The sequence below is a fragment of the Lampetra planeri genome, chromosome 3 (assembly GCF_965212315.1).
Source record: "Lampetra planeri chromosome 3, kcLamPlan1.2.h2, whole genome shotgun sequence".
NCBI classification, from domain to species: domain Eukaryota; kingdom Metazoa; phylum Chordata; class Hyperoartia; order Petromyzontiformes; family Petromyzontidae; genus Lampetra; species Lampetra planeri.
Genome location: NC_136109.1, coordinates 2,152,853 through 2,441,210, shown reverse-complemented (window position 1 = coordinate 2,441,210; position 288,358 = coordinate 2,152,853). Strand labels below are relative to the sequence as shown.

At 41.4% G+C, this 288,358-nt stretch overlaps 3 protein-coding genes and 2 long non-coding RNA genes across 11 annotated transcripts; 3 read left to right on the top strand and 2 right to left on the bottom strand.

Moving 5' to 3' along the window:
* Positions 1-47,883: 47,883 nt before the first annotated feature.
* Positions 47,884-78,126, top strand: LOC144734500 (uncharacterized). The gene is made up of 4 exons (XM_078616725.1): positions 47,884-47,936; positions 62,088-62,289; positions 67,115-67,240; positions 77,511-78,126. Exons 3-4 carry the CDS (start codon positions 67,224-67,226, stop codon positions 78,124-78,126), a joined length of 633 nt encoding a protein of 210 aa, XP_078472851.1. The 5' UTR covers positions 47,884-47,936; positions 62,088-62,289; positions 67,115-67,223.
* A 21,491-nt stretch (positions 78,127-99,617) lies between these two features.
* Positions 99,618-246,979, top strand: LOC144736307 (protein unc-13 homolog C-like). Its single transcript, XM_078618958.1, has 31 exons — positions 99,618-103,374; positions 104,079-104,080; positions 107,546-107,589; positions 116,906-116,984; positions 118,566-118,643; positions 122,193-122,412; positions 126,594-126,821; positions 131,313-131,454; positions 132,780-132,949; positions 134,777-134,892; positions 135,531-135,694; positions 137,040-137,193; positions 149,619-149,687; positions 155,602-155,691; positions 160,928-161,065; positions 166,175-166,305; positions 171,818-171,903; positions 177,424-177,550; positions 180,417-180,513; positions 187,453-187,596; positions 190,360-190,437; positions 196,715-196,792; positions 204,471-204,559; positions 208,087-208,227; positions 210,524-210,647; positions 214,577-214,633; positions 221,715-221,795; positions 223,001-223,148; positions 227,205-227,294; positions 234,315-234,474; positions 242,622-246,979. The coding sequence occupies exons 1-31, from the start codon at positions 99,753-99,755 to the stop codon at positions 242,905-242,907; spliced, it is 7,233 nt and encodes a 2,410-aa protein (XP_078475084.1). The 5' UTR covers positions 99,618-99,752; the 3' UTR covers positions 242,908-246,979.
* A 5,164-nt stretch (positions 246,980-252,143) lies between these two features.
* LOC144736299 (uncharacterized) lies at positions 252,144-262,318 on the bottom strand. Its single transcript, XR_013588756.1, has 2 exons — positions 256,752-262,318; positions 252,144-256,719 (listed from the first exon to the last, which is right to left on the bottom strand). It is a non-coding gene; the product is annotated as an uncharacterized LOC144736299 (long non-coding RNA).
* LOC144736282 (uncharacterized) lies at positions 252,343-278,662 on the top strand. 6 transcript variants are annotated; one of them, XR_013588753.1, is made up of 9 exons: positions 252,343-252,440; positions 264,231-264,306; positions 264,436-265,260; positions 269,828-269,897; positions 270,108-270,225; positions 270,927-271,392; positions 273,147-276,053; positions 276,744-276,885; positions 277,612-278,662. It is a non-coding gene; the product is annotated as an uncharacterized LOC144736282 (long non-coding RNA). The 6 variants fall into 6 exon arrangements; XR_013588749.1 differs by having other exon boundaries at positions 270,105-270,225; XR_013588752.1 differs by lacking the exon at positions 270,927-271,392 and having other exon boundaries at positions 270,105-270,225.
* Positions 265,828-284,007, bottom strand: AGXT2 (alanine--glyoxylate aminotransferase 2). Of its 2 annotated transcripts, XM_078618903.1 has the most exons (15): positions 283,912-284,007; positions 279,656-279,744; positions 275,911-276,095; positions 275,119-275,242; positions 274,407-274,501; positions 272,026-272,073; positions 271,279-271,372; positions 270,948-271,041; positions 270,151-270,251; positions 269,452-269,544; positions 268,971-269,103; positions 268,205-268,293; positions 267,445-267,594; positions 267,039-267,137; positions 265,828-266,912 (listed from the first exon to the last, which is right to left on the bottom strand). In XM_078618903.1, the coding sequence occupies exons 1-15, from the start codon at positions 283,964-283,966 to the stop codon at positions 266,805-266,807; spliced, it is 1,557 nt and encodes a 518-aa protein (XP_078475029.1). In that variant the 5' UTR covers positions 283,967-284,007; the 3' UTR covers positions 265,828-266,804. The 2 variants fall into 2 exon arrangements, with proteins under 2 accessions (XP_078475029.1, XP_078475038.1); XM_078618912.1 differs by lacking the exon at positions 272,026-272,073 and having other exon boundaries at positions 283,912-284,005.
* Between the last annotated feature and the right edge of the window lie 4,351 nt (positions 284,008-288,358).

The following is a 288,358-nucleotide window of genomic DNA, read 5'->3' as shown; positions in this document are numbered from 1 at the left end:
TTATGCTACTAGGCCTAACTTAAATTAGACTATATCACAATGTTGTATGAAAGCCAATTTCAAGCGAACATTGTTTTAAAAAATGCAGTATTCCATATACATGCATGTAAAAATGCTTGGAATTTTAACTGATAGCTCTGTGGTACTGTGGTCTTACCACTTTCCACCAAAGTCGCCATGAGGGGGAGTTTCTACAATTTAGAGCAAAGAACACTCTTTATTAGGGTGGAATTCACTCATTAAATAACTGATATTTTCGAGCATTACTTAGATGAGTAAACTTACTGGATCCTGTAAATGAGACGTGGAAGATTGCATGGGAAATTGTTTCAGAAGGCGTGTTGAATAAAGGTGATGGTATTTTTTTACAACACTTACCTAAGATGTTTTACCTAATGAATTGTCAGAAATATGTCAATAAAAGTAAATAAACGTTCACATTTTCAGAATATTAATAGCCACCAACTAGTGTAGTGCTACTGATTTTGTACATTTATGGAAGATTGTTGACAACGTGTATCAATTTAATACACGTTTTAACAGAATATTTTATATTATAATGATGACTTTGATTAGAAAGAATGTTCTACAGTAGTCGGCAAGTATTTATATGCAGACAAACTGTCAAGCGGTTGAAACAAATTTCTGAGCAAACGTTGCTTTGCACGTCTCAATATTCATATAACTATCAGGTTGGCCATATTGCATGATCTTGTTTTTTCTAAAGGAGACATAAAAAGTCACCTACAATGTATATTTGGCAATTACATTGTTAAGAACAAGAGAATAAATAACATATCAGTGTTTCAGTTTGCGTTGTTGTTAGTCAACGTTACGATTGTACGAAGATATTTGCATTTTTTTTCATAAACCACCTAATCTTTCAATGTAAATTTCACATGCTTCCAAAGTGTGGACATTAAAAAAATGATGAACACGTATAACATTTAATGGTTTATCCATACATAGTCCTGTATTGGATATATGCGTTCTCTAAGAACTGATGTACATATGCAAGCGTTATCATAATGGTTTGTGCTAATTCACATGTGATATAGCTGAAGATTGCATGATTGTGCAGTGTACGTAAAATGACAATGCTATATTAAATGTTTAAAAGTACCTATTTAAATCATGTCAGCACTGACATTCCATTTGTGCCAGTCAATCGTGTAATTAGAGAGATAGATGAATATATATTCAAGAAATAATTTGGGAGCGGTGTATGTTCATAATGGCCATGTTACGTTAAATGTATTTAAGGGAGCTTGGATGGATATTTGCCAAATCCACTTCAAGTCCATCCCTTTGAACACTAATTATGTCAATAACACAGGCCTTCAAAGAATATTGTTCACATTTCTGAAGTTTATTTTCATAAAGCATAAGTAAATTAATTTCTTGTAACATATACGTGCGTTTTTAAATGCTGTTTGTCGTGATATCTTCGGAATATGTGCTTCAAATATTTACATGAATTCTATCTTGTTTGTTTCTCTTGCAGTTAAGAAAGCAAAACTTCAAGGACCAGCAGGTCAGTGAGTCAACCCTTGAATAAAATGTCAAGATAGTCACAACAATATTGCTATTTGTGCTTTGGCATGCACTTCCACTATCTCCAACTATGTGGGGTGGAGGTGGGGTGGCAGCAATTGTTACGGATAACATAATTAAGACAAGGGACGTTGTCTGTCGGGGAACAAGCTCAATAACTCTTGAGTCATGTTTTATTTGTACTCAGATTGTAAATGTTGTGGCTTGGCTCTCCAACACACCGTTCTGCTGTACTAGTGAAGTGGGTTCTCCGGGGGCACACACTTGAACTTGGAGGCAACACGTTTATTAAATAACCCCAACAGGGTAACGATATAACGTAACAACGGTTAACTATACCACGACGGGGTAACTACAGAACTGGGTCAGTGAGCCAACACACTGCCTGACCCATGATGCCGAACGTGATGACCGAAGATCGAGGATCTAAGAGACATAGCACCGACGGGTTCCATTCCAGCAGACAGCCGCGATTGCTCTCGGGACCTCCCTTTTAAGCTCCCGAGCGTCGCCTCGCCCCGCCTTCGGCCACGCCCCCTTCTGGATCTTACCAGAAGGTTCTCGACCGAGCATCACGTGTCACTCAAGCCACCCTTTGGGCCCCCTCGCTACCCTGTCCCGGTCACGTGCCCTCTCGGGTTCATCCAGACTGTCACGTTCCTACTTGCCCTCTCTCTGACCGTCACCAGAGCCATGCCCTCTAGGGCCTGCTTCCATGCCATACTCATTCTGGTGCCAGAGAGAGGCCCAAGACGCACAGTTCCACGCTATAATGACTCCATTTACGTCACTACACTAGTGACGAATTTGCATGTTCTCTTAGTTCTTTAGGTAAAGTCACGTAGGTAAAAAATGAAATTAAAATTAATAAAAATAAAATAATAAAATCACGACGTTTCGAGGGACCGTCACAGCCAGATTTGCAGCAAATCTGGCTGTGACGGTCCCACCTGATGACGGAGACTTGTGTTGCCTCCGAAACGTCGTGATTTTATTATTTTTTTTTTTATTAATTTTAATTTCATTTTTACCTACGTGACTTTACCGAAAGAACTAAGAGTATGAATCCTTGCAGTCACGAAAGCTTCAAATCTAGAATTGGCATGTTCTGTTTATGTGACAACCCTTACTAGTTGGTTGTGTCGGGTGGTGGTGGGTTTAACGACACATTTATATATTTACGCAATCTAACCCCCCAAAAAACCTCTTATGGATGATATTGGTCGCGAAAGCCTACATGTTAAATTTATTTATTTGATTGGTTTTATTCTGGGGTATGGGTTACAAATGTGTAAAATGCCAGTAACATACACCTAATAAATTGCATTCATTATTACACTTTGTAGTCAGCAGTGTTACTCGTGCATGGATCTGTAATCATGTAACTTTCCTACATATAAACTGTTGTTATTCACAAATGCGTTGAGGTTTTTTCACGTAGTTTATATATGTTCTTTATGTTTGCAAATATAGGGGATTGTTTGCAACCGTAGAATGGTGTGGATATTTGGAATTGTAAATTTTGTAAATTAAATTAAACGCAGTGTCTTAACAGCATCAGCTTGTATGTATAACAGTGTAACAGCTCTTCCTAAACTATTTTTCAATTAACCTAATTTTAACACAACACAACCAGCGAGCCTCGGTGTGAAACAACAACATATGATCATACCCCATGTCTTTACATAGTTTTGCAAACAGATGTGCACGTAGTGGATAGGGTTTAAAGTAGTTCACAATCACCTCGTTCTGCACTGAGTTATTTAGCTGCCAGTTCGTGCACAGTTCTGGTTTGTGTCCTGCCATAGATGCAGCACCATCTGACATTAGCCAATCGTGACAATCCAAGGAATCGTTTTGCCTTCTATGTAGCCACACACCACACTGAAGATTCATTGAGTGGTTTCGTGTTTGGGGAGTGTAAGACGAAACAGAATGTCCTTAAGTATAGCATCCTCCCAAATGTAACACACAAAAGCCAATGTGTGTGCCATGTTAATTTGAAGAGCATAAGCAGTGGTCCTTGACAGGTGTTGAAACAGTGTTTGTTCCTGATCACATGCTATAACCTTATTATTTATTTTACAGTGTTATTTGACGGTGTGATATTTTTCAATTAATATGTTTCCACTTCCCTAGACATTATTTTCACAGTGTCAATTTCAGTGGGTAAAATCAAACTTTCTGCGATTGTTTGGGACTTTTAGGCTGAACATTCCGGTAGCTCACCTAAAAAATATGCTCTTTGAGCTTGCTCGGAGCCACACAGTCCCTTTTTAAAATGCACCTCCTAACACGACAACTCCTCTTTTTGCACTAACAATATGACTTGGCCTTCCCCGCTTGTTCTTTGTGAACAATTTCCAAGTGCCGGTTCAGTTGATTTGGTTAATACTCACACACCAAACACACGTATGGCAAAACATGCAAAGAGACATGCTCTGATACTATATGCATTTTATTTGAAACTGATTGGCCTACACCAGAGACAGCCTTCTTGTCTCACCACCGGTGTTAGACCAGATAACGCCAAAAGGCAAACAGTGCTAAGAAAATGCAACTAGCAGAGCTTTTACAGCTCGGGTCGAGCAGCTATATCTATGGGACCTATTTGCCAATATAAAAAATATGAAAAATAATAATAGGTTTTACCCTTTCTGGCAAAAAAACAGTTGATAAGATGTTCAAACACCAAATAGATGCCTTTTGCACGGCATCACGTCTGCATTAAACCACACATACTTGTGGAAAAACATGCAAACAAACATGCTCTGATAATGTATGCATTGTCTTTGAACATCTAAACACATATTTTATTGCCAGAAAGGGTAAAACCTATTCTTAGATTTCATAATCTCATCGCTCCATCTCTATATCTTCGGCACATTTTCTTTATCCCACTGTTCAATCCAACTTCTGCGCTCATGCACAGCTGGAGACCGAGGACGTGCAGGTCAGAGATTAGCATCACTATCAGCATTATCCCCACCATCATTACCACCATTCCAATCATTATCAATATCTGTATCATAAGCAGCAGCAGAAGATATTGCCTATGTACTGCTGCATTAAGGTATCCTCACACCGTCACAATCTGCCATGGTCCTACAATACTACAATCCACCTTACTCTAGTACATTAACTGATCTCGTGGCATATTTATAGTGATTGTCCTCACTCCACGCAGTGAAAATGCTGTGCAATTGCACACCAGGAGAGTGAGGCTACGGCTCATGGGAGATCGTGCCCAAGCTCAACAGGACACAGTCCAGCAATTACACACATCAGTGGTACCATCATCATCAATCAGCAGCAGAAGGATAGTATGGATGTTAGGGGGCGGGGGGATTTATCAGTGCTGGCAGAACTTTTCTTATTCTTTAAATTAGCAATTCCCTGCAGGATATGGATACCCTGTGCAGAGAAGGCTTTTAAAATGGGCACTCAGTGCCCATCTCAGAGAATAATATGGAAATGTTGTGTGTTGTGTAGAAGATGTGTATGATTTAGTTTTGTGTATTTTTGTGTATGATGTATGTATTTTTGTATTCATAATATTTAGTGAAAGGCCTCCTAACCACAGACTTCATATTCATGACTCTCTCTATTATCTTAGGATTGGCTCTTCCTATTCTCTGCCTTTTTGTAGATAAGAAGATGGGTCCAGGAACATTTTTTTTTAGTAAGGATGAGATAGAATTGCAACTCTGATCTCATATGCTGTGTCCCACAGATGAGATGAATATCGATATTAAAACCGTACTCTTTTCTGGAGGATATATAATATGAGGAAGTCCATAGAAGGTCCCGAAGATTTGATTCAGCCCTAATACGAGCCTAAATCTTGTCCATAATTACCACATTTCACGTGTTCAAAAACATTTTAATGGCTAGAGACAGAATCTCAAACTCCTGAGGTTGACAAGTGCCTGGAATATGACTGAAACAAATTTAAATTTAAGTGAAATCAAATTAAGTTAAACAAAATCTAGTAAAGCACATTAAAATTGCATCTGCAAACAGCTATACTCAAGTTGAATAAATGCATATTGGAGTAAACTAAAAGAAAATGGAATAAATTACGACATGCACAAAAAACAAAGAAAACTATAATCAAATACAGAAGGATGGAATAACGTTCACGAGTAGCTGCCCCAAGATTTAAGCCACTCAAGTAAACCACGAGGAGCCTCATGGAATTTATAAGACATCCAAGAAAACCAAATGAGGGCATAACAACTAACCAGTTAGAAGGGGCTACAATCAACTTCGCCTTGAACTCTAGGGGCTAACCGGAGAAGACAAAGGCTCTTCAATCCACCACTCCACCCTCACAGATCAGAACAGGTTTAACTAGAGACTGTTGGATCAGATCAAACAGCAATTCAATCTAGAAGCTGGTATGCATGTTTTTGAAACGTGAGCACTGGTTCATATATGTGCAGGTAAACTTGCGTTGTTCAGAGTACAAAAACAAATAAAGCAATCCCTCGCTTCCCACAGTTTTGCCATCCACGGTTTTCGATTATCCATGCATGATATGACGTGTACCATTGTGCCAACCACAGTACAGGCGACGCCCGCACCTATGGTCTAATTGGTTCCTGGACGATGGTCACAAGTCGAACCGTCGTAAGTCGAAGCCTCGTTTCCCATTGGCGCAATGTTATACATTAGGATCCGTTCCTGGAAGCCCATTAAATGCCATGAAAATACCTAAATTGACCACGAAAATAAATGAAAACAGCCGTAACAAACATTTATTGTAACTTAACATAACTTTTGCAAACGTTTATTAAGTAAAAACAAGCATATTTTAAAAAAAATGTTAAGTACTTTTCTGAATGTGCATCACATTTCCTCTTCTCAGACATAGCGAAAGACGAAAAACTGTCGGGCTATACTCTACACACGCATACGGTGGAAGTGCAAAGCAGCACGAGTGTGCGCATGACATGTTCGTCGCCAATTGACTTCGTGGTCGGTAGCAGTTGTTAGGGGGTCGTAGGTACGAGTTTCGGTCGTTACTGTGGGGGTCGTACTATAAGAAAGGTCATTAAAGCAAGGGGTCGCAAGTCGAGCTTGTCGTAAGTTGCGAGTCACCTGTATACAGTATCGCGTAACCTCGGTATGGGTTTCCGCTACCCGTGATTTCTAATTTCCAGCCATGTTCAAGCATCTGCCACCACGGGCGCATCAAGAGCGTAGTACCCCCCCACGCGTGCCCCGCGCACGCGACTTGTCCTCGTCGCCGTCCTGTGTTGTGCAGCAGTCGTCAAAGCGCAGTGCTGTAATTCGTACCAAGTGACAGTGTACTCTGCAGTACAATACCACCTATTTGTGACCTTACTCATGGCCCCTAAGCGTCGAGCTCGTGGTCGCTGTGAGCGTAATGTGAAGAGGGCAAGGAAAGGGTTTTGCCTAACGAGAGAGAGTGCGGGGTCAGTAGGACGGCGACATGGCTGTGAGTGAGTCCCCCCCCCCTACCATAACATCACCATTGTCATCGTCAACGTTATCTGGACTTCACTATCAATACTAAAGGTAATTAAAGGTATTTTAGTTATACAGTATTGTACATATTTCTCGAGTTTACTTAATGTGTATGATGCGTAGTGAGGCGTCGATGAGAGTTTTAACCACGGGCGAGGAACCCAACCCCCTATATTCCATAAGCCAACCACGGGGGTTTTCAGGAACCTATCCCCCGCGGTTGACAAAGAGATTGTTGCACACCAACGCATTCAACATACGATCTTCGTATCTTGTCACAAGTGCTTCCCCAAAAGTCCTTATTTCGTCGTATTAGTCTGGTGCAGCACGAATATTGGCCATAGACAATTTCAGGCACAGCATACTCGCGTTAAACTGACAGCATACTCACTCGATCAGTCTGGGTTTAAAAAGCTACCTGCTCGTACCTGCTGAATTCTGCACTTCCCACCAATGAAACTAATAAAGCACGAGTCCTTGTTTCCATTTTAAGTTTCCTTTAATCTGTGCTTTACCTAAGACAATAGACAATAGACTGTGCTCCTAAAATATCGTGGCCATATTGTACTGAGAAATTACACCGTTGGTTTCCCCACATGATCAGTGGTTTAGCACTCGAACTCAGGCACACTAATCTTGATTTGAAGCTTTCGTGACTGCAGGGATCCATACTCTTTTGTTTTTTCGGTTTAAGTCACGTAGGTAGAAATAAAACAAAATAAATCACGACGTTTCGATAGCAAGACAATATGTCTGCTGCAGACATCGTGTTGCTCGCAGCAGACATCGCGGCTATCGCGATTTTCACCTGAAGGCGATGGCTTGTCTTGCTATCGAAACGTCGTGATTTATTTTATTTTATTTCTACCTACGTGACTTTACCGAAAGAACCAAAGAGTCAGGCACATTCTCACCCAGCCTGCACACCCATCTGTCAAACAGAGCCTCACAGCTCATCAGATTCTTCCAGGATAAATAACGATCCCGATTCAGTCAGTTGCCCCAGACAAATAAAAGACGATGCTTGACACGGTTTAGCACGTTTACTTGTAATTTTCCAATGAAATCCAGCCAAATTTGTCTGAAATAGACCTAATAATCATGCTCTGACACAATAAAATTCAGAGATGGCATGCGACCCTATCTGCACTACGCTGTAAACCTGCTGCTAACCCATAAAAACCCACAACCACCATAAATAACCACAAAAGTCAGTCACACACCGACTGCATTCAACCAACGAGCATTCGGTTACCGAAGGCCCTGCATTGGTGGCCAGGTTTGGTACGTCCGATAAGTGTCGTTGGCTATGTACGGTGCAAAAGAAGTTCAACATGCATACACATTCCCACACAACCCCTCTCTCACTCTCTTAATTCTTTGTAGTGAGTACAATACCGCACTGTAGACGTGCAAACCCGATACATCTTTCACAACCTCTAATTCTTTTAACAACACAAAATCACCGTAACGCAAACACCTCTTTCCAACGCTCCCTTCAGTGTCCACGTCTCCACAGGTAAAGGTCGGGGAGAAACTGCTGACTGAGACTGGCTGAGAACCACGCTGAATTGCACGTAGCATGAATTGCCACGTAAAGGCATCTGTCGTCAGTGCGCACAGGCAAGAGCCTGCGTGGCTGCTGGGGTAGCCACATCTGTAGTAGGCGGCCCCAGAACCTGTGAGCACCTCCCGCACCTTCCAGGACCCCCTCCCATAGTGCCTATGCCTCGTGGTGATGTCAGCCCTTATTCACAGTCTTTCCCGTACATTACATGATGCTTTCACGTTTTTCACCATTATATTTAATAACAGTAACACCGCTATTTTATAACATATTGTATTTAATGTCATCACTGGGGCTTTGGTTTACCTCATACTATAGTATTACTGTTACTAAATGCTTAATGGTAATTTAGCTAATTTACTTTGCTGTTATTAACGTGAGTTTACCAGAATTATCCCACTATACAGGGCGGTTTATACACTTAAACTAAATACTATTTATATATTATATATATTTATTATATTTATGAACTATGCTACCCTTATTACCCTTGTTGGTATCACTGTCAAAACTCTGCAAGTTCTACCGTTTCCCCCCCCCCAGAGTTACGATTAACACCATGTTAATATCACATTTTAACATCTGGGTTGCTGTTAAAGTGGTTTAGTCCATCACAAAAGTACTTTTCCATAGTTCTGGGAAACTCAAGCATACACGTTCCGTTTACCCTTGCTGCCAGCTTGTTGCCCTTCTCCCGTGCCTGCCCACGTTATCTCGATAATTTGAGCAGAGTGACAGACAGTATGGGGTCCCAATCTATCTCCCCTCCTTGAGTAACCTGGGTAGGCCCGAGCATTAGGATTGGCTCTTATAGCAACCTCAGGCTTTTGTTTTTATTTGTTCAGCTGTCTTCTGCATTTTTCTTTACACGCATCCAATTACGATACACTACAAAAAAAGCTGAGTGAGAATCTCTGAGGCCAACTCTGTTATCGGAGGTAAAGAAATGACCAAGCCAGTTGTAGGGGTCGAGACCATTTTCGTGGTGGTGAGGTGTGTGTGTGCGTGCATATGGAATTGACATCCGTTTGGCATCTATGGCATTCGTCCTGCCGCCAAGTTTCTGTCCAACATCAGTGCGTGTGACTGCCACCTTCAACCTGAGTTTCACCCTTGGCAGAGGAAGTCCCAACTCCCCTGAGGCAATGGCGGAGCCAGGATTTTCAGGTAGGGGGGGCAACCCCTCCAGCAATGAAAAATGATAGGAGTTGTTAGTAAGTAAGGACTTGTCCCTTGCTTTTTATTTGATGCGTGTGCGGCGATGGTTAGCCATCGATAGAGGGTCGAATTCGAACCGCGTTGTGTGATCGGCATCGCGCTCGCTGAAGGTGAATGCCTTCAGGGAAGTCGTGTACTGTATACGCAACTGCGCACAATTCTGAGTCACTTATAACTGCCTTGTCGTTACTTATTGCCAATTATGGACTCAGACTATTATCCGATCATCTCATAGAGTCCCTGGCACAAAATAATATGTTACACAGTGGCAGTGGGTGTCGCAAAATACCGATTTATTATTAATAAACCCCAATGATCTGATCGAAATTAGGGATTCAGATCGGATCATTGGGGGGGCACGTGCCACCCTACCCCCCCCCCCCACTGGCTCCGCCAGTGCCCTGAGGTCTATTTGAAGTCACCTCGTGGTGGCGGGGTTTTGGGACTCTGGTGTCATACAGCTACATCTATCACATGATTCCACTCATTTAATATGGAGATTATCACCACAAACATCACATTTTCATTATTTATAACAAATTTTGAGTGCTTAATTTAAACAGTTGCACATCATTTCTACTGGGAATTACCAATGCGAGCTGTTTGTTTAAAAGTGACGTTTTAAGGACTGTAATCTGATACCCTCATGAAATTTGCAGAGTAGACCATTTCATATTGATGTAATAGTGTACAGATAAACATGGCTGATAGGAGGAATTTTCCACCATTTTCTGTTTTTTAATGCTCACGGATAATTGGAGGCGTGCAGCACTTCCAGGAAACCATTATGGGTGATTTAGTCATCGGTAAGTTAACGTCCATGGCCATTTCTGGGTAATTCTTCTTACCGATGGATGAACATGAATCGGTGAAAAAAATTACCCAAGAAGTTTCTCCAGATCGATTCAGACTGCGAATATCCCTAGTCGTGCATAATGTCAATGCGGATAAGAGGCGTGCTACTCAAAGTGAGGAAGTACTCGGTTCAAATGACAAATCGGTTTTATTGTCACATTTTCCTGTCACATCAGACTCAGCATAAGCATTTCATCAATCATCGTACGGTTATGACTTTACAATCTTTATAATCGCTATAACACGTGAAAACATTGATACAAAGGACTCTTTTAAGTGGTAATAGCCATTTTAGAACTTTAATTATCATCTTCTTGGTTCTTTCGGTAAAGTCACGTAGAAGGGAAGTAATAAAATAATAAAAATAAAACATAATAAAACAATTCTCACGACGTTTCGGCCACAACGCAAGCAGCCGTCCTCAGGCCTGAGGCCTGAGGCCTGAGGACGGCTGCTTGCGCTGTGGCCGAAACGTCGTGAGAATTGTTTTATTATGTTTTATTTTTATTATTTTATTACTTCCCTTCTACGTGACTTTACCGAAAGAACCAAGAAGATGAATCCCTGCAGTCACGAAAGCTTTAAATCGAAATTTAATTATCATTTATAACTTTTTCTTTTATACATGTTTTGTCAGCAAACGAAATACAAAAAAGCAACAACAAAATTACGATATTTTACAAAACACACATGACGATAATCCTGTATACTATATACACGCTTTATGAAAGAAAAAAAACCCTGCATCACCATAGCTTGGTTCCAGGAAGTACTGTGGCAGAGAGGGATAAGCAATTCACCAAGGACTGTCTCTATGGAAAGGAGTCTTATGATTGACAATGGGGCGATTCAGCAGCAGTCCCTGCTGGACAAGATTCTGAATGGGGAGATTGGATTTAATCGACCAATGAGTATCCATCTAACCCAGGACACAACAAGAGAGTGTCCTATAGTAATACAAAATCAATTCAAACGGATTCTATATAAAAATGAAAAGATTAGAAAATTATTTAAATTAGGAATTTTAAAAAGTTGTATGTCTTTAAAATTGTGTTATGCTTTTTTGTAACCTATAACAATGTACAATTTAAAAAAAATCGTATTGTTATAAATAGATAAATAAATGTTTAAGGTAATATTCAGGAGAGCACCACCCAAAAGGATCATCTGCCACTGATGTATAACCCTGTGGATATTGTAAACATTAGCTGTAAGGATTTACCCCTGCTATGATGTAATGAATTGTCATTAGTTGATGCAAGTCAAATCTTATGTGGCTGGTTTGTAGTATCTCGTTTGTAGTGTCTGTCTTGAAGGATACCCAATGAGCTTAAATGTAATATTTGCGTACAATTTTCACATGTTAAAATATATTCTCAAATACACGTATACAATTTGATGCATGTATCACGGGTGTAAGTACAGTTTTTAATTCATGAACTGTTACATACTTTGTTAACATGAACGCTTAATGATCCATGGTAAAGTGTATTGATTTGTGTTGTTCCATAGTGGATCAATTAAAGAATACATACTGCCCTTGGGACATTTATAATAAAACTAGGCATAGTACTTTGGCATGAAAAGCAAAACACATTGTGTTGTGAGGAGCACCACTAGTAAGTCAGCTACAATTGTGCCTGCAAAAACAGGCATGATTAGAGTTATTCCTGTCCATCATCATAGAGAAATACAATGCTCTTAAAAAACAATTGTAGATGCTTTCATAGCCATGAATACAGTATTTCATGGATGACAGGATGTTCTTTCTGTCAGACTTTTGGCAAACATATTTAGATAAAAATGATTGACTTCAGCAACCGTCTCTGTAGGACAATATGTGATCAGCAGATGTAGCGTCTTGTGCAAGTTATGTAATGATGAAATGTGGCATTAGGTTTTTCTGTATAAGTACAATGTGTCCATTTGTGGCGTGCACAAGCCTTGTAAGTGTACTTATTAAAGCTAATTCTAGATTTGAAGCTTTCGTGATTGCAAGGATTCATATTCTTAGGTTTTTTTCGGTAAAGTCACGTAGGTAAAAAATTAAAATTAATAAAAATCAATTAAAAATCCCGTTTCGGAAGCAACACAAGCTTCCGTCTTCAGGTCTTCAGGTGAAGACGGAAGCTTGTGTTGCCACCGAAACGTCGTGATTTTTATTTTATTTTTATTTTACTTTTATTAATTTTAATTTTTTACCTACGTGACTTTACCGAAAAACCTAAGAATTATTAAAGCTATTTTGACTGCTTTTCAGTCACATGTACTCAAGTTGTGTTTTTGCTTTGTGATGTGATGTGTATGCAGACAAGTTCAACACTTACGTAACACTGAAGGTACAGAATTTGAAGAGCACCACAGTGACGGTGCGAGGAAGCGAACCATGCTGGGAGCAAGACTTCATGTTGTAAGTCTTTCTTCAGGGCACACAGTTGCACACTTAGATCATTACCCCAACTTGTAAAAATGTATTTTAAAGTTTGAAAGATAATTTGTTCCTATTTCTATTTTAGAAACAGTATTTTGGAAGAAAGTTTTAGTGGTATAATATTTTTTACTGTCTTTTCTTCCAGTGAGAATTAACTTGATTTTGTAGCATGCTGCATGCCTTTCTCTGTAAGGTATAGTGGATTCATCCTCTTTGAAACGATCTTACTCCATACTGAGTTCGCCACCCACATGTATAGGTTTTATAGTTTGAGAGCTCTGATAATTAGTATGAGTTTGGTCTTAAATGTGGTCTTCTCTTGTACTTGTGTGTGTGTCTTCGTGTTATGGCGTTTTTGGATTTTACCACGTTGGCTTATTTTGGAACATAAGTGTTCCCCTCTCATGAGCACAGATTTTCTCCAGACGTCTGGAGTTCTTTAAAGGATGATTACATCCCAACAATGTATGGTTGCTATTTCGTGGATAAGTATGTAGGCGGTGTACCAGCTGCTTTATGAAACAAATGTGTTTCTATTGTAAATATATGAATATGAGGAATTTGTATTATGTTGAACTTCGTTCACACCATATGCAACCAACCATGATAATCAGAGGTGCGGGGGAAGGACAACAAACTAAACAAAATAAGCATTCCGAAATATATGAGTTTTCAATCTAGATTTAGATGTGACGTTACTGGTTAAATGACTGCCTTGTATGCATGAGGTCAGTGCTATATCGTTACTAACAGTCTTATAGTTACCACACAAACACTGCTCCTCTCTACTCATTTACACACTACTGATTATTTACACGACTGCGCAAAGAGGTTTCCTGATTAAGTCCTTTTACCTTATTTCACTAAGTAAGGGTGCCTATGATTACAGCTACTTCACAACATATGGTGCATTTTGATAGTTGCTCGACGTTCTTCTATGGAGGTAAGTGAATAGGAATTCTCAGCCCATCATGATGACACATCACCCTATAGAATACGTCTGTCTCTCCATGTAAAATAAAATACTGTAACATTTTAGTCCATCATCCTAATTGGCCTTCCCGACCAATTTTTTTCAACAAAATGTAAGCATTGCAAACATTGAACCACTTTCAAAGTCTCATGAACAGTCAGGCCTTTACAAATGCTGCTAGGTTTCCAGGTATTATAGACAAGAGCCACAGAACAACACCTTCGGGTCCATTAAGTGAACAACAGACCCCAGGTGAAAATAAAATTATGTTTCACGACATCCATAGACAGAAAGGCTGAAGTGTTATTTATCTAATTTATGATTTGACCATAATTATCCACACAGTGTATAATGCGTTTATTTATTAGAGCCAAAGCCTAAGTTTTTCAGATGAAAAGGAAATATATTTTTAAAATCCAAATGTTTATTTTAAAGTCTGCACTGTGTGTATCGTTATTCTTTGATAATACAAACTAAAATGGCATTGATACATTTTTGTGACCTTTATTTTTCATTATTTTTTCAAAATACAAATTCCAGATACTCCTGAAAAATTATTGTCCAGGTAGGAGCCGAGTATAACAAGTGGGGAAATGTACTAGGGTGGTATGGAATAGGACAGGAGATTGATGATTGAACGGTTACTTGAGCTCTGTAGGAGCTATAGATTAGTTATCAGTAACACACAGTTTGAATGGAAGAAGTCGTGCAAGCTAACATGGAATTCGGCCGATGGAAAGACTGCAACTGATTACATTATAAGACACCCAGTCTCAAGATCAGAGCTTACAGGGCTGCAGAAAACATGTAAGACAACAAACTAGTTGCTGCAGAAGAGTGAAGTTAGGGAGCAAGCGAGCTAAAGAACAATATTGCTAGCTTTGACACAGCAAAGCTAAATATCATCGAGGTGCAAAAACAATTTTAGGCATTAATTCTAGATTTGAAGCTTTCGTGACTGCAATGATTCATATTCTCAGGTTTTTTCGGTAAAGTCACGTAGGTAAAACATTAAAAGTAATGAAAGTAAAATAAAACAAAACAAAAATAAAAATAAAATTCACGACGTTTCGGAGGCAACCTGATGACGGAGACTTGTGTTGCCTCCGAAACGTCGTGAATTTTATTTTTATTTTTGTTTTGTTTTATTTTACTTTCATTACTTTTAATGTTTTACCTACGTGACTTTACCGAAAAAACCTGAGAATATGAATAACAATTTTAGGCATGCATTAAAGGCAGGGTTGTAGTTCTTGCGAACTTGATAGGAGGAGGGGAATCAGAGCCCAGAGCAGAGGCATTTTGGAAAGGCATTACAGAGCTGCAGCAGAAGTCATATGTCTTAATGTAAGGAAGAAAGATAAGTGTTCAAATCAAAGACGCCATAGATAGGGCTAGAGAAGTGAAGAAATTGTGAGGTGAGGAAAATAACGAAGAACAGGTCAAGATGAAGGAGCATCGGGAGGAAATCAGAGTAAACTATACAGCATAGGACGAATTACACTATGTAACACAATTTTTGTTCCTGGGAAGTAAGTGTTATTTTGTAATTGCTAATGCATAAAAAGTATTCAAAATGGCTATTATTCCCCCAAAACTTTGCTTTTGTGACCAGGACTGATATTTTGAAATTTACCTATTTTCAATGAGAATATGGGCGAATTTGTGTCTTTTCGTTCACATAAAGTCAGAAAAAACAACATATGAATCAAAATTAACATGTATTTAAACTAAAGTAATACAAAAATTACTACAAAAGATTTAGAAGCGAGTAGTTTTTCGAGATTTACGATTATACTGTAAATCACTTTCACGAATCAGCCCCCAAATGTAGTCTCCCATCATGTTCTAGTTATACTGTCCTTGGTAGTGGCGTTCAAAGTCCAATAAATCCCAGTGGAAGCGCTTGCCTTGCTCCTCCGAGTACGCTCCCATTTTCTCCTTGAATTTATCAAGATGAACATCAAGGATATAGACTTTGAGGGACATCCTACAGCCCATTGTGCCGTAGTTCTTCACCAGAGTCTCAACCAGCTCCACATCGTTTTCGACCTTGTGATTGCCCAGGAAGCCACGAACCACTACGACAAAGCTGTTCCAAACCGCTTTCTCCTTACTCGTGAGCTTTTTGGGAATTCATTGCACTCCAGGATCTTCTTTATCGGTGGTCCGACGAAGACACCAGCTTTGACCTTTGTCTTAGACAGCTTAGGGAAGAAGTCTTGAAGGTACTTGAAGTCTGCTGACTCCTTATCTACAGCTCTGACAAATTGTTTCATGAGGCCCAATTTGATGTGTAGTGGTGGCATCAGCACCTTCCGAGGGTCCAACAGTGGCTCCCAATTGACGTTCCTCCCCACAGAACTCGGTCCGCTGTGGCCAGTCCCGCCTGTGGTAGTGCGCCTTGGTGTCCCTGCTGTCCCGAAGGCAAAGATAGCAGGGAAACTTGGTAAAACCGCCTTGGAGACCCATCAGGAATGCCATCATTTTGAAGTCTCTGATGACCTCCCAGCCATACTCATCATACTTCAAGGCGTACAGCAAGGTCTTGATGTTGTTGTAATTATCTTTGAGGTGCACCGAGTGAGCCAGGAGAAGAGACGGGTACTTGTTACCATTATGGAGCAGCACGGCTTTGAGGCTCCTGGATGAGCTGTCAATGAAGAGGCGTTACTCATTCTGGTTACAGGCGATTCAGATTGCCTCGAACAGACTGGTCACATTGTGGCAGAAGCAGAGCCCATCTTGACGGGTGAAGAAGCTGCAAAAAGGTTGTAATGCTTCCTCTGATCTGCGACTTGCACACTTTCATCCAACAAGTTCCACTGCTTGAGCCTAGACGTCAAAAGCTCGGCATTGGACTTGGTGAGACCAAGATCTCTGATCAAGTTGTTGAGGTGTTTTTGGTAGGGGTAGTATGGGTTTCTCTCCTCAGCTCCACCTCTGAAATTGTCATCTGGATTTACAACATCTTCCTCGCTCTCTGACTTGCTGCTCTCTTCTGAAGACGGCTGCTCTCTCTCTCCGAAAAAGAGGGTATGGCGAGATCATGGCAGTGTGGCACCGGGGCGATGGTTAGGGGAAGGTTCGAATACGTGATAGCAGGTGCATTCTTGCCAGTCCGACGTTTGGAAGGGTCCACCATGCAGAAGTAGCAGTTGCATGAGTGGTCAGTGGGTTCCCGCCGAATTCTTGGCATAGCGAACGTCATGGCTCTCTTTTCCCCTCTGTACCATCCTAAAAAATACATTTATTTCACCCATGACTAATGTGTAAGAGATTCTCGCAACATTTTTCATGTATCTATTTTTTCAATAACATTTAAAATTGTAAAACATTTTAAAATTAAAAGTTTTACAATTTAATTTTTTTAAACTAATTTTATAAAATAAAATTCCAAGCAATAATTGTCCATCCTACCTTCCAGAGTTTTTTTGTTTTGCTCGCAGGTGAAATGAGGTGCCCAGGGTTTGTCTTGATCCTCAACAGGCATGCCGAAATATGCCTTGTAGGCCTCACACATCTAAGCAAATGCTTCCACAGAGTACTTTTTCGCTCTTGTCTTGATAAATTGACCGCAGACATAGCAAAATGCATCTGCCGGATGCTTGCAGCCTCTTTATGACATATCAGAAAAATGCAGATATGTATCACCTTCGGCAGCTGCAACTAAACTGAACTGGTGGGCTTAAGGCCCATATATTTATACTACTATTTATATTACTGGAAAGTTCTAGAATGTTATAGAAGTTACTCCAAGTTTACTCGACACTGAATATATATGGAATGTTCTGGAAAATAGGTAAATTTCTAAATATCAATGTCCTGGTCACAAAAGCAAAGTTTGTGGGGAATAATAGGCATTTTCTGTACTTTTGAGGCATAAGTAATTAGGAAATAATACTTACTATCCAGGATGAAAAAAAATTGTTACACAGTGTTATTGGAATAAACGAGGAGAGACGATGGGAGATGGTAACAACAAGGACAGCAATAATTATTATTTATGGTCGTTTGATTATGTGATAAGAAGATGCCAAGGAATATAGGGCTTTAGCTGGCTAGGGATAGCAGTGGGACAGAACACTACGAGAAGGAGAAAGAGCTAGAGGTGTGGTGGGCATAGTTTAGCCACCATTTTCAAGACAGCAAGCTATCAACTTGCTAGATCATTGAGGCGCATTCGAGAGTTTGTGCAAATAAGGAGATGGTAGAAGACATTTTAGGTAACCCTAGAAGAGGTCACAACAGCAGTGAAGCAGATTAAATCAGGCAAGCAAATGGGAATATTTGACATTACTGCTGAAGTGCTTAGAGAAGGGGGCAGTAGCATGTTATAGTTGCGCACGAGGCCATTCAAGGTGCTTGGAGTAGGGATCAGCTGCCAAAAGACGAGAATAAGGCAATTATCATACACTTACATAAGAAGAGGGATATAAAGGAGTGCAGTAGCTTTAGAGGGATACATCTACTGAGTATTCCAGGTAATATTTAGTTGGGTAGGACACATTTTCAGGATGGGGGGTGGGTCGATTACCGAGACGGGTATGCGAATGATCAGTCCGGTGACCAACAGAAAAACCGAAGGCCAGATGATGGGATACTGTTAGGCCAGATCTTGAATGCTACGTGTATACTGTGCAGCAACTGTGGGATATGGCAGAGGGTTGTAAGAATTTGTGAGGTGTGGTGGTATAAGTGGCTTTGGCCATAATGACACCTTGACCTTTGTTGAAACTGTGAAAACACAAGTGCAGATGAACAGCTTCGTTCATAACTTGTCGAATGCTCATTAGGTGCTGTAGGTATGACTTCATGAAGCAAATGACCAAGAACAGTGGGCCGTCACAGCCACTCCATGACAATTTAATTCCAACATTCAGTTCTTCTGTTACGTTTTTATAGTTTTACTTTGCATTTCATTCAGTGTTTACATTTTTGAGAATACATAATTATGTAAAAAACATTAAAACAACAAACACATAAAAACACATATCTTGGTATTGTTGTTTTACCGAGTTCATATGTCCCACATTTTGCAGGACATCACAAAAAATGCAATCTCCAACGATGAGTCAGTCAGTCTCTGCCTTCTGACTCTGATCTGTTGCGATTTTCTTGCTCCAAACACCAATGCTGTTAAAAAGCAGTGTTAATGATGAATGTGGTGAGGTTTTTTCAAAGTATAATTTGATTTAATTTGACATTTTCATTGTTTTATAAACAAGTGATCAGTCATAAAAAGGAATAATTTTAATATGCGTGTGTAAAAACATTTAAAACCAATTTAAAACTGGTTCAATGTGAATGTTAATAGAGCAAGACAGTTTTCCTAATGGCACATAATGCAGAACGTCTGCCCAGAAGCCTAAATTATTAATACTTTAAAAGCAGGTTGACAGTCTTTCATTATGCACTTGGATCAATTTAAATTGATTGATTGCAATGCTAATATGGATGTTCAGGAAATAAAATACATTTCCCATCAGTGGAGAAGAACAAACACTCTCCAAATAATATGACGCCGAAACAACAATTTCAACATTAAACTTTGTAAATTTAGAGAATCTAATATGCAACGCAAAACCTGCAAATATCTTTGAATTTATTTTACAAGTGATATGAAATATCCACTCAGCTTTGATCAGTTATATAAATTAAATGATAAAATATAGATTCGATTTAAAATGAATAAACGTAGAGGAATGAGAAACATTTTCAATAAATGACAGGGATAATGTAACGTTTTTAATTAATGAATCTGTTAGATGACTAAATCTTGATGTTGAAATGTGGGTACATGTATAAATAAAATAATGCATTGCTTAACTACAATAATACGAATACATAGCAATGCCTTAATTAAATAATATTAATATTTTAAATATCTTCTTGCTAGTCTAGCATTACTGACATAGTTGGAGACCACACTTAAAACCACGGTTCCTTGACACACTGAGTATCTGTAGATAATAATTGAATTTTTTCTCATGTACATAAATATATATTTAATTTCATAAATGCAACTTACACTTGTAAAATAATTTGTGTACATAAACATACAATAAAATTATACCTTCCAGTCCTTTGTCAATCCGTTGATGGGAGACCTACCCATGCCCTGTCGATTATCGTGGTTGTTTCACAAATGCACATTCACATTCCACGCAACTATATCGACATTTTCGTATTTCTTTTTAGGAATTTTGTATTTTCATATAGTTTGGCTCCTATAGATTTGTTTCTCCAATTATATGGTTTTTAAATAGGTTAAAATACTTATTTAGTTTAAATTCATAATTGAAACATTTAAATGTCATAGTTATTTTACAATCTGTTCTTTTTATTTGTTGCATTTTTAAATTGAAGCATTTTATTAATTTCGTAAATAATGTTTTTAATAATTTTCTATGAATAATGCCCTTTATCCAGGAACACCACCCAATTGCAAGACTTCACGGGGGTCCAGCATTAGAATGCCAATATTATTAAATCATCAGTGTTTTGCTTCATATTTGAGGAAACTGAAGTGCCTGAAGAAAACCCACCATGAATACAAGGGAAATATACACTGAAATATACATGCGGATCGGTTCACACACTCATTTCTGTTCTGCCATATGCTGGCCACCAACTCACAGCCCAACAGGTTTTGCCAATGTCATAAATCCGCATGTGGCCCACCAATCTCTATTGTGAAAGTAATCGATCACAGGAGTGCACTACCAAGGCTGACACGAATATCTTAAAGTTACACAAAGACAACGATCCCCCATCGCGCTAACATAGCCTTTTGGGGCAAGCACTGTTCGTGAGCGCTTATTATTAAGACTGGAATGGTGCAAGAGTAGGTAGTGTGGTCAGCCACCTTTTTTTCCCAGTGCTGATGTTTACACACTACACCAAGTACCCTTGGCATTACTTGGCACTAATGTTATTCGAATCTGGAAATAAAACTCAGGTCACCCGTATAATAGGCGTTTTACCCTTTTTCTGCCAACAAAACTGAAATCTTTTTACAAGGAATCATGTTCACATTAACCACAATACCTGCAGTCAGAATGCAAACAAAAAACACACTGATAATGTTTGCATTCTGACTGCAGGTATTGTGGTTAATGTGAACATGATTCCTTGTAAAAAGGTTTCAGTTTTGTTGCCAGAAAAAAGGGTAAAACACCTATTATAATATTTTGCTACTGGCAAAGGAGGCCTCATGATGTAAATCAGGTCACCCGGTTTATAGCACAGTGGGATAACTGCTACGCCAACACTCTCCGTACATACGCTTATACACTGGTATTCACACAAGCTCCCACATGCATACACATACACACATGCATACATCCTCACATACGCTATCACACGTACTGTACACTGTTTCGCTCACACATGCGTCTTCCATGTGTGAGCACAAGTGATGTCACAATTATAACCCATCTCTTGCAGAAACAGAGGTGACATCCAACAGTGGTGTATCTTGTTTTCAGATCAATCCGAATTCATTGTGGATGCAAAAATGTATTTCTCTTCGTCGTTCTTGGAATTTTAGGATTAGCCATAAATTCAGAAACATATTCCTTAAACAGATTAATTTGTAAGTCTCATATACTCATTTACAGCATTTCATCACCATCAATCGTTGTCTCTCTATTGCTGCTTAAAGACATCCCTACATAGTCGCTAACTCTCCCATCTCATATAATCAACTCCAGTTAATGGGCTGCTCATTCAAGCAATCAATGTCTTCTTATGAAATCTAAATTCAACCTCTGCTCAATCAATTGGAGGTCTCTCCTTCGCTGCTCCTGTCCTCATTGGAATTCCCTTTAGCCATATATGTCAATTGTCCCCAGTTATCTATGTTCAGGATCAAAACCTTCCTCTTCTCCTCCGCCTATGATTTTCTCTTGCTCTTTATTTACATCTTTATCATACGGTCAGAAGTCTCCCCCTACCTTCGCTCTGAAAAAAAACACTTCTTAATTTTGTTTCCATATGTATGTACAGTACATTGCTTTCACAGTAGGCTGATATGCTGTTGATTTTAAATTCATTATACATTCATATTTTGTTGAGTTGAAGCAGTTTGATTATAGAATGAACAGTTTTACATTAATGGGAAAGCATTACTGTAACAATTGAAACATGTGTAGTGATGTTAAATGGATCACTACGGCGCGTAGCGCGAAGTGCCATTGAAACAGGCGCAGAGGCCAACACACCGTGCAGTACCATTCAGTGGGCCACTAGGGGCATGGTACCGAGTGCTAGCAGAAGGAAGCCTGATGAGTCCTACCGACAGAGTAGGGGATTGCAGCCTCCACCAGTGCCACAAGGAATCACCATAGAGCAGGCTACTGGGAGAGTGTGGTGGGGGGCGGTTGGTGGTATGGGCCATGTGAGGACGAGTCACCCTGGCACCGTGTTAAGCACGTGATGGGCCGGGGTGAGTAATGTGGGCCAAAGGTAAATGAGGGGGCATGGGGGGAGTAGCTGAGAATGTCTAGAGATTTCCCGAAAGAGGTGTGGTTAAGGGCAGAGCCAGAGAGGGAACAGGCGCGGTGGAGTCTAGAACCGTCGGGAAAATTCTGGACGTAGGGTGCAGCCAAGGGTGGAGCCAGGCCGCGCCGAGAGAGATAAAAGGGAAGCCCCAATCACAGGCCGCGACTCGCCTTAGGGGGTAGGGAGTCGTAGGAAGGCGGACGTCCCAGGGCCCACCGTCGAGGAACCCGGCAGCCCAACTGGACGTGTCCCAGCAGGCCGCAGTTGTAGCAGGTGACCCGTCCGTCGCTGGATCAGAACTAAGCAGACCTCGCCTGCCGCCGGTCGTCCCACCGCCGATCTCCATCACCCCGACGATCAGTGCTCCACTGATGCAGCGAGCACGCGGACGCAGGCTCTCCGTTCGCGTGGGCCTCGGGCTCTGCGGGAGATGCGGAGCACGCCACCAACACCCTGTGACTGTATACACCTCGCGATCTTGAGCGAAGACACCTCCCTGTCCTCGGCGGGAAGCACAGTATGGAGATCCTTGGCGAGCTCCAACATTTTCTTGAGGACCAAGGCATCAAGGCCATCATGATCCATTCGCGAGTGCTAAAAGCGCACTCCTGTAGGCGAGGGCCGACTCACCATCTCCTCTCCACCTCACGGCGAACTTCTGACGGGTGTTCAGCGGAGGCTCAAAAGTGGCGGCCATCTGGTCAAACACCTGCGTGAGGGTGGACCTCTTGGACAGCGGGATGGCGAGGAACGCCGCTAAAGCATCATCGTCAAGGGTTGCGGGGAGCGCCTTCAGCGCATCTGCTTCTGACCACCCCGCCACGTCGGCATTTGTGAGAAATCACTGCTTAAATGCCACCCAATCACCCCTGGCGGCCACAAATTCTTTAATAAAGGGCAGCCGACGGTGGAGCGACTGGATGTCGAATGACGAGGACGTCTCCGCTTCAAGCATGGTGGGCTCCGCGCTTCCCGCCAGTGGCAAAATGGTGCCCGCGCGCACAGGCAGCGGCGATGGCGTTCCCGCCTTTTGTGAAATGGCGGCCCGGTCACCCCGTCCAGATGGCTCCGCCGCCCCCTCCTTCGTCGTCGAGGGTCGGGACCGCATCTCCACGAGGATGGAGGACGCCGCTTGGAGAAGGTCAGCGAGATGGCTGTGCGCATCCCTTAAGAGCTCCGCCACTGAAGGCGAGGCACTCTGCGCCCCGACTGTGCTCTGCTCCGCGGGGAGCGTCTCCGCTCCTTCCTTGGCAGCTGTGGGCAGAATCAGCTCCTCGTCATCTTCACCGTCCGACGCACGTACACGAACTCTGCGACGTGTAGACATGACTCGTCTACCGCTAGCTACAGCCTAGCAAGTTGGCCACTTCTGACACTAGTTGTAGTGAGTCCAACTGAGTCGGAGACGTTATTTTAGGAGAAACACTATTTATTTACACAACAGTACGTAACATAACACAATCTACACTCGGGTCTCGAATGTCCATCTAACAACGCTACGGCAGAACTGTCCCCGGTCCACTGGTGGCCCCCCTACAATATTATCCGGTCACGTGACAACAGGTCAACCAGCGTATCATGGCTGGCTGACACTCCCTCTCGCTCCCTCACTGGGAGCCCGCACCGCACGCTGCTCGCGGTGCCTCTGCGCTAACCAGCACTCACCCAAGCCCCGCTAGGGCTGGTACTACATCCCGTAACCCGGGCTTGCCCATAATGACAACACATTACCCGCCGTGGCTTCGGAAGCCCCGGCACCATACAGTGACAAGCACAGCCACTACACATATACCTGAACAAGATGGTGTCTCTGAGAGCTACATTACACATGTGTAGTGGTGATACGCGCTGGGTGTATACGTCGTGTGCCAGCGCGTATGTACGGGTGTGTGTGTGGTGACGCGCGCTGACGGGGAGGAGCAGGCGTCAGTGCGCGGGTGGGGGTAGTGCTGCTGATTGGCTGTGTGCCGGTGACGCGCTGAGAGGGAGTGATCGGGTGGCAGCGCGGTGTGATTGGTCGGGGAGTGGAAACACGCGCTGGGCGGAAACGGATCGTAGAGATAGCGCGTGGTGATTGGGTAACTGAGGAGCGGTGCCGACGTTGAGGTCCGCATCCGCTCCGTCTCCCGGGAAGAAGAGATATATAAGGTGATGCACAGAGGAGTAGGGGGGCAGAAGTGGAACCATCTAAGAATGAAGACGAAGGTGCAGAGATAGAGCCCGGAGAGGAGAGTAATGGAGAGGAGAGGAGAGTAATGGAGAGTAGAGGAGAGTAAGGTATAAGTGTGTAGCCAGAGAGAGAGAACGGTCTACACGAGCTGAGTAATGTATAGTGTGTAGCCAGAGAGAGAGAACGGTCTACACGAGCTGAGTAATGTATAGTGTGTAGCCAGAGAGAGAGAACGGTCTACACGAGCTGAGTAATGTATAGTGTGTAGCCAGAGAGAGAGAACGGTCTACACGAGCTGAGTAATGTATAGTGTGTAGCCAGAGAGAGAGAAAGGTCTACACGAGCCGAGTATGCATACGGTGTAGCCAGAGAGAGAGAAAGGTCTACACGAGCCGAGTATGCATACGGTGTAGCCAGAGAGAGATGCAAAGTCTACACGAGGCGAGTGGAGAGTGTAGCAGAGGCGCAGAGTCTACACGAGACGAGAGAAGAGTGTAGCCGAGGCGCGGAGTCTACACGAGGCACAGAGAGCCAGCAGCACAGAATCTAAGAGAGTCAAGAGAAGCGTAGGGCGGAGAGAAGAGGTCACGAGTTGTACCGTTGTATGGTGACCGCATTGTGAAGAAGAGAGGCCACGCGTTGTATCGTTACAAGTCAAGATTTAATAAAAGAAGTGTGTTCCCGTCAAGGAGTTTCCTGCCGTCATTTTCCAATACTTCACATGCATAGAAATTAATGATTTGGTGATACAGCATTGGCAGTGTTGCACAAGCACAAACAACATAACACATTCGTCGATAACATTGTCTTAACTGGAAACATATTTTAAGTGATGTTTTGGGCAATGATCACCTATTATTAATATTTTTTGTTCCTGTTAAGGCAGAGTTATTGACACGTTTTCAGTTTTCTTGTTATTTATAGTAATGGGTATATATATTTTAAAAAATGTATAACAACGAATGCAAATGAGCAACAGGATATGGTTGCAGAATTTAACAAAGAAGGCTGCAGAGTCAGGCTCAATAATGTATACCCAGTGTCGCTACTATGAAATAGGTGTACAAGAGGATGATGGAATATTTAAGAAAATGTATTTTTATAATTAGAAAGAAAGTTCTTAAATACAAGTTAAGAGGGGAGGAGGGGGGAGGGGCTTTTCTGAATGTGGTAGCCAATGAATGGAATGTATTGGGGGGGGGGGGGGTCGGGGCTAAAAGAGAACAACAGGTGCACATGTTATTGTTTTACTCAGTGTTGGTTGACAATCCAAATACAAAAAAGGAGAGTACTGTTAAACGCTGGGGATGTCAACACTCGGTAAAGTAGAATAGTACCTGTCAAATAAGATGGTCCAAAAATGTGTAGTTAAATCTTTTTTGCATGGTTAATAACATCTTTCCAATGATTACTCAGTTTGTACCCATCATCACGGTTGAAATTATGTCTGCGTTTGTATATCTGGATGGCTTCGTGTACAAACCTTTGATGGTAGCCAGAGGGTTTGCAGAGCACCTCCCCCCTTAACTTGTATTTAAGAGCTTGTATCTTGGAATTTTTGCCTCACTTGATACAGTAAATCTAGCTGTGACGGTCCCACCTGATGACAGAGACTTGTGTTGCCTCCGAAACGTCGTGATTTATAATTTTATTTCTATTATTATTTCTATTATTTTTATTTTATTTTTACCTACGTGACTTTACCGGTAAAACCTAAGAGTATGAATCCTTGCAGTCACGAAATATTCAAATCTAGAAAAAAAAATGTGATTGTTTAACTTACACAAGTCGAATGAGCTATCAGACACTTTGTATTCGGTCTGCTATGATGACATATTCTCACATCATTTGTTGGTTTAAATTAACATTGATAATACAATAGTGCCAATTGTATGTGTCTGTACAGTGAGATAAACCACCTGGAGGGTGGTCTTCTGGTGGAGGCCTGGGAAAAGGGCCTCATCTGGGACACAATGGTGGGCACCATATGGGTCCAGCTTAAAACCATCAAGCAGTCTAATGAGGTAAGCATGTGCACATCATTCGTTTAAAATGTAACCACAATAGGGGAGGTATACATATGTTTGATCTACTATGTTATTCAAATGAAGAGTGTGATTCATGCGAACTTTAATATCACTTTTTTATACAATTCAGTGGAATATTTGCAGCCTGAATTAGCCCAATGTCACCAGTTAAAATGCTTGAGTGGCAGTGCCGATCACTGACAGCTAAGTCTATCTGGCTTAAGACAGCACAAATCTGGGAGCATGCCTCAAACTGTGGCTGAGGAATGGGTGCAGCATCCAATATCATTCATTGACACTTAATACCAATTGTCCATCTTGCCATGTGGTGGAAAAACACTACAAAAACAATGTCAGCCTGACCATAACATAGAAGGGTCAGGCTGAGTTGTAAATACTAAAATCTCACTGGGGACATGGTTTACCATATCCATGACAGGTCTGTTTTGCAGAGCCCATGCACACATGCAACAATAACAACAGCCACCATTTACCACTAATTGGCGATAACATCACCATAACGCGAGTGTCAGGCTCACTGGCAGGAGGTCACGGGATCCACGTTTTGGGTTAATTGACTGAGATGACTGGCAGATGCACCACCTGCGCTTCCGACTTGCTGTGATTTAGCCACCTGGCACTCTGCTTGGCGGTGTATCTTTCTCCACCTTTTGTTGTTGAAAGACGACTGCTTCTAATAGCTAAGTAGCATCCTTTCCTAGTCTCCTCCATCTTTACACCACTGATAACAGTCATTGGATGGTCTAATTAGCTCTACATCCTCTCATACCACGTCAGCCCATCCACTTTTATAGTCCACTCTATCCAGCCAAACGAGCTGCTTGGGCATGAGGTGGCTGGGCATGGGGCTATATGACCCAGCCAATGTAACTTTTCCTACCGGAGGAGTTTATGGTCTATGGTCAGATCTTTCAAGGATCTTGGTGCACCTCATACAATCCAGTCTGGTTAAACCCAAGATGGATTGTCGGCAGGACAGCCTGAACGTTTCAAGCTGATGCAGATGTTTCTTTTAAAATGACCCATGTTCCACAAGTATAGTGGAGAGGTTGCATGACTGTGGCCAAGAAGACCTGGATCTTTGCATGAATCGGCAGGAAAGGCCGCTTCCCCTAAGAGTTATGCAGCCGATAAAAAATAAAAACGTTATTATGGATGATTAAAAGATGGTGATTTCAAGCAAGACCTCTGCTGTCAAACCAGAGTTGGGCATGAGCATACTGCTCAAGTATGGAAACTCCTCCACTCTTTCCACACCTGCCCCATTGCTTATGCATAGTTGAGGTGGTGTAGTGTTTTATGACAGAAATTATGACACCTGCTTTGTATTAGCAGGGTTGATGACAAGGCCCCACCTCTTGGTGGTAGGCTCAAGGTTCATCAGAAAAGTTTCCCAACTAATTCTCAAATTGAGTTTAAATTACCAGACAATCCTTATATACCCTTTGACCATACTCGTGCATTCATCAGGATCCCATTGTATTTATACCAGATGCAAATTCCTCTGGTACATCTGTGGAAAGCATCTCAAACGATGTGGTCAAAAATGATGTTGCATAGTAGAGTGTCCAGAGGAAATCCCTTTTGTACCCAAGGCGAACAAGAAATGCCTCTGCCAGATATGCAGCTTTGCTCAGGTCTGCCTACTATCATGAAGATCATTATTGATCATGAGCTCCCAGTCTGGGACCCCAAAAGCATTAAGAAATACGGTATTTTAGCGCTTGACCAGGTCAATACAGCAGGCATGTAGGTCTTGTTGAAATTCCCGACACCTCTGCTTTAACAGATGGCATGAGAAAAATGGTACAGTATGAGTGCAGGACTGTCCTCGGTTGAAGCCAGATTGTAGCTCCACAAGCTTCTCCTAAGTGTGTCTGCCATCACATCTACCACTCTATTTAAGCAACGAAACAGGAGGATTTCTCCACAAATCTGGCTGTCGCCTAATGAAACTAGTTATAATTATTGGCTAAACGTCGTACTCAAATTGTAAATGTTGTGGCTTTTCTCTCCAAAACACCGGTGTGCTGCACTAGTAACGAAGTGGCATGTTCTGTTTACGAGAAAAACCTTAATAATTGTCGTTGGGTTTAACAACACATTTATATATTTACGCGATCTAACCCAAAAAAACCTGTATTATAGAAGAAATGTTGATTGACAAAACTCTGTATGTATTAAGTCACATATAGGACAATGATGAAAAGGTGTACATGTATATTTACGTCTATGCCATTGTCCGGCGATGGAAGTTATGCAGTTGTCATGACACTGTATAAATTCCCTATTCCACATTTGCACAGATATTGTCCTTTTGCTCATCACTAAAGTGAACTCTGCCATTTTGCCTTAGCTGTGGGGATCCACCATACATTTTAACCACCAACATTTAACACAAACTTATGTGGTTGTGTAGTGGTTAGTGCATTCTACGATGCACATTTAGCCAGGTGATGTTCGTGCACACCACTGTGGAGGCGAGAGTTTGTGGATCGCACAGATGTTGTAAAACTCCTTGTGGGCATGGTGCTGCCAGACCCTGGCTCACCAGGAGAAGGCAGTACAGGAAGTGGGCTAATCGCCATCTGTTTCCATCTGTACAGGGATAGAGTGTTGCCCTCTCATGCACAAGGGTTTTCTCTAGGTACTGCAGTTTCCTCCCACATGTATACATATTAATTGACTAGTTATTATAATATTATATTATAATAACTAGTTATTATAATATTATATTATAATAACTAGTTTTTAACTAGTTTTATTACCAGCAACGGCTAATATCAGTGGTGAATGATATCTAAACTAGTTTTATTGTGCGAGGTGTTCATGTGAACACCTCTGCATCTAGGATAATCAAACTCTATTTTAAGGTGTTCATATGAACAGATGTCGTTTCAATGGAAGTTTCTGTCTGTTGTTGCTATAGTTGAGATATTTTCTGTAGTTTGCAAATACAGGCTGAATTGTTTTAAAATATATAACACGTCAAATATGTTTGTTCCCACAAAAATACAAGCAACTCAACTATCATAGAAGGCTTTTTAAAATAATTAACAAAACAGATACAGCTTATCTATGGCTGCCTTCGTGAGTAATTGTCGTGCTCCTTGATGTGGTCATTGGTTTTCTTTGTTTGTTCAGCAGGAGGGACCAGGTGAGTGGCTGGACCTCAGCTCAGATGTCCTCATGAATGGGAACGAAATCTGTGGCACCAAAAATCCCACTCCGCACAAGATCCTTCTGGACCTGCACTTTGAATCACCTTGTGGTAGGTGACAAATCTAATTGCGTGTTTCCCAAAGAATGTAAACTGCCGTTTCTTATTCATAATCATTATCATCCAATTTTGGATGAAGGCCTCCCCATATTATCACCATCCCATTGCAGACTTGCGATGCCACAATCCTTCTCACTCCAGCACATGAACTGACCTATTCTCTTTGTCTTGGAGCAGATAGGCTTGGTTTTGGGTAAGGACATTTATATCAAATAATTGAGCACCTCACGGCTAGAAGTGTGAAACCTGTGAGTTTTTGATGGGGAGGGGGGGGGGGTTAGCAGACTGGGATAAGTTGGCTAACCTAGATGTTCTATAAGTTCATGTAGAGATGCTAAGTTGGAGATATGCCTGATACGGTGAGGAATCAGGGATAAAGAGCAACGTATTAGGGGTATGTAGCAAAGTGGTCATGGGGAGATAGGCGAAGGGTTGTTTGAATGTGATGTATAACTGTACAAGTGGATTCGCGTCCTTACAAAATGTGTGCATAATAAGCGTGGGTGAAAGGGTATATGTGTGCATTCATGTGATATCTGAATCTATGTATCAGTGTGTATGTGAATTTTATATTTACGTTTATATGGGTGTGTGTGTATATATATTGTTTGTGTAATTATTATCACATAGCAAGTGTTTGCTAATTGGTGTAATAAATTGTGTATTGTTGAGTGTGTTTACTGTTTATATATTGGTGAATTAATATATTGTGAAGAGAAATAATATATTCAAGAATATTTGGGCATTAGTCATTTTTATGAGATACTTAAGAGTATGCTTAAAGCTTATGAGGCGTTTAATAATAATTTAAGTTAAAGTAGGATTATATGTTTGTATATATGCAACAGATTAAAAAAACACACAAAGGTGTACTCACAAACAGCAAGAAGGAGCAATGGACATCGCGCCTTGCATGTATGTCACATGACCACCAGATTGCATGGAGAATGCTTTCAGCCTTTTCTAAGCCACCAGCCAGGAAGGTTGTATAATTAAACCACCAACTTACAAATAGTTGAAAATGTGGCCATCCCAACAGGCAGCAGTGAAACAAAAGAGAACTGTATACTAGTGTTGTACTCCTTAGGACTAAATCAAGTGGTTATCAATGTTTACCACTTGCCTTGAAGCTTTCGTGACTGCAGGAATTCATATTCTTTGGGTCTTTTGGTGTGTTGCGATCGAAACGTCGTAGTTTTTGTTTTTTGTTCTTTTCTTTGAACCTATCTACGTGACTTTACCGAAAGACCCAAATAAAATCTTTACCACTGCCTTTTGCCTCTAGGAGCGCATATGAGAGGAGGGCTTACCTTTACACAATGGCACCTCCCATTAGCACTTGCCCAACGGAAACAATAATTCAAATCCGACACTTTCAATAATTGATGAGAAAACCCATCGCAAAAGGAAAATGCATGTCAGATGAATGTGGGGCCCTGGTGGGAACATGTAGACATTACTAGTTTTGAGCAGAGGGCCTGGTTGCCAAGAGGGACTGGCTTAATGTGAGTTTAATACGTAGGCTTTCGCGACCAATTACATCCATAAGAGGTTTTTTTAGGTTAGATCGCGTAAATATATAAATGTATCGTTAAAATGCGCCACCACCCAACACAGCCAACTAGTAAGGGTTGTCACGTAAACAGAACATGCCAATTCGTCACTAGTGTAGAGGAGTGAAATATGCATTGTGCACAGTTAACCGAGGGCAACTGAGGGCAAACAGGTGCCGCGTGTGCAACGTGAGGTTTGCACAGACAGACTGCCAGTTGTAGGGGGCGAAGCGGGTGCAAACGGGGTCGACCGGTTGTGCACGTCAAAACCGGAGGTGTTGCCAGGGAGATAAGGGTTGATTGATGGGCCGATAGGCGCCGGCCTGGTGTGAGCTTAAAGAGACGCACAGTGGTCTTGGACAATTAGCAGAGTGATATAAGGGTGTGTGCGGAAGCGGAGAGGGAGTTGTTGTCGGGGACAAGAGTGAAGACATCTCGCCGCTGCCGGTCGAGCCGTCAATGGACCTCAACCCTCACGCCGTCACCGGGCGGGTGTTGGCTGATCCCCCCGCCTGAGACAGACGGGTGAGCGGGTCTGAGGGAGCGTAGGTGAGGGCAGCGGTGGAGATGTAGAGTTGCTGTGTGCGGAGACTCTGACTGCGAAGACGCTGACTGCGAAGACGCTGTGTTCGAAGACGCTGTGTGCAGAGACACTGACTGTGAAGACGCTGTGTGCGGAGATGCTGTGTGCGGAGACGCTGTGTTCGAAGACGCTGGGTGCGGAGACGCTGTGTGCAGAGACGCTGTGTGCAGAGTCGCTGAGATCAAAGCTGCTGAGTGCAGGAGAAGCGAGGTGGAAGGTAGATAAGAGTGGGAAGAAGTTAAACATAAGTGGCCGTATAGATAGTTATAGAAGTGCCTGAAACTGGTGCAAGAATAGGTGAATAAAGTGTAAGCAGGTGACTTGTTACAACTTGTCGGTGTTAGTAATTTTTGACGACACTACACTAGTACAGCACACCGGTGTGTTGGAGAGCCAAGCCACAATATTTCCTCAGAGGTGGCGCATGTCTGTAACATTTACTCAGATTGTAAATGTTGTGATTTGGCTCTCCAACACACGGTGTGCTGTACTAGTGACGAATTGGCATGTTCTGTTTCTGTGACAACCCTTACAAGTTGGCTGTGTCGGGTGGTGGCGGACTTCAACGACACATTTATATATTTACGCAATTTAACCCAAAAAACCTCTATTATGTATGGCATAATGTGACCTACTTCTTCTGAGTGCAAGGATGTCAACTGAGTAGGTTTTGGTGGGGGGAGTGCTGCAACTGAGGTGTATAGACTAGTGTATAAGGCATGTAAACATTGTAGAGGAAGATGCCAGGAAAGAGGGTTAATTGTACTTACATCCGTTATGCTAAAAGCAAACACAATACACAGCATATTTCTCTGTAGTGCCTTCCTCATAACTGAGAGTTGATGTCCATGACAGATACTCTCCAACTCTTTAGCATCGCACGCGGAGAATCCCATTCATTCTCTCACATTGTCCGATCAATGGATACGTTTTCTTCCTCTTTCCCTCTTCCCTTCTATTTTACTTCACGTGATAATTTGTATCACATCTCTAGCTGACTCCCTTATAATGTGTCCTGTATAACCTTCATTCCTTCTCATTGGACTTCTCAGTTACTCCTGCTTGTAGCCATTTTCTCTCAAACATCTTAATTTAACTTATCACAGCAGCTGACTCTTTCCATTATTGAGTCTTTACTGTAAGTATGTACTAAAAATTATGGTACAGATAAAGGTGTACTGTAATAGAATGAAAACAGTTTTAACCTAATATTACTCATATATGTACCTGCGTATATTTTTTTGTATTCACAGATCTTCCAGAGGAGGAGGCACGCTACTGGGCTGACCTGGTCTTCCACAACAATAAAGTGGGTTGGATAGATTTCTTTTCAGTGGCTAAAATATTATTGGTTGGCATTATAAGAGTGGACTATAGAGTGGAATATGTTATTGTATGGATTAGACGTTGTGTACACAATATATAGTTATATTTCGAAATTATACATACCACGGGCAGAGGTGGCGCATGTCTGTAATCCGAGCACTGGAGGCAAGGGTGAGTGAATCACACAAATTTGAAATTGCATTCCCATGGCTGTTGAGGTGCCATACCCTGGCTTTCCAAGAGAATATGCTATGGGAAAATGAAGACTAATCTCCATCTGTTCCATCTGAATTTTATTGCTCTCTTACATGCATTGGTTTTCCATGGGTGCTTTGGTTTCCTCCCACATATAAACACTCATTACTTGGCTGAAAACACCTAAATATATATAGATGACTGCAGAGCTAGAGAAATTGTTGGCACTGGCTCACCACGTGGCTACCTTCCCAGTTATATGTGGTTCCTCAGGACTCTGAGTCGATCTCCCTCTTAGAGAGTGAGCGAATACTGTGTACCGTACAAGTTGAAATTAGTATTATTTTCACAATGAGATTAGACTAAATCACCCTGAATGTGCTCGATCTCATGAAATCTCAAAAGCTAAGCAGGTCTGAGCCTGTATAGTGCTTGGATAGGTGAGATGGATCTCAATTAGGAATTAATCTTGATCTGTAATTCGTGACACGATAGGTAAGGCCAATCTCTTTGGCTCAAATTTTTAAAGAAATTCAACTCCCAATCACACAAATAAAATGCCACCGATACTGGTTTCCTCCAATATATGAAACAACTAAGATTCACAATGCATGATGTACTATCCAAACTTAACAGGACTTGCAGCAGTCCCAGAACTTTCCCCAGGACATGCATCAGTCTTCCATCCAACGCATTCTGCAGGTGGCCTTGTCATCTTATGTGACTCAAACTCGGCGCTCAAGCTCTGCACATTTGGGAGAGTATATGATGATAGCCGTTGAGTTTTAGAAAGTATTTCATCAGTCTGGCCTCGCACACAGCTTGCCAAGCTACCAAAATTTAGAGTCCACTCTCATCAGCCTGCTTGAATGTCTAGATTTTTGAATGACAGTAGTATGGCATCAATAACGTTGGTGTGGGCAAGGCTAGGGTTAGAGTATTTAAACATGAGCCATTTAAACACACAACAATGAATCTAGCCTGGTTCATCTGATCATTATAAATTCTCATTTTACTGTATGTGCGCTATCTGTGCTTTACTTGTGCCATTTGCATGTCTTCTGTGAAGTTAAGTGATTTTTCATCTCAGCTTATTAATCTTTATGAATATAAAATTAGTTTTAAGTTAGATTAAATTAAATTTAGATTGTTTTGTTCCAGTAGTGTTGTGAAACAGTGTCAGAGTGTGGGAGTGTGTCTGTTGTGAGAGAGAGAGAGTAATATTTGTATGTGACAGAGTGTGTCTGGTTATGGGAATGTGAGAGTGTGACTGGTATTTTTGCATACATTTTTTGTGCACTTTTCTGTCAACTGTATTTTTTTGTCGATTTTTTTTTTACATTTTGCAAGACAAAAGCCATCAGATTACGAAAGCAAATATGTCTTCTCTGAGTGGTGGCAAGGACCAGGAGATGGATAGGGTATGAAAAATATGTTTAAAGCCCTGAAAACCAACTAAACTGCTGCAAAGCATTGCCACTGGAGTACAACATGGGTTTATACTAAATTTTGCTAAATCTGCGACAATGCAGATACAATTTCAACGTTTTTCTCTGAACTACAAAATATCCAGGCCAAGAAGATTTGAAAGGCCACTGATGTTGTTCTCAAAATGGATTTGGACGACAAGCTGGAGAGTGGTTTGTGCAGTGGCATGAAATATCCACTCCATAAGTGAGTCTTTACTCTGTGAGAAGGTAAACGCCTTCCAAGAGAAGCTTGGTGGTTGCGACGAAGAATGTTTCTTGGCCAGTCAGGGATAGTTTCATCCCTGCAAAGAACAATTTAACATTCGACAGCTCCCATTCCTGATGTTTTCACAGCCTACATCATAAATTTCAAGCATTGGTGGATGAGGAAGGCCTGTCTGTGTCTCAGGTATACAATGTGGATGAAACAGGTATTTTTGGAAGGTATAGCCTTCAACAACATTGGCTTCCCAGTCGGAGATAGATGCTCCTGGCTAGTAGTCGAGCAAGGGGCGGATCATGGTTTTGGCATGTGCCAGCGTCCCAGGCACCCACTGCCTGTAATTTACCTATGTGGGCAAGTCCAAAAAGCTGAGGGCCCTCAAATACCTCCATGAGGTAATCCTTCCTGTCCAATGCTATGGACAAAATAAGGCTTGGAAATACCAGGCTACCTTTAAGAACTTGTTCTTCAAGGAGTTTGTTTCTGAAGTTTAGCAGGACCTCCTCAATGAAAATCTACCTCCGTGTATTTTATAAAATCATCAACGTCGCAAAACATCTGGCAGGACAAACGCCGCATTGCTTCAATGTCAATACAGGAAGAACCTTCTTCCGAAACTTCCTGCCGTCGATGGCACGGACCCGCAAAACTTAGTTTCCGTAGAGTGTATTCATTCATTGGTCACTGACATGCTTTTAACTGTGAACATTAAAGTACCTTTCCAGTGCCCAGTACTCAGGGAACTTAGCTAATTCATGACATTGTATGCATGTGTAGCGAGTCACTCAGATACACTAATAGTAGGAGGCACTCTATTTATTATACTACACTATGGTCAGGATAGCTAACAGGCTGCCTGACTAACAATGCCGAGGAGGTGAAGATGGTGACGAAGACTCCAGCAGCACGACGGATTCCACTCCAAACAACAGCCCCGAACCTTGCTCGGGATCCCCTTTTATCCACCCAGCATGGCCTCGCTCTGCCTTCGGCCACGCCCCCTTCTAGAACCTTCTAGAAGGTTCCCGGGCTTTACCTCACGTGCCCCCTCTATCACCTTTGCCCCACATCCCTTTCTCCGGCTTATCACATGACCTGCTGGAAGACAGGGCTGCTACAACAGCAGATTCCCTTCTCTGCCAGCAACCAGCGCTACGTGCCATAGTGACCCATTCCATGTTACTACACATGTATCAATTTAATTAGTACTTTTTGGCTGGGGGGAATGCTCTCTATCCTAGCCCGCCTCCCTACCAGGGGAAAGGCTCGGGGGATCTCCCGGTGGCCATTTCCTCAGTGTTAAAAAAGTTCCCTGCTCAGTGCTAGGGGAATATTTATAGGCTTAGCTCTAAATCGGCTATTCGGCAAGTAATTTAGCAATATAGCTGTACACATTGAACAAAAAAGTGTGGGAACACACTTTGGGTATATAAATAATGTGATTAACAGTCTTGGTCACATTTTATTGTGATTATTTAGTATAATCGGTGTGGCGGTGTGAAAAAAAAAACGTGCTGATTTCATGAATTGTGAAAAATTACCAATTAATAAATGTATACAAAAGTCACCAATTAATTAATAATAAAGTGCATGACCTAGGGCAAAAGCTGCCTATTAATTCATTAAGCACATAGCATGGAGCAAAGTTTGCAATAATTTCCTGAATTAAGCGTGTTGTGTCGGGTAAATAAAAATGTCCGATTATTTCATCAACGCATATGCGCAGAGATGCAGAGTGTGAGATCTTAACGGCTGAAAGCCGTGGGCCATGGCGGCGATGACGGATGTGAGGGATGCTAAGGCTCCAATGGAACCAGTAGTTTCAAATAGTCCCAAAGTCAAAAGAGGGGTTGCTCTGACATAGGGCCCGAGGATAAGTGCTGGACCCTCATCCCCTGGTGGACAATCCTGCGGTGGAAGGGTCTGTGACCCTAAGCACTGAGGTGGTGGGTGAAACCCCAGTAAACAGCCCACAATGGCCTCCACCGTACCCCAGAAGGCCCTTGCACTCCATGGCCAGCATTTGACCCTTCCACCAGAGCACGGGAGAGACGAAAATGGACCGGAGCTGTCGGACAAATCTCGCCTGGCTCACCCAAGTGATAAACACCCACACGTGGGCCCTATGGTATGAGCGACACAACCCAGGATGGGTGAGAGACATCTACGGTAGGAAAAAGCTGTCAGGAGGGCATAGAGGGCAACCCTTACATGCAAACACCAGAAAGCGTGAGGCCCTCCCTGAACCACCCAGTCCAGAGAACCCAATTCAGGGCAAGTGGGACCCCTTGAGGATGAACCTCAAGAAAAGGCCTCAGAATTTGACAGGACACAGGTGGAGGAAGACCTCCAGAGGGCCCAGCAGAGATTTCTCTCACAAGAAATTGGCAAATTGAGCCTGCACCTGGGAGAGAGGATTTTAAATCTCCTAGATAGTCTTAATTTTGGAGCTTGCGTGACTGCAGGAATTATTCTTTGGTTCTTTCGGTAAAGTCACGTATAAAGATAAAATAATAAATTAAATAATAGCATACTATGTATACTACGTATAAAGATAAAATAATAAATTAAATAATAGCATAATATGTATACTATGTATGCTATTATTTCATTTATTATTTTATCTTTATACGTGACTTTACCGAAAGAACCAAAGAATAACTATGTATACTATGTATGCTATTATTTAATTTATTCTTTTATCTTTATACGTGACTTTACCGAAAGAACCAAAGAATAACTCCTAGATAGTGTCCAAGTAGGTGGGCGCAAAGAGAAGGGGGCCGTAGAGAAGGGAATCCCCAGGTCCCTCAGAGACTCCCCTCAAAAGAAAGAGCCCTGAGGAAGAGGAGGTTTTCGGAGGAATCCTAATAAATGATATACGTGAGGCCTTCGCCAGACACTTCCTCAGTGAAGGAGATGGTTGTCAGTGGTTCTGAACCTCACTACCGAGGCAGAAGAAGATTAGGGCAAGAAACCTGCTGATTTTATCAGCACACCAGTGTCCAAGCCAGCGGGAGTACTGCTGGACCAACATCTATCTTGGACATGGTCCTCCATGAATGAGCTAAATCGGGAGAATATTTTAAGATACCTAAGAGCCTGGAAAATTGGTATGTTTTTACAGATGCAAGATACGGCAGCAGAGGAGGACAGGTAAGAAAGTATTTCAGGCAGCTGCCATGTTATGAAGATAAACACCTGTGTCACTTGCTGTGGCAAACAGGCTCAGAAGGTTCTGACCAAACTCAATGTGAAAGCAAAGACTACAGATTTAGGGAATGCTTATGAGGATATACGGCTGTGCATGTCCTTTGCCACAGATGCGGGCTTGGACACAGTCAATTGGAGTGCCAAAACAATGGCTTCCTTGTTCATGATGAGATGTCTGCTGTGGCTGAAAATCCCAAGGGTCCAGGTCCAACAGTCCCTGAAGGCCTATGTGGCTCTTCTTCCCTTTAGGGAAGGCTAGGCAGTGAAAGCAGGGTAGGGAGTGCCAGCCTAAGGTGCTGGGGAGTGTGTGCTGTTAGAGTTGGGCCCTGCGAGGGCAGCTGCCCCAAGCGGAAGCAAGGCAGAGCATTAGCTTTATGGAGCACAGAGCGATCAGACTGGCATTACAGCAGCTCGACGATCTAGTTTCAGGAAAGGATGTCCTAACACGCGATATCAAAGTGGTGGTCACCATGGTAAATAGACTGATGCGGAAATTCTATACTCAGTTGTCCTGAATAGAAATGAACCAAGTGAGATTGTTGGCATTCCATCTGGCAAAAGTCGACAACCAGACAGCAGACTGGATGAGTCAAAAGAGTCGCAACCCCGGCGAATGGGCTTTGCATTCCCATTTGTTTGAAGTGGCCCAAAGATATGGGAAGCCAAAGATGGGAAGCCAAAGTTCACCTCCAGGGAGAATACTACACGGAAATTTTTGTTCCCAGGTTCCACTATCATGCGCTGGGGCAGCCATTCCCCACCAGTTCATTCCCCCCTTTCCCGTGATTCCAAAGAGTCTGAAGAAGATCAGCAGAGAGGGTGCTCATGTATTGCTCATTGCTCGCAAATGGTCCAGGGGGTCATGGCTCTCAGACTTACTGGCGCTATTCCATGAAGAGGCCTCGCAGCTCCCAATGAAGCTGGACCTTCTCAGAGAGGATTCTGGTGGCAGGGGCTACCAGAAATATGACTGATTGCATGGCAGTCAATAGGGAAAGGTTTTCCGGTTTCAGGCTGGACACGGTGGCCCAGAACCTATTGTTGAAACCAAGGCCAGTATACAATTTGTGCTGGAGACTGTTCCGCAGATGGTGTGGTGACAAAGGAAGCCCCCTTGCCCCGTGTGCTCTGGCATTATTCGGTGCAATCTACACATGGTACTGAATGGACGATGTAAGCCACTCGTTGAATCATTAGCCACGTGATCGGAGAGACTGATCTCTCTTAAGACAGTTTTCCTTGCGGCCATTACCTTGGCGAGGAGAGTGAGCAAACTGCAGGTCCTTGTGGCGAGTCCTCTGTTCACAATAATTCTAAAGGGAGAAACTGTGTGAAGAACGTTGCCCAGTTTCTTGCCAAAAGTGCTCTTTCCGTTAAGCCAGGGGATTATTGTTCTATCTTTCTGTCCATCCCCCTTCTGCTCACCGACAGAGGCTAGCCTGCATATGTTGGATCCAGTGAGGGCACTTGCCTTTCATTTGCATAAATCCAAGGCCTGGATGAGGGCAGAAGAGCTATTCGTCTTATACGGTTAGCAGAAGAGAGGAGAGTTTGGCGTCGAAGCAGAGAGTTACCTCCTGGGTGTGAGAGTGCATCCGAGAGGCCTATACACAGAAGCGGCACACAAAGAGAGGTGTAAACCTCATTCGACGAGAGCCATTGCAGTATCATGGGCCAGTGGGACAGGAGTCCCTCTGAAGGATATCTGTAGGGTAGCAGTGTGGAGTCCACCTCACACTTTTACCAGCCACTAACGTCTGGACATTTTGGTGTCCCCGGAAGGCCGCTTTGAGAGAGCTGCTCTTTCGGCTGTGGTTGCCCAATAATACCCATTGGGTTGGGAAGGGTGAATGGTCAGAATCAGAATATGTATTTATCCTGTAAGAATCAGATGAGCTATGAAGCTCTTTTCACAGATGTCCAGTAGGGGCTGGTCAGCAATTTACAACAACAAACAATACAAACATGATAGCAGTGCAAAGTAGAAAAAGGGTAAGAAAGTGACTAAAATAAATAAATCAACATAACAAAAGTACAGCAATCCCTCGACTCATCCCGTTTTTCGAATCTGCGGTATCTATATATCCACAGTTTTCCTTCTGCATACCAATTTTCTAACCGCGGTATGCAGTTTTGTATATCTGCGGTTTCGCACGGCCACCGGCACTTGTAATTTCAAATTACCCGCATCTGTATTTCTTCCGTGCATCATCTCATCTCCCAGCTCCCACCACTGCTCTGTTCGCACCACCAACACTCTCTTTTCAAAAGTGATTTGTAGTGTGTTTACGTTGTCGCATTGCTACGTATACCGCCTTTCTTGACCTTTAATTATTGTTTATTTGCATACAGTTTTCCCTTAATCGTGTCCCTTGAGAGTGCAATCAAAAGCGTGGTAAAGCCCCTCTTCGTTCTGTTATGATGTAAAGGTATGCACTCGGGTTTACTCAGAGTTCATTGGCGTGGCCACAGCAGGTTCAGAACCATCCGGTATTATTTATTTAAAATAATTTAAAAGTTATCCAGACACGTCCAGCTCACTCCTCTCCCAAGAGCTTTTTTTGATCTCTGGCTCAGCCCCCCCCCTTAATGTGGGTGGAGAGCTTTCCCTTGCTTAATTATTCCATTCTTAGATACAGCTGTTCCCCCACAATTATCTCACTCCCTGGGGAGTTGCAACATTGCCCAAGCAATCACCCTGGGCGGGTGTGCGCCCACAAACTCAACAAACTGGCTCGACCCTCCAATCCCACACAAAGCACCCACCGCCCAGCCATCTCCAGATAGCCGTGGGCGCAGATCACAACACTTCTAACAACCACCCACCACCCCATTATCTCATCCTCATCAACGTCGTCACCATGGAATTCAACGGTCAGTATTAAAAAGTAGATACTCTCACATTATATTATTGCTTTTTTATTCTGTTATTTTAACATTTATTGTTTTTCATTAGACGAGTGTGACCGTGCCCGCGGTTGCCCTTCCCCTCGATTTCCCATCAAATGTGATTGTATCCAGCACTAATCTTCTGCTTCAGGATATATTTTGTAGAAAGATTTACGATGTTAACGGAGGAAACAAGGTTGTTCTAAAACATTGGTGCTGTAATGGCCAAGGCTTTGTCACTTATTCCAATTCTTGTTCTAGGGATAGTTAAAAGGCAATTAGATGGACTTCTTAGGTTTCTAGGGTTTGACAACGGGGTTAATGAATTCGCTAAGTTTAGTGGAGATTTTCCATTAAAGATGTTATGGATGAACAGGGCCCAATTCCATCAATTGATGTGAGATTGCATTTTAAGTAGAGATCACAATGGTGGGTCCTGTATGGTACATTCAGTTGAAATCGAAGAAAAGAATGATACCGCGGGTTTAGTCTATTTAGTGGTTTATTAGTAGCTCATCTGTATGTAGCATCACATTCGTCAAATCGTAGTAGAATGATAGCTGTAACAATTTGCAGGTGAAATCGAATGAAAAAACAATGTTTGTTTCTTTAAAAACTCAAATTTTTTTGTTATATTTGCTTTGAGATGTGAATAATATAAGGGTTTGAATTTGAGTTTTTAATCAATCGGTAAACTCAAATATTTGAAGCAATCCATTTGTTCAGTGGTGTTTTTTACGATATCCGTAATTGGTGAAGGGAATTAAACTGGATTTTTTCTTTTTGGGGATTTAGGAGCAAAATTAGTGATAATTTATATTCAATGAAGTCGATATCATGTTGGAGATTGTGTTCGACTTTGTTTGAGATTTACTCGATACTAGCATGACAGTGTCATCAGCAAAGATATTTAATTCTGCGTTAGTTAGTTTAGGCTTAGATTGATTAAATATAAAGAGAACAATTGGACCCATCACAGAACCGAGGACGAGATGTTATCACTGTGTACCTTTTGATAACTGCCTGAGAGGTTGCTCTTCAACCAGGTTAAGGAATAGTGCACAGTAGTCTCGACCTTTATCCAAGTTACCGAATAACAAATGTAATACATCCACCATTGCTGTGGTCTATACATACTAATTAAATTGATATATATATATTTTTTTAATTTGTTTTTTAATATACATGTACCCAAAGGGCTAGGCACTGGAATGGTGTCCAAATGTTCACAGTTGGAGTGTGTCGGTGACCACTTATGAAAACCAGATTTAACATAAGTACTTTGTCTCAAGGATTATAGACCAATATGAATGCCTTGTTTGTGCAAATTAGGTTAATAGTTGTTTGAAATAGCTTCGGCAAACACTCTTTAATTTACTCCTTACAAAGTCATATTTTTATTTCTTGCCAAGAAATAAGAAATACCGACAGTGGCATTATCTCTTATAGAAGAGATTGCTGCTAGGCAATTAAGGTTAAACCATGGGGAAAATGTCATGTTTTCCATAAGCTCTGGAATTAGGGTTAAAGGTTGATATCACTATCTAACACAATTTTTGTTCCTGGGTAGTAAGCGTTATTTCGTAATTGCTTATGCCTGAAAAGTATAGAAAATGGCTATTATTCCCCACAAACTACTCACTTCTAAATCTTTTGTAGTCATTTTTAAAATTACTTTAGTATAAATACATGTTAATTTTGATTCATATGTTGTTTTTTCTGACTTCATGTGAACGAAAAGACACGAATTCGCCAGTTTTCTCATTGAAAATAGGTAAATTTCAAAATATCACTGTCCTGGTCACAAAAGCAAAGTTTGTGGGGAATAATAGCCACTTTCTATACTTTTTAGGCATAAGCAATTACGAAATAACACTTACTACCCAGGAACAAAAAAAAATGTTATACGGTGAATTCACACTGGAATAGTATCAGTAACAGCTGGAGCACTTAGTGATACATCATTTATTTCAAAACAGGTTTTGTGCCAAGTGAAACACGAAGAAAAAGCCACAGATCATATCATGTGTATGTGTGCTTGTTTATGTCTGAATTTGTGTAGATGTATGTGTCTGTGGGCCTGTGTGGGGAGCAGTAGTGTAGCAATTAGCCTGCTGCACTATGAACCTGTGACCTGTATTCGAGTCCCGCTCACAGCCAACACCAGTCACGATTATCTGAACCAGTCCTGGGCCTCGCATAGGTCGACTCAGCCTCACATGAGTATTTGGTGAGATGTGTAAACATTACCACTGGGAAGACAAAGGTGGTCGGGCATGGTTCTGGTCACCCACCCCCTCATGTGCTATGCCAACCTTCATAGGTGCTCGCCAACAGCACTTGCCTCAACAGTCTGTTGAGGCTATATGGGGGATATCTGTCTTTGTGGAATGGCTACATTTATCGCCCCCTTATTTATGTGATTAATATGGGGTCATGGACGAGTCTAACTTTTAAATGTGGGTCATCAACTCTGAAATGTTTCAGAAACATTTCTGTCAAAAGACCATGCGCTTAAAACAATGTTAATTTGAGTGAAGTGACTCAACTTAATTTTTTTAAAGAATCGTTTATAATCATGGGGTCTGTGATGCTGTACGGACCGATATATTTTACGACGGTTTTTATAAATAGCAACATGAAGTGCATTATTGTTAAATTTACTGGGTGTGGTAGTGCACTCACACAGCAGGGAGGAGACGTGGATCACACACACCTCAATGTGCTATTAAATTCCCAACCTGAATGATAAGCTGAAGCATAGCCAGGAGATGGCAGTACAACAAAGGTAATCGTGAGCTAGCTCTGCAATTTAAGTTTTTGTTCTCATCCAATGAGTGAGCTTTAATGTGTATTCCACTCCACGTCCACATGCAGGTACTCACTAAAAAAGTATTGGCCAATCATGCAGGACCCTCCTGCAAATAAGTATTGATATTTAATTACATGGTTTCTTATATAAGGGGCCACCCATTTAGTACGTACGCATGGAGGGGGGTTAAACCAAATGTGTACGCTTGCGTATGGGTTAGATAGTCCGGCGGTGGACTATCTGTTTGCTTAAACACGTTAATATTAGGGGCCGTCCATAAATCACGTCACGCGATTTTGGACGGCGTCACAAAAAGTCAGACCCCCCTCAAATATGACGTCACAAAGCTCTGACCCCCCCCCCCCCCAAAAATGCTTCAAATCGCTTTAATCTATTGTCATTGTAGTGCGTATTTAATGTGGCGCTGCACTCTGATGCTGTAGGAGAAAACATTTATTTAAAAAGTATATTTAATTAAGTAGAACGTGTTGTCTACATTTATTTAAAGTTGCGCATTTTGATGTGACGTCACATTTCTCAACCCCCCTCCCCCTCGTCACACACTGTCACAAATGTATGACCCCTCCCCCCCCCCCTAGGTGCGTGACGTCATTTATGGACGGCCCCTTATTAATCCTTGATCGTTTCTGCGTGGATTAAATTTCGGCCGTTCTATAGAATTTAGGTTGGGGAGGGGGGTGTAAAAAGTACGCGTGCGTACAGGGAGGGGGAGGGGTAAAGTTTTGACAGATTTTTGCGTACGTACTAAATGGATGGCTCCTAAATGCAAATAATAAAACAAACGTGTCAGTGCAATCGTAGCGCTATTACGCACGACATTTTTAATAATGGGATAATTGTATAAGAAAGTGCAATGTAGTGCACTGTACCTTAAGGTTATGGTTGTCAAATGTTGGGTGGGGACTTTAGTTGGCGGAAAAGACGATGAAAACCCTCAGCAATGTAAAACGTTCATCATCATTGTTACCCAACGTGTTCTTCACCTTCGCCCTGTGGATGATGCACATTCAAAACGTGTCTGTCAAGAGTCTTGCTGTGCTGTGTTCCACTGTGTGGATGCGGTGCCTTGCCCGTCTGCGCTGGGACCCTGCACCGCCACAGGGTGCTCCTGCAACCATCGTCCGTTCCCTTGAGCTGTCTTGGCCGCAGCACCCGTCCATGTACAGGCTTCTGACGAGCATTGCTTCCACTATTTGTCATCGGCGTGGGTATTGATTGATAACAGAAGCACCATTGATGACAATGCTTAACTTCACCTATCACAAGCATAAATATAGCCATCATCCCTATTATTCCGAGGATTATAACAACTAATAGTGTCTTCTTGGTTCTTTCGGTAAAGTCACGTAGAAGGGAAATAATAAAATAATAAAAATAAAACATAATAAAATAATTCTCACGACGTTTCGGCCACAACGCAAGCACCCGTCCTCATGTGAAGAACAGGTCTGTCGGAAAGACAGCGTCTGAATGAAACACCACCAGGCTTGGAGCGTATATTTAAGCTGGGTTGGAGGGGGAAGAGCGCCTTGACAAAATAATTTGCATATCAAGAGGAATTTATCATATTTATGGGAAATGCCCGTGCATTATGCAGAATTAGCAGCATCAAAGGGAGGGAGTAAGGTTAGCATTAATAAAGGGAAGGAACGTTAATAGTATGGAGCTGCAGCAACTAATATGCTTATAGACTATACATTGTAATATTACACTGTATTATTCTACCCACCCTACTGTATACCACACTGCTGTATATTCACTATACAATTACGATACTATATATTACCTTATACATTGTATTACACATTACACTTTTATACTATTTATTATTATACAATCTGCTATACACTATACCATTGACCGTCGCGTGAAAGGTACTAAGAGGAAGCAACGAAATATGTCAATGGGAGAGTGGCGAAAGGAGACTTGCAGCGGAGCAAAGAATCCATTCCCTGCGGAGAATAAAAGATATATAGTCAATACCAGTGAGTGGACTGCGGTCTGAAAGTCACCGTAAACGTGAACACAATCAGTTAAGATCCGAAATGGTTTATTACGTCCTTCCAATGATTGCTGAGCCAGAGTCCATCTTCTCGGTTGAAATTGTCTCTGTGTTTGTATATGTGGATCGCCTCATGAACGAATCTCTCATGGTAGCCAGATGGCTTGCAGAGAACCTCTGTCTTGGAGAAGTCAATGTCATGTGAGCCCACTGAATTGTAACAGTGATCTGCCACGGCTGAGGTGTTGGTCCTACCGTGTTTCACGTCTGCTTTATGTTCACGGATGCAGTCCGAGACATGTCGTTTGGTTTCTCCAATGTAACTGCTACCACTGAGGCAACTTAGTTTGTAGATGCCAGGGTACTGTATGTCTGGAACCACATCTTTTACAGACGGCACCAGATCACGGATTTTATGTATTGTGTTGAATCGGACCTGGATCTTGTGTTTAATCAGGATTTTGGAGATCTTTTTTGTGACCCCAGCAATGTAGGGTAAGGTGATGGTTTTGAAAGGCTCCTCAACAGGATCCTTCTTGATGGTTGGAGTGATGGCTTTGCAGATTGTGTAGTCGGAGTAACCATTAGCCTTAAGAGCTTGGCGTACGTGTTTGAGTTCACTGGCAATGTGTACCTGGTCGGAGATGCATTGGGCTCTATGGTATAGAGTCTTGATGAGGGAATTCTTCTGGGATGGATGGTGGTGGGAATCCGGTTTTAGGCAAGCATCCGTATGGGTGGCTTTCCTGTAGACAGAGTGGCTCATTGAACCGTCAGGTCTCCTTTTAATTAGGACATCCAAAAAGGGTAGCTTGCCATCTTTTTCGACTTCCATGGTGAATCTGATGGCTGGGTGTATGGAATTGATGTGGTCGAGGAATAGGTCTAGAGCAAGCCGGCCATGTGGCCAGATGACAAAAGTGTCATCTACGTACCTCTTCCATAAGGTCGGGCGTAGAGTGTCTCGCTATCAATGGTTTGCCTGTTATCCGCAGATGCAGTGGATATTAGGGTGGATGGAATGACCATCTGCAGCGTATGTCATGCTTCTTGTCCTCAAAATCACAAATAATAGGGAGGGCAATGCAAAACCATTTGTATTTTATCTGTAGATATCAGGAATAATCACAGATAAAACAGACCACATGGGTATTAAGAAACCGTGAGGAACAGGGACATTGATGAGAAGAGTTTGTGATGTAAATTAAAATGAAACATATGTTCAAAAGTATATGATGCAGATTTAATAATGCTATGGGTTATTGCCTCTATACTGCAACTCTGAAATGTCTATTTTGCCAAATATCAACCTGTGCAAAAACACATTCATGCGAACATGCTGTTTGTTTTAATGAATGATTATGTTATAAAGTTGAGTGAATTTTTATAATCACTAAAAAATATTGACCTAACCCATATGTGCTGGGTGGTTTCTTTCTTTTCTTTGTCGTTTTTCTGTGTGTTTCTGGTGGTGTGTTGATTAATTCTGATTTACCAGTGTGTTCTGTGGGAAGATGTTGAAAAAAAGCCTCTGCAGTCTGCCTCTCCACAGTGCTGTGAGTATTAATTATCTTGCATCTCAGATATCCTCACATAACAAAGGCGATTGTCACAGTACACATTTACAACAGACACACAATCATTAAATGTTATGTTTGCTGCTTTAAATTATTAATTTGCATGAATGAAACATGAAAATGGGAAGGTTAAGTTGCTGAAAAAGTGGCATTTTTTTTCATCGTCTTAAATGTTTTCCAAACTCCCTAATGACAGTCATTTCAAAATGGCAAGTGTAGATGGTTTTGACATACTGTCATCTCGTCAAATTTTCTTAGAAATGCCATTGGGTATCTTGGTAAGAAATCATTTACAGTCATTATGGAGACCTTAAATATATTTTAGATTTTATCGAAATATTACACATTCCCGAGCTGCAGTTGTTTTAAGCAAATGATTACATTTGGGTTTGCTGTTTTATAAAATAATACTCGTGTAATATATTGTTTTAAAATGTTGGTTTAAGCATTGGAAATAAAAATGCTCAGAGGGCTTGTGATTTTCAATATCTCATTATGTGGCCTTTTCCCATAAGCCCAGGCTTCCCAGTTGCTTTTCTACAACAGCCTCTAGCACACAGTGAAGAGACTCAATGAAATACAAATCAGTATTATCTTATCTTGTTCCACATGTTTTCGAATCGCTTGCATTTATTATTCAGCGCAGTAATATGCTCATTTGCCAAATATGTCGATAACACTTTTATAAAATAAAATAAATGTGGGCTGGCTAAGATAAAATGAAAATAATAAACATGAAGGCGAAACATTTAAGCCATGTAACATCCTGTGGTAGGGAAAAAACTATTTTTTCTTTCGATTTAAAGCTTTCGTGACTGCAGGGATTCATCTTCTTGGTTCTTTCGGTAAAGTCACGTAGAAGTAATAAAATATTATGTTTTATTTTTATTATTGTATTACTTCCCTTCTACGTGACTTTACCGAAAGAACCAAGAAGATATTTTTTCTTTGTTTAATATACGTTCATTATTTTTTAACAAGTCTTAATGCTCTGCCATTTCTTCTTGCTGTGATGTTCTCAAAGGTAGCATAGGGATCCAGTCTATTTAACAGCTCTGATATTAATTGTACCAGTGGAACAGAACGGCATGAATGCACTGATGGTTTACAGCGAAATATCGAATCTAATGTAACTTCCATATCACGTTATTGGTGCTAACTTTGACATGTTTTCAAATGTTTAAGATCGTCATAATATAACAACTTCTGTAGATACACAGTGCATGTGCTCTGGTGGGTGTGCAGAGTACTGCAGTTCGTTTCACAGGATGATGTGTGGCATAAATTTGTTTAAACTTAGTGTTTATTATTTGGTAAATCCATAACATGTAAGTATACACATCGCTGTATGCTTTGTAAGAACAAATATACATTACCTGCACACAATGTTACTCTTACTTGCTTCAGCCTGCCCACACACTCAGACCTCAGAGCCTATTGTGTGATATACATAAAAAACACATACTGTTTTCCTCTTACCACTGTACTGACAATGTGTTTCTGGCTGCTTCTGCTGTTACTGCTGCTGCACGACATGTGTCTCCATTGGCTGCTGAGAACATGCACTGCGGTCTGCAGTCCTATACATGTTGCACTCACAAATCCATAATGTTCAGTCTGATTACTCATGTGTCCTGAGTCTGACCCCACTAATATGTGTTTATTTTTTCCCCTTTACAGTAATAATTGAAATGGTCAAAGTATAGCACTACATGTGACATGTTTAAGAAGAAGAAAATAGAGCAGGAGACAAATCAGAACTTAATTACTTTAAAAAGAAAATCAGAACTTATACATTTACCTTAAAATATATTTAAATTACAAACTCATTGGCGTGCTAAGAACATCTGGCAGGAAAATACAGTTCTTTCTGTCTCGATATGCCAACCAATGAGCCTTTAGCTTTAGTAAATAGTGTTAGGAAATATATCTTGATAACTACGACCTTCAGATATGGTCCAAACTTCAAAGTGTCTCCTTGCTTAAATTAAGTTGGGGCAGTACTCGTCTCCGTAGGTGACCCTGAGCCAATGGTTGGATTTCCACGCCCATGTGGTGGTGGGAAATCTGTCCGTGTGGGACAAATACTGGTGAGGGATTATTTTTGCCAAGGAGATGCAAGACGCGTATTTGAGCTTACAACATGACATGGTGTGAAGCTGACGTGGTGTAATCTGGTCAGATAGCAATGAGCTGATAACGGTGAAATCCTGAGTGTGAATTCTTGATTAAAACCTGGGGCTCGAGTACCCAACCTGCTTATGCAATTCTTTAAATTGCCTAAGCTCAAAAACGGCATAACTCTGATTCCTTCATCAATCGGATACTTGCAATCGGTCTTAAGATAGGTGAGAATTTACGGGTGGTAAGAACCACTCGTAAATCCACCATTACTTTCTTTCATGGCTGCGTGGAAGGTGAGTGCTCCGTATTTACCTTGTGTTTGAGCAATTGTTGCTGTGTATTTGTATGTGGTTGTGTTTGAGGTGTGTACAGTGGGTGTGTTTTAAGCGGTTTCTGTTGTGTGTGGATATGTAATAAATAAGCGTTAACACATTTCTTGAATTGAGCAAGGTTATTTAAAGAAAATATACAATGGGAGGGAATTCTAAAGTCGAGTTGTACAAGGGAAGAAGCAGAAATAGAGAAGTTTTGTGACCTGCAGTGTGGTGAGTGGTTGACTGAGTGGGTGAGTTGGTGAGTGAGTGTGTATTTGTCGAGTGGTGGGTGAACACAGTGTTGATGAGGCAAAGCAGTCAGTTTGGTAGTCCGAGTCCTCAACATCGGTGGAGGAATCAACGAGTGAAGTTAACGGGAAGAGTAACCATGGTAGTAGTGATAGAAGAGTGATAAGGAGGTGAATGGTGAGTGAGTGGAGTGAATCAGTGAGTGTTTTATCATCAGTAAACCTGGCTGCTTTATACTGACTGCACATACTCCTACAGCTGATTGGCTGGGTGCAGTGGGAATGATAAAATCATTCCGAGCAACTGCGCTCATATGTGACTGAGCGTTACAATCTCACTCGGACATTAATGATTAATTTGAATTTTCTAACATTATTTCAGATCTCATGACAATTACAGCCTTAGAATTTAAGACCTATTTTATGAGCATATTTGGTACTCGGGCCCCAGGTTCTTTATGCACACCATAGTCCAGCTCTGGGGATTAAATATATTTTAGTTTCATTGCTATGAGATAAACGTGCTTCTGCCCATTCAATGGTACACCATCCAGTGTTGGAAGCGAGTCCTATAAAAGTGGCTTCTGTCATAATTCTATGTACATTATCTGGGATCTGTCCTCAAACAAGATTGACTCCTTGCTGTGAATATACCAATTAGAAATGTATTATTTTCAAATGAATAAAACTCAAATGGGCAATGAGGTGGTGCTTATATCCATTGCAGGCCTTGAGCCAGACGTGGAAATTCCACATTTGCAGGGTGAGGACCATTCTCTCCTTAACGTGATCACTATTAACCTCCCACACTGTGATACTTGTTGATTGACCAAGATTTGAAATTTCAACCTTTTGGGTTGAGTACGCTAAACACAGAACCAACTGGACACATTTTGGGATATAGTTGATTGAAAAACATTATTGTGTGTTTGAGATACTTGCTGTAAATATTATGTACCAATTGTCTATGTTATAGCACTGAGTTAGCATCATTGAGATCCATGTTTGTAATCCAGGCCTCTACTTCTCATAAAATTGGAATTTTAAGAAGAACTGGCAGTGTATACAGCCCATTCTCACCCATTATGGCACTGAAATAAAACACACATAGGTAGTTTTAATTGTTTAAACTTATTTCAGCTTACCCATGTTCGTAGGACTACCATCTATTCATAATGTATATCTAATTATTTGCATACAATAAACGATGTTCTGCATCATGATGAAGTGTTCTTTAGTATCAGAATAGAGGCCCATTCAATTGACACCTAAAAAGGTCATGTGGTCTAACTTGTGATTGTTTCTTGATGTACCACTGTACCTATTTAAGGAATTCTAAATTGGCATTTATATTATCTCATAACGACGTGACAAAGTCCAATAAGGTGTTTCGAATAAATATTGTTAGGTTTTTTAGAATAAACTTTAGTTTTGACTATTGAACATTCTGTTAGGGAAGAACGTAATTTAAAGTACACTGCTATGAACGCAACTGACACCTGTTATTGGGATATCTGCATTTACACCCAAGCATTAGTTTAGACTAGGGGTACAATTCATACACTCGAGGATTTTGCCAATGTGAAAAAACTGCCAGCAGAGTAGATGTTGCTAACTGCTACGTGAATTGTGTTAAATGTGCCACCATACCCACTCCACATCTGTGTTTAGGGCAATGCCCCCAGATTTAGCCTTACCCACTTTTAGTTCAATCCGCTGTGTGGACTGAGGAGACAGCCTTGCTATACTGTCACACAATTAAAACCACGGAACTTAGTGTGTGCTTGTAATGGTGGCAGATCAGTTCGGCACCCTGCATTACAAAGCCCAGTCAGTTAAATTCTTGGCCATCGATAACGTCCATGTCACGTGGTATTTGAGACTCTTTTAGCTCTCTCAGAGGTGAACTCGGAATGAATGAGCACCTGGTGTGGTATCAGTACGGGGGAGACAAAGATGGCCAGGCATGGGCCTGGCCTGTCCACTGCTTTGTGTGTTGTTAGTCACTTACCCCTTTGGTCTGTAAGGGTTCGTGTTTTTATCTGTTGTGTATGAGATGATGAGTGTGTTTCCTTGTGTCTTCTCTGTCGGTTATTAAATGTAGCTGCACATAGCCCCTATGGTCAGCTGCTATAAAAAGCAAAAATGCATCTAATTTGCCGACTTTGGAATATGTGCCACTGCTCAGCCAATCAAGTAATTCAGATACTAGATCGACACAGGGACAATCAAAAGTCATGGTTTTCTGTACACACATACACTCGGATAACGGAAAATGTAATCATGCAGCAATCCAGCTATTTCCTGCACACTAGTTGATCTCATGCTCCATCTCCATAGTGAAAGTCCTCTCACGCATATTTCGTCCTTTGGCTTCCACTCCTTCATTGACCTTCAACACCGCCCATCATGTACTTTATGCGTCAGTCTAATAATGGTATTTCTGTGTTCCGCGTTCTTCTTTCTGTCTGTCAGTGTAATTCCAAGCATGACCCTCTCCATGCTTTGCACACTTTTCCGTTTTTTTCCATTTCCTTTGGCAATGCCTATGTTTCTGATCCATATGCCATTGCAGGTAATATACACTGATTGAAATGTTCTCCATTCGGCACATAGGTATGTTGCATACGAATTAAGTTCAGTTTTCCAAAAGCACTCCTACTTTCTCTTTTCTCCACATCTTTATTGTATCACCATGAGCACAGTCTGCTATTCAAAAAACTTGTTACATGTGACTTTTCTCTTCTTATATTTATCTTGAGCTCAATCTTAAATCACTCACGCCAGCTCATTTCCATAGTTTGTTGGTTTTTGTTCCTCAGGGCTCGGTGATTGGCCCTATCCTGTTTTCTCAACAAACTAGGCATCTCTAACCTGCACTGACATTAACCTTTTTGCTGTTGAGACAGTCCTGATGACTTCTGCAAATGACATGGACGAGTTACAACAGCATCTACAACAAAACTATAATAATCTTCAACTTAATACCCTAAAACTTGTCCTCAATGCTAAAAAGACTGAAGTTATGTTAGACTCAAGCTGCCCCAAACATGTCTAGCCACCGATGCATATTTTGGCTCTGAACTTGCACCTTATTGAGCGGATTGACAATTTTAAATTATTATCCTGGACTCAAATTTGTATTTCAAGACCCACATTAACCACCTGGCCATCAAGATAAAATTCAAAATTGTCTTTCTATACAGAAACAAGCGCTGTATTCCACCTCGACTCGGTATGAATATTTAATGGCACCCTCCTACCCATATCTGATTATTGTGACACCATCTACTGCCTAGCTTATGAATCTAATTAAAAACATTTAATTACATTATACAACTGTGCTCTGCATGTTGCCCTTGACGCCCCCTACATAAATCATCATTGCAACCTGTACATTGGCTCAAATCAGTCCCCCCTGGATATTCAAAGAGACCACCACTGGCTTGTCTTCATCTTAAAGGCCCTTTTTAAAAATGACTTTATTGATGCAATGTGCGGGCCCATTACATCAAGTTTTGACGCACCTATACACTGTCAACAGAAGCTAAACCGGTTATGAAAAGCAGGGAAATGAAAGATGGGGAACGGGCATCCCTCTGAGTCCAGTTCCCGTCTAATCTGCAGTGGTTCTACCCCTTATCCTCGGTCCCTGTCTCCCGACCATCCATCCTGCTAACTTATTTCCGATGGTGTATAAAGGAGGGACCATCTGGCATTGCCTCACAGCCTCAGAAGTGCCTCCTTATTCCTACAAAAAAATGTTAACACTGTTTGGTAAAACGTATTCACGCATTGTTGCTCCATGTTCCTGGAATACCCTGGCCACTCATCTACAACTTAGTTCCCTCACTTCACTCCCCCTCTTTATGACCCGATCAGACCAAAAGAAGAGATTACTTGCATATGTAACCAACTTTTGCGACACCTTTTGCTCTTGCATTATGCTTGTTCTGTCATTCTTTTGATTAGCTTGTGTTTATGCCACTATAATACAAACATATGGAGCTTACTTGCACATGTCCCTTATTGTTTCTGGTGCATCTTGCTCTGACATTGTGTTTGCACTGTTTCTTTCAATGTCTGTGTGTTGTTGTTTACGACTGTTTGTTAGTTGTGCAATATTCCTGAAAGATCACTTACTCGTTCTTTGAAATATCGATGTTGGTTTTGTTGCTGAGGTGCTCACGTACCATGGAACTCCCTTGTAAAATTTCCAAAAATAATTGTCCGACATACCTGTAATGTGGTATTTTAAATGACATAATCAATTTATACTACTTAAAAGATATGTAAAAGAAAACCCACTCATCTGCTACTTCTTCCTTATCTCCTTCACCTCATATTATATAAATGTGAACATTTGGATAACAAATTCTGTTTCCATATATAATTAACAATTACATTATACAGGCAGATCCGCTTCGCACTCAATTTGCATTCCTGGAGAAGTGAGTACAAATCGAATTGGCGCTAAAAATGGTCAGTATACCATTGTGTATATATAGGGATGCGTTCCTGTCAGCGTTATTCCTTTCATATGTCATGGGCCCTCCCTTGCCAGTATAAAAATATAAGAATATGTTTTACCCTTTCTGGCAAAAAAATAGGTGTTAAGATGTTAAAACACCAAACTGAAACCTTTTGCAAGTAATCATGTCTGCATTAACCACGTATACTTGTGGTGAACATGCAAACAAGAACACATTCCACTGTAGCGGTGGGAGACGAGTTGTAGGAGCTGCTGCGCTACCAGTCCGGGTCATTCTCAGAGAAGAGCCCCAGGACCTCCGTGATCTGAGTGACGCCCTCAGGCTAAATCTCTGTGGCGAGGTTTCTTTTAGGTGGAGCCTGAGACTCTCTATTGGTCTCTCAACTGGCTAACACTTAACACATTTTCGATACATTGTTTTTTAATTGTGACCATGAATTGTGCCAATCGAATCACGGGGGGTGGGGTCTGTAAGTCGCTATCATTGGCTTAGAGCGACGTAGTCTGAACCAGCACTCCTGCATTTCCTCGCTTGTGAGCGCTTTATAGATTTTTTTAAATTACATTTTTAAGTAAATGTTTTCTCCGGGCCAAAGAGCACGATAATAAATTAGCATTCTACAGGGTCACGCTCAGCGAGGTCTGCCTGTATTGACAGCCCTTTGTTAACAAATTCACTGCTCAATGAAGGTTTGCACATGCCACGTTTTGTCTTAAGGATCGTTTGATCATTCTTCACCATACTGAGCAGTGTGGGTTGGTGAAAACGGGAGACCAGAACATATTCAGATATCACTTGCCACTAATGTTATCCATGAAGGACATCTGGTGATTCTGGATGTAATTTACAGCAAAATGCCATGCAATTTTTTTTAGAAAATTGCATGCTTTCCTACATTCCAGTTTGCTGAAGAAAAAAACTAATCAATTGGCATATTTGCCCATGTGACAATTTGATTTCATTGGCTCTGTAAAATTTCAGAGAGTGTATCTGAAAATGTACATTATACCTAAGCTAAACTCAACTATTTTTATTCTTTGGTTCTTTTGGTAAAGTCACGTAGAAAGAAAATAAAATAAATAATAGAATACGATGTTCGATTGCAACACACGCAACCGTCATCAGATGTGAATGTAAGCTCGGAGAGAGACAAACACAGACACGAAGAGAGACACACAGAGAGAGAGACACACACACACTTAACTTCAAATTTAGCAATCTTTGGAAGAACGTATTCAGCCAGGTAAAGTTTTAACTGTTGTGTTAGCCGACTCTCTATGTTGCATTGCATTACATTTATAAATTTACTAGGTTTGTTTTCTCAAACTTCCAATTTATCTCTCCCTCCCGTTCTCATTGACATGCTAACACCCCGTCACAGAAGCGTTGTTTCTCTGTCTATGTGTGTGTCTCTCTCTGCATGTGTGTCTATGTGTCTCTCCTCTATGTGTGTCTCTCTGTGTTTGTTTGTCTCTGTGTGTCTCTCGCTCGGTGTATGTGTCTCTCTCCGAGCTTGCATTTACACTTGATGATGGTTGCTTGTGTTGTAATCGAAACGTTATATTCTATTATATATTTTCTTTCTACGTGACTTTACCGAAAGAACCAAAGAGTAATTCCAGCAGTCACAAAAGCTTCAAATAAAGTTTCAACAATTTTTTATTTTACCAGGTAAGGCCCACTGAGCTATATACAGCAAACCCTCGGTTTAACGGATTCCCATTCAACGGATCTCGGATATCACGGACAAAATCTGCTGAATCAGAGTTTTGTCTGAAGATGAGACAACAACGGACTTTGCCCCAAACAATGGACTAAGTCCAGTAATGGGGAAATCAGTCTGGTCACAATATTCGCTTAATACTGTAATGGTTACAGTATTTATTCCACTACACGTGTTTTTGTTTAAAATAGGATAAATAAAAGTGGAAAATGAGTTGTACACTACATTTACAGTACTTTGGGTTTTTTTAAAATATTTTACAATACAGTTTCGTATACATCAAAAGCATTACATAATTTTATAATTATCATGCTGAACTGTCAGTAAATAGTTTGCGTGTGGTTGGGTTTGATATAGTTTCCCAAAATATTTCAATTTGGCCATCAATGGACAATCGTATTCTACGGACACCCTTCCCCTCTATTAGTTTGTTAAACCGAGGGTTCACTGTGGCTATTTTTCAGAAGTGACCTGGCCATAATTGATAGCTCAATGAAGTGGATTATCACGTGGAAATTTATAGCAGCCAAATACTCTAAACGCATGTTTAACCCAAAATAAACTAATAATTAATAATATTAAGATTATTTAACCGCTGCGTTGGTGCAGTGGTTAGTGCCCTCGGTTATCATCCCAGAAAACCTGAGTTCAATTCCTGGCCATGGTTAACATCAGTGGCAAGTTATAGCTTAATCTGTCCTGGTACCCCCCATCATCAACCCGCACTGACGAACATGGTGAACGGTGGTCAAGCAATCCTCAAGTCTGACATGGCATACTCCTTTCCTTGTCGATCTCCTGGTGCAGTAGCTGAAACAGTGAGACAGGTTTCTTCAGTCCACCACCCATCGATGACCTGTGTCCACCCAACAGTATAAATGAGTACACAATAGTTACGTTATTTATTGGGAATGAAACATGTAAAACAAGGAAGAAAAATAAGGCATGTGTTCTGCAACACTTTTCAACGTGCGTTTTGTCTTTGGGAGTATTTAACGAACGATAATAAGGTTACGTTGCAGGCCGCGCAACGTACTGTATGTTGAACTTCTTTCGCACTATACGTAGACAACTGTGCTAATCAGAGAGTTCTAAAACATTGAGATGGCATCACACAGCCCATGACACTTCATGGTGCGAGATCATGTCACGTGTGATGGCGTCATCCGCAGGGAGGGCAGAGTGGTGGTGTGCAGTCCTCAACAGTTATGGAGTCAATGCTTTTGCGAAATCCTTTTAAAGATTATTTTGTGTCGACGTTTTGGGCAAACTTTGGGTCAAATTGTCAGTTTTATATAGGCCAAGTCCCACACATCCTGAATACCAACACAGCTATGTTCTAGCTGTGGAGAGATAGATTTATGAAGGACAAATATTGTCTGCTTATCTGTTTTGTTATTGCTCTTCTCAATGACGCAAATTGTTATTTTGAATTTTGTATTATTGTATAATTTTGCGTCAAACTAGAACCGAAATCTTCTGGAGAAGGCTCTTGCCAGTAATAAATGCCAGTTCACCGACATTGATCCAAGGAGGCCATGAATCATCGGACGAGACACTGTCTCAAAACCAGTACAGAGTTTGCTTGTACTGAAACAATGCTGCTGAAATTACTCACCCACAGAAGGATGTGTGACTGATGTGCAAGAAATACTTTTATTTTTACGTGGAGAGACAGATATATGAAGGTGCATTGTCTGCTTATATAGTGCGTTATATTCTCCACAATGATGCTAATAATTTAATTGAATTATTTACGAGAGTCTTTGTTCATGTTGGATTATCTGTCCCCCTGTTGTAGACAGACAGACAGTGCAATACATTGCAACTTTCAACCTTAGTTGGAAAGCATTACAAAAATTGTTGTAATACTTGGAGGATAGTGTAGCTTTGGTATACAGCATAATAGTTTCCACCAAAAGTTAAACTTAAAAGTAGCATCTTAGATCATGCTATGTTTCTGATTTTCCTATTATAAATAAAATGACATTGGTTAATAGGCTTCTCTGTTTTGTTCTGAAACAATTGTTGCAAAAAATATTTGGTACATACTAATCCATTAAAAGTTTGTTGTTGTCAATCACTTTAAACTGGAATATTTTTACCGACTAAGAATCAAAATTGTTATTTCATAATTTTTTAAGTGGAACATATATACGGACTCGTTTCAGGGGGAGAACAATTGTATATAATGTGAAATAAATTATATCTCAATCTATGCTTCACATTAAATCTGTGAGGCCCTGTCGATTTTCTAAAGTGTCTTTCCTTCCCTGTTCCCGTGACCCTTGTATTGCACAGGCAACTGGAGTTATTTTGGATGGGGCGAGCAACCGAGTATGTAACAACGTAACTAACACGCAGCAGCAGTTTGCCTAAGCTCTGCCGTTCAGCATGCTCAGTTCTACCACAGCTGTCCACTTTCCAGCAACCTTCCAGACCTCCAAGACATGTGGCATTCCAGGACATCTCAATTAAAATAACCCTACAGTTTTTGTTACCAATTGGCGAAACATTACGTATTTTTTTTATAACTAAAGTAAAATATTATCTTATATAGGTGAAAAATGTTTACTATTTGGTGTGTAAACAACACTCGATCACACCAACATGGTGTTTTTTTAATAGTACATGAAATTTAAATAATGTACACGTGCTGTAGTCACGTCATATGCCACTTCATTGAAAGTGTATTTAATAATTATCTTTAAACCTCAAATCGTTATACGAGATGTTCTAAAGTCCCCATGCTTTGAGTCTTTCAAATCATCTTTTGGTTTCCCTTAGCATGGTCAGTATAAGGACACCTCATACTGACCATACATTCTGCTACTGGGCATGTCTAGTGCTATAAAAACAATATGAACATTATAGATAGGCATGCCTGGCCAACCTGTGTATCAGTAAAGGCATGCTCAAATGGACTTTGTCCCACTGGGAATGCTAAACGATACATTTTGTCATCGAGCACGGTCAATGAATTGGGAAAACAAATGGGCATCCTGAGACTACAGCAGCTGTTTAAATATTGGCCTGTGGGTCAGGGTACTGTCATGAGACATCTTACTTTGGCACTTCAGACTTAATGGCATATGGCAGAAATATTATTGAAACATTTTGGTTACAAAAGGCACAAACATTATTTTAAAAGCTGCAAATGGTCTGCTGTAGCAGAAAAAGTGGATCATAGCGAACCTTGATCAGGAATTAATGCATTTTTTTCAAATGCTGTCTATTCAGACTTTCTGGTGATATAATTATACATAGTTTATAGCAGTTTATGACCCATTGACTCATTAAATTTTGATCATTGTAGGGCTTCTTCCATAATAAAAAAAAACCCCTAATACTGAGATATGTACAATAATATATTTATATATATGTATGTATCTGCATAAAAGCAGAAATATACTGTATGTTGATCCGTGTGGTGGGACATGGAGATTGGGTTGGTAGGTCATCACAGCGATAGCCGCTACTGCATACAGGGAATGACATGCTTGTGGGAGGTAGTACAGCAGTCAATAGTTTTTTTTATCTTCTTGTGTGTGTAGAGTTTGAATGTTATACCTTCGTATGTGTGGGTTTTGCTGCTCACTAGTTTCCTCCCACATGCAACGACTCCAGAAAATGAACTACCTGAATATTTCAAACACAACCCTTGTGTAAATGGGTCTAAAGACCAAGTGAGGCTTTCCTAGGTAAACAAATGAGTAATAATGTACACGAATATTCCACGTACATTCATTTTTTTTCCATGACTTTCCATAGTTTCCCTAAGGATATGCATCAAGACAGCTTTAAGAGAAGGTAGACATGCATCTAATGACTGGGTTACAATGATTTACATTACAAAGATTGATATTTGCAAGTGTAACTACAAATATTGTAAATGCATTAACATATGAGAGGGAGCCAATATTAGTAATTTCGAAAGCATGTTTAGGCTTATTGGGCATGTAAATTTTTTTTTCCTTTTAGAAATAATAATTTTAGTCTATAATCTTGCTTTGTCATCGAGCATGTAAACGAATAGAATAGAACAAATGTTTGCAACTACGCAAAAGGTTTTGCGATTTATTAAAATGCAGGAAAGTATGAATGGAGTGATTATTTCTCATAAGCTGTTCGTTCTTTGAGTGTTTTCGGATAAATATTTAGAAAGTGCAATTTGCCCAAATAAATTGCCACTTATAAATCACCACTTGTTACAATCATGGAAGAAGCCCATATGTTTAAGCAACAACCTAAAATAAACATAGCATTGGTAAGTCTTAATTATAATATAAACAAATTTCTGCCATAAACACATAATTTGGCTTTCCAGTACCCTTCAGTACATACGCCGTATGCTTGTGAATAGCAGCATGCTTCGACAGGAGTGTCTGCATGCTGCAAGCAAAGCTACACAAGCTCTGCACATCATTGGGAAGGTGAGGAGGCTAGCAGGAGGAACAAATTATAGGACTTTGAAGGATATGTAGGAGTTATGTACTATTGCGCAACAATTTATTATGCAAAGATTATGCATACTCCGATTTCTCATAGCCAGATTGTCCCCTAAGCTATGTTGAATGTAGTCGGTCGTCTTGTCTACAGTTTTGTCAAGTCATTGTGCTTAATCAAGCCTGCTTGTGTCTCCCTCATTGTCCCTGATGTGTGGAGGCCAATTGTGTCCGTCAAGTTGTCTCTCAACTTCATATTCCACATTTAGTCATGTTACCTTTTGTTAAGACACAACAAACCCATCAGCACCAATGATGCATGCTAGAATTGCAATGTGATGTCTTTGTCTAAACATTTCCACTTGCGTCTTTGTCTAAGTGTTTCATACTGTTTTATTTTTTTTACATTATTTTTATGATTATAGTATCCTGATGATTGTGCTTTATACTTTTATGAATATGCATAAGGTATGATTTTTAATGAACATAAGATCTGAAAAAAATGTCTAAGTCAATAGCAATGTAGTAATATGAAATTTTAAAGAGTCGAAAATCATAATCATTTCCTCAGTTGTTTGAGATGTAGAGTTTATCTCAGTTTACAAAACTGTATTTTGTATAAACTGTTGGAATTAATGTCGTATGCACCACAGCTGCAAAATTAAATACAATTTATTGAAATATGAACGACCGTAATAAGATGAGAAACGACGGATTATGGTAACAATCGCAGATTTGGGTGACTGGTGCATAAACGATAAATGCTGTGTTTAACCGTTCCAGCTGGGGATGACCAAGATGACAGCGACTATCGCAGTGAAACAACCAGTAACAGCATTCCTCCTCCGTATCACACCTCAGCGCAGCCAGCCTCTTCTAGTCACCCCCTTCCCATCCACCAGGCCCAATCCGCCTCCAGCAAAGGACTCGATCCCTGTCCAGCACATAAACACGCTCAACGGCAGCCGGACTACTCTTCTATCATGTAAGTGACAGTCTGCGAGTGCAGTTGCATGCATTTCCATGAAATCATGTTCAACGTCGCTTTATAAATCCTCCGTATCCTGCCTTGCAAGCTTGTAGTCTGCTTTTATAAAATGTTTCCTGTGTTTAAGTATTCCAATGACGTTGTTATTAGTTTTCTATTCAAATGATTTTTTTCACTCATAAATTACATTTCAATCACATTAAATATACAATCATATGTGGTATCCATGTTTACTTTTACATGTATAATATGAAATAATGCTATTAAGTAGTAATATTAATTTTTATTTTTAAATTATAGGAGACTAAGTTATATGGCAGTATCATGGTCTTCTGTGCATGGTGTGCTTTTGCACAACTGAAGAGGACATTCAAGATTATTTTTCAATTATAATACTATTGTGCAAGAGTAATACTCATTCAATGCCCTGCTTTTTGTGCTTCTTAATATCTGCGCACTCTATGCGATCTGCGCACCTTCCTTTTATCCATGTACTACAATCCTCCTGTTATCAGATCCATCATGTGGATGAGAGGAAGTCACTTAGACATCTTTTATTAGCCACTTTTATCCGTGCGTATCCCAGAGAGGGAACAATCGAGCAAAAGCGTAGGTTGCACTCAGGATTCTTGTGGCGCGACCGACATATATAATGTCATAATGTCGTTTTGCAGCTCCCAATGTTTTGGTGATGATGATTATCATAATAATCGTCATGGGTGTGATAATGATGATTTTGTTGATGTGGAGGCAATATTGATCATATTGGTCACTTTTAGTGCTGAGTGACTGTTGGGATGACTCACACTCTGCTGGGGTGACTCCTGCTATGTCTTACAATTATCAGGACAGCTTGTACTGTGTACAGCTGTGTTGGAATGACTCGTGTCGTGTTGGGACATAATAGCAGGGTTTGTCCCCTTTTTTGTGGCAACAAAACTGAAACTTTTTTACAAGAAATCATGTGTGCATTAACCACAATACTTGTGGTCAAAATGCAAACAAAAAACGCACTCTGATAATATATGCATTGTCCTTTAAACTGATTGGTCCACATCAGAGACAGCTTTCTTTTGAGCATCGTCTCAATTGGTGCTAGACCAGAGGACGCCAAAAGGCGTAATTGAGACGAGGCTCAAAAGAAAGCCGTCTCTGGTGTGGACCAATCAGTTTCAAGGACAATGCATATATTATCAGAGTGTGTTTTTTGTTTGCATTTTGACCACAAGTATTGTGGTTAATGCAGACATGATTCCTTGTAAAAAGCTTTCAGTTTTGTTGCCAGAAAAAAGGGGAAAGACCCTATTATTATATTTTGGTACTGGCAAAGGAGGTCTAATGATTTAGAAACGTATGCTGTGTTGGGACGATGGTGGTAGTGATGGTTATGGTGGTGATGTGCTGATGGTGATGTGACAATGGTGGTAATGTGTTGACGATGATGATTATGTAACGATGACAGTGATAGCTTCGTTGACAATTCTGGTTGATGTTGCTCCATAGGAAGAGGTTTCTCAGAAAGTGTTTGCCATGGCAACAGCAGCTTTGCATTATCAGGCTTGACCTGGCTCAATATGACCCTGACGTGGTCTCCTGGAAACATAGAACACCTTTCTTCTTATTAGGGGCCGTCCATAAATGACGTCTCGCACCTAGGGGGGGGTCAGACATTTGTGACGATGTGTGACGAGGGGGGGGGGTTTGAGAAATGTGACGTCACATCAAAATGCGCAACTTTAAATAAATATAGACAACACGTTCTACTTAAATAGACTTCTTAATAAATGTTTTCTCCTACAACATCAGAGTGCAGCGCCACATTAAATACGCACTACAATGACAATAGTTTAAAGCGATTTGAAGCATGTTTTTTTTGGGGGGGGGGCAGAGCTTTGTTACGTCATATTTGGGGGGGTCTGACTTTTTGTGACGCCGTGTGACGCGGGGGGGGGGTAAAAAATCGTCCAAAATCGCGTGACGTCATTTATAGACGGCCCCTTATCCAAAACCTGGCGTGGATAAGACGAGAGATACAAAGCATGAAAATCAGTTGTATTATTTGGGTTTAACTGTTCTGAATAAAATGAGTTAATTGCATGGATAAATGTGGATATTAAGATATGTGCCTAAGACCTCCCATATCAAATTCACAAGAACATTTCCACTGTATTGGCATTATGAAATACATTTTTAAAAAGGGAGAAGTGTACTACTTTGTGTATCATGTCAATCAAAGCATTTGCATTTTTAAAGCTCGAATTAGCTAAAATAAGTAAAAAACCAAACTCTAATATTGACAGGACTGATACCATGAACTCTATATGCTGGATTCAAACCCATAAACTCAGTTCCAGGGGCTGTCACTCCTGAGACTGTTACCAGAATATGATAGGAGGATTTAAGTGTTTGCCTTATGGATCCAGTATGCAGCTTTATACTGGTGGTGCGAGTTTTTGCTAGAGCCATCCTAGCCAGACAGGTCAGAAGGAGAAGGGCCAGACAAATAAAAGTCCAAAATAAATACCTCCACTGGGCACAATATCCATGGTACAGATGGAGAGGGCTGATGCAGGATGGGCAACTCACACTAGGGGGTTACAGTGGGAAAGCATCAGATGAAATGATCAACAGTGATGCTTATAGCCTCTGTGTAAATCACCGCTGGGTGATATGGCAGATGGTAGGCTGACCGGTATCTCTTAACAACCAAGCCTAGTTAATGTTTTGATCGAGATTCTCTTTCCACCTTGTACATTCGTGACACTATATACAGCAATCCCCCACTATACCTTTCTGTAATGTGTTGTTTCGCATATACGTTGCTGATGAATTAGGGAACATATTCCCTTCTACAGTACATTTCATGGTTTGCATATGCGTTCTTTCGAAAACAATTTTTTTTGCGTATTTTTTTAAAACTAGAAATTGACTTTTTGCGATTGTAATTGTGTACACGCATATCGTGTACCACATGGAGGGAATTTTCCCTTCAACATGGTAGAGCGAAGCTGGACTCGACAATGTGGAGGAGTCGGATATGTTGGAGTGCCTTGGGCTCCATGTTGAGGACCTGTCAAATGAGGATCTGATGTAGCTGGAACAACAGTTAGCTGAGAAAGAGGCCGATGAAGTGATAGTGGTATTGCTTATGAACTGGCATCCACTGCTACACGGAGTTGTACCAGCAGAAGAAGAAACAAGCTCTCCAGCTGTCTTTGAGCAGATTTTTGTTAAACGTTCTGCAATCATGCCAAAAATTCAGGAGAAGACTCGAGAAGATAGACAGCTTCCTCTGTATATATGTATGTTGAACTTCTTTCGCACCGTACATAGCCAATCATGCTCATTGAAGGTGTGGGAGAAGGACAACAAACTAAACACAAAAAGTGCAGTTTTATAGAAATTAGTTTTCAATCTCGATAATTTAAAAGTCCATAGTTCCAGTGGCTTCCTAACATCGGAAGGAAGAGTGTCCAGACGGCCGCATAACGGAATCTGAAAGCACACAATGCAGTGACCGTTTTTGACCGATGGCAAGCCATCGGACATTCCTATAGCTCCAACTTTATCGTCAACTTCATCATCTTCAGATGAAGTGGCACGTAATCATGCCCCTTCATCTCAGTGCCGGATTAAGCTAGTGCGGGGCCTGTAGCATATGTTATAAAGGGCCCCTAAATAAATAAATTAAACTCCTAAATATTAAAACACATACATTTTTTACTTGCATAGTAAAGTAATTGTATTTTATCATTTGCTATGCAGCCAGATAATACGACAAATCGCTAACGTTAAACACCCAGTCGTTCATAAAAGTTGAAGGCAGTATAGTACTATAGTAATAGAGCAAGTGCAGAATCACTGAACCGGAATTGATAGCTTCAAATCATTTAGCGTGAGGCCCTTGAAAGTGCGGGGCCCGTAGCATTTGTAGCTAGTTTTGCTACTAGGATAATCCGGCACTGCTTCATATGCATACCTTCTCTACTGCTCACCACAAGAAGCCTCGATCAGCAAGCTCGTAAACCATCTCTGGTAAGTTTTATGTAATTATTTGTATTTATTATGAGCTGAAATGTATGTTAACCTTTAATCATATGCATTTGTGTACACTTAAATACATTTAGGTCATTGCTTTTTCAAGAAATGGTGGTGTAGAAACACATCCCCTGATTTTCATATTATGTCTGTGGAAAATTAGAGTCCACTTCAAGTACATAATCAACGATTTTTGGGTTTAGATCGCGTTACTTATAAATGTGTCGTAACCCTCCACCACCCGACACGGCCAATCAGTAAAAAAAGTGTCACGTTGACAAAAGACAAATAGTTCACTGCTTTAGCCCACCGGTGTGTTGAAGCGTGAAACCACAACATTTACAATTTGAGTACGACGTTTCGCTGGTAATTGCATCCAGCATCATCGGGCAATTCGCCAGAATTACTGATTGGCCGTGTCGGGTGGTGGAGGGTTACGACACATTTATAAGTAACGCGATCTAAACCCAAAAATCGTTGATTATGAACAATATTGGTCGCGAAAGCCTACGTGTTAAATCCACTTCAAGTAATTTTGAGTTCAGTAGCATTTCCCAGGAACATATCCCTTATGTACAGTAGGGGATTTCGATAGTTTAATGGTGTTCATTTATGGAGATTAAGCTTTTAAAGGGTAAACATTCTTGAAAACGTATATTTTTCTACTTTCATTGTAGCCACCCCACAAAGAAGCCGAGTCCCTAAAGGAATGTTTATGAACCGCATGTAGGTGTATATAGGTATGTGTGAATTGTTACATTGCATTATATAACTGTGTATGCAGAAGGAATGACAGTCTTGAGTCGACAAAGAATGGCCCAAATGACCTGGAATCCATATCAACATCTGGCCGGCTGCCAAACCAAAAGTACTCATTGGAAAGTCGGCCCTCCATGGAGCTATCCGACAGGTATGCATATGCAGAATATATATTGTGTGATTGTATATACAATACGTTCTCTACTACTTTAATAGATGTTAGAATATAAATACTTAGAATCACCAGATTAAACAAACGCTGTATATGTCACCAATCGGTGTGGTTATTATGAGTGAAGTATGGTCAGACAACCCCCATGACCTACATGGTGCGGGAAGGCCTCTGTTTGTGGAAGGACAACAGCTAAAGTGCATTATGTATCCATTTATTTACGACTGGATACGGTGGTGGATAAGAAAGTCCAGCACGACCATATGCATTGAGGTACACACACTGTACCTACACGTATAGTCTCTATTCGACCATGCATGCATCTCCTTGTGTGGTATGTGCATGATGCTTGCAATCCGTAACTTTGGATGCGTGGCTTAGTCGATCACATTCATACTCACAATACTCCTAAACCCGCTGGACTATTAGATAACCAGGACAAGGCAGTACAGCAAATTGATTATTTCATCTTTCTATGTTGACATCTGAGAATTATCCCCTTCGTTGAGTGGGTTTTCTCTGGGTACTCCAGTTCTTACAACTTGCCATGACACTAAAAAATGTGTCTAGGGACCCAGTGCAGTGAGGCTTTTCCAAGAGCACTACATCCCGGGATCCTCTTTTTCATTGTCATCAACAGCAGCACAGTAAATAGTCGCAACAGGACATCAGCAACACTAGAAATTAAAAAGCAACATCATCATAATCATTACAATCTTTACAATCACCATCATCAAACTCTTTGTTGTCATCATCACTGACACATTCACGTGTGTGTGATGCTACATTAAGGTGCTTGCCAGAAAATTTGGAGCGGTAAACCTCCATTATAATTTGTAAGTCAATGCAACTGTCTCAAGGTGCTGTACTAAGTAGTGTTACATATCCACCCAATCCTTCCCCGACACTTCCGAATAGTACGATTGGCTACCTACGGTTTGAACGAAGTTCAACATACATGTATGGAGAAAGGTTCATTTATATATTAGGAATGGAACATATTCAGATTCAGATCAATTAGGTATGGGCACTTTTCAAGGTTTGCACAAATCCCGATGTGTGTGCCGAATCTGGCGCCGCACTAGCCTGGGCATGAATGACAGCACCACCCGGCACGCCGCAGCACCCTGGCTGGCAAGATCCCTTGGTGAGCACTGTGTTTATTTTGTATTAATTTTGTACAACCACATTACATATCTTGTAATGGAGTATACATAATGTACAAAAGTCGTACGTAGGTTGCAGTGTATTTTAAAGACTGTACATTAGCATTGTGTAGGTTACATATTTATTTGTAAGTCTGCTCAACAGCAGCTACATATGGATCAGATAACATATGTAAATAAAATACCTCTTATTGAGTGTTAAGGAAAGTGGGCTTTGGCAGGACAAAAAAAATGCCCAAGAGCACATCTACAATGGAGCTGAGAGAGACAAGATCAACAAATGAGCAGGAGATAGATGGATTGTTGTATTGTGAGACATTGAGAGATGGTGATGGTTGGGGAGGCCTTCAATCAGCATGGAGAGAACATAATTGATCATGATGAGTTACCATGGTGTGAGAGATAAAAATAAGTTAACATAGTTTGTGAACTAAAAACAGCTACCATGGTATGAGAGTGGTTGGTGGAACTTTAGGGTCCCGGCATCTTGGGATCCATTCCCACCCTTGAACATAAGTGGCACATTGTATTTGAGCCGAAGTAGCACCACCCCTAGTTTTTTACACATGTAATTGAGTGTACAGTTGTTGTTACTGTTGGCAGAATTATTCAGACTCAAATAAATGATAACAGATTCGAATTAGTTTTATTATTTAGAATTTAAACTCAAGCAATAAAAATTCGGATTTTGGTCAGATTCAGTTTTGGGTTCAGAAGCTCAGCTGAAATTGGATTCGATGTGGCTTTGATGAATTCATCCCATTCATAGTAAACAAAATATGACAGAGAGGTTGAAGATATTTTGAGCCTGGACTTGACCAGGGATGGGAAGTGAACAACACATGATGGCCGGAGAGAGAATCGGTTCCTAGGCCGGGGGCAGCAACGGAGAAAGCGAAACATCTCAAGGAGCAAATATTGACTGGGGACTTTGATCGAAGGTATTTATTTCTGAAGAGGAGAGCGCATGAAGGAGAGTACTACGATATGAGAGGGGAGAGGCAGGCAGGCAGGCAGGGGTGAGACCATTGAGGTACTTGATGGGAATTTGTAAATTGATGAAGGACTGGAAAGGAAACCAGTGGGGAGGGATCTGAGTATTGAAGTGATCACGTTAAATTAATGAATTTGGAGAACAAGTCTGGTAGCAGAATTTTGGATCATCTAGAGGTGGTAGTTGATTAAATTAAGAAGGGCATAATAGGGGAAGAGGTGCAATCGTCGGGTCAAGATGTGATAGAGGCTAGAGGCCGACCGAAAATCGGTTTCGGTTTCAGCGCCGAAAGTTGACAAATGGCCTCTTTCGGCATAGTTTCGGTTTCAGCCGAAAGTCAATTTTTAACTTTCGGTTTACTTTCGGTTTCGGCCGAAAGTCAATTTTTAATTTTCGGTTTCAGCCGAAAGTAAATTTTTAATTTTCGGTTTCGGCCGAAAGTCAATTTTTAACTTTCGGTCTGGTTTCTTTTTCGGCCGAAACCAGAAATTCAGTTTCGGTCGGCCTCTATTCCCTCTCTATCCCTCTCACTCTCCGTCTTCCCTCTCCTCTTGTCCTCTCCTTTCACCTGAATAATTTGAGAAAGTACTTTGAAACCTGTAACTCATAATAAAGGTTTTTGGGTTAGATCGCGTAAATATAAATGTGTCGTAACCCTCCACCACACGACACAGCCAGTAAGGTCTGTCACGTAAACAACGCGCCAATTAGTTACTACTGCAGCCCACTGGTGTGTTGGAGAGTAAATCCACAACATTTACAATTTGAGGAGTACAACGTTTCACTGGTAATTACATCCAGCATCATCGGGCGATTTGCCAGAATAGTGAAGCAATCCACCTGCTTCCGGTCTTAAATAGAGCAAGATGCCGTCATCACTGAACCCATCATGTGCAGAGGTCAAAGGCGGAGGAGGGGGGTTATTGTAATTATGTCATAGATTAGTAATCAGTTAATTAGCATGTGTTTCCTTTATAAGGAATGCAGTTGTAAGATGTATTATTTAATAATACGCTTACATTCCGTACTCAGCCTGTAGCTGTCAGAGCGGTTACAATTATTTGTATTCATCTCAATTTCAATGGAAGCGTATTATTAAATAATACATATTACAACTGCAATCCTTATAAAGGAAACACATGCTAATTAACTGATTACTAATCTATGACATAATTACAATAACCCCCCTCCTTCGCCTTTGATCTCTGCACATGATGGGTTCAGTGATGACGGCATCTTGCTCTATTTAAGACCGGAAGCAGGTGGATTGCTTCACTATTCTGGCAAATCGCCCGATGATGCTGGATGTAATTACCAGTGAAACGTTGTACTCCTCAAATTGTAAATATTGTGGATTTACTCTCCAACACACCAGTGGGCTGCAGTAGTAACTAATTGGCGCGTTGTTTACGTGACACACCTTACTGGCTGTGTCGTGTGGTGGAGGGTTACGACACAGTTATATTTACGCGATCTAACCCAAAAACCTTTATTAGGAATAATATTGGTCGCGAAAGCCTACGTGTTGAAAACCAGTAACTGTAGTCATCTCATCATTGTATGTATTCAATAACAACATTTTTTACGTACTGTAATTATCAATCACACAAAACATTCGGTATTACCAGATAGAATTTACTTTATAATTCACTATCTTTTCCAGTATTGTCGTGTGTTATATTGTCATTCTAGAAAGGTACATATTTTGGAAACCATAATTTTTTATAATGTATTATTGCACTTTCCAAAATTGATTAATTATCTCAAAAGTTGAGAAAAACAAAATGCCATGGTGTTATGAAGTCGAAATGATTTGAATATTCATATTCTCACGGTTCCTATACTTACAGTCGCCTGATGCAATGAAGACCTCCCACACCATGACAGTCATGGAAATTGAGTGACCATATTAGACCATGGTGGTCATGACCATTTAGATCTCACCACTAAAGTTAGCCAGAATCTAATTTACATGTACTCTGATGGCTACAATACAATTTTTACTTGGGGTAGTGGTCAGATACATGAATAATGTTCTAACTTATTAACATGCGTTAACACCAATACAGCACAACATTTGAATTGGCTTTAGGGAGAAGTACAGGTGTGCACCAATTTCACGCTGTCACAGCGCATCAGACACCCATTTAGCACCAGTGTGCTAACCATTATAAGTTGGACCTGCGTCTGCACCCCTGACTGAAACTATATCACTTTCCCATAAGGCAATTTGTATGTGTGCATGTGTGTATCTATGCTGTGGGAAGCAGTAGTACAACAGCGTGCTGTGCTCTGAACCTGGCGACACGAGTTCGATTCCCACTCTCAGCCAACACCAGTAATGATGATCTGAACCAGTCGTAGGCCTTCTCTCGGTCGACTCGGACTTAAATGAGGACCTGGCGTAGTATATAAAGATCATCACTGGGGAGACAAAGGCGACTGGGCATAGTGCTGACCACCCACCCCCTCGTGTGCCGTGCCAGCCTTCATAGGTGCTTGATAAGAACAGTCTTTTAAGGATATCGGGTGTATCTTTGTCTCTGTAGGAAGCGGTGGTGTAGTAGTCAGTGCACCGCGCTTTGAACCCAGAGACCCGAGTTTGATTCCTGCGTGTGGCCGATATCGGTAACAAATGTCTGAACCGGTCCTGGGCATCCCCAGCGCGACTGTTTCTGGTATAACCATCGCACGTGGGGAGGCAGGGTGGCCAAGCGTGGTGCAGGCTACCCACCCCGTCGTGTGCCATACCAGCCTTCATAGGTGCTTGCTAAAAGCACTTACCCCACCAATCTGTAGAAAGATATACGGGGAATCTTTGTCTTGTTTTTGTATATGAGAAACACAATGGTTTTTTGTGCACTACGCCATGAGTCTGGTATCGGGCATTCAATTCCTGGTCACTTATAGGAGTGGTAATGGTATCGGAACCTGTCCTAAGCCTCTCTTAGGTAATCTGGGCCTTAAATAGGCACTTTGAAAGCATGAGTTCGTCGAACAGATAGGCATATATGAAAATCCCAAACTTAATGGATTGTAAAATATCTAAAAAAGGATAAGAAGTGGATTGTTAAATCTATCTGTGCAAAAAATTGTCCATGGGTTTTCGCCAGATGCTCAAGAATCCTTTTTTTTCCTGCATGCGTCTTAGGACTTGGTGAGGCTTTCCTGGCAACACTACATATTCTGTATCATCATCATCAGTAGCAGAGGCAACAGTCCAGCAGCAACGTCATTTCATAATCTCCTCCATCTGCATCCATGTGTGGGTGTCCATTAGGTGTGTGTGTTCATTCCACCACTGTTGATCCAGAGTGGTCTGTGTACCGCTCCAGTGCTCCCGACATTTGCTACAATAAAAACATTGACCTTATTGCGCCAACAGTGGAAGGTTCTTGCCATTGGCAGCTTCTTGCCAATATTGCTGGGCTCAGCTTTAGCTCTGATCAAACCTCGACAATATTCAGCCACTCCACCAGAGCAGAATAAGGAGCAATGGAATAGGCATTATATGGGTGCTATGGGCCCTACTTGAATTTAAAATTTCAGAAAGCGGCCAATTGTTTCAAGTATTTTGCTAAAATGAGGTTGAATTATAGTCTTCAATGCTACATGAATTGGGCCACTATTCTGTAATACCGCACACTCCTGCTTCCATGCCATGTTACGGCTATAACAAGCGTTTTTATACAACATCATTCCTGCAAACGACATCTCATAATGCTGCACACTCCACAAATATGGAGGCGTATACATATTAAAATATGTTTTATTCAGTTAACCAACGTTTATACATGTGGGAGGAAACCAGAGCACCCAGAGCAAATCCACACTTGTGTGAGGGCAACATTCTATACCATACAGAAGGGAAACATTATTCCGCACTTTACTGTACCACCTTCTCCTTAATGTGCACAGGAAGGGAGTTTCACAACATTTGTGTGCTCCACCAACCCTCGCCTCCATGGTGCTGGATTACAGATGTGCATCGCCACCACCCAGCTAGCAGTCTTGCCGCTTTCAGCCTTTTCTAGGAGTATTTATTTCTCCAGATTTTCAGTATTGACCACCTTTTACAAATGACCCCCTTGTTGCCTGATGTCTCAATAATTTAATTGGGTCTTTTGTTTTTCTCTGGTTTACAAACTGGATATGTAAGCTCTGATGTCCCTTCAGGACTTCCTGATATGAACATTCTGTACTGATGCTATCCTGTACTGGTTCTGTATCTATATTCTATGGATTTCTCATGTGAAAGAGAATCGTAAAGATGGGTGGATGGCTCAGGAGAATTTAGATGGCAATTTGCATTTGGCAGCCATCAATTACTGCACAAAAAAACATCTCATTGACTTAGATTTTTCACTTATATTAGCTTATTATAAATTGATTGACATGTGATGACCACTCTTTGCAGGGTCTGTGCCCCTCGTGTGGATAACGATCCCCATTAAAGTGATATTCGACGTAGTTCTGTTACATAATCTTCCACGGCTGTTCTCTGACACATGGTGGTTTATGGAAATGTATTCATAACAAAGTGGACTATACTGGGGGCGGGGGGGGGATAAAATAAGGATATATCTACCTTTCTTATTAGCATATTCCATTCTCTGCCTGCTTCCTAGCCAATAGCCAGTCCTGTCCAAAGTGAGTGTTTGAATTTTTCTCGATGTTTTGCTTTCAATTTAGTTTGCACTCTCCCTTTTTCTCTTCCTTAGCAATCATCCTGAGCATTAAGTTTGCCCACGTTGTCTATGGATTTTTCTGTTTAAAAATGGAGAAGGTAACATTTTTGCCACTACCTCCACAGTGCTGTAAACCAGGGTCAGGTTGGTGCCTCACACAAATATTGCTGAACTCCCTTCCTGTGGGCATCGAGGTGCCATGCCATGGCTTGCCAGGAGAACGCGATGGCACCGGATTACCGCATGGATGCCTTTCCCGCTTATCTGTGGTTCCCCGTGCCTCTTGAGTCGTTCTTTCCCTTTAAGATTGAGCGAATACTGTGGCGCGTTACAAGTTGAAATTATTTCAACCGTGGTTTATTTTCCTGCCATGGCGGTTCTTGTTGTGGTTTATGTTTTGTATAAATCACAAACAAGGCACTGGAACTTGTGGAACCTCTATCAAAGTTAACGCAAGCATGGTAATTCATGAGCCATTTACAAAATTTAGATTTTGTCTTGAAAATAAAACATTGCTTAACTGGAAGCATAATTTGTGGCAATGAACTTGAATATATTTGAGGTGTGGATAAAATGAGAGAATGAAATACATTTAAATAGTGAGGCAACTATTTCTATCGTAGGAGAAACAAGACAGCTATTACAGAAAATGTGTTTTTTTTAGTGTTTGTGGGATTTTAATAGAGTTGTGTCATTAAGAGGTATAATGCAAAGTTTCTAAAATCACAAAATTGAAGATAATCCAGTAATATGTCCAAACTACCAGTCACGAAGATGTATAAGTAGACCACATGTATGAAGAGATGAATCAACGTCTAAATGAGAGCAACACACAGCTGCAGGAGAACTCCTCTTATTCACGCAAATGTAGGAGACCAATATTGCGAATCCTATTATAATCTGTGGAATTATACGCGGGGGGAAATTGCAGATAATTGGGAGTAATTTTCTACTCTACTCCGTTTATTCGTGAAAAAATATATCGGGATTGGGAGTTGTGATAACTTTCCTGAGTGTGTACTGTAATAAAAAGGCCGGTCAATACCTGTGGGTAAAGTACTTTCTACAAAGAGAACGCGCACATAGACCGCCAAGTAGCTTCTGTCTCTAAAGGCTGGCACACTTGCTATGCTTCTAAGACATGTCTCTCTCCACGCCACCGAGTGTCTTTCTGTATCTCCGTGTGTGTCTCTGTGTGTATATATGTGTTTCTGTCTTTGTGTCTCTGTATATCTATATCTCCATCTCTTATTGTATCTCTGTCTCTCTGTATCGCTCTTTGCATCTCCATTGTGTCTATCCGTATCTCGTGTGTCTCTTTTTATTTCCATGTGTTTATCTCCATATGTTTCTGTATCTCATATTTGTGTTAGTGTATCTCTCCGTCTCTTTCCATGTCTCTTCGAGAGGGAGGTACACGGAGAGCGACGGCGATATGGAGAGACACATACATATACAGACACATGGAGATAGGGAGAAACACGTGGATATGCTTAGAGACGCATGGATATGAGGGAAATGTATAAAACAGAGATGCACGAGGAGATATAGACATAGAGAGACAGAGAAACGGAGAGATGGAAATTACTTGCTTTGATCTTTCCACTGCTGGATAAATGCCTCCCCAAGGTGTCGCCATTACTCATGGTCTCGTAATGCAACAGTCAATCGTCTGCATTGGAGCGGATGTCTTCTCATCCATATTTTATAGCAGGCAATAAACACTGATTTAAAACATTCTTTATGCACATCGGTAGGTTGTGTTACATTCTGGAAAAAAAAAGTCTGTGTGTGCTACTGCACATCTCTGTGTCTCTCTCAGTGTCTTTCTCTCTCTGTCTTTGTGCATGTCTCTTTCTGTGCTCTGTGGGTATCTCAGTGTCCCTATGTCTCTCTTTGTTTTGTTTGTGTCTCTCTGAGTAGCACCTTGTGTTTCCGTGTCTTATCTGTGTGTGTTACCTGTGAGGCAAATGCTTTGAACACAATGTGTTTCAGTGTCTCGCTCTCCGTACAAACATTTTTTTTCATGTTAAAATTCTATATTTATGGCGAATATGCAAATGTTCTTCCAATTACCCACACAAACATGCCAGTAATTTGAGTAATTTGCCGGGTGATTCTCTTAACCGTGACATTCACAGGTAATTCGAAGCCATTCTGCAATAACATTGGCAAAAGTTGCGGATGACGGCAGGCAATTGTAAGATTAGGCCCACGGGTAATAGGAGTTTTCGCGGACCCTACTGCTCCCACAAATAATAGGCGTCTCGGGTAATAGGGTCGTGGAAGAGGAGTCCTCCTCTACACCAATGCAAAGATAGGCAAGAGGGACATAGATGCGAGGATGGTTGGGAAATGTGGCATCAGAAAGAGGAGACTGCCTATTAGAGTTCACAGCTAGCAAAGATATGAAGAGTCATGAATACCTTTTTCAATAAGGAGCCTAGTTTGTGGATGTGGTGGAGCCCAGACTATATTGACTTGATTCAAACAGACATACCCCAAATCGCCAAAGGTGAACAATTTAAACATAGCTAGCCCTTACAGACTGGTACAATGCACATTGTATTTCAACATAGCCAAAGATCGGGCAACATTAATTGCAGGCAAACACACAAAATGTTCGCAGGTAGCTGATTTTAGGCTAAATCTAAGCAACAGAATTTGGTGTTAGCCACTGAGGGCGTGACAGGTTTCTCTTTTCATTCCTGTTGCCGTGTACCCGTGTAGCATTCCCGTTCTGTTGTAATGTGCACTGCCAAATAAATATTGATTGATTGAAATTTGATTTGTACGCATTTGTATTAACTGTACGAAAATTGTCAACAATGGTGTCTTACACCTTAATAAACGCATAAAGACTATCCTACACAGGATTAGCATAAATAATTCTGCTTGATCCTACTGCTCGGGTTGCCAATTTTTCCACAGACCAAAACCCAGACATATTTCTCATTTTAGGTTTATCGGAATTGTGCAACTTACTTTAATACAATTCAACACTATACCACCAGAGCTCGATACAAATCAATTGCTGCCATCCAAACACAGATTCCAATTTCTGGGCTGTCTGAGTCAAACCCAGACAGGTGGCCACCCACCACATAATAGCTCACAAGCAGTGTTATGGTCAGAGTTTTTTGCTTATTTTTCGTTATTTAATTGTGGAATTGTTCTTTCTAGCTTACCCCGAATTCTAGCCTATCTGAGTCGGGCAGCATGAGGTTTTACTGTATTTGTAAACGATCTAATCATCACTGGTTACTTTTGCTGAATAGGTAATATTACGATTACCATTGTCTTCATCGCGAATAAATGACACTGTGCATGAAAAAAACCCAAAAGTGCATTGAAATGTTACATTAATGAATACGTATTGTTGTTGTTGTTGTTTCACACAGCTGCAGCCCCACAGGAAGCAGTCAGTTTGGCTCATCTGGAAACTTGAGCCAGCACAGCTCCCAGCTGAGTGAATTGGAACCGGACAATGAGAGCCATCATGGCTCAGGCCTGGGTAGTCTCCGAGGCTCTGGTGCTGAACGCGGTTCCTACAGCAGCTTCAGCAGCTTCCATGAGGACGAGGAGCCGAGACCTTTGGAACCCCAAGATGTCCTCCAAATATCTGAAAAGGTCACCAGTAACCATGGCCAGGACTGCTCTACCAATCACGTAAACTCAAAAGAAAGGACTGCGAATCATGCCCGATTTAATGAAAACAAATCCAGCTATGAATCAATACATGGGCTTGAGAAACAACCTAATCATTTTGTCACTTATGAAGACGAGAGAAGAAATAGTCGTGGCAGTACTTTTGAAAATGACATTCCAGGGCTTTATAATGCTAAATTTGATGATGAAATAATTTCCAATCATGACCTACGTACTGAAGATAGACAACTGAATGAAAGTGCAGCATATGAAAATAAACGGCTGAGCCAAGAAATTGAAAAATGTCACCCTGAAGTGGAATTCGTTGACCAGCCAGAGATTCTGCCTGATGACAATAACATACGGTAAATAGTATACATCACCTGTTATAACATCTGTATTATAAAACTTTGTGTTATTCTCTTTGACATCACTTCTTTACTGATGTGGCGGTGGGTGCTCGAAATAAAGATGCTTGTAAGTTTGATAATAGTTCACTCATAAATGAAAATGCCTTTCACTCAGGAATGCAAATCTTGGCTCTCCAGTTATAGCAGGAGCCATAGTATGCGAGTCACCAACCTAATAAGCAACAACGTGTCTGCAGAGTACATTGCAGCGAGGGCGTTGCTGATTTTCTTTGCAGATTTAGCAGCCTCATCTCGAAGTTGTGAATTATCGTTTGAAACTACAGGATTGTAAAATGTTAGAATTTCTGTTATACTTGACATAATTAGCATTTTTGATAAGTTAACGAGTCCTATACAGCTCCAATAAGGTGCCTTGATAATAATTACTTTTTTTAGAAGACATTTGGCATATATATACATTTTTCTTGCCAAATATTTTGAAATAAAATTGATATAAAGTTTACAACACTTACGAACATCGTGATGAGTCTAACGATTAGATTAGATTTGTTCGTTCAGAGCAGTAGCTTAAAAAATTGCCTCATATGATTGTGGGAATGGCAGACCTGAATTGGATGCCTCACCGCTGACACATGTGGCCCTAACCTAGCAGCAGAGCAGCTTAAGGGGAGCATGGCACACAGGGGAGGCTTGTTTCAGGTCCTCGGGAGCTGGAAAGTTACTCACCCCATCGCCACTAATTTACCACGGAATGTGCAGAGTGGCAGCTATGGAGTCCCCTTACACTGCTCGCCTGATGGAGGGTGTGAAACCAGCACACCGAAAGATTTTAAATCTTCCATACGCCCACGTGAAATAAAACAAAAAGAGAATTAGACCCTTTATTACACACTAGGGCACTCTTTATTACACTGTTGTGAATTTAAATGTTCTTGTGTTTGTGTATAATGTGCTGTGATAGCAGTTGGTATTGCACCAATGTGGGCACTGTTTTAGTTGCGATTGGATACACTGGTTTTTCACTGATTTTGTTGCTTTTTCACAGTAGAGATGGTGGTAAAGTAAAGGTACCGCCACGAGAACTATGGATTCGGGCCATTGATAAAGTCCGCGCACAGATCCGTGAGGTAATTTTAAGCAGATAATCTTTTTGTGTTTCTGTTTTAAGCTACAGGAACAAAGACACACTTCGTCACAACGTAACAGTATAGTACCATGGTTGGAGACTTGTGGTAACATTCCAAAAAAAACTGTACATACTAATTCTGCCTGGCAATTTCATTGCAGCAATGAATATATTTTATCTTAATAATATACGAATGTGTAACTTTACAATTCCTTAAATTTTCAACTAGATTTTTTCAGGCCATTATAAAACATAATTGAGGCCTCAGTGTCTATATTACCATTTAGATTTAATTTGTTTCACAAGCCAAAGCAACATGAAATCATGAAATGTAATTTTCTGGAAAACACAAGTCTATATAAATTTAAATAAAATGTATTTTAACCAGAAAATATGCTTTCAAAGGCAGTTTGTTGTAACCAAGGTTCAACACCACTAGTTATGGACATGGTCATTTGTTCCTAGAGCTTTATGTACATGGCTGTTTCGTTAAGGTACCTTAACCAGTATGCCAAAACTCCTGCTTTCAAAATCCATGAGTTGTATGTATGTACTTTGTCAGTCCCAACCGTGCGCTTCATAGGATATGTCTGAATGGAAACTGGTGTAGTGGTTGTAGGTTGTTCCATGCTTTCTGAAGGGGTTGATTCTCTGAGAAGTTCTCCTCTTAACAAGCAAACAAGTTTCCTATAGGTAAGTTTATTGCCGCATAAACACTAATTTTACATAACAAATACATGCTTGGTGACATAAAGCCACTACTTACTGTGATTAATTTAATATATTTTCATTATCTTGTCGTTAATATTAATTGGAGACTGTATTGGGACTTAAAACTGTTTCGACATTTTCACAGTAGTATTGTTTTGGAACCTACACAATATATGCTATTTATGTATGAAGGAAAGCAATTTTGATAAAATGTATTACAAATATTCATTTTAGCACTGTAATGCCTGGAATATAAGAAACAAGAGTTTAGAGATTTAGAAATGCTGAATATAGCATGCTAATTACATGGGGTTTTTTCCAAGCAGTCAGGATAAAATGTGTGCAGGCTTGCAACAGTAAAATATTAGAGAAACGCCCACATGTTTTGCATGCCACAGTGCCATCACTATTCTTGCACACATTCTGCACACATCCTTGTTATATCCACCAGCATAATAGAGTACACTTTGTGCCATGGTTGAAATAAAAATATGATAGCACTTATATCGGTACAATTTATATTTTTTTTCTAATGATACTTGCGACATTTTTACTTATTTACAAGGTTTGTTACCAATCTTTGCCAGTCGTTGAGGTCTTTTTCTCTACGTTTAGGCATGGTGATGTGAGAATAGTGTACGCCTCTGCATCAACTTGCTTCAGGAGACGTTGCTAAGAGCATTTTTACGTGTGAGTTATTGCGTGCCTTAGGTATCATACCCAAATATGATGTCCAGTTGTTCATAGATTTCAACACTCCATTACCAAGTATGGTGGTAAATCGGGACATGTGCTCATCTACTGCATGATAGAACAACATTATAATAATAATGGTGTAGTGTCTTCAAAAATTACTCGCACCGACACTTTGTAACAAGTCACCTGCTTACACTTTATTCGCCTATTCTTGCACCAGTTGTAGGCACTCCTATAACTATCTGTACGGTCACTTATATCTAACTTCTTCCTACTCGTATCTACTTTACACCTCACTTATCCTGCACAGCGACTCTGCACACAGCGTCTCCGCACACAGCGTCTCCGCACAGAGCGTCTACGCAGTCAGCGTCTCCGTACACAGCAGCTTCACCCACAGCAGCTCTACATCTCCACCGCTGCCCTCGCCTCCGCTCCCTCAGACCCGCTCACCCGTCTGTCCCAGGCGGGGAGATGAGCCAACACCCGCCCGGCGACGCGTGAGGGTTGAGGTCCATTGACGGCTGGAGTGGCAGCGGGGACATGTCTTCGCTCTTGTCCCCGGCAACAATTCAACTCTCCGCTCATGCACACGCCCTTATATCCCCCTGCCAATTATCCAAGACCTCTCGTGTGCTCACACCAGGCCGGCGCCTATCGGCCCATCAATCAACCCTTATCTCCCTGGCAACACCTCCGGTCTTGCCGTGCACAACCGGTCGACCCCGTTTGCACCCCCTTCGCCCCCTACAACTGGCAGTCTGTCTGTGCAAACCTCACGTTGCACGCGCGCACCTGTTTGCCCTCAGTTAACTGTGCGCACCGCGTGTTTCACTCCTCTGCAATGGAACTCGGCTGTTTGAATTTTTCAGTGAAAATAGACACAAGACTCACATAGAGGTAAACAAATTGCATGTTAGAATTCATAGGTTTAATCAAAACATAGAGACTCAAGATTAAAAAGGTGGTATATATAATTATTCGTATTTAATGTATAATTATTGAGAAGTTCAAAACAAATTATAGGCATATTAAGGACTGTAATATGCAGTCTAAAATTTTTGAGAACTCAAATAATGATTGTTAGGTTTCAGTATAAACATCTAGGACTCCAGGAGCCAAAAATAGGAAATGTATCAACTGCCAAACTAGTGGAAGACACATCCGAGTCTGATTCAAATTGCTGCCTTGAGAATTATTAAATTTTTAGGTGTTTTTTATGAATATGTGCTGTTTAAGTGATACAAGATTTAATGTTACCTTGTCATAACAAAGATTTTGAATTTGGCACCTACTATCCCCTCATCTCCCACATACAGTTTTTGTCTTCCCCTCACTCTATTATCGTCCAATCCATTCAGCATATCTTATCACCCTCATGACATTTCACTGTCATAGCCTGCTGCCCTTCTCACTCCATTGAATTCTCCTCTCACCCCATTGCATCTCCTCTAACCTTACTGTCATTCCAAATATCTCTGTGAACCGTGCGTGTTGTATGGCAGTGTTTTTGTTTGTGCGCATTCTACAAGTGTACTGTTCACGATTTACTGTTATATCGTTATAGGTGTGATATTTCATTCTTAGGGAAGGTGAGCACCCTAGTAATAAAATATAACAAGCAAAATACACTTTCATAATTATTCCACATTTTGTACATTTGCAAAACAATCTCAAGAGACATTCGTGTATATACTGTAAACAAAGCATAGTATATATCTGGATTGCATTATATGTGTAAACCATAGTTAGTAGGCCCATATTAGGCTCTTTCGGGGTTTGTTATGACTTTTGACGATGTGTAATCAGTTTATCACACCTCATTTTAATGTCTTTTTTTCATTTGATAATTATTACACTAGTTTAAATCTAATGCTTAGGTCTTGTAGTGTGTGCTAAATGCCGTCACAGAGGAAATGGAAAAAAATGTGAATATAAATTATGTGTCCCTGAGAGGTTGGACAGTATTTATAGCCACTGTGTCCCTTGTTAAAAACCATAACAGTATTTAAATGGCAGTTCTCATGAAGCTTGCTTGATGGGCCTCATAAATGTTTAATTTACTATCAACACCCACAGTGCAAAAACATATGGTCTGACAATGACATGTCACTATGAACCCCTTTGGCAACATTGGCAACGTGCAAAGGCAGATGCATAATTGCTTAACTAAAAATTGGGTTTGGCCTTTTCGTTAGTTTAACACATTTTTGCATTTGTGAGAAAATGATTAATGGAATTAGTGAATATGCTGCTGATTAGTCGCCCACTGGGTCAAATTGAGATGCCGGAGCACGACAAAGCGTGACCTCATTTCAAAACTCATTCATTACGAGGGCTGTGGCGTCAAATCACTGCTGAAGCCTGGAGACTCATGACCTGTTTGCTGCTCCAGCTCTGCCGAGCACTGGCTAAAGCAAAGAAGTGGGATGTCAATGAGGTGGACAGTGACGAGCCAAGGTTTATTTTCCCCCATACACATACAAATAAACACACGTTTGGCATTTACACTGGGGAACATGTTGGAATGCCTCTTCATAATTTCATGAACAGAAAACGGCAAGCTGTGCACGTACTGCACCAGCAGGCGGGGGTACAGGGGCGGCTTGACGGCTGCGGCCGCGAGTATTTTAGTATGCAGCGTTCGCCACTCCCCGGGGACTTGCTCCATATATGGGAATGGTCGATTCTGTCACATGTAACTTGTCCTGCTTTTATGCGCCGTGTGGCTTCTGGCTCGGACGTTGCTCCGAACAACAGCTGGGGGGTTTTGTTGTTGTTGTTGCAGAAGATAGAGAGGGGCCTCCGCCGTCTTGGCCAATATGCAGAGGCAATGTTAATCAACCCTAGCTTAGACAACGCCGTGCTGTGGCATGGAGGAGCCAACACCATTTTCTGCCGCTTTGCCGACGAGATCTTAAGCCTCGTGCAATGAACGCAAGAGCCCGGGATTACGATATAACCTGTTGTTAACGGCAGGCATCGCGCACCACCTCGGACGCTTTCGGTGGTCAGCCATGCACTTTTTTTTCACAATCTTGTGAGTATGACATTTTCTAGCATTTGAATACCGTGCCAAATTTTCGACAGTTTTGGGTTTCGTAAGTAAATAAGACTGAATTTCATAAGAGCATATCGTACTGTAAATTACAATATTTTTTGCTCTACATTGTGCAAGTTTATTTATACAAGAATGACGTTAATAATGCAAAATAATTTGTTTTAAAATACACCGTTGCAATATTTAACATGATGTTATAAAATCAGCTGCTGTGTCATTTTGCGTAACTTTTGCAGCAGCACATTCGGTATAAAAAGGGTGTATAATATACATTAACCTTCACATTGCTGCTGTAGTTTTTTCATTGTAATCCGGCTGCTATGGGAGGAATAAAGTACTGTGATAATCAGTGTTTACTATACCAGCAAAGTAATGCCGATAAGAGCTGGGATTGAAGATGGGTTTTTTTTAACACCAAGAGTGAGGGTCATCTGCAGAGATTAGGGAAAGGTTGGCGTTGGTTCTATCACATCAGATTATGAGGCGCAATTCCTCCCCCCAGATATAGCCGAGCCAATGCTAAACGAACCATGAATCCCCTGTTCGCAGAGCAAGTTCAGTCGTCAAGCTTCATTTGGTTGCATCTACGTTATCGCGTAATTCCCCTCCGAGGTACAATAGGGTAGAATATAAGCGTGTGCACATATACAGGAATGCATATAGATCGAGGGGTGTGGAATCAATTTCAATGCATTCCTTATACATGTATGCCAGTTGGCGAATCTAATTGCATTGCAATGAAAAACTCGAGAATTATGAAATCCCATAATTATGTGTGCATAAATTCCATGCAACTAATGACGTCAATATTTAAAAATGCGAATTCATAATCGGGTATGTTAAAATTTCAAATTCTGCATGATCTATGGCAATAGACCCCTTAACCAATTCTGCGTTCGGGTTCCTCGCGCTGTCTCGGTGCGGCCACGCCATCTGACGCGCTCCAATCTGTCGGCTCTGACACTCTGTACACAACCACAATGAGCAGTCACCTCTAAATAATGAATACGGCCGTGTGACAAGAGGGACGGACGGTGGGCACAAAGGGACAGGCGGGACAGATGTGGCGAGAGAGCGGTGTACATGCACTCTAAGAGACACGTACAGATACATAATGCGTGTACAGTCTATGGGTTATAGGAGAGACCCAGAGAGGGAGAGGACACAAAGGGATGGAGAGACGTGGCGGACCGGGTGCTTGTGCAGGGCACGCGTCTGTGAGCTTGTTGCTCGCCTCAACGCTCACGGCTAAACCCTCCCCGCGCGTCCACGCTGGTTGCACGCTGCGAATTATTAACTATTCGTAATAAAGGGGTTTTAGGGGGGTTAGATCGCGTAAGTATAAATGTGTCGAATCCCTCCGCCACCCGACACGGCCAAATCGGTCAGGGATTTGTCTAGAGTGAAAGGCGACGTGTTAAAACTGATTCTGAACCATGTTCGGCGTTTGAGGGGTACTTTTACATGCACTTTTATATGTGGCTTTCACCTTTGGATTATACGTTGTTAATTTATTCAGTTTTACAATTACACGTTTATCTTGACTTTACTATAAATAGACAGCTGCATTCGTTAAAGTTTGATGAATACTGTTGAGCCAGAGCGGTAGAAATTCCTCACTGGGACATGGTTTATATCCATGTCACGAGCCGAGATTAATTGATTTTAAATATTCTGTCACCTGACGTGCGTCAAATTGTGCGTGTCATGATTGTTTTAGTGATATGTGCAAATCCTGAGCACATGTTCATCGTCACTAATAATTGGCGGATTGTTCACGTGACAAACCTTACTGGCTGTTTCGGGTGTTGGAGGGTTACAACACATTTATACTTACGCGGTCTCACACAAAAAACATAATTATTAATACTATTTTTCGCGAAAGCCTACGTGTTAAACGTTTTAGTTTTTGTTGTGGGCTCTCATTAATCACTATTTATGAGCCATATGTCATAGCAGGCAAGAGGCAATGATTAAAAACATTAATCTTTAGACACATTGCTCTGTTACATTTATTATCAAGTTCATTTTTCCAAAAGAACTTCAATTTGTTCTTGTCCACCTCTATATTTTATACTTTTATTGCACCATCTTCCTTTAATAACTATCCTCGGTACACACCTTCTGTTTTTTAGTTGTATTCCTTTGACTGCTATCTCCCATTATTTAGTGAACTTGTTGAATATGACCTTTTTAAAACCATATTTATCCTCAGCCCAACGTTGCATGCAGCCTTTATTATATTCTAACATTCCCATTGGGTGTTATAATGATTGTCATCAGCAGATCTGAGATGGTAAATGCTTTCTCTACTCGGTGTAAATTGATACGGTCTTAATTGCAAAATATTTATAAATAATAAAACAGCCACCCTAGATTACAGGAAGTACCAACATATATATTAAAGGTGGAGTCAGACAAGGTAGCGTGCTTTCGCCAAGGTTATTCACAGAGACAAGATATTTTCTGATAATTGGATTGGAGAAACAAAGGCACACATGTTCATGGAGAAGACATGAATTCGTTGTGTTTAGGTTAATGACGCAAACAATACTGGCATCGACGATGAGAACTAGAGACAATATAAACCTGATGCCAAAAAAAATCTCTTTAGGATTTGTCTCTGAAATTCTCACAATTCATTGAATTACTGTGGGTAAAGGGAATTACATACCTAGTATATCCATTACAATACACCCTGAATCCCAACCTGTTTTCATTGAGTTGTAAAGGATCAATATTTCATATTAAAAACAGTTCATGCTTGTACGAGAAAACATTCCAGGGTATGTCACCGTCCTCATTCAGTATAGCAATTAATGTAATAACGCATTTTGTTAACATTTTAAAATTACATAGTCATAACCCTTATTATGCATACAGTACATTGACTTGTTGCATTTTAATATTAGAAACTAGTGGAACAGATTTGAAAAATAATTGCGGGGTTTTTGATTACAGCATTAAATCTGGTACTGTTAATGAATGCACAAATTGAAGATATTGGATATTGGGTCATCGTCAAATCGCCCCAGGTCAGTTGTGGTGGCATTTTTAAAATGGCAACCTTGCATCAAGAGCTTTATGTAGAATATTATTCGTGACAGTGGTGTGTACAATTTATGGTTCAAATGATTGAAATGTGTTCATATGTATTCACCAGAGTAAAGTGAAATGACAAATATCATCTCTCATGAAATGTCAATAATATTAGATACCAATAATTATTCATAATTTAAAACATTCATTATTCATTCATGCAAAATAAATAAAAATGCAGCAGTAAAAAATAAAATAAAAAATGTTTTTTAAAGATTGGGTAAAATTTCTGTGGTCTGACCGATGCGTTATTTTGGCAAGAAACTACACCATGTATTATATTTCCATGTTTTTCATGTATTAAACTATATCATTCACGCATTCATGTAAGATGTATAATATACATGCAGCTTAATTTGTGCCAGTAGCAAAATTTTCTTGAATATTGTTGTAAAGTGCCCAGTGAGGTCCTATTTTGGTTCAAATAATCTAAGCACATATGGGGGGAAAACTGTCGTAGCCGTGCTGGGGAAGGGCCAGTGTGTAGGGAGTGAGACTGATTGGAGAGGCTGGGTCAGTCAGAGAAGAGGCACAGCTAACAAGGAAGGGGGCATAGCCAATTTAGGAGGTGGGTGAGTTATGCACAGCCTGTGTATTTGTCCATATGACGCACTATCTGTCACAGCATTTTGATGATTATTTTTCATTGTACATGACCAGCTGTTGCTCATTCTGACCATCATGATCCAGGGATTGAATTAGATTTTTAGCGACCCCATGACCTTTGAAGTAATATGAAAACCGTGACAGCATGGTAATTACCACCTGCTGGACATCCACGCTATTGCATCCACTGGTATCTGCTATGCCCTGCAATCGGTGATTTCTGGTGAACGTGTGTGAGTGCCAAGTGTCTGTGAGTGCTTGAGTATCCAATCTTCCTGATTTGTGGAAATTACAAGTCATGTAAACTCGATTGTATGGCGAGGGTCAGGTGACCTGTGTATTGTGAATATTTAGTACTGAGTGGACATTAAAGCATATTAATACTGTACCTGATCATCTAGTAAGAGCGTAGTGGATCATGATATAGCCTTCTAGGAAATTTACATCACTACCTGGCAGGTGCATTGCATTGAAACTATGTTTCTGTATAAAAACCCCATTTTTTTTATTTAACTCCTGAAAATTGACAACAATGATTGTGAAGCTCCTTGGATTTCTATATTTGTGAAAGGATGGAATAGGCAGTAGTCTAGTACAGATATTAATATCATGACACTGTTTCAACAGAAGTTAGTGGAAGAGTTTCGTTCGGAAAATTGAGCTTAAACATTGGTCCAAGTTGTTCTCTGGCCAAGGATCTGGAGATCTGCCATGGATGGAGGTTGTCGAGAATATGTGAAGTCAACAACTGACAAGTGACGTTGGCAGCGAGGAACGTTTCTGAGGATGGCCACACTGAGGTTCTATATGGTCAATGTTGGAGGCAGCATGGTCAGGTGAAATATAAGATATATGATGTCTTACACGGGAACAACTTCGGAAGAGCTGGAGTTATCAGGGGACATTCACATCCCCGTGTAGTGTACAAAAAGTACACTACCCCACTATCACAATTTAGGTATTTAAAATTATTACATATTTTCTAATTTGGATTTGATTTGTTTCCTCCAAATGTAGTTGTAAACGGATTGAGTTTTTGTAATATGATTGGCTTAAGTTTCACAATTTAGGGCAAACATCTTTGTACTTTTTTCTTGGCTTTATTTGAAAATCATTGTCATACTTTTCACTGAAATGTGTTTAAAATATAATATCATACTCTATGGGTCTATCGGTTAAGTAACGTAGATATACATTTTTTTTAATCTACGTGACTTTACCGAAAGAACCGAAGAGTATGATTTCCTGCAGTCACGAAAGCTTTAAGTCAAGATAAATATAATAGTTAAAAATTGTATTGCAATACATTGTTATCCTTTTACAGAATTAGTAGGCACATGAAAAGCTGTCAGGTAATAGTCGAGAAGGGTACGGATTCCTGGGATAACTATATAATTCATCCCAAGATGGAGGTGGCAGCAGCATTTAATTAATATTTATTCATACTTGAAGTACATCAACGTACAAAAACAAGACAATACAAATTCGATCACATGCAGTTATGGAAACTGATATTACGATAATCGTTATATCATGTATTGTGACATTGACCCATCTCGTGAAAAATTATATCTCTACAACCCCAGTTCCAATGTTCTCATAAGCATAATACTATTAAACACGTTCCTTCGGAGTGGGCAGGTCGGATCTAGGTTGGACAGCGCATTCGTGCGATCCGTGTCACGCGGCGCAAGCTGCGTGGGGCGGCGCGTCACGCGGTGCTGAGCCCGCCAGAAGCGCTCTTTGAAATACAAATCGAGGGCATGGCTATGCACGACAGACAGACAAATAATCCCTGGTGGGCAGTGTGGAAATGGTCCTACCTGTATCATAATTTCAACTTGTAAAGGCAGCCAGGTGGTGAGCAGACGCTGATCCCCCCAAGCTCTGGGGTCCTCTATATATGAAGGTGTTGTTGATCAATTAATACGTTTAAATGTGGGAGAAAACCGAAGCACCCAGAGAAAACCCATGCGTGCAAGTGAGAAACACTATCCCATACAGATGGAATAGATGGGGGCCACATTTCTGGCAAGTCAGGGTAAGGCACCTCGACGCCCATGGACAACGAGTTTCACGACCATTGTGTAAGCCACCAACCCTCCTCGCTGCCTCCACAGTGCTGGATGATAGGCATGTGTAGCCACGACCACCTGGCTAGAGTGCTGTTTGTTATAGCCAAGTTGCTCTGCTGCTGTGAATTGTGGCCGTAGCACCACATGTTTAAGATAGTGGCTGTCAGGCTAATGTTGTGCCTGCTGCGTATGTGAGATAGAGTGGAATGTACAGGTAATTGCATTTTTGTTCTTTCATGCCACCAACGCTTAAGACCTTTTATGTTACAGTATTACTGTAGTTTATATTGTATGTGAATGCTCTTCTCTTTCATTTAATAGGGTTTCTTGTCTGTTAAAGATTGTCCCTTTGAGTATCAACTCTTAGCATGGGGCATGCATATGTAAATATCTGTATATGCATTTCGCTGCAAAAACATTGTTAGATGAAGACATCTATAAGGAATACTTGGCCAGTATTGCAGAAGTTGGAGTTTTTTTTCCTTTTGCTGTATCACCATAGCACAAAACAAAGTCTGAAATCATATTGGCAGTTGTTTTTAAATCGATCAGTATTATGGGGGTTCATTGTGATCTGTTGCATTCATGGTGCGCATTTAATTTCTTATGTGCATTCCATTGTACTGCATGGCGATTTTGTGGAGGATGGTCTTCGTTTTGAATTGGAAAAATATGACTTAAAGTCTCCTTCAAAAATATCTTCATATATGTGTATGATTACACTCAACACGCCACTAATATATCGATGCGAAAACGACCATAGGTGAAGAATAACTCTGATTACGACCTGATATGTATTTAAAGTAACATAATAATTTTATTTTATATTTGATTACAATTTTGTAGCAGGGTATATCGGTGGAATCTCAAGTAATTTACAAAGGATGTATTTTTCAAAACCTTAACATCTCAGATATTCTGAACAATGGAAATTAACTGCAGGAAATGAAAAAACTTAGCGAAGAAAGCTGCCAAGATGGGTGCAACATAATTATCGGCTAAACAAAAGTCATGCACACTAAGTTCACTAAAACATCGTAGACATTTCTTGAAGGCTGCAGATATGATGTTGTGGCTCCATTCACATAATCACTCATGACGCTGTTTCATAGGTACTTGTTTTTTATATTGTTTTGTATTCACATTTTTTTCTTAAACTCTCATGTATGAAAATGTGCATGCTACTGAATTTCTTCTTTAACATGAGAAAAATACTGAAATAAGTAAATTAATGTCAACTAAAGACATAGCTTGCTTCTGTATCTATTGTATATATATGTCATGGATTTTATAGGTCAAAAGATAATGTAGTGACAATAAATTATGCCTCTTGTCAAATATCTCGACAAACCATGAAACTGTTGGTTGCAAGTATATATCTCTTCACATTTTAACTGGTGAATATTTTTCTCCGTGATATACAAGACGTTACAAATAAAGCCACTCCTGTCATTGTGGGGCCCACCTCAATGCTTGCAATGAACATGAAGTGCATTTGCCACATGAATATTAATACCAACGATAATTATTTAGGTCTGGAGCAGTGACATGCCGGTTAGCGTGCTGCACTGTAAACCTGATTATCTAAGTTCGATTCCTGGCCATGGCTAACATCAGTGGCGAGTGATATCAAAACTGATCCTCCTTGTCTTCACCAATCCGCACTGACCGGCGTGGTGAAGTATGGTCAAATAAACCCCAGTAGTGGATTGTAATGTGGTGGCACTGTGTTATAGCAACCAATGGAAACCCCGGTTTAGTTTATACCATGAATTGAGGACAACTCTTATCCACTAATCTTTTGCCCGTCCAAGGACGGGTGTATCGCAGTAAATCTGAAAGTTGCAAGCGAAAAGCAGACCGCGACGTGATATTCATTGCATCCATTCGTGTGCACTTTGTAAGGGCGTGGTGACACAGACTTATTTCATTTAAAGGTTATAATCCCTTGTTCATCATGACGACCTTTTTACTTCTATGTCTCAACAACAGCGTTACGGAGATCACGTGACGTGAGGGTTCTGCCTTTGTCGTGAGGGTTGTAAGTTGACGCTGAGGAAGGGGGGGGAGGCGCCTCGCCCCCCACATGTGGAGTGACGTCAATGGAGGGGGGTGTCCATTTACAGGACGTCACCCGTTAATGATTATTAATGAGGGTGGGGTTCTCCATGCGGAATGACGTCACCCGTCATGATTATTCATGAGGACCGGGTCCATGTGGAGGATGTAACCTGTTCATGATTATTAATGAGGGGGGCTGGTCGACGTGGAGTGACGTCACGCACGTTACACACTGACATTCTTGGGCAAATATAGTAGTAAATTAAATGTGTTTATCCAAGGTCCTGTTCATCACTCCATCAGGGATAAAAAAAAAGGTTTTTTATTGTAAATAAATTGTTAAGCCTGCCCATCTGTTCAGCCATACACTCTGCATATTTGTTATACTTTTATCTAGGCCAGGGGTCGGCAACCAAAATAACAAGAAGAGCCATTTCTTTCCAATTCGGTACAAAATTCAGTATTTCAAGAGCCGCAATGCATCTGAGTACATACTGTACATACGTACATATCGTCAAGAAGCAGCCCGTAAAGAGCCGCATGCGGCTCCGGAGCCGTAGGTTGCCGACCCCTGATTCTAGGCTATACGCTTGTGATGATCTTCATTGAGCTCTCTGAGGATTTTGTTTTTTTCGCATTTACCTCCATTGAAATTTTAGAAAATAACAGTCAAATAAGCAAATTTTAGGGAATTTATGGCATGACAGTGTACGACAGTTAATTGACGAAAATGAGGTGACAGCTGCGGTCCACGTTACCGCATTTCAGCGACTACTGCACTTATGTCAAACCACCAAATAACAGAGGCTACGTAAAGCTCTTAGATTGATATTTACATTTCTATCTTGATTTGAAGCTTTCGTGACTGCAGGAATCCATACTCTTTGGTTATTTCGGTAAAGTCACGTAGGTAGAAAAATAATAGATCACGCCGTTTCAATCGCAACACAAGCAATCGTCATCAGGTGGGACAACTACAGCAAGAAAAAACTGCTGAAGTAGGCGGGAGATCTGCCGTGGCACGAGGTTATATAGGCCTCAGCAGAAGGGGGGGGGGAGAGAGAAGTGGGGGGGAAGGAGGCAGGGCAGAAAGAGGACCCCGCAGCAGCACCCGGGTCACTGGAGTACTGGAAGAGATCGGAGAGAGATGCACAGAGAGCGAAAGAAAAACAGTCGGAAATAACAGCTGACATAGGCAGGTAGGATGGAAACATCACAGTCGGTTAAGACTTTACTTGGTCAATAACGTCCTTCCAATGATTACTGAGTTTGTACATTTCTGTCATTTATAAATCTAAATTGGCATGTATATTCATATAAACTTCACTGAAATATTTATTGTTTTGCTGAGTGATCAGGCCACTGACTCTTACGTCGCCTATATTAGCCTGCCTTCTTTAAGTTAACTCTCTGTGCTGTGGTGTCTTAACTGTGGCCGGAGTGTAGGATATCCAATTGGGAGACACTTGCATACTGAGGAATACAGGTAATTAATTCCCTTTTAATATGACAAAAGCATTAACTATCCTTTTTATATTTTGCAGAGGGTGGCAGTGACTCTAGATTAAGGTTCCTTAGAAGAAGTCCTACTTGACGTGTATGCAGATACTTGGTGATTTTTGGAAAAGTCCTGATGTGAATACTAAAAACAGATTCTGGTTTGACACCGAGGCTTAGTTTATGTGTTCCATTCAGCCAGCAACTATTTGTGAGTAAACCACATTTCTTCATGGCTTAGTCTACGCAGCAGATTGGTTAAGACTCGGGCCTGGCCCCAACAGTGGTGGTTGCATGCCCCGTGCTGTTAATGAAACATATCGACACGTGCACTCCACTATGTGGTAGAATCCCACCACAAATCAATACCTACTTGATCTTCCTGGAAAAAAACATATTTTGCTGCAGAATGAACAACGGTTTACTTCCTGGTGGGTCTGCCCTCTACCCCAGTAGCAGTTCTTTCAGCTCATAAATAGTGCTGGAACAGATGAAGCTTATCCTAAGAACTCCTAAAAACTCACACATGCTCAAACAGACACTTATACGATACGTCCATTATCCATGGCACTTGATGTGCAAAAACATGTTAAAACAAACAGAGCGCCCATTTGAAGCTGCTGTGCGTGTTTTATGGCGTATCCCACATGTGCCCAGTGTGCGCTTGTTATGTAGCGAGCCATTCTGGCCGAAAACGCAACCTATAACGCGATTGAAATTGCAAAAAATGTGATTTAATTGGGAATGGCTTGCAATTATTCGGAGACGGATGCAGATGGGTGCTAATTGGCAAATGAGTGGAGAAGCAGGCATCATGCATCTATTTGTTTTAATACTGTGCATTTTTGGTTCCATGTATCTTTTTGGGAAATGCATTTTTTAAATTAAAATGTCTTAAATATATTACTGATAATATATACACACATTAATTATAATCATCCATGCATTACACATGCATATTGCATGTTACACACATTGCATGTCTTTACAATTCACTAAAGAGAATATTTTCAATCCGTGCATATTCATTCCTATGGCATGGAATGGAAACATGGACTCTGAGAAAGAAAATGGAAGAAGTGTTGTAGAATATACAAAAAAGCATAGGAGACATTGATTCTGGCAGACGTTTTCACACATGGATTATAAACCAAATGCACAGTAGAGAGATCTTATTGACTGTGAAAAGCATGAATTGCTTGGGCACGATACATCACTTAAAGGGATGATAGCTTATAGATAAGATTGGTGATTAAAGACAGCCAAAGAAGGAAACACGTCAAAGAGGACAACCGCTGTGGAGATGGAGTGATCTAATTGGCTCTTTTGCGAGAGCTATATTAATTTGGCATTATAAGACCATGAAGTAAAAGCAACGATGTGGGGAGACTTAAGCAGTATGATGATAACACAAAGACAACGATCCCCCATTCCCCTTAACATACTGTTGGGGCAAGTGCTGTTAGCGAGCACCTATGAAGGCACGCACGGCGCACGGGAGGGTGGATGGCCAGCACCACTCCTGGTTGCCTTTGTCTTCTGAGTGGCGATATTTACACACTGCACCAGATATTAATTTGAGGCTTAGTCGACCTAGGGGGAGGCACAGGACCGGTTCAGATAATCGTCAATGGTTACCATAGCGACGATTGAACCCGGGTCGCCGGGTTCTTAGTGCAGTGCGCTAACAACTACACTACCGCTCCCCATATAACAACCGTGTTTGTGTGTGATGACAACACACACACACATGCATGCATTGCACATGCATATACAAGCACACTCACACAGGGATGCTCAATTTGCATCATCAGTAGTATCAGCATCGTTATCATCGCCCCCTTTTTTTCATTTTCAACCTTCGCATTAGTGCTGATGTTTACGTGTGGCACCGGGTACCTGTTTAAGGCTTAGTTCAACTCGGATTGGTCGGCAACCAAAATAACAAGCAGAGCCCTTTTTTCGATTTCGGTAAAAAAAACTCAGTATTTCAAGAGCCACAATGCACGTGAATACGAGAAGGTTCTTAGCAATGGCCAGGAATCAAACTTTGGTCAGCAGGTTCTAAACGGAGTGCACTGACCACCGCACTGCATGACTTCTGTGTGTGTTGACACGCACACGTAATTGTGAGATATATAGGAGCCTGATTGATCGGCTCTTGCCATGCATGAGGATTGAATCATGATATGATAGAGTGGATTTTTCTCACCCTTTGCTTAACCTGTGATTGGTCAGGATGGCACTCCACCATGTTCATGAGTTGCAAGTAATGACTGTCGCGATAATTTTCTGGTGAGGGAACTGACCACCTCCGGAAAATATACCATGGACATGAAATTAATCCCAGGTATTTTTTTATTTATCATAGTAATAAAGGAGTGATTGAAGCAGCCCGAACAAATGTATTGTGATGGACTGTAGAAGTCACTGGTTATATCGAGAAGAGTAACTGTGTAGAGCCATTTTCAAGGATGTTATTCCATTAACAGAATGCCTGAGGCTGGTGCTGTTTCTGGCACACATCTGAAAATGTGAAAAGCATTGTTGTGCCACTTAAGCAGTGGTTGCTTGGACCCAATTGAATGCTATGTTAACCCGCACGTGGTTTGTTGGATTAATAATATAAATTGTTGCATCTGTAACCAACAAAAAATAATCTGTGGAATATGCCTCAGTATACTGACAGAGAAAAGTTTCGATCTTTTTTCTGATAGAGCTGCATTTACTGTGTCTTTAATATTCAGCTTTTTTAACAGAAAGAGAAAGATACCACTTTGTTTGTGGGAGGTGGTTCGAACTGTCTGACCCAGTGTCCGGATAAACTCCTTTTTTACAGTAGAGAGAGGAGTTTGAATCGGTTCATGCCTGGATTGAGGATTACAGTCTGTGGTATCGTTGGAAGAAGGCTGGGAAGCATCAGGCAGGAGTAAGGATTTCTATTAGCAAAATGGTGAAGTGCTTGACCAACTTAGTGTCAGTTGACAAATAGATTTAAATTAGTAAGGCTATGGTTTAGACATTGCGACGTGTTGGTAGGCAAATCTTATGCACTCACGGGGACAGCAACTTGGAGATATTAAGGATCAATTCTACAGTAGACGACAGTCAGCTTTGGACATGGTACCCAGTTATTATGATCTCTCACGACGAGAGAACATAAAATGCCCAGGTACGAACCAAGTATGGTGAGTGAGGGCATGTACTTGGGCAGCATGAAATAGGACATCAGAATTCCAAAACTAGCCGACCATTGTCTAAATAACACTTGTTTCTCATGGAGAGGAGACTTCTTTAAACAAAAGGAAGGAGCAGCAATGGGTTCTCCTCTGTCTCCTGCTATAGCAAATCTGTACATGGAACACTTTGAAACAAGAGCACTTACTTCTAGATTTGAAGCTTTTTACCTACGTGACTTTACCGAAAAAACCTAAGAGTATAAGAGCACTTACCTCAAGTACATTAAAACCATCTTTTTGGTTTAGATATGTCGATGACACTTTGGTTGTCTGGCCACATGGTAAAGATACACTTAATGAATGATTAAATCATCTCAATGCACAAAACCCGGCCATCCAGTTCACCATGGAAATGGAGGTAAACAACACAATCCCCTTCCTGGATATTTTGCTTGGACGCGGTCAAAATGGTAAAATAACACACAGCGTCTAATGAAAGGAACATACACTGATGCCTATCTGAATGCAGATTCACATCATCACCCAGCACAGAAATCCTATATCAGAAAGACGCTCATACATCGGGCAAAAACAGTGTCAGATGCTGAAAGTCTAAGGAGAGAGATTAAACATGTTCAAGAAGCACTACGACTGAATGGCTACAATCACGCTCAAATTAACAGAGCATTGAATGCCAAACCAAGACCGAACAACAAAACTGCTGAAAGTGATCACTTTATGAAAACAACTTAAATACCATATATCTCGGGAGTTATTGACAAATTAGCCCGTGTTCTGCAAAAGCAAAACATGAAAGATTTGGTACGGTACACAAAATTCTAAAACTAGTGTCTTGTACTAAAGATGAATTACCGAAGTTATCAACAGAAGGTGTATGTCGGATAAATTGCTTATGCAGTAAATGCTATGTTGGACAGACGGGACGTAACATTAGCATAAGACTAAAAGAGCACTAAAGGAACATTAAATTATCTCAAACACAGCTGTCAGCAGTGGCAGAGCATGCTTGCCAACAACGACATTCAATTGATTTCGATAACGTTGAAGTGTTATGCAAAACTAATTATTACTGGTCAAGACTAATTAGAGAATCAAAATTGAGAAGAATACAAACAATTTCAGCCTGGAAGCGTATTATAAAGTAATACACATTACATATTGCAATTCCTTACAGAAGAGCCACATGCTAAGTGGCTGATTACTGATCTATTACATAATTGCAATGCCCCCCCCCACCTCCGCCTCTGATCTGAAAACCTGATGGGGTTCATCAATGATGACGTCATCCTCCACGATTTAAGACCAGAAGCAGGTGGATGGCTTCACTATTCTGGCAAATCGCCCTAAGATGCTGGATGTAATTACCAGCGAAACGTCGTTCTCAAATTCTATATGTGGTGGATTCACTTTTCCAACAAACAGGTGGGCTGAAGAAGTAACTAATTGGCGTTTTGTTAATGTGACACTTTTTACTGATTGGCCGTGTCGGGTGGTGGAGGGTTGCAACACATAATAACACGATCTAACCCAAAAACTTTTATTATGAATAATACTGGTCGCGAAAGCCTACTTGTTTAACAGATCTTTTTGGTTCTTTCAGTAAAGTCACGTAGAAGGGAAATAATAAAATAATACAAATAAAACATAAAATACAATTTTCACGACGTTTTGAACAGACATTAATTATCTGTAGCACAGTTTTAACATAAGAAGTTATATAAGCTAACATGGAGATTGCCCGATTGTAAGACTGAGATGGATTCTCTTATTGATTACATTACATTGAGGGAATAACATAGGACATGTATTCTTAAGACCTGAGATTACAGGACTGAAAATATTGGTTCAGACAATAACCCAGTTCATCTTCTTGGTTCTTTCGGTAAAGTCACATAGAAGGGAAGTAATAAAATAATAAAAATAAAACATAATAAAATAATTCTCACGACGTTTCGGCCACAACGCAAGTAGCCGTCCTCAGATGAAGAACCAAGAAGATGAATCCCTGCAGTCACGAAAGCTTTAAATCGAAAAATAAAACAACCCAGTTGTTGCAGACGACTGAAATTTGAGAGTAAACAAGCAAAATGACACTGTTACTAGCTTTGACGCAGCACAACTAGAGATTCATGAGGTGCAACAACAATTTTAGGTAAGCATTGGAGGCAGGACTGCAGTTATTGCAAATCTGACACGAGAAGGAGATTCAGAGCCAGAAACTAGAGACTTTGGGAAGGCTTTAAGACAGGTTTAGTTAAGTTAGCAACAGAAGTCCTAGGCTGGAATTATTTTGGAAAGTTAAACTTTATATGAAAGTAACATTCCAAGTGATTAATCAATTTGTACTACCTGCTATGACATGGACAAGAAACATTGTAATTTACACTTTTGGTTGCAAAAACTTAAAATTATGCAAATAAGTATAGATGGGTACATGCTTGGGATAACACTGAGAGAAAAATATAAATACTTGCATCAGAGAACATACACACTTTAACGACAATTCAAAATGTAAAGAAAAGTAAGTGGGCTTGGGCAGGATGCGTTGCTGAAAAGGAGCCAAGTGATGGAACACGTCTGGAGAGGACGTTTACCAAGGAGGTGAAGTGATGATTTCAGGATGCGCATGTCTTGGTTGGACTTGCATTTCAGGATCGTGAGAGATGCTGGTGGCTTGGGGAGGTTATTCGTCAGCAGTGAATTGATCAAGGCTGATAATCAAGTGAAACAATGATATGCCATGTGTCTAGAGCTATATGGGGCCTCTGTATTCTTTGCGAGCTGAATGCTATATGTTATCACAAACTTTTAAAAATATACATTTTCTACTACAATAAATGTTTTACACCAACTTTAAACTTGGAAATACATTCAAGCAATCGCAATGCAACATGATGTGATACATAATTTTATAATTTAATTCAGTGTAACATTGAGTAATTCTACAGTCAGTTATAACATGACATTCATTTATCATTAATTTATCATTTAGTAAATAGTATTACAGTTTAAACAGCATATGGAAACATCTTCATATAGTCTCAGAAATTGTAATATTCAATGCAGTGGGATTTATTCATTTTCTAACTCGTGCTATGAAAGTTACAATATTTTGGTATTTGTATACATTGATTTAGACGTCAATAGAGTTATTTTGTTTGTAAAAAATATCGTATTATATTCAACAAAATATAAGTGTATTCATGTTGGGCTTTTATTATAAGGATTGGACTGACGACTCAAGATAAAAGAGTTTTGTACTTGCACCTCCTGTCTTCATTGTGCTCTTGCTGTTTTACTTCTACTCATGTACAGCCCTGTGCACTTTTGTTTTTCAGAGATGTTCTGCTGTGAAAAATGGCACCATGTCAAATTTTTATTTAACTCCTTGATGCAGGAAAGATCAACAGATTGAACGTGCTAAACCCCCAAATAGTTTTCTTTGTTATTTTTAAACAGCTACTTGAAGTTTATGTAACGTATAAGGCACCCATGGTGTTTTATACAAGTCAACATCTTATACAGACATACCTTGCAAAACTTGTATTAAAAATGTTTTCTGGTGAGGATAAAAAAAGAGACAAACAAAGGACACCTGATTGCAATGAGGACTCAAAAATTGGGCAATTAAACTCTACACAAACAAAAACTCCAAAACTTTCATCCAGACTCAAGAACACGATGAAGAAAATGACTAAGAGTCGTGCAAGTTGGGCTGGTGATGATGTCGAGACAAGGAGGACACGTGATGCAGAATTGTCTCAAAATCCTTGGCCTAGCACAGTCAAAGGTTTAGGAAGAATGTCACTCCATGAGGAGTCAGGCCACCTGTCAACAGAAATTGAATCTGATGGAAGTGAATCTGATGGCTGCTTGGAACAGTTACCAAAATGTAGTAGAGAGGCATGTGAAACAAGGACTTCTGTCACGTTTACTCACAAGAATCATCAAGATGTAAAAAGTCAAACACTCCCTGGTATGCCTGATCATAGAAAACTTCCAAAGCATCCTTTCAAGCTATCTTCACAAGTCAAATATGCTTCATGGTCTGCAGGCTGCAAGGCATTCCAGAAGTTTAAAGTGTGGAAAAAAACAGGTCATGACAACACTTCTCACAATACGGATGGATACAAACACCAACGTTTGCAAAAGTCCATGTCACAACAAGATCGCGTCATGAGTTCATCTCAAGAGTCGGAGGATATTCTGAATAAGACTCACAATGTCATGGAAAAGATATTTCAAGAACTTCAAGGTATAAGTCGAATTGAGCTTGAAATTGTAGAACTGAGGGACCAGGTTCATGCGCTGAAGCGTTCAGTCAGAGAAATATCTCAAAGTGTGGAAGTTGTACAAACAGAAATTGAACAATTGCAATCTGGGTTTGTTCAAGTCAAACACAGTAATGTACCGACAAATGATTATTTTGACCATAAAAAACAATCTGGAAATGGCCTCTGTTTGTATTTCATCAATGTTCCAGAACAAGAGAATGAAAATTGCACCAATGTTATCTATGATATTTTTTCTGCGAAAATGGGTATGACAGATGCCACACAGACTGTGAGAGTTGAAAGTGCTTTTCGGTTGGGAGAAAAGAGAAACAGTCTTTCAGTCAAACCAAGACCTATAGCAATTAAAGTTGCTAATATTCAGGAGAAGGAATTAATTCTTAAAAAGTGCTACAGATTAAAAGGCATGAGTATTAAAATCAGGACTGCAAACGCTGTACAAAAACAGCCAAGTGTATTATCTTTACCTCGAGTATATACTTCATCGAAACAAATTTACTCTCTGCAGGACGCTCAGACCTTATCTATGGACTCAAGTGATGATGACTTCACCAGAAGAAGTGTAATGAGTCAAAGTTCTGCTCAGTCAGATGCATTGTTTGAAAAAATGATGTCCTCTGCAAAACGTGATCATTATAATATAGAGCGCCACCATTCCGATTCGCCTCATAACAGACACCCTGAAATGAACCTGAACCTTTCCAAACTTGTGTCTGAAAATGAGGAACTATATAATCCATTGCCTGAACAGCAAAACTTTGAACACAGTGAAGTATCCGATTGTGATTATCTGTCAGAAGATACACCCGTTTTAAAATCAAAGTTGTCATCAGATAGTGGAACATCCATCGATGAAAATGAGTTTTGGCCAAAAAGCCACTTCCAGATTCCACATATAGCATATATGGGCACTTCCATGAATAATGATGATTCCAGTGTGTGTGAAGATACAAAAACATTTGTTTTTGTAAAGGAAGATATTGTGGATAGTTATGGTATTGAAACATCACAGTTTGATGTAAAAGAGGAATGGAATAAAAACGATACAAACGAGATAGAATGGGAGAATGTGCAGAAAATTACTACGGTACACGAGGATCCAGATGGTAATGACAGCCTCAGTTTGCATTGGGACAACCAGGAGCAATGTTCTTACAATACTGATGAGGATTCAATTGAAAACCATTCATTTGTTTCTGATAACATTCCTGTAGAAACAGAAAAAACTATTGACATATATCCAAGCTCAATTGATGATGGTTGTGCAAACGTAATTGAAGTGGAACATGACAAGAATCGTAGTAGTTGGCCTGAACTCAAACAGTTAGAACCATCTCAACCTGCTGATATTGACTGGCATTCAAATGAAATTTACAGCAATAGTGGTGACTGGGAACAGGTTCACGTTTACAGTGATGAGACTGAGTGTAATCAAGGCGAATCACAACAAGAACATGACATTTGTTTAGAGCAGCATCAGAACCTTGATAGTGGACGTCAACAGGCAGACGTTTTTGAAGATGATTGTTACAATGAAATGACACCTGAGCAGGGACAGCTGCATGAACAAAACGAATGTATCGTTCAAGAAACGTATGCAGATTCTTACAGCATGCAAGATATGGAACAATTGAATACTTATGATGAGTGGCCACAAGTGAAGCAAAGCTGTGACTCTGGAGTTGAGCTTCAACAAGTAGAAGCAAGTACAGATTTTGTGTACAGTACATCAACATCAGATTATCCAATTCTTGACAACGACAGCATAACTGACCAGGAGTTAAGTTGGGAAGGCCAGCAGGAGGATTGTAGTCAGACAAGTGTTCCCTCTCCTACATCTATCGCTGAAGCTAAAGAAGAGAGATTTTTCGTGAGCTCTTTGAAGAGAGGCATGCACTTGCTTGGAATGAGCAGATTCTCACTTCAGGAGAACTCAACGGAAGTAGAGTTGTCCTCACAACATAAGAGTCAACTTGCTTTCCATAGCCAGAGTGAGCTCTTGGATAAAAGGCACAACGAGGAGATGATTGTCTTACAGCAGAGACAGCAAACTGACGAAAGGCCAGAAACAGTTGGAAGCTTCAGCTTTCGGCGATTTAGTAGCAGCACGCTGCAGCATGCAAAGTCCGCACTAGGGTCAGTATTTAAATTAGAAAGTACGAATAGCTCTCAGAGCTACATTTCCAGCATTGATACGAGTTCTATCAGTCTGGAGAAGCTTTCTGCCACCATCACCTGCTCAAAAGATGATAGTGACCTGCATTTCCAGAGAACAGATTCAGAAATTGGGGCATGTGAAGATAATATTTTGAAAACAGGAGAAAGTAACTATGTGGAAGTTATGGAGGAAGTCTTAGCAAAATTGGAAAGACGAGAAGTAGTACAGAGTGCTTCACCAGATGCCACGCAAGAGCCTGTCATAGGAAATACAGAATTTGAAGATTGTAAGTTGAGCTTAGGGGAAATTATTTCCAAAAACAAGTTGCCATCACCCGACAACAAAGGAGAGCAATTAAGCTCGAATAAAGAAGGGCTTTCATGTATTGACCCAGCTAATGCAGTAACGGCGATTGACAGCCATCAAGATGTAGCAGACATAGAACAGCACATTGATGCCATAGGTGAGGAAAACAAAACCGTTGCGTCCAAAAGTGAACAGACTGCGGTAGACGAACAGAATTCCACCACGAGGTATTTGGCCAATTTTAAAAAGGCTTTGGAAGCAAAAAACAAACCAAAACGGCCTACGTTTAAGTCAATTGTGCAAAGGACTCAAGCGAGGCTGCTGGAAGAGAAGGGGCTGTTGGACAACGCACAAACAAGTAAGCCATTTCTCATTTTTATGAATGAAAAAATATCTGGGAAATACACAGCTAGTAATTTAGTAATTACAGTGTGTTCGAGGTACATATGAGTTATTCATATATAATCTGGGTATTTGCACAACTAAAACCATTGTGCATTTCAGTTTATGTTCTAAAAACGGACTGAAATTTCACAGCAATATATCTTCAATATATCTTCCAATTCTTGGAAGATATCTTGGAATGTTCTAATCAGCGGAAAGATATTAAGGCACATCGAACTGGCAAGGCCATGTAACTTATGATGTCTGAGTTATTTTAACAGATGATTTTCTCCTCACAATAAACAGGCTTTTTTTCACTCTTATTCCAAGCTGTGTCGGCCACCAGACAGTACAAACCAAACTCGCGCTTCTTTGAGGTCACAACTCTCATGGCAGAAACTGAACAAGCCAACAACGAGCACGACCCGCACCATCCCATAGTCGAGGCTCACCAAATGCAGATCGGCGTACCTGTAGTATTAACCATAAAGAATTAGCAATATCCTGCCAAACCTTTCCTCCAAACCCAATCAGTTAGGAGGAGGTGGGTGGGAACTGGATGTGCCAATGACTGTTTAAGGAAGCCAGGGCTTAATGCGACTACTAACGGCTTGTTTAGCTTGCAGGGATCATTATCAAGTCCCTCACTCTTGAACCCATGCCAGAGCCAAATAAAAGAGGTGAGAATAATAAACGCAATACTAGCTCGCCCACAAATTCACTTCCAAATCAGTGTCTTTCACCAGCATGTAATTGGATTTATAATGCTTCCCAAACGTAGGAAGGTATAAAAGTTTAATAATAGATTTTTGGGTCGGATCATGTGAGCAACATGTGTCGTCCACCCTCCTCCACCTGACACTGCCTATTAATGAAGTTCTCACATGAACGAATATGTATGAACAAAGCTCCCCAATATTTAAACACTTGAGGCAGGATCAGCTGAAACTTTTGAAGATTAACCACAAGCCTTAGTCCTTTAGGCTCATGACCAGAGAGACAGCCCTCTCCTGGTACTCCTTGGATGCAGCTCTGATCAGCAAATCATCCAGATAATAGTATACATGATCCTTCTACATCCTGAGGCTTGTCACCAATGGAATCAGGACCTTGATGGATGCTGTGAGGAACCTTGACGGGTGAAAAGGATGAACAATTAAATTACAACCCCCACCATCACTAATATTTTCAATACCACCATAACTATCATTCTTAACACCATCAATGTCCTTATATAAACAGACACATGGACACACTCTCCTGAACAATGCCATGGGGTGCTCTTGAAACATGGCCACATGCCAATGGGGGCACGTGCTGTACGCCTGCCCCCAGCCATGGGTGTATGTGCACAGTGCCCGGCTCTCGTAGAGCTGCGTGGGGAGCGATGTCCCCCATCACTGTGGTTGTGCCTCTGGCTGGATGAGCAGTGAGATTCCTGCTCTCGTTTGGGAGCATTGATATGCCACGCTCTAACATCAGAGGGCAGTTACTGTAATTGGTAGAGGCGACTATATGACGGTCAGATATGCAATTCCATTGTCTTCATCAGTGATGATGTCAGAGCAACCATATGAAATATATAGAGGTTTTCACATTTTTACACAGTGCATTTAATTATATATAATTATTTATGACTGAAATACAGTTTCAGACATACATTACTCATTGTTTCTAAACCCCTCTGCCTTCTCCATTAAAATAGTCATTGGCGTGATCCTATTAAACTCATTCTTCAGCATGCACTCAGAATTATATGGTTTGTTTTTAAGATACTTATAAATGTTGTAGTGATAGGTTTAAAATATAATTTTAAATGTTTTATAAGCTGCGCACTTTCCTATTAAAATGAAATATACATGGCACATTTATTTTTAGATATGTTCACAAATGTTTTTTTTATATTGCAGTTTTTCAATTCCTATATCTGAAATGAAAAAATTTCCGAAACCACTCAGCATCATCAGTTTTCATCATCATCATAAACGTCAAATGTTATTTATTTCACCTTTGTTAATTGCATAGATTCACATCTGTAGATTTTTTTATTCACACCTCTAGATTTTATAGATAAATAACATTCTAGATTATTTATATTCATAACATAATAAATGCTACAGATTTACACGACTGTAGTTTCTCACCAGTTTAGAAGCTGTAGATTCTCATCAATGTAAATTTATCCACTAGTAATTGGGTAACGTTGCTGCTAATTCTGATTGACTACCTATTGCATGAGCTAAAGCACCGATAATAGCAATATGGCACTTTCAGGAGACTGCTTCTTTGTGCTCATCCACACAGAGGCTTGGATAATGGGAAGACTTTGCCAATGCTTCTGGGTTAGGGAAGAATGCAGGCCAAAAATAATAGGAAGGTGCACGGGTGGCTTAGGGAATCTAGATATTATGGACTAGGAAAATAGTAATCTTACCATAGTTTATTTCATGGCAGCAGAATACTGGCATGATTTGGCAGTGCGTGTTATTTGCCATTATTTAATACAATCAAATTGCCTGGTGGTAAATCTCACTACCCTCTGTAAAGATGTATGTAGTCGTGTTCTTGTAGACCAAGGTAAAGAATACAATGATCGTGCTGTGTATTTCCCAGTGTTTATTTTAAAGCCCTTAAATGTATGACTTACATTGGTTACTTATTTCATGATTTTCTCTAACTTGTTTTTTCTTTTTCTTTTTTACACAGAGGTCAGCAGAGACGAAAGGAAGAATCTGTATCCATATCATGCTCATTCTTCCTATTTTCCATCTTCCCCCGTCCCTGGCATTCCATGTCCAGATTGCACTAACCGATTAAGTAGTCAGAAATACTTGGAACATCTTCAGTTTCACGAAGCAATGTACTGTACAGGAGCTCATTTTTACCTAAAATGCATAATGGATCAAATATTAATGTCATGTACGATGTGTCATACGACCAAAAGTGTCTAAACATTTTAGTAATTGAAAATATGTCATCTGTGTATTCAGCACCCTTAAAAACCTCACAAATGGTATAGACCTAAGAAATTTTAAGTTAGAAACAATTGTCCCTCAATGATGCAGGGCCCAACATGAATGTATTTCTTTTGGGGAGGTTTCTTTAGAGTGGAGTGAGTTTGATTCTAGGCCATGGCTCGCATTAGTCACAAGTGATATCTGAACTGGCCCTGGGCCCCATCCTCTTTACCAGCCCGCACTGACTAGTGTGGTGAAGTATGGTCACATTTCTCCCATGACTGGCACAGCATGGGAAGACCCTCATTGAGTAATGGATCGACGAAGTGCTGTAAAAACCTATGTAGAAGTATATGTGTCCATTGAATTGGTAGTTGGAAGTTTCTAAATTAATTTCCTAAGGTTTTGTATTTGCATCGATTCACATAATTGTAAGATAAAGAAAGGTGTTAGAAGGTGATTATTCTGTCTGCTGGTGATGTCCTGTGCCAATTCATTCTATAGTTGCTCTTGACTAGCAGGGCTGAGCAATAATTCCCTCGAGCAAACTGGAACCATGTGCAGGGTATGCTGCAATACTGAGTATTCTTTACCAAAAATCTTTCAATTAAATCATTTGAAAATCTATTCTGTAAAAATCTGAATACCCAGTAATGTGCATTTGAAATAAATAAAAAATATTTTTATGGTATATTTACTTATCACCACATTTAAGTTGGTGTGAATTTGATTAATATACATTTTACACATTGCTGCAGATTGTTAAAATGGCCAATGAATATACATCACAAATTATGAAAGTATTATTATATAAAATATATGTAAATGTATATTATTTATCTGATACAAAATATAGTTCATTCTTCACAAACCCTTCTCCACAATGGTGCCATTTCCACAGTGGTTTTATGTTCAACTCAACTAAAAGTTGAGTTTTGTGTTTGAGGTATGTGTTTATGAGGTATGTGTTTGAACTGTGTGTGGTATAACATATGTGCAATACTGTATGCAATGTTAAAAAAAAAACTGTTGAAAGCAGGAGTTTTTGGTCTTTTCGGAACTGTCATGTTTAATTCATGCTTAATTCAAATTGTAACTTACACTCTTTGTTGTCGAGTATTTAATTACTGTTCAAAACAATGTATATATTTTATATTTGTCAATAACGAAGCTCTTTGCCCCCTTCAGGCAAATGAAAGTCGAAGCTTCTCTCCGTTCAGCTTGGTAGTGGGGTAAGTGTTGGCAATGCCTGGAATCCCAAATGTAATGTGTAGCTGAGTTACGTGACTTACAATACATTCTGCATTATATTCGTTCTGAAGATCTTTAACAAGAAGAAATCGCCTATTAAAGTGAAATAAATGCATTAATCTTGTTGACATTAATGCATGGTGACATTGTGTTGTCTGGTATTAAACAAGGGGGCCTCACACGTGTTCTCGGCATGCCACACAGTCTGGATGGTTGCCTCTGTCTCTCTCTCTCTCTCTCTTGATGCTATTATTTTGTGCATTGCATCTGGAATTAATTGGAGGCTGATTCAACCTAGAGGAGGCCTGCATCTTATTACCTTGAGAATAGCATACTGGCATGAAGGGCTCCATTTCCCGGCACACACATACATGCGGCATGAACACATGCATCGATCATTTATTTAATGATGAACATTCATATGCATGCTATGTATAGAAATTATTCGAAATTTCCATTTCTCCTATATACTAGATGTATAATCATGAAATTTACAATTTCAGAAAATGCTTTTTAAATCTATATTAATGTTTTACATTAACAGTAATATATACTCAATATACAGCATCCTATAAAATATTATACTTGTTCTGCCAATGCAAATTACACTTCTCAGATTTAATCATTGACAGTCATGAATGTTAATATTGTATAGACCAGATTGCAATAAAGAATAGTTGGTAAATCCAACAAAACTTAGCTTAAATAAAATGTGTATTTTCGCATTGTATATTGTTTACTGTTTAAGTTGGACATATGAGCTATAAATGTGTGAACAGCAACGGGACGAAATCATGGTGGCTTGGCTGCTGCCCTGATGCCTCGTTCCTTTCCAATTTCCCCCTTTCTCCCATTTTTACACCACTCTGCAATTCCACCAATATCCCTTGCCCCTTAATGAAATTGTCATTATGGGCCTTCAAAAGGTCTGGTCGTTATGGTAATGGATCCAGTGCAGCTGTTAAAATCTTATGGCATATATACGCTTACAATTTTTACGTTTTATAGATTGTAAGGATTTAGCTTTTTGAAACATGCTTCATTTTCCCACGTTTTAGCAAATAAATCTGTGAATTCAGCTCCATTTTGAGGTGTAATCCTTCATATAAGGGGCCATCATCCATTTAGTATGTACGCATGGAGGAGGGAAGGGGGGTTAACTCAAATGTGTACGCTTGCATGGGGGATCTACTGACAATGTACGTACGCATAGGAAACGGGGCGGGGGGGTGTGAAGCCTCGATAATAGTTTGTCTACATTGGCCTTCAAATGAGCCACAGTTCAGTGTCTTCAGCTGTCAGGCAACAAGTACTGCCGGGAGAAGTGGGACTGTGGGAGAGATGTCACTTGTGTGCCACCGTACCCCTGACTGCAACTATCACGCTGCTCAGCAAAATAAGAGGCCAATGTACGCAACTTAATTATTTAATGCAGCCAGCGGTGGACTATCTGTTTGCTTAAACACGTCAACATTATTAATCCTTGATCGTTTCTGCGTTGATTAAATATCGGCCGTTCTCTAGGATTCGAGGGGGGGGGGGGTGCATCAGGCGTACGTACGCAGGTGGTGGGGGGGAGGGGTAAAGTTTTGACAGATTTTTGCGTACCTACTAAATGGATGGCCCCTAAACACAAGGCTATTACAATTTCTCTGCCATCTTAATATATGCACAGTATGATTTATGTATTCAAATATTTTCACAAATTTCCATTTTGCTTAAATATTGTACGTAATTGTCTTCTAGAGATGACCACAGAATTTCGTTTTTTTATTCGTATTATGACGTACAATAACTGAAAATCTAACCAATATGAGTTGTTTTACGTGTGCTTTAGTTAGAAAAAATATGTTTTAAAAACTTGGATAATTCAAAAATGAACACATGCTGAGGCACACAAGGATCAAAGAGCACTCTTATAGGCTTATTGACTTGGAATCCGTGCTGCAAGTGATCCTCTGTTAAGGCTGAAATGGTACACATGGGGCTGATGTGGTGACCACCATGCCAAACACCATTGTCTCCCCAGTGCTAAAATGTGCACACCTCACTAGCTTCTCATTAAAGCTGAGATGACCTCAGGGAGACCCAGGGCCAACTCAGATATCACTCACCACTGGTTTTAGCTGTGACCGAGAATCAAACTCCGTAGTGCAGTGTGACAACTACCGCTCCACCACTTGCCACAACACACGATGTCATGCCATACATATAAAAACACTCATACAAACACACCGAGGTACATAATACATACAAAGACATAATTCAGCATTATGGGCTGTTGGGAATATGTTGTTTGTGAGCATTGGGTAAGGCTGGCGCTGTGTGTAAGAGGGTGGTGTTGCCTCCACCATGCCCAGCTGTATATCTCTCCAGTACTTGTGTTTACGCACTGCATTGGGTACTAATTTTGGACTGAGATGCTCCTCTGGAAGTCCAGGAAAGATTCAGAAACTACTTGCCACTGAAGTTACCTTTGGCTGGGATTCAAACCAAGGTCACCAGGTTACTTGAACAGCTGCGATTACTAACAACCTACACACAAGATGAACTTCCACATGCTCATGTATACGAACGCACAGACACATGAAACACACTCAAGCATACACACAAATACACAAGACAATAACATGCCCGTATAAAGGGGACACACGCCTATGGTACACGTCCAGAAACACAAGCGTGCACACACAGGACCTCATCCCATCCTCATCTGCTCTCCTGGCCCTCCCACTGAGTGATTGCACCCCCAACCCCTTCCCTCCTTAGCTTCGCTCTGTACACCCTCGCCTCCTGCTCCCCACTTCATTGATTTCTATTGTTTAGTGTGGAATCGGATTTGGTTAAGCAATTTCTTTTTTTATCCAATCGGTATCCGACTGACAAAATTACGATGCCATTTAGCAATGTTGGATTGGAGTCGGCTCATTTAAATGTTAATTTATTTGCAATTTCATTTTATTCAGTTCTTCAATTAGAAAAAATCGACTTGGTGTGTGTGCTTTTGAAAAGGCTTTGTGGCAGAAAGCTTCCACAGTAAAAAAAACACATTTTATAAAATGGCATTCGCGAAAATCTTCCAGGAATAATTGTGAAATCTCCCATTTAATAGTCCCATTGTATGGTGAGCAAGCGAGGGTCCGGTGTTTCCACGCGGAAGGCAAGCGAATCTTGAAATGGGGGGGAGTATTGTGCAGCGTTTCTGTCACAACACGCAATGACACCACTGCATACACGGTGCAGGGAGTGTACACACTGTCCACATATACTACAATGCATGCATTTGTGTTTTTGTTAGTGTATATCATTTGGGCCGCAGGACCTGTTTTTTGCAAGGCCAAACAGATGTCCTGGTAGTAATTTTTTTATATGAAGGCAAACCGTATCTATTGAGTATAGCAGCTCGGGAATTCTGGTCATTTATCTTCTGGGATTTATCCTGACAAAGATAATTATACAATATAATTTATTTATCGAGGAAAACCTGGCTGTCAAAAGCTAAAAGCCTCCACCACATTCGTTAATAATACTGCCTTAAAATATATATAATACGTCACGTTTCAGGCAATGGCACTTCATCGCCTTTGGCAGAAACGTAATCTATTATCTTGTTCGTTTAAGGCAGTGTTATTGACTAACGTGTTTAGGTTTTTTTCGTCTGTTAATTCTGCTTGTGTTCCAGTGACAACTTAGTGTGCATGATCTCGCAGAGATGTGTAGAGGCCTGGCAGTATGCTTTCCTATGCAAATGATCTAAAGCAGCTGTGTTCATACACACGTGGGAATCGTGCGTAGACATTAACACGAATATCTTGTGATGTATTTATTTTTCTAGCTCGTTGTGGGTGTCGGACATCTTTATTCCAGTGGTAGGAGGTAGAGCTGATGGATCGTCTGATTCATATATACACGATGTGCTTAAGAGGTGGCAGCATAGCAACATCAATTGGCCGTGACCGATCTTTACAGACCTCTTGAGGGTATCCTGCGGCTCCAGTCTCTCCCGACGTACAAAACGGCTCTAAAAAGAGACTTGTCGGGAAAATTCCTCACTGATAAAAATTGTTTGGCCGGCTTTGCTTATCTGCAACGGTGCAAAACTCAATAACAGACGCTTAAAAGTGGCGAAAATAAATAATGTAGTGCTCGTTTTTACATTGATTTGTTCACTGAATAACTAAATCTAGCTTCAACCCAAATGCTGTGGATAACTTTAGGTGGATGGATTTTTTAAATGAATGTCTCCGATAATTACTTCCTAAAATATACATTTGTGACGATTTCATTCTACATTGCGTTCTTATAAATCAAACAACACTGTATAACTAGGCAAGAGGCCTGATTATTTTTAAAGGGGTTTTCAAATACTTTCAGGTAGGCCTTTTTGGTAAGATACAAGGACATTCATATTGGTAGAGCTTTGTTTCCATATGTTAATAACGTGTAAACAGTACCACAAGTACATATTATCATCAAGGAAGACAGCAGCACGTTTTTGTTCAGCACTAAATAGACCATGTAATAGCTGTGGGCAGTGGGAGCTAAACTAATATTTGGAATGATTTGTAATTCAAGTTCAATTTGTTTGCAAAATGTGATAACTGATTAAATGAAATAACTTCTGGATTAAAGTATAGAGACTAGATACGCATACAGTTTGATAATAAATAAACTACTATGTAAGGTGTACATGTAATGTAATGACCATTAGAAAATAATAGTTAGATTAAGTTGTTTGTCCATAGGTGTCAAATAAAGAATGCTTCCCTGCCACAAAGCAGGGCCTGAGTCATGCTTGAGGTCAGTGAGGGCCATTTCACAAGATTAAAATACCAATTACCAGGATGTTGAAATCCATTTGTTTAAAAGATACTCAGTCTCCTGTGATGTAATCTATGCACACGTCAATAACATTAAATATTCATTGAGTGTTATTCAGCGGTAGGGTTTTTTTAAGTGAAAATTTCACAGCTGTGTTTGAGAAATGGATGCTGTTTTTGTTTGAGAGGTGTAAAACTTCGTTATGATTAGAATTAAAAGATGTGTTGCATTGAATAACAGCCAATATATTGATAATTCATGTCTGTCTGTTTAACATGTTATGTAATTGTTTAATATTAATGTAGCCCCAAATGGTGAGATGATGGAATGGTCACAAGAATGTATACGAGATTGACATACGTTGAGTGATCATTCTTTGTATAAACTGCTATTTGCAACATTATTGTCAACGTTTCTACCATTAAAAGACACTTTGAACATGGCTATAGTCGCAAAGACAATATCAATAAATTTAGGCGAAAGTTCTCAGTTAATGTAAATGTATATTGAATATATAAGTTGGTAGTAATGTATCCTGATTTTCTTCATTTTCTATGCTTTGAATAATCATCCAAAAAAACTGCTGTATCTGTTAATCATTACAACACATATAAGTACGATTAACCTTTGAGAATTGTTTGCGAACAACAAAACACAAAATGGTCACAACAAAGACAGTCCCCGCAATTTATGCAACTCTTACAATTGAAGTTGTGGACCTGTTGGCAGGGTTAATGATTGTTATCGACCCTGTGGAAAACACTTTCTCCACCATCTGTATATTTCCAATACCTTTGCGTAAATATACATTTACCACGCATTTTAGAACCTGTATTGTATTGCTATATTAATTTGTCATATAAACATTATAGTAGGTCGAATAGCTTTAACGTTATCTGGGGAATTTGATCTTCAGGAATGATGAGACCTAAAATTATATAATTCCTGAACAGACCAAAGAATGCGAGTCTTCTGGTTAACATTAAGGCTATAAAACCGCACATTAAAGGTACTTAAAATAAAATGTTTTAGCAACAAGCTGCGAAGATGTAGACCAAATTGTATTACGTAATTAACCCACTCCTGAATGAATGCGAAAGACTACAATGCCACAATGGCTGACGTCCATGCATTAACACTCTTTTAGAAGCACAAATCCAGTGAGAGGCAAAGAAAGTTTGCATTTGCCTCCTCTTCCAACAGTAATTTCAACTCGTTTCAATTCGTTGTACAAGAAGAGTTTCCACCACTGACTTAGTGCTGAAACAGGAGATGGGTAATACCTCAATGTTAATTTAAAGAAGACGTCTGATAATATATATGCATTCTGACCACAAGTATTGTGGTTAATGCAGACATGATTCCTTGTAAAAGGTTTCAGTTTGGTGTTTTAACAACTTAACACCTGTTTTGTTGCCAGAAAAAAGGGGAAAACCTTATTATCAAGACGTGTTTACAAATATATATTATTTTAATCACAGTTGCTGATCACAGGCCCAAAGGTTGAGCAGCCAGCAACAACAGCACTACTAAAGGTGTAATAGATACGAGTTAATGTTTGATAATTAAAATACATTTTCACCAAGCAAACATTGCCAAGTAGTTTTCATGTTATATATATATGAATATGCCCGCAGAGAATATTTTAGTGAGACAGACATGGTAAACCATATTAGAATATAAATAATATGAATATTACATATTAATGTAGGCTATGACAGTGCCCCAAATGTCCTAATTTTACAAGAGATTTGCGAAGGTCATTTGTATCTACAGCGTTAAAAGAGCATTGGCAATGTCCTATAACATTACCAAGTTTCTGATTCTGTTGAACCAATGACCCAGAACAAAATGCCTGTGAAATGCACTAAGTGCTAACCCTACTACCTTCTTCAGTGCAGATGCCTCCTGCCTGGCTTGGTTATTGGCAGGGTTTGTGTTTAGGATCAATTGTACCCTGGGTGAAAACAAATCTTCACTTCTTTCCTTTTCCCCATCTGGCTTGTTTACTTTCAATGGTTCAGGCCCCTGAAATGTCTTTCCCTGTTTCTCAGATATATTTTGTTCTACTTAGTTTAAATACTAAAAACAGGTGCCCTATGTGGTCTCATAGGTCTGGCTATAATTTACACTTATGAGCTACCTGTCGAAAGTTATTTATTATTATACATTTTTTTTTTCAAAACATACATCTACATCATTTTGTAAGAATATTTTAAGTCAGGATATGCTCAGGTACAATTGAACACGCAACAATCAATCTTTGCCAAACAAGAAAGTATATCATTTACAAAAAGAAAATTACATTTATCCAGAATATTTGGAAAATTTAAATTGCATTTCAGTGTTTCTTATTAATTTGTACATTGGGCTTGTGCAAGCACTGTTTGTAAAATAATATGCAACCAAATATCATAACGGATATGTAATGTTTGTATTATTAGTTCAAGTTGAAAAGCTTAAATTACATTTTTTTTAATGAAGGGATATTTGCATGAATGGTGCAAACAACCACAAGAAACTTAAATGTAAATTGAGCAGCATAGATGTAAATTTAAAAAGTAGGTTTTTTTAGCCAATACACGGACCCATGTTTGTTTTTGGGTGAGGCCACGTGGTAGTTTTATACCAAAAGTATTTCCACTAACCCTCTACCACCGAAGAAGATTGTCATGTTACAAAGGTATTAATAACTATACGTGCAATCTATTGGTCAAATTCCGACAAAGAGAGCTCACCGGTGACTTAAAACTTTTCATGATGAAATTCAACATCATATGAAATTTCGTTCAAATAACTAAACACGGGGGAGAATACTTAGAACACGGGAGGTAAATACATTTCCTCATTCCCACTTAATATTGCTGTAAATGCCAAGGGGTTACATAAATTAAACGATCTTCCAATTGTTTTATCTTCTCTACTACAGTGCCTCCACTTATAATATGCTACTCTTTCCCTACTTGTTAGCTAAGGCATTGCCTCAGCCTCACCATCTGGCTCCCACCTCCCACCCCTTGAACTAATGGCAGAGTTTCCCTCATCCAAGTTATAAAATGGAGGTGCTGCCTATTTGTATGGCACAAACCAGTGTAGAGGTATATTACACATCAACTGATCATAAATTATGTCCCTTGGATTTGCACAGAATCATGACATGCGGTTGCATTTAAATGGTACATGTAATTTTATTATTAATTTATTTTAAGCATTGTCCACTTAATGAATACCATTAAAAACAGTGAACACAAATGCATGCTTAGCCACTAGACTTGTACATTAAAGCACTATCTAAAAACTTTAAATCCAATCAAAATCAAGATATCATTCACTGAAGCTTCAGTCAACATTCCACAAGATTAACTATATTGTTCATTACTCTCAGCAGCTTTTATTATTTACTAGCCTTTTGCCTGTCCAAGGACCGGTGTATTGCAGTAAATCTGAAACTTGCAAGCGAAAAGCAGACCACGACTTGATAGTCATTAATGCGTGTGCAATTTGTAAGGGCGCGGTGACACAGACCTATTTAATTTTAAGGTTATAATCCCTCGTTCATCATGACGTCCTTTTTACTTTGATGTCTCAACAGCGTTACGGAGATCACGTGACGTGAGGGTTCTGCCTTTGTAGTGAGGGTTGTAAGTTGACGCCGAGGAGGGGGGAGGAGGCGCCTCGCCCGCCCGTGTGGAGTGACGTCAGCCGCTAATTATTATGAATTGGGGGGGTGTCCATTTGGAGGACGTCACCTTATAATGATCATTAATGAGGGGGGCTGTTCGACGTGGAGTGACGTCACGAGCGTTGCACACAGACATTCTTGGCTCATTATAGTAGATAATAATGGGGGGGGGGGGGGGTGCCCATTTGGAGGACGTCACCTGCTCATGATTATTAATGGAGGGCTTTTCGATGTGGAGTGACGTCACTTGTGCATGATTATGTAGTGGGGGGTACTCCATATTGAGTGACGTCACCCACTCATGATTATTAATGAGGAAGGGGGGGGTCCATTTGGAGGACGTCACCTGCTCATGAATATGAATGAAGGGGGCTGGTCGATGTGGAGTGACGTCACGAGCGTTAAGGACAGACATTCCTGGGTGATTATAGTACGTATTTGCAGTTCCTTCAGTATTTGGTTACCACCTTTCAGAATTTTACCAATGGACTTCTCATAACATAATACTGTATTTTCCTTACTGGATGTAGGTATTTTGTGTCTTAATGTATTCATATTGCATTGTGCATAGTTTTATGGTGAGTGCAATCCAGGATGAATAAATACTGTATTCTATTTCTGAATGTCTATTATAATCACCCCCTTTGTGTTCATGGTTTTCTACAATGTTACGATTGAATATGGATTGGACCACCCACTCTCCACATCTTGCCACTTCACACAATGTGTCTGCTTAATATAAATATGATAACTTAAAAATGATAATTGTCTGTATGTGTGTGTGTGTTGTTCAGGTCTGGGAGTGGGCTCTATGGCATTGACAGCATGCCCAATCTGCGTCGAAGAAAAACAATTCCACTCGTCAGCGATGTGGTACGTATCTAGCAGTTTTTAAGCACTGTTGCCTGGACATATTAGCTTCTTACGAAAGGAAATGAGAGATGCAACAATCGGGAAACACTGCTTAAATAGCAACAGCTAGAGCTTCAGCAGAGACTATATACCCAAGCTCCTACCGAGTGCATGAGAAAAAAAAAATTATTTTATTTTCATTTCCATTAAAAGTTGAAGAAAAAAACATTGTTCTTTGATATTTCTAGAGAATATTTGTTAACATTAAAATGCAAAGAATCACAAACTGTATATATATACACTTCACAGTGTTATATAGAGCTAACATTTACATGTTTCATTCCCACATTGCAGGCTACATATTATTTAGATGTGTCCACAGAGAATATACAGGAGCAACATATTACTAAGTGAACAGAGAAGGAATTTGCAGTTACTTATCCTGCTTAGTTACCTGGCCTCTATTTAGACTGTACATTATGTAACCTTGCCAATGGTTAAAAATAATAATGTAATCCTTTGTTAGCCATCAGTCTGGTCACTTCTGATGTTTTAAAGGACTAATAAGAAATTAGCTATACTTACTGACACAATTTGGCCTATACTGCCAAATAACTTCATACAGTGTTCTTGTTTTGTATTGTTCAATGAAGCTATGTTCTACGTATTGTCAATGTTTAATTAGTATTCATTCTAAAGCTGTGAAACATTTGTGTTTGTCCATGCTTAACTGTGATAGGCAATGGTAAGTAACTCATTGCAACTGCATTTTAATGGAATTTTGAACACATCTTTGTGAATTAATTGCTGATTTTAATTATAATTCACACTTATTGTTTAACATTCTGAAATACTAATTTTATGCACCATAATGCACAGTAGGTGTTTTACAACAGTGCACGGTTTAGCGGAGCGGAGCAGTGGTGAGTGGTTTGTGCACTTTCCTGTGAACCCAGTGCCATGAGTTTGATTCCTGGCTTGTTAAACATCAGTGGCGAGTGATATATAAAGTATAATCAAACTGCAGATTATTATGTTACAGCTTCAAGTAAATCTAATTGAAATGTATATATTTTATGGATTAGAATAATGATTTCCACTAGACACAAATGTTTGGCAATAACAACACCAGGGCAAAGTGGGATAACATCCGATGGAAAAGGTAAAACATTCAGGTCATTCTAGATTTGAAGCTTTCGTGACTAAAGGAATCCATACTCTCTGATTCTTTCGGTAAAGTCACGTGGGTATAAAATAAAATATAAAATAAATCACGACCACAGCAAGAAAATGTTTTGCTGTGGTTTTCCCACCTGATGATGATTGCTTGTGTTGCAATCGAAACGTCGTGATTTATTTTTTATTTTATACCTATGTGACTTTACCAAAAGAAACAGAGAGTATTCAGGCCATTGACACTACACAACAGTGGCCATTGTAATTACAACCAAACGATTAAAATGAGGTATCTGCTTCAGTGTTGAAATACAAAACCCTGATTGGTAGTGAAAGGTTGTTGGCTGTGGGCTAGGTAATTTAGATCACATAGCCCTCTTGCGTTATTTCACCTAATGGGTGTTGTTCTGCTCCTGTCGCCTGCAGTCATTGGCTGCTATGCAGAGGAAGGGAGGGCTTCTCTCCTCCATGGCCACCCGAGCCTCGCTGAACGACGAGGAACTTGTAAGTTGGGCGTTTCCCTTCTGCATTTGTCATTGAATATCCGCTGTCTCAGGGGATTCCATTGTAATTTTTTGATAAGTTTCTGCTCTTTTGGGATTAATGGAGTTGACAGTAAAATTTGGTGTCATTACCAATTTTTTTACAAAGAACATTACATTTAGATGGAAGTTTATGTAACTATGGAACACATTTAAACTGTTAAATTATTTTGGCATGGTCATGTATTCAAGTAAATATGTGTTTTCTTAAACAGTGAAGAGGCAATCAGGGAGATTTACAAAGAGGTCGGCTTCACTGTCTGTGTCTCTCCTTGCCACGTCTTATTGCACATCTTTTTTCTAGTGTCTTGCTGCTCATCTGTTTTTGTTTCTCATGCCTCCTCGTGTCTTTGCACTTTCCCCTCTATGTCTCTCTGGTCCCTGTGTGTGTGCATGTGAATGTATGTCTTGAGGGAGGGAAAACCCCTCAGCTCAAACAACATCATAAGGCAAGGTGGGGTTGATTTCGTTGTTGCTGCTGAGCCTTAAATATTGGAGGAAGTAGCCGCTCCTTGTGAGTGGTTGGCTGATGTACCCTCTGTTAAGGAAGTATGAAGGGCGATCCAGAGCTTGAAACTAGGTAATGTGCCAGGGAAAGATGACCTCCCAAGCAAACTGCAGAGGGAGGGTGGCATTTGTGTTCAGACTGCCCTATATAACATCATCACAACTGTGTGGTCCACAGGACTGTTTCCGCAGAATTGGAAGGATGGCCAAATTTTAAAAGAGGGACTGCACTGATTGCAACAACTACCGGGGTATCTCCCTCCTCAGTGTCCTGGGAAAGGTCCTAAAAATAATTATATTATTCAACATCGCCTTGCCAGACAAGCTGATGAGAAGCTTGTGGAGCCCCAATACAGTTATCAGACCGGGCGGTCCTGCATGGACACCATTTTATCTGTCTGTGTGATACAACAGATGTGTAGAGAATTTCAACAGGACCTACATCTCTGTTTTATTGACCTGGTCAAGTCCATCAATAACCCAGGGCTCTGGGTTATTCTTCGTGTTTTCAGAGTACCATACTGTCTGTTCACACTCATTAAGGAACTTCATTGGTTGGTAGGCATGAGTAAACTTGCGTGGCCGGGTATTGGAGCTATTTTCTGTTCAGCTTGGGGTGCGACAGGGATGTCCTCTGCCCCCTAAATGATTTAACATCTTCTTTGACCACGTAGTTCAAGAGTCTTTCCATGGATGTACCGGTCTAATTTCCATCTGGTATTGATACAATGGGAGGTGGATCGATGCCCGGGTGCGGTCAAGAGATGGCTCTTTATTGGTCAAACATATTATGTATGCTTATGATCTGGTGATTGCTGCCCACTTTGAGAATAAGTTGGAGACACTACTGCTAAATCTGGAGTATATTACTCAGAGATAAGGCCTTACCAACAGCCCCACAACCCACAAAGCACTCGCCTGGGTATTTTACGTCTTCAAATACTCCCTTCCCTCAACTTTCCATTAGTGATGTGGGTGATGGGGCAGTTGTGGAGAGAGTGGTGGAGAGAGATTCTGTACCTGGGCAGCGTGCTTATGACCAGCTCCGGGTTGCCAGCCGAGGTCTCGCTCTGAATCATTTCAGCGGCATTATATTTTCAGCAGCTGCGGAACGGTTTGTGCAAGCTACTTGGCCTGTCGCTCCATACAAATATCCGAGTCTTCTCGGCCATAGTTATACCCTCCCTTCTCTATACTTGCAAAACGTGTGGCCCTCTAAAGGAACATCTGCAGCAGTTTGAAACCTTCAGGTTAGCCTGCCTACGATCCATCCTGGGTTTCATCAGACTGAATTGTGTGAGGAGCTCACAGATCCTTGAAAGATCTGAACACAGTCCCATCAGTGAGCTCTGCTGGCAAGCGAGGCTGCGTTGGCCGGGTCGTGTAGCTTGCATGCCCAGCCACCACATGCCCAAACAGATTCTATTCGGCCGGATAAATGGGGATAAACAAGGACGGCACAGACTCAAGAAGAGATGGAGTGACGTGGTACAGAAGAATATGGAGCTTATTGGACTTGCTGCTGCCTGGTATCAGCAGTGTCACGATCGGCCTCTGTGGAGCAGGTTCATGAAGGATGCTGTTGGGGAGTTGGAGGCAGTCGCCCTCTAGTAACAACGGAGGCAGAGGAGCAGTGCTCACAACAGTGAGCAGAGCGCCGGGTGTCTAAAATACAGAAATTTGGCAGTGGGGAGCACAGTTGGTACATCTGCCAGTGATCTCACTTAGTCAACCCATGGCACCTAGGTCTGTCCTGTGACATCCCGTCAGAGAGCCTTCAACACTTCGCATGACCTTAGAGTGCACCTGGCCTGGCACAGGCGCCGTGGTGACATCACCACCATTAGTGGTGAACAGTGGTTGTTGTTGTGTGGGTGTGGGGAGTGGTAGTGTAGTGGTTAGCACGCTGCGGCCTGAGTTCGATTCCAGCTCACGGCCAATACCACTTATTGGTCCTGGGCCTCCCGTAGGTCGACTCAGCTTCAAATAAGTACCTGGCGTGTTGTCTAAACATTGCCACTATGGAGACAAAGGCGGCTGGGCATGGTGTTGGCCCCCCACCCCCTCATGTGTGTGCCGGCCTTCATTGGTGCTTGCTAACAGCACTTGCCCCTACAGTCTGTCAAGGCTATATGGGGGATCTTTGTCTGTGTCTAGTAAAAAGGTACAATAAATACTGGTAATTTAAACAATTATATATGCTGTTAAGTGTCTGAAAATATCTGTAAGACTAATGTTTTTACTATATGTAGTGATATAAATTCTGAAAGCTGTATTGTTTTTCTGCTCGACAACCATTAAAATGTTGGCATACAGGTGGAAATCTGGTTAATCAGTTCTTCAGGTTGCTGAAACATTCTCCAAATATGAATGAGGACAATGTACAATATTTATTGTGCTTTTGTTATACTGTACTGCATTTCAATGATGGGATAGGACAGTGTTAGTAAATAATTGGTTTTTGTGTGCACATTTATTTTAATTGCAGCTTCTGGCAATAAAGCATACATCTTGCAACAAAGCATGTTGTGCTCATTGTACAAAATGCAATTTCCCCTGAGTTTGTTTATCACTATAGATGGTTCTCCATTGATGTGTATGCTTCTGTCTTGCCGTCTTGTTCTCTCTGAGGGATACTATTTTCCACTTCAAACTTGATGTTCTAATCTTAATTAATCTATTGGAACTAATCTAGTTTACATGGCATTTCTGTTGTGTGCATCGTGTGGTAAATAGTTCTGTTTTGTTTGGTTTTATTAGATCTGATGGTGACTCGATTTAAGAGAGCTCAATCTCGTTATTTCTCTTCATGAACCTCTTATATTTGCTCAATCCTGTACCATGTTTTAGATTGTAATTTTATATTACATTTTAATGTACACCTTTATGCCCTGTCAACTGAACTCGGTTGGTGGTCTTCTGAACAATTTTGTTCAACATCACGACATTTAATCACATCCTCAACGATGCGCAATGGCGATCTTTCCCCGCGTTTTCATTCCAGAAAATGCACGTGTACAAGAAGACACTGCAGGCACTCATCTACCCAATCTCGTGCACCATCCCTCACCGCTTCGAGGTGTGGACAGCCACCGCGCCCACCTACTGCTACGAGTGCGAGGGGCTGCTGTGGGGGATAGCGCGCCAGGGCATGCGCTGCACCGAGTGCGGCGTCAAGTGCCATGAGAAGTGCCAAGACCTGCTCAATGCCGACTGCCTTCAGCGTGAGTGCTTCGCCACAATCTCCACACAGTCCCGTGAAACCGCATCTATTGGTCCAATACAACGTGGTGTACATTCTTGATTTGAAGCTTTCGTGACTGCAGGAATTCGTACTCTTTGGTTCTTTCGGTAAAGTCACGTAGGTATGTTCACGCATATAGCCCACAGATGCATATACCCCGCAAAAATAGCGTTTTGTGTAAAAAAAATCAGAAAGCCCACACCTCCATATACCCCGCATGCATTCATATATTTAACGTCGTTACCGCAGCTTAATTCCATCATATTAATACGACGTTTACATTTATAATACATTCCACTATCAATTGTTAACGTTAAAATCATAATGTGCACAAAGAAAACAAACTAACCGGAAACGAGTGAACTTAAAACAGAAAATAAGTAACACAAGTAAATATCCAATAAATAAGTAACACATAACTGGTAGATAAGTGAGGACAGGTACTTTACTTACGATGGAGATGCGTTACGACGACCCCATCATCCTAAGTCGAAAATATCGTAAGTCGAAGATGGTATAACCTACCCAGGAGTCTTAAAGAATGGTGGTAATTTAGCAAAACAGAGAAATGTACAGTAGCATACTGTATAAACTATATACTGTATGTATTTATTAATTACAATACTGTATTGCACAGTAAAATGTAAAGTAGAAAAAAACAAGGTAAATTCTTAGCCTACCTGAACTGCAATTTAATAAAAAAAAGTTTTTTCAGGAAACAATCCTATCTGCTATAGAAACTTTTAACATGCATTGAACGTATCGTATCGTGGTAACCTTAAAATGAAATCGCTAAAGCTACGTATCATACATGCATTGAACGTATCGGAACGTATCATATTGTACTGTACTCACCAAGATTCTGTAAGTCGTCTGCACACTCCGGTAGATTGCGCACTGCGCAGATAATAGCGGCACTACGGTAACGCCGTCGCCTCGCCCCCACCCCCCACCTCTCCTTCCCACCCCCCCACCTCTCCCCCCCACCTCTCCCTCCCACCCCCCACCTCTCCCCCCCCCCCACCTCTCCCTCCCACCCCCCCACATCTCCCCCCCACCTCTCCCTCCCACCCCCCCACCTCTCCCCCCCACCTCTCCCTCCCACCCCCCCCACCTCTCCCTCCCACCCCCCCCACCTCTCCCCCCCACCTCTCCCTCCCACCCCCCCACCTCTCCCTCCCACCCCCCCAGCTGCCCCACCCCCCAACCCCCCACCTCTCTACCCCAGCTCTCCCGTCGCCGGTAAACAGTGCGCGCACTTAAAACATTGTCGTTTAATTGTATAAACAATTCATTTAAAACGTGATAACATGTGCAATTTTAGTGTGAGTGGTTTACTCAGCAGTGCTTTAGTCAAAGGTAAGTGTTGCATAGTGGATAGTCCTACTATGAAAATTTTTTACGAGTTATGCCATGTCACACGTGTCAAATATTTGTCGGATAGCCCGCACCTCCATATACCCCGCAGGGTCTTGTTTTGTTTGTAAAAAGTGGTATACCCCGCGGGTTATATGCGGGAACATACGGTAATCGATTACGACGTTTCGATCGCAACGCAAGCGACCGTCACCTGAAGACGAGTGTGGTGTAGATTATTTTACTGAAATTTTTTAAGAACATTAAAAAAACTGTGAGATGTTTGCATCAAAATGAGGGAATATTTTAACTTGCTTACCTAGCAGAGTGACAACAGGGACACTTGGTCTGTTTGGGGTATTGGGATGATGCCACACCTAAAACATTAATTGAAAAAATATGTTTAAAATAACCCAAATACTGTAGTTGTAAATAAAGCGTAACTAAAGTGGCTAATTTAAGTTATTCTATTCAGACGCTGTCGCCTCGACAGACCTGGTTTCACCTGAGGACGGCTGCTTGCGTTGTGGCCGAAACGTCGTGGGAATTATTTTATTATGTTTTATTTTTATTATTTTATTACTTCCCTTCTACGTGACTTTACCGAAAGAACCAAGAAGATGAATCCCTGCAGTCACGAAAGCTTTAAATCGAAATTTAAGTTATTCTCTTAAGATTATTCATTTCGAACCGGTTCCTTAGTGGGTAGTTCAGCATCTCATTGCCTCATTCAATCCACTCCCATGCCCCCACACACTTCACGCAGAGGGAGCCTTGGGGGCAGTGGAAGTAGTGCCCCATAGGCAATGACTGGGGGCTGTTTTGTGGCCATTGGCATCCTAATCTCCAGACCCTAGTGAGGAAATAATTAATGGTGATATTAGTGGTGGTGAGTATATTAATGGTGATGAGTGTATTTGTGGTGGTGGTGGTGAGTTTATAGGTGGTGGTCAGGATAGCACCGATGATGGGAGTGGTAATGAGTATTAGTGATGGATGACGATCATAGTAGTGGTGAAGATAGTGATGGTGGTGGTGGTGAGGGTAGTAATGACGATGATTATGATGATGCACAATTCTGTATGATTGATGGTCATTAGCATTACTCCGTGGCGCCAGCACCACCACACCAACGTTTGAGTCATTGGCCACCACTGAGTCACCGTTTTGTTCTTCTGGCCTAACACCTGGTTGGACTTAACCATTCCACAGCAGATTTTCTCAGCCAAGGAAGCATAGACCGCAGAAAATAGACTTTGCATTCAAAGTTATTTTGTCCAGATCTCTTCCATTATCAGTGAGCCATGTCTTGATTGGTTTCGTTTGAAATCTAATTTCTACTGTAAACACGATGACTTCCTCATGACCAAGGTGTTTGAGTGTTTTGTTTGACATTGTTATACTGATCCCCAAGTTAAATAGAGAAGGTACACCAGAAAGGGGCAATAGCAACTGCCATTGCCCCCAATTGGGTCACAAGGTACCGATTCTCAGACTTCTTGGCCCTTCTGAGAGCTAACCCATGGCCTCTCCTATTAAGGCCAATACCTCTTCTGCCAGATGGGAGTCTATCGCCAATGGGTTCACGCTCTAAATTTGACAAATAGGTCAATGTTCAAATACCCAGGATTGTACCAAGAAATGCAGGAATCAATGTTAACATGCAGGAGACCCAACATCTGACAATTCTCTGGAAAGGCTTTGTATGCTGGTGTGTTAGAAATATGACTAAATACAAATTTGTTTGACGTTTCATTGATGGTTTAATTTATTGTAGAGTTGATATGTCTCCTTACAGTCAGTGTATCGGCAGTATCATGCATTCATAATTAGATCCAAGGGGTCTCCTTCAGTCCACCGTAATTGTAGTGAGGCTCTTTAGGGCACTGAAGAAGGAGAGGTCCCTTATTTGTTTGGAGGTGACCCCCTGGAATTAGCATTTGTATTTCATGCCTTGTGTGGACCCCCCTTCAAGCCAATTGCAACCTGCTAATGTAAGCTGCTGCCAATATTCTGAGTGGCCATTACATAGGCCTAGAAAGTTATTGGAATGCAGGCCTTGATGATGAGACTCCCTTTACTCTTCTGAAGAAACACATTGTGTTAACGTTACTTTGTGCCAAAGGTTATGTTATAATGTTAAGTTAATCAATAAGGGATGTCTCTCTGCTCTAAATCAATTGGAAGAGGAAGTCAGTTCAGGCATTCTTATTTTACTTATGGTGGAAATAAGCTGAGTGTGAAGTCAGATCAAATTTTTGTGCGATTTGGCTTGAGAAACGTAATTTATTTGGCATCTCAGCAGCAGCTTGCTGTATTTGTTGGTGAAGGAGTGCATTCAGGTGGCGTATAAGGTCAGGAGCCAAGGCCGGATGGGGAGATGTAGACCATATTTCATTAGGTCTGTGGTGGTGTCATGGTCCAGGGCTGTCATGGTCCCTACAGTACATTTATATACTGCGGTTTTAGTAACACATAGCTATTCCTTGTCCATATGTGTGCTTTGGGCATGGCAAACAGGATAGATGCAGCCTCGTGTAAAAGTTAAGAGAGAGTTTGTATACAAGTTATCAACAACAACAAAAACATGGCTCACATCACAAAAACATATATACTTCCTTGAAAGCTTGACAATTTATCTGTGCTTTGGCCACAAATATAAGGATGCAAATGTTTACCAAGATGTTCAATAAATCTCATTTGAGAACTATTCCAAGTCAGGGGGGGATACGATGCTTTTCTGTATGTGTTAATATTCCACACTCATGTATTCATATATAATGCTACTTTTTTCCCCATTTTCAGGTGCAGCTGAAAAGAGCTCCAAGCATGGTGCAGAGGATAAGACACAGACTATCATCACAGCTATGAAAGACCGCATGAAAGTGCGAGAACGCAACAAGCCTGAAATATTTGATCTCATCCGAGATGTGTTTGCAGTCACCCCAAGTGATCAGAACTCACACATGAAGTCTGTCAAGCAAATGGTGCTGGAAGGCACCTCCAAATGGTCAGCCAAGATCACAATCAATGGTGAGTATCTGGGGCAGTTACTGAGGTGGACTGAGATCAAATCGTAAAATAGAAGAGCAGATAATAGTTGGTTTGGAGCCACTGGAAAACTGGACTTGATATTTCGAATCAATATGTCAATGTGTCGACAATTTTTTTTGTAATCAGTGTGTATGTATTACCTGCTGTGACATATGGATCAGAAACATTGACACGAATGAAGAAGATATAAAACAAAAGCTAAAAAGTGCAAAAAAGCTAGAGAAATTGATCTTTGCGATTAGATTGAGAGACATAAAGAGGAAAACATGTATTATAGGACATACAGATGTAAAAAAAACTTTTCTGTAAATAAAAGTTGGCGTGGGTAGGAAATATCATTGAAACTGATGATGGTCGATGGGTCAAGAAATATAATAATGGATTGGCAGCCAAGGAATGGAACGTGCTTGAGAGGATGGAAATGGACTGATGAAATCCGCTCACATGCTGGAGCTAGGTAGCGTATTACATTTCACGATCATGAGAGTTGATAGCAGCTTGGGCAAGCCTTTATCCAGAAGTGGATTTGACCCATGGTTGATGATGATGAAAAAAAGTAAGTTGGCTTGGGCAGGACACATCATGAGAAGGGATGATGGTCAGTAGGAGAGAATAGCAATGGAGTGGCAGCCAATGGAGGTAACATGCCCAAGAATGCATTCACTGTGGAGATGGAGCAATGAGATTAGCTCTTGTGCAGGTGGTAGGTGATTTGGTGTATCGCAGGCCCATGAGGGGTGGCAATGGATTTTGGAGGCCATCATCCACCAGCGGAGATTTAAAAAAGAAAAAGATTTTATTTATCTTAGCAGGAAGGGCCCAGTTTAGCCATTACGATCTATTTTTTGGGCATCCTGCAATGGTACAGATTTTAAGATCATGGTTGATAATGTTTATGAACCGATAGGCATATTCAACGTGACTTTACCGAAAGACCCAAAGAATATGAATTCTTGCAGTCACGAAAGCTTAAAGTCAATATTCAACATTTTCATAAACTACAGTATTTCACATCTAGCCTTTTTAAATGTTGAAGATTCTGTATCAAACTAAGTACTTTTATATTTTTGATAGCCATAGTTAACAACATTTAAATTGTTGGAGAATTCTTCATACCATTGAGTTTCCTCTTGTTTATATACAGTGAGGGAAAAAAGTATTTGATCCCCTGCTGATTTTGTACGTTTGCCTACTGACAAAGATATGACCAGTCTATAATTTTAATGGTAGGTTTATTTGAACAGTGAGAGACAGAATAACAACAACAAAATCCAGAAAAACGCATGTCAAAAATGTTATAAATTGATTTGCATTTTAATGAGGGAAATAAGTATTTGACCCCCTCTCAATCAGAAAGATTTCTGGCTTCCAGGTGTCTTTTATACAGATAACGAGATGAGATTCGGAGCACACTCTTAAAGGGAGTGCTCCTAATCTCAGCTTGTTACCTGTATAAAAGACACCTGTTCACAGAAGCAATCAATCAATCAGATTCCAAACTCCCCACCATGGCCAAGACCAAAGAGCTCTCCAAGAATGTCAGGGACAAGATTGTAGACCTACACAAGGCTGGAATGGGCTACAAGACCATCGCCAAGTAGCTTGCTGAGAAGGTGACAACAGTTGGTGTGATTATTCGCAAATGGAAGAAACACAAATGAACTGTCAGTCTCCCTCGGCCTGGGGCTCCATGCAAGATCTCACCTCGTGGAGTTGCAATGATCATGAGAACGGTGAGGAATCAGCCCAGAACTACACGGGAGGATCTTGTCAATGATCTCAAGGCAGCTGGGACCATAGTCACCAAGAAAACAGTTGGTAACACACTACGCCGTGAAGGACTGAAATCCTGCAGCGCCCACAAGGTCCCCCTGCTCAAGAAAACACATATACATGCCCGTCTGAAGTTTGACAATGAACATCTGAATGATTCAGAGGAAAACTGGGTGAAAGTGTTGTGGTAAAATGAGACCAAAATGGAGCTCTTTGGCATCAACTCAACTCGCCGTGTTTGGAGGAGGAGGAATGCTGCCTATGACCCCAAGAACACCATCCCCACCGTCAAACATGGAGGTGGAAACATTATGCTTTGGGAGTGTTTTTCTGCTAAGGGGACAGGACAACGTCACTGCATCAAAGGGACGATGGACGGGGCCATGTACCGTCACATCTTGGGTGAGAACCTCCTTCCCTCAGCCAGGGCATTGAAAATGGGTCGTGGATGGGTATTCCAGCATGACAATGACCCAAAACACACGGCCAAGGCAACAAAGGAGTGGCTCAAGAAGAAGCACATTAAGGTCCTGGAGTGGCCTAGCCAGTCCCCAGACCTTAATCCCATAGAAAATCTGTGGAGGGAGCTGAAGGTTCGAGTTGCCGAACGTCAGCCTCGAAACCTTAATGACTTGGAGAAGATCTACAAAGAGGAGTGGGACAAAATCCCTCCTGAGATGTGTGCAAACCTGGTGGCCAACTACAAGAAACGTCTGACCTCTGTTATTGCCAACAAGGGTTTTGCTACCAAGTACTAAGTCATGTTTTGCAGAGGGGTCAAATACTTATTTCCTTCATTAAAATGCAAATCAATTTATACAATTTTTGACATGCGTTTTTTCTGGAATTTTTTGTTGTTATTCTGTCTCTCACTGTTCAAATAACCCTACCATTAGAATTATAGACTGATAATTTCTTTGTCAGTGGGCAAACGTACAAAATCAGCAGGGGATCAAATACTTTTTTCCCCTCACTGTATAAGGGACATGGTTACAGTTTTTGGCTACCTCAGAGTAGTGCAGTATATACCTATTAAAATTACTGTATAATTCATATAAAATTATTACAACTGGTAATATGACATATATGCTGCCCATTCTGTATTAATAATGCATGTGCTCATAACTCCTCCAGCCTAATAGGAAATTAATTCTTCTACAGCTAATTTCAGTCTCCTACAGCTAATAAGAAATTCAGTCCAGTCATGAATCCAGTCAAATTCAGATGATAATTAACAACACTAAAGACGCACACATGTTTCAGCCACCCGTGATTAAATCAGGTTCTCAAGTATGCCAATAGGCATCATGTCAACCGAAAATGTAAAAAAACACCAAACAAAAGTCAAGAAAATTTTTGTTTAATAGAAAATATGGTCCTAAAGATTTATAATACAGATGCCATGTGCGCATGCAATTATATTGTGCCTGCATTAGATTTATCACCGCTAACTTCTGTTAAATGTATGCACAGATGAAATCACTTTTTCACACCTATAATACTGCAATTATTCATTCAAATTCACGCAGTAGTTATTAACAGGTGCATGGGGGCTCACTCACCTCATTCCCTCGCTGTCATTGAGGTGAATGCCACTACAGTCCCTTACAGACTGCAGATGAAAGAGATCCGTGGTATCATAACACTAATGCAGTGTTAATATCATCTGAGTTGTTTTATTTTAGCCATGGTCTATGGAATTTTTGTGAAGTCTTGAGTTTTTATTACTTTTTCTCATTCTCTTAGTCTCGTTCATAAAAGGAGTGGAATATATTCCGCTTTAAGGATATTAAATGTAAATGTGCGGGACACACAATTCTCTCGCCCCTCCACCCCACTATTATCAGGTCGGACAAACAGGTGAACTCAGTTTATATTTTTACATACGTATCTTTGGTTTTCCCCTGTGCTGAAATCTCCAATAATGTTATTCGGTTATCTTAGTCTGTGATTTCACTGAGACGAGTTAATTCCATCTGGACGTCGTCACTCTGGCGTGAGTTGGTAATCTTAGTCATCGTCATGTTCGATGACTTTTATCTACTCGGTCATTGTTGACTAAAATACAACTGAATAAACACTTTGATACATTTATCGCAACTAAATTAACCCTGAGAAAATGTTACATAATCAAGAAGCATGGCATCTCATGTGAGAATTTAGTTTAATTGTAGGCTCTACTATTTTATTTGAATTAATTTTCCTCGTAGACAGACGCATGGGAGACAAAGAAAGGCCTTTAGAGCTCTTCCACTTCTTCCTTGCTTTCAGATTGCCTGTGTGCAGGTTATAACTAATACGCAATATATACTGCTAAATTATTATAATGTCATATTTTTTTGTATATGGGGGTCTAATTTACCATGGTGGGATTTCACTTGAACACAAGCAAGTACATATTGCAGATTAGGGGAACAGTTAAAAAAAAACTCCAACACAACTGTCATGGATCCATTGCAATGACTTTGTTGTTCTTGTGATGTTTATATGAAATGCATGAAAATGGGAAATATTTATGACCCCAATTGAGACACTGGTAAATAATATTTTCTGGTAAGAAGATGACACGTAGGAGATACCTTGAAATGTAAATAATTTAGGTAGTTTTGAAATATTGCTCAACGTGTTAACTAAGGCATTTACTCAGAAGTGTACCACGTTGTGTAACGATAAAACGTGTATTCTTTGTATTCGCAGTTCACAGTGCTCAAGGATTGCAAGCCAAGGACAAGACAGGGGCCAGTGACCCGTATGTCACTGTTCAAGTGGGAAAGACCAAGAAGAGAACCAAGACCATTTACAATAATCTCAACCCGGTCTGGGAAGAGAAATTTCACTTGTAAGCTATGATTCTGAAATTAAATCATTTATTTTAAGAGGTTGTTTAGCTGTGTTTGAATCTACGTGAATGTTCATTGCAGCAAATATGATAACATGTGCACCTAATAACCACAATATCCGCATCTCCGATTAGCATGGTTGGCTACGTACGGTGCAAAAGAAGTTCAACATATATACTATTTAGAGAATGCTTTTTTTCTAAATGTTTTGGTTCTGATATTGATAACCACAAAATTCAGTCGCAGGTTTCATATATATACTCTGTACCTCAATATGTTATGCAATCAAAGTCTATCATGTATTGTTGGTTCTCATTGAAAGCTAACTTCTTCTTGATGTAATGACCCTTTTCAACTTTAAAAATCTTCATATTCCACGGTACATTATGATTCCAGAGGAACAAACATGAAAATAATTATCACTAACGATACAATATAATGAATTAGACTTTATTTTAAAATATTAGATTTTTGTTATCACATTATACGACGCAAAGTCTTCTTTTTAAATCCTTTATATTAAGTTCACTTGCTTGCTTGCGCGCTTACGACCATGCAAATCTTTCGGTCGTTTTTTAACCCACTTCCCGTGATCCAATCGAGCTGACATTTTGCACACAGACTCGTTGTGTGACAATTAATTTTCGTGAAATTTTTTTTCAAAATTTTTACACTTTTTAGGAAAAAAAAATATTTAATTACCAATTGCTTAATGGTGGCAGGCAATCATCTGACCCATAGGTGGCAGCCATCTCAAGCCAGAGGACGAGAGGACTCTAGCGGCCACGCATATAAAGGATATATAGTGAAAAACTTTGTTTTTACGGGTTATTTTTTTTTAATTTCACTTTGGCACTGGTAGACACCTAATATAACCTAGCAAGTGCCCTCACCATAGGAATGTGGAATTTTTAACACTGGCTGAGGGCCGTAGCACTGCCTCAATGCTCATTTGAGCAGGATATCAATTTGAGGTTTTTGTTATATGAAAACTGTTCTTATGTTAAATAAAAAAAGTCATTGATCAACTTAAAAAATATATACCAGTTTTCATGGAGATGGGGGCAAATTCATCTGATTATTCACGTTTATCTCCAGGTGTCGCGGGTTTGGAGGAGTTAATTTCATGAATAATAAGCAAAAAGTGTCCCCCATAATTGTCACAGACAAGAGGATTTCCACTCTATATATCATTTTATATCATGTTCTATTATTTGGTGTTAATGACAAGTATCTGCTGATGCATTCCCTTATATTTAGGAGACATGTTAGTGCATAGATATGTTACCTCTATGTCTACCACATTTCCCACCACCCATTGCAGTGAGTGCCACAACTCATCTGATCGGATCAAGGTGCGTGTGTGGGATGAGGACGACGATATTAAGTCTCGCGTGAAACAGCGCCTCAAGAGGGAGTCGGACGACTTTCTTGGTCAAACAATCATCGAGGTGCGGACGCTGAGTGGCGAGATGGACGTCTGGTACAACCTAGGTATGTGCTCCAATTACTACTGAACTTGGTATTGTGATATCTCTGCCTTTCCGGATGTTGTCATTAATAATCTTGATCCACAATAGATATAAATTTACATATTAATTCGTCTTATATTACAACAACATGCACTGGGGCTTCTTTAACAAATCATTATATTCATAACAACTATTAAACTATTGTCAATACAACAAATGAATTGCTACTACTTATGCCAGTGTGGGAAGACAAAATACAAATCAGATGAGGAGTCCAGGAAGCAGATACTCTCTCACCAAGGTTATTTGCAGTGACACTTGACGATACGTTCTAACAATAATGGCGTAAAGATAAAAAGTGAAATTATTGACCTTCACAGAGTCACTGGTGATATTCGTCGTTATAACAACCAATGGTTAATCATTTACAGGAAATTATTAAATCGCATGACAAAGAAGGCTGGAAAGTGGTCTCAATATAAACATGAAAAGAATCAAATGGAAGAAAAACAATTTTCATGAACAAATAATAATTATATACCACTGATAAACACGAGCATATGTAGTAAATCTGAAATATTCAATAGAAAAATTGTTCAGCTCATGATTATTAATGAGGGGGGGGGGTTGCTCCATGTGGAGTGACGTCACCCGCTAATGGTTATTGGGGAGGGGTGCGACATGTGGAGTGATGTCACCCGCTCAAAGATCATATCCAAGTTTGAGATATCTTGATAACTGTGAATAAAGTGGGCTTGGGCGGAACACATCACGAGAAAGGATAAAGGCCAATAGGTGAGGCTGGTCGTGTAATGGCAACCGAGGAGTGATCACGACCAAGATGAGGACTACTAAGGAGATGGAGTTATGAGTTCAGCTTGTATGTATGAGTGAGATTAACTGGCATTGCAGGACCACAAGCGATGAGGATAACATGGGGAGGCCTTAATCGAGGAGTGAATAGGTCATGGCTGGCTGCTGAGAATGATGGTTTTTATGATGCCACATAAGCAGCGTAGGATTACATTACATTCATGAGACTCGAAGAGCTAAAATAAAGTGTAGGAATCACTTGCTTCATTTAAATTAATAAATGTCATTGAGCTAAAGCAGTTGCTTACTAGTATCCAATAAAAACTCCCAAGGCCAAACTGATGCATATTTAGGATTCATAATCTTGTACGGAAACACCATACTGAATAAGCCAGACATATTTGCATTCTTATATTTCATCGTAAATATCACAATAAATGACATATTAGTGGGGGAATTGTCCTGCGCCAACGTTCATCGCTGCCTTGCTTTCCCTTTGATTCTATTTCTAAAATATTAAATCAAAATTGTAATATTAAAAAATCGTAAAGCCAAATGCAAAGCTGTAACTGCTCCACGTAATTGACTGTTAAGTAAAACCTAAAAGAAAAATGTCCTTAATCTATTCTTCATAAACTAAACTCTAATATTGGAATTGGTAGTAATATTTCAATAGAAATGTCTAATGCACCAAACCTTTAGAATGTTAAGTTCCTTTTTCAGTTGATAAACATTTAAGATGTGATTATGAATTGCTTTGCTTTAAATTTAGAAATGTTATCCATGCTTTAGTATTTAGAACATATTATAACAATGTTATATTGTAAAATGTTTATACTTTCTTTTATTTTAAAGGTGAAACATACACAGTTATGTATTTAGGTTCACTATATGTGTACTAAAATGTGTATTACTGAGAATTCCACGTGGATTAATGCTTCACGTTTGTTGGATTAATTACTTTTACAATCTTATTGGTATTTGTCTATGTGCTGCACAAGCATTTATATGGATGGAATTTCTGATGCACCAACAGAGAAGCGCACCGACAAGTCTGTGGTGTCCGGGGCTATCCGCCTGCAGATCAGTGTTGAGATTAAGGGTGAGGAAAAGGTGGCGCCATACCACGTACAGTATACCGGTCTTCATGAGGTAAGCACGCCTCATACATTGTTTTACCACGTACACATGTTCCTATAAACCTCTTACATTCATCCTGAGTAATACGCCACTATGCTCGTCCCTTGAGTCACCTGGTGGGATTATGGTTATGGATAGGACTGGTGCGTGAGTTTAGGTCTATGAGTTATAGATTACGCTGGGGCTTAAGATTAGCAGTAGGGGGGGGGATGGAATAGCGCTAGGAATTGGGGCCAGCCGTTTCAGGCATGTAAAGATTTGTCCGTCTTGTGATTTGGTGACTCGTTGTGATTCTGGGTCATGACTCGACTTAAGATTGTATCATTATTTTTGCCATTTTAGTGAAGGTAGCAATTCAAGCATACTTATATTTGCGTGAACCATTTACGTACAACATATAGGAATTTTTTAATATCTATATTCTTACATCTACAATGAAATGCATATATAGTATAATGAGATTTTAAACAACGATCAATGCATAGTTACATGCCTAGTGTTTATAGTAGTACGTTATTACATTTACAGGGAAAACATTTTGTAATTGCAATTAAACATGTATATTAAAAATACAATGTGAGTACAGTATATAATTGTTTTTGCTTCTTTGTGACTTTATCAGTGTTGACATCCTTGTTTGTGACCAATAGAATATCTTCCACTTTCTCACGGATGTGCAAAACGGAGGGGCTGTGCGTATCCCCGAAGCTAAAGGAGATGAAGCATGGAAGGTTTACTTCGAGGAGACAGCCCAGGAGATTGTGGATGAGTTTGCCATGCGCTATGGCATTGAATCCATCTATCAAGCTATGACGTGAGCACGAGTTGGGCGTCGGATTTAAGCATAACAATTACATAATTCAGTATTAAGTGAAAGCCTTACAATTAATTAAATGGTTATTAATGCAGTCATAATTATTTTGAAATAAACCTGATTAAATGGGTAATCAATGTAAAGCATACATTTCTATGAATTGGATAATGTAAATTTCAAACTTACGCATAACTTTCGGACATCTCATCAGTCCCAACTTTGTGCATGGACCAATGGGACATTTCCACACGAGACACATTCACGTGTGTTTGAATGTGTGTCTCATGTCTTGCAATGTATATTTTTGTAAGACAAAGAGCTGCCAAACAGGTTCCAGGGAACACGTGAGTGGTGCGTCAATGTCACCTTTACAATTGAAAATGTCAAAGCACAGGATACACCCTCTGTGACTTGACCACATGTGGGTTGTTGTCAGGCATCACCCGCTAATTTTCCTGCAAACAAAAAAAGCTCCATAAATAACACTGCCTTGAGAGAAACCAAATATATAATGGGAAATCTTTTGGGAAATGACCGTCCTTCACAGCACACGGCAGAGAATCACTCTTCCAGACAGCATACCACTTTAATTCTTATTTCTCTCGGATCTTTCATGTTGCCACATATTCAAATGTCTTTTCATAGTCTGCGAATAATGCTATTTGAAATATATTTGTTTTTTTCCAGAATATAGGTCAATCATGCAATAATACATTCACTCTTATGTTAAAAAAGAATGTGAAACCCACTTGAATGATTACATAATAATTCTCTTTGTATTGCATGTATATACATTGCAGAAACATAAAAAAGGAAAGTTTAGAGGCCAACCAACCACATGCACAAGCTGGGTTTCAGAATGGTTTCCCTACCATAGACCTTTATATGGCAAGCTGATTGTCAGTTCGGGTTCAGTTAACCCAGAGGGACAAAATATAAACTTGTTGAGTATGAACCAAAGGTTACAGAAATAGATGTGAGGAGCAAATGCTTATGAAATTTTAGAACGTTTCAAGTCATTTTAAGCCTTAAAAATAGCAGAAAGCCCTTCAAATTAATTTTGTATTATGCAAGCGACCAGTGTAGCAATTTGAAATAGCGTAAATGTGATTGCTACGTTTAGTATATGTACACGCACAGTAGCATTTCAACAGTGCTGAGCCTAAATACCAGGTTATTGGAAAGACCAAATAGCTCAATCAAGACAGTAAAAAAACCCTTCGATCTCACACTCAACATCAAACCCACTGGGCTATATAGCTCAGGGGGCCTTACCTGGAAAAAATAAATGTATTTGTTTTAATATTTATCTAGAATCTGACTGTTGCTTTGCTATCCTTTGCAGCCACTTTTCTTGCCTTTCTTCCAAGTACATGTGTTCTGGAGTGCCAGCCGTTATGAGCAATCTGCTTGCAAATATCAACGCCTACTACGCTCACACCAATACTTCCACCTCCAATGTGTCTGCCTCGGACCGCTTTGCCGCATCCAACTTCGGGGTGAGGCCTTCCCTGGTGCTATGTCCTGTGCGATAACCAATCCATGCTGCTTAAATGTTTATGGTCAAGGTACATAGCAACAAATAATCTCCTGCTTATTTTTATGTTATTTTTTTAATTGCATTTCATGACAAGAAAATGTGAAGAATTACTTTGTTTTGGTGTTTTACAGTAATGTGTGCCGTAGCTATTTTAGCATAACTTTTGTTTTTGGTAATATTATATGTAATGTAACTCAAATACAGTAGTTAAAATTAACTTACATTATAACTTTGATTTCTTAAATAATGGAATAAATATTCACGTGAAATTTCCAACTTTAATAGCCAATGAGATCACAGTAATTATATATGAACATGTTGGTGCACACCAGATCAAATTATATGGGAAGTAACAATACATACTTTGGGATGCTGTGGCATTGAAACGCATACTTATTGCAAATCCCCACATTGTTGACCTACCTCCTTAAGCTAACAAAATAACGGGAATAATAATTGTCACTAAAATTAATTTCACCATTTCAGTGGTTTGTGTGCTTCTACCGATTTATGTAAACTCTCTGAGAGGAGTAATATTGTAAGAGTAGACTGCTATGATTTGTTTTTACGTTTACAATAGTCAACATTATTCAGAATTATTTAATTTTGATTGTAGGCTTGCTGCTGTCCTCATATTAACCCAAGCTGATATGAAGTAGTGCTGACAACAAAATAATGCTTCAATTAACTCTATTTGACAATCGTATTATAGCAACACGTTATTTTCAAACATTATTTCAATACATTACTGCCCAGCAATATTAAAAGAGCTGGGGAAATTGTCACTTAAGTTGATTAATCGACTGAAAATCATAATTGACTACTTTTGTGTGGTTAATTGCTGAGGCCCCTTCAAATTGTCATTTACCTTAACAACCCATACAAGCATGACTTAACTGATAAAGCCAATGCTGTAATCAAGCCCTGCACATTTCCTACCATCTGGCATTACGTGGAAACTGCAACAATGATTGCAATGTGTATATTGTCTAAATGCAATTGTATCCCACGATGCTTTACAAAAATGAAAAGAAAATACACGAGGGTAGAAGTCAACAGGTGGAGGTCAGTCAAGGTTAGGGAAAATTGGGAGAGAGAAGAGAGAGCGATGCTGCGGGCACAGCCGTGGATGAAGCGACTGGGGGGCCCGGCACCAACAACAATGGGCCACCAGGGATAGCTAGGGCAGTACCAACGAGTCACAGGGCATCCTTAGGGGATTCTTCACCATCGAGTCGCAGGGCATCTCTGGTGTGCAGGGGCGCATCCACCAGTAAGGTACCAGGGCAGGCTCGAGAGGCTGTGGGGCCCTTTTAGAGGTGAAATATCTATTTTTCTGAACGACAGCATTTTGGTGTTTTCTCATCAGTCGAGAAATTAAACTGATAAGCGATAGTGTAATAACTTACTGTACATGGATAATAGAATATTCCAACTCGACTGTTCAATATACTTGTAGAACCTCTTGTGTCTGGGGAAAGAGGTTGGAGATTAAATGGACATACCTATGATGATAACATCTACTTATGCGGTGTGCATATCAAGATGTGGTGGAAGGTTAGTGAAGGTGGCACACCATGACATGCAAATAACAAGTATGTAATGGTATCTGAAGTATCCCAGAACACCCATTCTCGGACATGTGCTGTAGACAAGTGCTTTTGGCATGACTGATCCCCTGAGCATGCCTCAGCTAAAACGTGGATATATGTGTGAGTGGAATCAGAAGATAGGCATGTGTACAGATATACAACTTTAAATGGTACAAGCCACAATACATCTTGATAAACCTGTGAGAACTGTCAACTAACATTTCCATATATATATACAAATGACATGATTAACACTTTCGAATTAAGGTTTAAAGCATACATGTATAAACTATGTCTCTCTATGTAGGTATTTACCCTAAAAAAAACTTAGCAAATATATCCAAGGTTAGTTATCCAAAACTTGGTGATAAAACCACGTTAACAATGGGTAATACGCAATCTCAGCCAACGCGATGATGTTACACTCCATTTGCTTACCTGCGATGATGTCATCGCGTGTTGACATTTTGCAAAGGCCTGTCATGCACCCTGTGACATCAACTCATGCTGCCCGATGATGTCACGTACCATGCGCACCTACCGATAACGTTATGGCTTCACGCGACGTCACATCATACGCCGTGTGAAAAGATCTTGTCCGGCTGGGAATATTATTTGTCATGATCAATCCACTGCTGGATAAAGGCCTCCCCAAGCCATCACCATCTCCCTTGGTCGTGCGATGTAATAATCGACCCAGATCCTGCACGCGTGTTGATTCCATTGCTCCATCTCCGTGGAAGCTGCCCTTTTGCTTGCGTTCCCTTCCATCGTTAGTCTCGATCACCAGCCATCATTCCTTCTAGCGACGTATCCTGCCCAAGCCCACGTTTCTTAAGAGTCAACTTGATGTATTTAAACTGCATACATTTTCTAATCTATGTTTCTCTTAATATAATTCCAAGCATGCAACTCAACATGTTTCTGTGCTTTCTGTGCTCACGTTTCAGTCTTGTTCCCATTTCTTCATTCGTGTTCTAGTTTGTGATTCATATCATAACCAGCTGCACGCATTCAAACATTAAAAAACATACTTCCCAGGAAAAACACATGTAGGAAACCATTACAAAATCAAGAATGTGAATTTTTTACTTGAACAAGAATTATCTATTGAACATACGGTATGGGCCTTATCAAAGTTGATGGACATAAGTCATCAGCAGCCATTTTCAATCCTCCCCCACGTCGCCATAGCCCACGGTCTTGCAATGCTGCAATCAATGTCACTGGTGCGCATGACCTGACCACGACACTGCGTGGTCGTCCTCTTGGACACATCTCCTTGTTTCGCTGCCATTTCATCACCAGTCTTGTCTATTTTATAGCATACTTTCGAGCGATATATCTTGCCCAAGCCCACGTACTTTTCTTAACATTTCACACTGTGTGTGTAAATTTGTCTTTGTTGTCTGATCCATGTGTTCCTCCCTCTATCTGTTTCAGTTTTATTCTCAGCACGCATTTCCTCTTGCTTTATTTACTTTTCAGTTTGTGACCCATGTACTTGGTTAGAGTCAACGTTTCTGATGCATGCCTTGGCATGTAATATGCACTGATTAAAAACTTTCTTCGTGAGCACCATTGGAATGCTACTTATATTCAGTTCAGTTCCAAAATCAATAAATTCTGCTCTCATTTACCTCGTTTTTAAATTATTATTTTGATCCTGGTCCAGTCCTCAATAATTTCTCCAAATATATATACTTTGTTGTGTTTTCCAGTTGCCCTTGCAACAATTTCCTTTTGTTTGGCTAAACTGGTGTACATTCGTCTTATTTAATTTTAGCCTTTCTCTTTCTGCTTTGATACATTCTTAAGTCATTTAATGTAGTTCATTAACAATTGTTGTTAGAATGACAATTTCGTCAGCGAATCTGAGATGCTAAATATTTTCCACATTCGTGTTTGTGCCATTATTTATCCAATTCAGTTATTTATGGAAACCTCTTGTGTGAATTGCCTCGGTGCGAGAGTATCACCTTGCCTGATTCTTTTTGTGAACTATAGTTTGTCATTTTATACACGCATCTTCATATTTTTTCTTTTAGTGCCTTGTGAGATTTTGGGTGACTGCAGTCACGAAAGCTTCAAATCAAGATTTCCTTTCCATAGTCTACAAAAGCCATGCATCATGGCATTTCATATGTATTTGTCTTTTTAGAATGTGATTGATTGCATGTTTTCAACCAGCCTGCTGTTATGGTTGGCCTCAATGTGCTTCTCTATGAACTATTTTAACAAGTTTTTTCATGCAATAAGAGGCTAATGGATCCGAAATTAGTGAGCTCTACCTTTTTTAATATAAGAGTGATTGAGGCATCATGCCACGATTGAGGAAGTTCATGCTTTAATTTCTTGTTGTGACATTCAATCATTATTGTTGTGTTTAATTTATATATGGATTATTATATTAATAGTTTTACAAAGTTTAGTGTATTCTTTGTTTTGTTTGGTATTTTCATTCCTTTTGATTACGATGTTAGTTATTTCATTATTAAAGTAGATAATATATTTAATCATTTTGCTGCTCTCTGCAGTTGATTCTGTTGATTTGAAGCCGTCTTAATTTAATGTTCATTCTAAGCTAGATTTGTAACGTCATTTCATGAAGTTTAACTTGCATTGCATCTGCCTGCGATTAATTATTGTCATGGATTTACCGAGTACAGGGACATCTCTGAAAATCGTAGCTTTGCCCATGAAGTACAGTTTATTTCCACTTTCTCCATATTTGCTTATTCATAGATTGAAAACTCATTTCTTTAGAACTGCTTTTAGCTTTTAGTTTGCTCTCCTTCCCCTGCACCTCTGATTATCAGTCGGATACGTACGGTGCAGAAGAAGTGCAACATACATACATACATGTCCATATTCTAAGCTCCTTTTTGAACACAGTTGTTCATTATCTTATAGTCTCTGCTGGTTTTAAACTTTAGTAGAGGCTCTCTCTCCAAATTGACCAGTCATCCTCTCATCACTGTATCATTTATCTTCTTTTGCATTGGTATCACCTATTATGATGATGTATGTTTTGCCCTCATATATCGGTTAGTTTATTTATACATTTGGTTTGCTTGTGCATTTTCACATCATGTTGTTGGAGTATATATTTGAATGTGTAGTGATTCGAGAGGCTTATTGATCACAGGCTGGTGCAATGTGAGTTACATTACACTTCAATATCGCCTAAAAGAGGACAAAGATAATTGCAGGCAAGAACAGGGCAATTAATATAAAACAAGATCTAGTACAGGAGGTAGGGGAATTTCGATCAGTTCTGAGAATCCACCTCCATAATTCTTAAATCTCCCTCTATGATGGATAATGTGGCTCTCATTTAAGTGTATGGAGTTGATTTCTTCTTCCTGACCTCAAAGAGTCAAACTATGTCCCAGTTTGTTCCTCCTCAGTTCCTTAATTAATGTGATTCACAAAGACAGAGTCCCCATGTGTAGGAGTTGTCAAATCCGGAATGTGTACTGTTCATACCAGTGATTCTTCGCACCGTCAGATTATTTACCTATTCACTGCGATGGAACCAAACTAACACAGGAACAGTGCAATCACAGCTTACTACATTTCAATAACTATAATTTCAACTATAGCAACACACCACCACAATAATGCTACAACCACGGTGCACTTCAACAACAATTACTACAATAAACACCACTATGGCATCCAACTTCAAGAACACTGCAAACATAGTTCACCATAGCAGTAACGCACCCATTACCAGCCCCACAGCAACACTGCACATGCAGCACACCACAGAAACAATAACCACAGCTACACCAACTAACCATCCCAACAGCTGACTGCCATAACAACACTGCAGAATAGTTCACAGCAGCAACAATCACTACAACCATAAAAGCAACCAATATTTACAGTAATAATGTACTGCAATTAATCACTGTTACGTGTGAACTCTTATTCTCAACTTTATTTCCCACTGCGAGAGTCCGTGAAAACTCATATTATTCGTGCCACTATTCTTTCTATCTTCCCTGATTTTCCGCAGATATGTGGAGTCGCACGGCAAATTGATCCCAATATCCATGGCTTAGGCACAAATGGCTTAGGCACAATTTTTCAATCAATTTTCAGTGCCAATAAAAAGGCAAGAAATGTAACACAGCTTCAGCCATGAATGGACGCTGCTTAGTAAGTTAAGTGGTGTTAATTCAAATGATAGTGAGGAGATGTGGATGATAACGAGTAGCAATATAGGGGGACCCCTAGGCGTGCTGATCACACCAACAGCTTCAGTGCTCTTCCAGGGCATGCATGACGGGACCTTGCTTCCCAGCTTCATGAGGGAAGTCATTAGCATTTGAATGTGACATTTGAATATGACATTTGAATGGACACTGGAAAGGACACCGCTTTACCCATGACTGAAGTAGTGGCCATTCTATTGTGAGCACTGATCTCCTGCAGTGGTGTTGTTCATTTTTCGAGGATTAAATGCAGTAAATTCACAGATAATAGAATTCATGATGTTTGCACCCTACATCACAGTGGATAACAGGAGTTCTGCAGTAATTATATGAATAACAACCGTCCGATCATTGGTTATCAATGTATACAATAATGCATTGTTTAAGGATACATTTATGAATAATAAATAAAATGTTATATTCCGTGTGGGTATTAGCCCCAGAACATGTTTCGTGTGACCATAAGGCACAAAGTGCGGCTGTGTTTCACTCGCAAAATGTCTCCAACGTGGAGCTGCAGATCTGACAGGAGGAGAGAGTAAGCGCCACCAGTGGCGTCACTAGGGGGATGCGGACCGCACCGGGTGACACCATCCCGAGTGACGCCACTGAGTGCCGCACGATGGATTTCATTGAATTTTAAAGTAATTCAATGGATGGATGGAGAGTGCTCAATATGTACAGTTACAAATGTTTATCTTGTGTCGATATGTACTCTTTGGGTCTTTCGGTAAAGTCACGTTTTTAGACAAATAATAAAATTCAAAAATCACATCGTTTCGATCACAACACAAGCGATCGTCTTCAGGTGAAAAAATACAGCAGGCGGACTGCTGAGGGAGGAAGAAATGTAGAGAGAGAGCTACTGCAGCCATAGGTTATACTGGTAGGAACCTCCTGGTTACACCAGCCCACAGGGGATTATTCTGTCCGTCCGTCATGCATCTAAAAATGGAAGGGGTGGGGCTGGGTGGAGAGGGGAGGGTGGGGAGGGGCTGGGTGGGAGGGGTGGGACTGGGTGGGGAGGGGCTGGTCACCCCGTGGTGCCCTTATAAAACTCAACGTTTAACCTACTCACGCCGGCTTGTGCCCGCCCCCACAGTCGGCCATAATTGCGGAATACACCACGCCGCCGTTGATCCTGGCCATTGACCGAGCAACCCAACGTTCCTACCAGCTCCCTCCGCAGGAATGTGTTAAAGGTTTGAGATGGGTACAACCCAAGGGTAAGTGGGCGGGAATAGAGATGGAATTTACAAGTAAATGTAAGATCGCAGAGCTAGGTATACCTCAGCCATTGTATTGCTAGAGATTAGCATGTCAGTCTGTTAATGTAACCCCACGGTTACGGTACTGAAGAAGCCACTGTATTGCTCGAGATTGGAGATTAGCATATCAATGTGAGACGGTTCCCGCAGCAGCGGCTGTGTTAATGAGAGACATTCAGCCGATTAAACAACGAGCGCCACCGCCACATCGAGGAAAAGGGAGCAGCAGCTATGTTAGTGAGACATTTATCCTGTTAATGTAAAGATATTTAACAAGGTAATGTAACTCAGAGTCGGAAATATCTGCTAACATAGGCAGGTAGGATGGAAGCATCACAGCCAGTTATGACTTTACCTGGTTAATAACGTCCTTCCAATGATTGCTCAGTTTGTACCCATCTTCTCGGTTGAAATTGTGTCTGTGTTTATATATCTGGATGGCTTCATGAACAAATCTTTGTTGATACCCAAAACCTTTGTTGTGTTGATATCAATCTAGATTTGAAGTTTTCGTGACTGCAGAGATCCATACTCTTTGGTTATTTCGGTAAAGTCACATAGGTATTAAATAAAATAAATTAAATCACATTTAATTCATTTTATTTTACACCTATGTGTTGATATGCTTTATTACGTTTTTATACATAATTCAAAATAATATTTAGCATTATCATGGATAATATGAACAATAAATAAGCAGACAATATGCCTTCATGTATCTATCCCTCAACATCAGAAAAGCTAATTTTTTTCCACATTCCATCAACCACAAGGTTTTTTAGGATTTCATAATGTCATTAGAATAGTTAAATAAAAGGAAACTCTGGACCAGTTTATATATAGAAATATACATGATATAACTATTATATAAATACAATTACAAAATATGTCTTCGTAGAAATGTGTAAATTAAGAAAAACTTCATATATTCTTCCAGGAAAGATGGCACTTATATATGGACAATTTATATGTAAGTGATATACTGCCACATTTGTTTGTCAACCTTTAAACCATCCACATAACACCATACAAATAGAAGGTGAGTCAAAAGTCTGGAATCACGCTTGCCAAAGTGAATGTAGCATGGTTACACCCTGGCGACTTGCCCTGTACGTGTTCTGAAAGTTAAATGGTAATGAGAATGTAACAAAAAGTTACTGAGCAATAAATCAAGATGACGATGTCATAGGGACTGATGGAACAAAAGAACAGAATTCTGAAACTATGTTAGTTGTCAGAGGTCACCGGTTTGGTTGGATGCCTCTTAAAGACCCTGTGTGGTGGAGAAGTGTCGCAGTGGGTAGCACACTGTGTTACCACCCCAGCGTCTTGAATTAGATTCCTGGACGTGACTTACATCAGTGGCCTTATCCAGAAGTGGATTGGTTGGACAAGTAATGCAAACTAATGACCGTGCAAAGTATGTCTCTCCATCCTACATGGGTACATTCATAACTCTACCACCTGAATTTGTTTGTTACAGTGAACTTCTCACGCACAACACCACTAACTAAATTACCTGTACTGAAAATACAGCATTGGTTGGTGCCCAAAAAAGCACTTTGTGTTGAATTGATGTCCTGGAGCTGTGGCCATAATGTTAATTCTTGTATTGACAGAATACAATGATCGGCATGTGCTTAGTTTGTTGTCCTCCCACACCTCCGATTAGCATGGTTGGCTCCGTATATGGTGCGAAAGAAGTTCAACATACACACATGTTATTTTCATATCAATTGGTGGGATCAGTGTCAATTTAGTTGTCAGACCTCTGAAGAGAGTTGAGCTGGAAACAGTGACAGACATAGCAGCATCATTTATAATTAAATATTTTCTGGACACTGCTTGTCTGGCTTATTTGCATTCATTAACCCCCCCCCCCCTCTTGCCTTTGCACGTAGGGGGCTTACAAATGACGACATCACATCTATCTCTCTATTTAAGAACGAAACAGGAGGATTTCTCCACAAATCTGGCTGTTACCTGATGATGCTAATTGTAATTACTGCCGAAACATTGTACTGAGATTGTAAATATTGTGGATTCACTCTCCAACACATCGGTGTGCTGTACAAGTAACTAATTGGCATGTTCTGTTTATGTGACAAACCTTTATAATTGCCTGTGTCGGGTGGTGGTGGGTTTACCGACACATTTATATTTACGCGATCTAACCCGCCCAAAAAAACATGTATTATTGATAATATTGGTCGCAAAAGCCTACGTGTTAAACTGGCTTGGTGTGTAGGGATTACTAACTTAAGGAACTTACCACTAGAGTGTAAGGCACATCAATTAATAATATTCTGTTATCGTAAATTATATTCCTCTAATCCTATAAGCAGGTTTGAACACTATCACACACACCACCATATGGAAGACAAAATAACCTTAGATGGATGTAGTGTACCAAAATTCCCAGAAGAGCGTTCCTGACTCTTCTGGCTGAAATGAAGCGCTGAGCACAATTTATAAATTGTCACCACACGACTCAAATGGAGATCTGCTGGACTTCCAACTGATGCAGAAGGCCCCAACAGTGGTTGGTGACACATTTCTCTGCACCAGCAAGAGCCCCGTTGTGGCTTCTCTTTAAATTGCTCTTTCAGTCAAAGTGACAGGAGCGATAGTTCAGGCTCACCTCTCTTCCTTCCCCTCACAGTAGCAAACAAAATAGCCCATTCCTTTTCGGTCTCTCGAGTGCTGATAGAAGAGCATTATTACGTTTTAAATCTCCTGGCTTCTTTACTTTTCAGCCTTATAAAGTAAAGAAGCAGCTGTATATAATCATATCCCTTGGGAACAAGGCCATGGGTGCTTAGATCCGCAATAGTGTGCTTGCGTAGCGACATCGTTGAATGTCACCATATTGTGGGTGCAGTACCCGCCCTAGAGGGCACAGTGTACGTGGTATGACATCGCTGGATAGCACCACGCTGTAAGTGCAGTGCCGGCCCTAGAGGGCACAGTGTGTGTGTGCCGACCTAAGGGGAAAGTCGTGTGAGGTCATGGCACTCTGGTTGACTCGGGAGGACACGTGACCGGTTGAGATGAGGGGGGGGGGGCCCAAGAGGGGGCTAGGAGAGTCACATGATTGGGACCCAGGTTCTTCCTGATGGTTCTGGAAGGTGGACGTGGCCAAGGGTGGAGCCGGCCTCACCGCAAAGAATCTAAGCCGGCTCCCGAGAGGGACCGGGGTTGTTCGTCCCGGGAAAGAAACCCTTCGTCTACGATCTCCGTTCTATGAATCTTCCAGCACGTGGACCCGGGCAGTATGCTGTTGGTCCCGGGTCCGTAGTTAACAGTTACGTGGTAACTAGTGTAGTTAGCCGGGTGTTCACCACCTTAGGTTATTATCGTGTTAAGGGGAAAGTTTACCCTGTGTGTTGGAACTAAATAAATGTGCTGCCTCCAAGTCGAAGTGTGCAACTCAGTTGTACCCACTACACTTGTATCAGACGTTGCTCTCAACATTACGCCCCGACATCGCTATGTAACGACGTGTTCCTTATCTCAGAACTGCCTATGTACGGTGTTCTTATATCAGTTACTAGCAGGAAATACCCAGCGTTGCCCGGATACTTTTGTGAATGTAGAGTGGCTCAATCATTTTATTAATGTGGGGTTCAATGGCGTTACAGGAACTCTTAAGATGTTGCTGTGCCACGGGGACTGTAATCAATGTAATGCAACGTGCCACAATGGGGTACCAAATGATATAGCGATAGCTTTAATGGTGTGAATTTGTATTCGGAAGACAGACAGACTTTGATGTGTATATATAATATACTGTACTATTTGAAAATCTGCTCGTACAAATTAATATACATTGGCACTTCAGTGCTTTGATCATTACTGTTTTCAAAGTTTGGTTATTCTAACAATGTAATTTCCTTCAAGCTCTCGGCTAGGGTGTTTTTCTAATGTGCCAGTTTTATCCCCACCCCATTGTTACGTGGCTGCTCACAACTGTAGATACAGATTTTTGATCGTGAAAAATGTTCATTTTGTGCACGATACAATGCTTCATTTAATCCCCTGTTGTTCCAATTGTCTCTCGAATCACCCCAGAGTCTTCCCAATGTCTAATGTCTTAGAATAACATCTTTAACTTTAGGATGGCCTACCAGGGCTTGGAATTCACAGTGTGTGCTTAATCATAATTGATAATATTGCCTCGTTGGTGCCTTAATGTCTGTGATAGCACCCAGGCCAAAGCCTACATTACATCAGGAATGGGCACCCCTTTGCTAACACTGACATACAGCTCAGAGTTACAGTCATTGATGTCAGTGAAAATTGTGCATGTGACATGTTTTTATTTCAATAAGCTGGAACCTTATTATTGTTTAACTCTGCCAGCCTTCTAACAGGTTTTGTGATGCTTGTCCGTGTATTAATTGATCATCTGCCTTTGACAAAGTGTATTTGTAATCCATTCACGACCTATAGCATCCAAAATGAGCCCTCTTAGTAATGTGTACTACATATATCCCTATCTCTATCCATCACTGAAAGAAGGCTTCTCCATGCCTTGTTGGTCATAGGGGTGGGGCTGTTTGATCATACTTCACCATGCAGGTCATTGCGAGTTGGTGGGGGTGGGTGGAGTAGGACTGGTTTGTTACCTTGCATGGGAATCAACCACAGATCACTGGGTTCATGGCACGGTGCGCAAACCACTACGCCACTGCTACTGCTGAAAAATTTCAGCTCGTTGAGATGCAGAAGGCAGGTGGACACTTGAATAGTTAGAGGACTCAACCCTGAGTCACTTTGTACAGGTGATTACTTCCTCTCCTTTCATACTTCTTTGGGGGATTGCCACAGCTACGGCTGCTGCAAAAATACCATGGAAGTCTAAATCACGCACAGAGGTAGACCATTGTGGATAACACAAGACACATTCCATCTTGAAGAATAACTACAATTGAATTGGTGAATCATAACACGTATTATCATTATTAACGATGATACATGTCTTCTTGTCAAAAGAGGCAGCGATGCCCAAAGGACTATGGCACTTATTGTGGCGCAATGATTAATTGATTAGTTTGTCCTGACAAAAAAACATTATTATAGAGAAGACAAGGTCATATCTAATAGTTCCGGAATATTCTGCAATATGTGTAAGATAAAATGAAAGGAAATGCTTCTGCATTAGTTTCCATGTTTGCACTTAAACTCAAAGATCTATTTTCACGTAAGAATATCCCTGACGTGCGGAATAATCTGTTGTGTGTACATGGTACAATATGAGCCCTGGCGTTACAGTGTTTTTTTCTGTTTTTCTTGCTTCAGAAAGACAGATTTGTCAAGCTTTTGGATCAGCTCCACAACTCTCTCCGTATTGACCTGTCCATGTATCGGGTGAGTCCTTCGTCCTGTCCACACCGTCGATTACTTTGCTTTTCTCAGGGTTAGCCACCCTTGTTTAAGGAAAACTACATTCAAACACACACTCAAATAAACCCTACAAAATATAATCGTGAGAGGTTTTGTCAACGCTAATGTTAGGTGTGTTCAAAAGTGAACTGCTGTATTTTGAACAGTTTTTTTCTAGTCAGTTAAACCTTCGCTGGCCAAGCAAATAAGGGAGGGGGGGGGGGGCCTGGTCCGGCAAGATGAACGGTGCGGCTTGCCGCTATTGGGAACCCCACGTAACAAATCAACAACAATTCTGTGTGCATGCGCACATGTATTCAGTGTGCCCAATGCGTGTGCGCTTTTTCCTATGAACCAAAAAACAACAGTGCTTACTGGATGTACTGTATTCCGTGTTGTGTGCTGTATTGTAGAATTGTCTATAGGTCCGTGCAATACTGTTAAGTCGGTCCCTCCATCTCCCACAGGCCCTCATTGCCACGATTATGTAATGATCACCAGAAACCAAAAAAACACAGATAAATTGAAGTTGTCATCCTACTCAAATTACATTGGGGCACTGTTTATCTCAGGTAACTGTTAATATAATTACAAATTCCTATTGTCGGTGCTGAATTTCTAGGTTCACCACCTATATATCTCAAAGTGATACTTAGTGTATCGACTGCAGAGAGATTATAATTTTGGTGGATCCCTTACCAGGATTTCATTTTTCACCTTTTTCAAATTATGAGTTGAGTGCGCCACCACAGCATCAATCTTACACATGGTGGAGCAGCTTCAGAATACATGCTTGTAGGCAAATTAGTTAATCTATTCATGGTAAAATATTTAAAATATCAGATCGAGAAAGTGACAATATATTTTTTTAGTTTTAAATTTGTTTTACATCTGGACTCTGTCCATATTGTAGTTCTTAAGTTAAGAAAATCTTATATAAAGCATATTTGGCAGAAAATACACTGGGTCAGTTTGCATTAATACATGTTACATTTAAGCAGGCAGGACCATCATGTGACTCCAATGTTGGCATGGCTTCAGTAGCAATATAATCATGATCTTTAAGTTCAAATCCTGGTTGGAGAATTTGTATTCCTTTGGGATCTACAAAATTCGTACTTTGTGAGTAAATCTATAGTGGTTGTGCAATTGGACTTCCTCATACCGTAGGTAATTGCAATTTCCACTCTTGGCTCAGGGCTGTCAACCGGAGATGGGTATTACCTACCTCAATGCTCATTTTAGCAGGAAATCACTTTGACTTTTGTTTACCTACAAAACTGTGCTGTGTGTAGTTTGTTGTCCTTCCTCTGCACCTCCGATTAGCACCATTGGATATGTACGGTCTGAAATAAGTTCAACATATATACAAATTGAATAAACCTGGCATGCCATTAAATTGCTTCTCTGGGCTCCCAATTGTTTGCTCTTCACTCCCACTCCATGTGTGCACATTATTAGGCAAACCTTATTTACTTCTCCATCATTATATTCCTTTATCTTGAAAATGTTATAGCAACCTTGGAAAATTATTTTGGCATACTGCAGGGTGTGGCGAGAAGTTATCTCCCTCGCCTGGTATGCAGATGGTCGTGGGTTCGATCCCAACCCTGACACCTGTATATTTGGAGTTTGCATGTTCTCCCCGTGGTCACATGGATTTTTTTCTCTTGGTAACTGGTTTTTAGATTGTTTAGATTATTTGGCTGCTATACATTTCCACATAAGCCACTTTGTTGAGCTATCATTTGTAGCCAGGTTGCTTCTGAAAAAATATAAAAAGCTCCGTGAGCCTTACCTCGTAAGTCCACAGCAAAACAGAAGAGTGCCTGCCTGGACTTGTAACAGCCTCCTCATTGCAGTTTGGCATTGGGAGAAGACATGTTCCAGATCCTCTATAAGCTGGAGGCTTTCCAGTTCAGATACAAGCAGGAAGCAGCTGCTAGTTAAGCATGGCAATAACATTAATAATGGAAATGCTTGCTGCAAAAATGTCTGAAATTAGTGCTGCTAATGACTCATTGTAAAAGGCTGCCCAATGTTCTGGCAGCTGAGACGACCATTAACAGATTGCACACCCAAGTCACATGTATCCCAGCTAAAACTGCACAGTTTTCATTGAGGATTTAAGAGTTTTCGTCAAGTCACCCTTTGCTCTCTATCAATCTACCCCCTAACTTTTAAGAGCAAGATAGTTACTAAGTGTTGGGGGGAGGGGGGTTATTAAACACATAGAGAAACAGAAACACAGACATAAAGAAACACGGGGAGAAGGAGAGACATTTATTATGCAGAAATAGAGATACACAGAGAGACATGGAGCACGTAAAAATACATGACGAGCAACAATCAGACAGAGAAGTGTAGAGAGGGGCACAGAAAGACACGAACAGACATAAATATATAGAGAGCAGTGCACGATGTTAAATTGAGGCCCGAGTGCTGCATGCAGTAGAGAGAAAAAGGGAGACAGAGAAAGATACAGAGAGATAAAAATAGATATCCAGGCGTGTCTCGCTTAACAAGTGAGATAAGTTACGTAAAATTTGCTCCGTAAGCAAAAACCCGTGAAATATTTTTTTAAATAAAGTAATACAAATTCGAATCTAACACTTATCACACATGAATAACCACAGTGCTTGCAGGTGCCTGACATTTATGTTATTTGAAGGGCAGATGTTAGTGGGTCGGGGGAGCAATAGGGGCCATGCAAGACTGCTGGTTCAAATATAACTCGCCACTGATGCTAGCCGTGGCTCAGAATCGACCCAGGTCTGCTGGGTTCATCGTCACGATGCAGGGATGCGAGATGGAACTCGACCTCCTGTCTTCAGCATCTGCAATTAATTAGCGCTGCCACCCACCCATTACAGTGCCACCAAGAGAGGCCCCCTTTTCCCACACAACGAAACATGCGGGCACAGTACAGGAGAGCTGGTAGACAAACAGCTATGGCCACCACGGACGCATATGCATTGACCGGTCTCAGCTCGCTAAGCAAACATTCGCTCGTTTTGCGAATAAATGGGTCAACATTCAAATTCCTCGTTATAGCAAATTTTCATAAAAATAACGCTTGTTGAGCAAGACTCGCCTGCATAGGGATACAGAGAGACAGACAGCGGCAGAAATATGGAGAAAGATAAAGTGACATCCTGAGAGCCAGTGATACACAAAAGCACATACACGGAGTAAGACACAAAGACATGGAAAGAGAGGAGAGACAGAGCCACGGATAAAGATACACAGACATATATATGGAGACAAACACAAAGACATAAACCAAAGAGATACATAGAGATACTACAGTGAGACATGGGGAGATGCACTGAGAAAGATAGAGGTCATAGAGAGGGGGATATTAGAAAGACAAACAGATGCAGACAACAGACAAGTAGGCAGATAAAGAGACAAGGTGAGACGTGGATACACAGAGTGAAAGTGAGATATATGCAGAGGGACACAGACATAAATCGGGTGAAAGATAAAGAACCATGGAGAGAAATATAGATTTACACAGACGCAAGATGACTGAGAGATACGGAGAGGGGCACAGGGATATACAAATAGCCATGGAGAAAAAGACACAGAAACAGACACAGATACATAGCAAGAGGCGGAGAGATGCATCGACACAAAAACACAGAAATATATTGGACTATCAAGCCCTGAAAGAATCTACAAATTTGAGTAAGATCTGGCAAACCAGGGGCGGTTTCTTCATTAGGGCGATTGGGCGATGCACCACCAATGTCATTCAACCACAGAGTCACGCTAGGCGTCACTATGCCTCTGGATATAGTCCAATCAGCGTCATGCTACGTTCTGTGGAGTACCGCCTCTTTTTGGGCGATTTCCCTCCAGCTGAGAATCGCCCCGAGTGGTCCCATAGACTTACATTCAAAGATGTTTTTTTTCGAACGGGGGCGCTGCAATGCATTTTCTATGGCTTCCGGGAGGGCTCGCCCTAACGTGCTTACGTCATCATACGTGCTTACGTCATCATACGTAAGCACGTTTCATCCAACAATATAATTTGTCGCCACCTAGTGGAATCTTTAATAAAATAAACTTGAGTGGTTTGTTTTAATAGTGAGTATAGAAACAAACAAGATGTATTGTAAGAGTCACTTTATTTTTCATTAATATTAAAGAAGTGAAGTTGCCTTTACATGCTTAAGCTGTTAATTTATCCATTGCATGGGTGGACCTTATCCTTATCAATCATCCAGACATTTGCCCCCCCTGAGAGATTTTGCAGGAGCCGCCACTGTGACAAACCCTCTCCCACAACCTGCATGCTACCCGGTTCCTCGTAACATATCCACATATATGGAAGAGACACAACAACATTTCATGCAATTAGTGGGCTAAGGACAATACCAGGGCTACAGACTTGGCCATATCATGTGCCCTATACGGATGGACATATGACTGTGGTGGCAAGATGTGACAAGAATAAAAAAGAAGATTCACTCTCCCCATAAAAAGTGTTGTGATTGTTGGATTTATAAGTCACTTTATTGTGTATAAATATATTGGTTGGTCTGTGATCCTTTACCATGTCCGATTTCACCATCTGCTTTTAAAAATCGTGGTTTTCATGATAATCAAGGATGACTGTATGCTGTTATTTTTAAGTGCCAATAACAGTGATATTACTAACATAATACGGAATAATAAAAACAATAGCAGGTAATTTTGACTGCAAATATATTTAATTTCATAATAATTATGACCATAGATTAAATATTTAAATCGAGTAAAATGTTACAGTAGAACCTCTGGTCACGACCATAATTCGTTCCATAACTTTGGTCGCAACCCGATTTGGTCGTGACTCAAACCTAATTTCCCCATTGGATTGTATGTTAATACGATTAATCCGTTCCAGACTTCTACGAACTGTATATAAATATTGTTTTTTAAAGATTTTTAAGCACAAAAATAGTTAATTATGCCATAGAATTCACAGTGTAATAGTAAACTAAATGTAAAAACATTGAATAACACTGAGAAAACCTTGAACAACAGAGAAAACTAACATTGCCGCGTCAAGGTTTAGAATCGTTCAACAAGATGATTGTTTCGTCTGCTACATCAGTCGGTCGATTCTGAGAGAGAGAGAGAATATTTGTATGAGCAATTCATGTTTCTATTGAAAGTAAGTTAACAGTAATATTTGGGTACAGTATTGTTTTTGGAAGCATTCACCGTAATATTGTATGAACGTTTACTTCACCGCATCATCGTATGAATGATGCGAGAATAGATTAACGGGTTCTTATGTTAGCGATTTACGTACTCAGCACACTACATTCACAAAATTAATATCTTACTAATAATTTTATATCACAAGAGTTATATATATATATATAACTGTTACGCTTTGTCTTGTTTGTTGTAAACAAACAACAGGAAATTTGGCGCTTACAAAAAATATGGTGTGGAAGGGGAAATCGGCCGCAGCCGTGTTTGATCATCACCCGAGTTTGTGTTCGTGACCAGATTAAAATGTTTTGTGAATTTTTTGGTCGTAACCCGATTTGGTCGTGGTCAGAAGCGTTTGTGACCAGAGGTTCTACTGTACATTGCAAACGTGTCAGTGTGTGCCCAACAATAAGCTTTATATGTAGCTGTACATAAATGCTATAATTTGGTACAATTACAAAGTGATGTTATTGGAAAAGTAATATATTACCTTTATAGCCAAGTTAAAGCCCATTATTCGATACAAACCATCGTAGTATAATGGCTGTAATAACTATGGATAAAAATGCCAGTAAATTTTAATTGATAATTTTCTCCTTGTGCCTCTGAGTTGTTCTTTTGGAGGGGGGGCGAATGCTGTGCATATTACAAGTTGACATTGTTATTTTATTTTCATTATTTTCTGCAGAATAACTTTCCAGCCAGTAACCGAGAGAGGCTACAGGACCTCAAGTCCACTGTGGATCTCCTCACCAGCATCACGTTCTTCCGCATGAAGGTAAGATGCCTGCTGTCACTCAATCTAAACCAAAGCACAACCTGTTGGCATCTGAAAAATACAAATTGTATAAAAGATGTGCCCCGATAATTAAACAATTTGAACAATATTCCACTACAATCTCATGAAAACATGCAAAGATGGTTGAACTAACATGATTGGGTGCCATGGTGGCAAGATTTTAACTAGCTCGCTCGCCCGGTATACAGGAAGTCATGGGTTCCATTCCGACCTGACGCCTGTATATATTTGGAGTTTGCATGTTCTCCCCATGCTCGCGTAGATTTTTATCCTGGTCTGCCAGTTTTTCCTTCCACATTTAGAATCAACGTGCGTTTTGAGTATTTGGTTGCTATAAATTTCCACATGATGAGCCACTTCGTTGAGCTATCATTTGTGGCCAGGTCGCTTATGAAAAAGAGCTACATAGCTCAGTGGGCCTTCCCTGATAAAGTTTAGTTATAGTTTAGTTTTATACAAACGCCATCTGGTAATAATTAGGACAAAGTACATTTAAACATACATTCACAGAATATACACAATTCTGTGCCATTCTTGTTTGAAATAATACCAAATATGCATTGCATTTCTGCCTCACCTGAGATGGGGATTGCGTATAATGGAAGGGGAAAGGCTGCCTAGAATGTTTTAACATGGTGTGAAGAAGGGCATGATTGGGATTAGAAATGGGAAATGAGCAGATAGAAGGAAATGATACTTGGAGGTTCTATGGTAAGTGGGAAAGTGATTGGGTGCTGCAGGAGCTGGCGTGGCTGTGAAGATGGGTGCATGTAAAGGGGGTGAGTTATAACGGTTGTGCTGAAATGTATAACTTGGTGCAACGATAGGTGAGATGGTGAGTGGAGTTGTTGAAAGAGGAGGAACTCATGATTTAAAGTATGTGTACACAATGTGTGTGTGTATTTCTCGTACGATGAGTTAATCAGGCTTGCTAGCTGTGTCAGGTAACTTGTATTTTGGAGTGAAGGCTTGGAATTGATTGGTAATATATCAATACCACGTGATGTTTTGAATCATTATAACTCCCCGAGTTTTTGTTAAATGATGCTACTTTGATGCAATGAAAGTGGCTGTCATTTGGTATGAATGTCTCACTCTTAATATTTTATATGCTTTGTAGAGTTTACGTGAATTTATATGTTTGTAGAGTTTACGTGAATTTTATCTGAACAGCCCAACAGCTAATACCTATTTGCCTAGGCATGCTTACAAAATTTGATTTCCACAGTATTATCTCAAAATAAATGACACTACAATAACATAATCTGCAACAACATCATGAACTTCAATATCAGCAGCAATAACAGCAACATTCTTCATAGCCATCAGCAATGCTATGAGGATCATCATTAATTTGTCGAAGTGGCAAAGTGGAGATAACAAACATGAATTTGCTGGCACTGTAAGGGTTACTCCTATCATCTGTACACAGGCTCAGATAATAGAGAGATATCGCGTTGATAATAGGAAGAACTTTGGATTAATTTGGGGGGAGGTAAAAGGGAGAGTGGAATATTGGAGGGTGGATAATAAGCCTTTGGCTGTGTACCTCGACTCGTATTATGGCATTCTGTAATTGTTATTATACTCCATTTTGATTGTTATAATTTAATTGTGCAATGTATTACACCATATTATTACATTGAAACACCCCTTAGGCGTGAATATGTAAACACTCCAAGTATCCGTGGCTTCTCCACAGATTACTGGAGTTGTGCGGCAATTCCTACTGTTGCCACATTTATCTGCAGCTTAGCGCTCCAGTGATCTTCTGCCATGGATGGATGGTGGTGATGATGATATATATGCTGCAATGAAGTTTATCATCGTTGTGCTCCTTTGCTGTATGCCGGTACACTGAAGCTCTCCATTAAATAAAAAATACTGGTGCCTAGGGAGACGTTAGCAAAAAATGGGCCTCCTAGTATATTACCAGACCTGAAAGGCACACATAAAATCCTACCAGAAAGTTCTTATAAAAGCTAAAACTGATTTTTGCTCTTTTGATTTATATTTGTAGTGGCAATGCAAAGTAAATTTCTTTTTCCAAAGCATCTCCTTATAAATTCAGAACCTATTTTGTTTTGTTAATTCTTACACTGTCTGGTGTTGATGAATGTGCTGGTTATTTCTCTGAAAAGTATGAAATAAAACACAGGAAATCGGATTTTGACTCTGCTCTGTTAGGGTTTTGACCACCTACAGCTGATGTTTTCCCCATCAATCACTGAGAGACAATTACTGCCAACATTGTTCTTGATCCTCTTGCTAAAAGTGCACATCCTTCACAGCCGGCTCACTCTAGTATCCGATAAAGCATCCTTGTCTAACGTTTTTTAATGTCCGGTACTGTTTCCTTAAGTCTAATAGCAGCTGCTGTCACTCGCATTGGAGAAAAAAATACCTCCGTGGATTTAGCACCCCAACAAGCTGTCACCCGATTCCTAAACTTAATTTCCTCAGAAAAGGATTTGAGCTGTAATTTTATCCCACTTATCCTCTCACCTTTGTCTCGTCCAAGGGCATTCAACTGAAACAGCCTTTTTGCCTATAGTCAATGCCCTTCCTCTGTAATCGGTGGTTCTTTCTCCACCCAGGCTCTTTTATACCCCACTGCTGCCACTAGTATCAATCATTCCATCTTGTGTAATGGCCTACTCGACTATGTATATCTGGTACACTGTTTTTCCTGGCTCCACTCTGAATTTTCATCCCACTCTTTCCATGTCTGCACGAAAGGGTTATCCTCGTATTAGATTCCCTTACACTTATGGTGTTCTTCGAGACCCAGTCATCTGTCCACTGCTCTACTCCATCTCCTCCCACTTGGCAAAATTATTTCTGGCTTCAACGTTAACCGTAATTTCTATGCTGATGACACTGTGTGTTGGCATTGACTGCAATGATTCTACTACACTACCGATTCAGTCATCTTTCCCCTGAATTGTTCATTCATCAGGAGTTAATAAAATGCACACCACTTAGTAAAATGTTATCATTAATATGCCATTGATAAATTTAATTTCCCCATTATCTGAATGCAGCGGTGTGGCACACTGTGTACAAACGATTTAAGGCACCGTAGGCCCCACACAGAAAGGAGAATTGTAACGTTTAATGATTTCATTAATAACATCTCTAATGTATGCATCCAGAGTAAGAATGAGAGGGGTGATTATTTGGATAGAAATCTAAGGGCAAAGGTGTGGTAAAAATTCGGGAGTGTCATTTTTAATGAACTAGTCGATAGCAGAAGAGAGGAGGAAGATCTTCAGTCTGGACTGAGAGGGGGAAAATCAGCAGTGCAGCCAACTAGAGGGAGAGTATTCCAATTTAAAGGGCCAGCAGAGGAGGAGTGACCTCCCAGTTTAACGCTTAGGAGGCTTTCGCAACCATTATCCATAATAGAAGTGTTTGGGTTTGATCGCGTGAATATAAATGCGTCGTTAAAGCCACCACTACCCGACACAGACAATTAGTAAGGTTTGTCACGCAAATAAAACATACCAATTCGTTACGAGTACAGCAACACCGGTGTCATGGAGAGTAAATCCACAACATTTGAAATTCGAGTATGACGTTTCACCTTTAATTACAACTAGTATCATCAGGTGATTGGCAAAGTTTGGAGATTGTTTTTGGGTTCCACCAAAATGCGTTGAGTGAAGTGTAGGAACAGGAGAGTAGAGTGAGAGTGCAGGAGAGATAGGCTGGAGGGAGACAATGAATGATTTAAAAACTGTGATAACAATATTTCAGTTGCTTATATATTGAATTGGTAGCCAGTGAACAGATTTGGGACTCGGGGACATGTGGTCATTTTTGCAGATGCAAAAGTAAGTCTGATGTTTGGATCATCTGGACTTTTCCATCAAGGGATATATGTCCACCTTCGAAGATTGTCAGTGAGACGAGACGAGAGCATCGCATATGGTTTCAGTAGCAGCAGGGGTAAGAAAATTGTGGATACAAATATATGTAATGGAAGGGAAGAGATCCTGCAAGATTATGGACATTCTTATTAAGCATAATGTCATAATATAATTACCGTATACTTTAACGGGGGATGTTGATGAAGTGCAGACTTCTTGCCAACAAATCTTGGTTAAGAGATATTCGGCTGGAAACAATTTGAAAAGATCCAGGCTGAGACAATCAGGGCGGAACGTCAGCTCCAATATTGAAGTATAATCGGTAGGGTCAACGGTCAATCCAGTGGGGACTGTGCTCTGACCTTGTGACATCATCACAGATTCTCATTGCCTTGCTTCCATATTGTGGTTGGCCACCACTTTCTGTTTGCAAATGTGGCCCCGCCCTTTCCATTTTTGTAGATTTGTAGGAAATTATGTTTGTTAGTTGAGTCCGATGTGTTTTTCCTCCAGAAATGTGTTATAGACTGCTGAACAGAAGATTCATTAAACAAACAGCAACATTAAATTCTCCTCTTCTTGAATCTGGTCCCTAGTGTATGTGTTGCACCACTTAGTGGCAGAACACAAGCACACAATTAATCAGTCATTATATCGCCACATGAATCATTACTCATTCTTATCATGTGCAGCCAATATCACTCAAATATAGGGCTTTGGTCGGATGCAGCCATTTATTATGAGCTCAATTGTGATTGCTTTGATAAAAGACAATAATTTAGTAAATGCACCGCTATGAATTTTCAGTCTATTTGTCATCATTTTAATACAACTTGTGTGGTCTGCATGACCATCATGATGTATGCTACAATCATTATAAGACTTGCTTATATATAAAATTATTCAGAGTCTATGGTTACATACATAGTTTGCTTTCTATCGTTGTCATTGTTCTATGCAATCATGTGTTTCAGGAAAACGTGTCAATAATGATTCATGTATAATAGTTTTTTTTGGGTTAGATCGCGTAAATATATAAATGTGTAATTAAAACCCGCCACCACCCGACACAGCCAACTAGTAAGGGTTGTCACGTAAACAGAACGTGGCCAATTCGTTACTAGTACAGCACTACACCGGTATGTTGGAGGGCCAAGCCACAATATTTACAATCTGAGTACGGCGTTTCGCCAGTAATTACAACTAGCTTACTAGTTGGCTGTGTCGGGTGGTGGCGGGTTCTAATGACATTTATATATTTACGCGATCTAACCCAAAAAAAACTCTTACGAATGATATTGGTCGCGAAAGCCTACGTGTTAAAATGGTTCATGTGTTTCTAGGTACAAGACCTGCAGAGTCCCCCACGTGCCAGCACTGTGGTGAAGGACTGTGTGAAGAACTCACTCAGCTCAACGTACGAATACATATTTGCCAACTGCCACGAGCTATACAGCCAAGAATACCAATCTGCAGACCAGGTACCTTAACCATCTTTTGATAATTTCTGCTTATTTTGACAAACAGTTGGAAACTATTTTACTGCATCTGAAGATTGTCATTTTGTGTCATCAAACTCTCCAGCCCCTCAACTATAAAGGAATAATGGAGTGGTTGTTGAGAGAATGGATTCGTTAATCTGCCTAGGCAGTGTGTTCATAGCCAGCGCTAGTTTGGTGTAAAAACTCCATTTCAGTATAGCAGGATTGTAGTTTTGTTGGCTGGATAATTCAGTGTGAAAGCTGCCTAACCACACAAAACGTTGGGTCTTCTCGGCCACAATCGTGTCCTCTCTTCTGTACCTTGCAAATTGTGGACCTCTTGACTGGACATGACACAGGCCAGGGAAGAGATTGGCTGATATGTATGTTGAACTTCTTTCACACCATATGTAGCCAACCATGCTACTTGGAGGTGGAGAATGACTTGGAGCTGAGTAGACTTGCCGATGACTGGTACTCGCAGTACCAATAACATATCTCAACTCATTACCACTGCCTTATAAGAAAAATAGATGAAGCAGTGTTATGAATAAATGCATTGAGATTTTTTGTTATTTGTGCTTGTGCACCACTGCCAACATAGTATTACCAAATAATGTTGCGGCATCAAGATCGGCGTCTGCGTAAGGAGCTCATGAAAGATGCCACTGGGCAGTTGGCGGTAACCACCCTCCAGCACAATAATAAGCAGAGCGCCGGGTGGCTAAAAGACCGTGAATTGATCAAGTGGGGAGCGCAGGTGGTGCATCTGCCAGTCTCGTCAGTCGGTCATTTAACACGTAAAACCTGGATTTGTCCCCTCGACCTGCCAGTGAGCCTTGGGCACTGCATGTAGCCTCAAAGTATACCTAACCTAGCATGAGCACAATAGAGATGTTTTGTTATTGTTTTTTCCATGTGTATCACTATAACTCAAATGGTGTACGCTGAGAAATATGAAGATGCATGATCGGTATATGATGAATTGATTATATGCAGAATATTAATGGCTGCAAAGGGTAGAGTGTAGTGGGGGGTGGGGGTGGAATGCAAGAGTGAAGGAATACAGCACATTTTAACTCTTCCATCATGGTCATTTATATTCATCAACAGTTGGCAGCCCCTGCCTGGGGAGCAAAACACAAGGCCCATGAAGCCTCAGTAATTTTAGCGCGTGAAATGCTGCACAACTCTCTGCTGTGGTAAAGCCGTTTAGAGTGAGCTTTAAGAAAAACAATACTTCAAGGGGCCTTATTGAGCTCCCTCAAGTACAAAAATACTATAAGATCTTCTTTAAACCAAGAGCCAATTGGGAAATTGTAAACAGAGAGGGTGAGGAAGCCTGCATAATTCACATGGGGATACAAACACACAAACAGAACATTTAAAAAGAGCAGTAAGATACGAATATTACATAAGAGTAGGAAACATTTTACTTACAAAAATGCTTACATTTTAAACATTTAATCTTGTTTATGTACATAATATAAAATATTCCATGAGAGCATATCTGCAAGGTATACTGTATTTGAAGCAGTTTACTACAGACTTGTATAAACACACTGGATTGTAAATAGTGTAATTGTATATGACTTGGTTCTTTCGGTAAAGTCATGTAGATAGAAAATCTAATAAAAATTAAAGATAATATAATAAAATAAAAATTTTAAATAAAAAAAAATTCAAAATAATAAAAGCAAAAAACCCACGACGTTTTGATCGCAACACAAGCGGTCTTCATCAGGCGGAGAGAATCTCTGTGTATGGCTTGTGTTTAATCATCATCTCTCACAGCTGCATTCCAGTTGCATATATTCTCATTTTCGTGAGATAATGGAGGCTTTGTGTTTCCATGATAAACAGTTAAAGGGTTCCCTCTCATTCTAGCAACACTTAAGGTGATGAATCCCAATACTTTTTAAGACATTCCCTGAAAAGGAAAGACAAATCTAAATCATTTGTTACACTTATGGTAACCAGGTACAAACCTCTAAGTGAAAAGGGTAACACAATAGCTTGAGAGCTCAAGGGGTAAACAAGAATAATTAAGCATCTCATATCAAGCAATTGCACACTTTGCAGCAGTAAGTATAAATAAATATACAGTGCTGATGAGTCCTAATCAGGACCCAGAAACTGGTCCACAGCTGTCCATCTCTGCATCACCACAATGGACTTCTTCAGGAACTGCTGAGGGTTTTTGTATATTCATGGAGGCTATGTACTTTGTACACATTATTGTTCGTCGTTTAAAGCCTTTGTTGCCCACAGTCCGTGTGCCACCCTCCTATAATGTTCCGTTACTCTCTCATTATAGATTCCTGGCAGCTCTGGGTTTTTGGGAATTTTCACACACTCTTGAGTGGGTGCCAGCAGGGATGAAAATTTGGCATGTCAACTTAGCCAGCCTACCTGTAAACCGCAGTGGCTGATCATTCCGAGTGAGGTGGAAATCTGGGAGCTCACTTTTAGTTTTAACTACCTTGAAAAAGTACTTGCCAAAAACTGAAGTAAACAGCCCTTAAGGCTAAGTTTATTTCGATTTGTTACACGGATGATCCCATGGTGCATGAACACAGCAGCAACAACAAAACAAAGAAATCAATATTGAAGATAATGAGGACTGTACGGGAATATTGCACAACTATTAACTTGTGAGATGGAATTGTAGTGCAAGTGCAGGAGTAAGAAGGGTCTCAAATGCAAAATATGTCAAAATAAACATTCACTTTTATAATAATTAACTAGGTTTTCTCTCGTGAAATTCGCACAGGACCTCAAAGTGCTGTACATGAAGCTTAAGTTATGGAAAAAGCCTGCAGTAAAAACAGGTGAATTATAAGACACAATTTAAAAAGTGTCAGACTCAGATTCCCTAATGGACCGAGGAAAGGGAATTCCACAATTGCAGAGCCTGGCTACAAAAAGCTCCGTCTCCAATACAACAAAGGCTGGTCTTGGAAAAATGAACAGACAAAAATCGGCAGATATAAGTTTTCACAGTGGAATATAAAACTTAAGCAGATTGGTGATATATTTAGGAGCCAACTCATGCAAGGCAATAACCATGAGAATAAGAGGCTTAAATTCGATTCTATACTTTACAGGCAGTCAGTGCAGGGATGAAAGAATCGGAGTAATAATCGGATAATAATTAATCGGAGTAATATAGTCACGTGATTTAGATCTGGTTAAAACCTGGGTAGCTGAGTTTTGCAGTTTATTTAAAACACTTTTAGAAATTCCAGAAAGCAAGGCATTGTAGTAATTTAACCTTGATGAAATAAAGGCATGCACCAGTCTCTCCGCATCCAACAGGGACAGCATAGGTCTTGGTCGAGCTATGTTGCGTAAATTAAATATCGAAATTTTGGTAATATTACATACGTGGGCCTCATGTCAAACTGGGGTCTAGGATAACACTAAAGTTTCTGACCTCAGAGGAAGACCGAATTACAGTCCTCTCTATGGCCATCCTAAAATCCATCCGATTTACACTTGATGTGGAGAGCCCAACAACAACAAAAGTAGCACTAGTATTCAGAAGTTCCAAGATTTTACAACATTAAAAAATATGTATATATTTGACCAGATATGGCCCACTGAACTATATAGCTCTTTTCCAGAAGTGACCTGGCCACAGATAATAGCTCAACGAAGTGGCTTATCACGTGGAAATGTATCGCAGGCAAATACTCTTAAACGCATGTTTCTAAATGTGAAGGGAAAAACCGGAGGACCTGGACAAAAATCCACACGATCATGGACAGAACATTAAAACTCCACATATACAGGTGTCAGGGTCGGGATTGAGGCCAAAACCTCCTGTATACCAGGCAGGGTAGTTAACATCTCGCCACCATGGCACCCTGGTGGCAAGATGGCTTCTGCACCGGAATCCTCAATCATGAATAAATTATTTGCAAGCTTAACAAGTGCTTTTTTAAAAAAAATATGAACCTTATGGCGGTACCCCGGGTTACCATAATGTTCGTGATGTAGTCATTTTTAGTCTGTTGATGGTCGGCGATGCGGCAATCGACTCACCTCGACGAGCTGTACAAAGTTTCAGCGCAATCGTCCTCACTGCGTTTCGACATCGCGGAGTAGCACTGATTTCGGATTGATTGGTACCCCGGTACCCCAGTCCCGGAGTTAAATACACCCCTGGAAAAAACAGTGTCCCAGAAATAAGATATTTAATTGCCTCGGCCATTTTGGATATAATAAACAATTTCTCACTGGGAATTGAGAAAAAAACAACGAACTTTTGCACTTAATATATCAACAAATTCTATTTGGGTACGAAAAAATGCTTTAAAATATACCGCTAGTGGAAATTACACCAACCTGTATGGAAAATTGTAAAAAAATAAATCAAGACTAATGCATGTGTAATCTTAACATTCAAATATGGAAATGCTTCACTTTCTTTCCACCTGACATAGTCATGAGGTGCCTGGGTGGCTCAGAAGTTACAGTGCATAGCTGGAATCACTGAGGGCCTGGGTTGGAATCTAAGCTGATGGTCTCAGTCACCAATAACTCTAAAACGTTTTGGGTTTCCACTTAATTGGGCTAATTTGTAGCTCTGAGGATTGAAACATTAGTTTGACTGTCATGTGGAAAATCTCTGTCATATGCAGAGTGAGTGGGAAGTGCTGCCATCCACTCTGTGAACCAGAGGTCACTTGAAGTGATATTGGAATGGTTACTTCCCAGCGTGACAACACGGTAGTGCAATCGGCATACAATTGTAGAAAAAAATACAAACTTACGCAAACAACAACACTTTCATATGCATAAACACCACTTAAAATGGACAGATGAATAGATAAATATCTCAAACGTGGATATATGCAGTTGTTTTCCCGCCAAACAATGTTGGATATGGAAACAAAAATGTTTAGCATAGAAAAATATGCACTTTAAAATGAAGTAGTACAGTTGTCGATAAAGAACACAAAAGTACACATGGACTAATTTAAAATGTGGGATCGACGGAATTGTGAAGTCATAGAAGTAAAATATCCCATACCATTATTTAATAATTTGACGTGGATATTCGTGGTAATCTCATACCCTGTTTGTGTGCCTATGGTTCAACAGACCAAAGACGAGGCTGCTCCAGAGGAACACGGCCCCAGCATCAAGAACCTGGACTTTTGGCCCAAGCTCATCACCCTCATTGTCTCCATCATAGAGGAGGACAAAAACTCCTACACACCAGTCCTCAACCAGTACGTGGTACTATTTTACTCGTTGAGTTTTTTCAGCGTGGTTTCGTATCATTAAATTACGTAACTTAACATTTCAAACGAAAATATATATTAACAAAGCAATTAAAAAAAAGAATGGTGAACACCAGTTTTTTGCATGTCAGGAGTGCAACTTATAACATGTGAACTGAATTCTTGTCTTTGTATTTTACTGAAGAATCTCAGTCATTTATGCATGTGCAGCCATCAGTAGTTTCTCTCTCAGTGAGATAACTACTGTACTCAGTTGCAAAAAGCATTCACTGTGTACTCACCTCAATCGGCTCTGCAGTCAAAAGGCCCAGTTATTATAGCTACCAAATATTAAAATCAGAGCTTTTGTAATTATAATTTTTTTTTACTATTTTAAACATTTTGTTCATATGCTGAGGTCTCAAAAAGGGCAGCTGATGAGTGCAAAAAAGTAAAATGTCAGGCTGATTAATTGGTCAGCATTTGTCTGCATTCATTCACGTGTTCAGGAGGAGGAGGCCTGCGCCATACGGAGACGTTATACACGTGACAGGCATTCTCTGCCCATTAGAGTTAACCCGAATGCTCAATTTATATGTGGAAAGCCAGTGATTGTTGTCAAGTGAAGTAATAATATTTCTTAACAATAACAGAAGTCTTCTTTGGTAGATTCCGGAAACAGATAAGATCCGTTGAATTATAATCGTTGTATCATTATGGCCGTTCCAGGATCGGTGCCTATGTAAAATACCGATTTACCTGAGTGGTGCAAAAATGTAGTTTGCAGATTATGATATTTGGGGTTGGTGGACCACATGTGTATCGGGGTTGATGGATCACAAAGAGGGGTTGGTAGTTAACGTAGAGATTGTGGTTGAGGGTTAATGAAGAGATTTGAGATGAGTGGTTCTTCAAATATTGAGATCGAATCATAAAGAGGGGGTTAATGGGGTTAATAGTTCACAAAACGGTTTGTGGTTGAAATTGGTTTGCTTGTTCACTTATAGAGCTTTTTGGTTGGGGGAGATTGGGGTTCATGTCTCACAGTGATACTGGGGCTGGTGATTTGCAAAGAGATTCGAGATTAGTGAATTATGTAGTTATTGGAGTTGATACATCGCTCAGCAATTGAGGTTGGTGTTTCATATATCGATTAGATTTGGTGGTTCATGTCGAGATACGTAGTATACACAATGATTCAGTATGAGAACCACCACCACTAAGACAAACATAAGTGCGCAGGTGTATGTGTGTGTAACTGTGTATACAGTAGATATGAAAGGGCCGGTGGATGTTTTGGGGTTGCTGCCTTTCTCGTGTCTGTGAGGTCTGCGTCCACACAGGTGCATGCGCGTATGTGTGTTCTTGCGTGTGTGTGGTGCACGTGCTGTGTGAGTGTGTATGGTACAGGTTTTGTGTGTGTGTAGGCCTTGACACTTGGCGGTACAGGCTGTGTGCATAAGTGGTGCAGACTATATGTGTTTGTGGCTGTGGTGGTGTGAGTGTGACGACCGGTCGTGTAGCGGTTAGCGTGTTGCGCTACGAACCTGGCGACCCGATTTCGATTCTTGCTCACGGCCAACACCAGTGACAATTATCTGAACCGGTTCTAGATCGACTCAGCCTCAAATGAGTACCTGGTGCGGTGTGTAAACATCACCAGTCAGGAGACAAAGGCGGCCGGGCGTGGTACTGGCCACCTCCCCTCTTGTGTGCCGTACCAGCCTTTGTAAGTGTTTGATAACAGTACTTGCTCAAACAGTCTGTTAGGGCTCTATGGGGGATCTGTGTCTTCTGTGCTCGCTAACAGCACTTGCCCCTGCATCCTGTTCTGGCTACAAGGGGGATCTTTATCTTTGTGTGTCTGTGTAAATTCAGCTCAGATGGTATATACTGATGAGTGTGTAGATCCACAAGTAATTTATATGAAAAAATATGTAGATGCCGCATATTTACGATATTACATTGGAGATGATAGTGGGGAGTGGGATTATGCATTTAACAATGAAATCCATCTATGAGTCATACATATTCATGAACACGTTGGCAGCCAGTACAATGAGGCGATTTTAGTGTAAGAAATATCACCCTGCTGCCTCTGCCTTACGTTCTCTTTTGTAAAAAAAATATCACATCCAAATCAATGTCTGCTTGTGCATTCTGCTGGGTCACAGCAGGCTCCTCCTCGGTTTTTGCAACTGTAAGCTGGTGGTGCAAGGTAAATCACAAGTGAAGCATTTCAATATATCACTGTCATCAAGTTAACAATTTAATACAGGTTTTGTGGAACAGAAAAAAAGGGTGAAACCAGACCATCATTATACAGTTTGATACCTTTGTCAAGCCCTGAGTGGCTGCATGAGGGATAACAGCAATGCCTTGCTTGTGAGCTTAAGGCCAGATACAGTAGATCATTAGTGGTTAGTCCACACATAGCAAAGTTGCAAGGAATTCTATATTGGTGGGAGCACATACAAGACCATAGCACTATTAAATAGTTTTAGTCTTGCACAGTCAACATCTAAATTCACAGGGACACCATACAGCTTACAAACTCTTCAGATGAGGCAAGATTTTTATTGTAAATAACACAGTGGAGGAGCTTGGTGAATAATGGTATATTTTCCAACAAGGCGTCTTAACATGGCCTCTGGATGCGTCACAGCCGGTTTTGGCAGGCCTTAATGTATTCTTAGCGTAAAGTTCCATTTTGTAAATGGTTTCATTATTTTTAAAAATAATTATATTTACACATAGGGTTGTGAGCCCTAAGATGACTACATCAATTTACACTGAGTCAAATGCCCTTTCGTAGTGTGCAAAGGCTAGACATAATGGTAATTGATAGTCTTCTTCATTAGTATGTATGTGAGCAAGCACGGCTTATATTTCTAAACCCTGCTTGCTCACATACATACTATCAATCAGATTCTGGGGACGACTAATGAATATCAATTAAAGTAATTGGCTAGCCTCTACATTTTTGGTTATTCTACGTCCAACAATCTTCAGAAAACAATTCATATAGACGCGGTAAGAGGCTAATGGGCCTGCCATTTTTCAAGCCGGGTTTTATCTCCGCTTTGAAAACAAGAATGATTGATGCATCATTCCACGATCGAGGTTTTATTACACCCTGTATTATTTTATTTAATTACTTGTTTTGTGATAACTGGGATAACAGTAGCGGTTTCCACTGATTAAAATGCCTTTCATAAATGATAAAAGCCATGTGTAATGTATAGTATGAATGTGATCAATGGAGGAAAAGGCTTTCATATATCTAGTTGGCTCACGTGGTTGATTGATTGGCCTTTAAAACATTAATAAGTCGGTATGCCATTGAGAGCAATATACAGGAATCCCCCACTGTGTGTAAGGGATGTGTTCCTAGGAAATGCTCCTTATCTCAAAATTACTTAAACCGAACTGTTATTTTCCACAAAATAATGTTAATAATGTTAACATCGGGGCATTCTGAGCTGACATTATTGGGGAAAAAATGTCAGACTAAATGTCATGAAGTGTACAAAAATACAGATGATTATAAGTTGACATACATTTAAACTCATAACAAATACAAATGTTTTGATAAGCCTTACCAGAGATGGTTTAAGAGCTTGCTGATCAAGGCCTCTTGGGGTGAGCAGTGGTGGAGTTATGCATACTAAGGGGTGGATCACCTTGTCTCTTCATCACCAGAGGAAGGTGGCTCTTCCCGAGGCTCTTCTCCGGACCTTTTGGCTTGATTGCAGAACGTTAAAAAAATATGTCCAAAGACAACTGGACAAAATTGTTGTTTCATGATGGTACATCTCCTTATAGCGGTGAATTCCAGTGAATGCCACTGAATACTCATGGTGGTGGTGGTTTAGATTCATCGGCCTTTTCCTCAGCTCGTTCCAGCTGCATCAGATCCTCATTTGACCGGTCCTCACTATGGGACTCCTACAACTCCACCACTTCAGACTCCTCCACCTTGTCAAGTCCAGCTTCCCTCCGCCAGTAAAAAATGGTGCATATGTTAAAAGAACGCATGTGCGAAATATTTAACTTATCAGGAAATAGGTTCCCTCATTCATCAGCAACGTATATGTGAAACAACTCATTATGCGGCTCATTTTACAGGGGATTCCTATATATACAGTCAGTTCACCTATAATGAGGTAGTTAAGTTCCTGAAGAACACCGCATTATGGAAAAATTGCGCTATAATAACCATTAATTCAATGGGAATTAAGGGGTTAGGGGGTAGTGAGTTTAGAAAACCCCAACATGACTGACATTTTCATGATAATTTGTTATATAATTGTTGATTTGTATGTGTTCTTTTATAATTACTGTGTTGTAGTTCGATAATATAATTCATGATCTAAATAAATAAAAACATTAAAATAAGCGATAAATGCATGTTGCCGTGTTAGTCGCTAAGCGATAGAAAACGTAGCCGTGGAGGAGGGTGAAGAGAGAAAATGACGAAGGGTGTGAAGTAACTTGCTGAACAGCTTCACTTCACTTCCAGTAGCACCACTGCCAGAACGCTTCATACCTTTGCCACTCATAATTAAAGTCAATAATGCTGTATGTAAAGCGAAACAAATTATACTTGCTAAAGCAAAGTCCACGGTAACACGTGAGTTTCGTATGCAGGCTGAACAAAGACTAAGGTGCGTGGGTAGCATCTTAAAACATCCAGCAGCATCCCGTCTTGTGTAATGCTATGCCGAGGCAGCCGTACAACCACTTATTCCTACTTATTCCTACTCGCGCAACACATTGTTCTGTTCACTCCGTTGCTTTACATCCTATTTGCATCCACCTTGTGAAAAAAAATGTCCCCAAATATCAGTCTTGATTTGAAGCTTTCGTGACTGCAGGAATCCATACTCTTTGGTTCTTTCGGTAAGGTCACGTAGGTATCAAATAAAATAAAAAATAAATCAGGACGTTTCGGGCGCAACACAAGCGTCCATCATCAGGTGTTCTTTCCCACCTGATGATGGACGCTTGTGTTGCACCCGAAACGTCGTGATTTATTTCATTTTATACCCATGTGACTTTTCGCGTTATATCCAGTTCGCGTTTTGAAAACACGCGTTAGAGCAGAACGGACTGTACTTGTGATCGGAGGTTGATGGGTCTGCTATTCTTCAAATGATATCTACCTTTAAAAAAAAAAGTTCGCAGCATCATTCCATGATTTAGGTATTACATTTTCGATTTACATATAAATGAAATAGTTCCCCTGAATTGTCTTCAAATATATAGTGTCGCTTCTTGGATGTCCACAATTATTCCATCTGGTCTAGGAGCTCTGCTTGTTTCTTACTGTAAGGCCCGTGTGTTTTTCTTCAAGTGTAACATCTGGAAATTCCTCTCTTCATCAGATAAAAGGTTTTTATTCTGGGGATGTATGATGTTGTTTTACAGATCTGCATAACAATATTCCACTCTTCTTCCCACTGGTCACTGATAAATGTAGTCTTTGAGAATATTTAAACTTTGCTGTGCTGTGCTTCAGGTTTCCTCAAGAGTTGAATGTTGGAAAGGTGAGCGCTGAAGTAATGTGGAATCTGTTCTCCTTGGATATGAGGGCTGCTATGCAAGGTGAAGTATGTCTTATGTCAAAATCTACACAAACTAACCTTTTGCCTGTCCAAGGACGGGTGGATTGAAGTAAATCTGAAACTTGCAAACGAAAAGCAGACGGCGACGTGATATTCATTGCATCCATTCGTGTGCAATTTGTAAGGCCGCGGTGACACAGACTTAATTCATTTAAAGGTTATAATCCCTTGTTCATCATGACGACCTTTTTACTTTGATGTCTCAATAGCGGAGATCGCGGGACGTGAGGGTTCTGCCTTTGTAGTGAGGGTTGTAAGTTGACGCTGAGGAGAGGGGAGGAGGCGCCTCGCCCCCCCCCCCATGTGGAGTGACGTCACCTGCTAATTAATATTAATGGGGGTGGGGTGTCAATTTGGAGGACGTCACCTGTTCATGATTATTAATGAGGGGTGGGGGTTCTCCATGCGGAGTGACGTCACCCGCGCATGAGTATTAATGAGGGAGAGGGTCCATGTGGAAGACGTAACCTGTTCATGATTATTAATGAGGGGGGTTGGTCGACGTGGAGTGACGTCACGTGCGGGACGCACAAACATTTTTGACTCATTATAGTAGTTAATAAATCAACTCATAGCTCTATAGTATATTTTTATTAGCATGGATGCATAACGCATAAAATGTGTATGTGTGCATATATGTTTAAATGCACATTTTATGTAGGTGTACTTGTGTGGATGTGCATGCATGAGTTTAAATATGAGTAAAGTGAATCACGGGTTCACTGGGAATTATCTAGGCATGCACAGAGAGCATCCTGCTGTGCATAGGTGGGTGTGCATTTATTTACTAGCTTCTGTGCCCGTCCTAGGACGGACGCTGTCATATTTACAAAAAATTGAGCAGAGTATAATTGTATCTTGTGTAAATTTAATGACAGTGAATCTTGCACAAAAGTATGTCATCAAACACTTCACTGCATTTCACTGTAGCACTGTATTTATGGCAGTGATTCTTGCACACAACGATGTCATAAAACACCTCACTTCATGTCACTGTAGCACTGTATATATAACTGACCTTAAATTTGTTTAAAGTCACTTCTCTGATACTTTATTCTCATCTGCTTTCGGTCACTGGGGTTGAAATAAATTGGAAATCGATACAATATCTGGAAAATCATCGAGAAATTTATATTTTACCATAATTAATAAGCATAAATTAAACTTACCTTTTGTCTCAAGTTGCTGAAAAAATAAATAAAGATACCAAATCCATTTTGTTGCTGCGTAGAATTATTTATTAGATTCACTTTCAATAAATAAACGTCAAACTTAAAGCCAATTTGCGAGAAAAAATATTTCCGCTCGACCTTCTGTGCGAGTGTAAAAATCCATCCGCTCATGAATATGCGGCATGTGGAGTGGCGTCACATGCGGGACACACAAACACATTCTTGGCTCATTATAGTAGTAATCGTGGATAAATCCAATGAGCGATAAAGCTTTTTCACAAATGTCCAGTTGCGGCGGTTCAGAACGTTCCAACAACAAACAATACAAACACACGATAGGAGTATAGAGGATATGAAAGGTAAACAAATCACTTTAAAAATATACGAATAAAAATAAACTACTTTTTATCTTACCAGATAAAGCCCACTGAGCTGTTAACTTATTTTTGAGAAGCTACCTGGCCACATATGATAGCTCAACGAAGTGGTTTATTACGTGGAAATTTGTAGCAGCAAAATTTTCTAAACATGGAGGAGAAATCCAGTGGCTTTGGTAGGTGTAATTATATAATATAGATACACATGAATGTTTGTATGTCTCTGGTGTAGGCCAATCAGTTTCGAAGGCAAATGCGTATATTGTCAGATAATGTTATTTGCATGTTTTGCCACAAGTACGTGTGCTTAATGCAGAGCTGATGCCTTGCAAAAGGCATCTATTTGGTGTTTGAACATCTTAACACTTGTTTTATTGCCAGAAAGGGTAAAACCTATTCTTATTTTTCATCAAACTATGTTTCAGTTTGCATGTCTGCAGACATTTGGCGGCAACATGTTCACCAGAGCAGGAAGCCCCCAGAGCAGCCTGAAGTGCAGCACTCTGCCACTGAGTAGATCAGTGATAGGGCAGCAGTTTGCAGCACATCAGCTGAGGAGCCCCAGGTTCTTTTTTCATGTTTTTGTCCCAGGGCAATTTTAGTTTTGTCTTTTCACAGACTTTTGAAGGTCAGGCTTCTATCCATATTGGGGTGGTTATCATCTCTATTAGTTACCTTGAGATAGTGATGTGAATTCCTTGCATTCGAAGCATAGTAGAGATTGATTTCTGTGTGTTATGAATTGGTCTGAGAGAGGGATTGACTTGGGAAACATGTTGATGTTATTGGGGAGTGGGGAAGAGCTCTACATGCATGTGATGGAGGTGAGAGATGCTTGTTGGGATGTAGATGTGGAACATGATGGGTTAAAAGGTCAGTAAAGTTTATTTGTTCTACTATGCGAGACACAAGAGACAACAATCGTCGCATTTGCAAGAATGGCCTGGTTCACTAAAAGGACGAAATAAAATCAAATGAAATACGCAAATAGAAATCAAATAAAAAACAACTGTCACATGAGAAATCTAAAATATTGCACGAACATAAATCATTGTTAAATAATGAATTTCCTCTCATGCAAACCGGCAAAGGCAGATTATTTTAAACCGATTATAGTGCAATTACAATTAAGATACGAAAACATTAAACAGATGTATGTTGAATCCCGTAAGAATATGTGAAAAGAAAAGGATATATGTCAAATATATTAGGTATTTACACTGAAGAAATATGCGTACAGTACTGCCGATGGAGATTTGGTGTTTATGGAGAGGTTTTGGGAGGTGTTGAGAGAATCTCATTACCTCAAGGTCTTCATGGAAATAATGGAATTTTCGTTAGACCTCCTTTGCCAGTACCAAAATATAATAATAGGGTTTTTCCCCTTTTTTCTGGCAACAAAACTGAAACCTTTTTACAAGGAATCATGTCTGCATTAACCACAATACTTGTGGTCAAAATGCAAACAAAAAACACACTCCGATAATGCACACATGATTCCTTGTAAAAAGGTTTCAGTTTTGTTGCCAGAAAAAAAGGGGAAACCCCTATTATTATATTCTTAGGTTTTTTTCGGTAAAGTCACGCAGGTAAAAAATTTAAATTAATAAAAGTAAAATAAAACAAAAAAATTCACGACGTTTCGGAAGCAACACAAGCCTCCGTCTTCAGGTGGAACCGTCACAGCCACGACAGCTGTATCAAGTAAATGAGAGATCACAAGAAATACTACCCCGTACATATAATGGTTGAGGGGGGAAGGGCCAGGAACGGCACACTTTTTTATTAATATGGTAAGGTGAGGCTTAAGACCAAGAGTAGACTGCATAACAAAGGACTGAGCCTTTGTTATGGAGAGGTGCGGTTTGTAACTAACACCTAGCATACATAACAAAAGTGTGAAAAAAGAAAAGCAAGTAAAAACTAAAACTGGTAAAACAACAAACTGGCTGTCTATCAATAACCTGTAATAGTTGTCTGTCAAATAAGATGGTCCAAATAAGTGTATTTACATTAGTATTTCTTGTGATCTCTCATTTACTTGATACAGCTGTCGTGGTTGTGACGGTTCCACCTGAAGACGGAGGCTTGTGTTGCTTCCGAAACGTCGTGAATTTTTTAATTTGTTTTATTTTACTTTTATTAATTTAAATTTTTTACCTACGTGACTTTACTGGAAAAAACCTAAGAATATGAATCCTTGCAGTCACGAAAGCTTCAAATCTAGAAACCTATTATTATTATTATAATGGAATTTTGTTAAGAATACATATATACCGGGGTGGCTCAACCCTGAATTAGCTTGTAATTTTCGAGGATACTATATACATGTGAAAAAAAGCAGACCTTGGTCAATGACACTGCCTTAAAATAAAAAAGGATATAGAGAGGTAATGTTTTGGGCAATGGCCCTTCATAGCACAGTGTTATTGACTAATGTGTTGAGCTCTTTGTTATTTGTGCTAGTCCACCACTGCAGTATCACCAAATAATCCAGCAGTGAGTTTCTATCTGGAAGTCACGTATTTTCACTGAAATCATATTGTTCAAGATGTTTTTAAATAAGCAAGAAGTTATTCTTGGAGACGACCAATGAACACTTACGTCGTGTGTGTAGTCCTTTAGATAATTGTATAACATGCCAGGGCGATCAGCTGGAATTGGGTTATAATGGTGAGTAGCTGATCCATTGGTTGGTCTAAGGGTTTAGTGGTGAGTGATTGAACAAAGTTTCTGATCCCTTTTATGATCTCGTTATCTGCGTTGTGTTTCAAGAGGTTGCTTTAATCATACTCGAGTAAATCAGGGAAGATTTATGAAGATGGACTTCATCCTGTTGAGGGTGCCAAAGACGAAAATAAACTTTGCTTAAGTGTAACTGTTTTGAAAAGTTTGGGTTGAAGGCAGTTCTTTTTGTTTCAGTATGGCAACAACTTTGCTGTTAGTGGATAGACATGTCCCACCCATGATCTGTAAGGTTTTAATGATAAGTGAGCAATATGCTTCTCTTACAGTAAAAACAACGTCTATGCTGAGGTTGTTAAGTTGAGATAATGTCCTTTTAACATTTAGGTACATCATGTTAATAGGAATCAACGTGATGTACCTAAATGTTAACCACCTAAATGTTAACCGTTATACATCAAGACAAGTTGTCTTGATGGAAAACTTCAAGTTTATGAGTAATTGTAGTTGCTCTTGTGCTTGTGAAGAGAGAGTCCTGCATTTCGTTGTTGGGTATTTGTGAAAAATATGTTGTTTATCTTTGAAGTGGTCATGGAGGTCATGGCAATATGGCAGATATTGCTGTTTGCATTGTGGTACACAAGGGAGAAGACGCTTAATTCCTAAGATAATGTTTGGAGGGATATTTAAATATAACTGATGTGGAAGAATTTGAAAATGAGGTTAAAATCAGATTAGTGGGTGGTAGTAAGAGACCAGGAGAAAGAGAGTGTGATGTCATCAACATTTACATTTGTAAACATAACCTTGTAATATTCTGTACAATTACATAAGGACCTCAACATTTTAGCTATGCATGTGGGACATTGACACTCCTTTAAATTGCAGTTAAAATGCATTTGCCTTCAATGCTTCGATTTGAAAGCCATATATTCATTCCATTTTTTTTTACAAACGCTTAAGTAATTACATTCTGATTACAGGCAGGGATTAGTAAATGTAAATAATGATCAAGTGTCTAGCCACTGTGTCCATTTCTGCGCCAGTCCCTCACATACAGACATAAACACAGTAGAAATATCAAGAGTACAGTTTGAATGTGTGTTCTGTATCCCCTCCGACAAGATGAATGTGTGCAATGTGAGCCGACTTGTAAACTTGTTTGTATTTGGGTGTTTTTAAGCTTCCACTTTGCATCCACACTTGCCGTGACTGATGTTTAATTTAGTTTCTAATGGATGTCGTTGTTTTTTTTTTCATTTAAAGAGCACGAGAAGCACAGGCAGTGTAAGAGTGCAGACTACATGAATCTGCACTTCAAAGTGAAATGGCTTTACAATGAATATGTAAAGGACCTGCCAGCTTCAAAAGAGAAAGTTCCAGAATACTCTGCGTAAGTTCCATAATTATCGTTCTCAACACCATCCATTTTTCAATCAATGTATTGATGCAGGCCTCTCTGGTCAAGGTTTTGTACATCTGTAAGATCCCTCATTTCCGAATGTACCCTGCTTTTATTCCATTTAATTTTTTCCGTATGTGCTTTTGCTTAAGTTTTCTCCCATTCCATCACTTTTATTGACCTGTCTTTTTGAAGGTTCATATGATGTCCCACATGGTTTTTCAATAATTCAAACATTGTTTTTACTTTCTAGTCATTACACGTATGTGTTTGTTTATTATATTCTTAGGTTTTTTTCGGTAAAGTCACGTAGGTAAAACATCAAAATTAATGAAAATAAAATAAAACAAAAATCACGACGTTTCGGAGGCAACACAAGTCTCCGTCATCAGGTGGGACCGTCACAGCCAGATTAGCTGCATCAAGTGAGCTAATCTGGCTGTGACGGTCCCACCTGATGACGGAGACTTGTGTTGCCTCCGAAACGTCGTGATTTTTGTTTTATTTTATTTTCATTAATTTTGATGTTTTACCTACGTGACGTTACCGAAAAAACCTAAGAATATGATTCCTTGCAGTCACGAAAGCTTCAAATCTAGAATGTTTGTTTATTATTTACAGTGGATTTTGTAATATTTTGTCATCAGATACACTTCATTCCACGTTATATGTTGTGATTTATGGGATTGATGGTACACCTTTAAAGTAGAACGTTATCTTAATTAATTACACAAGTCAGCACTTGGTATAGCCAATACCTTATCAATCGCTCTATATGGAATGTTAACCATGGTTATTTTTAAAAATACAATGTTTCTTTTGTCAGGTGACCGTTAACTGTAATGAGATAGCCATATCAGCTCAGGCTGACCACAATATAGCAGTCCATGGGTACATTCACCTATGGCCAGCATTACTGCTGTGAACGCTGTTGGAGTATTTTAGTATATATTGGTTGCTTATTGCTTTACTGTTGCTAACATTTCTGAATCGTTTTATTTGTTCATATTTAAATAAATAGATCACATCAAAATGAACACAAGAAGTGCTGACACATTGCTAATCATAACAGTCCTGCTGAGTGCTGCTGGTTTGGAAACAATTGAATCAGAATAATTTGATCATCAAGCTGTGTGCAGTGATTCGTGTGCATGTCTCGTGACCTGTGTCACCACTTGTGCAACCAAAAATGGACAATGACATTTTCCTAGAAAATGTAAATTTTTGGGCAGAGAAGTTTCTCATCATTGCTAAAGGTGGCAATGACTTGCAACAAAAGCACCCACCTTCATCACGGCGTTAAAATTGTTATGCCTATTGTCATCATCATTATAATTTAACTTATACAGAATTTAAATACTACACGCATCTCAAGACAATGCACAGGGAAAATAATTTAAACATAAACATCATATACAAATATAAATAATAAGACCTCGCAAGAAATTGAATCGCGCAAATGGAGCGGCAGAACACATCACTCCGTACACTGTCGCCTCCAACTGCCAGAACCACGTGCAGACGGTGAATTGTCCTGCAATGTGAAATGAGTATCGCAATAACATAGACAAGTTGCAAGATCGTGCTGTTTCTTTATTCACAGGGAATTGTTCCATCAATATCGATGGTGGCAGACTTTTGAGAAAGGCAGTCACAACAACCATTTTGTTACTATAATCATTATTATTTGTCATCTCATTCTTATTTTTTTATGATCATCTTTTACGTAACAATGTGTTTTGATATTTGTTAATGTTTTTTGTTTCTCTGCAATGGATGTTCTGGTAACATCCAAATGTTTTACCCCACAGCGGTCTTCGTTTATATAGAAAATCATGCTTTAAATGTGTTGAGGGTAACTTAAGAACCTCCGTCAATCAGATGAAAGTGTGGTGCCCCTTGGATCCTCTGTAAGTCTGTGCAGCATTACAGGCAATGCGTGCAATTCAACAAAGGGGAAAAGGTGTGATATCCACGAACGGCACAGAATGGTTTTGGCCATGTTCACTCCACAAATTATGAAGAAAATAATCATTTGGAAACCTTTTCCAATCAATTCCTGGATGAAGGCTTCCCCATGTCGTGTTGGTCGTTGGGGGTTGTTTGATTGTTCTTCATCACGCTGGTCAGTGCAGGTTCGCTAAGCGGGGGCCAGGACTAATACGGAAATCATGATGTTAGCCATGAAGTGGGTATTGAACTCCAGGTTACTCATCATGTGGCACTAACCACTATGCCACAAACTTTGTGACATTCATTTTGCTTTTTTGTCAGTTTCACAGCAAAGTGCTTGTGATTACTTTATAAAGTGAAAGGATGAGATTAAGCTAAAAAAAATAGATACATTTGTTTAAGAGTTTCCACAACACCAACACATGATGAAGCATGGGCATCATAGTAGACCACTAGGAAGCGCAAGGACCCATAACCATAGCACAGAAACTTCCATACGAAGAAAGGAAAAAAAGTTGTACTGTCATGGGAGTGTTGGGTGTGTACAATTGGATGGATATAGTTCAGCCTTTGTTATAAAAGTGTTGCACGGCAAAAATAGTATTTCTCTACTGGGTGGAAAACAGCATGGAAACCCAGGCTGAATCATGTGTTTTCTCCACGGCAGACACACCACTTATGTGGAAAACTAAATCCTGCTGGCAAAAATAAACGCTTAGACAAAAATAGTTTGTGTGTGGAAAAAAGTATTTCCCTTTGTCTGTGTGGGATCTCACCTTTTCATGAAGGTTATTGATTGACTTATATACGATGAATGCTCGTTTCTTCCAAAGCCCTTTGTTTTATGTGTGGAACATAATTTAGATTGTTAAATGTCATGTGGTGCTGTGTGTCGATGTTGTAGGTGGTTTGAGCCATTTGTACTGCAGTGGTTGGATGAAAATGAAGAGGTCTCATTGGAATTTCTGCGAGGCGCTCTGGACCGAGACAAGAAGGATGGGGTAGGCTAATCCATATATTTTTCAAGAAAAAGCATACGTATATAGTTCAGGGCAATCAAACTATATATACACATCTTAAATAATACCTATCACCTCGAAATTTATATATTAACTCTAAGTGAAAATCTTAACCTCTCTGCTTGGTTTGAGATTATAAAGTATTAAGTTTACCAATATCACCATCAGCCGTTGTCTATCCTCAGTTGGACGAATACCTCTTGCTTTCACCATCCTTCACTTTCATGCGGTGCTACAATCCACCTCACTCCTACACGTGAACTGATCTCATTACTACATTCATGTGATGGCCGTGCTCTTATAAACACATTATCTTCTTTCACTATCTTTCTATCACCAGTCTCATCCATTATCCATAAGTCATGTGCCCTGCTCAAGCCCACTTAATTTGTTCAACATTCAACATTGTGACTGTGACTTGTGTTTGTTATTTTAATCCAGTGTTCCTTTTCATATTTTCGTGTAATTCCAAGCGTGTGTTTACCCATGATTTTGTGCCCAATTGTCAACTTTTATTCAATTTTAATTGCATTTGTCCAAGTTTCGGATCCATACTTCATAGGTAGCGATATTCAGTTATTACAACAACAACAACGCATCCAGTTCAGGCTCAATGGTTTGCTGCTATTCATTATTCATTTCAGTTTTCCAAAACAATTCTATCCTGCTTTTGTTCTTATTATATTGATGCCAATCCAATGTCAATTATGGCTATAGCTATTATAAATCTACTGCTTTGTTTTAAATTGTTTCCCTGATTCATTATTGTACGTGACTCGTTTAGCGTTTCTTTTTTTCAGTCTAATTTCACTGCCTTCTTTCTTAAATCATTCCTTGTTATTTATTTAATTGGTTCTTATAACTGCCATTATCGACTCTGAGATGGTGAATACTTAATCGATTTATGATTATGCCGTCATTTTTCCTGTCCCATTGTTGTAAAATATATTCTGTTAATCTATTTTGTTATTTATCATTTGATCAATTCACTGATTTTATACATTTCTGAAACAACAAAAAAACATGGCTGGACAAAGCCCGTAAATCCATGGGACTCTTTAACATATATTTTAAACCACTTGTTTATGACACCCAATAACAGCAACATTTGTCCGCGATTACTGGATTAAAGCACAATTATCTCCACGTAACCAATGATATAGGTGTTGGATGGACTTTCGTTTTTTTGTGATCAGCACGTACAGAGAACCCATTCCCTCATTGTCCCCTTGCTGTCCCTTATCTCTGAACTCCACTCACTGCCACGCCTTCCGTCATTTCCACACACCCTCAGCACCATTCCCACCAATGCCCCCTCTCGCTCACACTTAGTATACCTATCGTCTGTCGTTAATAAAACATCTTTACTTGTAAAAAAATGTTATTAGCTACAAAAAGTAAACCACAAGTTCATAGGATTAATAAAATGCCACAATATGACTAAAGCGGAAGTTGAACGGTGCAACTATTATGCATCCTATTTCTTGCTTGTCTTCTGCAATACAGTTTAACGTTATTGAACCAATCCAGTGTATCGCATACCATAACCTTGACTATAACATATTCACGTGGCATCAATAAACAAAAAAATCACATGCAATAATCACAGCATTTCTTAGCACTGCACATATAATATTTACGCAGGAAAAAATAAACAGTTTTTGAAATAGTAGTATGAGTGGGGCGAGAGAAGTTTACTACATGACTACTCCTTGGTTTGGCTTTCCATAGGCTGTATCAGAGCCATTATATTCAACCCTCAGGGTAGTGAATACATGACAAGTTACCAAATGTAAAATGGAACACATTGAGTACATTAATTACGGAACTTTGTACAATGGTTTTGGTGGTGGAGGAGGCCTGGTATTGATCTCCTGTGAGGTTGTTTGCAGCCCCCAGGCTTAGAGCTGCCTCAACGATGAGCCTTTCACATGTACTCGTCGTGTCAACTGAAATAATGTCAACATGGTAAAGCCTACTACACATGGTGCAATGCCTATGCGTTACAATGCAGGAAAGAATGGAACCACCCACCTTGCTTCCCATGAGTTGCAACCCCTCCAGGTTCAATGCCATCCACATCACACATTATGACAGTGATGACACCAGACCCAAAAGCACGTTCATGTTGGTGTACCGGGCGAGGCGACCCCGAGTTGATGTGAGCTCACGCCGCATTGCCGAGTTACCACAGCGTGTGCACCATGCCTTACAACAGCCACTAAGTGACAGTGATATCACCACAGCGCTTGTGCCAGGCTAGATTCACTTTTAACCGTCACGTGAGTGTCAAAGGCTCGCTAGCAGGAGGCCACGGCACAGGCCCAGGTGCTATGGGTTGACTGAGATGACTGGCAGATTCACAACCTGTGCTCCCCACTGTGCCAGCTTGCTGTATTTTAACTGCCTGGCACTCCGCTCATTGTTGTGCCAGGCAGTTAAAATACAGCAAGCTGGCTCAGTTATTTGTTGGAGGGCATCTGCCTCTTAACTGCCCAGTAGCATCCTTCACGAGACTCCTCAGAAGCCAAACTTGACACCGCTGGTAATAGTCATTGGAAAGTCCAATCAGCTTGCACATCCTTCTCAGCCCACCTTTTCTCGAGCTTGTGCTGCAAAAGTTTAGCTCTCTCTATCTGGCCAAACAGAAGCGTCTTGGACATGTGGTGGCTGGGGATGAGGGCTACATGACCCAGCCAAAGCAGCCTCGCCGCCAGGGCATCTCACTGATGAGACTTTGTAGATATACTTCAGGGATCTGTGACCTACTCACGCAATCCAGTCTGGTTATACCCACAATGGATTGTAGGCAGGCCAGCATGAATGCTTCAAACCAGAGAAAATGTTCCTTTTAAAGGGGTCCACATTTTGCAAGCATGGAGGACGAAGGGCAAAACTGTGGCTGAGAAGACCCAGAGCTTCGTATGGAACGAAGACCAGGTAGCTTTCATACAGCATTATGCAGCTGATGATAAAATAATGCTGCTCGACTGATTTGGAATGATACCTCTGAAACAATGCAGAACTCAGACAAATGCACATGCATTACATTCTTAGTTTGTCCATTACCTTGTTACTTTACCTATCAGTGTAGTCTTCTTTTCACACTTCAGATGTAGTTTATACAATATATACAGCACATAGACTATATACTGGATTATATTTACAGAATATACATACTATACTAGAATTTATGCTGCACATTATTTATTATAAATACAGTATATTTATTGTATAAAGTGTACGGTTATATTCTGCATGTGTTATACATGCAGTGTATATCATAATTCGATATATATCGTGTTCTTTTGTATTTTATATATATATATTTTGTAGGCTTCTATATATTTTCATGTACATCCAGTACAGTATTTAGCACCTATGTCGCCATGAGCCTCTTCACCGCAGTGCTCGAGTTGACATGGGCCGTGTAACTTGATTTCTTTCACCCCTCTAAGGGGTAAGGGTGGCAGGGGGAACTCAAGTCTACACGTTATGCCCACATAACCTCTTCACATGGAATTCACGGCGACATCCTGTGCATGTAAAAGGTCCTCACTAGACAAAGCATTGAGCAGACTGAACGACAGAGAAACGTGGAGAAAAAGAGATGCAGAGAGACACAGTACAGAAATATGAAGCGAGAGAGATGGCAACATAGTGAGAGACACAAATATACACAGAAACAGAGAGCATGTCTGTATGTATAAACATATTTCGTGCCGTACGTAGCCAACCACGTTAATCGGAGGTGTATACGCAAGAGACAGAGATGCAGAGGAAGACATGGGATGGAGAGACAGATAACTACACAGTGGCATGTAGACACAGAAAGAGATATGGGGCGAATTTGAATCATGGAGAGATACCTGGAGATGGGGAGAGAGCAACACATATATACCCAGACATAGAGAGAGACAGGGAGATGCAATTACGGCCCCTGGGCTGCACGTGGTCTTGTATAAACTCAGCAAAAGACAGAGAGACACAGAGAAAGGTATACATAGATACAAACAGAGAATCGGAGAGACACAGAGATGACATAGGCACATATACATATGCACAGAAAGATATTACCACAGAGAGATGTGCAAAGAGACACATATCTGGACAGGGTTAACACAGAGAAACACACACAAATGCATATACACAGAGACACGGAAATACATGGATTAAAAAATGCAGAGAGAGAGAAATTGAGAGAGACACCCAGAGACACAACAGGGTTATACAATTGCAATCCCCAGGCTACTTGGCCTTTGTAGATATGGAGTCACTGAGCAAAACACACAAACACATTACAGAGAGAACCATGCAGACAGAGAGAAGAGATATGTATGCAGAAACATGAAAACACAATGAGAGACACGGAGAGAGAGAGAGATACACAGATATACTTGCACATAGAGAGAGGCATGGAGACACACAGAGAGACACACAGAGAGCAACACATTAAACCTTGAATACGATTATACAGAAACATGTGGAGAGAAATGCCCGGAAAGGTTTTCTAGAGGCCTGGGGCAAACTGCCAGATGGGGCCCCCTCTGAGGATTCATAAACCATTTCTGAGATTCCTTTAAATTTGAGGCTCAGATGTTAATATGTATTAAATACAATCAAATCAAATACTTGTACATTATCATCCTTCAATAGCAATACTTTATTGCTGATTTCATTACAAGATGCCCCGCAGTGTTTTCTAACCTGGGACTTTTGCAATCCAGAGGCGTATAATTTTATGGGCATCAAATTTTTATCAAATCACGTTAAAAAAAAATCTTATTCAATCTGGTTCCACTCCAAAGTGTAGGCACAGGCTTAGTATTCACATAATACGATGCATACATGGGTGGTTAACACTCCTGAACACAACACAGGCAAGGGAGGGCCAGACATTAACCCCTGCCCTACAATATTTCAGCCATGAACCAGCCCCAACAAAAACTTGGAGGGAAGGGAATTAGGCAAGAACTGGCACTTAGGCTGTGAAAACCATAGACATGGTAGGGAATTTGATAAATTTATATATACGTATAGAAATAGAAATCATTTGCGCAACAAACTAAAAAGAGTTAACTATTTAACACAATAACAGTTCATTTGATACATTTTCACGAATAAACATCTGCACATGTCCACATACAAAAAATATCCACCATTTTGATCTTTGCTTTAATTATCAGGACAACCCCATCAGTCCCTTGTGACCTAATCCAGGCAATCACACCAGTCGAATTTGAAGTTTTAAAAGGTTTAAATATACTATGGGAACCTCATTTGCCAGTAAAAATATTATAATTGGTTTTTTACCCTTCTATCTGGCAACAAAACTGACACCTTTTTACAAGGAGTCATGTTTGCATAGACCACAATACCTGCAGTCATAATACAAACAAAAGAACATAACTCTGATAATGTGCACTGTCCTTGAAGTTGATTGGTCCACACCCGAGACAGCTTTCCTTAGAGCCTAGTCTCCCCAGAGACACAACAGGGTTATACAATTGCAATCCCCAGGCTACTTGGCCTTTGTAGATATGGAGTCACTGAGCAAAACACACAAACACATTACAGAGAGAACCATGCAGACAGAGAGAAGAGATATGTATGCAGAAACATGAAAACACAATGAGAGACACGGAGAGAGAGAGAGATACACAGATATACTTGCACATAGAGAGAGGCATGGAGACACACAGAGAGACACACAGAGAGCAACACATTAAACCTTGAATACGATTATACAGAAACATGTGGAGAGAAATGCCCGGAAAGGTTTTCTAGAGGCCTGGGGCAAACTGCCAGATGGGGCCCCCTCTGAGGATTCATAAACCATTTCTGAGATTCCTTTAAATTTGAGGCTCAGATGTTAATATGTATTAAATACAATCAAATCAAATACTTGTACATTATCATCCTTCAATAGCAATACTTTATTGCTGATTTCATTACAAGATGCCCCGCAGTGTTTTCTAACCTGGGACTTTTACAATCCAGAGGCGTATAATTTTATGGGCATCAAATTTTTATCAAATCACGTTAAAAAAAAAATCTTATTCAATCTGGTTCCACTCCAAAGTGTAGGCACAGGCTTAGTATTCACATAATACGATGCATACATGGGTGGTTAACACTCCTGAACACAACACAGGCAAGGGAGGGCCAGACATTAACCCCTGCCCTACAATATTTCAGCCATGAACCAGCCCCAACAAAAACTTGGAGGGAAGGGAATTAGGCAAGAACTGGCACTTAGGCTGTGAAAACCATAGAAATGGTAGGGAATTTGATAAATTTATATATACGTATAGAAATAGAAATCATTTGCGCAACAAACTAAAAAGAGTTACCTATTTAACACAATAACAGTTCATTTGATACATTTTCACGAATAAACATCTGCACATGTCCACATACAAAAAATATCCACCATTTTGATCTTTGCTTTAATTATCAGGACAACCCCATCAGTCCCTTGTGACCTAATCCAGGCAATCACACCAGTCGAATTTGAAGTTTTAAAAGGTTTAAATATACTATGGGAACCTCATTTGCCAGTAAAAATATGATAATTGGTTTTTTACCCTTCTATCTGGCAACAAAACTGACACCTTTTTACAAGGAGTCATGTTTGCATAGACCACAATACCTGCAGTCATAATACAAACAAAAGAACATAACTCTGATAATGTGCACTGTCCTTGAAGTTGATTGGTCCACACCCGAGACAGCTTTCCTTAGAGCCTAGTCTCACATGGTGTTGGACCTTTTGGCGTCATCTGGTTGTCACTTCAACTTTTGAAATTAGATTTGTGTATTATTCTTAGATGAATGTGAAATTGACATGTATTTTTAAAAATAAAATTGCATATAAAATATTGATGTTATTCCTGATTCCCCTTGTCATGTGATTTTCAGTTTCAGCAAACATCTGAGCACGCCCTCTTCTCCTGCTCAGTGGTGGACGTGTTCACACAACTCAACCAAAGCTTTGAGATCATCAAGAAGTTGGAGTGTCCTGATCCAGAGATTGTTGCTCACTTTATGAGGCGTTTTGCCAAGGTAAATAAACCAGTCATCGTATTCCCCACCTTCAACACCATGAAGGCTTACATTCTAGCTGGTATGCAGCATTCGCAGCGGTATGTACACTGGCACGGTTTTTTTTTTTGAGATGGCACTATTTATGCCAGCAGTTATCTGCTCATGGTTTCTCAAAAAATATGCCCTAGTGGTTTTATTAATCTAAGGCATTGATACAGTTGACTATTATAGTCAACATCATTAAATGTAGTTATCGCAGTAAAGCGGTAGGCTGGTTCTTAAATGTAGTGAAGAGGAAAATGTTTATAGTCTGGAAGCAACTCATATTTTTGTCTGGTTACAAAAGCTGTTGCCGAGGGTTCGATATTCGTCCGTCTACTGTTTTCTTGATGTGTCGTGTTTGGCTCACAATGTACTCTGTGTCAATGATTAAATACACTTCTGCATCTACTTTTAAAGACGTTCAAACAAAATGACACGTGGATTTTAATGGTACAGGGGGTCCCCGATATATGCCAGAGTTAGGGACCAGAAAGTTGCAACTTATAACGAAACAATGTTTCACGGGGAATTTTTCCCCATAAGAATAATGGGAACTGGGGTGGGGGAGATAGGGACCATGAGAGTGTAAACATTGCCCATGTGATGCAAAGCGGGGCAATTTCTCCCATGAGAATCAATTGAATAAGGTAGGGATAAGGAACCGTAAACTTAGGGAAATGTTGTGTTTCATACCTAGCAAACAAAAATACGTACTGTCTATGTACAGTACCTGTACTATACTGAACAACACATCATGCACACATTTAGAACCAATTCTGAGTTCAATAACCTTTAAACAGCATTTATACTTGTCAATCACTTCACTGAAAACTTTTTTCTGAGCATTTCAAAGCAGCCCTGTAAACTTTAAAACGGTTTCCTTTTTTAAATAGAAAACGTATTTGTGCCATTGTTAAGCAATGACTGAAACGTAAAATAAGTTTTTGTGTAAAAAAGCACACAATCTAAAACAGCATTTTTTTTGTTTACCTTAAACTATCATTTGTATGAACTTACCTTGAGGAGTGGATGAGATGTGCGTTATTGGAGGGAGTGGATTACACTGGGTCATACCCACCTTCTGCAGAAACGTTTTTCCTGAAAAAAAGTTTTTCATGAAAAACGTTTCTGTGTTGGCACTGGCTGACTTTCCCAGTATTTTTACATTCTTAAAACTACATCGTGCCTGAAATCTGTAAAACCCTCCACGGGCATGCTATTGTTGTGCAGATCCTCTATCAATAACGCCAGCCATCGTAAATGTTTTCTACGATAACACTTCTTTGCGTGTAATTTTAACCTCCAAATGCTTAAAGCATGCTTAGCTTTGCTTTCTATTTCATGAACATTCTTCACTATCGTACGTACGCTCGTCAGAGGAAGATTCAAATGGCACCCGACACCAGTTGCACGTTCACCTTTTGTACTACGCACTGTCACCTGCGCTGTCACTAGCACTGCACTTGCTACTCATTGTTGAAGGGTTGCGACGATATTTTGCGATTCGGTACCACTCCGATTACAACACGATGGGACTGAGAAGACGGTGGCACGTGCACGAAATAAGTAGCAAAGAATGTGTGGGAAAATTTTACATTGGGTGCGGGGACCCCCCGGAAACAAGAAGAAACAGTGCCAGATTAAGCTCGTTGCGGGGCCTGTACAATGTATTTTTATGGGGCCCTAAATAAAAAACACATAAATATCAAACACAATTTTTTTACTTGCATCGTAAAGTGATTGTATTTTTTCATTTGCTATACAGCCAGATAATACGACAAATCGCTTACCTTAAACACCCAGTCGTTCATAAAGTTGAAGACGGTATAGTACAATAGTAATAGAGCAAGTGCAGAATCACTGAACCGGAATTGATAGCTTGAAAGCATTTAGCGCGGGGTGCTTGAAAGTGTGGGGCTCGTAGCATTTGTAGCTACTTGTGCTATGAGGATAATCCGGCTCTAAGAAGAACGTACATTTTAAAAATTACAATCATAATAAATGTTTAACTTTTATTTCCACTAAGTATCTGAAATGTAATTCCTGTAGCACGAATCACTTTGTTGCTCCATCGTTGAAAATGGCACATCTTAAGTAATTGCCCATTTGTCTCGATTTTTCTCGTAGAGTTCAACACACAAAAGTGTTTAAAATAAGATTATCAAGTTGTCAGTTATGTTCTAAAAAATAACCCTTGCCCTCCTATACTTGTCCCAATTTGTTCCTTCTATGTTTAAGTCAAATATTTAAGGCAAATGTATGTGATGGTGATGTGAGTAGGCACAAACCACACAGATTAATGTTACATTGTAGACTTGTTGTTCCACTCAGCCTTACAGTCACTGTGGTCTCTAAACTATAAAAAAAAGTTATTTTCCGTGTAAAAAAAGTTTTTCAAATGTAAGTCGTGTGAATGTATCTTTAAGGAATGTATTTAATACTCTGCCACCACCGTTAACTCTTTTGTTAACTCCACAAGCAAAGCCTCCTAATGTAATGTGTGCTATATTATTATAATTATAATGCTTTGCTGAAAAAAATCTAAACTTTGTTTGGCAAATGCACTTTTAGTTTTGAATCGTGACACTTATAATTATATTGCAACTGCAGTACATTTCGACTTTTCAACTATGATTTTGAAAATTGTTTTGGAAAATATTTTTCTTTATTTCAGTTTTACACTCCTGGGCTGTATTAAATCCTGGGAACACACTGAACATTTCTGAATGTGTTTTTCAGACCATTAGCAAGGTGTTGATGAATTATGCGGAAATCATCTCCCAGTACTTCAAGGAATACTGCTCCCAGGAAAAAGTGGTGAGTGTGTAATGTTTGCTGCATCGGCACTTTCAACTTCAAGATGTTCAATTAAATCACATTTTCGTTTCTGATGACTTAAGAGAATATATAATTTGTTATTTTCTGTAATATTGCTATTTTAAAACAATGTAAACGACAGTGCAGAAATAAGACTGCCTTATCACTCCACTTCCTGCTGTCAAATAATACCAATCACAGCGGACAAAATATCACTCTTTCCACATTTCTTTGACTTATCGTTCCTCTCAATCCTTAATTATGTATTCCAAACACATTCCGTCCTCACAAAGCTGCCACTCTCTTTAGAAACTGCAACCACACCTTCTCTCGGGATGGAACCCTAACCACTTTCACTCTTCTCCCCTCCTCACAGTTTTATTCACAAGCCACTGTCCATTATGCTATCTTTATTAAATTTTCTAAGCAAGTACCAGTAAGCACAAGATAATAATTATTAACACCTTATTACTCCAAGACTCCATGTCCCTTCCATTCACCAGCGCCTTACCCTGATAGCAACGTCCGTGTTGACATTTAAATGTCCGATTGTAAATTCAGAGACATCAAATAAATGATAAAACCTTGAGCTCCTCAGCGTATTCTATCATTATTATATCCTAAATAAACTCTTGAATGGCTGGCTGTCAGTTGTTCTACCACATCTTATAAGTAGTGTTTGAACAATCAAGCAAACAAAACCAGACCATTGCTATAATGACCAAACATTCTCACGAGTTATGCGTGCACTCACAACTTATTTTATAGAACTTGTTCCCTATTACTCCCCAATAGCTCCCCCTCATTGTGTCTCCCCTATTTTTGTACACGCCGAACGCCACTTCTTTCTTCCCCTCGGGTTTCTTATTTCAATCAGGGTCTCATGCCCAGCACCACTGAACTGACAAGTCCCCACGTGTCACGACTCTCCTAAGCCCAACAACACCCAGTAATGTCCCCAGCTATCTTAACTATGCCCACTATACTTAGAATTGCAAGGCCTCTTAAATATTGTATTATAGTGTTGATTTTACGCCACTTGTGGACTACTGAATGCATCCATAAATCTAATCTCTCTACTTCACAAGCCAACATAAGAGGAACCCATGTTTCAACCACAGAATGTAGCCAGTTCTTAGGTTGGGTAATGCTTGGGTTTCCTTCAGAAAGCCTTGATATAAACCCTGTCTCTGCAATGGTTGCAGAGCCTCACTGTTTCACTATCCATCTAATTCCCATTGATAAATCCCTGTAGCATGCTTCACCCCTCCGGATCCCACGAAATATTATTCAGAATGTACTAATTCCTAAATGTCGAAAAATATGAACGAGAATGATATTTTGGCTAAAACTTATTCTTTACGATTATACAGCCATACACCCATAGCATTTGAATTCCTCCTTAATGGAACCAAAATAATCAAATAACATTCCAATATTAGTTGAACATAACAATAACCAAAGGTGTAACAACAACAACACTCTTCATAGAGAAGTGATAACATTTAACACAGGTCTTATGAGAAGATATCAAACGGAGAGAATGGCATTTTTAGAATGGAGGGATGTTTAGTTTGTATCATCCCCTCATCACCCAGAGTGTATCTCTAAAAAATATTTATATTACCAGCGCCTCTTCACACATACATTATATAATGGCAGGGTTTGCCCCTTGTACATGACGCCCACCTCATTAGTCTTACACAGTTGCACATGTAACAGCGACTGACAAAACAACCAAGGTTCGACTCTGCTTCATGTGAGTGCCTCACCCTCGTTTCCATCGATCGCTATCCACACAGCATCTCTACGTGCGAGTTCCATGCTCGGTCTTCCAACCTCGGAGAGCCGCTCGGCTCAGCTTAATAAATCTCCTCTTGTCCAATAAACACGGACCATCGTTTGTGTCCTTGCCTCCTGCTCCTGAAACACTAATATACATTATAAATGTACATTATAAATGTAATTCTTCCTTATACTACACGTAAGTATATTTACTCACTATTACCTCAAATGGGAATGTAATGCGGTAAGATGATGTTCTGTTGAACTTCTGCTTCTTCAATGCTTGCTTTTGACAAGATGCCCCCGAAATGCTGTTAGCCTGCCTCGGAATATTTCTTCTCCGCAATGCGGTTTCAGCTCTGGTCACCCAGACATGATTTTTAATGCAAGGGGTAAGGGCATGTTCGAGCAGGGGTCCTTACCTCTTGTTTGCAATCACCTCATCCCTTTTTGACTCTTTGGATTCGCTTCTCTATTGGACTTCAAATTCCTTCATATTGGGGTTATCTACACTTCAAACCACTTTTCAACAGGTCATAAAATTCAATCACATTTTCTGCCCAGCGACAAGATACACTTATGTTTTAAGTTAGGCAAAATTGTACACATTTCCTCCCAATTTCTATATTTGATACCTTTTATCTCAATACAGCTCTAACTTACAGTGAGGGAAAAAAGTATTTTATCCCCTGCTGATTTTATACGTTTGCCCACTGACAAAGAAATTATCAGTCCTTAATTTTAATGGTAGGTTTATTTGAACAGTGAGAGACAGAATAACAACAACACAATCCAAAAAAAAAGCATGTCAAAAATGTTATAAATTGATTTGCATTTTAATGAGGGAAATAAGTATTTGACCCCCTCTTAATCAGAAAGATTTCTGGCTCCCAGGTGTCTTTTATACAGGTAACGAGCTGAGATTAGGAGCACACTCTTAAAGGGAGTGCTCCTAATCTCAGCTTGTTACCTGTGTAGTGAGTTCAAGGAGACGTAGACGACGTAGTCGGAGGCACACTTATTTATTCAACCAAAGGGCAGAACACAATATTTGAAGGGGTAACGGCCCCTAGCCCGGCTAGTCTGCTCCCAGGTCCTCCACTAGAGAGCTTGGGGAGGCTAGCTGATCCAGCTCTGGCCAAGCTAGGATCTCGTCACCCTTAGCCAACCAGACCGGCTCTTACAAGAGCATCGGCTCTGGGCTCTCAGGGCCGCGCCGCTGGCTTGCCCTGGTCGGTCCTTAGAAGGACAGCGAGCCAGGGGAGTCCCAGGGCCTATCCTGCTGGTCTTCGATCTTCGCTGGTTAAGCTGTAATACTCGACCCCGAGCCCACCGGCTCCCCGCCTTATATAGCAACTCCCCCCCGAGGGGTGGGGCCGTGGGGGATCACAGCACCATCACAGCCCCCCAGGGCTAACCGTTGCGGACATGGATGTAGCCACCCTTACGTGTGCGGGCGCAAACACCCCTTGTGTGTTTGTTTGCCCTCCCGTAACACCCCTACACCTGTATAAAAGACACCTGTTCACAGAAGCAATCATTCAATCAGATTCCAAACTCTCCACCATGGCCAAGACCAAAGAGCTCTCCAAGGATGGCAGGGACAAGATTGTAGATCTACACAAGGCTGGAATGGGCTACAAGACCATCGCCAAGCAGCTTGGTGAGAAGGTGACAACAGTTGGTGCGATTATTCGCAAATGAAAGAAACACAAAATAACTGTCAATCTCCCTCGGCCTGGGGCTCTATGCAAGATCTCACCTCGTGGAGTTGCAATTATCATGAGAACGGTGAGGAATCAGCCCAGAACTACACGGAAGGATCTTGTCAATGATCTCAAGGCAGCTGGGACCATAGTCACCAAGAAAACAGTTGGTAAAACACTACGCCTTGAAAGACTGAAATCCTGCAGTGCCCGTAAGGTCCCCCTGCTCAAGAAAGCACATATACATGCCCGTCTGAAGTTTGCCAATGAACATCTGAATGATTCAGAGGACAACTGGGTAAAAGTGTTGTGGTCAGATGAGACCAAAATGGAGCTCTTTGGCATCAACTCAACTCGCCGTGTTTGGAGGAGGAGGAATGCTGCCTATGACCCCAAGAATACCATCCCCACCGTCAAACATGGAGGTGGAAACATTATGCTTTGGGGGTGTTTTTCTGCTAAGGGGACAGGACAACTTCACCGCATCAAAGGGACGATGGACGGGGCCATTTTTGACATGCGTTTTTCTGGATTTTTTTGTTGTTATTCTGTCTCTCACTGTTCAAATAAACCTACCATTAAAATTATAGACTGATCATTTCTTTGTCAGTGGGCAAACGTACAAAATCAGCAGGGGATCAAATACTTTTTCCCTCACTGTATAAACATAAGTCTTATCTTACTATCTCTTGTCAAAGTCTCCCTTCTCTGACCTCACTGCATCTGTATCTGTTGTCTACATATCTTCTGTAATATATATTCTTTGGTTCTTTCGGTAAAGTCCCGTAGATAGAAAAAATAACAATGAAAATAAAGTGAATAGAGATATCACGACGTTTCGATCGCAACATAAGCGGTCGTCATCAGGAAAAGGAGTTAGTTTCTAAAGGCAAACTGTTTATAAAGGTTTGGAGATGGGCGTAGCCCAAGTGTATCAGCAGCATGGGCGGGGCAGCAATGCCAATGCAGCAGCAATGCCAAAGCAGCAGCAATGCCAATGCAGCAGCAATGCCAAAGCAGCAGCAATGCCAATGCAGCAGCAATGCCAATGCAGCGAAGGGACGCCAGGAAATCACTGCACCCCGCTCCAGACACCACACTGCTGACGGTGAAGGTTGATTGACAATAAGTGGTTAATACCATCTTTCCAATGATAGCTGAGTCTATAACATTTGTAGACTATCATTATGGTTCAATATTAAGGTATACAAGAGGCATACATAATTGTTTTAAATTGGGAAAAGTCATTTGCTAGAGTTGAATGGACATTTATTTTCTCCACCATGTAGCAAATGGGTCTAGTCGGCACTTGTATTCAGCTCTGCTATTACATATGCATCCCTTGGCTAAGGTGTAACTAAGAATGTTGCCTTTCTTCATTACTTCATGCAATACCAGCCAAGCCTCTAGCCACCGGCTGCAAGGAAGAGGAATTGATCTATTTGCTGTACTTCCTCGACAGGCATTGAAACGTATTATCTCAATGGGGTCCATAAATCGCACCATTAAGCAACTGCTGTACAAGCGTGTATAACCTATGTTAATAAAAAAAAACATACCAGCAGCTTGAGCACCAAAGCTAACTCCAGACCGCCCGAAACTTTCACTTGCAGTTTCCTCTCAGGCAGGATTGGATATTGGCAGAGGCCACTGTTTCAGTGCTACACCCCTTTAACTGCTGTTGTGGGATTTGGATTGACGTTTGGTAACTGTTGTGAACACAGACTTCTGCCAACTCCACATACTACCGATGGGTAATTTTCACATGAACCAAAACAATTTAACAGGGCAACGTTTGGAAAATGTATGCTGAACCTTACACATTGTGAAGTCGTAAACCAGGGCCCAAGCCTGATGTAATCTTGTGGAGAAAACTTTTTTTTCATGAAAATATGAAAATGCCAATACGGGGAACAGCAGAGTTGCTTCATCATCGCCATCATCACGATCCATGGGCAGATAGCCCTTGGGTGTCTACTGCACATCTCATCATTTGTTTTCACTTTCCTCTGTCTTGTGCCAATATGCTTAAGTAGTGCACATCTGTCGTCATCACGCCATTCTTTGTTATGTCTTCCTCTCTCTCCGGTTCCTTCCATTGTTCTGAACAACAGACTTTGAATGTTCCTTCTGTTGTCCATTCTACTACACGTGTGTCTAAATAGTGCCAGTGTCCTTCTCATCTCTGCCTGCATCACATCTTCTGCTATGTGCCACCTTTTTCTTACTTCTGTTGATCACTCTTTGAATCTGGTTTAGACGCATTATCCTTCTGTAACAATACAATTAGAATGCCAATATTTTATCGCTGTCAGTATTTTTCAATGTCCAGGTCTCACAGGCATACAAAGCTGTACTGAACACGCACGTTCTTAAGATGTTCAGTTGGGTCCTGTAGCTGATTTACTTGCTTCTCCGTATGCCTCACTACAAGGCAAATGTGGTACTTGAATAAATGTTGATTGTCAGAGAAATTATATATCTTCCATAATAGAGGTTTGGTTGCGTGTTTTAACGACACATTTATATATTTACGCAATCTAACCCAAAAAAAACCTCTTATGGATCATTTTGGTCGCGAAAGCTGACTTGTTAAACCAAATTCCATATCTGTTAGCCTATCTTATCCCTTTCCACATTTATCCACATCGTCAGCACATTTTTAATAGGGACGGTTACAATTAAAGAAAATAAAATGTTTAAAAAGTATAATTGAAATAATGTTTTAAAGAATATATAAATGCTGATGTTTTTAACGGTGTGTTTTTTGTTGTTGTTTCATGCAGGCCTGTTTCCTGATGAATAACATCCAGCAATTACGTGTGCAACTGGAAAGGATGTTCCAGGCCATGGGGGGCAAAGAGGTCAGCATCACTGAAATGCGTTATGCTTCCCCATGTGACTGAAATTAAAATTGTATATCTTAATTGCTAGCACACATAAATGAGACAATTTTGATAATTAATGTGAGAAATAACGTTTTTTTGTAACACATTTAAGAATTAATATTGTACATTGGAAGGGGTGTAATACCGATTATGGATGGAATTCTTAAATGATTAATTAGCGAGAGCAATTAATACATTTTTCGACATGCAGCATTACATTTTTGTTCATTCTTATTGATAAAAATGTATACTTTGCAACTGTAAAGAGTAAACTAAGATAAACAAATCTGCATAAAGAATGGGAGTTACCATAGGATTAGGACAGATTACCATCGGCCATTATATTTTGGACGTTTTCTCTTGGAAACTGCCATGCGAAGGTTTGTCTGTGGAGGCTTTTATTGCTGCACTCTCCGTCCAGACGCAAAATGAGATTTTTAAATCTCAAATCCAAATCTCCATTTTGTATTTGGAGGGCTACGTTTTTTTATCTACACTAATAAAAGCTTGTATCTGGAGCTCGTTTTTAAGAGAGCTGAATAAAATATATTTCTTCTTTGGTTCTTTTCGGTTAAGTCACGTCTAAAAATAAAATAATAAATTAAAATAAAATAACATATTACGACGTTTCGATTGCAACACAAGCAATCATCATCAGGCATAAAAGAAATAGCAACAAAAATCTAACTAGAAAAAACTATAGACAGACATACAAGCAGACAGACATCACAACGGCACACAGAGAGAGGAGCAAGCTGACAACGCGGCACGGGCACGCAAGCTTGCAAGCTGACAACGCGGCACGGGCACGCAAGCTTGCGTGTCCGTGCCGCGTTGTCAGCTTGCTCCTCTCTCTGTGTGCCGTTGTGATGTCTGTCTGCTTGTATGTCTGTCTATAGTTTTTTCTAGTTAGATTTTTGTTGCTATTTCTTTTATGCCTGATGATGATTGCTTGTGTTGCAATCGAAACGTCGTATATGTTATTTTATTTTAATTTATTATTTTATTTTTAGACGTGACTTAACCGAAAAGAACCAAAGAATAATTCCTGCAGTCACGAAAGCTCCTAAATTAAAAATATATTTCGCTATAGTTAAGGTACTTGTTTAAAGAATGTGATGCTAACGCCGATAAAAAGTGGTCAAAGCCTTCTCACTACCAGTTACTACTGACTTGTAAACTCGAATAATTTTAACACATCCTAGATTGCAACCGTTATTCACAGCTGTACCATTATCGTACCATTATTGCAACATATTTAGTCTTTCCAATACTTCAGATGAAATCCAACATACTGCTTTTCGTTACTTAATTCAATTCTACATTAAACCCAACACCGTAGATAGTATCCATACACTAAACAATACACCAATTAATACAATTAAAATGTACTTAAAGTGGCTTGCTTGCTTTGCTTAAGCTTTGTATGTAGCCACCTTGATCTGCTCCTTTGAAGCATATTCACGTTGGTCTGGCCAATGTATTGTCTGAGCTCTAAATATAATGATTTGGGTGTTGAACAATAAACATAGAGAAATTTAACATTTTAAATATATTAGAATCACAATCTTTATTTAAACTGGAGGAATCCAATGAGCTATGAAGATCTTTTTCACAGTTGTGCCAAATTGGGGCATGTCAGCAAGTGACAACAACAAACAATATGCCAAAGTGTGAAGTTAAAATGCCTGGCCTTAACTTATTAAACCCTAATCTTGGACAAACAAATGTGTTTGCAGCCATAGATATCACCAGTGACACTTAATACAATTAAAATGTAGTGACACTGGTGTATCTATGGCTGCAAACATAGGTATTTGCAAACACAGGTATTTACAAACAAATGAGTTTGCAGCCATACATATCACTAGTGACAGTGGTGGAGAGGTGAGTTGGGGTGAATGCAGTGCTTTCTGTGCATCTCTTTGATCCTTCGCTTTTTGTCTTAATGATAGGATTTATAATTCTTGCGATATAATGGCACCAACTGAATTCCGAATACTGTATGAAAGAACAGGTTTATTATTGAATACAGCATTAAATAAGATAGCCAAGCATGATGTGCTGATGCTTTTCATCATCATAATAATCAGCCGTGATCTATTCACTTTGGGATTAAGGTCTCTCCAATGCTTCTGCCATTACTCACAGTCGTGCTACAGCTATAGCTTCTGCAACAAGAACTAATCTCATTATCTCCTCAATTTATGTACTTTTAGGCATGTTCCCTCCGTTTGGCTGCCACTAGTTTTTGGCCCATCCATTTTCTGTGACGCATGCTGCCCAAGTCCACTTTCTTTTGTCGAGTCGACATGTCTGCAACTTGCTGGCGTTCGCTGATCCACGTGTTCCTCCGTCGCACGGTGTAAAATCCAAGCGTGCACTTCTTCATACCTCTTTGCGCGCACTTTTCACATCTCGTTCCACTGTGTCATGACCGTGTTTAAAAATCCGTACGTCATGGCAATTAATATACACCGCTAAAAAAACTCAGCAACATGAACTTGAAAATGAAAAGTAGTATACCATTTTGTAAAAAAAACACGTCGTTTTAATTGGTGCTTACCACCCGCTTTAACATGGTTCAGAAACGTGGTCATTCGTGGGAATTTTGGAACAAAACCAAGCGTGTGCATAGAAGCGTGGAATGAATCTTTCTTGGAATTATATTGAAAGACAGAAAGAGGTTTATAGAACATACACAGGTAAACGGCTTAGTTCAAACTAATTAATACAAGTGGGCTTGGGCAGGACACTTCGCTGTAAGGGATGATTGACGATGGTCAACAATAATGTGGCAACCAAGAAATGGAACGCATCTGATAGGACGTCCTCCAATGAGATGGAGCAATTAAGAAATCAGTTTGCGTTCAGGTGTTAGGTGGATTGTTACATCACGGCATAGTGGGAGGTGGCAATGGCATGGGGAGGCCTTCATTGAGTAGGAGAGTGACCATGGCTGATGATTATCATGATAATACAAAAACATTCTTTAGTTACATTGGTATGTTGATTTTTCTTATTAAGTTCAGGTTTTCAAAGCATCCGGCCTGCTCTTGTCCACCTCTATAATTCATTCTTTCCATTCTCTTTACCTGCTCCTAAGCATGTCGACTCTCATGTTGTTTCCAGTTTTGTCCCTCAAACAGATATCATATTACATTATAATCAAAGAAGATCAGGATGTCTATTTAAAGGCTATGGTTGTGACATGGGCTTATTTGACCATTAGAGTCTAGACAATGGGGGAAAAAAAGATGAGAAGTCTAAGTGGGTACCTTGACACAGAGTTGAAGATATCCCGAGTGAAACAGCATGTTCAATAACAAGGGGAGATGACAATGCTTGTGGCCTGATGTAGAGTGTTGATCGCGCCACGCCTCCGATTAGCAGCACGGTTGCATACGTACGGTGCGAAAGAAGTTCAAAATACATAACTTAGTTATAACTGTTCATTTGAAAATACATTCAATGTAAAGATTAATACGTTTCATATGAATAGTTGAGCCATGGGACATGGCTCAAATATAACCCACAGCCGTAATATGGTGGAATTAATATTGATCAAAGTCTGACTTTTCAGAATTATAATTTTCTCTCTACTGTACTTTTTCTCCAGGTTATCCCAAGCAACACATTACATTGTAATGGAGCACATTACCACACAATTCTTGAAAACCGATACCAATTACTAACTGCTGGATTTTTTTATTAATATAAATAATCTGGATCCGATAGATAAAATCACGGATTTTATTGGATAATTTCAGGGTCCTATTTATTTTACATACTGATTCATACGTTTATGTTTAAAACGCAGTGAGAACTTTCAAAGCCAGGCTAATTATAGTTACGTGATATGTCTGGCATACTGAAAATAATACATATCAGGTAATTAAATTTTACAACGTGATAATATATGTTATTAAAATGTAATAAATATGAACTATAGCATTCACTGTACAATAATGCAACGAAATACCGATTGCACATTTGAAGCCATAAAACAGTGGTGGAAGACTAAAGGAATGTTCTGAAACGCTTGAAGAATTAATGTTACTTATAAAATAAGTATGTAGTTCAACAGACACGAGAGCACCAAGAAGATCAGCGTCAAATGAAATAGGTTTGCTAAATTCCATACAACAGATAAGTGTATAGGTTGTATTATCCCTAGTGCACATACGAATGCCGTCTCCAACTTGCATTGTGCCCAGTGTGGGTTGTAAAAAAAAAGACCCAGATTAGCTAGAGGCCAATATGCATTTGTATACTGTTATATTTATTCTTAATCTATAAAAATGACCAATAGAGTTGTTTTAGGTTACATCGTGTAAATATATTAATGTGTCGTTAAAACCCGCCACCACCCGACACAGCCAAACTAGTAAGGGTTGTCACGTAAACAGAACGTGCCAATTCGTCAATTATACAGCACACCAGTGTGTTGCATCCAAGTCCTAGATGATAACAACATCAATGCTGCTTTATATTGTGTCTTCATGTGCTCACATCCCAAGACACTGTACATTAACAGGAAATACATATTTAATCAAAACATATAAAGGAAAAGAAGTCATGCGGCCAATGGAGCCAGGGCAGAGCCAGGAAGAGTCCCCAGTATGTGGAATGGGTGCCAAGCAAGGTCCAGGAGACGGTGCTGGAACTCGACCAGCAATTGGGATCAAAACAATAGAATACACAGTAAACGCAATAAACTAACAAAAAATAATAATGGAGGGATAACAAAGGAAGAATATCGCTTCAGGGTTTGTCAGCGGAAACCCTCAGCGTTCAGCTGCCTAAGCCAATTGAGGAGGTGTGGACTACAAGGCAGGCACCACCAAACGGTGGCCATCTTCTCACTGTCCTGCTTAGTTAGTATTGATTTATTTTTTAAACAGCAATTTTCACGATTGACCACCTTATTCCAACCTTTAGACTGAAATGTTTTGGTATTTGCAAAAAAGGACTAGGCTGGTTTTCAAATTATCTTGGAAGAATGAAATAACGTGCAGAATTTGAAAACAATTTATCAGACTTTTCTCTTACTGCAAAGGTTGATCTACTTTTGTTCTTCCAGCTCAAATAGATCAGTCAATAAAGCAATTTAATACTATATACGCTACTTGCCTACATTATTTGCAATTTAATTCAAACTAAATTACAGTTTTAGTTCAATAACATTAAAAAGGTGTTGTATATCATTAATATGCTTTCTACATGCAAGTAAGAAAATATGTTAAACACTAACCAGCCCTCAATCATCAATAATACAAAACACTTGTGCAATGCCATTAAACACGTTACATAGTTCTAGCGTGGAAAATATCCTTAAAATATGTAATGCCTCTACAAAACCTTATAAAGAGCAGGTAAAAATCTCAATGGATATAAATCATGTTCTTATTATCCAATTTCCATCAACTCCTTGCCTCCAACATATTGATTATGATGACATGATTTATATGTCTGCTCTAATCAAGCTTCAAATAGACTAAACTATTTTTTTCATTTGGCCCTGCAATCTCAAACTAGAACCACTCCACTCATAGTTTTGATGTCTACATTAGGACTGGCTACTTGCTGCTCCCTCTATCAAGAGCCATATATCAGTTTAGTTTGGCTATAAAGTGATGGCAATTAAATTATCTCCAAGTCTATATCGTCGATTAACTTCAAATATGACTGCAATTTATGTCAATTCTCCAGAGGCTATGGCCAAATGTGATTCAAGTTTATGTTTAACCAGGCGAGCACTCAAGGGACCAGGAGAGTGTCATTTACAAGAGCGATCTGGGTCACTAAATTGATGAAAGCAAAACAAATAAAACAAGGTACAGCAATGAAGCAAATTGAAAATCTGAGCAAAATCAACCTTGTCAGATGGGAAATTGAAAATATTGCACGAACAAAAATCAATGTTAATTTATAAATTCCCTGTAGCTTTCATCAGCTCGGACAAATTATATTTAGACTGATCATAATATAATTACAATTAAGTTACAGAACCATTAAACAGATGTAGGGTGACTATTGCACTAATATGTAAATTGACAAGGAAATATGTCAAATGGGATTGTAAAGTATAATTAAGAACCAACAGCTTTAGATCCAATTGTGATTTAGATGGGAGAGTCACAAAGGGCACTTTTGATGCGATGGAATTGGAGGTGTGTGGGTATTGATCACAAAACACGCTTGGTGCTCCCCATGCATCGAATAGTATCACATCCCTTTTACATTTAGCAACTATTCCTTCTCAGTATTTAATGAGCCACTGAAGTAAATATGCATTTGAGTAGTTAAGGTAAATATGTTTTCACTCTTTGGTTATTTATGGTTTTACTCAAAGTTCTATTTAAACTTTACATGGGTTAATATACCACATTTATAAATGTTATGAATGATATCAGATATGTTTAATGTATATATATTTATTATTCTTGTTGTAAAAAATACTATTATTTGAATACTTACTTTATTCCGATGTTTTTATGAGGATTGCACTTTCTTAGTATTACTGCATTTGCTTTTCTGGGCCAATTGTCCCTTGAAAAAGAGACTGCGTATCAATGGGCTGTCATCTGGTTATAAATAGATGGTTTGTTTGATTAAAAAATGGGTGTTTGCGTCAAGAGTACGGTTTGTAAGAATAGATACGTTTGCACAATGCGAACAATTTCATTGCAGAAGAAGATACGAAATGTATGTGTTCATAAATGACTGGCGGCAAAGCATTGTATATATTATTAGGGTGGGAGAATGAGATTGGTAAAGTCAAGTACACGGGTTGCAATGAGGAAAAATTACAAGACAAGACATTAGAGCTCCAGCCAGGTTGCGGAATACTGTGCAGCATTTGCAGGATACGACATAAAGAAGGAAATTAAGGAGTTTCATGGTGGCATTAGGCTGGCTGCATTGAACTCTTAATCTTTATTACTGATAAAAAAAAAACTGTATCCAAGATTTCCCAAAGTAGACATGGACACATTTAAATTATGAATGCTAATACATATTATTCAGGATATAATAACTATCACTTTTTTAACTAAAATATATAATTTTGGTCATAATACACAAATATAAGTAACATTCCCGATTCATATACGTTGTCCCCACTGTATATTCTATACTCTTTGGTTATTTCGGTAAAGTCACGTAGGTACGACGTTTCGGGCGCAACACAAGCGTCCATCATCAGGTGGGAATGCTTGTGTTGCGCCCGAAACGTCGTGATTTATTTTATTTTATACCTACGTGACTTTACCGAAAGAACCAAAGAGTATGGATTCCTGCAGTCACGAAAGCTTCAAATCAAGATTGTATATGTTAAATCTGGAAGAGCAAAAAACAATACAATTATTATGCTTATTTCATGATAATTCCTCAAGATCGTACATCCTTTCTTTTTTGCTGTCATGTCCTGGCCGCTTTGCACTTTGTTGGGACAATGTACATTATTGGAACAAATTTTGTTCACTTAAAAAAAAACCCAGTTATTATTGAGGATTTATTTTTAATAGAATGCGATGTCTGTATGATTGTAATTATGCTCCTTAAATGGTAGGGTTTATGGCTATGTCACTGTGCAAATGCTGTGGTTTGTGATGTGCTTTTATAATGAACACACTGTGTTTCTTACCAATAGCTTGATGCTGAGACCAGTGAGATGCTCAACGAACTACAAGTCAAACTGAATGGCGTTTTAGATGAGCTGAGCCGAGTGTTTGGCATCAGGTAAGGAGGAAACGTTACTTGTATATACATATTATGCGTGTGACAATTTTGAAAGCGTGTCCCCGTGATCACTCAGCATTCGTGTTACGTGTGACTTTAAAGTTATATTCATTCGTCATCTCCGAGAAAACGCCTTCATTTGTCAGTCCACTATTTGTTAATCCATTATTTAATTCAAGCCAAGCAGCGGTGGCACATGCCTGTAATCAAACACTGTGGAGGCATCGCACAAATGTTGTTCAACTCCCATCCCGTGGGGAACGAGGTGCCGTACCCTGCATTGCCAGATGAAGGCAGTACAGCAACTGTATGAATCACGATCAGTTTCCATATGTACGGGGATAAAGTGTTGCCCCCTCTCACTCTCACTTATAAACACTCATTAATTTGCTGTAAATATTTTAAAATAAAAACCCATTGTATGAACCTCCTGAAAAAGAATGCTACGACTCAGCGTGGCTATCCTGGATACAAAATTTAAAATGTAACTAATTTTGGAAATTTTAATACATTTTATTTGGGTAACACAGTACAGTATTTCCTCATGTAATGTGGTAGGTGCATTCCTGAAAAGTGCCACATTAAGCAAAAATGCGTTGAACGAAACCAAATTGCCACTAAGATGGCAGGAGAAAGAACTGTGTTACCCAAATAACATTTATATACTGTGTTATTCTGCGCGTGTACCCAAAATTCCTGTAGCAGTCAGCCCAACAGAGTAGAACGTTGTCGACCGCTCGTTCTGTGCAGTGTCAAGAGTGGGGCAGGGCCAGTCTCTGTTGGGTGGCTTGTAGACATTGGGGAGTTGTTAGTTCACCATTTCGGACGCTGATGCATCGTAACAGGTAGACTGCATAAAGGTTGCGATCTTCCACCCACACAGATATCAAATAGAGATATATACAGAAACTAACATGGAGAGACACAAGGTGAGATAGAGAGACACGGGGAGATACAAATATTGATAGAGAAGATGGAGATACACTAACGAGATAGAGATACGTGGAAAAAGAGATAAAGAAATGAAGATACAGAGAGAAAGGGAGGGATCCAGAGATACAGAAAGGGACACATACACAGGGATAGAGACAAGCACATGGAGACTGACACAAGGAAGACATGTCTTTAGAACAGTGGTTGTGCATCAAAAACCCCCACCACACTCTAAATAGAAAGCATAAGAGTGTAATAAATGTCGTGGAAGCGACTTCTGGAATCAAGGTCTTTATTTGTCTTTCGTTCACAACACTCTTCATATAAATTCCACTCCTGTCTTACTCCTTCACGCTGCTGACAGCGTGAGAGGGAGAGAGAGAGACTCGTGCTGCCACGTGGCAGGCCTGGACCCCCGCTCCAGCGTGGCCTCACCCTTCGTTCGTTCCAGATCTGACCACGTGTTGTCCGTCTCCACCCCTTTTAATGCCCGGGTCACGTGGTACCTTTCCACCAGTCCTGGTTAACCTCCATGGAATCTTCCAGACTCCATCGTACGATCCCAGGACCACGCCCCTGACTCGTCCCCCCATTGGCTGTGGCTAAAGCCAGCAGATCCAATCATCTACTTGCAGATGTCACCTTCCCATTACGTCAGGGCCACGCCCCTAGATTTCTCCCCATTGGCTATTGGCCAGGACCGGTAGAGCCAATCATCGTAACGAGGTGTAATCAATCAACCACTCGGATATACCCTCACATTACAAGAGTACTACTGGAACGCACCTCCAATTATCGCCATATTTATTGTGCATACATGGAATTGCGAGACAAATTCATCCAATTACCCACAGGTTTCACTGTGGGTATTGACCAGCCTTTTTCCCCAGTACGCACGTTCAGAAAATCATCACAGATCGAATTATCCATTAATTTTTCGCAGATAGGAGTGGAGATAAATCACTCCCAATGATCAGCAATTATTTACACATTTTCCCACACATAATGAAGCAAGAATAATCGGCTCCGTGGTATTATTTTGACATTGCCGCACATAAATGTTGTCCTGTACAATGATTTTGCACCAAGTAACATGTATCACATTTGAATGCATCTTTTTTCCCTTTGTTTAAATGGATAAACAAGAATATGAATCTTATTTTAGTAACAAATAGCATTTAGCTTTAGTAATATGATACTCCTCCATAGCGCAGAAACAATGTTTCAGAAACCATGGTGGAATAATGAAGGGGATTTTAGTTTTCAATGTTAGTAGCATGCATGCCAAACAGAACTCCATCAGTGATTTCTGAGGTTGCTCAAGATATGTCATTAGATTCAACACAAGTTATTCATGCAGTGGTCACCAACACGCTCTGATCATATACATATATATTAGAACATGATTCCAGTGAACGCCATTCCAATGCTGGGCACTAGAGTAGTAGTCTCGTGTATATGATCGGAGTTTTAAAATTGGGATATCAGGGAAAAACAGGTATCAGATTTCATTCCAGACAGCAGCTTTGTAATACCAAACTGTAAAGTTTTTGCAGCAAGTAATTACTCAGACTGGCAAGACCCTGCATACATAATATTACGCAGGGTTTTGGTGCATACACAGAATAACAAGTTCAAGAGTAAAAAAAGAGTAACACAGATTATCACTGGTCAACAAAAAAAACGTTTTTTTCTGGCTTGGACTTTTGCAGCTATTTTAGACTAATTTCAGGGTGCTGATTCTAAATCTGATCTCAGATTTTCTCTATCACATCATTTTTATGCTATCGCATACCCCATTTTCATTGATTTTACCCGAAATTAACTCTGTCACTTATGATTGCAAGTTGTTGCGAGTCAGTGACTGCTTTAGTGTTAAAATATGGTGCTGTATTTTTAGGATAGTGTGTTTATAATATCATTTTATGTAGATATCCACATTTATTTAATATTTTTCTTCTGCAGTTTTTATTGAAAATGCAATATTTGATATCTCAAAAACCTGATGTAATAGACAAAAACTGATGCCAGATTTGTAATCAGCACCCCAAAATTACCTTCAAACCGGTGGAATACCTTACGCCAGAAAAAGTGTGTTGACCAGTGTTATCCTTGTCACTAGGTCAAACAATTGATTATAACGTTTCTCAACGTCATTCAAGTTTAACTCTACTCTTAGATATTGCACCAGTTAAATGTATAAAGAATATGTATAATGGTAGTATAAAATTATTGCTCAAATAAATGTTTTGCACAAATTTGACAGTACTTCATAAAAGGTCACATTGAACTTAAAAAACATACTGCTCCACAAGGACAGAGTACAAACTGCTTGATAATTTCCCACATTTTCAACAAAGAACTGTGATGGATTAAGTTATTGTGATATTTTGTTGTATGAATATTAATGTAAATCAAATGGTTTTTACATTTAAACCAAAACTAATTCAGGATAGAACATAATTCATAAAGGATTGATCATGGATTAAAGTTGCTATGGAAATAGTGTGCTTCTATTTGCATATGTATAAGAAAGGACAGGTTTTTAATCCTTCTTAATTTGCATGCATTCACCCGCGCAATGTTTGTTTTAGTTTTCGCCCACAAGTGGAGGAAAGCGTGAAAACAATGGCCGACCTTCTGAGCCAGGTGAAGGGTGGAAGCTCTGGGCAAGGGAACTTAGCTGGAGATGCTGACACTATTTTGCGTCCTCTCATGGACTTGTTGGATGGCAAGTAAGTGGTCGTCCTACCTTGAAGTCTTGATGCATTTTGCACTCCCATCACGATGTCAATAAATATACATAATGAGAGGTTTACTCAACTCATGAAAGCATGGACGTCAATAATCACTGGGTTTGAAATGTTGAAGCTTTTGGCAGCAATTCACGTATAAACAGATAGGCTACTTCTTCGTGGCACAGCATTAAGTATTAATAGAAATACAGTAGACTCTCGATTATCCACGTTAATGACGGGGAGGATGGCCGTGGATAATTCTAAATTATGGATAATCAGAAAATATCCATTTCCCGCAGATCTCTATGCCAAAAACCATTAATATAGATATACATTATTTTTAAGTGAAGAACATTGAGTTTGTTAATGAACAACATAAACATTTTTGATATAAATAATATATTGATCTTGTTTTATTACAAAAGTTCATACAAAAACACACTCAAACAAGTTTGAAAAATCCGTTTCTCTGCCATCACAGTTTCGAAAATTAAAACTCACTAAAGACATCACTCCAAATGAAGCACACCTGACAAATACTAACGATCAACCAATCGATGCGCATGCTCAGTGATAACGCTTTTCTGATCCCACGCAGAAAACTCTGCCCACTAAGTGGATAGCAGAGCCATGCCAATCAAAATCAATCAAGTTCCGCCCACTGTTGTAAAGATATGCAACTACTGTACTGTAGAGGCGATCACGTGGATTTCGGATTAACCACAGCACATATTTGTTTGGTTTAACCACGTGACTTGTAATACACTTTTCCAAGAATAACAAAGTATTACTCTTTTTAGATGATTAATTTGGGCTTAAGGGAAAATCCATAAGTTATTAATTGATGTCAACACGCACGGATTGTTGAGAGTCAACTGTCCTTTTAAAATAGACTTGAGCCAAAAATGTGGGTTTTTGTCCACAAAGCATTTGTAATATTATTTGTTGGTCACATCCACCAATGGAAGCTGATGGAGCATTTGTCATTTTGCACAAGGCTTGAGGGCCTTGCTAAGTTAAATACAAATTATATTTAAGGCTGGCATACTTAAAGAAAATGTTAATTGAGGCCAGCTCCTGTAGGTTCTCTTTAGAGGAATGTTTCTTGTGTCACAAACAAGTTTCACCTGCATTAAAATCCACGTGTGTGTGTGTGGGGAGGCCAGGCTTTGAGACAGCTTGTTCCAAACCAATTTCCGGCATGCTGCTTAGCTCCACCCGCTGAGAGAAATACTTAACCATTTGTATTTTAAAATGGTCATGCATATACACGTGTGTCTTTTTACACTAAAACCCTAAGTAAAAAAATGGCCAGCTTTGGCACTAGTTAACCCTGGAATTTACCAGAGTAACAAGAAAGCAGCATGAATGGTTCCATATTTTTGTATTCGTGGCTATTCGCATGATGAAGCAGAGTTTTTATTTCTGTAGGATCTGAGAATAGTGCTGCCCCCATCCACCCCCATATCAACACAGACAGCAGCACCGCTGTGCACACGATAACAATATGCAACAAACACATTGTTTATTGCTGTGGCAGATTTTATTAATATAATTTCACAAGATTGTCCCTTATTTCGAGGTATCCACATTCATACACACGCTCACCTCAGTGGTCCTTGTGGTCCACCACCAGGGAATGGTGCATTAGCATATCAATGTCTTGCTGAGGCTATCACATTACCACCCCGGGTTCTGTGATCATAATGACAGCATTTAAGTTTATTTCGTTATTGAAATAAATGTGTTACATTTAGTAAAAAACAAACATGTTTTTCTATACAAGGATATTCTTGTGTAAAAAAGTGATTCAAGAAATAACGCCTATTCCTCAACCCGTCAGCCACATGACCTTCTGGGAGTGTATATTTCATCAGCATTGATTCATTACAAGAAACCCCTGATACGGTTTCAACATTCGGTGTATTATCAGTCGTCTGGCTTGCTGGTTAATTGCCCGATTTGTATAGGCTAGGACCCTTTCTTTAAGAAATGGCTCTTAGTTCAACACAAAACTATAAAGTACATGTCACAAAATACTAATTAACCATGATTATTTTGAGAAGAGACAAATTTGGAAAAGAGTCAAGATTGTGTTAACATTCATTACTTCAATGCTAAATGATTATTTTGTTAGTTAGCATTTTCATTGTTTAAAGATGTCTTCACATTTTGGACAATTTTGTTACTTTTTTGACATGATAGCTTAACTTGGCTCTATGGGCTTTGCTCATTTCCATCAAGTTAACGTTTCATGAGCATTTACAGGCAATGTTTGTTTATTTGTGTGCAGTCTGACACTGTTTGCCAAGGTATGTGAGAAGACTGTGCTGAAGAGAGTACTCAAAGAATTATGGAAGATCGTTATGAATACCATGGAAAAAAAGATAGTCCTGCCTTCCCTTACTGATCAAACGGTAAGAATAGTTGCTGCCCTAAACTATACACTGTCTGATATTCACATGGTTGCAATCAGAATTTAGTTTAGGTATAAGACAGTTGCTTCAGAGGATTACATTTTCTTCTGAGAAATTAACTATTGGAGTGATCATTAGCTAGATTATATTTCCAAAAGAGAAAAACACAGTGATTCTAATGTTGAAGACATTCATTCACCAAAAATAAATGTAACTGCTAATCACTTTAAACAAAAAATGCATTGCGTTATTTGAGGTCAGCAAGTTAGTCAAGGAGTGGGGTTTTTTTAATATACAAACCGAGTTATTGTGCAGTGGAGCCATTCCATTTATCTTCACACATTCTGCCTGGAGGGAAGTGCATTGTGCACTGGCTGTGTTCTACAAGGTCCACTGAGGGTAGTGCTTAGATAACAGCTGGGCCATAGAATGGGGGGAGTCAGTAATTGCCCTAAATCTATGGCATCTCTGCATGCGGAAACAGTGGTGGCTCCAATTTGTGGAAGCTGCAAGCTCTGCCTCAGGTTTATCAGTGTCGGGTAGGCTTGATAATTTGAATGTGTGTACAAAACATAATAATCACCTGGGCTGGGCATCCACCATAAATGTCCTTCTCGGATGACACATGGGTAGTGTCAACGATTCAGAGACAGAGTTTCTAGGAGGCACCTTCTTTATTAACAACTTTCACGGTCTCGTCCGCACACTCTCCACAGTAGCTCAGCCTAGCCTGTACACAACACTCGCCGTCTAACACTGACAGCGCTGACTGAGATAGCCAACTACTCTCCTTCGTAGCACAATATCTAGCGGAGACGTTTAGCGACGACGGAGACGAGACTACAGCAACGACGAGACGAGTCCGTTCCCAGAACCGGCAGCCTCGAGCCCCCGCTCCTTTTATGCTCCCAGCGCGGCCTGGCTCCGCCCTGTCCGCGCCTCCCTTCTCGAACCCACTAGCAGGTTCCAGGGGCCTCCAGATGGGGTCCTCCGTGACCCTTGCCCCAGTTCCACCGCTCTGCCAACACACCGGTGCTCACGCTCACCGGCGTGTGTACTGTCTGTCCACCACAGCTGCCGCTGCTGTCCAACAGCCAGCATTATTACACTACACTTGTATATGCCCATCTGGTTGAGATTGTACTAATGAAGTAACTGCTATGGGTGTTTCAATTATCCATTCACTCGTGTGTCACATAAGACTAGATAACCCTGCGATGGAATTGGTAGCATCTCAAAACCGGAGCCAGGGGCTACCACTGCGTAAAGGAGGCAATATACTTGTGAGGGAGTGCAGTTGGGTGGGTGTTGGCAATGCATAGCGAGCCTTTCCAAGCATCGGTAGCTGTCACCATCAATTTTCATCCATCATGCTCAGTCTGCTGCAAGGCAGCAGATGTTCTTAAGGGAATCGTGGCCTGCTCTGACCTCTTAAAAATTGGCTTACCATTTTATAAATGCGTTATTCCGTAGCCTTTGTAAATATTTGGCAGGCACGGACATCTAGCAATGATTCTATACCCACAGAATGTGTATTTGAACAATAATTGTTGAGAGTGTGTACACCTACCGTAATTGCAGGAGTGTACACACATATATATAGACACGTGTGCATACTAAACATTGTACTATGAACACCTATTGGGGTCAAGAGGTCATCGTGGACAATCCTTTTATTCCAAAATACATCTCACTTTCTTCTCGTAGACCCAATAGCTGTACACAAATTGACACCAACCCTCAAAGTCCTCGTCTTCCAGCATCTGGCTATGGGTATCACCGCCAATCTCTGGGCACCACTCTAATCACCCAATTGTGTCCGTTACCATTGCAACCTCCCAATTTCTGATTACATTGAACCATACGGTGACACTGTCATTGCTCCTGCATCAAAAAAATCTATCTCATGCAACTAAAGTTCACCCATCTACTCATCCATATTGATTTTCTTAGTCCATTAAACCATCTTCCCTTGAAGGCCTCCAGCACATGCTAATTGAGATTCTCACGGTTGCCCCTTGTTAGTAAAATTTTAGATGAAGGGGGTTTACCGGTCCCTTGCACCCGTCCAGCGCCACCATTAGCCACTGTGGTGCATATGATCATGATGCCATGAGAGTAAACAGATAACTAGCATTACTGACGTGTAACCCACGACGAAGTTGCAAATTATGTTGCTATCGATCGACACTCACAACAACACCCACACAGAAATAAATGCATACATGAAGCACGCATACCACACGGATATGTAACTGCCTCTGCTGGTTTAACTGCATTAACCCTATCTGCAATTCATTGTCTCATTACTCCTAATTCTGAACCTGTTGTGTATTATGTAGCTGTTTTTCTACTACTATAATATTCCATGTTGAACATCATATCCATCCAGTAAATTTTAATCATGACTGCTGTATATTCCCCCATGCACCCCTTGACCTCCCTCAACCCAATTGTTTCTCACCATTTGATACTACGACTATGTGGTTCTTGATATTGCCTGATTGAGCAATGGATATTAATATATTTTTATTACACGCTTTGATTTAACTCACTCTGTTGTCGTGTCCTCAAATCTTGTAACTCAGTTTTTACCCACTTCCCAATATGGTATCGACTGCAAACTTGGTATGCGTATGTCATACTGATGACTATATTCTATCGTTGAAAAAAATAATTTTAACAATCTTTTTTATATGTTATGTTTCGGCTTGGGTCTAATTGTCCACGCTCAACTGACGTTGGCTGTAAATCACCACGGTCCCCTACGTTATGGCAGGCTTCGGGGCCACCTCCTCGAGTTGCGGAGTTCTGCCATTACTCGTACGGTACATTTCATTAAAGCGTGTTTAAAAAAAGTATTTTTCAATATTACTTTTTTAAACTCTAGGAGACTCTGTTTGACCCTGATGCATTAGCAACAATTCTCAAAGATCTTAATGGTTCCATCTACTGTTCTCTTCATGTATTAGTATCTGTCCGTCTCAGACAGTACCACATGCATCTTGAGCTCTTACACCTAACTTGGTACTTCAAGGGCAAGGTGGTCTGTAATTGGACACTGCTGCATAATTTGCTATGCAACCATTATCACCATCAGCCTGAATCTACTGAAGGGATCCCCGAAGCAGTTCTGTGATGTCACCTTCTAGAAGTCATTCTCCCACGAGGCATTAGACAAGGCTGTCCGTAAACGCCGTGAATGTACATTTCTTTGCCTCATGATACCGAGGAATACAATTGGAATATAATCCATAAAATACAGTTTCCTAAATTTGATGATAGATGGACCACACAATTATATTAGAATACATGCAATTTTATGGAATGTGTTTTCTTTTCAGATGCTTTAAAATATCTATTTGACACTCATAGTGTAGGTATGGTTTCTGTAAACAATTATATTACACATGTCATACTGCTTATTACTTTATTTATCATGGGAAACATATAGTCATTTACATTTTGTTTTTTAAAGCTCTCAATTGTGTGTTAAGGGGGGGGTGAATGTATATTTACACAATTAAAGTAACGTGTATATTCAATTGCAATTCTGGCAGCGTGTGCAGTACTACATTAAGTATCGGTGTATAGTCGTCGACCGTTCACATTTCATGTCAAAGGAAATTCATTATTTTATAATTTTGCTTCATATCCAAAAGTTTTTTTTAATAAACCACCTTTGCTTCATATCCACAAGTTTTGTTTAATAAACCTCTTTTTCAGGAAACATTCATTATTCACGTACACATTTTTTCTTCAAAGCAGTTAGTAATTTCAGAGAAAGTAATAATGTTTGTATCAATCTGCTCCCTTGCAGTTTGCAAAAACGTATTCTTGGTGCATCTTAGTATTCTTACTCTGTAATGCCAGGGATTTCCATGAAAGGACAACGACTCATTAACACCTTTCGCCTGTTTGTTTTTAAGGGAGCGCAAATGATATTCAATGCCGCTAAAGAACTGGGACAACTTTCAAAACTGAAGGTACAAACACAAATCATTTTGAGCGCTTCATGAGGTGGAGGGGGCGGTGATGGTTCGACCTGGCGGCAGCGCGTTTGCCGCTTGTTCCAGAAGGTCGCGGCTCGTAGGGGCGATTATAACAATCGTCGCGCCCTCTACTGGCAGCCTAACTTCTCATTTGCAGGTCAAGTCAAGTGCCGAGTCACCCTGTGCCGAAAGGGGCAGCTGCCACTGGGGGGGGGGGGGGGTGTCCTTTCAAACGTTTGAGATTAGATGTGATGTAAAGCACTCTGAGATCCCCTGGCATAATAGGGCACTATATCAAAACAAATCAATATCATGACATGAACATTCCATTTAATTATACAAAGTTGAAAAGTATGCGTGTGCGTGGATTCTATAGCGTTCCAAAATGCATTTCATCGGCAGTATTACATTGTTTAGAGAATGTATGCACGTTAAAGACATTGTATTAACTGTTAAGGGATGTGCATTAGGCTTTGGCAGGACACGTTACTGGTAAGGATGATGGCCCGAAAGTCAAGAATAATGATGGAGTGGTTGCCAAGGTAGGGAACACGTCCGAAAGGCTCATCCAGCAGAGAGATGGAGTGATGCATTAGCCCGTCTGTATGGATTTCTGCTTAACAGAAGAGCCGAGCGCTGGCTTGGGGACGCCTTCAGCAGTGGATTGATCAGGGCGGATCATGCCCAGTACTGGCATCCCATTACAACATTGGATGCACGCGAATAGCGTCATCTCCATGGGGAAAGGGTTTATTTATTTATTTGGTGCTAGTTTTTCTACACATTGCCAAGCTTTAGACAACCATTTGATACATATGCCCAGATGTGTATAGTGTAAGTCGTTTTTAGCAGCACAACTTTGTAATAAGATGTATTTAAAGACTTATCGTGACCCCATTTTAAAGAGAGATGGACATCCATCCAGCAGTGGATAGACAATGGATGTTGATAGTAGTGATGTTGACAATGATGATGGTGGAGCTCTGGGGATGCAAGAGGGAATGTAAAGTATTTAAAACAAATTAAATGTTTCCAGCGCCATTTGCAATCAGGATAGAGTATACATATGATTTAAACCTTGCAAGAGCTGATTGATAGGTTTTTTGTGAGACTGTCCCAAATCTAGTAGTGCATTTCAAGATAAAATTTCTTCCATTGTCTCTATAGTCTCAGATCAGTGGATTGCAGGATGCTGAGTAGGTTCTTGAGAAGGCAAATTAATTTTGGAATAAAAATAGGCAATTAAAGAATCAGTTTTATTGCATTTCATGAATTACATTAAATATTGTTTTATATGTATTACTAAAATGTGTATCTGGCAAACTTGTATTTAAAAATACACTTATTACAGACACATTATATATCTGTATTGCTTATATTGATTCTAGAAACATGCACTGATTTTGGCTATATATATTTTTTTATAATTATACCATTTATTAAACAAAAAATGTTTTGTGTTCAAAAGCACAGCTATTCATGGCATCTGTATCGTCGATTTAAAGCTTTCGTGACTGCAGGGATTCATCTTCTTGGTTCTTTCGGTAAAGTCACGTAGAAGGGAAGTAATAAAATAATAAAAATAAAACATAATAAAACAATTCTCACGACGTTTCGGCCACAACGCAAGCAGCCATCCTCAGGCGAAGAATGAAACACCCCAAGCTTGGAGCGTATATTTAAGCTGGGTTAGAGGGGGGGGAGGTGGGAAGAAGAGCGCCTAAACAAAATAATTTGCATATCAAGAGGAATTCAGCATATGGAAAATGCGTAGGAGGTGGGCGGGGGGGGTTCCAAATCAATACTATGCCCGTGCATTATGCAGGATTAGCAGCATCAAAGGGGGGGGGGGAAGGGGGGGAGCATTAACAAAGGAAAGGAATGTTAATAGTATGTAGCTGTAGTTACTAAACAACCACGTAAAAAACTACAGTATAAACTGCATGACAAACTAAAGTATAAACTACATAGCATCATCAGTAAACTTACTATACTCTACAATAAGCTGAGTTACTAACAGTAAGTAATACATGAAAAATTCTACGTTGTAAAAAATTATATAATATGCTTCCATCTAAACTTTATTCTCTTACATCACACGCGTCTATACCGTACTATATACTTCCATAGGCAAAACCAACATTAAATTACATACTGTATTGCTATAAACCACCCTATACCTTATACATTTTTAATATAACACTATGTATTATTCTACCCACCCTAATGTGTATCAAAATGGTTTATTACGTCCTTCCAGTGATTGCTAAGCCAGAATCCATCTTCTCGGTTAAAATTGTCTCTGTGTTTGTAAATGTGGATCGCCTCATGTACGAATCTCTCATGATAGCCAGATGGCTTACAGAGAACCTCTGTCTTGGAGAAGTCAATGTCATGTGAGCCCACTGAGTTGTAACAGTGATCTGCCACGGCTGAGGTGTTTGTCCTACAGTGTTTCAGGTCAGCTTTATGTTCACGGATGCGGTCCGAGACATGTCGTTTGGTTTCCCCAATGTAACTGCTACCACAGAGGCAACTTAGTTTGTAGACACCAGGGTACTGTATGTCTGGAACCACATCTTTTACAGACGGTACCAGATCACGGATTTTATGTACTGTGTTGAATCGGACCTGGATCTTGTGTTTAATCAGGATTTTGGAGATCTTTTTTGTGACCCCAGCAATGTAGGGTAAGGTGATGGTCTTGAAAGGCTCCTCAACAGGATCCTTCTTGGTGGTTGGAGTGATGGCTTTGCGGATTGTGTAGTCGGAGTAACCATTAGCCTTAAGAGCTTGGCGTACGTGTTTGAGTTCACTGGAAATGTGTTCATGGTCGGAGATGCATTGGGCTCTATGATATAGAGTCTTGATGAGGGAATTCTTCTGGGATGGATGGTGGTGGGAATCCGGTTTTAGATAAGCATCCGTGTGGGTGGCTTTCCTGTAGACAGAGTGGCTCATTGAACCATCAGGTCTCCTTTTGATTAGGACATCCAAAAAGGGTAGCTTGCCATCATTTTCGACTTCCATGGTGAATCTGATGGCTGGGTGTATGGAATTGATATGGTCGAGAAATTGGTCTAGAGCAGGCCGGCCATGTGGCCAGATGACAAAAGTGTCGTCTACGTACCTCTTCCATAAGGTCGGGCGTAGAGTGGCAGTCTGGATGGCGTCCGTCTCAAATTTCTCCATGAAGATGTTGGCTACAACCGGAGATAAGGGGGAGCCCATTGGGGTGCCCTCAATTTGCTTGTAGAAGGTTCCATTCCAGGTGAAGTATGTATTGGTTAAGCAGTGTCTCACCAGGGGGGGTACCCCAGCATTCAGTCCTTGATGAACCAAGTCTTCAATGATTGCGATGGTGTCAGGCACAGGCACCTTGGTGAACAAGGAAACCACATCAAAACTGACAAGCAGGTCGTCTGGGGACAGGGCAATCCCCTTGATTGTTGATACCAGGTCAGTAGAGTTTAGTACTGCAGAGGTGGTTTTTCCAGTGAAAGGCCGTAGGATTTCGGACAAAAAACGAGCCAGTTTGTAAGTCGGGGAGTTGATAGTAGAGACAATGGGACGAAGAGGTGTATCTTCTTTATGTATCTTTGGCAAGCCGTACAATCTTGGTGGCCTGGCTGCAGAAGGTTTCAACGAGAACTGTTTGGTCTGATCAATTAATGCGGTTGAAGCAGAAATGATGTTGTTGGTTTTGGAGACGAGGCTGTTGGTGGGGTCTCTTTTTATTTTTGTATAGCTGCCATCGGTGAGTAGTTCTTGAATTTTGTTGTTGTATTCTATTTTGTCCATGATGACAGTGGCATTGCCTTTGTCGGCTGAGAGGATGACAATGTCATCCCTCTTTTTTAATTGAGCTAATTCAAAACGCTCATCTTTGCTGATGTTGCTAGCTGGCATCTTAGCGTTTTTGAGGGTTACAGAAAAGCTAGATGTTAACAAAGTCGTAATTAATCGCAGTAACAGTCCTATTTCTGAAGGTTTGAAATCCGTTTTAGCTAAAGGACTAAACTTTGCAGTCACACCTAGACACATACCAGTTAATGATATAATTGCTCGAGTAGATGTAGCTCTCAAGGGCTTGAGTCACATCGCTGCAGACGTAGCAAGATCGGAAATCTCTGTAACCCTCAAAAACGCTAAGATGCCAGCTAGCAACATCAGCAAAGATGAGCGTTTTGAATTAGCTCAATTAAAAAAGAGGGATGACATTGTCATCCTCTCAGCCGACAAAGGCAATGCCACTGTCATCATGGACAAAATAGAATACAACAACAAAATTCAAGAACTACTCACCGATGGCAGCTATACAAAAATAAAAAGAGACCCCACCAACAGCCTCGTCTCCAAAACCAACAACATCATTTCTGCTTCAACCGCATTAATTGATCAGACCAAACAGTTCTCGTTGAAACCTTCTGCAGCCAGGCCACCAAGATTGTACGGCTTGCCAAAGATACATAAAGAAGATACACCTCTTCGTCCCATTGTCTCTACTATCAACTCCCCGACTTACAAACTGGCTCGTTTTTTGTCCGAAATCCTACGGCCTTTCACTGGAAAAACCACCTCTGCAGTACTAAACTCTACTGACCTGGTATCAACAATCAAGGGGATTGCCCTGTCCCCAGACGACCTGCTTGTCAGTTTTGATGTGGTTTCCTTGTTCACCAAGGTGCCTGTGCCTGACACCATCGCAATCATTGAAGACTTGGTTCATCAAGGACTGAATGCTGGGGTACCCCCCCTGGTGAGACACTGCTTAACCAATACATACTTCACCTGGAATGGAACCTTCTACAAGCAAATTGAGGGCACCCCAATGGGCTCCCCCTTATCTCCGGTTGTAGCCAACATCTTCATGGAGAAATTTGAGACGGACGCCATCCAGACTGCCACTCTACGCCCGACCTTATGGAAGAGGTACGTAGACGACACTTTTGTCATCTGGCCACATGGCCGGCCTGCTCTAGACCAATTTCTCGACCATATCAATTCCATACACCCAGCCATCAGATTCACCATGGAAGTCGAAAATGATGGCAAGCTACCCTTTTTGGATGTCCTAATCAAAAGGAGACCTGATGGTTCAATGAGCCACTCTGTCTACAGGAAAGCCACCCACACGGATGCTTATCTAAAACCGGATTCCCACCACCATCCATCCCAGAAGAATTCCCTCATCAAGACTCTATATCATAGAGCCCAATGCATCTCCGACCATGAACACATTTCCAGTGAACTCAAACACGTACGCCAAGCTCTTAAGGCTAATGGTTACTCCGACTACACAATCCGCAAAGCCATCACTCCAACCACCAAGAAGGATCCTGTTGAGGAGCCTTTCAAGACCATCACCTTACCCTACATTGCTGGGGTCACAAAAAAGATCTCCAAAATCCTGATTAAACACAAGATCCAGGTCCGATTCAACACAGTACATAAAATCCGTGATCTGGTACCGTCTGTAAAAGATGTGGTTCCAGACATACAGTACCCTGGTGTCTACAAACTAAGTTGCCTCTGTGGTAGCAGTTACATTGGGGAAACCAAACGACATGTCTCGGACCGCATCCGTGAACATAAAGCTGACCTGAAACACTGTAGGACAAACACCTCAGCCGTGGCAGATCACTGTTACAACTCAGTGGGCTCACATGACATTGACTTCTCCAAGACAGAGGTTCTCTGCAAGCCATCTGGCTATCATGAGAGATTCGTACATGAGGCGATCCACATTTACAAACACAGAGACAATTTTAACCGAGAAGATGGATTCTGGCTTAGCAATCACTGGAAGGACGTAATAAACCATTTTGATACACATTAGGGTGGGTAGAATAATACATAGTGTTATATTAAAAATGTATAAGGTATAGGGTGGTTTATAGCAATACAGTATGTAATTTAATGTTGGTTTTGCCTATGGAAGTATATAGTACGGTATAGACGCGTGTGATGTAAGAGAATAAAGTTTAGATGGAAGCATATTATATAATTTTTTACAACGTAGAATTTTTCATGTATTACTTACTGTTAGTAACTCAGCTTATTGTAGAGTATAGTAAGTTTACTGATGATGCTATGTAGTTTATACTTTAGTTTGTCATGCAGTTTATACTGTAGTTTTTTACGTGGTTGTTTAGTAACTACAGCTACATACTATTAACATTCCTTTCCTTTGTTAATGCTCCCCCCCTTCCCCCCCCCCCTTTGATGCTGCTAATCCTGCATAATGCACGGGCATAGTATTGATTTGGAACCCCCCCCGCCCACCTCCTACGCATTTTCCATATGCTGAATTCCTCTTGATATGCAAATTATTTTGTTTAGGCGCTCTTCTTCCCACCTCCCCCCCCTCTAACCCAGCTTAAATATACGCTCCAAGCTTGGGGTGTTTCATTCTTCGCCTGAGGATGGCTGCTTGCGTTGTGGCCGAAACGTCGTGAGAATTGTTTTATTATGTTTTATTTTTATTATTTTATTACTTCCCTTCTACGTGACTTTACCGAAAGAACCAAGAAGATCTGTATCGTCCTTGAGATGTATTTTTTATGCCATAGCTGAGAGAGCAAGACTGGCTGACATTGTAGGGAGTTATTCACCTTCATTGTTGATGTCTGTGGATTTATAGAACAGACTAAGGTACATTTAAGATCTCTAGGGTTTGAAACATACAGAATGTCACAATTTTCAAAATATGTGTTATACATTGACTTCCCTCATAAGATATTTGATATTAAAAAGTAACACTGCGGCATTTTCCTTCTTCAACACCAATATTACCGTTGTAGCGCTGTTAATAGATGTGCCTTAAAATTTGCAGTGCATCAGCTGTGACATCATGACGTCACGTGTGAACTAATATTGCCAGCACTTCCTATTCTCCATGTATTTTTCATGGATTAGAGGGTTCACTGTGGGTGCTAAATTATATTTCTAGTAAATATAGTTACTTTTTGAAACGATCCATTAACCTAGTTTTGTGATTAAGTTCATTACTTGCGTATATGTGCTTTTCCTATAACATGTTATCATTTTGTGTGACTATCTTGATGTAATCCAGGATCACATTGTGCGTGATGAAGTGCGCAGTCTCACACCCAAACACTGCGAAGTCATGGAGATTGTGTTGGACACGATAAAGGTACATCTCCAATAAGGATACATACAGAAGATGATACAACAAACATCGGCGCAAAATAAAGCAATGGCAATCGTACAAAGAAGTTTAAATTATTACATATTCTCGAACACCTGCATGAGTAATGTTGCAGTCACAGACCGCGGGGTTTCACACTTTTTATTATCGCGTAGAGACAGTAATGCGCGCATCTTTGATGGAGCCTTTCTTTGGCTGCCTTTGCTGTGTATTTGACAGGGGTGGCTTCTGCACAATGTTGAACACTTCTTCGTTTCAGATACAGTCTATTCTCGTAATGTTTAGCATCTATCTGTAGCAGCCAGGTATGAAGGTGTCAAAATAAGCACATTCACTTTGTGAACACGCAATCCTCACTGTCTTCGAGTAGCGTAGTGAGTTAAGTAGTCTGACATATTTCACAGCTTGATATCCATGGGTAACTCTTCCAATTGCAGCAGCTTTATCATATTTAAAATAGTGCTCCTCCATGATTGTTGTCTGCAGATATTAAGGTCTGCCAGTAATGAGCTTATGGATCACTACGTAATTGAACTCTGCAGTCTAATGCCTGGTTCCATTCGGAAGGTGTGTTTTGTTGATGGGCTGGGATTACTATGAACTTCAGCTTTTCCACTTGAAGTCCCACCAGGAATCTTTGTTCTGGAGGGCTGGTAAAGTACTCTCATGCTTAATGAGATGTGCTATCTAGGAGGTTAGTACCATCTGAAAAGTCCAGATTGTCTTGGATTATTTTTTATTGGTAATGAGTGAGAGGACCATATCTTTGAAAATATTACGTATTACGTAATCAAGGACCACAATGAGGATAAATGGAGCCAACGTTTCTCCCAGTGTTAAAGCTTTACTGAACTGAGTATATTTCTACAATACCAGGTAGATATTTTTCCAGAAGTAACAGACAATCTAACTGCGATTAACAAATTAGATACAGGTAGAGTTTAATTTGAGCTATAATAATGTCTGAACAGCTCACTTTTTGAACTGTCAGTCATTCAACTTTGTCATAGACAACAAACTTTAGTTGTATCAATGGCAGGTGCTGTCCACGGGGAACTGGAATTCAAACATAACATCTATGCGAATCAGCTTCGTGGCAAGCATTCTAACAAATATGCTGTACGGTTGTCATTCAACATTGAGATACATTTCCAGACTTCTGTAATGTTGTGTCTTGTCTTTTTTTGCAGCAATACTTCCATGCTGGAGGGAACGGATTGAAAAAGACATTTTTGGAGAAGAGTCCTGAGCACCAGTCCCTGAAATATGCTCTGTCCCTGTACACTCAACCTACAGACACACTCATCAGGACCTTCACCCAGACCCAGACGACTCAGGGTAAGATGAATGGTGCACACATGCTGCACAGTGCCGAGAGGCACACGTTACATCACGCATTTTTACATATGCAAAATGCTTTCAAATACAATTCAGGTTATTCTCGGAAAATAATGTAAAGTTTCTTCTGTTTGAATCATGTTGAACAAAATTGTAAAACATTTTCTCATTGATATATACCTATATTTTTAGCATGTCATTCAACAATGACATGAATTTTACTTTGGGTTAGTACAGGAATATAAATCAATTTACAATAAGGAAATGCATTTAATCTGGAGTTACTGTACACTACGATGTACACGTCGTCTTTCAGTCTTTAATATTTTATCAGCATCAAGCACGCAAAATTGTGGGTAGAGTTTGCCGCGGTTATATTCATGTTTTTGTGTTGAACGTTTTTGCAGATAAACAAATGGCTCTGCATTGCAGAGCTTGTGTGTGAATGAAATTGAACATAAACTTTGATTGTTTACCAACGGTGGAAATCGCTTGACATTTTACAGTGCGCCCCAGGGAAAATCCATGTATAAATGCCACAGAGAAATTGCACCACTATATGTGCAGTAGTTAAACATTACAAGTATTTTGTTTATATAAAAATAGCTTTCACATTGTATTGAAGAAAAACCCCCAAAATGATTGCATACAAATAATCAATACATTAATTTTCATTAATTTTGTATGAACAAATGTGTGATCGAAGCATGATTCAGATGGAGATAAATTCAATATTAAATTTGAAATTTCAATAGATATGAATAAGGTAACTTTAATATATTTTATTGTTTGCCCCAGGGGTGTTTTAAATTAAGGTTGAAATATTGCCGTCATGAGAAACAAACTTTAATTAACGCGATCTGGCCAATAATTATTTGCTTGTTTTTTGTATATGAATATCCACATATTTGTTAAGCAACAATGTATTCCTATAGGATACACATTTTATATGCTTATAGGAAATATCTGCAGCCTTACATTTAATTATGACCCCATAGTCAAGTTACACCAACCTTAAGGCTTTATAGACGGTGCTTAGGTACAGGTTGATGTACAAGTCTAATTTAAAGGTAAACAAATAATAAATTAAATGTCACGTGGTAGAAAGGAAAACATTTTACTTTTGATACAATACCTTCAAAGTTAAAAAGTATCGTCATACTAGGTCAATTACTGGAAATGATAAAGTCATGGTGTAAGAGTGTGAGTCATAGAATAAAACTCATACAATTATATACTTAAGAGCATAATCGAATAGGGCTAATTTGAATGTTGTTCTTTTCCCTCTGTTGATGGGAATTCTACCGATGACCAGGCACAGGTAAAGTAATATGACTGTGGAACTTGTTTCAGGATCACAGCTTTCTGCAGCTTGTGCAGAGCACAGCGAATGGTTGCCTCATGGTATTAGCCATTGTGACCAGGCAGGTTAATATGCATTTAAGGTATTTATGTATAGGGTCTCTGATTTCAGGTGATATAATGACAAGATTGCTAGAGAGCCTTGGTAATCGTAAAAAAATCGAAATAAATCTGGGACCCTATATGTGCGCTGCTGCTATTCATTTTTGGTACATTATAACAAAGCACATGTATAACAAACGAATATGCTTCATAAACATTTGCACTGGACAGCTTTCTCGACGATGCCCAGTCTGCCAACATGCCGCTGGCTGCATGCTTATGTGAGACAAATACAGCCATTTTATTTCTGTCTGAGAAGCCATGAGATGGATGTGCTATAGCTTACAGCTCACGCCTACTGCTCATCTGTCTTGACAGAAAATTGTTTGACATCCCTGTTGTACAATTGCTGTCAGATATGAAATATTTACCAACCGCCATTGAGTACCTATAACAATTTACTACCATATTATTTTTAAAGGAGGATTTTAATAAAAATAACAATTTTGACTATATTTCATGGAAAATTACGTTTGCAAGAATGATGATGTCCATGTGGCACATCAATTCTTCATATACATGGTGAATGGCTCACATGGATTTTGTGCACATCACTGGATCAATTCCAATAATCATTGATAATGACACGGATAGAAAACACTAAATCTGTTCTTAAGACTTGGTGTAATTGGCTTTAATGCTACGATATGCATTCAGTTAGCTGCTTTGGATGGCACATGCATGTTAAAACAATTGATAACCATGCTATTAAAGCTGCTAATAAATCTCACCACGTTTATCACTGCATGCCTCGAGTTTTGTGTATATTTGGCACGCCTTTCCCTGTTCGTCATTGTGAATATTCGTGTTTATATATTTAGTGTGTATTATGTAAACATGTACAACCACATAAGCCTTTTTACCACATTTTCCATATGCCTTTATGTGGACATCTGTAAAAAGATCTTCATAGCTCATTGGGTTATTACAGCTTAAAGAAAACATTTAAAAAATGTATGTGTAGTCCTATTTATACACATCCTGTTATGTAAACATTTATACTCATTAGGTTTTGTGTGAATATCTTCTGAAATGCCTGCATGGCTATGCTGGTTCCATTATTATTTGTCAGCCTGCTCCTTCTTGATGCAGGGGCATTCCTTCTCTCATAAACGTTTTAGCAATGGGCTTCGCCAAGGTTCCATTGTTGGGCCACTCAATGTTTTCTTCTTTCACTTTACCAAAACAAATCCGAGTTCAACGTTGACAACCATCTCCATGCTAATGACATCATCTATATGTTGCCATTGATTTAGTTGATCCTGCTTTACTAGCAGGGCTTTCACCCTGCAACAACCTCACCTCAACCTGATCGCTTTAATGTTTTCTCCAGTGTAATGTCCAGAAATTGTTCCTTCTTGATTTAAGTTATGGACTTTCCTTCTCTTCTCTGCTGTTGACTATTTACTCTCTTTATAATTTCCCTACCTCTGTGCTCTTCCATCTTTATTTTAATCATCACTTCTTCCATTTCCCCCCTGGTTCTGTGCATTATCGGTGTTGTTCAATCAATCTATCATTGGAAATTACAGTAGAATTGGTCATGTTTGGGATTTCTTGTGTGGACTATTTTGCGCTGCTGCTCAGTCTGCCCAACTTTTTAGTTTTATTATGTCGTATTTTTGTTATATGTGACGCTTTACGTTTGTATGTATGGTTGTATATGCTGGATATGTTTATATGGAACATTTTGATATGCTTTGAATAATTATCAGTAACACTGCCTTAAAAGGAAAAATAAGTAAGTGGTGATGTTTCAGGCAATGGTCCTTTAGAGCACTTAAATAGCATTCATATTTTTCCTTTTAGTACAGAGTTATGATCATTGTTTTTTTACCCTTCTATCTGGCAACAAAACTGACACCTTTTTTACAAGGAGTCATGTTTACATAGACCACAATACCTGCAGTCATAATGCAAACAAAAACATAACTCTGATAATGTGCACTGTCCTTGAAGTTGATTGGTCCACACCCGAGACAGCTTTCCTTAGAGCCTAGTCTCACATGGGTTGGACCAGGTCCAACTCATGTGAGACTAGGCCAACCCATGTGAGACTAGGCTCTAAGGAAAGCTGTCTCGGGTGTGGACCAATCAACTTCAAGGACAGTGCACATTATCAGAGTTATGTTTTTTGTTTGCATTATGACTGCAGGTATTGTGGTCTATGTAAACATGACTCCTTGTAAAAAAGGTGTCAGTTTTGTTGCCAGATAGAAGGGTAAAAAACCAATGATCATATTTTGACTGGCAAATGAGGTTCCAATGGAGTACAGAGTTAGTTTTGTTAATGCAGTATCACTGAATAATTAGTTTGTCTTTTTATATGCTGTATAAATTCTAATTCTTATCCCTGTTACTTCTACACAATTACTCCTCTGCCTTAAATTGGTTATGTGTGCCTTTGCCTTTTCATGGCATGTGTATTGTGTACCCTTTTATGACTTACATTACTTTGCATCTGTGTCGACGAGAATATTTTTAGTGTCTGCGTCTGCCTCCTTGTATGCCCGAATATATAAATGAGAAAACAAATCATAACTGAAATGTGTTGGCTGTGCATGTCTGGGTCTGTTTATGTGTGATGGACAGGTAAAGTTAAGGAGTCAGTTGGCGAGGTCTCTATACATATTGATCTCATCACGCAAGCTGGCACCAATGACCGCAAGATTACCGTCAAAGGTATACCAGCTACCTCAAAAGTTATAATAACACTGCCTTAAAAGAAAAATATATAATAGCGTATAATATTTCATCAAAAAAATTCTGAAAACAAATGAGTTTATTTAGCAATACATGTTGATTAATGAAGGGTTTGTCTGTTACTTAGGAGCTACTAATAATTAGACAACAATGCACATGCAAATAAAAAAACTATTCATCAGGAGAAAATGTTGGTTTAAAGTTCAATCTTCAACTCTTTACTTCAAAGCGTATTCATTGTATCTCTCTGGCTTTTCTATTCATGTGCAATTAAGAAAGGCCATTGCCCAGAATGTCACCTATTAGATATTTTTCTGTTTAAGGCAGTGTTATTGACGAATATGTTGAATGTTTCGATATTTGTGCTTGTTGCACCACTGCCAAAGCAGTAACACCAAATATTTTTTTCACGTAATATTACATATCTTGTTCATAATCATAATTTTAAAAAATATCCATACAAATACATTCTGGCTTTCACACTAAATGTGTATATAAGAAGGAAGAAAACGTATGCGTATGTTTGGATTCTTTAAAACTTTCCAAAATGCGTTTTTCCTCGGGAGTATATGAAATCCGCTAAATGAGGTTGATGATTTGCAATTAATGAACGTGAATTCTCCCTTATTGAAGAGTAATTAGTTGAGGCTGTTGAGCAGATCTCTGTTGCAAAAGAAATATATACAACCCATGAATCAGAACGACTCCCAGATGAAGAGGTGTAATCAATCAGTCTTTATTTTACGTGCCAATATCACTCAATAAATTAGACATCAGTGTACATTACAGCAGAACATGAATGGTACAGTAGGGGGGCAGGGGGCATAGAGCAACAATAATGTAAAAAGAAACCTGTCACGACTTCAGCAGCAAAGTAAATTGCAACCGCGTGCAAAATAAAGTGCAATCATGCACAACGAATAGCATAAGAGAGGTAAGTAGTAAATAACATAAGTAAAGAAACAGTTTTGTTTCTTAAATTGTATACTTCACTGGAAGGCAAATCTGAGTGTGTCCTGCACAGACTACGGAATTAAGGAACGCTCGGTGCGTTTCGGACGTCCGGTGGCAGTGTTCCAGATTTTTGTGGCTGCACTTGAGAAGGTTCGTGCCCACCAGCAATGTCACACTTGAAGAAGTCAACTCTGCCCTTCGCAGTGTGAAAAAGGGTACAGCTCCTGGACGAGATATAATGCCACAGCTGTGGACATCAAAGAAAATGGGACCAACTGATGAAACACAATTACAATCGTTCACGAAATGTTTATGGAGAATTTAATTACCGCAATTACGGAATAGTGCCCCAATAATTATATTCAACAAGGAGATAAAAACAAACTTGAAGAACTACAGACTGTTTTCGCATATTTATACAAATTGTTCATGAATTCCATTCGGCTGTTGCAGCTGATTCCACTCCCGGCTTAGCCATGAGATGCGAATGCGTACACTTGTTGAAAACCTTAAGCTAATAATTTAGGAAAGCGAGGTGGTACAGTCTCTAAAAAAAACCCTTGGCACAACACCACAATTCTCTTAGTGTTTCCAACAGTCAAATCAAAATGAAATAATACACAGTTAAAGACTGACATCCCTATCTCAATCCTCTCCCCTCTCATCAAGATCTTTGAGAAGATCCTAAATTTCAAACTTTCATCTCAGAATATGCCCTATGCCATCCTAAGAAATCTGGCTTTCGATAAAAATATAACACAGCCTCTCTGGTACACAATACGCCTGACTGCATCTTCAAATCTTGAATCTCGTCACCATTGTGCATTCATATTCCTCGACCTGTCTAAAGCATTTGACACTGTGGATCACGCTGTAGTGTTGCAAAGGCTAAAATTAAAAAATATTTTGGACTGTTAGTCAACTGGATTTGCAACTAATTATTTTACCGATTTCAAATTGTCTCCATAAATAATAGATCATCTAACAGGACCCCCATTACTAAGGAAGTTTCTCAGGGCTCTGTGCTTGGCCCCAAGGTCAACCATCTAGGCCTCTCTAATGTGCACTCTGACATTAACCTGTTTGCTCATGACAACCCTGATGGCCTCTAAAAATCCATGTAGGAGTTACAGCAACTTCTAGAACAGGACGTTGATAATCTTCAACTTAATATCCTAAAACTTGTCCTCAATGATAAAAAAAATACAGAAGTTATGTTAGTCTCCAGCTGCCCCAAACCTGTCTTGCCACCTATGCATATTTGGGTCTGGACTTGCACCTCATTGAGCAGGTGGACAATTTTAAATGTCTAATTATTGTCCTGGACTAAATTTTGTCTTTCAAGGCCTGCATTGACCACCTGGCCAACAAGATAAAACGCTAAATTGGATTCCTATATAGAAACAAGCGCTGTATTCCACCTCGACTTGGTCTGGATATTTAACGTCACCATCCGGCCCATATTTTATGATTCTGATACCATCTACTACCTAGTTTATGAATCTACTTTAAAACATTGAATTCCATTATATGACTCGACACTCCATTTTCCCCCTGACACCCCTATAGAAATCATCATTGCAAGCTGTATATTAACTCAAATTTACCCCCCCCCCCCCCAATCAGGGTCCTCTTAAATAAATCCTCCAATTACCTAAAGGAGCAGTCAATTCCTCTAACTCCCTCCAGTAGCTTCAGAAGTGCATCCTCATTCCTACAAAAAAACATCCAATTGCTAAACTTTATTTTGGTAAAATAATTTCCATTTTGCTTCTCCACGCGTCTGGAATACCCTTGCTTCTCATCTACAGCTTGGTTCCCTTCTCTCTATTTCCCGAGTAAACCAAAACACAGAGCATACTTTTACCTGTACCTGGTGCCTCTTGATTTCATAATATTTGCACTGTCTATTGATTGATGTGTGTTTTATTTACAACCGTTAAATACCTCGTTTAATCGTTATGCAATATTCCTAATTATCTGTAATATTGATGTGTTTGTCTATGTTTTACTGTTATTGCTGTGCTCACACACCACGGATCTCGCTTGTAAAATAGCTGGGAAACTGACAATGGGATCATCCGTGTAACAAATAAAATACATGTAAACTTAATGTATTACGTCGAGACTTATGCTTGGTTCTTTCGGTAAAGTCATGTAGATAGAAAATAATAATTTTCTAAATTTCTATTAAAATAAATTGAAAATAATAAAAGCAAAAAAATACGATAAAAATAGTTAAATAAAATTAAAATAAATTGAAAATAATAAATATTATTTATGAAGGTATTGGCCACATTTTTTTTAATTTTTATTGTAGTTTTTATCGTGGTTTTTTGCTTTTATTATTTTCAATTTATTTTTAATTCACATTTTCTTTTTTTTCTTTTCTATCTACGTGACTTTACCGAAAGAACAAATAATATGAATAAGTCAAAATTTAAGTCAAGACTTGTTTTTCTGCGGTAATGTGGAATTCTCACCACTGGATTACGACCTAAACATGATCCAACACTCATCTGAGTACAGAGGCAAATGTTTACTGTATCAATAAAGTCCAATCTCCATATAGTAACTGTCAATAAGCTTTATTTTTTTTACACACGATCTTTGCGTCAAGGTGAAAAACCACCATTCCTTTAAAAAAACCAAAAAACATACCCCGTGGTATACATCACTTCCAGCAGCTAGCAAATGTGTTTTTCAATTTCCGGGTTATATACTCAAAAATGCATAGTATTCCACACCAGGGATATTATTTATGAAGCTTTTTTTCACCACCTGCCACCCTTCTCTCACATAGAATAACTGACTAAAGAAAGTTATGCAATGCATACGAGTCCACGGGGAGCACAATGCCACCGGCCAAATAAAATCTGACTCTCATGAGCATTAGTGCATTGTGCTTGCCATTAGCACGTGGCCCCGTGTGAGGGGGCATGCACATTGTCACATTTAATCAGGGTCTCCTAGTTTTTACAAAAAATGCATAAACCCTACAGGCCCTCCTCAATGAGACAATGTCACACATTTTGGTATGAGTTAAGTTGAATATACTATTGTGCAACCATTTCATATTAATCACAAGGATTTACCTTGGAAAGTCTCACTGAATCTCCACTCTTTTTCAGGGGAGTACTGCATTGAAATATGTGGCCAATACCTTCATAAATGATACCTCAATCATTATTCTATTCACAAAGGGTGACAAAACTGACTTGAAGAACCACAATCACTCTTCTTATCACACGTATATACATTGTTCACAAAGATCATCGGAAACAGAATGTTGAACAAATTAGAGGCCATCCAAGCACAGGGCAAGCAGGGTTTAGGAAAGGGTTTTCCACATCAACCACATGCACATACTATTCATGCTGACGATGAATGTCAACTGCCATTCATCGCCTGTATACATTTGACTATATTCGAAATTGTTTCAATCATCCAAGCTCTTAGAGTCTGTGGCCTAAATAAATAAAAATGTTTATAATATAATCTATATACAACAACAGCCACGAAAAAGTTTGTATGAAGAATTTTAAAAATACAAATTCAAAGGGGAGTCAAACAAGATGTCACACTTTCACCAACGTTATTCACTGAACATTTTGAAGATAATTTCTGACAATTGTACAGGTGAAATAAAGGCATGAATATTCACGGAGAACCATCTGAGATGTTGATAACATAGTGATTAAAACGTCCATTGGGCACGAACTGCAGGAAATATTATAAGAATATGAAGGAGAATATAAGATTACTAAATAATTGGAGCATCGTGAAAGGTGGTGGAAGCTTGGGGTTGCCTTCATCAAGCAGTGCATTGACCATGGCTGATGATTATGATGACCATTAATAAGGGTTTAGCATGCGGAAGGAAATCAGAGTACCCAGAGAACCCACACATACGAGTGGATGACATTCAGGACTGCCATCTCCTGGCCACCTCACTGCCCCACACCTACAATACCTCACAAGCCTTTGTGGTCATCCACTCAAGTACTTACAGGCTTAATTCCGCTTTGCAACTGAATTCCGTGAGATCAGGCACATTTTGCGTTTGTAACAGTAAACCCTTGTTAATTCGACACATATGGGGCTCTGGCCTTGCCGAATGATCAATATTCCGAATTATGCCCCAATAAAATAAAATAAAAATCCAAATCTGTTTTCCAAACACTTCACACATCATACACATTGACACACCTGCATAAATTGTATCCAAAATTTGGAATTTGTCTCGCAGACTAAGGAATGTATACTACTTGATGTAGGTGACCATTCCGTATGGCAATGCGGCTCATGGCGAATTACTAATAATGTATATATGCCGAAAGCGCAGCCGTGTCGAATGATCCCAAATTACGAATTATCAAATACCGAAATAACGAGGTTTTACTATATTATTATGACATAATTGCACAATGGTACACTAAGCTTGGCTTACACCAGCATGCGTGGTAGTGTCTCAATGGGGAGGGCCTGTAGGGTTATGGAATGTGTTTTGTTAAACCAGGAGACTGATTAAATATGACACTGTGCATGCCCTATTCCCACATGGGGCTTTGTGCTGATAGCAGGCACAAGCATGAGTGCTCACAACAGCCTGGTTGTCTTGGCTTACCAAACTCAATCTCTTTGTAACCCACAAACTCTCATATTCATCCCTAACTTTTTATGACCCACCAGCCCCAAATAACCTCATGATCCACCAACGCCCTATATATTTGTGTGATCCACCAACCCTTGCCTCAAAGTTGATGGATTCCAGTTGTGCACCAATATTAATGTTGTGTACACAATACACCAAATACACATTTAAGACTTTAAGGAAACGATACCCATTCATCACACATGTACGTGTACATGTGTGTAGTGTACATGTGTGCATGTGTAGTGTACATGTGTAGTGTACATGTGTAGTGTACACTGGGATTATTCCATTTGAACCTCATTTGCCAGTAAAAAATATGATAATTGGTTTTTTACCCTTTTATTTGGCAACAAAACTGACACCTTTGGCGTCATCTGGTCCAACACCATGTGAGACTAGGCTCTTAAGGAAAGCTGTCTCGGGTGTGGACCAATCAACTTCAAGGACAGTGCACACATGATCAGAGTTATGTTTTTTGTTTGCATTATGACTGCAGGTATTGTGGTCTATGCAAACATGACTCCTTGTAGAAAAGGTGTCAGTTGTTGCGAGATAAAAGGGTAAAAAAACAATTATCACTGGGATTATTCATCGCAATCATCACCCGCTGCTGGCAGCCTGTAATGCTGGATTGCTGGCCAGGTATTCAGTGACCTTGTGCCCACATAAACAGCTCCCACTGGGAGTGCCCTTTCAAGCGTGTTGAAATGAGATGCGTTGTAAAGCATTCTGAGACGCCCTGGCATATCGAGCACTTTCATAGAAACAAATCATCATAATTATTACTATATGTAGTGTGTCTGTGTGTAGTCTCTGTGAAGAGTCCTATGCACAAAGCCATGACATTTCACATACTTTTTTAGTACAGTATAATCTGGTTATAAGAACACCCCTTGGGAGTAAAGCTTGGTGTGCTCAAATCCGACATGTGCTTGGATCAGAAGTTGCCTTTCCCCACGAGTAAGCATGTGTTGCTTATATCAGAACTGATCTCCTATAAGGTGTGAATCGAAAGTACTTGTAGTTTCTACTCTATATATTGTACATACAGTGTGTGCTGTGAATATTTGGGAATTATTTAAATATTTTCACACGTGAACAAAACTTTTTTTAATAAGTTCATGTAAGGCATGCAGACGATAACAATTCGTATGCGTACATTTTACTTTTTAACACTTCCATTGTATTCTTTGGGTCTTTCGGTAAAGTCACATAGATAGGTTCAAAGAAAATAACAAAAAACTATGTTTTGTGATCTAAACGTAGTTTTTTGTTATTTTCTTTGAACCTATTTACGTGACTTTACCGAAAGACCCAAAGAACATGAATTCCTGCAGTCACGAAAGCTTTAAGTCACTGTTTTATTGTGTTGTGGCCTTCCCTCGCAGTAAATGGTGTCAACAATCTCAAGTGGAAGACAACGAGCGTGTTCCGCCCGTTTGTGGAAGTGAACGTCATAGGCCCGCAGCTGAGTGATAAGAAGCGCAAATATGCTACAAAGTCTAAAAACAACACGTGGTCTCCAAAGTTTGAGGAAACCTTCAATTTGTAAGTATCTACATGTTCTGTCGAAAGTTCTCATGTTTATTTGACCACTCATTTTCTTCAAATGTGAAAAGGGACGGAGTCGTATGCTCGACAAAGGCAGGTTTCGCCAATATTATTTGTTTAAAAATGAAAAGGGTTGTATATGTTTTCTTAGTTGTCCATTTACGTATGAATGTATAAATATAAACTAGGAATGGGAGGGAACCGAGTTCCCATATTTGAATTCGATTAAGTTTCAGCACTTGTATGGCATTTAAAAATGTATGAATCTCCGGGCCGAATCAAAGCTGAATTTCCTCAGCGAGCGCATGTATCGTGGCGTGCCACATGCACCCCATGGTTGCTGTGTGACGCCAGGACACAGGTGAGGCGAGTACTTTGTTCATTATATATTTTAAATGTTAAGTAGCTTGTAATAACCAATACATTTATATGGCAATTTGAATTATCATCAGGCTCCATGGTATAAAGTGCAATGGCCTCTCTACTACGTATGTGCTATGAAGAAGGGCCACATCCGGAAATGTCGCCTGTTATATAATTTTATTTTGAAGGCCACAGTGTTATTGAGGAATGTGGAGTTTTTGTTATTTGTCCTTGTGTGCCACTGCCAAGACAATATAAACAAATAATTTGAAATGTATAATGTATCTTGAACAATATACTATTAAGTTATGTAGTGTATGATGTGTTTTTATTCACCACAATACAGTTTTGTAGCATAAGAATTTGAATGCATTAGAATATGGTATGTGGTGTATGTTATTAAATGCTCCAGATAATGCATTTTAAATGCATTTGAATGTGTTATGTCGAGAATAATGTATTTAGAATCCACTAGATTATATTTTGTAGTGTGACATTTTTTATGCACTAGAATTATGTTATTCAGTCTATAAATAGTTTTTAATGAATTATAATGTAGCAATGTAGTCTACGATGTAGTTTAATGCACGGGGATGTAAGTAGTGTATAGTTTTTAAATGCTCTGAAATATCTGAAGACAAAGTACAACATATGGATCAGAGGACATATGCAAGCTAATGCCATTGATTGGTGAGAAAAGTAAGTGGACATGCAGAGAACATGTCTGCTAAAATAAATGATAGCTGATAGTCGAGATTAAAGACGTGGCAGCCAAAGGAGAGAACGCGTTGGAGAGGATGTTAACAGTGGAGATCGAGAGATGAGATCAGCTCGTATGCAGCTGGGCTAGATCGATTGTTGGGGAGGCTTTCATCCAGAAGTGGATAGATCATGACGCCTACCTAAAACCTGATTTCCACCACCATCCATCCCAGAAGAATTCCCTCATCAAAACGCTACACCATAGAGCTCAATGTATCTCCGACCATGAACACCTAACCAGTGAACTCAAACACGTACACCAAGCTCTCATGGCGAATGGATATTCTGACTATACAATCCGCAAAGCCATCACCCCAACCGTGAGGGAGGAGCCATCTGAGGATCCAATCAAAACCATCATCCTGCCATACATAGCAAGGGTAACCAAAATATTTCCAAAATCATGAACAAACACAAGATCCAGGTCCGATTTAACACAGTACATAAAATTCGTGATTTGATCCCATCTGTGAAGGACAAGATTCCTGACATGTAATATCCCGGTGTCTACAAGCTAAGCTGTGTCTACGGCAGCAGTTACATTGGGGAAACTAAGCGACATGTCTCTAACCGTGTTCGTGAGCATAAGGCAGATTTGAAACATGGTAGGACTAATACTTTTGCAGTGGCTGATCATTATTTTAATGCACCTGGCTCACACGAAATTGATTGGTACTTTGCAAGTCTACTGGCTATCAACAAAGATTAATTCATGAAGCCATCCATATATACAGACACAGACACATTTTCAACCGAGAGGAAAGGAAGGTTATAGACTCGGCAATCATTGGAAAGATGTCATCAACCACTTTGGGTCATGACTTACTTGTATTTTCTTGTCAATCAACCTCCACGTCAGCAGTATGGTTTGTAGAGCAGTGTGCAGTGCTGCTGCATTGGCAGTGTTGCTGCATTGGCATTGCTGGTGCATTGGCAGTGTTGCTGCATTGGCATTGCTGGTGCATTGGCAGTGTTGCTGCATTGGCATTGCTGGTGCATTGGCATTGCTGGTGCATTGGCATTGCTGCTGAATTGGCATTGTTGCTGCATTGGCCTTGCTGCTGCATTGGCAGTGTTGCTGCATTGGCATTGCTGGTGCATTGGCATTGCTGCTGAATTGGCATTGTTGCTGCATTGGCATTGCTGCTGCATTGGCAGTGTTGCTGCATTGGCATTGCTGGTGCATTGGCATTGTTGCTGCATTGGTATTGCTGCTGCATTGGCATTGCTGCTGCATTGGCATTGCTGCTGAACTGGCATTGCTGCTGCATTGGCATTGCTGCTACATTGGCATTGCTGCTGTATTGGCATTGCTGGTGCATTGGCATTGTTGCTGCATTGGCATTGCTGCTGCACTGGCATTGCTGCTGCATTGGCATTGCTGCTGTATTGGCATTGCTGGTGCATTGGCATTGTTGCTGCATTGGCATTGCTGCTGCACTGGCATTGCTGCTACATTGGCATTGCTGGTGCATTGGCATTGCTGCTGCACTGGCATTGCTGCTGCATTGGCATTGTTGCTGCATTGGCATTGCTGGTGCATTGGCATTGTTGCTGCATTGGCATTGCTGCTACATTGGCATTGCTGCTGTATTGACATTGCTGGTGCATTGGCATTGCTGCTGCATTGGCATTTTTGCTGCATTGGCATTGCTGCTGCATTGGCATTGCTGGTGCATTGGCATTGCTGCTACATTGGCATTGCTGCTGCATTGGCATTGCTGCTGCATTGGCAGTGCTGCTGCATGGGCATTGTTGCTGCATTGGCATTTCTGCTGCATGGGCATTGTTGCTGCATTGGCATTTCTGCTGCATGGGCATTGTTGCTGCATTGGCATTGTTGCTGCATTGGCATTGTTGCTGCATTGGCATTACTGCTACATTGGCATTGCTGCTGCATTGGCCTTGCTGCTGCATTGGCATTGTTGCTGCATTGGCATTGTTGCTACATTGGCATTGCTGCTGCATTGGCATTGCTGCTGCATTGTTGCTATATTGGCATTGTTGCTAAATTGGCATTGCTGCTGCATTGTTGCTACATTGGCATTGCTGCTGCATTGGCATTGTTGCTACATTGGCATTGTTGCTGCATTGGCATTGCTGCTGCATTGGCATTGTTGCTGCATTGGCATTGCTGCTGCATTGGCATTGTTGCTACATTGGCATTGCTGCTGCATTGGCATTGCTGCTGCATTGGCATTGTTGCTGCATTGGCATTGCTGCTGCATTGGCATTGTTGCTACATTGGCATTGTTGCTACATTGGCATTGCTGCTGCATTGGCATTGCTGCTGCATTGGCATTGCTGCCCCGCCCATGCTGCTGGTGTCGCTGACACACTTGGGCTACGCCCATCTCTAAACCTTTATAAACAGTTTGCCTTTAGAGGCTAACCCCTTTTCCTGATGACGACCGCTTGTGTTGTGATCGAAACGTCGTGATATTTGTATTCACTTTATTTTTATTGTTATTTTTTCTATCTACGTGATTTTACCCAAAGAACCAAATAATATTAATTCCTACAGTCACGAAAGTTTTAATTCAAAATTCAAGTAATAAAGTTTCCGATTTGGTTTCGGCTCAGCTGAATTTCGGATTTAACTCGATTGGGATCTGATTGGTTCATCCAATTCCCGGTAGTAACTTCCTTTCCCCAGAAACATGAATCGAGCTCATCATCTTGATATGCTGCAGTCGGTACGTGCCCAATCTCGTCAGATCTTGGAACCGAAGTGTGGTTGAGCCTGGTTAATGCTTAGATGAGCAGCCGCTGTGCATAAAAAAAATATGTTATAGACAGCTGTGGGAGCTTCATTGTCATCAGATTAAATTGCAGAAAAATGCATTTGTGTACTGTACTACACCCCATCTCTACTCTCGACCTTCAACCCACACTGATGAGCGTGATGAAGTGTAGTCACATAACTCCCACGCCATGTACGGCATGGGGAGCTGGATTAACAAAGGCCTTCACATATCTCGATACAAATCACATATATGCATTTATTAAAATGTTTCTGTTATTTTCATACAATAGAAATCTATTTTGTTTTTAGCAGTTATCTTATTAATTTGTTGGTAACATTAAAATGAACTGTGTCCTTAAATATTTTCTATCAGTTGCAAATATCTGTAAATTGGCAATTACCAGATTATAGATGTGTTTAAAGAAAGATAAACTGATAAAGATTCAACTGCCAATGTAAAAGGACAGCAGCAGGCATACAGAAATAGGCTAATAGTGTCTAGCAGGGAGCTGCTATTAGTAGAGGTGATTGCTCAAAATCTCAAATTGTGTAAAACATCTGAAAGATGTGCTAGGTTAAATCTGTAATTTCTATTTTAATGGCTTCAAAAGAAAAACAAGTTTACACAAAAAGTTGCACATGAGCCTGAAAAAATACTTTAAACAGAGGGACTAATTCTTATGTGCAACAGGAATATAAGGTTTATGTTGGGGATGATTAAGTAAAATTAACCATTCACAAGCATTTTTTTTTACGGGACAATCACTCATGTGAAAATAGTGCAGCATCATGTCACATTGATTGCATAAAGTCTCTGAAATATAAATGCTGAGAGACTCTTAAACATATTCTTAGGTTTTTTCGGTAAAGTCACGTAGGTAAAAAAATAAAATTAATGAAAGTAAAATAAAATAAAAATAAAATCACGACGTTTCGATTGCAACACAAGCAATCATCGTCAGGTATAAATGAAATAGCAACAAAAAATTCTAACCAGAAAAACTATAGACAGACATATAAGCAGACAGATATCACCAAGATACATAGAGAGAGAGTAACACCGGTACAGAGAGGGAGATCGTCTCTGTGGAGTGGCCTTAAATAGGCAGAGGGGGCGGTGGCAGAGAGATGGAGGGGTTAGATAAAAAATGTACATGTCAATGAGTGCGGAAAACGCGTAGTAAAGTAAGCAAGTTTGAACATTATGAGAGAGGGAGAAAGAACACTGTGTATTTAGTGTACTTTTTTCTGTCTACACGTTTTTTGTCTACTCTGTCTGTGTGTCTCTGTTCCTTTTGTTTTATGTTTTGTCTTTCTTTGGAATTTTCACACTTAAATTCTAACTTAGCAATCTTTGAAATACGTAATCGACCAGGCTATGCGTTAATTGTGTGTTGACCGACTCTCTGTGTTGTATTACATAACATTTCGATATTTTGCTAGGTTATTTAATTTAGTGTGTTCTTTCTCCCTCTCTCCTAATGTTCAAACTTGCTTACTTTACTACGCGTTTTCCGCACTCATTGACATGTAAATTTTTTACGCGTTTTCCGCATTCATTGACATGTTAATTTTTTATCTAACCCCTCCATCTCTCTGCCACCGCCCCCTCTGCCTATTTAAGGCCACTCCACAGAGACGATCTCCCTCTCTGTACCTGTGTAGGGGTGTTACGGAGGAGCTGTATGTGTAGGGGTGTTAGAGAGAGAGCCGTTATGCATGGCAGCTTATGGGAAACAAACACAGTGGGCGGGGCTACGTGAGTGCACGGGGGGGGGGGTGCTCTCAACGACGTCCGCACCAGGCAGCCCGGGGCCCCACCCCTCAGCGGGGGTGGAGTATAAAGGGGGATGTGTCAGAGGGCTCGGGGCAGAATGTTTAAGTAAACTCTTGAAGACCGAAGACTGCCTAGCTAGAGCCCTGGTTAAATTTCGATTTAAAGCTTTCGTGACTGCAGGGATTCATCTTGCAGTCACAAAAGCTTTAAATCGAAATTTAACCGCCTCTACGGGGAGGGTTTCCACATAACTTTGAGATCCTTCAACAAGCTCCGTGATAAGAAGGCTCAGCTAATCGAGTCTCTCACCTTTCTGAAGAGATGCCGCGACTCTAAGGTAATACCAAACGCATTTACACTAACATCTGATGCACATTCTTTTTGTTAAGGCGCTCTTCTACCACCCCCAACCCAGCTTATATGTAAGTTCCTAGCTTGAAGTGTCTCATTCTTCACCTGAGGACGGCTGCTTGCGTTGTGGCCGAAACGTCGTGAGAATTGTTTAATTTTATTATGTTTTATTTTTATTATTTTATTACTTCCCTTCTACGTGACTTTACCGAAAAAACCAAGAAGATGAATCCCTGCAGTCACGAAAGCTTTAAATCGAAAAAGAATAAGTCGTATTATTCGCGACCCCGATGGCATCGGATTCCTCCAATCTGATAAAGATTCTGATGGTGATGGGGAATTGGCGAGTGAAAACAGCCTTAATTTCAATGCCCTGGTTTCAAACTTTATCCTCATTACACAGACAGCAAAGGCAGGGGAAACTCTAAATATGGAATTGCCCACTCGGTGTGGGCAGGGTGAACTCACGTGTAAAAGCAAGGGAGAGTGTAAGTGTTGCTTTGTCCAACAGTCTCATGTTCAAAAAGGAGAGGCTGTCCTCTTATTTCTCAGGTGAATTTTTTTGGAATATATATTGTTTGAGTATATTGGATGAAAAACTTGAGCTCCTGTTCGGAGTAAGAGGCAGTGCCCAGATTTATGTGTCTGCAAGAAAAAAAAAATCTCGTTTATTTGATGTGTTTAGTTGAAAGATTTGCTGTTATTTGATGATGACAAAAAGATTGGAATAAAACCTAAACACATACTAATGATTGCAGTGAGACTCGGATTATCCTTATAAATATCTTATTCTAATAATATTGAGCACTGTATTCTCCATCATGCAGTACTCCATTGAAATGTCATCATTATACTGTACTTTCAATTATATTTCATTTTTTATTTTGGTCTTAGCTGTTGCAAGTACACATACAATGTTGCTGAGAATATATTTGGGAAAGCTTGTCATCTCACCGACTCTCCACTTAATAAGTATTTGGGTACTTTCTTCATGTATTCTTAATGTAGTTATTCCAATGAGCAAGGTCGGCTACGTACGGTGCGAAAGAAGCTCAACATACATTTTGTGAATTTATTTTATTTTTATATGTTTTATTCATGCCTGCATTGGAAGAGATTGAATGACCATCTATTCTAATGAGTCGGATGCTTTTTTCATTGTATATAAAGTCTTGGTACAATGGCAGTTGAAATGTATAAGTATTTTTACGAATCTGATTGATAGTATGTCCATGTGGTCGATTATAGAATCCTTCCTAAATCTGCTTTTTGCTATGGTTAGTTGGCCTCTATTAGTTAATTATATTGTTTCCAGTGATCTCAGTGAACAATTAAAGAGGCTAATAGGTCATGTGGTTCTTCAAGTTTGTTTTATCTCCCTTTATAAAATAAAACAATGATTAGCGCTTCATTCTGTAATTGCGGTAATTGATTTATGTATGAATAATTATGAAAAAGTCCGTTAATTGCGTGTCAGAAATGAGTCCTGTTTATTTTAAGAAGTCCAGAGTTATAACCATCTGGTTCCCGGAGCTTTCCCGTTTTTTTTTATAAAGCAGTGTCAATGATTAATGCTGGATTCTTTTTAACTACAGGTGGCTGCCCATATTAAAATTCAGAATCTTCGACACAGTATGAGCCTATTCTGCCCAACTGGCCAGGCGCAGCAGTACGTTAGTAATTTAGCCTCGTAACCTTTAAATGCACGTCAGAATCGGTGAATAGGTTTTTTTTAACGTGTTTTTAAGCATCTGTGTTTAGGTTGTGGTATCCCATCACCGACAGCTTGGACTTCCGTACAACTATGGAAATGATCACCAACAAATGTGTTATGAGTTAATTTTGGTCAAACGCACGCAGAACATAAATAACGTTTGGAAAAAGAGCAAAGGAAAATCTGCAATGCCCAGCACAGCTGGAAGAGTCAGCGATGGCCTAAACGTGTGGATTTTTCAGCAATTTAGAATAAATCTGAAAAAAAATTCATACGTCAGGAGTGCAATGCACAATATAATATGGTGTTAACCGTCATATCTTTCCTTGATTTTTATTAGTTTATCGCTGCTTATTGTGTATTTAAGTACATTAATGTATACGTGCAAGTGCACGTACACATGCATTAACAATTAATATCTTCGTGTGCAGCTCCCTGGGAAGTTCAACCGGATTCGAGTTCTATGAGCTGCAGCTGCTCGTCAAAGACTACTGCTTTGCACGTGACGACCGTGTCATTGGGCTGAGTGTCCTGCAGCTGCGCGAGATCCAAGAGAAGGGCAGCTGCACGTGCTGCTGCCCCCTGCGTAAGTCGGTCAATATGGATGAAACGGGACTCACCATTCTACGGATCCTCTCTCAGCGCACGAGCGACGAGGTTGCCAAGGAGTTTGTTCGGCTCAAATCTGATGTCCGGTCCACGGAAGAAGAGAGCTGATAATTTCCATAACTACGCTACTTTTGTCTTCCTGCCATGCCCTGCTGGTGTAAAATATTGCACAGATTGGTTTGTTTATGGACATAAATTCCATTTTCTGGATTCCACATATAATGAGGTTACTGTGTTTGTATATTAATCGTTCAGTGCCAATATATTCTTTTTTAGCATCATGTATTGTTACACTTTATTGTTATCTTAAGCATTTCAATACATATTTGTTCACACGCATGGACTGTTTAAATGGTTTGTTTGCTGTGTACTTGAAACATTTCTTGTCGTCATGTGTACAAACTTATCCTGAAAATTCCAGGAACTATCATACGATCTATTCTATCCGAGTTGTGTTTTGTCAATGCTGTCTGTAAATATGCTAGTCCAGTTACCTTCCAAAATGAAAATCACTGTGATTCAATAATGAGGAAAGATGATAAATGGAAGTTACAAATCTATTTATCACCACCAAAGTGATAAGATGTGTAAAGTGATGTAGATAGTTGCAAAAGGTTTATGTTGCACTGTCCTTGGTCAAAATTGTGCTTTCACTGGCTTGCATCAAATGTATCTGCCTTATTCTACGACCAATTACGACGTTCACACATGATACGTGCTTATCATTCTCTTTTTTCAATACGTAACATTTTTTTTAGGGAATGTATGAGCACTTTGAAAGCAGGAGACAGCATCTTAGTTAAATTGCAACCTGATTCATGCCAGGTTGTGTTACTTTTGTTGATAAAAAAAGGTCATCTGCAACAATCAATAGCAATAAATTGGTTTGACTTTCACCAAATCAATACATTACCACTTTACGTTTAATAAAACATGAAAGTATTAATGCAACACAACAATTATGGGTGCACATTTGGCTTGGACTTGAACCCAATTGGATTTTGTGGCAAAAGAAATCCATGGAACATAAAACATGTTTGATAGATTAAGAACGGTGAAAACACCATCTCCCTTGAGAGAGGCGAGGGGCAGGACAGAGCCTTGCTTCACACGTGAAGGACCGTGGTTGTGTTCTTAGCTTTGGGGAATTATTTGTCTTTTTGTGGGTAAAATACATTTTATTTCTAATTGTTAATGGGTTAATGAGTATAATTTTTTAAAGTTTTTTTATGTAAAAAACCTATATTGACCCCCGTTAGGTGGAAATCAACGTGTTATTCATGTGCAAAGCAAGACGGCTTCGTAACCAGCCAATAATACATTTGTTCTTCGTTAAAACTCGATTCTTGTGCTCGTGATGCCTGCTTTCACATTGTGCACACGAGAATTGCTTCGTTTCAATCCGATTGAAAATACCCAACGCATGTTGAGTTGATGGAGTTCATGCGACACCCTTGCAGTGGCTGGAGGTGCTGCACTGTACCACGACGTTAAACAAATTCGTTCTTGAAAATAATCGCAAACCTGACTTGTGTGCTCTCAACCCTTGTTCAGTCACGAACAACCTAATTCATGCCAGGGTCATATTACATTTTTGAGACATGATCTTGAACAATCAATAGTAGTAAATAGGATTACAATTTTGTGATATATTAAATAATTGCAGTTTGGTGTCAATCGTGTGATAGGAATAGATATTGTTCCTGGCTTGGTTACGCTGTTTTAATTTGATTAAAGTTACTGAAAAATCTTATTTGACTAAAAAATAATAATAAGATAAACAGTTTACTAAACAACGGCAGGAAAGTAGTGGCTCATACTTTTCCTTTGTTAGGCAACATTTTTGTAATGTAAATTGTGATATAATTGACGTATTATCTCAATCAACATAAACATCTCAGATTTCACTGTGAAGTATTCATAGAATCTGGATCACATTGGAACGACGCAGGGATACAGTGTAGATCAGGCCTCACGTGGTGGGTATAATGAAACTCGAATTATGGACACCTAGTAATAATTAGCATTGTACAATGTCCAATTATTTTATGACCGTTAATCGCATGAAAAACGTGGTAAAGAAACGGTTACCAGTTTGTCGCACATATTTAAAAAAGGTCTAGCAATAAACCTGATAACAGTTAACCGAGAAACGAAGGTTACTGACATGGTGTAGCCAACTGGATCGCCAGTTTGATTCAATCTCCGGGCACGGCAGCTGAAACAAGGGCCAAGTTTCTTAAATCCCCTACCACTGCACCCAATGTGGTATAAACACCATCAATCAACGGATTCTGTGTGGTGGGGTAAAGTGTTGGTAACTCCCACCTTTTCCAACGCGTGCGGTCAGCCGGGAAGAGTGGTACAAATACCCTCTAGAGCTGACTGGATTGGAGGCCTTCCTGCCACCATTGACGTGGGCAAACATTACTGGGCTGCAACGTACCACGCGGAAACTTGGACCTGCCGCTGGTGCCTCGATATGGCTGCCACGAACCAATCACAGTCACACGTGCCGTGCAATTTAAATAATCGCACATGCCAATTTAGACATTACTAAAATTCCACTGGATTAGAGTAATGATTCCTGACTTCATCAATTAATAATAGTAATGTTATTCGCAATTATAATACAAACATCACCATGATAATGTTTTCGAAGTTTTGACCCTTACGATTTAGATCCTCAACAATTAAAACTTCTGTAAATATTGTTGTGAAGATTGCTGTTTTTTAGGCACAGTAATTTAATTGTTTTTTTCCACTGATTATGTGGTTGATTATAAATTGGACTGCATATTTAGTTACATGTGAATTAATTTAAATGTTTGAAGTTAGGAGTTGTATAAACGGTCAGTGTTTTTTTTAAGTTATATGATTTTGTAAGGCTTTTAGTGATTTGAGAAAAACGTTAAAATTTTTATACGTATGATAATAACGAACAGTATTAAAGTCTACATTTCCATTCATCACATCTGTGAATCGATAAAAAAAATGTATTTGGCTAAATGCGGTTTTGTGAAAAAATTTAAACTTTAGAGGAAAAATCAAAGTCCCACTGTTTCAGAATGAGCAATGTTGCACCATTAATGTATATTGATGGTCTTGCACCAGCAGTGGAAATTGTTGTGGCAGGGTCTAGACCCCTAGAACGACCAAAGTGGTACTACTATTGAACGTGAATGGATGATATGCTGAACCGACCCCTGCAGAGATTTCAACTCAATGTATGCTATGATGAAGAACAAACATCATTTGGCTCGATATCTTCCAATTGAGCCAAGTGATCTAACCACGGCAGCTGCCACTAAAGTCGATCACTGTTTTTCAAGTGTTTAAAACAATCACCTAATTGTGTTACATTATTTTGTACATACGATAGCGAGTGAAAAGCCTATTGGTTGGGATGCTCAGTGCACAATGGTTTGATTCTGAAAGCTGTATGGTAATTGAGAGAATTACTAAAGCACATCCATCATCTGCTGTGTAGAATACAGTTAAGATCCTGTGACATTATTTGCAATAAAAGGTCACTGTGTTAGTGTAATAGCGATTATTTTACATTTCAAACCGTCTTCAAAGTATTTGATAGTGCTCATTTTTTGGCGGTCCTGACCTAATAGATGAAATTCCATATTCCTATGTTGGAGCAGTCTACTTATAACACAACCATTGCAAATAAATACCTAAAAAAAGTACTCCAGTATGCAAGTACAGACATCAAGGTTTTCTGAGAAAAAATAAAGGTCAATAGTTCCTTGCCAGGTTTCCCAAAGGAAGTTGTGTTTGTAAAATGTAGAGTATCTGAGAAATATTGGCACACATTTTCTGTTATTAGACCGCATGCAGATGTGGCTTCCAATTATGTACATTTAATTTGTAAAGCAATTTTATTATGGTTAATTGGAATGCATATACAGTACCTTCTAAGCATTTTGTATCTTTGCACGCAGCTTCTATGCATGCCATGCTGGACTGTTCGTCTAACACTCATAGTTTATTCTTGTATATGGATTTATTTAAACTGTGAGGCGATTCATTTTTTGTAACTAATGAAAATTAAGTTAATTGCACCCATCCCATGTTAACTGTTTGTGGAGCTTCAGAATTGCATTGTTACTTTATGTTGTATGTAAAAATTGTATTGTTATTAAAATATTAAATGAATGCATGTTGAATGCAAAATATGCAATGTTTTGTGGGTTTATTTTAACATTTAATGTCCCTGGAGATCTTATATCCATGACAATATCACCGAGAATGTTCCTGGTCTTTTCTAAGCAGCGTTGAGCGTAAATGGTGCCATGGATTGGCAACCACCATGCACAACCAATGTGATGGGCAGCAAAATATATTATTGTATTGTACTTCTCTGCTCCCCTTATGGATGGGAATAGATCACATGACATGAACGCATTTCAAGGAATGAAACGAGGAATGGTATGAAAAAAATTGGCCAGAATAAAAAAAAAACATAAAATAGTTTTTTGCTTCAATATATCCAACAACATTCTGGGAACAATTCAGAATATCACAAAATATTAGTATAAACATTGTAGAGCCACCATCTTGTACAATGGGAGCACGTGGAGCAGGAACCACTGACCATTTTGAGAAGTGTGACGACATTCAGTGAACTTTTAGAAAACTAAAGTGGAAAAAACTTGCAGGGGGTGGGGGGGGTTGCTGAGTTTGACCTCTTTAAATAATTAAAGGTGTTAAATCATATGAAAGCACAAAAATAATATTATACATGTATTCACCTTCAGAACTTTGACCGTCTCTTCCAATGACATTTTCAGTCAATGTGTTGGCATTTTAATGGTTAAAAGCACGTAATAGTACATATGTGTCAGTCTCTATGGCACTGATCATTCCACACTGTCTATAGCCAAATCATGATCCACTGTGATATATTCGTGAACGTTAGCATGATATATTGAGTTACCATTATGTGTAAACCCCATGTTATGTCTTTATCTACTCCGTAATGGTCCTGTTCTGCCAATACCTAGGGTTACAGGGTAGCTGGAGCCACCTTTCATCGCCTACTGCGCCACATTTGACATGCTTCAATTCATAATTATTTGGTAAAACTGCTTTTAATGTATTGGGACTCGTGCAATTATTGAGCAGGGTTTAAATGTCTCTGATACCACGGCTTGAGTTAATATTAACTATGGCTTATAACTCCATGTACTGTAAGATATGGGTGTGCACAACTTTCAAGGATATCATCATCAGAAAAGTGAATGTGTTGGGGCCGCTGGTCCCTGAAGTCCCTCCCTGCTCCGTGCCTATGGCAGGGGCTCTGCTGTTCGTCGACCCCTCGCTACTCTGCGAGCATCTGCTGCCGTCGCTGGGCTCATCGCCCGACGGCTCCCCTCCCTTGTCCATCCCTCCGCGAGCTCGTGTGAGAGGCATAGCTCGCCGCACGCTCTCGTTCACCTGTAAACGCTGCGTTGTCTCTCCATGAATCACGCGCTATTAAACGGGGGTCAGGGGTCGGAGGGCGAATGACGCTGCCCTCACACTGCTCGAGTCCCTGCGGCGATAGACAGAGCGGGGACCTGCGGACGCACCGACCCCTTCCCCCACACTACGAGCGCACACACCTGCACACACGCGACACCCACTCGTGCGCCGCTCTACGCAACGCTCCCTCGTGGCGAGCCGCCGTGTACACCGCACCACACGGCACTCGCCTCCACGTCGAATAACCACGTGACCAATGCGCACCCGTATCCGACACGTAGCGAACGTACGCGCACTCACGTACACAGCTCCCCGCGGCACTCACTCACCACTGAGCACTCACGTTGGGATCGCGCACCTGTATCATACACGTAGTGAACACACGCGCACCCACCCGCGCAGCTCCGCGCAGCGCTCACTCACGTGGCGAGCCACTGTGTACACACGCGCACCCACACGCGCAGCTCCGCGCAGCGCTCACTCACGTGGCGAACCACTGTGTACACACGCTCACCCACACGTTCACACTGCTCGACAAGATCACGCGAGGCCACGCTTCGCTATTAATGATTTATTATCTGCTACCTGGTAATTAATGTTAAATCAGTGAGTCGACGAGGCTGGCCTATTCCACTAAACCTGTACCTATTCCCTATTTATCGGTTATGACCCTACTTCACCTCCTTACTCACTGTTGGGTGCCCACGGCGGTTTGCTGCTCCCTGTGCTAACAGCGTACCTCGATGCGTCGCACGGACGTCCGGGTCGCTGGCTGGAGCCGCGTCTGGTCCTCTGGTGCTGCAGTAAGAGAGCCCGATCTCTCCTTTGCCCCCCTTTTTATCCTCCCTACATCAAAGGGATGCGGCTCCGCGCCGGACGGCGGCCCTCAGCTTTTCCTTAACAATGGGCTCGCGTCCTCTAGCACGCGCACCGCGGTTCCGGGCGCCTGTGATATGCTAATCAATGTGCGGCGTTGCGCGGCGTAAATTCTAATTAATCCCTTTCCCTCCCTAACAATGGTGCCTGCGCGCTCAAGCGTAATTATCCCAACCATTCGTGACTATGCGCAAGAGCCCCTGCGGTCCCGCTACTCATGCTGTCCCGTCCCTCCCCTGCTTGCCCCGTCGACACGTGGGTGGTGTGTGTGGGGGATGCGCTTCAACCGCGGTGGCCGAATGCCCCTCGCCGCGGCCATACCATCTTAAGGCAGGTCGCAGCGCCGCGGTGCAACGTAGCGTCGGGGGAGGCCGTCCAATTCCCTGATCGCCGGAAACCGTGAGAGTTAATCCCGATAAGGGTTTCTCGGATAAAAACCGATCGATCAGGTGACCTTCCCTTCCAGCTCTATGGGGGGGGGAAATGCGTGCGGGTGTGTTCATGTGAGGTGAGGTGAGGGGGACGAGGGGTTGGCTCCGTCGCTTGGTGGTGGCGAGGTCGGGGATGGGGCGCCTGCCGAACGGCTTCGTGGCGGCGGCATCACAAATGTACCCACTCACGATCTCACAAGGTTCTGCTTAATGAATGGTGTCGTCTTTTCCCACGCATGCGCCCACCCTACCTGCCACAATGTTCCACAGTCTCCTCCTTCCGAGGTACTCGGCCCACCACAAGTGAGAATTTCCTCTTCCAGACCCCGAAGGGGTCTGGTGAGCTCTGCCTCCACCAACAATAACCGCCATTTGCCACTTTGCGGCAGAGGCGACACCAGGCTATGTCAACTTTGACGCCAAATGAAGTGTTTAACGCTCGCTGGCAGGTCACGGGACAAACCCAAGTGCCATGGAGTTAATTGGACTGAGATAACTGGCAAATGCACCACCTGTGCCGACACCTGCCAATGAGGCACAGCCACCTTGCAACAATGATTTCAGTTCTTATATTATTCATCAAGGACGAGTATCCTGAATAATTGATAAAGATCGTAGTGGAATTCATCTTCTTGGTTCTTTCGGTAAAGTCACGTAGAAGGGAAGTAATACAATAACTGCTGCTTGCGTTGTAGCCGAAACGTCGTGAGAATTATTTTATTTTATTTTTATTATTTTATTACTTCCCTTCTACGTGACTTTACCGAAAGAACTAAGAAGATGAATCCCTGCAGTCACGAAAGCTTTAAATCGAAATCGTAGTGGAAATTCAGCTCCTCTTCATGCTCATTAACATAAAATCAGGCATTAACAACGCCATCGGGCTCTAAACAATAACACTTTTCTAAATATAAATTACAATTGTAGTAGACTTTTTATTTACCTGAGCTTCCACCAGCAGCACATTCAACCAACCCTGAACACGTGTAGACTTATACTGGTAGGAACCACCTGGTTCCACCAGCCAACAGGGGATTATTGTGTCCGTCCGTCCGTCGTGTATCCAAAAATGGGAGGGGTCGGGCTGGGTGGAGAGGGGAGGGTGGGGAGGGGCTGAGTGGAGAGGGGAGGGTGGAGAGGGGCTGGGTGGGGAGGACGGGGAGGGGCTGGGTGGGAGAGGTGGGGCTGGGTGGGGCTGGTCACCCCGTGGTGCCCTTATAAAACTCAACGTTTAACCTACTCACGCCGGCTTGTGCCCGCCCTCACAGTCGGCCATATTTGCGGAATATACCACGCCGCCGTTGACCCTGGCCATTGACCGAGCAACCCAACGTTCCGACCAGCTCCCTCCGCAGGAATGTGTTTTGTGGGGGTGAGTGTACTAATATATTTGTAAAACACTTTGCCGATTCACCAAACTCTCCCTGCTGATTCCAGACCCAGGGGTCGGAAACCAAAATAACAGGAAGAGAGTTTTTGTTCGAATTCGATAACCCCCCCCCCCCTCAATATTTCAAGAGCCGCAATGCCATGTGCATTCGAAACGGTGGTCCTTAATAAATAACATCAAGAAGCAGTCCTTATAGAACCGCATGCGGCTCCAGAGCTCCTCGATCCTTCACTCCTGTTGCTCTTCATTAGACTCAACCATCATCCCTGCAGCCTTCTTTGTTTTATTTCCATAGTTTTAGACTAAGTGCAAGCGCACTTCTCATCTATTGTATAAAATCATAGTGTAATGACGACTTGACACACTTCTCTTGAGATGGCACTTTATTGAAGACACATTCGCTTGATATCAGACGGAGATCCCGACCGCAACAGCTCCGAGTCTCCAGCGCATCTCCCTTTTATATCAACACGAGGCCACTGTTGCTGCTGCTCCTGCTGCTTTTGCTTCTGCCGTTCCTGTTTGGTGCTTTTGCACCAACCTCAAGCTCAGTCCAAATGGCTCACAGAATAATAGGAAATGGAGGATCATAGCTATCAATAGATATTCTCCACCCTCAACACACTTGCAAGCTGGGATAAACAAGCAGGCGACCACCAGCGTGCAGTGGCGAGTGTGCCCTGGGAAGTGACATCAAGGCACGTGGCAGGGAAGAGGTCGATGCTGTCGGCTGCCTCGGAACTGTTTTAAATATTGTTATAAAAAAAAAAATATGGAAAAAAATCAAAAATACATACATAAAAATTGTAATGTGAAAATTATGTTAATGTATGTCATTAAGTGTGATCAACTATAAATGTGTGTTCAGTGTAATTAAGAATGTGCGCGTGAAACATGAATGAGTAGTGTGTGTATGTGATTATGTGTGTGATTATTGTGTGTGATTACGCAAGAGTGATTATGTGTGTGTGTTTATTATTGACTCTCTCGTTGTCTAGGGGTATCATCAATCGTGATATATTAATGATTGTCGGTTTACCATTCATGATTCTTGCGTTAACAATAATGATGTGTAATTATGTCAGGTCTCGGGATTCAGATCTCATCGCAAGATTCATCATTACGACAATGATGCACGAATCTAGGAAATAAACACTCGGAACCTGTTTTTAATATAAGCAAATTTAATCTCACTTCCTCTAACATCCACCTCTGATCAACAGGAATTAATAGCAACGACAGTACCCACGTCAATATACGTACTCATCAATCCGTATGAAATGATAAAAGAAACAAGTATACACATTTATAATAGCCCAAATCTGTCGATCTGTGACTAACGCCCCCGGATTGGTTGAAGTGCGTCACGTGACCGCGAGCTGCCCACTTTTCGTGTTGTGGTGCGCCCCGCACCTCGGAGGCCCGAGAAGCAGCAACATCACTGCCACAGCGCCGGAGACGCAGCCACGGCAAGTTCACGGTCTATCCACTCACACACGGCTCACTCATATACGCAGCTCACTCACAATCGCATGCAGCTCAAAGGAGACGGGTGAGTGAGATTGAGGCAGAGCCGTGCTCTCCACTGCTGGCATGAGGGAGAGCCGTGCTCTCTCCACTGCTGCCCTCAGGGAGAGCCGCACTCTCTCCACTGCTGCCCTGAGGGAGAGCCGTGCTCTGTCCATAACATTAGTACTCGAGTTTTTTTGCTGCTTAAATCCACTGCTGGATGAAGGCCCACCGCACGCTGTGCGAGTGGATCGTAATGATTTACTTGAGCAGCTTGTTGGGGGCCGCCACAGGCTGTGTAGAACGGTAGGCCTCGTCCACAGCTGTAGTGCGCTCGCGGCCCTGCTGCTCGCTTGCTCCTTCGCACGGTTGTCTGTGCATCGTGCTCGATCCACACTTGGAGGGTGCTCGGGGCTTCCGAGTCAGCACGCTCGTGGTCAGCTGGCTGCGCTGCACCGATGCAGGTTATCTGCACGCCAGGCTCGATCAGCAGTCGGAATGCTCTGTGGCCACGCTGCTCCTCGGTCCTTGTCAGCAGCTGCCCGCTTAGCGCGAGCACCCTTAGTGCCCCCCCCTCCCTCGGGAGGTCTGCTGCTGTGCGCCGCTGTCTCACTGCTCCTCGTCGCTCTCTTCATAACTCATCAAAACTTGTATCGTCAAGAGGATCAGTGACTTGGATAAACAGAACTTTTCCAGCCAATAGCTTGGACAACACTTCATGTACACTTGATATTAGTGTATAACTAAAATCTCCACTTAACTTATCAGTATTATATGAAAATGTATTTTCACACCTCTTAGCTTCTCACAATTCTTAGCTTAGTACAGTTCAACTTCTCAAAATCCTTGACGCTGCAAGTGACTCAAAACATGAGGAAAAACGTAGACTAAAACTTTCAGCAATACTTAGTCTGTCAGCGCAGAACTTAACGCTTAGCGACACAGAGCCTTTGCCTCTGCAAAACTCAACTCTCTGGTTGTTTACGGGGACCACCCCCTGGAGTTTGCCGTTGCAAGACTGACTTGTATGATTTTGAGTGCTGTTTATATAGGATTTCTAGCTCATGTGGTTAATTACATCTTATGGCCCAACATCCTCTCATCTTTGCACACGTGGTGCATCTGGTCGGTCCCCAAGTGAATTCCTGGTTCTGGCTCCGCAGACCTCCTGGCGCCTGATGCTCTAACCCCTATGAAATTCCCTTCCACCGTTATGCCCCTCGCATTCATTTGGTCAGTTTTTAGCGGACCTTTTGAACTGGCTGCCTGGATAACCTGAGCCAGTGATTGTCACCTCGGCCATACTTCCCGCCTTCCTCCGGAGGTCATCTCAAGGCTTGTGGACGCAGATGTTCTTAATTGCCCCAAAGTGTGGGGTGTCTGTAGCCTTTTGACTTAAAACTTTCGTGAATGCAGGAATTAATATTCTTTGGTTCTTTCGGTAAAGTCACTTAGATATAAACATAATAATAATAATAAATAAAGAAAAAAACAACTAGCTGCCCCGCCCATGCTGCTGACACACTTGGGCTACGCCCATCTCTAAACCTTGATAAACAGTTTGCCTTTAGAGGCTAATCCCATTTTTCCTGATGACCGCTTGTGTTGCGATCGAAATGTCGTGGTTTTTGTTTTATTCTCTTTAGTCACTTAATTTTTTTTTCTATCTACGTGACTTTACCGAAAGAACCAAAGAATATGTCTGTAGCTTTGTTTATTGTAAAACGGCCCTCTTTAGGTCGGCTCCTTAAAATGAATTCCTGATGCAGCATGCAATGACAGCCACTGGGAAGACAAAGGCGGTTGGGCAGGCTCGTTATACCCCTGGAATACAAATTATTCGGGTCGTGGAGAATTTACATAATTCGTATTATATATATCTTCTGAATGATCCTTTGGTTCAATACTTCAATATTAAACTTCCATAATTTGTTATCACGTTTATATGCCTAACACATATCTCATGGCACTTATGGACAGATAGGTGGATGTTAATAAAACATCCAACAAGTCGTATTCAAAACCTATTTGCTCTATTGTCATGTAACCATATATCTTATCACCAAAGTTGATGTTAAACGCCAGCATGCTTAAGAATGTTGCGATGCATGTGTAGTGGGTAAGAATTAGGTGCACACACACGCAGCTTGGAGGCAACACTATTAAACGGTAAGTAATATAACACTGTACATGAGGTGGTGACCACCTTCCTCAACTCACTAACACTCTGGAACACGACACAGACTGGACCAGGTAGTCCTGGACCAGGCAGGCCTGGTCCAGGACGACGATCCGGGACTTGAGGACCGATGATGTCGTCTTTACTTCGGAGTACAACAGCCTCGATCTGCGTTCACACCACGCTTATATCTGCTCTGGCGTGGCCGGCTCCGCCCAGGCGTGGCTGGCTCAGTACAGGCCACGCCTCCCTTCCCCCACCTCTGGGAAGGTCCGGGTCCCTCCACCACGTGACCCCCCAGGCACCCCCTTGGGGCCCCCAGCCCTCGTACGGGCGGACACAGTAGTGACCGTTCTATGTCACTACACATGGTTAGAATTTGAACCTTTCAACTTTCCAGGCACCCGGTTTGTTTAATTCAGAGAGTGAAACGGCAAGGGACATTATTGTCTCTTTGCCCAGTATTTGCCATGGGATCCTCCCTTGCTTCTCGGAAATTCCCTGGGTCACTCCTTGCATTATAATGGGATACGCAGGTAAAACTTAATGATAATTATCCCAGTTGTGCAGCATTAATTATAATTAATAATTATAATTAATGCTGCACAACTGGGATAATTATCATTACGTTTTACCTGCTTATAATTAATGCTGCACAACTGGGATAATTATTATTACGTTTTACCTGCTTATCCCAGACCGTATGGCGTAATAGTAATTGTTAATGAAAATATTTAAAAAATCTAATTCAACCTTTTGACCTGAGCTACATCATCACGTAACAATACATTATATTAAGTTAGATTTTAATACCATGATGTTTGAAAATATTCCTATGAGGTGGTGGTCATTACAATTTTACAACTTTTTCAAGCCAAGGCTTGTGGATAATTGACCTGCAGATGCCTCTTTATAAGAAGGCGAAACAGCAGGGGGTGCTCCTTTGGCCTTGGTTGTCTCAAGTCAAGGGAGGAGTTCACGCCTCAGTTATTGCGTTTTTTTTTTAGAACGTGCTAAATCCAGACGTGAAAAAAATTACATTAAAAAATAGGCAATATCACTCTTAATATATTTTTTGGGGAAAAGCCATATATACAACAGCGGGTGTGGTGCTGGCCACCCACCTTGTGCTGTGCCGGCCTTCATAGCTACACACTGACAGCACTTGCCCCGCCAATTTGTTAAGACTATACGGGGAACCTTTGCCTCTGTGCATGTTTGTCTCTGCCTGTGTGTGTGCATCCCAGTTAGTGCAGCACATGTGGCACGCATGCACCAGTAATCTCATGCACTTGACCAATAACAGCCGGGTTTGTCCTGTGACCTCCTGCCAACGGCAAGGGCCTTCCACACTTGGCGTTAGGCCTCGGCAAGGTAAGGTAAAAGTTAAAAGGTAAAAACAACGAGCCTATCTTTACCCTACCTTTTACCTTACCACAATACAATCACTCTACCCTACCTTTTACCCTTTAGCAGGTAAGGTAAAAGGTAAAAAGCAACGAGCCTACCGTTTACCCTACCTTTTACCCTTACCCCATACAAATTACCCGATTACAGGGTAATTACTAGGGAACTACATATGAAAAAGGTTTATAACGGTAAATGCTAGGTAGAGCGCTTTTTTCATATAGAATACTCTCGACAATTCCTATTTTATATGCTTGTTGTTGTCGTCATTGTTGTTGTTGTATCCTCAAATCTTGTAACTTAATTTTAACCCACTTCCTAATGTGGTATCGACTGCAAACTTGGTATACTCATGTCATACTGATGACAATACTATATTCTATCATAAAATATATTTTTTTAAACGTTATTTTTTATATGTTATGTTTCGGCTTGGGTCTAATTGTCTACGGTCAACTGACGTTGGCTGTAATAGCCGACGGTCCCTTACGTTATGGCAATCTTCGGGGCCACTTCCTGGAGTCGTGGAGTTCTGCTATTACTCGTACATTTTATAAAAGCGTGTTTAAAAAAAAGTTTTTGTTTAATTTTACTTGTTAAATGGAGGTCACGGACTGCGCCACGGAGCTTTTAGTGGTAATACTTCGCGCTACCTTTACCCTACCGGGTAATTCTTCCGAGCTACCTTTACCCTACCCTTTACCTTACCCCTTGGCATGTCGACACCTTTACCTTTACCCTTTTACCCGGTAAAAAGGGTAAATTACCTTACCTTGCCAAGGCCTACTTGGCGTGACTGCCAAGTGTGAAAGGCCCTCACCGAAAAATAGCGCAAGCCCTGGTGGGGACGTCACCATGACCCAGCGGCGAGTCGCGGCTGCTCATGCTGCTGCTGCTGTTTTTATTTTACACGCTTTTATTTAACTCACTCTGTCGTTGTCATTGTTGTATCCTCAAATCTTGTAACTCAATTTTAACCCACTTCCCAATGTGGTATCGACTGCAAACTTGGTATACTTATGTCATACTGATGACAATATTATATTCTATCATAAAACATTTTTAAACATTATTTTTTTATATCTTATTAGCGGTAAGAACCCGGCGTTGCCCGGGCGAAAAAGGCAGACACACCATTGGACTTACGCACAGACATCGACCCACACACATAGAAACACATGGACTTACACACACACACACATGGACTCGCACACACAGACATCGACTTTAGACACACATGTAGTTAATTCACATATCGATTCACACATACATACCGACTGAACAACAACAACAGCCATTCACGACTAAGTGGCGGTGACGTCACCACAATGCTTGTGCCAAGCTATGTGCACCTTGAGGCCACGTGAAGTGTCGAACGCCCGCTGGCAGGTCACGGGACAGACCCAAATGGCACAGGTTGACTGACTGAGACGACTGGCTGATGCACCACCTGTTCCCCCTACTGTGGCAACTTGCTGTGCTTTAGCTACCTGGCTCTGCACTCATTGTTGTGAGCGTCGCTCCTCCGCTCTCCGTTGTTGTTGGAGGGCGACTGCCTCCAACTGCCCAGTGGCGTCCTTCAGGAGCCTCCTCCACAGAGGCCGATCTTGACACGGCTGGTACCAGTGATCAGCAAGTCCACTCAGCTCCACGTCCTCCTGTATCACAATACTCCATCTCTTCTGTAGCCCGTGCCGCACCCATTTAGCCCCCTCAATCCGGCCGAACAAAAGCTGTTTAGGCATGCGGTGGCTGGGCATGCGGGCTACATGACTCAGGCAACGCAGCCTTGCCTGCCCGAGGAGCTCACCGATGGGACTTTGTCCACATCTTTCAAGGATTTGTGAGCTCCTCACACAATGCAGCCTGGTTAAACCCAGACTGGCAGTACACTTACCCAGCTTAATAACTTTGTACAGTCTACAATATAGACTGCCAGTACACTCACTCAGCTTATTAACCAGGCTACAGTCTACATTATAGACTACCAGTACACAAAGAATCGAATCTTGGCGCGCTTGGGTTTTATTTTAATTACTGAGTTTTCTTTTCATTTGTATATGTTATGCTTTCAAGTTTTCAGAAGTTTTTTTTTATTTCCCGTTCGTAGCAGTTTATATCAACTCTATAACCAACTTATATTAAACGGGAATAGGCCTATTCTAAAGGAATCTACAACCTTCGATGCCTTTGCGCGATTCCAAGAATCGATTCTTGAGTGCGCTCGTTTATAATTTTTAATTATAGAGTTTTATTTTTCTCTTCTTGGTTCTTTCGGTAAAGTAACATAGAAGGGAAGTAATAAAATAATAAAAATAAAACATAATAAAATAATTCTCACGACGTTTCGGCCACAAAACAAGCAGCCGTCCTCAGGTGAAGACCAGGTATGTCGGGGAGACAGCGTCTGAATGAAACACCACCATGCTTGGAGCGTATATTTAATCTGGGTTGGAAGGGGGGAAGGGCGCCTTGACAAAATAATTTGCATATCAAGAGGAATTTAGCATATTTATGGGAAATGCAGGTATGTGATTAGTACTACTTGTGAAATGCGTAGGTGTGCGGGGGGTTTCAAAGTCATTATGCCCGTGCATTATGCAGGATTAGCAGCATCAAAGGGAGGGGATAGGGGTAGTGTGATGCCGCCGCCACGAAGCCGCTCGGCGGGCGCCCCATCTACGACCTCGCCACCACCAAGCGACGGAGCCAACCCCGCTTCCCCCTCACCTCACCTCACATAAACACACCTGCACGCAATCCCCCCCCCCATAGAGCTCCGAGGGGAGGTCACCTGGCTGACTGGTTTTCACCCGAGAAGCCCTTACTGGGATAATCTTCACGGTTTCCTGCGGCCAGGGAATTGGACGACCTCCCCCGATGCTAATTCGCACCGCGGCGCTGTGACCGGCATTAAGATTGCATGGTCGCGGCGAGGGACCACTCGGCCACCATGGTTGAAACGCACTCCACACACACGCGTATCGGCGAGGCAGGCAGAGACGGCAACCACGAGCTAAGGGGAAGCCAGAGAGGGGGAGGGCGGCTGAGTGGCGTGACGGTGTGCTCGGAAAGCGCCGCGGCGCGCCGCAACACGCAGCGCATCTTATTAGCATAACAAAGGCGCCCCGGAACCGCCGCACGCGCCCTGACTGGCGCGCGCCCATTGTTAAAGAAAAACTGGGAGTGCATAACAACAGGCGGGGCGGCATCTCTTTGATGTAGGGACGATAAAAGGGGGGCGCAAACGGGTAGATGGTCTCTTGCTCCAGAATCAGGCCACGAGACGCTCTCCAGCCCAGCGACTCTGTGTGGGTGGCTCCTACTTGAAACCGGATTCCCACCACCACCCATCTCAAAAGAATTCTCTCATCAAAACGCTATACCACAGAGCCCATGGCATTTCTGACCAACACCACCTGGCCGGTGAATTAAGACATGTACATCGGGCCCTCAGGATGAACGAATACTCTGACCACACTATCCGCCAAGCTGTTTCTCCCACCACACACAAACAGCCACATGAAACTCCGACCAAAACTATCACGTTACCATACATAGCAGGCGTGACCAAAAAGATATCCAAAATTCTAAACAAACATAAGATCCAAGTCCGATTCAGTACAGTGCATAAAATCCGTGATCTGATTCCATCTGTGAAGGATGTCGTTCCTGACTTACAGTATCCTGGAGTCTACAAATTGAGTTGCATTTGTGGTGATTGCTACATTGGAGAAACGAAACGTCATGTTTCTGATCGTGTCCGCGAGCACAAGTCAGATCTGAAACACGGCAGAACTGATTCTTCGACCGTTGCCGATCATTGCAACAACTCGGTGGGCTCTCATGAAATTGTCTTTTCCGAGACCAAGGTTCTCTGCAAACCTCCTAGCTACCATCAAAGGTTTGTACACGAAGCCATACAAATATACAAACACAGACATAATTTCAACCGTGATGATGGTTACAAACTGAGTAATCATTGGAAAGATGTGATTAACCATGCAAAAAATATTTAACTACACTTATTTGGCCAATCTTATTTGACAGACAACTATTACAGGTTATTGATAGACAGCCAGGCTTGTTTTACCATGTTTAGTTGTTTTCTCCTTTTCACACTATTGTTAGGTAGGCCAGGTTGAGTCACAAACCGTACCTCTCCATAACAAAGGCTCACCCTCTTAAGCCTCACCTTACCATATGAATAAAAAGTGTGCCGTACTTGGCCCTTCCCCCCTCTCCAACCATTATATATACAGAGTGATAGCTCTTGCAATCTCTCATCTACTTGATACAGCTGTCGTGGCTGTGACGGTTCCACCTGAAGACGGAAGCTTGTGTTGCCTCCGAAACGTCGTGATTTTTATTTTATTTTACTTTTATTAATTTTAATGTTTTACCTACGTGACTTTACCGATAAAACCTAAGAATATGAATCCTTGCAATCACGAAAGCTTAAAATCTAGTACTATACACCACCTAACCTTAGAATAATACATAGTGTAATATTACACTATGTATTATTCTATCCACCCTACTCAATATCACACTGCTGTATATTCACTATACAATTACGATACTATATACTGCCTCATACATTGTATTAAACATTACAATTGTATACTATTTATTATTATACAATCTGCTATACACTATACCATTGACCGTCGAGTGAAGGATACTAAGAGGAAGCAAAATGAAACACCACCATGCTTGGAGCGTATATTTAAGCTGGGTTCGAAGGGGGGAAGGGCGCCTTGACAAAATAATTTGCATAGCAAGAGGAATTTAGCATATTTATGGGAAATGCAAGTATGTGATTAGTACTACTTGTGAAATGCGTAGGTGGGTGGGGGGTTTTCAAAGTCATATTATGCCCGTGCATTATGCAGGATTAGCAGCATCAAAGGGAGGGGATAGGGGTAGCATTAATAAAGGGAAGGAATGTTAATAGTATGTAGCTGCAGTAACTAAACAACCACGTAAAAAACTAAAGTATAAACTACATAGTATCATCAGTATACTAAATATACTCTCCAATAAGCTGAGCTACTAACAGTAAGTAATACATTACAATTCTATGTTGTAAAAAATATAATATGCTTCCAGCTAAGCTTTTTTCCCTTACATCACACGGGTCTACCCCGTACTATATGCTGCCATAGACAAACCCAACATTAAATTATATACTATATTACTACCCTATACCTTAGAATAATACATAGTGTAATATTACACTGTATTATTCTATCCACCCTACTGTATATCACACTGCTGTATATTCACTATACAATTACGATATTATATATTGCCTTATACATTGTATTAAACATTACAATTTTATACTATTTATTATTATACAATCTGCTATACACTATACCATTGACCGTCGAGTGAAAGATACTAAGAGGAAGCAACGAAATATGTCAATGGGAGAGTGGTAGGGGGAGACTTGCAGCAGAGCAAAGAATCCATTCCCTGCGGAGAATACAAGATATATAGTCAATGCCATTGAGTGGACTGCGGTCTGAAAGTCGCCGTAAACGTGAACACAATCAGTTAAGATCCGAAATGGTTTATTACGTCCTTCCAATGATTGCTGAGCCAGAATCCATCTTCTCGGTTGAAATTGTCTCTGTGTTTGTATATGTGGATCGCCTCATGAAAACATCTCTCATGGTAGCCAGATGGCTTGCAGAGAACCTCTGTCTTGGAGAAGTGAATGTCATGTGAGCCCACTGAATTGTAACAGTGATCTGCCACGGCTGAGGTGTTTGTCCTACCGTGTTTCAGGTCTGCTTTATGTTCACGGATGCGGTCCGAGACATGTCGTTTGGTTTCTCCAATGTAACTGCTACCACAGAGTCAACTTAGTTTGTAGACGCCAGGGTACTGTATGTCTGGAACCACATCTTTTACAGACGGGACCAGATCACGGATTTTATGTACTATGTTGAATCGGACCTGGATCTTGTGTTTAATCAGGATTTTGGAGATCTTTTTTGTGACCCCAGCAATGTAGGGTAAGGTGATGGTTTTATTTTCATTGGTATGTTATGTTTTTAAGTTTTCAGAAGTTTTAAAATGTATTTTTCTCCCGGGCAACGCTGGGTATATCGACTCTATAGCACAAAATCCTCGCCTGACAAGAGTGGGGTGTCGAGGCCTAGTACCGTGCAGAGCCTCCGGCCTCGCCTAGATTTCCCAGCTAGCCGAGGCTGGGGGCTGGGCCGCTACCCCCCCCCCCCCCCCCCCCGAGCTAGAAAAATACTGTCTAATCACTATAATTTTATTATCTAACGACCCTATAATAGTAATTGCACACATTGTAGTGGGGGGGGGGGAGAGAAGAGGACGTGAAACTTTGATGAATTTACCTCAGCGTCGCGTGTATATTTTTGTGCATTTCGAACGGGAATGAGAAATGGCGTCCACCCTGCAGCGAAGGCGCGCTGCCCATTGCCAGGGGCAACCCTTGGCCAGCGTCTCGTGCATGCGCAACGGCGTGCTTTGTCGCGCGCCGGTCGGCAAAAGTAAATCAATAAATATGGAGATATCACACTGAATCGAGAATTCAACCGCTTTAAAGTTTAGGGACGAAAAAACGGAAATACCTATTCCCACCGCGGGGCTCGGGGCGTGGCTCCCGGCAAAAACATTTCTTGGTAAAACCCCACGGTCCGAGAGCCAAATCCCCCGCAAGCGAGCGTATGCAGACCACAATACCTGCAGTCATAATGCAAACAAAATATAACTCTGATAATGTGCACTGTCCTTGAAGTTGATTGGTCCACACCCGAGACAGCTTTCCTTAGAGCCTAGTCTCACATGGGTTGGACCAGATGACATCAAAAGGCACACAACTCAAAGACTATGCACCATCAGAGTATGAGAGCTCGGGGTAAGCATTTACACCATTGGAACCTCATCTATGTAAACATGACTCCTTGTAAAAAAGGTGTCAGTTTTGTTGCCAGATAGAAGGGTAAAAAAAACAATTATCATATTTTTACTGGCAAATGAGGTTCCAATGGTGTAAATACCACAGGCATGTTGAGGCCTTGTCCCATGCGTAGCCCCCGTCCTGGCCTACAGGTGGCGGAGTTGGCACGTTGCCAGGCTAGGGGCTGGGCCGCTACCCACTCCAGCATCCCCCGCCCGTGCAAGAATAATGCTATGTAAGCACTAAAATATTATAATCAACGAAGTCTGTCGTATAAAGTGGACGCATCGTGTTGGGGGGGGGGGGGGGGCGAAGAGGACATCAGACTGTGAAGAAATATACGCAGCGTTATGTGTGTATGTATTGGCTGTAAAACGCGTAAAAGGAAATGTCCCCGTGAGCTCTCGCTAACGTGCATCACTTGGCAGGGTCCGCCCTCCCCCCATGCAATTGTCGTACGTTGGTACGGTCGAGGTCTAGCAATAAGTAAATAATGAAAAGAAATGGCACAAATGTGTTAATTAAACTACTTTCAGGTTTAGAGATGGGAAAACAGAATAGCCTTAGGGCGTGCTGCCTGGCAAATGTTTTTCTACGAAAAGCCCACCGTTCGAGAGCCAAATATCTCGCAAGCGCGAGCGCGGAGACTTTATAAAAAAAGAAGAAATAAGATGTTTCAGCTTGGGTCTAATTGTCCAAGCTCAACTGACATTGGCTGTTAATCACCACGGTCCTTACCGTTATGGCAAGCTTCGGGGCCACTTCCTGGAGTCGTGGAGTTCTGCCATTACTAGTACATTTCATAAAAGCGTGTTTTTAAGAAAGTTGTTTTAAATATTACTTATTTATTTTACCAGATAAGGCCCACTGAGCTTTATTGCTCCTTTTCAGAAGCCATCTGGCTACAAATGATTGCTCAACGAAGTGGCTTTTCATGTGGAAATGAATATCAGCCAAATACTCTAAACATGTGATGTTGATTCTAAATGTGGAGGGAAAACCGGAGGAACCGGAGGACCTGGAGAAAAATCCACACGGCCACGGGAAGAGAAACATGCAAACTCCGGGTGGTGATCAAACCCATGACCCTCCTGTTTACCAGGCGAGGTAGTTAGCATCTCCTAGCCACCGCAGTGCCCTGGGAGATCACCTCCTGTGCGGGACTCACGCGCGCACTGTGCCCACCCCTCCACCCTCCCTCCCGTGTGTGGCGTGCAGAGGAGGCTGCGCGGGACTGGGAGGACTTTGAGCCGTCTTGCGCGTCCTGCAGCAAGGCTTTCAAGAGCCTCAAGGCGTGAGTACTCCTGTGCAGGCCCAAACGAGTACTTGGTCCGATGCGTAAAATATCGCCACTAGCGAGACAAAGGTGGCCTGGCGTGGTTCTGACCACCCACTTCCTCGTGTGCCATGCCGGTCTTCATAGGTGCTACTCGCGGTTGTTCACGGAAGTGCGGTGCAGTCTCTCGTGTCGTGGCTCAGGAAGGAGAGCCACGACCGCTCCAAGAAGCACCGAGACAACGTGGCATGGCTACGGCAGCAGATGACGGCCGAGGAGTTCGCGTTCCTGTTCGGAGCGGGGCCCCAGATGCTGCCCTCACCGTGCCCTCACTTTGTCATCATCTTGACCACACCGTGACCTTACCATATCCTTATTACCATACCCTCCTCACCATGCCCTTCTCACCTTGCCCTTACCATCTGTCTTGTGTTACCCTTTATCTTAACTCTGTTGTTGCTGCTCCCTGCTGTGTCATGAAGGAGGAGGGAGGAGGTTCCTGCCTCGAGGCAGAAGTTGCTGATGGTGGAGGTGGGAAAGATTATGGAGGTGATAATATAATTTCGATGCTGAGGATGCCGCCGCTGCCGCCCTAGAGGAGAAAGAGATGACGGGGCCCGGTGACATCCGCTCGGAGCACTGACGCCATTCACCACGCACCGCACACCCCCATCACCACACCCAACCCCGCACTGCACACCCCCCCCCCCCCCCAGCACTGCCTGCACCGCGCCCAACCAAGACACCGCAGCACAGACTAACGGTACCGCAGACGAAACGGCACACTGCGACCACAACGCCAGGCCAGACGGCCACGGTGCACCGTGGCTAGAACCCACCTCGGAGGACTCCCCAGGGAGGGGTAGGCCCCCCGGGGGCACCAGAGACGGCGGGCAAGAAAGAAGAGGGGACGGAGCCCACGAGGAAGGAGGGGAAGCGTGCGAGGAAAGGTGGCGACGCAACGAGCTCCAGGTGAGGCCCATGTGATGCACACAGCAGGAAGACATCGGGGTGTGCGGAGGGGGACACGTGGGGGACACGTGGGGGACACGTGGGGAGGGGGGGGGATGTGCGCACGTGTACGTTTGCTGGTGTCACAACAGGAGCCTCTGGGCTGCGCAACCTGCGGGCAGGATTTCTCTTCCCGGAACCGGCTGTTCAAGCACCGGGCACATCGCCCCCCACACCGCCGACCCCACAGCCCCCACGGCGCCAGCAGCGCCCGGCAAGAAGGGCAAACACAAGCGGAAATAGCCGCACAGCCCCTGGGCAACCCCCCCTCCCCTCTGCCTCTTAACCAGCCTTGTTATTATTTTTTCGGAGATAAACCCTGTAAAGTCACGGCGTTGCACGTGCAGTCTGTGGTGGTGATGTGTGGTGTAGGGGTGAGGGTCGATTCTTCGTGAAAATACGGTGGGGGTGGTGGCCCAGCTGGGAGCTTTGGCGCCACCTGGGCCAAGCGGGTCCTGTCGTTTCAAATGCTGCTGCTGCTCTGTAGAATTATACTGCCGCTTTCACAGAGAGACACTTGCGGCACAGTAGTGGGAGGTCGTTTATTTTCATTTTTTTTTTTTACGAATCACTGTTTTGTGGCTGTCATTGGGGGATCGGAGCAGTGAGATTCGGCTAGTGTCGGCAAAGTGAGGTGGTGTGGGTCAGGTGAGGTGGTGTGAGTAAGGCTGATGGATCGAATGGTGTGGATTTAAGTAGTGTTGATTGGGCTTGGCTCGTTGTGCTGGGGAGGTGGTGTGGCGTGGCTGACAGATGTAGTTGAGTTCCTGTTGAACAGGAGCACCCAACTCGGCGTCACACAAGCAACGTGAAGCGGTTCGCATGATTGACGACCCTGTGCTCACTCTCACGTTGTTTAGTGGCCTCCCCTCCCCTTTCTCTCTTTTATTCACAAATTTCACTGTCATTGTTCCCATGAAACTGCGGCCATTACACCTCTGCCCATGCTAAGGACCCGTTTTATCCCTGCCGTGCTCAACCACGTTGGTTCACGTTTCTCTCTTACTTCTTGCCCCCGCACTGCTCCTCCACCTTGGACCTCCCTCCCCCATCCTCTTGTTTCTCAAGTTGCTATAACCTTTCTCAAATCGAGACGCTTGTTCTTAGCTGCTGTACTATCGTCAGTGCTGTCATCCCCATAGCTGAAGTCTCCATAGCCTGGCCTCAAGACCAGTTTGCGTTCGTTCACATCTGGAATTCAAACCTGCTTGTTGCTGGCCTGCGGTCATGGTCGGCCTTTAAAAAAAACAAGGTCGGTTTGGCGTGGGGTGGGTTAGTTAGGTAGTCACTTGGTGTAGCCACATGGTAGTGGTGGCCATGTAGGATGGTTGCAGAGTGTGACTAAGTGGCGGTGGTGGTAGTATTGTGTGGCTGTGTAGTGCAGTTAGGTGGTTTGACTACATGGTGTGGCAAAGTGGTGGCGGTGGTGGTGTTGCATAGTAGGCTGGTGTAGTTGTGTCGAGTGGCCGTGCGGTGGGGGCGGCTGTGCGGTGGCATGACCAAGTCTAGGCGGCGTGGCGCTCGCGGTGGTTGCTCAGGGCCCTGTGCATCACGGCGAGCGCAAAATCCACGTCGGCGGTGGTGATGCACATGGGTGGCTTGATGCGGAACACCTGCGGCACCGGGGCACACATACCACTCCTGTGACGCTGCCATCGCCAAAAGACCCCCATCCCCTCCAAGACCCCCATCCCCACTCGAATCCCCACCACCCAGCAACCGCCCCCTCCTGGCCTCACCTGTCCGTAGACGCCGCCCTTTCCGATGAGGAGCGACATTTCCCTGCAGTCCTCCCAGATCTCGTTAATCTGCGCCGCCGGAAGCGGCGTCCTGCTGGCCTGAGCAAGCGCACAGCAGAGCGGCACTCGAACACGGTGGACGTACGAGACGCGCCCACGCACCCTGCGTTGGCATGCATCTGCGTGTGCGCGTGTATCTGTGCATTTCCTCACGCGTGTGTACTTGCGCCTGTGTGCTTCATAATCATAATCTTTATCCTGGACAAATCCGATGAGCTATTGACCTCTTTTTCATAGATGTCCAGTAGCGAGCGGTGTGTTTGTATCGGTACACCCCCGTATGTGTCTGTGCATGTATCAATGTGTACAGATGTCTGTGTGTCCGGTTGTCTGTCTGCCATCGTACCTTGTCGGTGACAAGTTCAACACCAATCATGAGCCCCTTGCCGCGCACGTCCCCAACCACCTCGAACTCGTCACGGAATTGAGCCAGCCCAGCCAGGAGCCGCCCTCCGGCCTCGAAGCACACAGCCTGGGTCCCGTCCTCCTCAATGACCTGCGCACGAGCACACGGACGGGGACAAACGTGAAGACGCAACAGGGGACATACGGTGGTGGGAGGCATGTGAGGACATGCCAGGACTCGTGTGGTTACAAGTGGATACCGCCGAGCCTGTGCTCAACAGTACAGAGTGTCAGAAGAGGGAAATGCTTTTCAGGTTTTAGTTTTATGAATGAAGATTGACGTGTTAATATTAAGAAGTTTGCAAATATGGACGTATGCATTATTTAACTAAGAAAATATGGCAGGTTATGTATATTTAGCAATACACAGTTTGGTACCAAACTGTTTGACTTTTCTTCCCTTAATTTAAAATTAGTACTCCAAACTCGCGTTTTACGCTCTTGCCGAGTGCAGGATGAATGCGGGATCTGGAATTTAAAAAAATGTTCGTGAACGACATCGACTCGGGATGCCCAAGGATGTGTTGCAAGAAGCGAGGAAGCCCCATGGGAAAGAAGAAAAGGGTGACGGAACAATGAAGCACCAGGGTTGAGGCCGAGAAGCAAGCCAAGCGGGAGGTGGATCGAAGAGGTTGGGACCAGGGTTGGAGTGCACGTGACCCCGTGCCGAACCCTGACCCCATGAGGGGTGCTGCACTCACGTCGAGCACGGCGGAGCCCACGGCACAGGCGAGGGGACTCCCGCCGAATGTGTTGAAGTGAAGCGCTTGGCTCATGACGCTTGCCACCTCTGCACACGTGCCCAGAAAAACGAAGGTCCCCCGTGTGGTCTTTTTTGAACATTACACTGTTGGGGCAAGTGCTGTCAGCGAGCACGGCACAAGACGGGGTGGGTGGCCGCCACCACGTCCGGCCGCCTTCGTCTCCCCAATGCTGATGTTTACACACTGCACCGGGTACTCATTTGACGACCAAGGGGAGGCCCAGGACAGGCTTAAATACATTATTAGTCGTGAGAGGGAATTGAACTCGGGCCCTCAGGTTCGGGGCACAGGGCGCTAACCACTGCACCACCACTCACCACATGTTCAGCGGCTGGGAGGGGCCTCGTATGTGCAGTACGTGGCAGTGATGTGTTTGGTGTGTACGTGTATAGCATAATGCGAGTGTGGTATGGCATCACTATGGTGTGAGCGTAGTGTGAATGTGGTATTCGTTGTGTAATGTGAGAGTAATCTGTGTGCGAGTATGGCATTGCTGTGCGAGCGAGGGTTGTGTCGTGTGATGTGTGGGTGTGCAGGATTACTGTGCAATGTGTGCCGTGTGTGTTGTATCGTGTAGTATCACTCACGTGAGCGTGGTCTGTGGGCGATTGTGGCCATCACTGTATCTGAGCTGTGCGAGTGACCGCGGTGTTGAGGGTGTGGTGAGCACCATGGTGTGCCACGTCCGTCCCGTGCGCATTACCGGCGCTGGTGACGACGGCGGCGAGAGGGAAGCCGTTGCCGATTCCCTTGGCCATGGTGACGATGTCGGGCACCACACCGTGAGACTCAAAGCCCCACATGTGGCTCCCGAGACGCCCAAAGCCCGTCTGGACCTGCAACACACGGCACCCGACGCAGATGATGATATGCACAAAGATCCCCCCCCCGCGTAGACCTTTAACAAGACTGTTGGGGCAAGTGCTGTTGGCGAGCACCTATGAAGGCCGGCACGGTGCACGGGGGGCTGGGTGGCCAACACCATGCCCTAGTGTTGATGGGTACTAATTTAAGGCTAAGTCAACCTAGGGGAGGCCCTTAGGACCAGTTAAAATATTCGTCACTTATTGGTCGTGAGCGGGAATCGAACTCTATGCGCTAACCACTACAATAACACTCCCATCTATACCCACATGTACACACCAACGTGTAGTGATGATGATGATGATCGTGGTGGGTCTCACCTCGTCGGCGATGCACAGGCCGCCCCGTGCACGCACCATTCGGTACGCCTCGGCCAGGTATCCACGCGGGTACTGAACGGAACCACCCACGCCCTGCACACACACAGCAGGAATCAGCATCCAGGAGGAATCAATCACAGCACCCAGGATGAATCACAGCACCCACCAGGAATCAATTCTCTCTGGCTAGGTCAGGGGTCATCAAAATACATCTCCGGAGCCACATGCGGCTCGTTAAGAGCTGCTTCATGAAGTTAATTATGAAAGACCACTGTGTCGCATTCACATGCATTGCGGCTCGTGAAATATTGAGGCTTTTACAGAATTCGAAAACAAAAATGGCTCTTGTTATTTTGGTTTCCAACCCCTGGGCTAGGTGCACTTCGAGGCCATCACATGAAGTGCGGTGGAAGACTCGCTGGCAGGAGGTCACGGGACAGACCCAGGTATTGTGAGTCACCCGGTGCTCCCACTCATTGTTGCAAGCATCACTCCTCTTGCCATCCGCTGCTAGAGGCAACTTGTCTGCGTTACCGGAAGGCAACCGCCTCAAACTGCTAGGAAGACTTCCTCCGCGGAGCCTTCACCACAGGGGGCGAGTTTAATCCGCTCATCTCCTCTCCAGCCCATGGCTCGTTCGTTTTAACCTCCAGCAGGAATCGGTAAACGCCCAGCAGCTGCCAGGGCCGGCGAGCCCACCTGGATTGATTCGGCGAAGAAACCCGCCACCTTCTTGGGCACAGACGTGGCAAACACCTCCGCCAGCTGCTCCAGGTAATTATCCTGGGCTTGGCACGAGCCTGATAGGACAGGTCAGGGGTTAGGTCAAGGGTTTCAGTTCAGATTTTGGGGTCGGGGGTTTGTGCGCGTGTGTGTGTGAGATTGTGTTACTGGGTTAGCGTTAGGGTATGGGCTATTGTTGTGGTGGTGTGTCTGAGGCTGCTCATGTGCCTGGATTAAGGTTATGATTATAACATTGCGGAGTTAGGATCAGGGCTATCGGATTTGGGGTTTGTGCCCAAAACTGTGTAGCATGTTAGTGCTCAGGCTGTGTAGGGTGTTGGTGCTCAGGGTGTGTAGGGTGTTAGTGCTCGGGGTGTGTAGGGTGTTAGTGCTCGGGCTGTGTAGGGTGTTAGTGCTCGGGCTGTGTAGGGTGTTAGTGCTCAGGGTGTGTAGGGTGTTAGTGCTCTGGATGTGTAAGGGTGTTAGTGCTCGGGATGTGTAAGGGTGTTAGTGCTCGGGATGTGTTAGGGTGTTAGTGCTCGGGATGTGTAGGGTGTTAGTGCTCATGGTGTGTAGGGTGTTAGTGCTCGGGCTGTGTAGGGTGTTAGTGCTCGGGATGTGTAAGGGTGTTAGTGCTCGGGGGATGTGTAAGGGTGTTAGTGCTCGGGATGTGTAGGGTGTTAGTGCTCAGGGTGTGCAGGGTGTTAGTTCTCGGGCTGTGTAGGGTGTTAGTGCTCGGAATGTCTGTGCAGGTCATGGCGATGCCAACACACCCTGAGCGCAGGCGCAAGGCCGCGTCGTCTGCACGGGGGAGTCGCGGCAGTGAGCGCCACCCCACAGCCCCCGGTACACGTCCGGGCACATCACCTGCGGCACAAAGACAAAGATGCCCCCGTATATCCCAACAGGCTGTTGGGGCAGTCGCCTTTAGCAAGCACCTATGAAGGATGGCAGGCACACGAGGGGGGGGGGGGTATGGCCCGCACAACGCCCAGCCGCCTTTGTCTCACTTAAGGCCGAATCGACTTAGGGTGAGCGTGTGTATCGTGTCAATAGATGCGAGTGTGTGTGCGTGATGTGTTGCGCGAGCGCGTGTGTGCTCACGGCGTGGCAGCCAAAGCCGTTGGGGACGCTGTACTTGTAGGAGCCAACGTTGGTGAGGCCCATGGTGTAAGGACTGGCACCGTGGTAGCCCCCGCTACACACACGGGCATACGGGTAAATCACACACTTACACACAATGACAAATATCTCCCCGTATAGCCTTAACAGATTTCGTTTTAAAGCTTTCGTGACTGCAGGTATTCAACTTCTTGGTTCTTTCGGTAAAGTCACGTAGAATGGAAATAATAACAAAATAAAACATAAAATAATTCTCACGACGTTTCGGCCACAACGCAAGCACCCGTCCTCAGGTGGAGAATAGGTCTGTCGAGAAGACAGTCTGAATGACACACCCTAGGCTTGGAGCGTCTATTTAAGCTGGGATGGAGGGGGGAAGAGCGCCTTGACAAAAGAATTTGCATATCAATAGGAATTTAGCATATTTATGGGAAATGCAGATATGCGATTAGTACTACTTGTGAAATGCGTAGGAGGTTTGGCGGGGGATTTAAAGTCATATTATGCCCGTGCATTATGCAGGATTAGCAGCATCAAAGGGAGGGGATAGGGGTAACATTAATAAAGGGAAGGAATCTTCTTGGTTCTTTCGGTAAAGTCACGTAGAATGGAAATAATAAAATAATAAAAATAAAACAATAAAATATTTCTTCTTGGTTCTTTCGGTAAAGTCACGTAGAAGTGAAGTAATAAAATAATAAAAATAAAACATAATAAAATAATTCTCACGACGTTTCGGCCACAACGAAAGCAGCCGTCCTCAGGTGAAAACCAGGTCTGTCGGGGAGACAGCGTCTGAATGAAACAGCACACAAGCTTGGAGCATATATATAAGCAGGGTTGGAAGGGGGGGGGAAGGGAAGAGGTACGTAGATGGCACTTTTGTCATCTGGCCACATGGCCGGCCTGCTCTAGACCAATTCCTCGACCACATCAATTCCATACACCCAGCCATTAGATTCACCATGGAAGTCGAAAAAGATGACAAGCTACCCTTTTTGGATGTCCTAATTAAAAGGAGACCTGATGGTTCAATGAGCCACTCTGTCTACAGGAAAGCCACCCATACGGATGCTTACCTAAAACCGGATTCCCACCACCATCCATCCCAGAAGAATTCCCTCATCAAGACTCTATACCATAGAGCCCAATGCATCTCCGACCAGGAACACATTGCCAGTGAACTCAAACACGTACGCCAAGCTCTTAAGGCTAATGGTTACTCCGACTACACAATCCACAAAGCCATCACTCCAACCATCAAGAAGGATCCTGTTGAGGAGCCTTTCAAAACCATCACCTTACCCTACATTGCTGGGGTCACAAAAAAGATCTCCAAAATCTTGATAAAACACAAGATCTAGGTCCGATTCAACACAGTATATAAAATCCGTGATCTGGTCCCATCTGTAAAAGATGTGGTTCCAGACATACAGTACCCTGGCGTCTACAAACTAAGTTGCCTCTGTGGTAGCAGTTATATTGGAGAAACCAAACGACATGTCTCGGACCGCATCCGTGAACATAAAGCAGACTTGAAACACGGTAGGACAAACACCTCAGCCGTGGCAGATCACTGTTACAATTCAGTGGGCTCACATGATATTGACTTCTCCAAGACCGAGGTTCTCTGCAAGCCATCTGGCTACCATGAGAGATGTGTTCATGAGGCGATCCACATATACAAACACAGAGACAATTTCAACCGAGAAGATGGATTCTGGCTCAGCAATCATTGGAAGGACGTAATAAACCATTTCGCATCTTAACTGATTGTGTTCACGTTTACGGTGACTTTCAGACCGCAGTCCACTCACTGGCATTGACTATATATCTTGTATTCTCCGCAGGGAATGGATTCTTTGCTCCGCTGCAAGTCTCGTATCACCACTCTCCCATTGACATATTTCGTTGCTTCCTCTTAGTATCTCTCACGCGACGGTTAATGGTATAGTGTATAGCGGATTTTATAATAATAAATAGTATAAAATTGTAATGTTTAATACAATGTACAAAGTAATATATAGTATCGTAATTGTATAGTGAATATACAGCAGTGTGACATACAGTAGGGTGGGTAGAATAATACATAGTGGTGTATAGTAATACAGTATGTAATTTAATGTTGGGTTTGTCTATGGCAGTATATAGTACGGTGTAGACCCGTGTGATGTAAAAGAATAAAATTTAGCGTGAATATTATATTTTTTGTGACGGAGAATTGTAATGTATTACTTACTGTTAGTAGCTCAGCTTATTGGAGAGTATATTTAGTATACTGATGATACTATGTAGTTTATACTTTAGTTGTTTACGTGGTGGTTTAGTTACTGCAGCTACATACTATTAACATTCCTTCCCTTTATTAATGTTACCCCTATCCCCTCCCTTTGATGCTGCTAATCCTGCATAATGCACGGGCATAATATGACTTTAAACCCCCCGCCAAACCTCCTACGCATTTCACAAGTAGTACTAATCGCATATCTGCATTCCCCATAAATATGCTAAATTCCTCTTGATATGCAAATTATTGTGTCAAGGCGCTCTTCCCCCCTCCATCCCAGCTTAAATAGACGCTCCAAGCCTGGGGTGTGTCATTCAGACTCTGTCTTCTCGACAGACCTGTTTTCCACCTGAGGACGGCTGCTTGCGTTGTGGCCGAAACGTCGTGAGAATTATTTAATGTTTCATTTTTTTATTATTTCCATTCTACGTGACTTTACCGAAAGAACCAAGAAGATGAAGCCTTAACAGACTTTTCGGGCAAGTGCTGTTAGCGAACTCCTATAAAGGCCAGCACGGTACCCGAGGGGGTGGGTGGTCAACACCATGCCCGGCTGCATTTGTCTCCCTAGTGGCGATGTTTACACACCGCACCAGGTACTCATATGAGGCTGAGTCGACCTATACACACACCCCTGCACACACACACGCACCGACATACACAGCCCTGCATCCACACACTCACACACACTCCTGGCACACGACTGCCAGTCACCACTGGCAGCTGTCGAGGTGGTGATGCTCCCACGGCGCATACGCCAAGTCTAGGCGCATGGGGCTGTAATGTCTGGTGGTGCAGTGAGTGGTTCCGGTGCGAGCGTCACCGGAATGAAAGTATGTCGAAGTTGCCGGTGTAGGCGCGCGCCATGAACATGGCCAGGTCGTTGGCTTCTGAGCCACTGTTGGTGAAGTATATAACCTGGGAGAAAACACACGCACACAGCGCACACACGCACGCACAAGGATAAGCATGTTGGTGAGGCCCATGGTGCAAAGGTGGTTAGTACACCGGTGTATTTGTATAATCCGACCTGCTGGCTCAGCGGAGGAGTGAACGGCTCACAGTCAGAAGATCACGAGTTCAAATCATTGATTGGGTTGTGCGATGGATATACTCGCCCCCCGCCATATAAAATGTGGAATTTTCCACCGCTGGCTCTGTAAGGCAGTTAACAAGGGGATGAGCACCAACGTCTCAACGCTTGCTTGAGTAGCAGGAATCCACCGTCACTTTGTTTTGTCTAGATATGTACCGTATGTTGAACTTCTTTCGCACCGTACGTAGCCAACCATGCTAATTGTAGGTATGTATATGTCTGTGTATACTCAGCCTCAAATGAGTACCTGGTGCGATGTGTGAACATCGCCACTGGGGAGACAAAGGCAGCCAGACGTAGTGCTGGCCACTCACCCCCTTGTGTGCCATGCCGGTCTACTCGCGAAAAGCACTCGCCCCAGCAGTCTGTTAAGGGCTACATGGGGGGGGGGATCCTTCCTTCGTCTATGTGTGTGTGAACATGCGTGTGCGTGTGATGCCTTGAGTGGCTCCGGCAGCAGGGCGGCGAGCTTCTCCGCGTACTCGTGTACGGGCGGGTGCAAGTAGATGTTGGTGGAGTGCCACAGCCGGGACAGTTGGGCCTTTGCGGCGCGCGTCACCGTCCTAGGCACAGGTGAATACGGGAACCCAGGTCATGACCTGGATGGACACGATGGGCACGTGGTCCTGTGAGACCCTCCCGGGGTCCCCCCCAGATCCTCCCGATCCTCCCGATTCCTAAATCCCAAAAGTTCTTGTCCCCTGATATGCATGTGTACGATCACAATTTATCGCTGGAATCTCAAATCTCAGTGATTACCAACATCCTCCCAATTCAAAGTCCTCCTGGACCCCACAATCCTGCGGGTCACTGGATCGTGCACTTTCAGATGCGCTTCTGTGGCCGTCTGGAATGCTCTTCCTTCCGATATTAGGAAGCCACGAGAGCTATACACTTTTAAATCTACAAACTCACTTCTTCAAAACTGCTTTTTGTGTTCAGTTTGTTGTTATTCCTCCACACCTTCAATTTCCACGGTTTGCTACATACGGTGCAAAAGGTTCAACGTACATACATGTCCCCATACCCACCCTGGTCCCCATAATATTGTGTCCTCATATCCCTGTGTCGCCGTGTTCTTCCTGTACTAGGTTTACCCTTGTGTCACCCATTCCCCCGTTTCCTCTCGTACGCTGTTTTAAACATGTCCAGTATTTCCTCCAAGTCCCCGTGTGCCCATGTCCGTGTGCCTCCTTTTGTCGCTATGTCCCTGCGTGCCCTATATTCTCACGGGTGGCAGTGCCCCACGCTGACTGTGACGATGCCAGCAAAGAAGTCGAGGTAGCGGCGCCCGTGCTCGTCCCAGAGCCACTGCATGTGCCCCTGGTGCAGCAGCAGCGGCCGCGAGAAGTACGACACCAGCGCTGGGTTGAGGTGGGCGCTCCGCACGGCGCACATCCGCTCATAGCTCATAGACTGCCCAAACATCACCACACAACCACACACACAAGTGCTAAAGTGGTATTCTGTGAAGTGCTTGATTTTTCACTCGATATTTTTTTCGGAATGCCACTGATAGACTGGCTTTCATGTAGGGATTATCGGCGTAAGGCACTACCACTAGTAGTACAAGGTATGCCTTATCCATAACGATGCAATATTCTTGTGTCCTCTATTCCTATATGAATGCATAGGCATCCAATAGTAAAAATAAGGTAATATGGATGTGGCGTGCCAAATTTTTTTTTCAGAACAGCGTTCCAGACTTTTCAGCCTGTGATTAAACCTCTCGCTGAGCAAGAGAGATCCTGTGATTAAGCCCGATTTGAACCCGGTTTAATCATGGGTGGCCGAAACTCCCATTTGGACCCACGATCTCAGCCGTGTCGTCTCAGCGCTCGGACATCACACTTTGGTAATACAGGGCAGCAGTAGGAATTTACCCCCCCCCCTCCCCGGCTGAGAGGCACCGAGAGCCTGACAGTGTAATAGCATAGCGGTCAGCGCTTTCAGTGTCCACGCACGATCCTTTACGGTGGAGGCATATGCCGCAGTGGTAAATAATTACTCTGTGCATGATTGTTCTGATGAATGATTGTACAGCATCGTGGCTTGTATCGACAGATAATGAATGTTTGGGCAAAGCTTTGCTTGGGTTTGGATGGCCCGAAGCCAAACGCACAGAGCCTCCAATCACGGTGAAGTACACCACTCGCTGAGCAAGGACATTCTTGCCAGTAGAGATAAATTGTGACCATGGAAGCAGGTGAGACCTGGGATCAAATAAGGAAAGCAGTGCCGCAAGACAGTATAGATTCACGTAGAGACCCATAGACTTGAACAGCCTTTACAACTTGACTCGTACGACGTATATTGAGATGCAGATTGGCACAGCCTTACAAGTATAGAGACTGATACACTTACATTGAGACATATAGGCTTACATAGAGTGCCCTAGACCTACTTAGAGATCCTGATATTTACATAGCCTTATACAGAGACCTATGAACTTACATAACGAACAAAGACTTATATGGGCTTACAATGAGACCCACATACTTACAAAGAGATATATATAATTACATAAACCCTTGCAAATTAGATGATCCATCCCAACGGATTTTCCCGATAAATATAAGAAAAAACCCAGACTTCCATAGAGACCCACAGACTCACACAAGGCCCATAGTCACATAAAACCCCATGTGTGTATATGTATGTTGAACTTCTTTCGCTCCGTACATAGATTTGCATAGACATTAATAAAGATCCATATTACTACTTAGAGACCCTTAAGCTTACATACAACCCAACACATTCGGCAATGATATTGTGGCCTTAAAAGGAGTATACAGCAAACAGGGTGGCCCAAAACTCAGGACACGTCGGGTTATTTTAACACCGGGCATGAACACGTTGTATTTGTTTATTCTTTAAGTTAATATTATATCTATTATTGTTATTAATATCAATGTTTCTTCTTCCTTTTCAGGCGACATTTAAATATGGAAATTGTTTTACCAAAGACGAACAAGTTAAATTTGGTTTGTTTTACGTATGCTAAATAAGGCAGTTGCAATCTTTACAAAGTCCTGAATACATTTCAAAATGAAAATGATGCATTAATATTCATGGCATTTGGTTGCAATATTCGTAAAAATAAATGAGAACCCTATGTGACTTGTTAAAATAATATAATAACCCTATGTGACTTGTTAAAATAATATAATAACCCTATGTGACTTGTTAAAATAATATAATAACCTTATGTGACTTGTTAAAATAATTACTCTTTGGTTCTTTCGGTAAAGTCACGTATAAAGAGAAAATAATAAATTAAATACTAGCATACGACGTTTCGATTGCAACACAAGCAATCATCATCAGGTATGAATGAAATAGAAACACAAATCTAGTATACTTAGAAATGTAATGTAATACAACAGAGAGTCGGATAACATAACAGTCAACACCCTACCTGGTTGATTACGTTCTTCCTGAGAATGCTAAATTTGAGAGAGAGATAAAACACAGAACCGGAGACATATAGACATACATATAAGCAGCCAGATATCACAGATACATAGAGAGAGACACATACATAGGCACACTGTGTGCCTATGTATGTCTCTCTCTATGTATCTCTGTGATGTATGTGTCTCTCTCTATGTGTTGACTGTTATGTTATCCGACTCTCTGTTGTATTACATTACATTTCTAAGTATACTAGATTTGTGTTTCTAATTCATTTATACCTGATGATGATTGCTTGTGTTGCAAACGAAACGTCGTATGCTAGTATTTAATTTATTATTTTCTCTTTATACGTGACTTTACCGAAAGAACCAAAGAGTAATTCCTGAAGTCACGAAAGTTCCAAATTAAGTTTGTTAAAATAATATAATAACCCTATGTGACTTGTTAAAATAATATAATAACCCTATGTGACTTGTTAAAATAATATAATAACCCTATGTGACTTGTTAAAATAATATAATAACCCTATGTGACTTGTTAAAATAATATAATAATCCTGTGACTCGCCTTTTGTGCCACCCTGTATAACAGCTGACGTGTGTGGCAATGTCTTACGCTTACATAGACGTTTACAAAGACACCTTCCTATACTTGCACAGATTACCCATACACTAACCCACGTAAACATATGCACTCACACAGGCTTACATAGGGGGCCCCATATACTGCACGTATATAAACCTATAGAGATACTCATTGACTTACACAGAGGCCCATATACAGACTCCTCTACTTACGAACGAGTTAGGTTCCAGGTCTTCATAAGTCGATGTGTTCGTAAGTACAACTTTGCTCATTGTATGACATGTACACTAAAGACGAGGAATGGCTTTAAAAGTTGTATAATCTCCTGTAGCTGAAGATGCCACTGGTTCTTCACGTTCTGCAGATGTAGATGCCACCGCCGCCATCGATTTGCGCGGCGGTTGAACTTACGACTATTGGTCCAATCAGGCACCTGGACAATCGGACCGCTTTGTTCGTATCTCTGAAAGTTCGTAAGTAGAAGAGTCCCTGTACATTGACAAGGGCTTGCACGGAGACACTGTGCTGCCATCTCCTGGACGACCTCAAAACCCAGCGTTTGTTGATTTTAAATCGCGCTTCATGAGCACAAGTCGGCAACAAACAGCACTATCAAAGTCATTACAGATGAAGTGCGTAACACGTTTCTTGAATTGAGCAAGGGAGGGAACAAGCAGATACAGAAGCGAGACTTGCAGTGGCCGGTGGTGGCTGAACACAGGACAGGTAGTAGAGTCCTCATCACGGGAGGAGGAATCAATGAGTTAAGTTCACGGGACCAGGTAACCGTTGTAGTAGCGATAAAAGAGTGGTCAGGAGGGGACTGACGAGCGGCGAATGGCTGGAGTGCATCGGTGCCGACTCATAACGAACGGGTTTGGGAGCCGGGAGCCACGGAGATGCCAATATCTTCATCAGGTCTTCCACGTCTCCATGTGGTGCAAGGTGTGGGCATAACAAGGCCATACACATACCTCGTAGGGCTGAGGCTCGAAGCTGCAGGGTGGCAGGGTGGGCGGCTCGGCCGGGCTGCTTGCACTGGCCAGACCATGCAGGGCACGCACTGCAGCAGGGTGAACACCCAGCATGCCACGTAAGAACACCCGCAACTACACAAACACCAGCGCTAGAGTGAACACCCAACATTAAGCATGAACACCCACAACTACACATAAACACCCAGCACTACACACGAACACCCAGCACTCCCCATGGACACCAAACAAAACCACACATGAACACCAGCGCTAGAGTGAACACCCAGCACAACGCATGAACGCGCAAACAAATACACATGAACACCCAAGTGTGTGGTTAAGGTTGTTGTAGTGTAGTTGTGATGTGAATGAGGTGATTGTGACAGGCGTGGTGGTGTTTAAGGTGCGGTTGTGTTGCAGTTTTGTTGTGGTGGTTGATGTGGTTTATGCTCAGTGTGGATGTGGTGATAATGGTGCTGCGCTTCAAGTGGTTGTGGTTTAGTTATGCTGCGGTTAAAATGTGGTTAAAGTGGTTGCAGTAGAATTGGTTGTGATTGTGGTTTGATTGGGGTGATTACGGTGGATATGGTGGGCATGGAGTGGTTGTAGTTATGTGTTGTGGTTAGGTAGTGTGGTGGTTGTGGTTAGGTAGTGTTGTGGTTGTGGTTAGGTAGTTGCGGTGGTTATGTAGTTTGGTGGTTGTGGATATGTCGTGTGGTGGTTGTGGATATATCGTGTGGTGAGTGTGGTGGTTGTGGCTATGTAGTGTGGTGGTTGTGGCTATGTTGTGTGGTGGTTGTGGATATGTCGTGTGGTGAGTGTGGTGGTTGTGGCTATGTAGTGTGGTGGTTGTGGATATATCGTGTGGTGGTTGTGGCTATATAGTGTGGAGGTTGTGGTTATGTTGTGGTGGTGGTTGTGGCTATGTTGTGTGGTGGTGGTGGTTGTGGCTATGTTGTGTGGTGGTGGTGGTTGTGGCTATGTTGTGTGGTGGTGGTGGTTGTGGCTATGTTGTGTGGTGGTGGTTGTGGTTGTGTTGTGGTTGTGGCTGTTGTGTGGTGGTGGTTGTGGTGGATGTGGCTATGTTGTGTGGTGGTGGTTGTGGTGGTTGTGGCTATGTTGTGTGGTGGTGGTTGTGGCTATGTTGTGTGTTGGTGGTTGTGGTGGCTGTGGCTATGTTGTGTGGTGGTGGTTGTGGTGGTTGTTGCTTTGTTGTGTGGTGGTGGTGGTTATGTTGTGTGGTGGTTGTGGTGGTTGTGGCTATGTTGTGTGGTGGTGGTGGCGGTTGTGTGGTGGTTGTGGTGGTTGTGGCTATGTTGTGTGGTGGTGGTTGTGGTGGATGTGGCTATGTTGTGTGGTGGTGGTTGTGGTGGTTGTGGCTATGTTGTGTGGTGGTGGTTGTGGCTATGTTGTGTGGTGGTGGTTGTGGCTATGTTGTGTGGTGGTGGTGGTTGTGGCTATGTTGTGTGGTGGTGGTTGTGGTGGTTGTGGCTATGTTGTGTGGTGGTGGTGGTTATGTTGTGTGGTGGTTGTGGCTATGTTGTGTGGTGGTGGTGATGTTGTGTGGTGGTGGTGATGTTGTGTGGTGGTTGTGGCTATGTTGTGTGGTGGTGGTTATGTTGTGTGGTGGTTGTGGCTATGTTGTGTGGTGGTTGTGGTGGTTGTGGCTATGTTGTGTGGTGGTGGTGGTTATGTTGTGTGGTGGTTGTGGTGGTTGTGGCTATGTTGTGTGGTGGTTGTGGCTATGTTGTGTGGTGGTTGTGGCTATGTTGTGTGGTGGTGGTGGTTATGTTGTGTGGTGGTGGTTATGTTGTGTGGTGGTTGTGGCTATGTTGTGTGGTGGTTGTGGTGGTTGTGGCTATGTTGTGTGGTGGTGGTGGTGGTTATGTTGTGTGGTGGTTGTGGCTATGTTGTGTGGTGGTTGTGGTGGTTGTGGTGGTTGTGGCTATGTTATGTGGTTGTGGTGGTTGTGGCTATGTTGTGTGGTGGTTGTGGTTGTTGTGGCAATGTTGTGTGGTGGTTGTGGCTATGTTGTGTGGTGGTGGTGGTTATGTTGTGTAGTGGTTGTGGCTATGTTGTGTGGTGGTTGTGGTGGTTGTGGCTATGTTGTGTGGTGGTGGTGGTTATGTTGTGTGGTGGTTGTGGCTATGTTGTGTGGTGGTTGTGGTGGTTGTGGCTATGTTGTGTGGTGGTGGTTATGTTGTGTGGTGGTTGTGGTGGTTGTTTGTTGTGTGGTGGTGGTTGTGGTGGTTGTGGCTATGTTGTGTGGTGGTGGTTATGGCTATGTTGTGTGGTGGTGGTTGTGGCTATGTTGTGTGGTGGTGGTTGTGGTGGTTGTGGCTATGTTGTGTGGTGGTGGTTGTGGTGGTTGTGGCTATGTTGTGTGGTAGTGGTGGTTATGTTGTGTGGTGGTTGTGGTGGTTGTGGCTATGTTGTGTGGTGGTTGTGGTGGTTGTGGCTATGTTGTGTGGTGGTTGTGGTGGTTGTGGCTATGTTGTGTGGTGGTGGTGGTTGTGGCTATGTTGTGTGGTGGTTGTGGTGGTTGTGGCTATGTTGTGTGGTGGTTGTGACTATGTTGTGTGGTGGTGGTGGTTATGTTGTGTGGTGGTTGTGGCTATGTTGTGTGGTGGTGGTTATGTTGTGTGGTGGTTGTGGCTATGTTGTGTGGTGGTTGTGGTGGTTGTGGCTATGTTGTGTGGTGGTTGTGGTTGTTGTGGCTATGTTGTGTGGTGGTGGTGGTGGTTATGTTGTGTGGTGGTGGTTATGTTGTGTGGTGGTGGTGGTGGTTGTGGCTATGTTGTGTGGTGGTTGTGGTGGTTGTGGCTATGTTGTGTGGTGGTGGTGGTTATGTTGTGTGGTGGTTGTGGCTATGTTATGTGGTGGTGGTTATGTTGTGTGGTGGTTGTGGTGGTGGTGGTTATGTTGTGTAGTGGTTGTGGTGGTTGTGGCTATGTTGTGTGGTTGTGGTGGTTGTGGCTATGTTGTGTGGAGGTTGTGGTTGTTGTGGCTATGTTGTGTGGTGTTTGTTGCTATGTTGTGTGGTGGTGGTGGTTATGTTGTGTGGTGGTTGTGGCTATATTGTGTGGTGGTTGTGGCTATGTTGTGTGGTGGTGGTGGTTATGTTGTGTGGTGGTTGTGGCTATGTTGTGTGGTGGTTGTGGCTATGTTGTGTGGTGGTTGTGGCTATGTTGTGTGGTGGTGGTGGTTATGTTGTGTGGTGGTTGTGGTGGTTGTGGCTATGTTGTGTGGTGGTGGTTATGTTGTGTGGTGGTTGTGGTGGTTGTGGCTATGTTGTGTGGTGGTTGTGGTGGTTGTGGCTATGTTGTGTGGTGGTTGTGGCTATGTTGTGTGGTGGTTGTGGTGGTTGTCGTGGTTGTGGATATGTCGTGTGGTGGTTGTGGCTATGTTGTGTGGTGGTTGTGGTGGTTGTGGATATGTCGTGTGGTGAGTGTGGTGGTTGTGGCTATGTAGTGTGGTGGTTGTGGATATATCGTGTGGTGGTTGTGGCTATATAGTGTGGAGGTTGTGGTTATGTTGTGGTGGTGGTTGTGGCTATGTTGTGTGGTGGTGGTTGTGGTTATGTTGTGTTGTGGTTGTGGCTGTTGTGTGGTGGTGGTTGTGGTGGTTGTGGCTATGTTGTGTGGTGGTGGTTGTGGTGGTTGTGGCTATGTTGTGTGGTGGTGGTTGTGGTGGTTGTGGCTATGTTGTGTGGTGGTGGTTGTGGCTATGTTGTGTGTTGGTGGTTGTGGTGGCTGTGGCTATGTTGTGTGGTGGTGGTTGTGGTGGTTGTTGCTTTGTTGTGTGGTGGTGGTGGTTATGTTGTGTGGTGGTTGTGGTGATTGTGGCTATGTTGTGTGGTGGTGGTGGCGGTTATGTTGTGTGGTGGTTGTGGCTATGTTGTGTGGTGGTTGTGGCTATGTTGTGTGGTGGTGGTGGTGGTTATGTTGTGTGGTGGTTGTGGCTATGTTGTGTGGTGGTGGTTATGTTGTGTGGTGGTTGTGGCTATGTTGTATGGTGGTTGTGGTGGTTGTGGCTATGTTGTGTGGTGGTGGTTATGTTGTGTGGTGGTTGTGGTGGTTGTGGCTATGTTGTGTGGTGGTTGTGGTGGTTGTGGCTATGTTGTGTGGTGGTGGTTATGTTGTGTGGTGGTTGTGGTGGTTGTGGCTATGTTGTGTGGTGGTGGTTATGTTGTGTGGTGGTTGTGGCTATGTTGTGTGGTTGTGGTGGTTGTGGTGGTGGTGGTTGCCCCGTACCCTGCCGAACCCCCCCTCCCGCCCGCGCCAGCCCCCGTGCCACTGCCCGCATCATGGCCTCTCCCTCCTCTCCTCACGGCGCGGACCGCGCGAATGGCGATCCCCTCGCGCGGACCCCGTCCATGGGATGAGGGGAAGGAGGAGGAGGAGACGGGGGGGGATAGGAGAAGGGGGAGGGGAGAGGGGCCCCAGGCATCCTGCCACGCGGTCCAAACTCCGAGGGGCCACGCCACCCCTCCGCTCGCTCGCAACAACATCCACACACTCACCCACCCCCTCGCCCACCCACTCGCACACCCCCTCGCACACCACACCCCCAGGCAAGTCCTCACATACCCCCGAAACCCCACACCCAGCCCTCACCAAACACCCGCACGCATCCACAAACTACACTCACTAACGCCACTTACACAATCATCCACGCAACGCCATCACACCCCCTCACCCACACACCCCTCACCCACACACCCCTCACCCACACACCCCTCACCCACACACCCCTCACCCACACACCCCTCAAACACTCCCCCACACACACTCCCCCACACACACTCCCCCACACACACTCCCCCACACCACACACCCCATACACACTCCCATACACACACCCCACACACACTCCCCCTCACACACACACCCCTCACCCACAACAACATCAACAACCGCCATTCGCCACTAAGTGGCGGTGACGTCACCACGACGCTTGTGCCAGGCCATGTGCACCTTGAGGCCACGTGAAGTGTCGAACGCCCGCTGGCAGGAGGTCACGGGGCAGACCCAGGTGCCACGGGTCGACTGACCGAGATGACCGAGATGACTGACTGATGCACCACCTGTGCCCCCTACTGTGCCAACTTGCTGTGCTTTAGCCACCCGGCGCTCTGCTCGTTGTTGTGAGCGTCGCTCCTCCGCCCTCCGTTGTTGTTGGAGGGCGACTGCCTCCAACTGCCCAGTAGCGTCCTTCACGAGCCTCCTCCACTGAGGCCGATCTTGACACCGCTGGTACCAGTCATCGGCAAGTCCACTCAGCTCCACGTCCTCCTGTACCACATCACTCCATCTCTTCTCTAGCCCGTGCCGCGCCCGTTTAGCCCCCTCGATCCGGCCGAACAAAAGCTGCTTAGGCATGCGGTGGCTGGGCATGCGGGCTACATGACCCAGCCAACGCAGCCTTGCCTGCCGGAGGAGCTCACTGATGGGACTTTGCCCAGATCTTTCAAGGACTTGTGAGCTCCTCACACAATCCAGCCTGGTTAAACCCAGGATGGATCGTAGGCAGGCCAGCCTAAATGTTTCCAACCGGCGAAGATGCTCCAATAGGGGGGTCCACGTTTCGCAAGCGTAGAGAAGGGAGGGAATGACCGTGGCCGAAAAGACCTGAAGCTTCGTGCGGAGCGACAGACCAGGTAGCTTCCACACAGCGTTACGCAACCGATGAAAAGATATTGCCGCTCGACTGATTCGGAGTGAGACCTCTGCTGATAAACTGGAGCCGGTCATAAGCACACTGCCCAGGTATGGGAAACTCTCCACTCTCTCCACAACTGCCCCATCACCAATTGGGAGTTGTGGGGGTGGAGTGTCCGATGGTACAAAATACCCAGGCAGGTGCTTAGTTTTGGTGGGGCTGATGGTAAGGCCCCACCTCTTAGTGGCACGCTCCAGTCTCAGCAGCAGCGTCTCCAACTCCTCTTCTGAATGAGCAGCTATTACCAAATCATCGGCATACATAACGTGGTTGACCAATAGGGAGCCATCCCTTGATCGCACCCGGGCGTCGATCAGCCTCCCATTATATCTGTACCAAATGGAAATTCCCCCCGGTACAGCTATTGAAGGCTTCACGAACTACGCAGTCGAAATAGATGTTAAATAATGTGGGAGCCAGAGGACATCCCTGTCGCACCCCAAGGTGTACAGGGAAAGGCTCCGACTCCCGGCCACGTAGTTTTACCCGGGCCCGCTCACCATCATGAAGGTCCTTAATAATCGTGAGCAGAGGGTCAGGGACTCCGAAAGCATGAAGAACAACCCAGAGCCCACTACTGATGGTATCATAGGCCTTGACCAGGTCAAGGTCTATATCTAACCACCCACACTCACTCCCACACACTCTCTCACAACACTCCAGCAAACATCTCACCCACACCACACACCCCTCACCACACACTCCTCACCCCTCACAACTCTCACACCCTCCACACACACTCCTACACACCACTCTCTCCCACACACACTCACCCTCACATGCCTCACTCCACTCACTCCCTCACCCACATCACTCCTCACACACACACTCCCTCCCACACACTACCCACACACTCCCTCACACTCCCCTCACACACTCCCCGCCCTCACTCACACCCCTCACACACCCCTCACCCACACACTCCTCTCACACTCTCCCCACATCCTCACCCTCACATCTCGCCACCACACACTCCCTACACACTCCCCTCACACCACTCCTCCACACACTCCCCTCACACACCACTCACTCACCCACACACTCCCCTCACCACACACCCTCACATCCACACTCTCACCCACTCCTCACCACACACTCCCCTCACACCCTCACACACTCCCTCACCCACACACTCACCCTCACTCCACACACCCTCACTCCCCCCTCACACCCTCACACACTCCCCCACACACACTCCCTCACACACACTCCCCTCCATCCTCACTCACCCCCTCACCACACCCTCACATCCCCTCACCCACACACTCCCCTCACACCCCCTCACACTCTCAACCCTCTACACCCTCACTCTCACACTGACCCTCACCACACACTCCCTCTCACAGCTCCCTCTCACACCCCTCCCCACACACTCACACACACCCTCTCACACTCCCTCACTCAACACTCACAACTCACGATCCCACACACTCTCCCTCACACCTCCCCCTCACACTCCTCACACTCTCACACCCTCACACTCTCCCTCACACCCCACACCTCCTCACCCCCTCACACTCCCCTCACCACTCACACTCCTCAACACTCCCGACACCCTCACACCCGCTCACTCCCTCACACCCCTCACACTCCCTCACACCCCTCACACTCCCTCACTCCCACCCTCACACTCCCCTCACACTCCCTCACTCTCCTCACACACCCCCTCACACTCTCCCTCACACACCCTCACACCCCTCACTCAACCCTCATCCCTCACCTCACACCCCCTCACACTCCTCACACCCCCAGCACCCTCACACTCCCTCACACACCCCTCACACTCCCCTCACACCCCTCACACCCTCACACTCCTCAACACTCTCACCCGCACACTCCTCACACTCCCTCACACCCCTCACGACTCCTCAACACTCCCTCACACCCCTCACACCCCTCACCACCCCTCATCCCTCACACTCCTCACTCCTCATCCCTACACTCCCTCACACCCCTCACACCCCCTCACACTCCCTCACACTCCCTCACTCCCTCACACCCTCACTCCCTCACACTCCCTCACACTCCCTCACACTCCCTCAACCCCCTCACACCCCCTCACACCCCCTCACTCCCTCACAACTCACCTCCTCACACCATCTCACACTCCCTCATCCCTCACACCCCCTCACACTCCCTCATCCTTCACACCCCTCACACTCCCTCACACCCCCCTCATCCCTCAACACTCCCTCACACTCCCTCATCCTTACACTCCCTCACACCCCCTTACACCCCCTCACACTCCCTCACACCCCTCTCACTCCCTCACACTCCCTCACACTCCCTCACCCCCCTCACACTCCCTCACACTTCCTCACACTCCCTCACACCCCCTCACACCCTCAAACCCCCTCACACCCCCTCACACCCCCTCACACTCCCTCACACCAACTCACACTCCCTCACACTCCTTCACACTCCCTCATCCCTCACACCCCTCACACTCCCTCATCCTTCACACCCCCTCACACTCCTCACACTCCCTCATCCCTCACACTCCCTCACACTCCCTCACACTCCCTCACACCCCCTCACACCCCCTCACACTCCCTCACACTCCCTCATCCCTCACTCCCCTCACACCCCCTCACACTCCCTCACACTCCGTCATCCCTCACACCCCCTCACACTCCCTCATCCCTCACACCCCCTCTCACACCCCCTCACACTCCCTCATCCTTCACACCCCCTCACACTCCCTCACACCCCCTCATCCCTCACACTCCCTCACACTCCCTCATCCCTTACACTCCCTCACACCCCCTAACACCCCCTCACACTCCCACACCCCCTCACAACTCCCTCACACACCCTCACACTCCCTCACCCCCTCACACTCCCTCACACTTCCTCACACTCCCTCACACCCCCTCACACCCCCTCACACTCCCTCACACCAACCTCACACTCCCTCACACTCCCTTCACACTCCCTCATCCCTCACACTCCCTCACACTCCCTCACACCCCCTCACAC

Excerpts from the sequence above, each read along its gene's own strand:
- AGXT2 (XM_078618903.1), bottom strand. The coding sequence starts at position 283,966 with ATGATGCGGGCAGTGGCACGGGGGCTGGCGCGGGCGGGAGGGGGGGTT. Across the intron at positions 271,042-271,278 it reads ACGGCTTTGGCTGCCACGCC|GTGATGTGCCCGGACGTGTA; the intron begins GTGAGCACACAC and ends TTTGTGCCGCAG. Across the intron at positions 270,252-270,947 it reads GCCTTGCGCCTGCGCTCAGG|GCTCGTGCCAAGCCCAGGAT; the intron begins GTGTGTTGGCAT and ends CTGTCCTATCAG.
- LOC144736307 (XM_078618958.1), top strand. The coding sequence starts at position 99,753 with ATGGTGTTTTATACAAGTCAACATCTTATACAGACATACCTTGCAAAA. Across the intron at positions 107,590-116,905 it reads CCGTTCAGCTTGGTAGTGGG|GTCTGGGAGTGGGCTCTATG; the intron begins GTAAGTGTTGGC and ends TGTGTTGTTCAG. Across the intron at positions 204,560-208,086 it reads AGCCGAGTGTTTGGCATCAG|TTTTCGCCCACAAGTGGAGG; the intron begins GTAAGGAGGAAA and ends TGTTTGTTTTAG.